The sequence below is a fragment of the Oncorhynchus tshawytscha genome, linkage group LG25 (genome assembly GCF_018296145.1).
Source record: "Oncorhynchus tshawytscha isolate Ot180627B linkage group LG25, Otsh_v2.0, whole genome shotgun sequence".
Lineage (NCBI taxonomy): Eukaryota > Metazoa > Chordata > Actinopteri > Salmoniformes > Salmonidae > Oncorhynchus > Oncorhynchus tshawytscha.
This window is the reverse complement of record NC_056453.1, coordinates 12,121,194-12,367,631: the sequence shown is the minus strand read 5'-3', so window position 1 is coordinate 12,367,631 and position 246,438 is coordinate 12,121,194. Positions and strand designations below refer to the sequence as shown.

General features: G+C 44.1%; 11 protein-coding genes and 1 non-coding gene across 34 annotated transcripts; 5 read left to right on the top strand and 7 right to left on the bottom strand.

The window, feature by feature from the left end:
• The first annotated feature begins 29,370 nt into the window (after window positions 1–29,370).
• LOC112224239 (prolyl 4-hydroxylase subunit alpha-1) lies at window positions 29,371–50,366 on the top strand. Of its 3 annotated transcripts, XM_042305943.1 has the most exons (16): window positions 29,371–29,522; window positions 32,106–32,212; window positions 34,396–34,492; window positions 35,046–35,197; window positions 35,481–35,618; window positions 41,211–41,459; window positions 41,571–41,782; window positions 43,684–43,860; window positions 45,204–45,274; window positions 46,014–46,079; window positions 47,523–47,622; window positions 48,237–48,290; window positions 48,478–48,543; window positions 48,773–48,841; window positions 48,954–49,050; window positions 49,265–50,366. In XM_042305943.1, the coding sequence occupies exons 2-16, from the start codon at window positions 32,128–32,130 to the stop codon at window positions 49,333–49,335; spliced, it is 1,704 nt and encodes a 567-aa protein (XP_042161877.1). In that variant the 5' UTR covers window positions 29,371–29,522; window positions 32,106–32,127; the 3' UTR covers window positions 49,336–50,366. The 3 variants fall into 3 exon arrangements, with proteins under 3 accessions (XP_042161877.1, XP_024243442.1, XP_024243441.1); XM_024387674.2 differs by lacking the exon at window positions 45,204–45,274 and having other exon boundaries at window positions 46,009–46,079; XM_024387673.2 differs by lacking the exon at window positions 46,014–46,079 and having other exon boundaries at window positions 49,265–50,365.
• Window positions 50,367–51,541: 1,175 nt separating this feature from the next.
• Window positions 51,542–57,218, bottom strand: arg1 (arginase 1). Its single transcript, XM_024387675.2, has 8 exons — window positions 57,000–57,218; window positions 56,769–56,841; window positions 54,621–54,795; window positions 54,293–54,452; window positions 52,601–52,695; window positions 52,393–52,497; window positions 52,134–52,270; window positions 51,542–51,808 (listed from the first exon to the last, which is right to left on the bottom strand). Exons 1-8 carry the CDS (start codon window positions 57,102–57,104, stop codon window positions 51,645–51,647), a joined length of 1,014 nt encoding a protein of 337 aa, XP_024243443.1. The 5' UTR covers window positions 57,105–57,218; the 3' UTR covers window positions 51,542–51,644.
• Window positions 57,219–57,545: 327 nt separating this feature from the next.
• heatr1 (HEAT repeat containing 1) lies at window positions 57,546–80,962 on the bottom strand. 2 transcript variants are annotated; one of them, XM_042305941.1, is made up of 43 exons: window positions 80,849–80,962; window positions 80,434–80,594; window positions 80,092–80,308; window positions 79,764–79,905; window positions 79,544–79,645; window positions 79,294–79,434; window positions 78,937–79,148; window positions 78,659–78,792; window positions 78,332–78,542; window positions 78,026–78,143; window positions 77,678–77,881; window positions 77,501–77,589; window positions 77,194–77,405; window positions 75,804–75,925; window positions 75,383–75,577; window positions 75,036–75,195; window positions 74,426–74,574; window positions 74,109–74,301; window positions 73,677–73,849; window positions 73,355–73,525; window positions 72,982–73,224; window positions 72,594–72,725; window positions 72,403–72,506; window positions 72,109–72,255; window positions 71,865–71,983; window positions 70,307–70,428; window positions 69,952–70,080; window positions 69,252–69,470; window positions 68,932–69,061; window positions 68,615–68,778; window positions 68,363–68,415; window positions 68,068–68,191; window positions 67,787–67,927; window positions 67,411–67,703; window positions 67,056–67,206; window positions 66,772–66,930; window positions 66,528–66,662; window positions 66,318–66,422; window positions 65,969–66,137; window positions 60,905–61,059; window positions 60,575–60,733; window positions 60,269–60,377; window positions 57,546–58,148 (listed from the first exon to the last, which is right to left on the bottom strand). In XM_042305941.1, the coding sequence occupies exons 2-43, from the start codon at window positions 80,573–80,575 to the stop codon at window positions 58,060–58,062; spliced, it is 6,438 nt and encodes a 2,145-aa protein (XP_042161875.1). In that variant the 5' UTR covers window positions 80,576–80,594; window positions 80,849–80,962; the 3' UTR covers window positions 57,546–58,059. The 2 variants fall into 2 exon arrangements, with proteins under 2 accessions (XP_042161875.1, XP_042161876.1); XM_042305942.1 differs by having other exon boundaries at window positions 75,036–75,192.
• Window positions 69,629–69,759, bottom strand: LOC112224814. Its single transcript, XR_002949495.1, has one exon. It is a non-coding gene; the product is annotated as a small nucleolar RNA SNORA14 (small nucleolar RNA).
• A 198-nt stretch (window positions 80,963–81,160) lies between the features above and the next one.
• LOC112224236 (SUN domain-containing protein 1) lies at window positions 81,161–105,358 on the top strand. 14 transcript variants are annotated; one of them, XM_024387658.2, is made up of 23 exons: window positions 81,161–81,507; window positions 83,076–83,178; window positions 95,774–95,977; window positions 96,085–96,314; window positions 96,462–96,716; window positions 96,928–97,050; window positions 97,340–97,477; window positions 98,095–98,175; window positions 98,511–98,624; window positions 98,733–98,831; window positions 99,537–99,630; window positions 99,722–99,783; window positions 99,896–100,092; window positions 100,222–100,491; window positions 100,657–100,758; window positions 100,866–100,936; window positions 101,033–101,177; window positions 101,905–102,213; window positions 102,964–103,048; window positions 103,286–103,401; window positions 103,583–103,750; window positions 103,959–104,051; window positions 104,210–105,358. In XM_024387658.2, the coding sequence occupies exons 2-23, from the start codon at window positions 83,111–83,113 to the stop codon at window positions 104,324–104,326; spliced, it is 3,141 nt and encodes a 1,046-aa protein (XP_024243426.1). In that variant the 5' UTR covers window positions 81,161–81,507; window positions 83,076–83,110; the 3' UTR covers window positions 104,327–105,358. The 14 variants fall into 14 exon arrangements, with proteins under 14 accessions (XP_024243426.1, XP_024243434.1, XP_024243430.1 ...); XM_024387662.2 differs by lacking the exon at window positions 81,161–81,507 and adding an exon at window positions 81,761–82,137 and having other exon boundaries at window positions 99,938–100,092; XM_024387657.2 differs by lacking the exon at window positions 81,161–81,507 and adding an exon at window positions 81,761–82,137.
• Window positions 105,359–105,518: 160 nt separating this feature from the next.
• Window positions 105,519–114,157, top strand: get4 (guided entry of tail-anchored proteins factor 4). Its single transcript, XM_024387655.2, has 9 exons — window positions 105,519–106,481; window positions 110,634–110,712; window positions 110,875–110,956; window positions 111,058–111,207; window positions 111,302–111,440; window positions 111,560–111,700; window positions 111,798–111,873; window positions 111,981–112,053; window positions 112,162–114,157. Exons 1-9 carry the CDS (start codon window positions 106,339–106,341, stop codon window positions 112,242–112,244), a joined length of 966 nt encoding a protein of 321 aa, XP_024243423.1. The 5' UTR covers window positions 105,519–106,338; the 3' UTR covers window positions 112,245–114,157.
• Window positions 114,158–114,260: 103 nt separating this feature from the next.
• vps35l (VPS35 endosomal protein sorting factor like) lies at window positions 114,261–128,119 on the bottom strand. 3 transcript variants are annotated; one of them, XM_042305938.1, is made up of 29 exons: window positions 128,046–128,119; window positions 127,595–127,694; window positions 127,130–127,315; window positions 126,771–126,890; window positions 126,639–126,663; window positions 126,428–126,507; window positions 126,222–126,350; window positions 126,045–126,129; window positions 125,830–125,886; window positions 125,632–125,755; window positions 124,680–124,727; window positions 124,484–124,577; window positions 124,051–124,251; window positions 122,640–122,686; window positions 118,071–118,182; window positions 117,825–117,941; window positions 117,677–117,730; window positions 117,422–117,565; window positions 117,240–117,325; window positions 117,016–117,096; window positions 116,852–116,915; window positions 116,627–116,725; window positions 116,318–116,395; window positions 116,111–116,225; window positions 115,869–116,008; window positions 115,603–115,768; window positions 115,215–115,333; window positions 114,959–115,105; window positions 114,261–114,852 (listed from the first exon to the last, which is right to left on the bottom strand). In XM_042305938.1, exons 1-29 carry the CDS (start codon window positions 128,060–128,062, stop codon window positions 114,754–114,756), a joined length of 2,934 nt encoding a protein of 977 aa, XP_042161872.1. In that variant the 5' UTR covers window positions 128,063–128,119; the 3' UTR covers window positions 114,261–114,753. The 3 variants fall into 3 exon arrangements, with proteins under 3 accessions (XP_042161872.1, XP_042161873.1, XP_042161874.1); XM_042305939.1 differs by having other exon boundaries at window positions 125,632–125,740; XM_042305940.1 differs by having other exon boundaries at window positions 125,632–125,728.
• Window positions 128,120–128,313: 194 nt separating this feature from the next.
• Window positions 128,314–144,321, top strand: LOC112224232 (palmitoyltransferase ZDHHC16B). Of its 3 annotated transcripts, none has more exons than XM_024387654.2 (10): window positions 128,315–128,481; window positions 135,460–135,713; window positions 135,919–136,113; window positions 136,230–136,318; window positions 136,478–136,506; window positions 136,690–136,823; window positions 139,859–139,944; window positions 142,811–142,875; window positions 142,957–143,027; window positions 143,117–144,321. In XM_024387654.2, the coding sequence occupies exons 2-10, from the start codon at window positions 135,468–135,470 to the stop codon at window positions 143,147–143,149; spliced, it is 948 nt and encodes a 315-aa protein (XP_024243422.1). In that variant the 5' UTR covers window positions 128,315–128,481; window positions 135,460–135,467; the 3' UTR covers window positions 143,150–144,321. The 3 variants fall into 3 exon arrangements, with proteins under 3 accessions (XP_024243421.1, XP_024243422.1, XP_024243420.1); XM_024387652.2 differs by having other exon boundaries at window positions 142,752–142,875; XM_024387653.2 differs by having other exon boundaries at window positions 128,314–128,481; window positions 142,957–144,321.
• A 36-nt stretch (window positions 144,322–144,357) lies between these two features.
• On the bottom strand, window positions 144,358–157,702 carry LOC112224231 (MMS19 nucleotide excision repair protein homolog). The gene is made up of 31 exons (XM_024387651.2): window positions 157,553–157,702; window positions 156,642–156,690; window positions 156,430–156,530; window positions 156,231–156,316; window positions 156,011–156,085; window positions 155,793–155,862; window positions 155,503–155,631; window positions 154,886–154,947; window positions 154,296–154,382; window positions 152,802–152,876; window positions 152,620–152,697; window positions 152,343–152,481; window positions 150,907–151,061; window positions 150,531–150,600; window positions 150,023–150,148; window positions 149,692–149,773; window positions 149,478–149,575; window positions 149,183–149,344; window positions 148,917–149,069; window positions 148,546–148,639; window positions 148,304–148,406; window positions 148,052–148,123; window positions 147,693–147,819; window positions 147,482–147,588; window positions 147,028–147,084; window positions 146,605–146,791; window positions 146,392–146,474; window positions 145,980–146,144; window positions 145,458–145,517; window positions 145,244–145,344; window positions 144,358–145,062 (listed from the first exon to the last, which is right to left on the bottom strand). Exons 1-31 carry the CDS (start codon window positions 157,641–157,643, stop codon window positions 145,032–145,034), a joined length of 3,075 nt encoding a protein of 1,024 aa, XP_024243419.1. The 5' UTR covers window positions 157,644–157,702; the 3' UTR covers window positions 144,358–145,031.
• Window positions 157,703–158,116: 414 nt separating this feature from the next.
• Window positions 158,117–175,382, top strand: LOC112224230 (ubiquitin domain-containing protein 1). The gene is made up of 3 exons (XM_024387650.2): window positions 158,117–158,832; window positions 173,194–173,421; window positions 173,722–175,382. Exons 1-3 carry the CDS (start codon window positions 158,745–158,747, stop codon window positions 174,102–174,104), a joined length of 699 nt encoding a protein of 232 aa, XP_024243418.1. The 5' UTR covers window positions 158,117–158,744; the 3' UTR covers window positions 174,105–175,382.
• A 24,915-nt stretch (window positions 175,383–200,297) lies between these two features.
• Window positions 200,298–232,852, bottom strand: LOC112224229 (anthrax toxin receptor 1). Its single transcript, XM_042305937.1, has 18 exons — window positions 232,114–232,852; window positions 224,647–224,718; window positions 219,755–219,826; window positions 219,447–219,528; window positions 219,299–219,329; window positions 219,107–219,180; window positions 218,930–218,998; window positions 217,833–217,913; window positions 217,534–217,594; window positions 216,132–216,230; window positions 215,607–215,676; window positions 214,233–214,311; window positions 213,596–213,691; window positions 213,212–213,250; window positions 207,023–207,121; window positions 206,663–206,830; window positions 206,384–206,464; window positions 200,298–202,961 (listed from the first exon to the last, which is right to left on the bottom strand). The coding sequence occupies exons 1-18, from the start codon at window positions 232,269–232,271 to the stop codon at window positions 202,692–202,694; spliced, it is 1,701 nt and encodes a 566-aa protein (XP_042161871.1). The 5' UTR covers window positions 232,272–232,852; the 3' UTR covers window positions 200,298–202,691.
• A 4,371-nt stretch (window positions 232,853–237,223) lies between these two features.
• LOC112224212 (retinol-binding protein 3-like) lies at window positions 237,224–245,367 on the bottom strand. Of its 3 annotated transcripts, none has more exons than XM_024387620.2 (5): window positions 245,296–245,367; window positions 239,119–240,413; window positions 238,733–238,923; window positions 238,392–238,534; window positions 237,224–238,251 (listed from the first exon to the last, which is right to left on the bottom strand). In XM_024387620.2, the coding sequence occupies exons 2-5, from the start codon at window positions 240,301–240,303 to the stop codon at window positions 237,923–237,925; spliced, it is 1,848 nt and encodes a 615-aa protein (XP_024243388.1). In that variant the 5' UTR covers window positions 240,304–240,413; window positions 245,296–245,367; the 3' UTR covers window positions 237,224–237,922. The 3 variants fall into 3 exon arrangements, with proteins under 3 accessions (XP_024243388.1, XP_024243387.1, XP_024243389.1); XM_024387619.2 differs by having other exon boundaries at window positions 245,263–245,350; XM_024387621.2 differs by lacking the exon at window positions 245,296–245,367 and adding an exon at window positions 242,113–245,192 and having other exon boundaries at window positions 239,119–239,433.
• Between the last annotated feature and the right edge of the window lie 1,071 nt (window positions 245,368–246,438).

The following is a 246,438-nucleotide window of genomic DNA, read 5'->3' as shown; positions in this document are numbered from 1 at the left end:
GTGGGTGAACAGGGAGTACAGGAGAGGGCTCAGAACGCACCCTTGTGGGGCCCCAGTGTTGAGGATCAGCGGGGAGGAGATGTTGTTGCCTACCCTCACCACCTGGGGGCGGCCCGTCAGGAAGTCCAGTACCCAGTTGCACAGGGCGGGGTCGAGACCCAGGGTCTCGAGCTTGATGACGAGCTTGGAGGGTACTATGGTGTTGAATGCCGAGCTGTAGTCGATGAACAGCATTCTCACATAGGTATTCCTCTTGTCCAGATGGGTTAGGGCAGTGTGCAGTGTGGTTGAGATTGCATCGTCTGTGGACCTATTTGGGCGGTAAGCAAATTGGAGTGGGTCAAGGGTGTCAGGTAGGGTGGAGGTGATATGGTCCTTGACTAGTCTCTCAAAGCACTTCATGATGACGGATGTGAGTGCTACGGGGCGGTAGTCGTTTAGCTCAGTTACCTTAGCTTTCTTGGGAACAGGAACAATGGTGGCCCTCTTGAAGCATGTGGGAACAGCAGACTGGTATAGGGATTGATTGAATATGTCCGTAAACACACCGGCCAGCTGGTCTGCGATGCTCTGAGGGCGCGGCTGGGGATGCCGTCTGGGCCTGCAGCCTTGCGAGGGTTAACACGTTTAAATGTCTTACTCACTTCGGCTGCAGTGAAGGAGAGACCGCACGTTGCAGGCCGTGTCAGTGGCACTGTATTGTCCTCAAAGCGGGCAAAAAGTTATTTAGTCTGCCTGGGAGCAAGACATCCTGGTCCGTGACTGGGCTGGGTTTCTTCCTGTAGTCCGTGATTGACTGTAGACCCTGCCACATACCTCTTGTGTCTGAGCCGTTGAATTGAGATTCTACTTTGTCTCTGTACTGGCGCTTAGCTTGTTTGATAGCCTTGCGGAGGGAATAGCTGCACTGTTTGTATTCAGCCATGTTACCAGACACCTTGCCCTGATTAAAAGCAGTGGTTCGTGCCTTCAGTTTCACACGAATGCTGCCATCAATCCACGGTTTCTGGTTAACAACACAACATACACTTAGTATTACTTTCTTAGCTAGAGTATACATATCTCCCTGGCATTGTACTTAATTTATGCGGTAGCAATAATACATTTTTGGACTCACCTTGTTGTGCTGTGCTCACTTAAACAGGAAGGCGGTTCGGCGGTCCTTCTTGTAGGCAAATTTTGTCATCAAACTTTGTTATCAAAGACTGGCATTCTCTAGATTTCTGCTTCTTTGACAACAACTGGGAACTCTGGGGGAAAAAAATGGCCGATGACCACCGATACATTTTATCTATAATTTCTCTTTATATGACAAGGATTGGAAAGCACTTGCCAGTAGATTGTCGACTTGATTCATGATGATGACTGCTTGTCTAGCTTGCTAGCTAAGATTTTGAAAGTATGATGTTGACATGATCAGTCCAATCAAAACTACGGTCGATACAAGGTGATTTGACTTAATTGTATCTGTGGCCAATCACCTTGAACTTTCTTGGATGGGCACTTCTAATGTAAATCTATGGCAGCACCCAGGCGGCTTGAATTTATTTGCTCTAGATTTTGCGGTGACGTAGTGTCCCCATGAGTGACAGAGCACTGAGCCAATACCGGACCCAACTAGAGAGTTTTCCACTGGCTGCCCCACCACCACAGAAAGCAGTGAGCTAGGCTGAAACACCTGCATTTTGTAGCTGCCTTATTCAAGAAATCAAAAAAGAGACCATGTTTGCGGCTTTACTATGTTGTTTGCAACCTGATAAGTGACACATATTAATGCCAAATAACATGCAAAACAGGCAACAAAAATAATATATACAGTAGCAGTCACAAGTTGGGCCACACCTATTCACTCAAAGCTTTTTCTTTATTTGTACTATTTTCAACATTGTAGAATAATAGAAGACATCAAAACTATGAAATAACACATATGGAATCATGCAGTAACCTAAATAGTATTAAACAACTGAAAATATATTTTAGATTCTTCTAAGGAGACACATTTGTGTTGATGACAGCTTTGCAAACTCTTGCCATTCTCTCAACCAGCTTCACCTGGAATGCTTTTCCAACAGTCTTGAAGGAGTTCCCACATATGCTGAGCACTTGTTGGCTGCTTTTCCTTCACTCTGCGGTCCAACTCATCCCAAACCGTCTCAATTGGGTTGAGTTTGGGTGATTGTGGAGGCCAGGTCATCTGATGCGACACTCCATCAATCTCCTTCCTGGTCAAATAGCCCTTACACAGCCTGGAGGTGTGTTGAGTCATTGTCCTGTTGAAAAACAAATGATAGTGCCACTAAGCGCAAACCAGATGGGATGGAGTATCACTGCAGAATGCTGTAGTAGCCATGCTGGTTAAATGTGCCCTGAATTCTAAATAAATCACAGACAGTGTCCCCAACAAAGCACACACAAGCCATCACACATCCTCTTCCATGCTTCACGGTGGGATCCACACATGCGGAGATCATCCGTTCACCTACTCTGCGTCTCACAAAGACACGGTGGTTGGAAGCAAAAATCTCAAATTTGGACTCATCAGAGTCATATATACAGTAGCAGTCACAAGTTGGGCCACACCTATTCACTCAAAGGTTTTTCTTTATTTGTACTATTTTCAACATTGTAGGATAATTTCCACCGATCTAATTTTATTTTATTTAACTAGGCAAGTCAGTTAAGAACACATTCTTATTTTCAATGACGACCTAGGAAGTGTGGATTAACTGCATGTTCAGGGGCAGAACGACAGATTTGCACCTTGTCAGCTCGGGGGTTTGAACTTGCAACCTTCAGGTTACTAGTCCAAAGCTCTAACCATTAGGCTACCCTGTCAAATTATTTTGTTTCTTGGTCCAAGCAAGTCTCTTCTTCTTATTCGTGTCCTTTAGAAGTGGTGTCTTTGCAGCAATTTGAACATGAAGGCCTGATTCACAGTCTCCTCTGAACAGTTGATGTTGAGATGTGTCTGTTACTTGAACTCTGTGTGAAGCAGTTATTTGGGTTGCAATTTCTGAGGCTGGTAACTCTGAGGAACTTATCCTCTGCAACTCTGGGTCTTCCTTTCCTTATGAGAGCCAGTTTCATGATAGTGCTTGATGTTTTTTTTCAACTGCACTTGAAGAAACTTTCAAAGTCCTTGAAATGTTCCAGATTGACAGACCTTCATGTCTTAAAGTAGTGATGGACTGTGGTTTCTCTTTGCTTATTTGAGCTTGTCATAATAATAATTTGACTAAATAGGGCTATCTTCTGTATACTATCCATACCTTGTCACAACACAACTGACTGGCTCAAACTCATTATTAAGAAGGAAAGACATTCCACTATTTAACTTTTGACAAGGCACACCTGTTAACTGAAATGCATTCCAGGGTACTACCTCATGAAGCTGGTTGAGAGAATGCCAAGAGTATGCAAAGCTGTCATCAAGGCAAAAGGTGGCTACTTTGAAGAATCTCAAATATAAAATACATTTTGATTTGTTTAACACTTATTTGGTTACTATATGATTCCATCTGTTTTATTTTCTAGTTTTGATATATTCACTATTATAAAATAAAGAAAAATCCTCGAATGAGTATGTGTGTCCAAACTTTTGACTGGTACTTTATATCGATTGTTTTTAGCTGAACACCTGACCTGAATGACGGGTCGCCACTGTTCTAATGTCGACATTGCTTATGGAAAATTATATCAAGAGGAAGGTTTTACTATGCACAGTTCTTGGGTCTAGTGTGCTGTGCTAGTGGACATTTTTTAATGGAAGTTATGGAACCTCCTGAAGTTATGGAACTCACTCGCATGCTTCTATTATGATGAAAAGTCTCCAATGAAACTGACATTAAATGTGGAGAATGATACATCTGTTGGCGATTAATTAGCCTATTCATTTATATCCCTATGTCGGCTACCGTAGCCTACCAATTGATACAACAAATATGTTGACGATAACGATATCACCGTAGTCATTGCAAATCTATTTGTGCCACTTGTGTAGCCTACCTGGAGCTGGCAAATGAATTTAATAAATAACCAATAACTTCGATTTATTGTTGTTGTAGCCTTGTGTTATTATGCAATTATTAATGGCCATGTATAGTTAATGAAATTGGTAGTGATCAATTGTGATCTACCGCAATTGCCGATCAGCTGTTGTTAGAATGCGTTAGATTGAAGGTAACAGTCAGATTAGTCTACAGGTAAAACATTTTTATTAAAATAAACACTGGCTGTTGTTGACAAGTTTAGGCCTATTCAGTTCATATCCTTCTTATTAACATATGATTCAGAGATTGATATTAGGACCCCATCCTCAGTATCCTATTCCAGCAGGCTATTTGGGCAAACAGAAGCACTTCTTACCTCGAAATAGCCTCACGATTCATGTTACATAAATTACATAAATTGTCAATTTGAACTAAGCAAGCTGCTATATTGTTCATTTTACATATTGACCGGGCTACTGTGGGATATCAGGGGCTATAGAATACCCTCATCTAGCTAACCAAAGCATGGGAAAATTAAATGAAATCCTAAATCCAGATTTTAGTTAGTAAACCTAGCCTATGTCTATTGAAATTAGAAGTCAATCTCACAAATAGGCCATTTATATCGGTTTGTAGTCTTACCATCTGGCACACAAGAAGGCACAATTGCCATAAAATAGCCCAACTTTCGTTTTTTGAAGTTCATCTAAGTGTTTCTTGCACAGAGATTTCAAGATCCTCTATCCAACTTTCATCCCTCAAACTCTACTGTTGGATTGACTTGGACTGATTTGCACATGCGCATAAGGGATTTATTGACAATTAAGATTTTTTGATTTATTAGGATCCCCATTAGCCGACGCCAATGGCGACAGCTAGTCTTACTGGGGGACGACACATAATGAAAAAATAGACTAAATACGTTACAATTTACATACATTTAAAAACAGTAACATGTAGTGTGTGTATCTATCAGTTACACATACATGTCAGTACTTTTTATTTTATTTAACTAGGCAAGTCATTTAAGAACAAATTCTTATTTTCAATTACGGCCTAGGAACAGTGGGGTAACTGCCTTGTTCAGGGGCAGAACGACAGATTTGTACCATGTCAGCTCGGGGATTCGATCTTGCAACCTTTCTGTTACTAGTCCAACGCTCTAACCACTAGACTATGCTGCCGGCCATGTATCTATCAATCTCTACTCATTCATAGGTAATAAAGCGAAATAAGAAGCTGGAGTTCAGCCGTGCTTGCTCTGACTGCTACCTAAGGCCCGAAGCCCGATACAGAGTGACCTCAGACCTCGAACAGGGCTTCAGCGTCCATCCCAAGGTTAGAAATTGCATAAAGAATGTTTTATGTGTGTTAATGACTATGATTTAAAATCAATCAAATCAAATGTTATTAGTCACATGCTCCGAATACCATGCAGTGAAATGCTTACTTACCAGCCCCTAACCAACAATGCAGTTGAATTGTTTTATATATAATATATACGAAATAAAAGTTACAAGTAATTAAAGAGCAGCAGTAAAATAACAATAGCGAGACTATGTACAGGGGGGTACCGGTACAGAGTTAATGTGAAGGGGCACCGGTTAGTCGAGGTAATTGAGGTCATATGTACATGTAGGTAGAGTTATTAAAGTGACTATGCATAGATGATAACAACAGAGAGTAGCAACAGTGTAAAAGAGGGGGAGGGGAGCAATGCAAATAGTCTGGGTAGCATTTTGATTCGATTTTCAGGAGTGTTATGGCTTGGGGGTAGAAGCTGTTAAGAAGCCTCTTGGACCTACAGTAGACTTGGCGCTCCGGTACTGCTTGCCGTGCGGAAGCAGAGAGAACAGTCTATGACTATGACTATGACTAGGGTGGCTGGAATCTTTGACAGTTTTTAAGTCCTTCCTCTGACAACGCCTGGAAAACAGGTCCTGGATGGCAGCAAGCTTTGCCCCAGTGATGTACTAGGAAGCCGAGCAGTTGGCATACCAGGCAGTGATGCAACCAGGATGCTTTCCATTATGCAGCTGTAAAACCACCATAGTCCCTGTGCCCAAGAACACTAAGGTAACCTGCCTAAAAGACTACCGACCCGTAGCACTCACATCTGTAGCCATGAAGTGCTTTGATAGGCTGGTCATGGCTCACATGAACACCTTTATCCCAGAAACCCTAGACCCAGTCCAATTTGCACACCGCCCTAACAGAGTACCAGAACCTCCAGGACGTGTTCAGCAAGGCCCGGGCCACTTTGCTTCTGCCGCACTGACCCAATGACTGCGGGATTGACCTTCTCCCTAGCACCACACCGCCCCAGGGACGCTTGTACTCTCTGTCAGGACTGGAGCCCGCAACACCCTTCCCTGCTCTGCCACCGACCTATCACCATTTGAGTGTTCCCTGGGATATCAGCCCCCGCTCTTCCCTGAGCAGGAAGAAGAGGTTGGTATACCTTCTGCCCAGATGTTTGTCCGCCGCTGTCATCGTACCTGGAGGAGAGCCCAGTCGGCCCTGAGTACGGTCACTGTAGGGACAATTTCATCGATGCACTTAATGATGAAGCCAATGACTGATGTGGTGTACTCCTCAATGCCATCTGAGGAATCCTGGAACATATTCCAGTCTGTGCCAGCAAAACAGTCCTGTAGCTTAGCATCTGCTTCATCTGACCACTTTTTTATTGATTTGAAGACGTTTCATGATTTACTGTGCTGTAATGTAATCTAAGCTAATAGGTAAGGAAAAGTTTGTATGTTTGTTTACAGTACCTCATCCATTGAGACAACACGTCATTACTGAGCCTTACCTGTCCTCTATGACCAATAACTTAGCTTTTTGTATTAAAACCCGCTAGGTTTTTCGTCTAGATATGCTTAAAAGTATATTCTCTGTCAAATGGGCATAGAATATTTAGCGGGTTTGTGATAAGTGATTCTCTTTGACCTCCCTTTCTCTGTCAGGAGAAAGATTTGCATATTCATAATGGCCCAGATCAACATGCCACATTTACAGTCCTCTTGGACAGTACAGTTACCAAATTGAAGCTGATGATTCAGGAGCTCAAGAGGATGGGGCGAAAGAAGGTGTGGAAATGCCAATGGTTTGAACCGATATTTCTAAAGCCAGGTAACTCTCACATCTCTTTATAGCCCTACAACTATCTTTCCCCTACCTGCAACTGATTTAACAAATGTTTATCTACCTGTAAATAAACCAAAAACATGCTAATTTCCACTGTGTTTGGAAAACGTTTGGAATAAGAACCAGGGATGTGTGTGTTTATTGTTTTTTTTCCCAATAGGCAGCAATCTCACAGAGTCGGACTGGTTGCAGAATCTGTGTCGCATCCTGGAGCACCTGTCAGCCAAGGAGATCAAGAGGCTTAAGTTTCTAGTCAGAACCTCAAAGGAACTCCCACAGCCCAGTATCTCCAGCCATGACCTGGGTTGCTTGGAGGAGCTTCACGATCTTGCAGAGCTAATGGTAAAGAGCTGGGGGATGAATGGCTCCATTTCAGCCACTCAATTGCTCATGAAAGAACTGCCACGCAAAGACGAAACAGTGACATCCTTGCTGATGCCCTTCCTGGAGCAATGTGTGGCGCTAAAGGGGGCGTGAGAGTCAGTGGTGTGAACAGCCTTAAAGGACCTTGGGAAGGTGCTTTCCCTCAGGGTTCTAGAAGCATCAGGAAAAGGAAAGTAGAAGAGAACTTTCACACTGTTTTGGCTGGAGGCAACAACAACCCTAAGGAGAAGGCAGACCGACATTGTTGAACAAATGTCAGATAATGAGGTTCATTGTGTTATTTGCTCAGATTTGTGCTCTTTTGCATGACAAATGTCTCCCCTGTGTACTTGGTTAAAAAATATGTATGTGTGTATATGTATATTTTTAAGCATTCAAATGTACTTTATATAATATCAATATTTTTGTATGATATTTTAAAGTTGCTCAGTTTTTACAATTGTTATTTTTGTTCTAGTTCAATAAAACATTTTGAAAAAAACGAATAAGTTATTTTTCTTCTGAGTTGACATCACAATCCCTCCCCTCCATCCAATTATTTTTAAACATGCTATTTTGTTGAAAGACTACTAAAGGAAGCTTATCGGGGTCAAGTGAAGAGAAATTAATTAACAGGGACAGGTGGTGGTACTTATAATTTGTCTTGCACAATAGTGTAGTGGAAATTCTTACACAGGGACACTCGAAGTCAATCTTAAATTAATCCTCCTTTATTTGTCAGCGCGCTGTTCTTCCAGCAGTTGTCTTATATACGGCTATACACATAAAAGTTATATTTGCATGATTTAGCATAATTACATTAATCATTAGCGTTTTGTTTAATTCATGTGACCCACCAATACTGGTTCATAACACGTGACAGACCAATTCCATCACAAGGCTTCTCTCTAAGCTGAGACCTTGAAACTGAGATATCTTTAGTTCGTTCTCAAAACAAGGTCTGGGCGCGCTGCCAAATTGCAGATACTGATAAGTGAGGATTTGTTAAATCAGTCACATGCATGAACACAGAAATTGGTTATTAGAACAGCACGTGAATAGAACATGGACATTTGTTATCAGAAAATAACAAACATTAAAATTCTCATTACAATAGTAATATTTAGCAATATTTCAAAAATAAAGTAGCAATATTTTGAGAATAAAGTCGTAGTTATATTTCAAGATTAACATAGGGGATTTGGTTAATTGCATGTCTCCTTGGCTCCCTGTTGTTGTGCCTGCTACTGTTGAAATGCCTTAGATGACCTGGTGAAACTATAGGCTTTGCTTGAGCATTGGCTTTATTAGCACACAATAACCATATTGTAAGTATGAGGACCAGGAAAAGGTTGTGCCACAGATCATTTTCAAATGGAGCAACCGTGGTTCCATACATAGGTAGAGATGGGTGGGTTGTGTGTTAATACAACGTGTGTTGGTGTGTGGTAAAAAGTAGGGTCAAAACAAACAAATGGCCATCAATCTAATGATCTAATACATTTGATGAAACAGGTGTCAGTGCCCATTCACGCTCATCAATTGATCTAATTACTTGAGCGAATAACTCGCAAGCACACGCACACAGACACCAAGTTTCCCCCTGGCAATTTCAGACTATAAGCATAAACTCTTCTAACCACCATGGTGCGTTTATGAGCACAAACAAAAAAATGTTCTTGGCACTGTCACTGAATGCGAAGTGAACTGGGTTTGAGTCCCTGTCAGTCTGCCCTCTGAATTCGCTATACAGAGTTCTGCAGCGTAGCCTAGGCGAACACGTTGCAATAAATATGTGCATAATGGCAACTATTAATGACCTTATCCATGGTGCTTTACTAACAGTAGTATTTCCCCCATAAGGCAACTATCTTTCTGACGACTATAGGCAGGGTTGCCAGGTCAAGCTACAATTTCTAGCCCAATGAACCCAAAAGGCCTGAAAACTAGCCCTTTTTTTCACAGGAAGAGATCTAACCACTTTTCCCATAACGTTATCAAGCCAATTGCGAAGGAATGTCATGGTAACTTGTACCGACGTTAGAAGTAATATGAGGGTTTCCTCAAAATAATAATTATTGCAAGCTATGACGTTGCTTAATCATAGCAGTCAAACAAGTTAAATCGACATCCACTGACAGAAAATGATCTGGGGAGTTTAAAAAGGGCAAATTATAGGCATAGGCCTATTGAAATGATTTTACAGACTAAAATCTGAATACAGACTAAAATCTGGTTTTATGATTGTAATTACATTTTGCCATAGTTTGCTTAGCTAAAGGCAGTTAGCCTGTAGCCCCTGATAGGCCTACATCTAATTTCAGATAGTCTACATTAGCCAAGACAAGATGTAGGCAAGATGTAAAAAGAACGATTTAGCATCTCGCTTAGTTCAAATCAACAGACTAATTAATCATGAATAGCGAGATGATTTTGCAATAAGAAGTCTTTCCCAATAGCCTGCTGGAATAGGCTATTGAGGATGGGGTCATAATTTCAATCACTGAATTAAATATTATTAATATGTATGTGAGCTGAATATGCTTGTCAACAACAGCCAGTGTTTATTTTTATGAATTAGTTTTACCTGTAGCCTGATCTGACTACTGTTACCATCAATCTAATGCGTTCATAATAACATACGGCTACAACAACAAACTGAAGTAATTTGCTATTTATTACATTTGTTTGCCTGTAATGCCTACTCCTGCTCCGTCCCACCGGGGCGTTCGGATCCCCCCCCCCCTACCAATTCCGGAGGTCTACTCACCGGCTTTCTTGGCTTCACGGAATGGGATTCATTTCATTATCATCAACCCCGGACTGTCTCGTCTGATTACACACACCTGGTTCCCATTGCCCCTGATTAGTATGTTATATATGTGTTATTGTTCCCATGTCCCTTGGTCGTGTGAGTTGGTGCAGCTATTATGCTGTGTGCTTTATATATTGTGTATTATGGGTAACGTCCCGTGTCGTATAGCCCAGTGTTTTGTTTTGGGCGTATTAAAAACCCCTATTGTGTATTCCTGCAGCTGTCTCCAAGTCCTTTATACCAACGTGACAGAATAACCGACCTGCAAAATGGAGACAGCAGGAAAGACCGAGCTGGCGACCATTGTAGGGACAGTACAGCACCACGAGGACTGTCTCTCCAGACTCTGCATCGCCATGGACAGTGTGCTGGCAACCATCCTGCGCTTGGAGGGGAGTGTGCAGTCCCTCCAGTCTCCAGCACTGATTCCGGTACCGGTTCCCACACCACGACCTACCTCCGTTCCATCGGAGCCTTTCCGTGGAATACCCCTGTAACTCCTGGAGCGCTTCAACGGCGCACCAGCTAGATGCAAGGGGTTCTTTCTACAATGCGACCTGTACCTCGCTCGCTATGCTGGGGCTGTTTCCGGAAGAGACAGGGTTGCCGCCTTCTTCTCGGCACTGACCGGATGGGCTCTGGACTGGGGTGCCGCGCTTTGGGAGATGGGCGGACCCGAGGGCGAGTCCTATGAACGCTTCACCCTCCTCTTCCGCTCGGTGTTTGATCATCCTGTGGAGGGCCGAGAGGAGGGTGAGCGTCTACTCCGACTACGCCAGGGATCTCGGACCGCATCGGATTTCGCTCTGGAGTTCTGGACCATCACGGCCTCCACCGGATGGAACGAGTTGGCTCTGGTCACCGTTTTCTGCAGCGCACTGCGAGAGGAAGTACAGCTGGAGTTACCCTGCAGTGATGACAACCTGTCATTCAACCAGCTCATGAGCATGGGGATTGTGGGTGCAAAAATGTTATTCAATATTTTCAACAACACGATCCGGTTGGACAACCTCCTGTGGTCCCGAAGAAGACCTGCGTGGAATTCGGAGCCCATGGCTACCCCTGCTCCGTGGCCAGAGCCGATGGAGGTGGGCTCGGCACGTTTTCCCGAGGCAGAGCATAGGAGAAGGAGGAATCTGGGCCTCTGCTTCTATTGTGGAGAAAGGGGTCATTTCTCCCCGACCTGCTCTCTATCCACTAGGAGGCGAGGAGGTGACAAGCCAGGGAATTCCCCTGCGCCAACCCAGGTAGGAGACAAGGTCTCTTCTCCTTGTCCATCATATCAACCAGTGTGTTTTTCCGTTAAATTCCCTGAGAACCCTAGCCCTTCACTCCCGTTAGCTCTGATTGAGCTGGCGGGAATCTCTTGCGTAATGCGCACTGGCCACTGCATTACGCATTCTTTTGGTTCCCCTACAGTCCCCCATTCCAGTTCGAGCCCTGGATAATCGCCCAATAAGGACAGAGCTCATACATCAAATTACTGTTTCTGTTTCTTTGCTGACCCATGATACTCATTCAGAACAGATCACTTTCTTGATTATAGACACCCACACGCACCCCATTGTTTTAGGTCTCCCCTGGTTGAGTTTGCATAACCCGGTTATTTCCTGGTCTGAAAGGAGACTGCTGGGTTAGTCACAGGAGTGTCAGGGGAGGTGTCTCGCGGTGTCTATCAACACCACTATGGTGGAAAGTCCGGACTGTGCTCCTGGAGGAGTACCAGGATCTGCACCAGGTTTTCTCAAAGACCCAGGCTACATGCCTGCCTCACCATCACCCCTGGGACTGTGCCATTGACCTGTTGTCTGACGAGACCGAGGCCATTGAGAACTAAACTCAGCAAAAAAAAGAAACATCCTCTCACTGCCAACTGCGTTTATTTTCAGCAAACCTAACGTGTAAATATTTGTATGAACATAACAAGATTCAACAACTGAGACATAAACTGAACAAGTTCCACAGACGTGACTAAATTGAGTAATGTGTCCCTGAAAATCAAAAGGTACAGTCAGTATTGGGTGTGGCCACCAGCTGCATTAAGTACTGCAGTGCATCTCCTCCTCATGGACTGCACCAGATTTTCCAGTTCTTGCTGAGAGATGTTACCCCACTCTTATACCAAGGCACCTGCAAGTTTCCGGACATTTCTGGGGGGAATGGCCCTAGCCCTCACCATCCGATCCAACAGGTCCCAAACGTGCTCAAAGGGATTGAGATCCGGGCTCTTCGCTGGAAAAAAACTGACATTCCTGTCTTGCAGGAAATCACGCACAGAACGAGCAGTATGGCTGGTTGCATTGTCATGCTGGAGGGTCATGTCAGGATGAGCCTGCAGGAAGGGTACCACATGAGGGAGGAAGATGTCTTCCCTGTAACGCACAGCGTTGACATTGCCTGCAATGACAACAAGCTCAGTCCGATGATGCTGTGACACACCGCCCCAGACCATGACAGACCCTCCCTCCAAATCGATCCCGCTCCAGAGTACAGGCCTCGTTCTAACGCTCATTCCTTCAACGATAAACGCGAAACCGACCATCACCCCTGGTGAGACAAAACCATGACTGTGAAGAGCACTTTTTGCCAGTCCTGTCTGGTCCAGCGACGGTGGATTTGTACCCATAGGCAACGTTGTTGCCGGTGATGTCTGGTGAGTACCTGCCTTACGACAGCCCTACAAGCCCTCAGTCCAGCCTCTCTCAGCCTATTGCGGACAATCTGAGCACTGATGGAGGGATTGTGCATTCCTGGTGTAACTCGGGCAGTTGTTGTTGCCATGCTGTACCTGTCCCGCAGGTGTGATGTTCAGAAGTACCGATCCTGTGCAGGTGTTGTTACACGTGGTCTGCCACTGCGAGAACAATCAGCTGTCCGTCCTGTCTCCCTGTAGCGCTGTCTTAGGCGTCTCACAGCACGGACATTGCAATTTTTTGCCCTGGCCACATCTGCAGTCCTCATGCCTCCTTGCAGCATGCCTAAGACACGTTCACGCAGATGAGCAGGGACCCTGGGCATCTTTCATTTGGTGTTTTTCAGTTAGTAGAAAAGCCTCTTTAGTGTCCTATTTTTTCAGAACTGTGACCTTAATTGTAAGCTGTTAGTGTCTTAACGACCATGTTCATTAAATTGTTCATGGTAAGCATGGGAAGCAGTGTTTAATACCATTACAATGAAGATATTTAGATTTTTATGAATGATCTTTGAAAGACATGGTCCTGATAAAGGGACGTTCCTTTTTTTTGCTGAGTTTGTGTACAGGAGAGTCTCCAGCAGAGTTTTATCCGCCCCTCTAAGTCGCCAGCCTCTTCAAGCTTCTCTCTTCAAGCTTCTTTTTTTGTCATGAAGACATTGCCCCCTGCATTGATTATCGAACACTGAACAAGGCCACCGTCAAGTTCAGCTATCCTTTACCCTCAATCCCAACCATCATTGAACAAATACATGGGGCACAGTACTTCACGAAGCTGGACTTGAGGAGCACCTGTAACGGTTTTCTTGAGTTGAAGGAGAGGCGGTCCAAAATGCAGCGTGGTTTCTATTCATGGTTCTTTAATAAAGACTCTACACATGAACAAACTAACAAAACAAGAAACGTGAAAATCCAAAACAGCCCTATCTGGTGCAAACACAGAGACAGGAAGAATCACCCACAAAACCCAACACAAAACAGGCTACCTAAATATGGTTCCCAATCAGAGACAATGACTAACACCTGCCTCTGATTGAGAACCATATCAGGCCAAACATAGAAATAGACAAACCAGACACACAACATACAATGCCCACCCAGCTCACGTCCTGACCAACACTAAAACAAGGAAAACACACACGAACGATGGTCAGAACGTGACAGCACCTACAATCTGATGCGCATTCGTGCAGGCGATGAATGGAAGACTGCTTTTTCCACGGCCACGGGTCATGTCTAATGCCTGTCTAATGCTCCTTCAGTCTTCCAGGCCTTCATCGACGAAGTGATTCTGGACATGCTGGGACGGGGCGTAATGATCTATATTGACAACATTTTGGTCTATTCTGCTGACCGCGTCCAGCATGTCTCGTTAGTCAGATCTGTGCTGAGAAGACTGTTGGAGCATGATCTATAAGTTAAACAGGAGAAATGTTTGTTTTTCCAGCAGTCCGTGTCCTTTTTGGGCTATCTCATCTCCACGGAGGAAGTGGAGATGGAGGAGCAACGAGCCAGCACAGTCAGGTCATGGCCCATCCCCAACTCTGTGAAAGCAGTCCAGCTATTCCTGGGGTTCGCCAACTATTTCCTGAGATTCATCCGGGGATTCAGCACGGTGGTCACGCCTCTTACCTCCCTGCTGAGAGGAGGTCCCCAATGGCTTCATGGACGGTGGAGGCGGAGATGGCGTTCGAGACGCTGAAGGCACGTTTCACCACTGCTCCTGTGTTGGGCACATCCCGGCCCCTCACTCCCCTTCATTGTCGAGGTGGATGCCCCCGAAGTAGGAGTTGGGGCAGTGCTGTCCCAGCGTACTGGAATCCCTCCAAAGCTGTGGCCCTGCTCTTTTTATTCTAAGCAGCTGAGCCCCGCCTAGAGGAACTATGACGTAGGGGACCAGAAACTCTTGGCGGTCAAGAAGGCTCTAAAGGTGTGGAGGCACTGGCTGGAGGGGTCCAAACACCCTTTCCTGGTGTGGACGGACCACCGCAACCTGGAGTACGTCAGGGCAGTGAAGAGACTAAACCCGAGACAGGCCAGGTGGGCTCTATTCTTCGCCAGGTTCCAATTCACGATTTTCTATAGGCCAGGCTCGAAGAACGTGGAGGCGGACGCCCAGTTATCCCTCGGTGGACTTTGTCACTGACCTTCCCTCCACCCAGGGGAACACCACCATTATCGTCGTTCTGGACAGGTTTTCCAAAGCTTGTCGCCTCCTTCCTCTGCCTGGGCTTCCGTCTGCCATGCAAACCGCAGAGGCTCTTTTTACGCACGTCTTCCGGCACTACAGGATCCTGGAGGATATTGTGTCAGATCGTGGCCCTCAGTTCACCTCACGGGTATGGAAGGCGTTCATGGAATGCCTGGGGGTCACAGTCAGTCTCAACTCCAGGTATCGGCCTCAAGCAAATGGGCAGGTGGAGAGGGTCAACTAGGAAGTGGGCAGGTTCCTGCGGTGTTCCTGTCAGGATTGGCCGGGAAAGTGGGCGGATTTTTTACTTTGGGCGGAGTGCGCACATAATTCCCTCCGCCACTCCTCCACTAACCTCACTCCTTTCCAGTGTGTGTTGGGGTATCTGCCAGCCCATGGCACCTTGGCATCCGAACCAGACTGAGGCTCCTGCAGTGGACGAGTAGTTTCGGCGTGCTGAGGAGATCTGGAACGCTGCGCACACTCGTCTCCAGCGCGGTGTGGGTTGGCACAAGGAACAGGCCGACCGCCACCGCAGTCAGGCGGCTGTCTTCTCCCCAGATGACCGGGTCTGGCTCTCCACCCAGAACCTGCCCCTCCGCCTGCCCTTCCCGGAAGCTGAGCCCGCGGTTTGTGGGGCCGTTGAAAGTCCTGAGGAGGGTTAATGAGGTAACGTACCATTTCCAACTCCCTGTTGATTACCTCATTAACCTTTCATGTGTCTCTCCTCAGACCAGTGGTGCCTGGTCCCCTTGCTGAGGCTGGACCCAGTGACACCCCGCCTCCTCCTCTGGACATCAAGGGAGGTCCGGCGTACTCGGTCCGGGAGCACACATGTTCCCCATCATTACGTACACATGGTGTGACGTGATGAGGAATCAGTCGTTAAGGACAAACATAAATACTTTACTAAGACACGGTAGCCAAAGGATCACATTACACTTGAAAAACAACAAACACTAAGTCTCAAAATCACTCAGGAAACAAACGCACACCGTAAGCAATTCAAGCTTCTGCAAACGACAACAGGGGGGGGGGCAAACCCGAACTGACACTCGAACGGCAACAGTCCAGTGGACGAGTTAGGCAGTGTGTTGTGAGCATACTCCGCCCAGACGAGAAACTTGCTCCAGCTACTGGCCTGGGTAGAGACGAAACAGTGGAGGAACTTCTCCAGCTCCTTGTTAGCCCGCTTCGTTTGCCCATTCAACTGTGGGTGGAACCCCGAGACCCACCAACGCCCCCAACAGGGAGCAAAAGGCCTTCCAATACCGTGCGATGAACTGGGGCCCACGATCTGAGACAATGTCTTGTGGAAGTATTTGTATCTGTATTTATTATGGATCCCCATTAGCTGCCGCCAAGGCAGAGTTCCATATATGGCTTTATTTAGTACTCTGTGCTTTCCATAGTCTGTTCTGGACTTGGGGACTGTGAAGAGACCTCTTGTGGCATGTCTTGTGGTGTATGCATACCTCTCATAAATACAAGCATTGATGAAGTCAATCTCTCCTCCACTTTGAGCCAGGATAGATTGACATGCATATTATTAATATTAGCTCTCTGTGTACATCCAAGGGCCAGCTGTGCTGCCCTGTTCTGAACCAATTGTAATTTTCCTACGTCCTTTTCTTGTGGCACCTGACCACACGACTGAACAGTAGTCCAGGTGCGACAAAACTAGGGCCTGTAGGACCTGCCTTGTTGATAGTGCTGTCTAGAAGGTAGAGCAGCACCTTATAACATGGACATACTTCTCCCCATTTTAGCAACTGTTGTATCAATATGTTTTGACCGTGACAGTTTACAATCCAGGTGTTACGGTTTTCTTCTATCTCCTCCTCTGAAGAGGAGGTGTAGCAAGGATCGGACCAAAATGCAGTGTGGTAATTTTGATACATGTTTAATGAATAAGAACAAAAACAATAAACGTAACACGAAAACCGAAACAGCCTATACTGGTGCAAACTAACACAGAGAGACAGGAACAATCACCCACGAAACACTCAAAGAATATGGCTGCCTAAATATGGTTCCCAATCAGAGACAACGATAAACACCTGCCTCTGATTGAGAACCACTCCAGACAGCCATAGACTATTCTAGATAACCCTACTATATCACAATCCCAATACCTACAAAAAAAAACAACACAAAACACACCACAATAATAAACCCATGTCACACCCTGGCCTGACAAAATAACAAAGAAAACACAAAATACTAAGACCAGGGCGTGACACCAGGGTTACTCCAAGCAGTTTAGTCACCTCAACGTGCTCAATTTCCACATTATTTATTATAAGATTTAGTTGAGGTTTAGGGTTTAGTGAATGATTTGTCCCAAATACAATGCCTTTAGTTTGAGAAATATTTAGGACTAATTTCTTCCTTGCCACCCACTCTGAAACTAACTGCAACTCCTTATTAAGTGTTGCAGTCATTTCAGTCGCTGTAGTAGCTGACATGTATAGTGTTGAGTCATTCGCATACATAGACACTCTGGCTTTCCTCAAAGCCAGTGGCATGTCATTAGTAAAGATTGAAAGAAAGTAATCGGCCTAGAAAGCTGCCCTGGGGAATTCCTGATTCTTCCTGGATTATGTTGGAGAGGCTTCCATTAAAGAACACCCTCTGTGTTCTGTTAGACAGGTAACTCTTTATCCACAATATGGCAGGGGGTGTACTTCCTGACGGGCCGCCCCCAGGTGGTGAGGGTAGGCAACAACATCTCCTCCCCGCTGATCCTCAACACTGGGGCCCCACAAGGTGGTGCGTTCTGAGCCCTCTCCTGTACTCCCTGTTCACCCACGACTGCGTGGCCACGCACGCCTCCAACTCAATCATCAAGTTTGCGGACGACACAACAGTGGTAGGCTTCATTACCAACAACGATGAGACGGCCTACAGGGAGGAGGTGAGGGCCCTCGGAGTGTGGTGTCAGGAAAATAACCTCACACTCAACGTCAACAAAACTAAGGAGATGATTGTGGACTTCAGGAAACAGCAGAGGGAACACCCCCCATCCACATCGATGGAACAGTAGTGGAGAGGGTAGCAAGTTTTAAGTTCCTCGGCATACACATCACAGACAAACTGAATTGGTCCACTCACACAGACAGCATCGTGAGGAAGGCGCAGCAGCGCCTCTTCAACCTCAGGAGGCTGAAGAAATTCGGCTTGTCACCAAAAGCACTCACAAACTTCTACAGATGCACAATCGAGAGCATCCTGGCGGGCTGTATCACCGCCTGGTATGGCAACTGCACCGCCCTCAACCGTAAGGCTCTCCAGAGGGTAGTGAGGTCTGCACAACGCATCACCGGGGGCAAACTACCTGCCCTCCAGGACACCTACACCACCCGATGCTACAGGAAGGCCATAAAGATCATCAAGGACATCAACCACCCGAGCCACTGCCTGTTCGCCCCGCTGTCATCCAGAAGGCGAGGTCAGTACAGGTGCATCAAAGCTGGGACCGAGAGACTGAAAAACAGCTTCTATCTCAAGGCCATCAGACTGTTAAACAGCCACCACTAACATTGAGTGGCTACTGCCAACACACTGTCAATGACACTGACTCTACTCCAGCCACTTTAATAATGGGAATTGATGGGAAATGATGTAATTATATCACTAGCCACTTTAAACAATGCTACCTTATATAATGTTACTTACCCTACATTATTCATCTCATATGCATACGTAGATACTGTACTCTATATCATCGACTGCATCCTTATGTAATACATGTATCACTAGCCACTTTAACTATGCCACTTGGTTTACATACTCATCTCATATGTATATACTGTACTCGATATCATCTACTGTATCTTGCCTATGCTGCTCTGTACCATCACTCATTCATATATCCTTATGTACATATTCTTTATCCCCTTACACTGTGTATAAGACAGTAGTTTTTTTTGGAATTGTTAGTTAGATTACTTGTTCGTTATTACTGCATTGTCGGAACTAGAAGCACAAGCATTTCACTACACTCGCATTAACATCTGCTAACCATGTGTATGTGACAAATAAAATTTGATTTGATTTGAAGCCATAACACATAAGTTTTGCCAGCAGCAGACTATGATCGATTATGTCAAAGGCCGCACTGAAGTCTAACAAAATAGCCCCCACAATCTCTCAGCCAATCTTCAGTCATTTGTGTAAGTGCTGTGCTTGTTGAATGTCCTTCTCTATAAGCATGTTGAAAGTTTATTGTCAATTTGTTTACTGTAAAATAGCATTGGATCTGGTCAAACACCATTTTTCCCAAAAGTTTACTAAGGGTTGGTAACAGGCTGATTGGTCGGCTATTTAAGCCAGTAAAGGGGGCTTTACTATTCTTAGGTAGCGGAATGACTTTTGCTTCTCTCCATGCCCGAGGGCACACACTTTCTAGTTGGCTTAAATTGAAGATGTGCCAAATAGGTGTGTCAATATCGTCCGCTACTATTCTCAGTAATTTTCCATCCAAGTTGTCAGACCCCGGTGGCTTGTTATTGTTGATAGACAACAATAATTGTTTCACCTCTTCCACACTAACTTTACGGAATTTAAAATGACAATGCTTGTCTTTCATAATTTGGTCAGATATACTTGGATGTGTAGTGTCAGCATTTGTTGCTGGCATGTTATGCCTAAGTTTTCTAATCTTGCCAATGAAAAAATAATTAAAGTAGTTGGTACTTGGTTTTGTGATGAATGTGTCAGACCCTGATCAGTTTCACCTCTTCTTGTTATTGTCTCCACCCCCTCCAGGTGTCACTTGTTATCCCTGTTGTATATATCCCTGTGTTTCCTGTCTCTCTGTGCCAGTTCGTCTTGTATGTTCCAAGTCAACCTATGTGTTTTCCCCGTGCGCCTGCCTTTTCTATTCTCTTCTACTAGTCCTCCCAGTTTTGACCTTTGCCTGTTTTCTGGACTCTGTACCCGCCTGCCTGACCACTCTGCCTGCCCTGACCTCGAGCCTGCCTGCCCTGACCTCGAGCCTGCCTGCCAAACTGTACCTCCTGGACTCTGAACTGGTTTTGACTTTTTGCCTGTCCACGACCATTCTCTTGCCTACCCCTTTTGGATATAATAACTATCAAAGACTCAAACCATCTGCCTCCCGTGTCTGTATCTGGGTCTCGCCTTGTGCCCTTATAGAATGAGCCATCTGTTTCAATTAATGATGGAGCAGAGTTTGCCTTTTTTCCCAGAATTTCATTTAAGGTGCTCCAAAGCTATTTATTAGCATTCTTTATTTAATTTATCTTGGTTTCACATGATTTCTCAATTTGCTATAAGTTTGCCAATCGGTTGTGCAGCCAGACTTATTTGCCATTCATTTTGCCCCATCCCTCTCAACCTTAAACTTTTTCAATTCCTCATCAATCCACAGGGATTTATCAGTTTTTACAGTCATTTTCTTAATGGGTTCATGCTTATTAGCAACTGGAATAAGCAATTTCATAAATGTGTCAAGTGCAATGTCTGTTTGCTCCTCATTACACACTACAGACCAACAGATATTCTTTACATCAATAACATGTGAATCACTACAGAACTTATTGTATGATCTCTTATACACTATATTAGGCCCAGCCTTTGGAACTTTGGTTTTCCTAGATATGGCTACTATATTGTGATCACTTCATCTGATGGATCTGGATACTGCTTTCAAGCTAATTTCTGCAGCATTAGTAAAGATGTGATCAATAGATGTTGATGATTTCATTCCTGTGCTGTTTGTAACTACCCTGGTAGGTTGACTGATAACCTGAACCATGTTGCAGGCACTGGTTACAGTTTGAAGCTTTTTCTTGAGTGGGCAACTTGATGAAAGCCAGTCAATATTTAAATCACGCAGAAAATATACCTCTCTGATATCACATACATTATCAAGCATTTCACACGTTATCCAGATACTTACTGTTAGCACTTGGTGGTCTATAGCAGCTTCCCACCAGAATGGGTTTTAGGTGAGGCAGATGAACCTGTAGCCATATTACTTCAACAGTATTTAACATGAGATTCTCTATAATCTTTACAGGAATGTGGTTCTGAATATAAACAGCAGCATCTCCACCTTTGGCATTTCTATCCTTCCTATAAATGTTATGACCTTGTATTACTACCACTGTATCATCAAATGTATTATCTAAGTGAGTTTCAGAGATAGTCAGAATATGAATGTCATCTGTATTTAGCAAATTGATTTCATGAACCTTGTCTCTTAAGCTACATACATATATTAACATGGGCTATTTTGAGCACTTTTCTTCTGGGATGCTTACTTGCTTTCATTGCTTTACTGGGAAGCTTAGCAGCAGTAGATGCGCTCATGTTCTTCATGTTAGTGCAGGGTGAGCTGCTCACAGTGGACTTCCTCCTAGGGCACACCGGCTTAGTGCTAACAGTATAAATCTGGTTCATAAGCACATGATTACCACATACAATAGCTGTAGGATCAGTAGAGGCATTCAGGGCAGTTAGAGGGACATAAATTAGGTTACTTATATTGTGTCTACTGTCACCCCTGGTGTAGTGTTAAATTGCTGAAGCATTATGACAACTCTGCGTCAGAATGGTAGGGATTCGCTGAGCAGGGCTTGAGTCATTGATAAGTCATTGTCTCAACGCAGCCTTATAGTGCTGTGAAAGGATCCTGGATCCCATCCTCCTAACAAAACGTGTTTTGATTCCAAAAGGTATCGAAATTGTCAACAAAAGTTACACCATTTGAGCTGCTATAATCACGTAGCCGGTTGTGAAGAGAAAGAATCCTGCTAAAGTTTTCAATGCCGCAATTCAGAGATGGCAAAGGGCCAGATATGATGGGTCTTTTGTTAGTGTTTAGCAGAGAGTCAATCAACTCTTTAAAATCCAGTTTCAACTTTTCAGAACTGCCCTTCATAATGTCATTAAAACCCACATGGGCTACGATAGAATCAATTTCCATGTCCTGGCGTAGTACATTCGGGAGCAGCTTAGTAATGTCATTTACTTGAGTTCCGGGATAAGACATTGTTTTTGCACCAGGAATGGTCACATTTCTTACCATGGAGCTGCCCAGAATCACAGCTGGCGAGAAGGAACTCCGACAGATATATGAGCCCTGTTCGATCCAGAGCAGGGAAGTGAGGTTGTCGACTTCGAATTCGTAGTTGTAGGCACTGCGGCCGCAGACACAGGAACCCCCAGCGATGAAGGTGCAGGAATATCAGGCTCCAGGAAGGCGAAACTATTCATTGGTTGTATCCTCTCCGGGCCTCTCGTTGGGATTGTAGATTGCTTTAAGGGAAGTCACTGTTTTCTGCTTCCTTGGCTCGTGACATGCGACCATCGTTGATTGTCTTGCTCCTCTTGCTATGCTCCTTCGACTCCGCTATCAGATGGGGTAGCTCCAGGCAACACCGGCCAGTCGGATAATGACAAACGACAAGGCGGAGATGCATCCAACAAGCGCGAAAACCGTCCAGCCACCGGCGTAGAAAATTTAAACATTCCACTCTGCGTTTTCCCCAGTTTCTTACGTAGGCTGACGACCTGCGTGATCAATGAAGCCACCTCCAAGTTTATAATCCTTGGCAAGTAAACAATTGCCGCTTTGGAATTCAGAGTGTTCCGGTTTGTTCCCGAAACAGTGCGTAATAGATACAGCTCCTACAGCGCTGGAACCGTGTAGTCGAAAGATATGGGTAATCATGAGATCAGCGGTCTCCTTCGCTGAGGGCAACTTGGGTAAGATGAGGAAATGGGCTGCTTTGGAGAACCAATCGACAACCACCAGGATAGTGGATGGAGGTATCATTGTGATAAAGTCTACAGACAGGTGGGACCAGGGCTGGCTGGGGATGGGCAGAGGTTGGAGAAACCCAGCTGGTCGCTGTCATGAGGACTTGCTTTGGGCACAGGTAGAACAGGCCACAACAAAGGATCTCACATCCTCAATCATGTTGGGCCACCAGAAATTCTGCCTCAGGAACTCCAGTGTCCAATTAACCCCTGGATGCCCAGTTCATTTAGAGGAGTGTCCCCATTGTAGCACTTGAGAACGGGCTGATCGTGGAACATAAAGTCTGTTAGTGGGACCCTCGCCAGGTTCAGGTTCTCGGGTATGGGCTTGTCGTACCGTGGTCTCTATACTCCATAACACGGGAGCCACAATGCGGGAGCTGGGGTTGATGGGCTGGGAACCCCTCTCCTCATGACAGACATCGTGTTGGCGGGACAGGGCATCTGCTTTCTGATTCTTGGATCCCGCGCGATAGGCTAGAGCCCACCTAGCCTGGCGAGTGTTCAACCTCTTGGCTTCTTGAATGGACACCAAGTTCTTATGATTCGTCCAGATCACGAAAGGATGAGGTGCCCCCTCCAACCAGTTGTCTACATCATACTTGTGTTCTACTGGTAAGAACCGCTTGAACAGAAAGGCACATAGGTGCAGTCCCCCTCGTTTGGCTGTGAAAGGACCACCCCTGCTCCAGTGTCCGAGACATCCACCTCTACCACGAAGGGACGAGTAGGATCAGGATGAACGAGAATGGGTCCGGGGGTGAAACGTCCCTTGAGCTTCATGAATGCCCTGTCAGCCTCGGTGGTCCAGCCAAAATGGGTCTGGGACTTGCGGGTTAGGGCCGTGAGAGGGGCTGCCACTGCACCAAAGTTGCATATAAAATAAAATAAAATTGGCAAACCCGAGGAACCGCTGGACTTGTTTGAGTGAGGCGGGACGGGGCCAGTCAGTCACCGCTCAAACCTTAACAGGGTCCATTTGGATGCCGGTGGTAGAGATAATGTGGCCCAGGAAAGAGACTTAAATCAATTCTAAATTCTTATTTAAAATATTTAGATTTGTTTAACACTTTTTTGGTTACTACATGATTCCATATGTGTTATTTCATAGTTTTGATGTATTCACTATTATTCTTCAATGTAGAAAATAGTCCAAATAAAGAAAAATCCTTGAATGAGTAGGTCTGTCCAAACTTTTGACTGCTACTGTATTTTTCCGGGGTATTTGTAAATATAAGGTAGATCAAGGTTGACAAGGTTGATTGTGTAGTGTGCTTCAGGTTTGGACACTTGGTCTTATTAATTAACTGGGTCAGATTTAATTTAACAAAAAAAAATCCTTTAAACAATCAGAGTCATGGTTTCCCCAGGCAACGATTAACACTTCAGAGGCTGAAAAAGAGGCTATTTGTCACGAACCTTGCCGAAGACGGTGCCTCTTCCTGTTCGGGCGGTGCTCGGCGGTCGTCGTCGCCGGCCTATTAGCTGCCATCGATTTCCTTTCCGTTTGTTTTTGGTTATTGGGTAATTGGGTACACCTGTTTTGTATTAGGGTTTGTTTGTAGGGTATTTAAGGGCACTAGGCCCGCTGGGTATTTGTGCGGGCTTGTTTGTGTTACTCTGTGTTTGATGGTGTGAGTTATTCGTACATTTATTCTCCGGACTATTTTGTCCTGTTGTTTGGGCCGGCAACTTATTATACGCCCTGTGTGTTGGCGTGACTGTTTTTGTTGCACTGGGGAATAAATTTGAAGGAAAGACTGAACCCTGCTCTCTGCGCCTGATTCCACCCACCACCACTCCTAGTTGATCGTAACACTATTAAGTCAGTTCTCTTATCACGCATATTTTAGCAAAGGGTGGATGATGAAATCCCTTGATCGTTATTGTAGAGTTAATTCCTAATTGGAGACTTAAGACCCACAATTCTAATTGCTTTGGGATGGCGACAGACATCAACATTGAAACAGGAAGGTGACATTTTACATAAATGGCTACACATCCTTTATCATATCTACCCTGAATGGTCTGTAACATCTATAGCAATCTCAGAATCCATTATTTTTCAGTTACCCATGTTTCTGACCAAAGAATATTGTCTGGATTTGCGTGAAAGACCCAGAACTGAATGTGATCCATTTTAGACAATAGGCTACTTTTGTTTAAGTGCATACTTTTCAAACCTTTTCAAACGGGATTTACGCAAACGTGTCTGTGGATAGGATAGGCAACACAAGGACCACTCCTGCAAACGCAAAGCAGCTAATCTGAGGCGCTGTTTGAATATAATCACGGGCGGATTCTCCCTTTCTTGAAATAATCATTGATCTAAATATAGGCAAATTAGATAAATAATGACAGACTATAAAGAAATAATCACTGATTTGACATGACATGGTAGCGTAATATCTCCTTTCACTATCCATCTATCGGCGATGTCTTCAAGGATGGGAAGAATAAAGGATGGTTATCCCCAAGAAATTGCATCGTGTCCGTTATAGACCAGTTGTCTCAGCATACCGCTAATTTAGGCTACCACTTGTTCACTTTATAGAGGCTAGTGGCAAGACCTGTTAGCTGACAGTAAAATTACTGTCTCAGACGGGTCACGGGGCTGTACCCAAACCCCAGCCCCGTGGCTATGCAATCAATGTCCATGTGAGGGAGTTCGGGGCAGCCCTTGAGCCCGACAGGGACGCGTAATCCTCCACGAAATCCCTAATTTACACTCACAAGATAATAAACACAGGCCTATGAGGCTACCTCATTGGAACTGAAGCCTACGTAAAAAACCATGCCATTACGCACAATTTTGCACGTTAACATTTCATTTTGACACATAGGTTGATGGCCTAGCTGTTACTTTCTAAAATATACTATGCAAGCCAAGGTGTTGGCATACGCAGGGGACTGAGGATAACGTTGCAGAGAATTCGAAGGGTACCATGACAGGCACTGATGCACGCAACTCTCGGTCTCCTCGCAGTCTGACAATGGGAAGGGGGACACCTAAATCAGTTTTACAACTGAATGCATTCAACTGAAACGGGTCTTCCGCATTTCAATGCAGCATGGACGTTAGAATTGTATTGCTCGGGAGATGCGGTGCTTGTGACGCCTTTTTGAACGAGTGTATTGGACCACCAACCCCCCCTCCACACAAACACACACAGAGACATGCATTTAACCAGGCGCTAGTTTTGTCGCATCCGGACTACTATTTAGTCGTGTGGTCAGGTGCCACAAAGAGGGACCTCAGAAAATAACAATTGCCTCAGAACTGGGAAGCAATGGCCGGCCCTTATATGGACACGGGGAGCTAACATGACTAATATGCATATACATCTCTCATGGCTTAAAGTGGAGAAGAGATTGACTTCAACACTATTTGTTTTTGTAAGAAGTGTTGACATGTTGAATGCACGAGGAGTCTGTTTAAACTACTATCACACAGCTCGGACACCCATGCATACCCCACAAGACATGCCACCAGAAGTCTCTTCACAATCCCCAAGTCCAGAACAGACTATGGGAGGCGCACAGTACTACATAGAGCCATGACTACATGGAACTCTATTCCACATCAGGTAACTGATGCAAAGCAGTAGAATCAAATAAAAATAGACCTTATAGACACATACACAGGCACAGACCCGCACGCCTGCACGCCTACACATATACATGATAAGACACTCACTCTGCACACAGGTACACATGGATTTTGTATTGTAGATGTGTGGTAGTAGAGTAGCAACCTGAGGGAACACACTTAATGTGTTGTGAAAAGTGCTATGAAATGTAATGTCATGTCATATTTTTAATCGTATATAACTGCCTTAATGTTGCTGGACCCCAGCAAGAGTAGCTGCTTAACCCTTGTGTGCTGTTCGGGTCTGTGGGACCCATTTTCAATGTTTACTAAAAGAAAAATGCAATGAATAATTTTTTCAACCTGAGACCATTGGCCTTGGCTCATTTTCTGTGAAGGATATGTAATGGAACATATTTTCATTGACTGCACACTTTGCACCGCCCTATACATTTATATTACATATGTGGTATTACATAAGGGAAATAAAAGTGTGGAAAAGTATGTGTGTTACAGTGAAAACAAGTAAAAATGAAACAAAAAGGTTTGCTGTGTGCCTTCACTCTGTCTTCCTCGTCCCTGGGCCTGCTGTTTTCAACATAGCACCAAGAACCTGTCCATCTCCCTGCCTGTCTGCCTGTCTCCCACTTTTTTCGCACTCTTTACCCTTTGTAGGGTGTGAAATTACACAATGTCTTGCGGGAACCTGCACAATGTCATTACAATACATTATTTTGATACATTGTAAAAAAAAAAATCTGTATTTTCCCACACTCTACCCCAGCCAGGTGCAAATTGGGGGAGGGAAACAACAAATAAATAGCTTTGCATGTGTGGCTCCTTACCACAATCAATCAGTATGGCAAAAATGAGGGAAGGTGTCTTCCACGTTGGAAGAATTTTCAGAATATGACGATCATGTCTCTGTCAATTCGGAATCTGACAGTGAGTTGGAAGAAGAGGATGAGATTGAACCTCAGCCAGCCCAGGACCAGCCCGTCAGCAACCAGCCCCAGGACCAACCCATCAGCAATCAGCCCCAGGAACAGCCCATCAGCAACCAGCCCCAGGACCAGCCCGTCAGCAACCAGCCCCAGGACCAGCCCGTCAGCAACCAGCCCCAGGACCAGCCCGTCAGCAACCAGCCCCAGGACCAACCCATCAGCAATCAGCCCCAGGAACAGCCCGTCAGCAACCAGCCCCAGGACAAGCCCGTCAGCAACCAGCCCCAGGACCAGCCCATCAGCAACCAGCCCCAGGACCAGCCCGTCAGCAACCAGCTCATCAGCAGCCTGCAGGAGGAGAAATATGGATGTCAAAAAATTGTGAAATTAAATGGTCTTCTTGCCTAAGGAATGAGACACCCTGCATGGCTGCCAATGTGATAAGGATGCAACCAGGGCCGATGCGGATGGCGGTTTCTCATGTGCAGGACATACAGTCTTCTTTTGAACTGTTCATCCCAGATACCATCCAGAAAATCATTCTGTTCTGCACTAATTTGGAGGGACGGTGTGTTTTTGGAGAGAGATGGAAGGAGATGGACCAAACTCATTTACATGCATTCTTTGGGGTTCTTATCCTCGCTGGTGTTTTCAGATCCAATGGGGAATCCACAGATTCAACTCCAATACCGGAATTAAGTGTGAGTGATGTTGTTTCATGTGTGTGTGTCTGACTCTCCTACCTTGGCCTGCTGTAACGATATATCTGAGTGAGTGAGTGAGTGAGTGAGTGAGTGAGTGAGTGAGTAAGATGTTAGTAAAATTCCTGAACTAAGTGTGTTCATCATTCTAGATGCAGCCGGTAGCAACAAGAAGAAGCACTATGATGTGTGTGGACCCAAGAAGGACAGGAAGACACAGGACACATGTATCAAGTGCAAGAAATACATTTGCAACACACACAGTGAAACTCTGTCCCTCATGTGGTGTGTAGACCGGCCTTAATTTGTATTCAATGGGGCTCATTTATCATTTCCATAAAATACTCTAATGTAAAATTTGGCCTTCCAATTTTTTCAGTTCAAAGCAATAAACATCAATAGTGATGAAAACCTTGTTCAATTTATATTTGTTCAAGATAAACATGATTTATTCCACCCATGTCTTGATTATAATTGATTTTTACCTCCAAAAAAACGAATGGTGCTTTTATTGATAAATGTGACCTAGCAGAGGTAAATGTCAAATATTAACCATGCATGCTGTCTATATTGCTTGTAGTTGATATAAATCAACATTTAAGTATTTTTACGTAAATTGTTATGGCTGTATTGTTTTAAAACCCAACGTTGTGGATCCATCAGATCCGCGAACATTAGGTGAATAACAAAAACATGAACACCACACAAAGGTTAATAAAAAAATACACATTTTAATCTTGAAATGTAACTACGACTATTGTGAATATGTCTACTTCATTTATTTTTTAAATATTTATTCTCGAAATTAAATGTAGAGATTATTCTCTAAATAATGACTCTTTATTCACCAAATTTGATTTTGACTTAATTCTCGAAATATTGCTTATTCTCGAAATTGTACCATTTAAAAAAAAAGTACTCTCCAAGCAAAAAAATGTATCCAAGAACCACCACCCATCGCTGTTTATTTTATTTGTTTATTTTTGCTTGGCCATAATTGTCCATAATCCATTTACTCCGTAAATACGAAGATTGATTTCAGTAGTTTTGAGTAAAAGTACATTTAAACACGGCTGTATTTCACTCATTGTTTAAATTCAGCCGCCAGGTGGCGACATTTACCATCCTGTAAAATGTCACGGAAGAGAAAAGGGAAGGTTTCAAAAAAAGATTACTGGCACGTTAACCTACCAGCTCACTGCAGGTCAGTACAAATACCGAGGATTTGGAGAAAACAGCGGTGGCAATTGACGTGGGGATTTAACCCCCTTCCGAACGCAGTGCTGGGCTGAAAAAGGTACCAAAATATGTCATCGATGTTCTTAATTATTGCATGATATCGCTCACTGTCGTATTTATTGGAGGAAACGTCTGGACATGTCCTCAGTCACTCTGGACCTAATGGCTAAACAGCTATTCGTTTTGGTCTGCTGCATTCCTTTATGAAATAACACATTGGGGAAAACAATTTTTGTCAGCCACATCGTTGTTGCAAATGAAACATTAGCTCGATTTTAGCTATTGATGCTGTGTTGTTATCTGGCTTTGATTTGCCCTGCTGGACAGTAGCAACAATGTGTGAACGTATCAAAAAGTTGTATGTCGCACCTGCAGTAGAATTTAGCTTAAGCTCGATGTTTTTATCTCCAATGTGTCCCCCCCCCCCAATTCCACACGTAACAGTAACATGTTGCTGGAAACAATCGGTTGGGACGTTATTGTACACATGTTGCGACAATGTTGCTATTTCAAGAGAAGAGTTGCCTACGTGCAGCTCGTTCAGAAACATAGCTGCGGGGTGAAGTTAGCTGACCCAACTCATCTCCATTGTGAAGGAAGTTCATTGAGTTTAGTCAGCTACTGCAGGGCCAGAATAATAAAATACCAGATGTGGAAAATGAAACTCAAGCAAATGTAACTTCCCTTTATTACCAATCTTTAATTTTGCAGTCAGACTCTGGTTATTGGAGGTAGGGCTTCTAAGAAATATATTTTTTGATAGGGGAGCTCCCAAAATCCCCAGCAATGGGGGAGGGGCATGAACGTGGCAGACTTGTCTCCCCTAACTTCACTCCCTGGCCTGAACCTCTCCAACAGTAGGCTTGGCTATACATTCAGTTTATCACTCATTGACTCAAACATTCCCAGTCAACTGCTGGAATACGTTTTATTCAACCAATTAAGGCAGCTTGTAAACAACATGGCTGTCAGCGTGTGTTATTGAACAATTATAAACCGTTTTAGTGAACAGTACTCGCCGATTACAGACACATCGCCTCTGCGTGTCCTCACGAGTTCTCTTAACCTAATAGCCTAGCTGTTGGTAGTCTTGTAGAGTCACATCTCCCACATTCCAGACCATTTGGTGATGAGACCTACTTTACATTTTCCTAGACAGGGTTGAGTGATGGGTCATCTGTCCTGGGCCTCTGTTTATGTGTTGCATGTCTGTTTCAAGGGTACCTATCAAATCCAGACCAACATGAAAGTAAATTAAGCCCATTGGCCTGTTTGTTTACTTTACTGTACCTTCTGCACTCCAGCCTTTTGTGTGAACTTGTGCACTCTCCCAGGTATTTAATTGCCCATCGTAAATACTTGGGCTGCCCAAAAGGCTGGTGTGATGTTGTGTGTGTGGGAAATCAAGCCTTACCCTCCCACCTTGACCCCCCCCTCTGCTCCTCGCACTCCTTGGGATGCAGGCTGCTGCTTGCACTGACTGGCATGTGTACTCCATCATCCTAAAAGCCTCAAATGCCCTCTGGTCAGACAGAGTACTGTCCTCTTTGTCTCAAGCGGTCACTGTGTGACTCAACAACTGAGTGTCAAGTCTGTGTTTTTGTTGTTGTAGATAGACACTGTATAATGAAAACAACATGTTTTTTTTTCATAGACTAAAAGTAATTGAAAATCCTCGCTTTGAGTCTACGAAGTGTTTTTTTTTTAGGAGCAACACGAGTTACACAATAGTAATTGTGTAAAGAACTAAGGCCTTCTGGGAGCAGTGAAAGGACCAGAGTGGGTCACGCCGGGGGCATGAGTTGGCATTGGTTACATAGTCACTTAGTGGGTTCTGGAGGCAAGCCTGGCAAAACCATCTCCCAGTGTAGGCAACAAATTAATAGGAGCTTCTGCTCAGCCAGTTAGCATGCTGAGACACGCAAGTGCCCTTACATCTCACAGGTATTAATATGATACGTAACAGACTAATAACTTGTCTCCCTCTCTCTTAATATGATACGTAACAGACTAACGACTTGTCTCCCTCTCTCTTAATATGATACGTAACAGACTAACGACTTGTCTCCCTCTCTCTTAATATGATACGTAACAGACTAACGACTTGTCTCCCTCTCTCTTAATATGATACGTAACAGACTAACGACTTGTCTCCCTCTCTCTTAATATGAAACGTAACAGACTAACGACTTGTCTCCCTCTCTCTTAATATGATACGTAACAGACTAACGACTTGTCTCCCTCTCTCTTAATATGATACGTAACAGACTAACGACTTGTCTCCCTCTCTCTTAATATGAAACGTAACAGACTAACGACTTGTCTCCCTCTCTCTTAATATGATACGTAACAGACTAACGACTTGTCTCCCTCTCTCTTAATATGATACGTAACAGACTAACGACTTGTCTCCCTCTCTCTTAATATGATACGTAACAGACTAACGACTTGTCTCCCTCTCTCTTAATATGATACGTAACAGACTAACGACTTGTCTCCCTCTCTCTTAATATGATACGTAACAGACTAACAACTTGTCTCCCTCTCTCTTAATATGAAACGTAACAGACTAACGACTTGTCTCCCTCTCTCTTAATATGAAACGTAACAGACTAACGACTTGTCTCCCTCTCTCTTACAGACCCCTGTGCAGCAGTGCAAAGATGGTGCCGAGGGGTGTCTGGTGTGTGTTGTTGACTTGTCTCTTCTACACATCCTCCGCTGACAAAGATTTCTTCACCTCCATCGGTAAACATCCCCCTCCTTCTATTTTCCATGAACAATCCTTTATAGACCCCTTTATTCAGTAGGTTTAGGGCAATTCCACGCTCATGTAATTGCGCGGAGACGTAGATTTTTTCCCCCCTCTCACTTAGTGAATGCCAAACAAAACCGGTTGATTTCAATGTTTAACAAACCATACAGCTCTTTGCACATAGACTACTTATAACAATCGGAGAGCATGAGACTGTAAGGTTCCATCTGAATTGTTGTCAAAATGTAGTTATTGACACAGCCTTGTTCTGTTCAATGTTGTCTACCGATATAGTACTCTAAATACCCCCAATTCATGTTAAGCTTAAAAGAATACAAGATAAAAAAATTGCTGACACTATTCAAACCAATGAGAGTTCGGGACTTTAAGGCCAATTATCTCATCTTTTTGCAGATAGAACCTTATAGTCCCAAGCTCTCGAATTTACACTAAACGTTTAAAATAAAAACACATTTACTGGAAGAACTGCAGATGCAAAGTTTGGTAAGAGAATTTCAGTCAAATCTCCCTCTGTTTTTTACGTGTCCACGCTTTCCAAAAACGATCTGCTCCGAATGAAGATTTAACGATGTCTGCAGAAAGAATGGGGTGTCAGCTAGGACATGACACACAGGCTTTTTAAAATAATCTGTTTTGGTTATCAAACTACTGTAAGTGAAGTGGTTTCACACCCGGTAACAGAATTGCGGTAACAGAATTGCGGTAACAGAATTGAGTCGTGGGTCCCTGACCTGTACTGCACAGAAATGCATTATTACGGTAATGAATGCCATTCTCTTCATGGTGATGTATCCTAAATAGGTACACAACGGTATAAATATGCAATATCCTACTTTGTATATTTGGATATTATTCTACACACAGGCTATTATTTTAATGAGCTCTGCCACCACATTTGGTTGGTCCGAACTGGACCAAATCTGAACCATGTCTACGTTTCATAAGTTTGGACATCAAACTACAGCACAGTAGAGCTCAAGTAGAGTACTGTACAGTCAAGTAGAATATAGTTCATTACAGTTCAACACAGTGCATTATAGTGTACTCTAGTGTGCTCTACTGTGTACTGTACTGAACTATCTCTACTGTGCTGTACAAACTTGTGAACCCATATGTGGTTTGTGACCTATGATTTCCCATTGTAGCTCATTCAATATCAGAAATTCAGTTACTGATTTGGGATCCGAATTTTGAGTTTTAATCACTTTATTGTTTTTATTTATTTAACTAGGCAAGTCAGTTTAAGAACAAATTCTTATTTACAATGACGGCCTACCCCGGCCAAACCCTAACTCGGACGACGCTGGGCCAATTGTGCACCGCCGTATGGGACTCCCAATCACGTCCAGTTGGGATACAGCTAGGAATCGAACCAGGGTCTGTAGTGACGCCTTTAGCACTGAGATGCAGTGCCTTAGACCGCTGCGCCACTCGGGAGCCCTTAATTAATATGAATTCAATTATAACTAAATTAATACTTCATGAATTAACAAAATTGATATCAGTATAAACACTAACTCATTGACAGGTCTACCTTTACTTGTTACTTCTGTGCACTTTCATTATCCTCCCTCCTCGTGAGGGAGAGAAATTACACAATATAAAGATGTGGGTTTTTTGGTAATGGAATTTCAAGGCACAAAGGCAATGTTTCTTAAACTTACAAAATGCAGAAACATTTCTCCAGTGCTTTAATAGAAGTGTTGATATTAGTTGCCAGGGGTCTTCGCCACAACGTTACTGTGTTTTGACGTGTCTTTTAATACCTCTGAAGATGTTTTAATGGGAGATGTTTTCTAACACAATGTTCCCCAGAAATCTAAAGCCTTTGCTCATTCCTCGTTTTTAGGATGGAAAATGGTTGAGGAATGTATACATGCCTTAGTTCACAAAAATATAGACTCTTAGCTTTTATTTGACACCCAGTTTGATATGCTCCTATAATCTTCACGTTGGGGCTCATGGGTCTTTTTTTGTTGTTTTGTTTTTTACATGGAAATGACTTTTATCACTACCATCCTGTCTTGGTCACAAACCTTAACCCTAGGGGTAGAAATGTGTTTATCACAGACATAAGCTTTGCAAACATGTATAGCTCTTCTATGTATTCAACATTTATACAACCTTTGACCCCGGTTTCACTTGTGTTCCCCAGGTCAGATGACAGATCTGCTGTACACAGAAAAGGACCTGGTCACCTCTCTGAAGGATTACATCAGAGCAGAGGAGAGCAAGCTGGAGCAAGTCAAAACGTGAGAGGAGAGCCCCCCCCCCCTTAGTCGCTTTATCTCTCTAGCCCTATCTCGCTATCTTTGTCACTCACTCTCAAATGCCAAGATAGCTACTCTCTCGTTCTTGCTCACTTTACTCTCTCCCACACGGGCATACACACAATGGTATAAATACTAAGAGAATCATTTTCCATATCCTTCTTCACAATGCCACCTGTACAACAACACCCTCAGTGGGTATCATATTGCTGAGGGTGTCATATCACTTTACAATGGGCCCGGCTAACAAGACACCTAGTTTTCCTTTCCGGCTTATTGTGTTACTATAAAGAGACACCGTTAATGAACCAACCGGGTGTGTCAGGTCCAGGACATGACGCAACTGATCTCTTTATCTATTGCCTTTCAATTGTGCTGAGGGACAGGTTTGCGTTTATGTTTGTCTGTAGAGGGAGTACATGAATACGATGTAGATGTATGTGTGTCATATGTAGAAATGCAATCAGACAAGGAATCACTGTTTGCTTCCAGGAGTCGTATACTGAATGTGTTTTCCCCTCCGCGACGTGTCCAGGTGGGCTCAGAAGCTGGACGTGTTGTCGGCCACGGCCACGCAGGACCCAGAGGGCTTCCTGGGCCACCCGGTCAACGCCTTCAAGCTGATGAAGAGACTCAACACAGAGTGGGGAGAGCTGGAAAGCCTGGTTCTCAAGGACATGTCTGATGGTCAGGGTTACTCACAGGCCTCTATTATAACGACTGTATACATGCTCTATTACCACATAAAGATTCATCCTTCCAAATTATTGCTAAGTGCTAATTGACAAGTTATTTTTTTCAAACGATATAATCAGTGGCATTCTTTTCACTAAAGTGATGGAACGGGGTCTTTTTCCACTCTGGGAGGAACAAGATTGCTCTCCAAGCATCTTTTAGCATCTGTACCACCTTGAGGGAAGATCTCGTATAATAGAATTGAGCTTTGCAATCTTTCCTTCCCATACTTCAGGGTTCATCTCCAACCTGACCATCCAGAGACAGCACTTCCCCAATGATGACGACCAGACGGGGGCAGCCAAGGCCCTGATGAGGCTGCAGGACACCTACCGGCTGGACACGCAAACCATCTCCACGGGAGAGCTGCCTGGTGAGGGGTGATGGGGCAGGGAGGTAGAGGCTAGGGGCTTGAAATCTATGCGTCACATGCTTTGTGAACAACGGGTATAGATTAACAGTGAAATACTTACTGATGGGTCCATTTCCAGCAATGCAGAGTTCATGATAAAATGGAAATAGTGACACAAGGAATAAATACACAGTGATTAAGGAGTGAAAATAATATGGTTATCTACAGGGGGTACCAGGAACATATAGGTAAGGGTAAAGTGACTAGGCAACATGATAGATAATAGACAGTAGCAGCAGCGTGTGTGAGTGTGTGTGTGTGTGTTGGGGTATCAGTGTAAGTATATGTGAGTGTGTGGGTAGAGTCTAGTGTGTGTGTGTGTATAGAGTCAGTATAAGAGAGTTAGTGCAAAAAAGGGTTAGTGCAGGTAGTCCGGGTAGCCATTTGATGAGCTATTTAGCAGTCTTGTTTAGCAGGCTTATGGCTTGGGGGTAGAAGCTGTTCATGGTCCTGTTGGTTCCAGACTTGCCGTGCGGCAGTAGAGTGAACAGTCTATGGCTTGGGTGGTTGGAGTCTTTGACAATTCGTTGGGCCTTCCTCTGACACCTCCTGGTATAGAGGTCCTGGATGGCAGGGAGCTCGGCCCCAGTAATGTATTCAGCCGTACGAACCACACTCTGTGGTGTCGTGTGCCTTGCAGTTGCCGCACCAAGCAGCCAGACAAGATGCAGCTGTAGAACTTTTTGAGGATCTGAGGGCCCATGCCTAATCTTTTCAGCCTCCCGAGGGAGAAGAGGTGCTGTCATGTCCTCTTCACAACTGTTAGGGTGTGTGTGTAAACCATGTTAATTCCTTAGTGATGTGGACACCGAGGAACTTGAAGCTCTCGTCCTGCTCCACTACAGCCCCGTCAATGTGGATGGGTGTGTGCTTGCCCCTCCATTTCATGTGGTCCACGATCAGCTCCTTTGTCTTGCTGACGTTGAGGGAGAGGTTGTGCTGGCACCACACTGCCAGGTCTCTGACCACCTCCCTATATGTAGTCATTTAGCAGACCCTCTAATCCAGAGCGATTTACAGTAGTGATTGCATACATTTCATAAAATTGTCTCTCGTATTGGTCCTCTGTGGGAATCAAACCCACAACCCTGGCGTTGCAAGCTCCATGCTCTAACAGGCTGCCTCATCATCGTTGGTGATCAGACCTACCACCGGCGTGTCGGCAAACTTGATGATGATGTTGGAGTTGTTAGACCACACATTCGTGGGTTAATACTGAGTTCAAGGAGACTAAGTACACACCCCTGAGGGGTCCCTGTGTTGATTTAAAATAAAAATTAATTTAAAAAATTTCACCATTATTTAACCAGGTAAGCTAGTTGAGAACAAGTTCTCATTTACAACTGTGACCTGGCCAAGATAAAGTAAAGCAGTGCGACACAAACAACAACCCAGAGTTACACATGGAATAAACAAACGTACAGCCAATAACACAAAAGGAAAAAAAAGAAAGTCTATATACAGTGTGTGCAAATGGCGTGAGGAGGTAGGCCATAGTAGCGAGGTAGTTACAATTGAGCAAATTAACACTGGAGTGATAGATGAGCAGATGATGATGTGCAAGTAGAAATACTGGTGTGCAAAGGACAGAAAAGTAAATAAAAATGATATGGGGATGATGTAGGTAGATTGGGTGGGCTATTTACAGATGGGCTATGTACAGCTGCAGCGATTGGTTAGCTGCTCAGATAGCAGATGTTTAAAGTTATTGAGGGAAATATAAGTCTCCAGCTTCAGCGAATTTTGCAATTCGTTCCAGTCATTGGCAGCAGAGAACTGGAAGGAAAGGCGGCCAAAGTACGTGTTGGCTTTGGGGATGGCCAGTGAAATATACCTGCTCGAGTGCGTGCTACGGGTGAGTGTTGTTATCGTGACCAGTGAGCTGAGATAAGGCGGAGCTTTACCTAGCATCGACTTATAGATGACCTGGAACCAGTAGGTCTGGCAACGAATATGTAGCGAGGGCCAGCCGACTAGAGCATACAGGTCGGAGTGGTGGGTGTTATAAGGGGCTTTGGTAACAAAACGGATGGCACTGTGATAGACTGCGTCCAGTTTGCTGAGTAGAGTATTGGAAGCTATTTTGTAATTGACATCGTCGAGGATCGGTAGGATAGTCAGTTTTACGAGGGTATGTTTGCAGGTGTGAGTGAAGGAGGCTTTGTTGCGAAATAGGAAGCCGATTCTAGATTTAATTTTGGGTTGGAGATGTTTAATATGAGTCTGGAAGGAGAATTTACAGTCTAGCCAGACACCTAGGTATTTGTAGTTGTCCACATATTCTAAGTCAGAACCGTACAGAGTTGTGATGCTAGTCGGGCGGGCGGGTGTGGGCAGCGAACGGTTGAAAAGCATGCATTTGGTTTTACTAGCGTTTAAGAGCAGTTGGAAACCACGGAGGAGTGTTGTATGGCATTGAAGCTCGTTTGGAGGTTAGTTAACACAATGTCCAAGGAAGGGCCAGATGTATACAGAATGGTGTTGTCTGCATAGAGGTGGATCAGGGAATCACCCGCAGCAAGAGCGACATTGTTGATATACAGAGAAAAGAGTCAGCCCAAGAATTGAACCCTGTGGTACCCCCATAGAGACTGCCAGAGGTCCGGACAACTGTTTTGACACACTGAACTCTGTCTGAGAAGTAGTTGGTGAACCAGGCGAGGCAGTCATTTGAGAAACCAAGGCTATTGAGTCTGCCGATAAGAATACGGTGATTGACAGTCGAAAGCCTTGGCCAGGTCGATGAAGACAGCTGCACAGTACTGTCATTTATCAATGGTGGTTAAAATATTGTTTAGTACCTTGAGCGTGGCCGAGGTGCACCCGTGACCATCTCGGAAACAGGATTGCACAGCGGAGAGGTACGGTGGGATTCTAAATGGTCAGTGATCTGTTTATTGACTTGGCTTTCAAAGACTTTAGAAAGGCAGGACAGGATGGATATCAGTCTATAACAGTTTGGATCTAGAGTGTCACCCCCTTGCCTGACTGCGGCAGCGATCCAATCTTTAGGCATCGATATGAAATATATGGTTGAACAGACTGGTAATAGGGGTTGCAACAATGGTGGCGGATAATTTTAGAAAGAGAGGGTCCAGAATTTCTAGCCCAGCTGATTTGTACGGGTCCAGGTTTTGCAGCTCTTTCAGGACATCTGCTATCTGGATTTGGGTGAAGGAGAAATTGGGGAGGCTTGGGAAAATAGTTGCGGGGGGTGCGGAGCTGTTGGCCGGGGTTGACGTAGCCAGGAGGAAAGCATGGCCAGCCGTAAAGAAATGCTTATTGAAATTCTCGATTATCGTGGATTTATCGGTGGTGACAGTGTTACCTAGCCTCAGTGCAGTGGGCAGCTGGGAGGAGGTGCTCTTATTCTCCATGGACTTTATAGTGTTCCAGAACTTTTTGGAGTTAGAGCTACAGGATGCAAATTTCTGTTTGAAAAAGCTAGTATTTGCTTTCCTGACTGACTGCGTGTATTGGTTCCTGACTTCCCTGAAAAGTTGCATATCGCATCGCGGAGACTATTCGATGCTAGTGCAGTCTGCCACAGGATGTTTTTGTGCTGGTCGAGGGCAGTTAGGTCTGGAGTGAACCAAGGGCTATATCTGTTCTTAGTTCTAAATTTTTTGAAAGGGGCATGCTTATTTAAGTTGGTGAGGAAATAACTTTTAACCTCTTTCGGGGGTGTGAAATGCTACCGTTCGACCTGGCCAACATCCAGTGAAATTGCAGAGCGCCAAATTCAAAAACAAAGATACTCATTATAAAAATTTGTGAAGCATACAAGTGTTATACATCGGTTTAAAGATGAACTTCTTGTTAATCCAACCACGGTGTCAGATTTCAAAAATACTTTACGGCAAAAGAAAACCATGTGATTATCTGAGAACAGTGCCCAGCAGACAAATCATTGCAAACAGTTAGCAGCCAAGAAGAGAAGTAACAAAAGTCAGAAATAGCAATACAATTGATCACTTACCTTTGATGATCTTCTTATGGTAGCGCTCCCAAGACTCCCTGTTACACAATAAATGTTTGTTTCGTTCGATAAATTCCCTCTTTATATACAAAAATCTCTGTTTTGTTTATGTGTTTTGTAATCCATTGGAACAAAGCGCGGTCACAGCATGCAGACGAAAAATCTAAAAAGTCCCATAAAAGTTTGTAGAAACATGTCAAATGATGTTTATAATCATTCCTCAGTTTTTGTCATAAATAATCGGATCATATTTCAACCGGACAATAGCTTCGTCAATAGAAAAGGAGAAACAAGAAAGGCGCACACCCGGTCACACGCTGGACTCATGTCTGGAAATTTCCACTGTCCTCTCATTGAAAGTGGTGTTCCTCCCTCATTTCTCAGAGTAAAAGCCTGAAACAATGGGGATCGTGAACTGCGTCATAAGTTTTTGTATGGTGGATAGGCTTTCAATGGAAAAACAGGCATTTCAAAATAAAGGCACTTCCAGGATGGATTTTCCTCAGGTTTTTGCCTGCCATATCAGTTCTGTTATACTCACAGACATTATTTTAACGGTTTTGGAAACTTGTGTTTTCTATCCAAATCGACCAATTATATGCATATCCTAGCTTCTGGATCTGAGTAGCAGGCAGTTTACTTTGGGCACACTTTTCATCCAAAATTAGGAATGCTGCCCCCTACCCTAGTGAGGTTAAAGAACGACCAAGCATCCTCGACTGACGGGATGAGGTCAATATCCTTCCAGAATTGCAGAGGGAATGTCCAGGGAGGTGTCACCTGAGCTTGGCGATGAGCTTGCAGGGGACTATGGTGTTAAATGTGAGCAGTAGTCAATGAAGCATTCTTACCTTGGATATTCCTTTTGTCCAGGTGAGTGAGGGCAGTGTGGAGTGCAATATCTATGGATCTATTGGGGGCGGTATGCGAATTGGAGTAAGGCTAAGGTGTCTGGGATGGTGGTGTTGATGTGAGCTGTTATGTTCTGTTAATTACTGATGTCCCCTTTAAGGATGGAGCACCCTTGGACATGCGCAGTGTTGTTCTATGTTATTCTGGTACTAACTCGTTTGAGTAAATGTGAAGCTCCAGTTCAATTGCTTGTAATTCCGAGTCTTTCTTATTACATAAATAAGTACTAAGTGTTAAGACACTACATGAGCCATGACCAGCCTTTCAGAGGCGATAGATATTGAGGCACCTACTGGCTGGAAACAGACACACCATCTCCATGAGGGAACTGCCTGGTGAGGGGGGTGAGGGGCAGGCAGGGAAAGGCATGTGGAGGGAGCTGCATACCAGGAGTGGATTAGCCGTGGGCGTGTTGCCGGCGGAGGTTCTGTTATAGCTTCAGTGATTGCTGCTCCTGCTACTGTTACGGAGGGAAACCTTGCACAGGGCTCACAACATGCAGTGGAAAGCCCCATTTATTCCACATGAAGTCTTGAAATCCCATGTAATGCCATGGAAATGCACTGTATGCAAATGCTGCCGAGATGGAATTTTTATGCTGATGAGATGAGTCTATGTGTGTGTCGGATGCGTGTGTGTCACTCACTCATGTCTACACACAGGAACCAATACGGATGTCACTATGAGCCCGATGACGGTGGAGGACTGCTTTGAGCTGGGGAAGATAGCCTACTCTGATGCAGACTACTACCACACGGAGCTGTGGATGGAGCAGGCTCTGAAACAGCTGGACGGGGGAGAGGAGTCCACCGTGGACATGGTGACCATCCTGGATTACCTCAGCTACTCTATCTACCAGCAAGGGGAGCTAGAGAGGGCCCTGGACTATACCAAGAGACTGCTGAAATTGGGTGAGTGGATATTTGTGTTTCATATGCGTTTCATGTCTTGATTGTAATGCACAGGACAATACTGAGTAGATTCTCATCTTCAGTCCTAAAAGTGTCTGCTGTTTTCCTCAGACTCTGCCCACCAGCGAGCCAATGGCAACCTGAAGTACTTTGAGTACCAGCTGGCCAAGCAGAAGAAGGTGGAGGCAGAGGAGGGCCTGAAGGAGAAGGAGGAAAGAGAGAGGGAGAAGCGGGAGGTGTCTGAGAAGAAGGGCAGACCTGCAGACTACCTGCCTGAGAGGAGGAAGTACGAACAGCTGTGTCGCGGCGAGGGCATCAAGATGGTGAGAGGCTGTACTGACCACTGGTGGCACTTTAAATCGGAGGACAGACTCCTAGTAGTAGCTGGAATAGAATAAATGGAAATGGCTTCCATGTGTTTGATACTATTCCATTCATTTCTTTCCAGCCATTACTATGAGCCATCCTCCCGTCACCAGCCTCCACTGGTACTAGCACACACACTCTGCATGCACAACTTCTAATGGCTATGTATTTTGATGTTTAAATGGCTTAAGTCCTACTCGTCTTGAAAGGCTTTATATTGATCATGGAATTTCACTGAACGAAAATATAAATGCAAAATGTAAAGTGTTTAGGAACTTTACATTTTGGGGAATGTTCCATGGAATGTTCCATGCGCATATTTCTCTCAAATTGTGCGTTCAAATGTGTTTCAACCCTGTTAGTGAGCATTTCTCCTTTGCCAAGATCATCCATCCACCTGACAGGTGTGGCGTATCAAGAAGCTGGTTAAACAGCGTGATCATTACGCAGCTGCACCTTATGGACAATAAAAGGCCACTTTAAAATGTGCAGTTTTGTCACACAACACAATGCCACACATGTCTCAAGTGAGGGAGTATGCGATTGGCATGCTGACTTGAGGAATGTCCGCCAGAGCTGTTGCCAGAGGATTAAATGTTAATTTCTCCCAACGTCGTTTTAAAGAATTTGGTACTACGTCCAACTGGCCTCACAACCGCAGACCGCGTGTATGGCGTTGTGTGGGTGAGCGGTTTGCTGATGTCAATGTTGTGAAGAGAGTGCCCCATGGTGGTGGTGGGGTTATGGTATGGGCAGGCATAAGCTACGGACAACGATCACAATTGCATTTTATCGATGTCATTGTCAATGCACAGAGATACCGCGGCTCGATCCTGACGGCAGCGGATGAATGTCGTGCCATTCATCCGCTGCCGTCACCTCCGGTTTCAGCATGATAATGCACAGCCCCATGTTGCAAGGATCTGTACACGATTCCTGTCCCAGTTCTTCCATGGCCTGCATACTCACCTGACATGTCACCCATTGAGCATGTTTGGGATGCTCTGGATCGAGAAGTATGGCAGCGTGTTCCATTTCCCGCCAATATCCGTCAACTTCGCACAGCCATTGAAGAGGAGTGGGACAGCATTCCACAGTCCAAAGCAGCCTGATCAACTCTGTGCTAAGGAGATGTGTCGCACTGCATGAGGCAAATGGTGGTCGTACCAGAGACAGACTTTTTCTGGGCCACGCCCCTACCTTTTTTTAAGGTATCTGTGACCAACAGATGCAAATCTCTATTCCCAGTCATGTGAAATCCATAGATTAGAGTCTTATTTATTTAAATTGACTGATTTCCTGATATGAACTGCAACTCAGTAAAATCCTTGAAATTGTTGCATGTTACATTTGATATTTTTTGTTAAGCCATATGCTCATCCGAGAGAGAGACCAGTTCGATGTTTGGGCAGGACAATAGGGATCTTTTGGCACACTTTCCTCTGCTGCGTGAATCTCCTTAATGATTCTCTATGTCCTCTCTCCTGCATACACCGCTCCCTGCTTCTCCCCCTGGCTCTGCTTCAGCCTGTCTGTCTGTCCATAGATGGATCTGTTTACTCTAGTCATTATGTTTGGCAACGAGGCGGAAGCCTGGATGAACAAGTGTGTTCGTGTGTGTGTGGGTTAGAGTGGGTGTGTGTGTGTGCACTCGCTGAACCGTGCCTTGATAGATTCTAAGCCAGTAGCTATAGCAATGGCCAGAACTGTGAGAATGTCCCATATATGTCCCGTAATGTTTGGGTCAGATACCATAGCAAATTATCTGCAAGTTTGTGACCTCGGGTGACCCTCTGTGATTTATATATGATAATGATCTCTCTGTCTCTCTGTCTCTCTCTCCCTCCCCCTATCTCAGACCCCACGGCGTCAGAGTCGTATGTTCTGCCGTTACTCTGACAACAACCGTCACCCCCTATACATGCTGGGTCCCGTCAAGCAGGAGGACGAGTGGGACCGCCCACGCATCATCCGTTACCATGACATCCTCTCCAACAGCGAGATCGAGAAGGTCAAAGAGCTGGCCAAACCCAGGGTGAGTTCAAGGTCCACCCTCAGGGGAAGGCAAGGTCTGGGGTGTGGTAAGGGTTGCAAAATTCCAGTAATTTTTCCAGTTTTCCCCAAATATTCCAAGGTTTTCCAGAATTCCCATTTGGAGGAGAGTTTTGGGAAAGTCTCCGGGATTTTTCAACCCTTAAGTGTGGTAGGCGTTAAAATCAGTGGAGGCTGGTGGGGGTGCTATAGGAGGACAGGCTCATTGTAATGGCTGAGATGGAGTCAGTGGTGTAAAGTACTCGAGTAAAAATTCTTGAAAGTACTACTAAATAGTTTTTTTGATATCTGTACTTTACTTTACTATTTATATTTTGGATGACTTTTACTTCACTACATTCCTAAAGAAAATGATGCCGTTTTTACTCCACACATTTTCCCTGACACCCAAAAGTACTTGTTACATTTTGAATGCTCAGCAGGACAGGAGAATGGTGTTGTTCACACACTTATCAAGATAACATCCCTGGTCATCCCTACTACCTCTGTGTTGGAGAGTTCCCCTGGCTACCTGTAAAAAAAAAAAACATTTAAAAAAATGTTTGCTTTACATAAGGAATATGAAATGATTTATGCTTTTACTTTTGATACTTGACTATATTTTAGTAATTACATTTACTTTTGATACTTAAGTACTCAAGTACTATTTTACTGGGTGACTTTCACTTTTACTTGAGTCATTTTCTATTAAGGTATCTTTACTTTTAGTATGAACATTGGGTATTTTTTCCAGCACTGGATGGAATAAATGGAACGGAGTCCAACATGGTTTTCATATGTTTGATGTGTTGGGATACGGTCCCATTTCTTTTATTCCAGCCTTTACAATGAGCCCGTCTTCCTATAGCTCGCCCCACCAGCCTCCACTGGTTAAAATGTGTGTAATATGCACGTTCCATTGCTGCCATAAGAACACTGGGGATGCCCACTCTGCCTGAGGACCTGACTGTGTATAATGTGTGTGTTTTTGTTTATTTGTTACACACTGGCTGGATAAGAGCAACATCCCACTTGCTTGGCTCATACAGTAGTATTTGATAGCTCGGTTTGAACTAAAAGGGAGTTTTGACTCGGCAATGAACGTCACCTCAAACGATCAAACACATATCTGACTTTCGGATAAATCGTGTATTGATGTCAATGATCGAGATCCATAACTCAAGCTGTGGTTCAGCTCTTGGAGAGGGTAAGGGAACCCAGCAGGGACACACAGCACAGACTTAATGTAGCCTAGTAGTGTATGTGGGTCCAGCAGCCAGCCAGTGTGTAACAGGGATTGTCCCTGTAACCCGTGTCCTCTCGGCCGGTTGGCTGTTGGCTCCACAGCTGCGCCGGGCCACCATCTCCAACCCCATTACTGGTGTGCTGGAGACCGCCCACTATCGCATCAGCAAGAGGTAAGACCAGCAGGCAGGGATGGGCACAACACTGTAACCCAAACCGTGTCTCTGTCTGTAACGCCAAATCCCTCTGCACCCCGCATCCCCTCCGCTTCGGGCAGGAACCTTGGCAAAAGCACAACAGCTAGTCGTGAACTCTACGACTTAAGCGTAGAATGAATATAACTGATTGTACACAATGCCTAGTGTAAATTGATAGTTTGTATGTTTGGGGAACTTGTGCTATTATTGCCTGAACAAGTTACTTTTTTTGTGAAATGTAGATATTTAGGGTATATTGGAAGGTAGGTTGATTTTGAAGAAGGTATAATTCTGGGCCCGTGCTCTTGCCAAGACATCCTGCCACTTCTTTGATCATAACAAGAGGGAGGAAGAGGAGACTAGTATCCTCTGCTTGTTATCTGACTCCTTTAACAGTAATCGGGGTTCCGTTAGGGGCAGTCTAATATCTCATCTTCCTTTTGTAGCATCTCAATTAAGTTTGACAGTGGCCATTACTAGCCATTACCTGAGTGCAAGCTCAGCAAGTTGTTTGCTGCAATGGTTTTAGACGGCATGCCCTGGCTCGGCATCAGTCTGGCTTTCATACAGTTGCTTGGCTCATTCAGTGACCATCTCTCTCTATCTCTGTCTCTCTCTCTCTTTCTATTTCTCTGTCTCTCCTCTTCCTCTCTGTGTGTCTGTCCTCCACTTTTGTGATCTGTGACTAATGTGAACCGTCCGGGAGGTAGCTAAGGCGCGCCACCGTGCATGACCCCCAAACAGGGAAACTCACCACGGCCCATTACAGAGTCTCCAAGAGGTAAGGGGTCAAAGGTGAAGGGGAGGGGAGGGGCCTGCATGAGGCCCTGTCTGCCCTTTCACGCTGCTCATCCCTCCCCCTCACCCCTTTGTGGACCTTTGCTTACGGATACACCTCCCTCCCCCTGACCTATCCAGTCAGATTCCTCCCTCCCCCTGACCTATCCAGTCAGATCCCTTCCTCTCCAACTCATCAGATGATAGACATTATCAGCATGACAAGCCAAGGTAGTTCTACCTGCTCTTTTTCTTTGAAAACCTGAAAAAAGTCCTTGTGTTATCTTGGTGCAGGCTCCGGTGTATCTTACAGAATGTTATTTCAGCGTGTGGGTGGAAGTCAAAGTTGAATTCCTCTTACAGGAAGTTGGCTGCCGGGCCCCTTGGCTCCCTTCAAGCCTGTTTGATGTGGAGCGGTTATAGAGCGCCCCCTTGTGCGGATAGATTGAGCTGAGGCGAGCAAATGGAAACATGGTGGTGACCATGTTCTTTTCCTCAAGTCCGATACCCCAGATTCTAGTTTCATAACGACCTTTGATCCCCTTCACCTAAATGAGTTAAATACATTAAGCGTTGTGCTCATTAAACATGCAACGTTTTAATGAATTATCTTAGGGCCATTAGTTATCCGGGTTCTTAGGCTGTATATATTTGTCTTTTTGTTAGATGAATGGTTCAATCAACCAGTCTGATACAGCAAACATATTTGTAACCGTAGAGCCGATATAGCTGCTGATGGCACATTTATATCTGAGGATTTGAGCCAGAATTCTGGCTGTACTCTCCTAATAACAGCACTTCAAAAATGGCCCAGAGTAATTCAACACACACACACACACACATTTCTACTTCAGTATGTATGACTAGATTGAGCCACTTCAAGGCATGTCTTATTCATCTATATAACATGCACAGGCTACGCTAATTAGCTGGATGCACATAGGACACACAGGTGCGGCTCCTATCCAATGGAAGGATGAGATCTTGGTCTGCCCAGTCTACTCTGCTGCCTGCTTGACACTTAACAGAATCTTCTGTTACTCCCATACCTTTCTAATCCAATATGTTTATATTTTACGTAGAGGGACAGAAGGACTGGGGTCTGTTGTCAAATGAATAACCCCAAATGGTTACTCTGCCTCATCTTCCTTGGCGAGAAACAGTTAGTTTTCATTAACTAAGGGGATTCTTCAAATAGAAGCATATCAAAAGGAGAAATGAAAAAAAAAAAAACATTTTGCTTTGAGACTTGTGGATAAATATGGGGTTCCCTTGAAGCATTCTGTCCCAACCAGCCTGTTTCCTTCTCCTACACCCTTCTAACATACAGTACTAACGCATGCAGCCCATGCTCATCTGTAATAACGTTAGTCAGCTGCCTGGCTGCAATTGATCATAAATCCAGGAGGTATTTTACGACTCAGAAACTCTCCGTCTCTCATTATAGTGCGTGGCTAACCGCCTATGAGGATCCAGTAGTGGACAAGATAAATCAGCGCATTGAGGATATCACCGGCCTGAATGTCAAGACAGCAGAGGAGCTGCAGGTAACACAACAGAACATCCGGTTGGCTGAGGGAGTTTGGTAGGACTGGCAGGAGTGGATACTCTCGCAGTACACCTATAGGGTTTAGCAACCAATGGTGTGAATATACACTGAGTATACGAAACATTAAGAACGCCTGCTTTTTCCATGACATCGACTGATCAAGTGAATCCAGGTGAAAGATATGAATCACTTATGTACTGTGTGTCACTTGTTAAATCTACTTGAATCGGTATAGATGGAGGGGACAGGTTAAAAAAGGATTTTTGTGTCTTGAGACATGGATTGTGTATGTGTGCCATTCAGAGGGTGAATGTGCAAGACAAAAGATTTCAAGTGCCTTTGAACAGGCTGTTTGGGGATTTAGGCTGGTTTTATGTATAGCACTTTGTGACATCTACTGATGGTTAAAAGGGCTTTATAAATACATTTGATTGATCGTTCAGGAATGAACTTTACTGCTGTTTGCTACTTAGGAAGAGCCAATGAAAGACTAGTGTTTGTACTGTGAAGGTAAAGCGGAAGGAAAGGTCATTCTACAGTATTGAACACGAGTGTCTCTAATGACAACACAGCATCTGTCACTGTTCATACCCTCTCTTCCTCTCTCCCCAGGTGGCAAATTACGGCGTGGGCGGGCAATACGAGCCCCACTTTGACTTTGGGCGGGTAAACAAGGCTTCTCTTTCTATTCTGGTCAGGGAACTATGACGTACATGACCGAGAGTCAGTGGGTGACTGTTGATGGCTGGCACACTTGTAGCTACTGTTGTTAGTGGGTTCATATCTGGGTGGTGTTTTTGCCTTGAGTGTTATTCAACCTTAGACCCTTTGTGTTTGTTCCCTGTCTTTGCAGAAAGATGAACCAGATGCATTTAAAGAGCTGGGCACCGGGAACCGCATCGCCACCTGGTTAATTTACGTTAGTATCTCTGCTTTATACATGTCCATTAAGCAATTCGCTGTTTCAAGGTCTCTTTCATAGCTATGGATACACTTTCGATCTTCCATTTACCCATGTGTAAATCGATCTCATTTCCAAGATTCCATTAAACAGCAATGGGGTTCAATTATGTTGAACTTGAAAAATCACTGCTATTAGAGTGGTACGCATGACGGATGGCTTGAAGACGCTCTCTTCTCTGTTGCAGATGAGTGACGTGCCATCAGGGGGCGCCACTGTCTTTACAGACGTGGGAGCTGCAGTGTGGCCCAAAAAGGTGAGACGCACAACTGTGGTGTTCACATCGCATTCTTTTCCTGTGATGATATTTGAACGCTAAATCAGGAACGGTGTCTTTAATGAGTGTATATGTAAACTGTTGTTTTCAGGGAAGTGCGGTGTTCTGGTATAACCTGTTTGCCAGCGGGGAGGGTGACTACAGCACGCGGCACGCAGCCTGCCCCGTCCTGGTGGGCAACAAGTGGGGTGAGCCGACCTGTTTCTCATTACATCCTTTAATCCTGTCATATTACCTACACCCTGAGAACTTCAGGTCTGCCTGAGGGCAGAAATGACCTTGTGTCCGGTCGGCGACCTGTTTGCTCCAGCAGTTAACCAGTGGGTCCTTTTTCCTATGTCATGTTTTTTGATGTGTGTGTTTATATGTCCACCTGGCTTAGTTTTCATCTTCTCTCTCCAGTGTCTAACAAGTGGATTCACGAGCGAGGCCAAGAGTTCAGAAGACGTTGTACTCTGGACGAGTCTGACTGATCAAACGGAATAAAACACCTTTTTCCTAATCCTCGTCTTCCTCTTCCAATCCCTCCTCCTGGACCCACCTGACTCTCAGCCCTGTGCACGCTGGGGGGTGAAGTGCCCTCTGACCTCCCCACCCCCTTCCTCTCCTTCCTTCTCTAAAAACTCAAGAGTTCACTCAGTGGTCCTCTGAGGCTCTGGCTGCTCATGTGATCTGTCACATTTAATTTTTTATCTGGTGTGTGTGTGTGTGTGTGTGTGTGTGTGTGTGTGTGTGTGTGTGTGTGTGTGTGTGTGTGTGTGTGTGTGTGTGTGTGTGTGTGTGTGTGTGTGTGTGTGTGTGTGTGTGTGTGCGGTTCACCAGTCCCAGTCTGTGCCTTCTGTTGATGGGTTTTGCACACTCAGACTGCACAGCTGTCTTAAAACCTGGGGAACTTGTATTTAACTCTCACCCTTTAACATGGACTTTTATGTTGATACTATCAACAAAATACTCAATTAACTAGTTCAGCGTTTCCCAACTCTGGTCCTTGAATACCCCAACAGTACACATTTGTATTGTAGCCCCCAGACAAGCACACCTGATTCAACTTGTCAACTCATCATCAAGCCCTTGATAAGTTGAATGAGATGTGTTTGTCCAGAACTCCAACGAAATGGTGTACTGTTCGGAGGACTGGGTTCGGAGGACTGGAGGACCGGAGTTGGGAAAACACTGAACTAGAGCAATCAACACAGCTGCTTCTCCCTTTGCAACTTCCTGCAACATGACATATTTTCATGTGCACTTCTCGTTTCCTTACCATCACTCCAATCCTCTCCTCGCCAACTGTGACCCAGCACACAGAGGGACATGACCAGTCATAAAGGCACTGTCAGACTCTCCCACGATGTCCCCCCTTCTCCTCCTCTCCCTCTCTATCAACAGGTCAGAATCAGATGACCCCCACATATCAAGCCTCCTGGGATTTAAGACACTTGACCCATCCTGGTCTGACCCGCAGGGCATACACAGGGCTAGACTGGGGGGGTCGTCGTCGTCGTCGTCGTCGCTGGAAAGATGGAGGTTTATTGGTTGGTTGTGCTATGACAGTCAGGGTTACTCAATAGGCCAAGGCTCTAAATAATGGCGTTTCTAGTTGTGTACGCGTATGAAACAATGTGGTGCAACCTGACAGGGGATCACCAATGTAACTGCAAAGACTTGCTATAATGTGACCGTGCTCAGAAACCATTCTTTACATTGTTGATGGAATCTTATATAGTACACTATGCACAGGGTCTGGGTTACTATCGGACTAAGGGAAGGTCTCTGAACAGTGCTTATGACAAGTGATTATCACTGATTCACTGTGATATATTGACAGAGAAGCTGTGCCAGCCCCCCCCCTCCCTCCCTCTTTTCCTTCTCTCTCTCCCTTACACCCCTCTTCTCCACCAAGGCCATGCATGCCTCGGGGCTATTTCAGCCCTGAGGTCATTCACTCCACGACAAACACTACTGCATCTGCTGCACAAATAAACACTGACTTTTAAAGCCAAAGGTACACGATGTCTTTTAGTTTTTCTGCCTCTCCCCGCTCTGTCTCTCTCAACGCGCTCTGTTACTCCTGTGTCTCCCACTCCTCTCTCTGCCTTGGTGAAATACAGTAAACTAAAGCTCGTACCTGATCAACTGATGATTCAATCATCAACTGATGATTCAATCATCAACTGATGATTCATTGGGTTTGATGATAATAGGATTTCATCCCTAAAATGACTGAATGAAATATGACGCTAAGAATCGATAAGAAATATTTCTTCCGTATCACTCCAAACCTGGTTCCTCCACTCCACAGTTTAAGCCTATGCTGACCCTGGGAATAACGATAGCTCATGAGAGGCAGTTGCTGATTTTGTTCAGAGGGTCCCTGGTTCGAGCCCGGGTTGGGGGGCAAGGAGAGGGACAGAAGCAACACGGTTACATGTATATCCTCCCAGATGCAGGCCTTCTTTTTATTTTGAATTGTAATGATGATGGGATGTGTGGGGATATGTGTTGTGTACATGTGAGATTAATGTTTTCTACAGAAATAAATATTACGTTAAGTAAAGAATTCAGTCTGGAGTGAGTCAGTGTTTTACATTATTTGTCCAGACCAGACGCATAATTGATTGGAACAACAGCAGAACTATTCCTATTAACACAGTTGTTATCAATCAAACCCTGAAAAAATTATGTGGGAAAAAAGTATTTTAATCTCCATGATTTAATACAAAAGATTGCGTTTGATGGCCAGAGACCTTTATCCTAACAGCAGATTCTGGTGGTGGTTGGCAGCTCAAGGCAGGGGCATCTTGTAGTCTGCAGGGTGGTTTCCCTCCCGAAGCTTTCCGAAGCAGCCACGTATCAGATCTACTGCAGCGTTGACCGTGGAGCTGATCTCATCATCTGTCCTGCCCCTCTTAGGGTTCACCTCCACCATGTCCACTGCAGACAGCAGCCCTGCACAAAGAGAAAACATCGCTCAACACGCACCTGACGGACCACACACACAGACTCAACAGTACATTGGAGCAGCATCAATACCGATACGCTCCCATCTCTCACTGTGTGTGCGTGTTATCATCTCTGTTGATGTGCATCTCTGTGTGCGTGTTATCATCTCTGTTGATGTGCATCTGTGTGTGCGTGTTATCATCTCTGTGGATGTTTATCATCTCTGTTGATGTGCATCTGTGTGTGCGTGTTATCATCTCTGTTTTATGTGCATCTGTGTGTGCGTGTTATCATCTCTGTTTTATGTGCATCTGTGTGTGTGATCTCTCACCTGTCTGACTGATGTGCTCTGTGATGTAGATTCCCTCCCTGTAGGTCAGCCCTCCCACTACTGGGGTTCCTGTGGCCGGGGAGATTGATGGGTCCAGGGCGTCGATGTCATAGCTCAGATGGATGGGCTTCTTCACCCTGTTGAATCAGAAATTAATTCATGTCTAACACGTGTCAATGCCCAATATTTCCATTGATGTACCCAAGTTAGACATAGCAAGAAATGAAAACGACACAGTGAAATTATTGAGGCTACATACTTTGAGAAGATGTAGTCACATGTCTCCTCCATCACTTTGGCGATTCCAAGGCGATCCACCTCAGTCATGGAGTAAACTTTGATACCCAGTAGCTTCAGGATATGGCTGGAATGGGAGATATCTTTTTTTAAATTCTCCTGTCAACAATTAGGTAGTGCAAGGTCATGATAAGATAGTGTATGATACAGGATGACAGGCAAAAACATACTGCTCCTCTGGATCCACGTCTCTCAAGCCAATGTAGACTATGTCTTTGGCTGATACGCATGGCTTTATCCAAGAGAAATTTGGCAGAACTGGAATCTAATCAAAGAAACAGAGACAAGTCTGCAGAACTGTAGCTCATGCCCATGTACAGAACCAGTCAAAAAGTTTGGACAGACCTACTCGTTCCAGGGTTTATCTTTATTTCTACTATATATATTTTTTACATTGTAGAATAATAGTGAAGACATAACACATATGGAATCATGTAGTAACCAAAACAGTGTTAAACAAATTAAACAGATTCTTCAAAGTAGCCATCCTTTGCCTTGATGACAGCTTTGCACACTCTTGGCTTTCTCTCAACCAGATTCATGAGGTAGTCACCTGGAATGCATTTCAATTAACAGGTGTGCCTTGTTAATTTGTGGAATTTCTTTCCTTCTTATTGCATTTGAGCCAATCCGTTATGTTGTGACAAGGTAGTGGTGGTATACAGAAGATAACCATATTTGGTAAAAGACCAAGTCCATATTATGGCAAGAACAGCTCAAATACGCAAAGAGAAATGACAGAATCTGCAGTCATTACTTTAAGACATGGTCAGTCAATGCAGAAAATGTCAAGAACTTTGAAAGTTTCTTCAAGTGCAGTCGAAACTGGCTCTCATTGAGGACCGCCACAGGAAAGGAAGACCCAGAGTTACCTCTGCTGCAGAGGATAAGTTCATTAGTTTCCCGCTTCAGAAATTGCAGCCCAAATAAATGCTTCACAGAGTTCAAGTAACAGACACATCTCAACATCAACTGTTCCGAGGAGACTGCGTGAATTAGGCCTTCATGGTCGAATTGCTGCAAAGAAACCACTACTAAAGGACCAATAAGAAGAAGAGACTTACTTGGGCCAAGAAACACGAGTAATGGATATTAGACCGGTGGAAATATGTCCTTTGGTCTGATGAGTCCAAATTTCAGATTTTTGGTTCCAACTGCCGTGTCTTTGTGAGACACAGAATAGGTAAACGGATGATCTCTGCATGTCTGGTTCTCACCGTGAAGCCTGGAGGAGGAGATGTTATGGTGCTTTGCTGGTGACTGTCAGTGATTTATTTAGAATTCAAGGCACACTTAACCAGCATGGCTACCACAGCATTCTGCAGTGATACGCCATACCATCTGGTTTGCACTTAGTGAAGCTATCATTTAAAACATTTTATTTAACCTTTATTTAACTAGGCAAGTCAATTAAGAACAAATTCTTACTTAAAATATTTAGATTTGTTTAACACTTTTTTGGTTACTACATGATTCCATATGCGTTATTTCATAGTTTTGATGTCTTCACTATTATTCTACAATGTACAAAATAGTAAAAATAAAGAAAAACCCTTGAATGAGTAGGTGTCCATACGTTTGACTGGTACTATATAACACTGTCACCACCTAAAACGTAAACACAATTCATATGACTATTCTCTTTCAAATGTTTTAATTTCATAATCAATTTGTAGAAATTCATGATTAAGGACGTGCACAGGAAGAGGAAGAGTCTCACGATAAATCCCCCCCCCCTCCCCCAAATAAAACAGACATTGCACAAAGATATAAAATTAACTGGTCAAACTTAATGATACAGTATTTGAAATATAAAAACTAGGGGATGCCTATGAGAAAAGAGGGAGAGATAGAGAAATCACCTTGGATTGCAGCTCGTGGATGAGGTAGGACATGGGCTGTCCGTGGATATTGCCTGTAGGGGAGGTCAGGGGTGTGTTGATGTCTGCATGGGCGTCCACCCATACCACACTGAGGTCCTTCTTAGCTGCTGCATGCCCCTGGATCGAGCCTATTGCCAAACTGGACACAGACCAAACTTGGAGTGAATTCCACATCACATTGTTAGGGAAAAACCCCTAACCCTCAATAATTGTAGGTGTATTTTGGCTGGTTGTTGACACTGGGCTCTTGCTCTACTACGGGTGAATATGAGAGACACACACAGACATGTGACATACACACACGCACCTGTGATCTCCTCCCAGCATCACACAGGTGTGTCCGTCATTTTTCACAGCGTGGACGGCAGCAGACAGACGTTGGTTGGCGCTGCCCACCGCTCTGGGTCTCTTCACATTGCCTATTGGCTCATCGTTGGCCACCTCCTCAAACGTCACGTTGCCATAGTCTCTGACCGCACAGCCTGTGTAGGATGAGATTGGGCAACACAATTGACATAAGAAAATGCATTAGTCAATGCACCTACAGTAATCTCATGTTTAAAAAAATCAAGGCGTGATCTGTCCATGGATCACTTAGACAGAAAAGAAAAGTTGCAAACTCATGGCTCCGATGCAGATGTCAATGGATTACCACAATGTTTATAATGGTCCATCCCTGTACATGTTCTAAACTAGTCCTAACCTCTGATCTTACTGCCATTTTGGTAATGTTAAAACTCATACTTTTTGCCAATATGCTAAATGTTACATTCCCTCCATTAATAAACATTTCCCAATCCGATGCAAATGACCTTTCTCCTAGTTTAAATAAATGATTTATTAAATATTTATTTTACTATGTATGTTACTATGTTAGTGATTGCAAAATAAACATTTCACAATGAGATGCAAATGTGCACTCTCCTAGTTTAAATAAATGAATTTTGTATTATTCAGTACATAAATAATAGTATCACCATATAAAATGATATATTTTGTTTCGTATGGTATGTATTCATTTTTCATATCCTTCATCCATTTCGTAAGATATGTTACGAATTTGCAAAACTTACAATATGTTAGAATTTGCAAAACATACAATATGTTATGAATTCTAATTTGTTGTGGCTAATGTTAGCTAGGCTAGGGTTAGCTAACATGCTAAGTCATTGCAAAGTAGACAAAAAGTTGTAAGTAGTTGAAAGGTTGCTAATTAGCTCAAATTGGCTATGGTGAGATACAAACACGCAACCTTTGGGATGCTAGACATTCGCGTTATATGCCCATTCATCCACCCCGACCAACCACCCTACTTTCGTTTTTGCCTCAAGTAACCTTCCGTCTTATGTAACCATACCAAACGTAACATATCATACTAATTTGAGTATCGCGGAATTACATTTACTACATTATGTCTAGTCTATGAGACCAGGTTGCTGTCTGCTATTCTCTCTGTAGGGCACACAGTCAGGCTAAGGATTGACAGGGCACTTGTCCTCAGAGTGCCCCAACTGTTGCTGCCGGTTTAATGAGTGAGAATGTTATCACTGGCATGCATGCTGAATGCAGGAGGCTGCCATTGTCGTGACCCAAACACATACACACAAACATGGAAGGGGGAGTGATGCAAGGTCAAAAGAGCTAGGCCTATCAGATGCCTTCTCCTGTGTGATATGAATAAAACAGAGAGGGTGCTTAGGATGTCTCTGATCTCACGTGATCACACACATGGGCAGAGGAGGACACACCCCCACACACAGAGTGATTGATCCTGCTCACATGTTAATCCACTTGGATCACACAGATCCCCCTGTCACTCTCACGGTCACGGATTTCCCAATAAGACTTCCCACGACTAAACAATTCAAAAGACAGTTCAGTCTTACTGGTAGTCTTTCCAAAGGAAACTCCTGTCTGTGTTATGCTCTGGTCATGAGCTCAAGTTCAAGTTCAGGTCTATTTTTTCCAATAGGATTATTTCTGTAATCTAAACCTATGTAATATCACTTATTCACATAGTTTGTTCAGAACTGCCCTGGAATTGAACTTGGTCATGGAAAATAAATCATGCCCTTAGCTTGTGTAAATGATGTTGCCATTTGACACCAGGATTCAAACGGATCCCCAATATGTTAATGAATTCACCTCAACATCTCTGCCAGGCAAGTCAACAAAAAGGTTGGCAGTCTCGTGACTTCCTCATAAGAGCTCAGATCACATAGTCATTTGATTAAATCAATAGCATACTGATGCAAATATTGCAATTTGGGAATGTACAGGATAATTTCATTATTTCTTTCGGGAAAACAAATACTTTGAATGTAAACAGATTCTCTGTACTGTGCATTCCATATTTGCACCATTTGATTCAGTTCAGATGTCCTAATTTCTGCACTGGAGCTACCTAGCTAGCCTATATCACAGACTGAGTGTAAGATCACTATCAGGACGTCACCTTGCGCTTTAAGCTTCTCCACCAATCCGGCTGCGCGAATGAGGTCTGGTCCTTTCTCCACACCATCCCGCGGCTGCAGCAGATATATATTTATGGGACTGTGTAGGCCTATTACAGCAATACATTAAAACATATATATTGCATATAACGGTAGTCTATTAAGCCCATTCGAAAACCTATCAATAGCCTATAATAAGTAGGCAAGCCTATAATAAAATATTGACTACTTACTTGTCCTTTTGAAAAAGGCGCTCCAATAATTCCAACTGAGTGATGACTTCGCTTATAAATTCTGAAGGCGAGTTGTAATCCTCCCGAGCTTTTCATAATGACCATTATCCTGTGTCGGGACACAGTGTACAGGAGCACACGGTTGGAGCGGCGCTGGAGCACTATCAAATTGTTTACTGAAATCAAAGGCACATCACCAGTGTGTGACGACACCAGCGTGAGCGTGGTACAGTAAACCCAACAGGGAGCCTATTGCAGCTCTTAATGGTCCGCACGGCTAAAAGTTTCAGCACCGACCCAGCATCATCACATATGATGCGGCTTTATTTCACTAAAATTGCATAAATCATCTTTGCCTTATATTTAGTGACATCCATAACAATAAAAGTTAAATAATCTTGTGTCATGGGCAGCAGTGGAATTCATAATAATTTTGAGTCATGTCTATTAAGGTGTTTTCAATAGGGACAATTCAAATACAATTTTACTGGTGCTATACATAATGAAAATGTTCCATAAAAAGGAATGACTCATGACAGATTCAGGTTCCTTCATATTCAGCAGTAAGTAGTGCTGGATAAGCTTTCAAAAGCCTTTATTCAAATGTATTACAAGGAAGAGTTAGTTTACAAATGTATTATTTCAAATGTACATATTACATTGTATGACAATGTAACAAAACCAAGACTTAAAAATTTCCCATAAGTTTTTCACAACACCTCCCCCCAAAAAAGGGAAAAGACAACAGCAATAGCCTAACAAAATGAATACATTTTTGAATTCCCACAGGGTACATTTTGGGCTGATCAATTCATCTCTTACTGCTAGAGATCCATCCTATATGTACCAGGTATCCAGTGACAAGAGGTACATGGAAACAAACGTTAACCTCCAGTGTCTCCCATCTTTATGTTGATTGTTGCACGGTTCTGGGAAACAGTTCATGTCTAAGCTGGGGGAGAGGGCCTGAGGCTCAGCCTTCTTATAGGGGGACGTAAGTGGGCTACGGGTCGATCTGGGACCTTATATGGTGGCGAAGAGGGTGGAAGTGGGACGCAGGTTAGAAGTAACTCTGAAGAGGCTCTCCCAAGATGGTCTCCATCTCGTGGATCACCTTCTGTACTTGATGCTCCACCTCCTCGCATTCGTCTGTAACGGACACACACACACGTAAGCAAGGAAGTCGCAAAATGGTGGCCATCAACCAAGTTTGCCAACTACCATAAACACGTTGCTATTTACAGTGCCTTCAGAAAGGATTCATACCCCTTAATTTATTCCACATTTTTGTTGTGTTACAGCCTGAATTAAAAATGGTTTAATTGTTTCTCATCCATCTACACACAATAGTCCCATCTCAAGGTGATGTTTGCAGATTAATTGAATATTAAATACAGAAATCTCATTTACATAAGTTAGGGAAAGGGGATACACCTAGTCAGTTGCACAACTGAAAGCATTCAACAAAATGTGTGTTCCGCATTTAACCCAACCTCTCAAGAGAAATGCCTTAATCGACGCCCACATCATCGGCACCCAGAAAGCAGTTGTTGTTGGGAGTTAACTGCTGTGCTCAAGGGCAGAACAACAGATTTTCACCTTGTCCGCTCGGGGATTCAAACCAGCGGCTTGTCGGTTACTGGCCCAACACTCTTAACCGCTAGGCTACCTGCCGCCCAACTATTCACACACCTGATACCTTTGGTCTCGATTACAGCTTTGAGTCATCTTGGCTATGTCTGTATCAGCTTTGCACATCTGGATTTGGGGACTTTCTCCCTTGCACATTTTCAAAAGTTCTGTTAAACTAGATGAAGATTGCTGTTCACCGCCACTCCCCAAGTCTTTCCACTGATTTTCTGGGCTTTGGCTGGACCACAAGGAGTTTCACATTGTTATTCTGAAGCCATTCCAACATTGCTTTGGCTGTATGCTTGGGGTCATTGTCCTGTCGGAACATAAATCTATGCCACCCCAGTCTATGGTTGTTTGCACGCTGAAGCAGGTTCTCAAAGATTTGCCTGTATTTGGCTCCATTCATTGTTCCCCTCCATCCTTACCAGTCTCCCAGTCCCTGCTGATGAAAAGCATCCCCATAGCATGATGCTGCCACCACCATGCTTCACGGTGGGGATGGTGTTAGACGGGTGATCAGCTGTGCCTGGTTTTCTCCAAACGTAGCGCTTTGCATTCAGGCCAAAGAGCAACATTTTTGTCTCATCAGACCACAGAATCTTCTGCCTTATGCTTATGCGGCCAGCTCTACGCAGAGTCTGGGTAGTTCCACATTTTTTCAATTTCCCAATAATGGAAACCATTGTGCTCTTGGAAACTTTCAACACTTTATAAATTGTTTTATACCCTTCCCCAGATAGAATTGTAAGGAGGCATCCATCTCAGAGATCTACAGACAGCTCCTTTGACTTCATGACATAGTTTCTGCTCTGACATGCACTGTCAACTGTGGGACCTTACATTGACAAGTGTGTGTTTCTTCCCATTTGATTTATATTTTTTTACCCCCTTTTCTCCCCAATTTTGTGGTATCCAATTGGTAGTTACAGTCTTGTCCCATCGCTGCAACTCCCGTACCGACTAGGCAGAGGCTGAGAGCAGTGCGTCCTCTGAAACACAACCCAGCCAAGCCACACTACTTCTTGACACAATGCTCGCATAACCCGGAAGCCAGCCGCACCAATGTGCTGGAGGAAATGCCGTGCATGGTGACCGTGTCAGAGTGCATGCGCCCGGCCCACCACAGGAGTCGCTAGAGCGCGATGGGACAAGGACATCCTGGCAGGCCAAACCCTCCCCTAACTCGGGCCGACGCTGGGCCAATTGAATCAATTTTGAATACAGGCTCAAACAACAAAATGTGGATTAAGGGGCATACATACTTTTTGGAGGCACTGTAGCTACCATTACACCACCCTGCTATTTTCTTCAACTACCCTAGGCACAGGGTTGAGGGATGTCTGCATACTGCCAAACCATTTATTTATAAGCATCGCTTTATTTATAAGCATCGCAGAAAATAATATGCCAAGGAACGGTTCGCTTTCAAAATGACAGAATCTAATAAATTATGCTTATTTGAAGAGGTTTCCAGATATGCTTAAATGGAATGTACTCTGCTACACAGAGGGGGGGACACGACAACGACAGACAGACAGACATGTATGAAATATGCTAACATTACAGAAACATTATAGATGCAGAAAGAGAAAAGTGTGGAAAAAAAAGGAAAAGTGATGAGACAGTGAACCTACCCTCCATGAGTTCAGCCAGGAAGGGAATGGTCTCTGGTAGCAGGACCATGTAGTTCTCCCTCAGCTTAGAAGCCAGTTCCAGCAGCATCAGCAGGGCAGAGAAACGCACCTGATGGGGGAAGAATGACAGGCCTTTATTTAAGTCACTGGATGATCACTCGAGAGCTGCAGGTGGGCAGGGTATTTGTGCTGACCCAGCACTAACACACCAGCTAACTTTGGTCTTAATGATGACTTGAATCACATGTCTGTTGGTACTAGGTTGGGAATCCAATCCAACTTCTTCGCACTTCTCAGACGTCTCACCTTGGAAGAGCTGTGTCGCGTCTTCAGCAGGATCTGGTAGTTGAGGGTCTTCCACAGAGTGTCGTCACCCACGGCAACGCAGAACTGGCCCACGCACGGCACCAGGTGCTTGGTGACTCTGGTCTGGTAAACCTCCTCTCCACCCAGGGTGTTCTCCAACTACACACAGACAGGCAGATATTTATACACCACTGCTATAGGGGACCACAAGAATAGGGCATAAGGAAGAGGCGTACGGCATCCATATGAGGAAGTCCCTCAGTTGTAAAGCTTACCATTTTTGTGGATGAATCCTTTGTTATAGTGATGTGAGAGAGGAGTGAGGCTGACCTGATCGACCAGAGGGGTCATGAGGGAGTCGGCTCTCTCCTTGCTGACGAAGCGCTGCGTGTCGTACAGGCAGATCTTATGGAGGCAGTCCAGTATGTACTCCAGCAGCAGGCAACGCTTCTCAATGTTGTCCTCTGTGTCAAAGAATGCTTCATCTGAATGAGGAATGGATTAAGAGAGGAAAAATAAGCAAAAAGACTTTCAAAAACTTCCCGGAGTGCCTTGCGTTAATCAGTCACGTGACTCAAAACCAACAGTGAAGCAGAAATGGGCAGTGAACCAGAAATCCCCATCAAATACGAGCTTTGTTGTCCAGCAAAGACAAACTAATCCAGACCCTTCATCTTAGATTCATAAACAGTATGACATTTACAGTGGGGCAAAAAAAGTATTTAGTCAGCCACCAATTGTGCAAGTTCTCCCACTTAAAAAGATGAGAGGCCTGTAATTGTCATCATAGGTACACTTAAACTATGACAGACGAAATGAGGGGAAAAAAATCCAGAAAATCACATTGTAGGATTTTTAATAAATTTATTAGCAAATTATGGTGGAAAATAAGTATTTGGTCACCTACAAACAAGCAAGATTTCTGGCTCTCACAGACCTGTAACTTCTTCTTTTAGAGGCTCCTCTGTCCTCCACTCGTTACCTGTATTAATGGCACCTGTTTGAACTTGTTATCAGTATAAAAGACACCTGTCCACAACCTCAAACAGTCACACTCCAAACTCCACTATGGCCAAGACCAAAGAGCTGTCAAAGGACACCAGAAACAAAATTGTAGACCTGCACCAGGCTGGGAAGACTGAATCTGCAATAGGTAAGTAGCTTGGTTTGTAGAAATCAACTGTGGGAGCAATTATTAGGAAATGGAAGACATAAGACCACACCAGACATGAAAAGGCATGAGCAGATAATCATCCCACATGACATCCCACCTATTCAACCACCAGAATTAAATCTGGACATTGCCCCCTCCCAAAATGGAGGGAAGTAGAGAACGTTGTCCGAAGAGCAAGAGCAGCCTCGGCTCCTGGGCCTAATGGAGTACCATACAAGCTCTACAAGAACGCCCCGGATGTTCTACACTTTCTTTGGAGGCTCATGAGGATAGTGTGGCAGAAGGAAATTATACCAAAGGCATGGCGAAGGGCTGGTGGTGTGCTAATTCCTAAAGAGAAGGATGCGACAGACATCAGTCAATTCCGACCAATCTCCCTTCTCAACGTTGAAGGGAAGATCTTTTTCAGTATAATAGCACAGAGGCTGTCCACTTATCTGGAAAGGAACAAGTACATTGATACATCTGTACAGAAAGCAGGAATTCCTGGTTTCTCTGGTTGCCTGGAACATACTAGTATGATTTGGCACCAGATCCAAACAGCTAAGAAGGACAAGAGAGACCTCTATGTCATCTTCCTCGACCTGGCCAATGCCTTTGGCTCAGTTCCCCATGAACTCCTCTGGGAATCCTTCAACATTTCCCACGTACCAGAACCCATCACTACACTGGTAAAGGCCTATTTCCAAGACCTGCAATTGTGTTTCACAACACCTGACGTCACAACAACATGGCAGCACTTGGAAGTAGGCATAATGGCAGGCTGTACAATTTCACCTCGGGCCTTCACTATGGCCATGGAAGTCATTATCAGGGCATCGAGATGGGTGGTCAGCGGTGAGAGAACTAAGGAAGGGCTCCGTCTCCCACCTATCCGAGCATACATGGATGACATGACTACACTGACCACCCCTGCAGCATGCACCAGGCGGCTACTTGCAAAACTGCAGATAACGTCAAGTGGGCCCGGATGAAAATCAAGCCAAGCAAATCTTGAAGCATCTCCATAGTCAAGGGACAGCTTAAAGATGTGAGGTTCTGCATTGGAGATGACCCGATACCAACGGTGTCTGAGCAACCCGTCAAGAGCCTGGGTAGATGGTACAACGAAAGCCTCCGGGATAAAGATCAAGTGCAGCAAGTAAGGCAGGACATCGCCGACGGTCTTGAGAACATCAACAAGACACTACTGCCTGGGAAGCTCAAGCTTTGGTGCCTACAGTTTGAACTTCTCCCCCGGGTAATGTGGCCAATTACCATCTATGAGGTCCCAATAACAACAGTGGAGAAGATGGAGCGAACCATTACCTCATACGTGAAGAAATGGCTGGGTGTCCCACGATGCCGGAGTAACATCGGCCTCTATGGCAAAGGGGTCCTTGAACTACCTCTTACAAGTCCAACGGAGGAGTACAAGTGCTCTAAAGTAAGACTTCAGATGACATTGAAGGGGACTCCAAAGACCAGACCATTAGCAAGGCTGCACCTCCCCTACAAACTGGATGGAAATGGACATCATCCAAGGCTGTGCAGCAAGCAACATCAGCCTTGAGACACCAAGACATTGTGGGGAATATCCAGCATGGATGAGGAGGCTTTGGCCTGGTAGCAAGCAAACCAACGTTCCATAAGGCAACAACATCTGAACGCAGGAAGCTGGTGGTCGAGGAGGTGCGCAGACAGGAGGCAAGAAGTGCAAAGGCTGTCTCTCTTGCTAAACAAGGGCAATGGACGCGGTGGGAAGACCTGGAGAGGAGAAAGATCAACTGGAGTGAGCTTTGGCAAATGGAGGCAAGCAACATCAGCTTCATCATAAGAGCTGTTTATGATGTGCTTCCATTACCAAAAAACCTACATCAATGGTATGGCGAGGACTCGACCTGCCCCCTCTGCCCAGCTCCAGCGACTCTCAGGCATATAATGACATGTTGCAAGACCAGCCTCTCACAAGGCCGCTACACCTGGAGGCACAATCAGGTCCTCAAGAGCCTGGCTGCAGCACTTGAGACCAAGAGGAGTGCAACCAATTCATTACCTCCAAAAACAAGCAATCCCGTCAAAACAACAACATTCATCCGGGTGGGACAGAAAAGGGCCAAGCATCCTCCTATGAAGCCAGAAACTGGACACCTAGCCATGGCCCGGGACTGGAAGATGCTTGTCGATATTGGCCAGCAACTCATTTTTCCACCTGAGATTGCTTCTACCAACCTTAGGCCAGACATGGTACTCTGGTCCCCTTCACGAAAGGCTGTGTACATCATAGAGCTCAAGGTCCCGTGGGAAAACTCTGTTGAAGAGGCCTACGAGTGTAAAAAACTGCGTTACACAGAGTTGGCAGCAGACACAACTCAGCGTGGCTGGAATGCAAAAGTCTGGCCAGTTGAAGTGAGATGCAGAGGATTCGTGGCTTCTTCATTCATCAGGTTGCTGCTGAAAGAACTTGGAATCCATGGACAGGCTCTGCGGCAGACCGCCAGAGCAATTTCTCAAGCAGCTGAAAGAGGCAGCCAGTGGATCTGGATCAAACGGAAGGACCCTTGCTGGGCTATAACTTCATGACCCCCACCTGAGAACCCAATTCAGATCAGGGAAGAGGACGCCCTGCCTTGCATAGTCCCGTGAGACATGTTAATTGGGCATGGGACACAAGCTACGGCTTGATCACCCTTTAGCTGGCCACCTTTGATGAGGGTGTTTAGTGATTAAAGGCCGAAACACCCAACTGATTCGAAGGCACACTACTGAGGATGTGTCCCAAAATTGACATCTTAACCCAGTCTAAGAAATAAACCTCCCATGCCACTCTGTCAACATCACGGCAAATCTCATGTGAGTGCATTCCATCTATTGGCACAATGGACAGTTTTTAACATCTCGTCCCGTGTTTTATGATTCTATAAATATATATACATGTACACACATACGTATATATATTACACATACACACCCACATGTATATGTGTATATAAATATATATACACACGTGTAATGTACGTACGTGTGTGTGTGTGTGTGTGTGTGTATATATATATATATATACACACATATATATATATATATATATATACACACACACACGTACGTACATTACACGTGTGTGTGTGTGTATGTATATATATATATACACACACACACACACGTGTAATGTACGTACGTGTATGTGTATATATATATATATACACATATACATATATTACACATGTGTGTATATATATATATATATACACACGTGTAATATACATATACGTGTGTGTATATATATATATACACATACATATATATATATATATATATATACACACACACACGTACGTACATTACACGTGTGTATATATATATATACACACACACACACACACGTGTAATGTACGTATATGTGTGTGTATATATATATATATATACACACGTACGTACATTACACATGTGTGTATATATATATATATATACACACGTATAATACGTACGTGTGTGTGTATATATATATATACACACACGTATATATATTACACGTGTGTGTATATATATATATATATATACATATATATATACACACACATACACACACACACACCACATGTATATATACACACACACACACTACACACGTATATACACATGTATACACACACACATATATATACATGTATACACGTATATACACACACATGTATACACATGTATACACATATATACACACACATGTATACATATATACACATATATACACACACATATATACACATATATACACACGTATACACATGTATATACATGTATATACTACACACATGTATACACGTATACACACATACACACATGTATATACATATATACACACACATGTATACACGTATATACACATATACACATGTATATACATGTATATATACACATACATGTATACACATGTATATACATGTATATACATATATATGCTTACACATGTATATACATGTATATACATATATATTACACATACATATGTATATACATATATATTACACATACATATGTATATACATGTATATACATATATATTACACATACATATGTATACACATGTATATACATATATATTACACATACATATGTATACACATGTATATTACACATACATATGTATACACATGTATATACATATATATTACACATACATATATATATGTATATTACACATACATACAAATAAATAAGAGAGAGCGAGCGAGAGGACCCACCTGTCTTTGTGACGTTGGTCTGACGGAGCAGGTCAGAAAAGGGCTTGACCAGGTGACCGGCAAACAGGACAAAGAGCCCCTTGAGCCTGTCTGCGATGCTGTCCGATAGGCGGTAGAAGGTCAGCAGGCGGTCCTTGGCTACGCTCTCAGTCTTGCACCAATCAAAGAGCTGCATGGGCACAAACACAGTTAAGCACCATGACTCTTCAAGTGATTACATTTGGACTAATACTGGGAGATAAGTGTGCTTTGGGAATTAGGGTACCGTCTAATAAAAAATTTAAAAAATCAAGAAAAACACAAAACATCTGAAGTAGGACATCGTAGATTCTCAAGTAATGATGCTTACTTTGAAGAACAGGGGCCTGAAGGAGACTTCAGATAGCTTCATAACCATGGCGAGGAGACAGTCGATCACATAGCCCTCAATCTCCTTGGCCTTCTCCAGATCACCCTGTAAAACAAACGACAGTCTTAACTATGGCAGACAAAAACAAAGAATTTAGCGAGTGTCATTCAAACCTTTATGAGTTCAACAGAGACAGAGAGACAGACGTACTTGGCAGTGTTGGGCCCGGAAGTCCAATGCAATTAGGAAGAAGTACGTAAGCTCTGATTGGTGGGAGGTCAGCTGATCCTTCTCCATGTGACCAATGTGCTCCTTCAAGATGCTCATCAGGGGACCCAGCTGGCTCTGTGAAAATGAAAGGAGAAACACTCAATACATGACCACACAATGTGAACATGATTAATTTCCTCCATCCTTACATATCACAGGCCATTCTAGGTAATTCACCACCTACCTGTTTGGAGTTCACCATCTTGCTGTAGCACTTGGTGAGGGTGGGCAGCAGGACCCTGGTGGGCACCTTGGTGGCCACAGTGGTCCTGAGGGAGGCCAGTCGCATGGCCAGCTGTGGGGCGGCGGTGGCCTTCTCTGCCACCCGCGTCAGTCGAGCCACCTGGGGGACACATTACACCGTTACATCATTTCAGTATGACAGGTCCCATTCAATGTATATGTTTACTACACGTTTATTATGATAGAAACCAGATGGACGTTTGTGTATGGAATAGTAGACGTTACCTGAAGCAGTGTGTCCTGCAGGTAGGGACTGATGAAGTGAGGCAGGGTCTCAGTGACGCGTTGCAGGGCTGTGACGGCACTCAACATGTAGATCTCATTAGACAACACCTCTTTTCTCTCGGTTAGAGACTGCAGCACCGCCGGCATCAGCCTGACAACATGAGGGGACTTGTGTCAAACTTCTGACACCACATTAGTGACAGTTTACCTAGGGTATATTATTTGTAAATATTTGTGTACTATAAAAGTGTTTATAGGAAAATATAAAAATATGAGTAATTGATTTAACAAACGCACTGGTCTGTGAACTACGCTGCCTGTATCTACTGTGAACACAGAAGCGTAGACTGTCTACCTGGGCAGCTGTGGGATGGCGAGGGCCTTCAGAGTGCTGGCCACCTCGGCGATACACAGTAGGGCACTGCCCATCACATTCTTCTCCTCCTCCGGTGACACCACGATCTCCACGGCCTGGTTCAGCACCGGTACAAACGCCTCCTTATGATCCGAGCCAAAACTGCGGCACAGCAGCTTGAGGCTGTAGAGGGCTGTCTGCCTGTTGATGGCCTGCTCCTCCTCCATGACTTTGCCATGACCACGTCCCACAATGGCCAGCAGGTCGCCTTTCAGGTCCAGAAGCACTGTCACCTGGGGTGAGAGGTCAAAGGTCAGGACTACCCCCAACTACTCAAAACATACACACACAGATTATCCCCAGTCTGTGTACTGACCTGCTCCTCCTGCCACTGGGTTTTCTGCTGCAGCTTGTTGTTGAGCAGCTCCATAGCCTTCCGCCTCACAGACGGCAGTTGGTTCCCCATTAGGCCTCGCATCACCGTGATGAATGTATCCGTGGGCAACAGGGCGTTCACCTGGCAATCAAAACACAGAAAAAAGAAACATAGGATCTCACAATGCAAACCTGGCTGTTTTTTTTCTAAATATTGTAACAACCTTGGTTTGCCTTTATTTTCTAAGAGCACACATCTTTCCATCTCTGTGGCAGACTTACTTTGTCCAGGACATCGTAGGCCTTGTTGAGCAGAGCTCTCCAGAACTTGCCAGTTGGTTTGTCAGTGTTCTCCTCCACACAGCGAGCCACAGTGTGGATGTAGCAAAGGATCTCCTCTAGAAGACTTAACAGGACATCAGAACAACATTGTGATTACAGGGATCATTTATAACATTCTAAGATCTGCTTTTTATCTTACAGTCAGACAACTTGAAATCACCATTGAATTGTTTTTTACATTTTTGAATCACCAATTCCTTGCTCCACATGTTTGGTTAGTCTAAGTAAGCCTCACCTTTGCTGTAGCTTCTGCAGAGAATCCTCCACGATGTCACCGCACGCCGCAATCTGGAAGAGACACACACACACACACACACACACACACGTTTAACAAAATACACTGATACATGACAGACGTTAAAACTTGAGTTTCATAGCATTTTCCCAGATCTGGTTTTGCTGTCTTGCCAATGGTGTCAACTGTCTTGCTAATAGTATTGGCAAGACAGCACAAACAGATCTGGGAACCAGGCTACAGTTGTATTACCATTCCCACAAAGCTGCCGGCGGCCAAGAGTTGGGCCATGAAGGAGACCGAGAGGAACTTGAAGTGGCGCAGCTCTTTGCTGCTGTGGGCCTCCATGTTGAAGATCAGCTCCTCTGCCGTCTCCTTCTCGGCTCCCTTGCCACGTGTTGGCCTCTTCACAGGTCCTGCACAAAACAAAAATGGAGTACGGTGTAAAAAAAAAAAAACTGGTCCCTAAAGAGTATCTGTCTTGATGTTAGCTTTGTTATATAAACCCACACAGGACTCCCAGCCTTCACAACAGACCAAATGCATTGCAGGTTTGTTGAGTTTCTCACCGTCCTCTTTGTCCTGCGGCAGAGCCATGAGATACTTCAGGATTTTTATGAGAGAGACGAGCTGTTCCTCCACCTCAAACTCACAGCACACTGAGATCCAGAACTCCACGTCCCTCTCCAACGCAGCATCCTGAGAAGAGACGGACAAACATGGCAGCTTAAAGCATTTCCTGAAGATTTTGCACATAAAACCTAGAGCAAATTCCAAAGACACTTGTCAGAGGCCATAGACACACCTTCTACAAACACACTTGCACACCTTATTAAGTAGTATATTCCATTGTGTTGATATTTCAGTCAAGCTTTTTTGCACGGCCTACCTTATCTGTGGCGTTGGTCTGGGTAGCGTGCTGCTTGAACATGAGCAGCAGTAGGACCCAGAGGAAGCGGGCGGGCCCCAGGGTGCTCATCAGCTGGGACAGGATGGGCAGACGGCGGTGTTCGGGCACGTGGGGCAGTGCGTCGGCGAACACGTGCAGGATGCGTGTCACCACCGCCTCCATGTGAGCGGTTGACTCGCCGTCGCCACTCTCATTGGCCTAGAAACAAGCAAAACAGACATGTGTTTTTCTGAAAAGTGGGAAGTAGAGAGAAACTCAGCAACCATGCCAAACCAGTGTGCAGCTTGCTCACACAATGTTTAAACATCCTTTAAAAAGAGACAACCAACAACAATTGACGTCATAGCCCTTGTGATGAATGTCCTAGAGCTGAAATAACCGAGGGCCACTGACACGCGGCCCTCAGCTTTGGATCTCTAGTTTGATCTAGCATCCTTCCTTGTCCCAGAAGCTAACATTAGCAACTAGGGGGTTTACGAGAATGCACAAGACATTTGTTTTTGATGAACATTTGTTTTTGATTGGCATTTTACCACCCACATCTCCAGTGTTCATGTAATGCCAACCGAAACAACACATGATGAATTATTCACATTCGTAGCATATTAGATGAGTGGAAGTGAGACAATGGCCAGGCCAAAGCTGTCCTACATCACTGACCGCTTGTTGGTTGACTCACCTTGATGAGGGCAGGGATGACCGTCCGGACGGTCTTGTTGATGACCTGAAAGCTGTAGGTGTCGTCCAGACGCATGATGTTGGCGCCCATGAAGGTGAAGATGGGCATGATGTTGTGCAGGACTTTTTCCTGGGAATGAATAGAAAGGGGGGTCAAAGGTAATTGGAAACACACTTTAGATTGGAAACGGTTTCTGATGGTTTACAGATGGCTCTGTGATGGTTGCGAGATGGTTCTTCGAGAGGTTAATTCTGTGACGGCTGAGAAATGGTTGTGTGACGGATGAGATATGGTTGTGTGACGAACGAGAGACTGCTTTTGAGATGGCTGAGAGATGACTGTGTACAGCACTCACAGGGAAGATACCAGCCACGCTTCCCAGAAGGAGCAGTGCATGATGGTGGGTCTGGGGCATGTCGGACATCCTCACACACTGCACCACAACCTCCACGTTGAACTTGTCCTCATCCAGCACATCTGAGCGTGGAGGACACAGTCAGTCACACACACATTTTAGAAAAGCAAAAAAATAAAAATAATAATATATACATACACACAGTGGGGGAAAAAAGTATTTAGTCAGCCACCAATTGCGCAAGTTCACCCACTTAAAAAGATGAGAGGCCTGTCATTTTCATAGGCACACTTCAACTGTGACAGACAAAATGAGAACCCCCCCCAGAAAATCACATTGTAGGATTTTTAATTAATTAATTTGCAAATTATGGTGGAAAATAAGTATTTGGTCAATAACAAAAGTTTCTCAATACTTTGTTATATACCCTTTGTTGGCAATGACAAGAAGTCAAACGTTTTCTGTAAGTCTTCACGAGGTTTTCACACACTGTTACTGGTATTTTGGCCCATTCCTCCATGCAGATCTCCTCTAGAGCAGTGATGTTTTGGGGCTGTTGCTGGGGAACACGGACTTTCAACTCCCTCCAAAGATTTTCTATGGGGTTGAGATCTGGAGACTAGCTTGGCTACTCCAGGACCTTGAAATGCTTCTTACGAAGCCACTCCTTCATTGCCCGGGCTGTGTGTTTGGGATCATTGTCATGCTGAAAGACCCAGCCACGTTTCATCTTCAATGCCCTTGCTGATGGAAGGAGGTTTTCACTCAAAAATCTCACGATACATGGCCCCATTCATTCTTTGCTTTACACGGATCAGTCGTCCTGGTCCCTTTGCAGAAAAACAGCCCCAAAGCATGATGTTTCCACCCCCATGCTTCACAGTAGGTATGGTGTTCTTTGGATGCAACTCAGCATTCTTTGTCCTCCAAACACAACGAGTTGAGTTTTTACCAAAAAGCTCTATTTCGGTTTCATCTGACCATATGACATTCTCCCAATCTTCTTCTGGATCATCCAAATGCTATAGCAAACTTCAGGCGGGCCTGGAGATAAACTGGCTTAAGCAGGGGGACACGTCTGGCACTGCAGGATTTGAGGTTTTGCAGGTCTACAATTTTGTTTCTGGTGTCCTTTGACAGCTCTTTGGTCTTGGCCATAGTGGAGTTTGGAGTGTGACTGTTTGAGGTTGTGGACAGGTGTCTTTTATACTGATAACAAGTTCAAACAGGTGCCATTAATACAGGTAACGAGTGGAGGACAGAGGAGCCTCTTAAAGAAGAAGTTACAGGTCTGTGAGAGCCAGAAATCTTGCTTGTTTGTAGGTGACCAAATACTTAATTTTCCACCATAATTTGCAAATAAACTCATTAAAAATCCTACAATGTGATTTTCTGGATTTTTCCCCTCATTTCATCTGTCATAGTTGAAGTGTACCTATGATGAAAATTATAGGCCTCTCGTCTTTTTAAGTGGGAGAACTTGCACAATTGGTGGCTGACTAAATACTTTTTTGCCCCACTGTATATATATATAAAAAAAAGTTTTTAGTCTTCTCACCTTTGCTGACAGGTCCTCCGTCAGGGGAGAGCTTCTGGCAGACGTTGAGCAGGCAGCCGAGGATAAGCTGCTTGGTGTACTCTAGGTTGCCTCGCTCCACGGTGGAAGTCTCCAGACACCTGAGTGGCCAGAGAGGAACAACGTGTTTTTGCGGCGCATACTAAATAGTGCGCTGGTGTAGATAAGCGGGAACATGGTTGGCCTTGGTCAGGCTGAGGCTCAGAGAGTGTGCAGCTGGTTGTACCTGGAGAGCAGGCTGAAGAGAGCGGGCACCAGCGTCTGAGGTCTCTTCAGCTTCTTCTTGTGCTGCAGCAGCTCCAGGATGAGAGTCACCCTCTGCCAGGACACAGCGCCCTCTTTCGGTACTGCCTGAGGAGTGTCCTGGGCCTTCCTAAATAAAGCACAGAAACACAGTGGCTCAAGTCAAGTCCATCATAGTGGCTCCAAGTCAAATACCATTTTAACCAATGAGGTGATTGAATCTAGTCTACAGCTTATTGTAATCAAATGTAGGCCAGTTAGAGTAGATGTTCCTCACCTCTGCAGCATCTTGCTCCTGCGGGTCTGCTGTACTGACACGGTGACTTTGGGCTTCTCTGCTGGGGCTAGCTCGTTAGCTACCAGCTCGCCGTCCACAGCAATCTAGTGAGAGGATAGCATTAGCATCTTGTGTGGTGGTAGTGAATGATGGCTTCCCTGTAGATACAGTATGCAGAGGTTCCTCCTCACCCCTTTGAAGACACTGCTGATGGTCTGGGCACAGGCAGGACTCCTGCTCTCCACCAGCAAGTCAAACATCACCCCCAGGAGCCTCTGCTGGACCTTCTCATCTCCGAGGGCTGAGTAGAATGCCTTGGTGATCTGAGAATGAACAACAGGGTCATGTTCAGTTGGAGCAAACGGGAGAAAACATTTTGAAAAGGTAGATGGAAAATGAGGGTTGTCATTGTAGACGTTTCAAAACGTTTACATTTTTTTTGTGCCCACTGAACATGACCCAGGCAATAGGCGGGTATTTTGATGGCACAGAAATGAGTAGCATACAGCCGTGGCATCATCCCAGAGTATGATCGTATGGATCTCAGTCAGGGAGAGCCGTGCTGCTACAGTAGCGTACCTGTTCCAGGGCGATGATCTGAAAGCAGGGGATATCAGGGTAGGGTTTAGACACCGTGCCTAGGGCCTTTATGAAGAGCTCCAGGCAGTCCTGGTCCTTCACCACGAGGGGGGCTGCCTGCTCGTTGTACTTCCCCAGGACCAGCTGCATGAGCAGGGCCTCGTCCTTTAGGACAGTGGAGTTCTCTGGCCCGCTCTGCTCCAGCAGGCGCTCCAGGACAGGCATTAGGACAGACAACACAGACTAAGAGGAGAAAAAAAAGAAGACAGGGATATAAAACATGGCTTTACAAAGAAATCTAATGCCCAGATAAGAGGTTTCACATTCCATCAAGGCCTTCTTATATTTCTGTTGTCATTCCCTGTCCACTCACCTCTCCATTGACCTCTCCCAGAGCCCTCAGTATGGTCTTGGCAGTGTAGGCAGGGCAGTTGGCCACCTGGACACCCAGCAGCAGCTCCTCCAACCCCACCAGCAGCTTCTTGTCCCAGGCCTTGCCTTTCCCTGTCCCTGTTACAGCCTCCTCATAGAGCTTCCCCAGGGCCTAGAGAAAAACACATTTGGATAGTGTGTGTAGAATAACATTCACTGTGAATTTAACATGAAATAAATGTGCGCAAGTGTGTTTTATTTATATTTGATACGCAACGTTTCATTGAGGATACAAATGAGGTACGTGTGTGCGCGCCTCTCACCTGGCTGAGGTGAGTTGGGCCAGTGGTGAGCTCCTCTGTGGTCTTCAGCAGCCTGTCTATGATGGGGTGGAAGGGAGAGCTATCCACCTGGGCTAGTGTCTGAAGGGTGGCTGTGGCTGCCCTCCTCACCTCCCGGACAGGGGAGCTCAGACAGGCCAGCAGGGACAGCACAACTATAGAGGGAAAATCATATTTAGAACTTTGTTACACCATCACTACTCAATCCATTTGCTCGTAACTCTAATACCTTCTCCATTGTCCTACCAGGGCGTGATTGTTGAAACGTGGGTTTTTATTACATGGTCATATAAAGAGCAGGCAATAAGCTTTAATACACCACCATACAGTAGGAACAGTTCTCGTCCCATACAACTGATGGTAATTTTCAGACTACGCCAAACTCTATACATCAAATATAATTCTCCAGGCTACCTGGTGATGAGCCTGATGCCAGCAGTGTGAGGGTCTTCCCTGGCTGGGCGCTGAGGATGGCCCTGCCCACATAGAGGGCCTGGGTTTGCAAAATGGCATTGACCTTACAGTCCAGCTGGTCTCCTAGGTTACTGCCGTAACCCCACACCAGACTCAGGAACTTGAAGAGCTCCAGGGGATCACTCAGGTGGACCTGGGACAAATGGAGGGGGTTGAGGAATAGAATAATGTGGACAGAGTGAGGCAGTTGACAGTAAAACAAGATATTTCTTTCTCTTACCTACTTTCACAAAAACACTACATTTTAATTTAAGTACCTGAAAGAGCAGCTTCATCAGGGCCTTGAAGCTGGCTGCCATGTGCCCCTGGCCTGCCCCTGTGATGAGGACGTCAAACAGGCGACACAGCAACCGGAGGTAGCAGCAAGTGTTGGTGTCCAGCTTCTCTGGGTTCCACCATGTCTCACCTGACAGGCAACACAGACAGGAAGCAAGCAGTCCGTCAGCCTCTTTCCTTTTAACTCAGTGTGTGACAAAGTGACTAAAATAATTGGTGATAGCAGAGTCATAAACACAATGAAAAACAATATGTAGCCAATTGCTTTCAAATATATATATTTTTTTTCACACTGCTGATACTCGCTGTTTATTATCTATGCATCGTCACTTTACACCTACCTACATGTACATATTACCTCAACTAACCTGTATCCCCGCACATTGACAGTACCGGGACCCCTTGTATTTAGCCTCGTTATTGTTATTTTATTGTGTTACTTTTTTTATTTGATTTACTTTTGTTTATTTAGTAAATATCTTCTTAACTACATTGTTGGTTAAGGGCTTGTAAGTAAGCATTTCACGGTAAGGTCTAAACCTGTTGTATTCGGCGCATGTGACAAATAAAAATCGGATTTGATCGACTTACCTTTGAAGGAAGTGTCATGGCACTTCAGGTTGGATATGAGCCCTCTGAGCAGTGACACCAGCAGCACCGCATACTCTGTACCCATGCTCTGCCCTGCCCTGAGCCTCTGCAGGTACTCTCCCAGCCCCACAGAGAAGGAGAGAGACACACCCTCCTGCTGCTGGCAACACAACAGAAGAAAATAAGGTAAACCATTTCATACGGACTTCAACGGTCCAGAAAAGCATAGAGCGGGATAAGGAATCGCAGGATAATTTTTAAAATTATATAAATACAAAGACGGAAAGTGAATAGCACAAGAGACATCTGTCATTTATGTAGTTGTACAAACTGCCACTCCCTCTCACCGTAGGCATATCTTTCTGGGCGAGTTCCAGTATTGCAGGCTCCAGCAGGGAGTAGACACTCTGGGCTGTGTGGAGGTGCTGGGTCTCACTCATGTCTCCCAGGCCTTGCAGTAAGGTCTGGCTCAGCACCAAGAACGCTGCCCTCTCCCTCAGGCTGCCCCGCTGGACTGCTACCAGCCCAGCCAGCTTCTCCAGCTAGCAGACATGCAAATTAGGTGAAGGGTGAGTTGTTTTACTCGGGACCCTTTCAAATTGAACCCAACAAGTTCATCTAAATTCCTGGTGCCTAACCTAGTTAGCAAAGAGCTCTAAAAATCACTAGATCAGTGTAAGGAAAGGAACACTGTTTTGTTTTCATTGCACTTGGAATTCAATTGAACTTGACTTAGAAAGGCCACCAAATGTTCACTAATCCACTCACAGCATTGCGTTTGGAGAAGGGGTCCATGTTAGACAGGTTCTTGGTCAGTGTTGAGATGAGATGCTGGTTGGCCAACCCAATGAAGTCCGGCTGAGAACACCTCTCCAACACGGGCTTGAGCGCTGTAGAGCAGAGGGGAGAGATAGGAAGTAGTTACAGTGCCGGCCCAATATATTGGCACCCTCCCACTTAAATAATTTCTTCTAAAATAAGTTTTTAGCTCTCGCCATAGGTTTTTTGATGCGATTCAGATCTGGACTCTTTGCTGGCCACTCCAGAACAGTCCAGCAGTTCTTCTTGAAACATTCCTGAGTACTGGTTGATGTGCGTTTGAGGTAATCATCCTGCTGGAAGACCCACAACCTTCAATGGAGATCAGCTGATATGTATTGCCAAAGAGCTCCAACTTTGTTTCATTGGTTCACAGAACATTTCCACCAGGACTTAAGCTTGCTATGTGTTAAAAAAAAAAAAGAAGTTCAATAAGGCTTCCTCGTGTCTCCTTCAGCAGTGGGTTCTTCCTTTGTTTACCGGCAACCAAAATAAGCATTCAAACACCCTTCCTACACTCAAACATAGGGAAGATTAAAAAATTCTGCAGGGCTGCCTCTGGTACTGGGGGCCTCAAATGTGTGCAAGACATCATGAAATCAAAAGATTAATAAGGTGTTTTGTATTGCAATGTTGAACATAATGTTCAAAAACTGTGTATCTGTTGGAAGACTATGGATCTTCCAGCAGAACAACCCTAAACACACATCAAAAGAACCTTGGAATGGTTCAAGAAGAAACTCTGGGGTGTTCTGGAATGGCCAACAAAGAGTCCAGATCTGAATCACATCCATACCCTGTGGCAAGTGCTGAAAACAGCAGTTGGTGGAGGGAAACCCTCAAACATTGAACAATAAGGGCAGTATGCTGCTGTAGAGTGGGCCAAATTGTCCAGTAGAAAAGTGCAGCAAACTCAATTGATGACTTCAAGAAGCATTTGTTAGCAGTTATCTTGGCCAATGGCTGTGCAACAAAGTACTAGCTCAGGGATGCCAATGATTTTGACCATGCATCTTTATTTTCTAAATAAAAATGGATAACTTAAGTTCCTTATTTAAGGAGAAATAGGGAATTAATTTAAGAAAAATGTGCAAGGGCGCCAATATATTTGGCCGGCACTGCATAGTACACATACCTTCTTATTCTCTGGAAGTAGACAATCCTAACAATCTGAATTTTGATTTAGATTAGTGGCATCAAGCTAGAGTATACGGGTATATATGATCTCTCTATTTACCAAAGTACCCTCCATAGCATTCTCAGTAAAGCGTTTGCAAGTGTTCTCAAAGACAAAAAAAAAGAAGACATTTATTGTGACACCATTTTCTAATGCATTTACCATGGGCCCAGCCCTGAGTGAGGTTGTGCTGGGATATGATGGTGGACTGGGCCACACAGGTGGCCAGCTGGAGGTCTGGGGAGTCGGGCAGGGCCGAGGTGACCACAAGAAAGGGCAAAAGACCCCAGACGACACAAGTCTTAAGGTCAGAGTTCCCTTCAAGCAGTCTGGGTTCATCCAGAACCCTCACTGCCTCCTTCAACACTGGACACCTATGAGGAAGCACAAGCCATTTAATATCACACTACGGATTTGGAGTTATTTGGGGAATTTAAGTGCATTTCAAAGAACTGAAAACAGCATTAACCAGTTTCCAGCATTTGAGAGGTCGACACGTTGTAGCAGTGAGAGGAGACATGCCACAGTGTCCTCTGGATCCAGGCGATCAACGTAGAGCTGTGGAGAGAAATATGATAAGTTAGGTTCAATCAATAGTAGATTCCAATATGAATGTGCTTGAAAGTCTCATGTTCCAGCCAGTTACCTCCAGGGCCTTCAAGGTTGCAGCCACCACCTCTGGGACGTCATCCTTCATACGCTCCAGCAGAGCCTCCTTCAGGAAGGCCTGGTCAAAACCCCCCTGTCCTGAGGTGACAATGCCCATCAGGTGTTCCACAGCCATGTGCCTCACAGAGGGGAGCGGGTGCTTTAGGCTCAACACAAGGGAGGTGTCAGAGTCCCCGAGGATCTGTAGCACAAAAGAAAAGACAGCGGAGCGTAAGAAAACAAAAGGACACAGAATGGCTTTGAGGAGGTCGAGCTGATCTCCTTAGATCTCGGCCTAAGTGCAGCCTTCACCCGGAACCTTCTCAGCCAGGGCGCTGCTGCCTACCTGGTACTTGCCGCTGCTCATGGACAGGGAGATGAATTGGTGGAAGAGGTTCTTGTCCTCTGCGCTAGAGATGTCACCCACATGGCCCTCCAGGACCATGTACAGAGCACCTGGGTACCTGCAACAACAGACATGTCAGTGTAATGAATATACACACAATGGAGTGGGAAGGAACGAGGACACAAGTGGGTACTGTGGTTCAGCAGCTGAGAGAATAACTTCAGTTTGGCTACTACCAATTGAAAGGGAAGCAATTGCAACAGTGATGTAAGTAGCACCCAATGAATGCCAAAAGGCCCAACTTACTTTGACTCAAACAGTCGGACTAATGGCAGCAAGCGCTGGTTGAGGGAAGTGACACCCTCAGCAGAGAGCCGACTCTGGGAGAGGTATTCCTCAAGTAGCATCTTTGCTACTGTGTTATCAAGACCACCCGACAGTGGAAGGCCTTGAAGGACAGACTCAAACAGGTTCCCATGGCGGGTGCTCTCTGAGGGCTCCTCAGTCTCCATCTCATCTATCAAACAAAAGACAACACTTTTATCTTTCATATTAAAGGGATTCAATGGCAATATACATATGCATCCAGGTTAAAAAGCAAAGAGTCGGGTGCAGGTATACACTGCTACTCACCAGTGCCGGTGGTGACAACAGCATGAACCAGGTGAGGCAGCAGGTAGCGTAATAAGGGACTGATGTCATGAACGGCAGCCATTGCATGGAGGGACGGGACCAAGGAAGTCACAGCACACAGCTGGCCAAAGGATCTAAAGGACAATTTTTAAATAAAACACAGAGAATGCCAATTAAGAAACACCAAACAATCCTAAGATGCTGTAAAATGACACACACTCAAAGTGATGAAATAGTTTCAAAAAGTAAAATTCTTCCTATTCCACTTCTTCACTCACTTTGGGCCGACAGTGCCCTCCTTCTGGTTCTGCAGGAGGATGATGAGGCAGCCCAGGCCCTCTTTGGGCAGCACAGGCTCCTTGCACAGTGACTTGCTGATCTGCAGGGCCAGGATGTCCACCAGCTGGGCCTCCATCACCACTTTCACAGCCAGCTGGCACACTATCATGTAGGTGGCAGCCTTGTAGTCTGTCAAAGAGGACTTCAAACCCTGGAGACACAAAGGAAATGGTCAGCATGAGCTGAACAGTGTCCTCATGGTTTATTCCTCAACTTCAATAAAAATAAAAAAAAGTTTCTGTATCAACGCCTCAAAATAGAATGGTTTCTTATGAAGCTTAAATGCAGTATCTAACCTTCTGAACATAAGGCAGCAGCTTGGATATGATTGTGTCAGACACTTTCTCCACAGCATCCAAAGCCGGTACAATAGTGGAGGCATAAAAAGAGAAAATCACTCGAAGCTGGGCACAGTTGCCAGAATGTCCTGAATATCCCTGCAAAGAAAGAAGTCCAACAAAAACAGGTCAAGATGAGGCACTGTGCTTGATACCTGAGCATACATATAAGCTATATTGAGGTATAAAGGCAGTGTATTGGGTTTACCTTGATTGACTTCGTGACCAGGGTGCAGATGAAATCCATGAAGCCCAAGTCCTTGTAACAGTGAGTGATTAGGGTTCCTCTGGCCAAAGGAACTCCTGGTTTCTGTGAGGAAATCAACACATTGATGACATGCTGATTATAATGAAAAGTAACAACAAAATCTATCAACTTCCAATAGTTGTTATGCTCATAAATCATAGCTAGCTTCTATAGCAATTACCTGTAGCCCCTCAAGCCAATTCCATCGGTTAGTGGGGTCCTTTAACTTAAAGAGCTGAATGACTCTGACAAACACTTTAGTCTCGTGATAGGGCAAGGCACAGGCAAGCAGTGTGTCCACATTATACAGGTGGATGTGGAACCTGCAGGGATGAAAGAGAATAACAACCAATATTAACATAATGTCAATAAAACAAATTCAATATGAATAGGCTACATACAGTGAGGCAATGAAAACAGCAGCTTAGACACATTTTCCTGCTAATGTAAACATAACACTTGATTGAAAGGATATCCTGTAGATAGAAAAATGGGGGGAGGGGGGACACCTGTGTACAAGCCACTCAATGCACTTCTGGGCAGGCTTGAGTAGAAAGTATGGGGACAGGCGTGTAAGAAACAGGGAGATGCCTGCGTCCAGTTTCTTGTTGACCTCCTTGGACTGGACACTGCGCTCCATGCCCACTGAGGCTTGGCTGAAGAGTGTCTCCTGGAACTCACTGAATGCAGGCTCGATGCCCATGAGTTCCTCGAGCCCTGTGCATCCTAAAATGCAAAAGAAAGATGGTCAGGAAGAGCAGCTGAGAAGTTTAAACAGTAGTCATTTGGAAGACAACAAGCTGCAACAGTGAAGTCAAGACTGTCACCAGGAAGACCCATGTCAAACGTACCAAGTGCAAAGAAGGTGCTTCTATCCATTCTGGAGGCATCTTTAGGGTCAAACAGTAGGGATACAACCTCCCGACGAGTGAGCAGATTGGGGTCATTTTGTGGCAAGGCCAGGCGTTTCAACTGGTGGGCTAAAGATGTCATTGTGTCAGGTTCTCAAGATCTGTTGGGAGAGGCAATCATTATAACGTTACCTTTGACATTGTACTGCATATTTCTAGTACTAGTTAGCGAACGTTGGCTACCTGTTAGCTAGCATTTTTTTTGCCGGCTGCTAGCCCATAGTTCATAAACGTCCAGCTTTAACACCCGAAGCTATGCGCTACTACATTACTAGGGCCATTCTTCTGTAGATTTAAAAACACAACATAAGATAGATATAAAATATTATTATTGTAGAGTTAGTTATTACTGTACCTCGGGTCCACACTCCTACTTTCCCACACGTGCGTTTTCTCTGACCTCTCTGATGGTATTCAAATCCGGTTCACCACATGTACTTCAAAATAAAAGTGGCCAAACCACAGCCCTTTTCTATTTTTTTTCAGTAAAAAATTATATGCTGTTTTCAATGCAGTGAAATTACACAGCAGTCATTATAGAGAGTTGAAATAACATAAAAAGCCTTTGTCAGTGATAAGAAAGCGAAAGTCCTCCAGCCCCCTCTATTCAACTCCAGTCCACAGAGTGCCGGTAAAGCACCAGTGAAGTGTGTTTACCGCAAGCATAAAACAGAAGAAGATATACGTTCACGTCACGGTTGACCGCGAAGGAGAGAACTGTCGTTCATACTCGTGTGATATTTCAGTTTCGTGCGGGTTTTATCATGGTTATTTTTGAGAGTCCTTTGTAAATGAAATGTTATTTGTAAGTATTCTGAGATGAGTTGTGTTTGGACGGTTTTGGAGTGCTTATCAAGAAACATTTACTGTCAAACTGCGACAAGAGTTAGCTAACCGGTCATCTGTCAACGTTAGCAAACTAACTGGTCACCTGTCAACGATAGCTAGCAGCTCGTCCATCGTGTGACAACATTTACCCGTATTTGTAAATCATCTAACTACATTGACATTAAGGTAAGCGGACATATCCATGAACAGTATATAATATTAACTACTTTGGCAAACCGCTGGATGTATCCCAAAACAAAGTCACGTCTGGAAGTTTGACAGTTCATTTTTCGCGGGATCCCGCCCACTGTAAATTACAATTGGAGGTGAGGCTCCCAGCCTCCTTTGAACCGTGCACCGATTGGTTCAAATTTGAAAAGGCTACTGAAGTGACATTTGACATTCTGCCTGCCTGTACAATTTACAAAGATGATTGTGTGTAGCAGAGACCGGTGTGTACATGAGTAGCCCATTCTGGATGAGAGAACAAGCAACACTAGTACTAGCAACGAGCAGTTATTTCTCCCGCTTTGTTGGGGAAGCCATTTTGGAATTCTGAATTTGTAATGACTAGGGATTTTTTTTTTTTTTTTTAGTAGTTGATAGCTGACTCATTTACTCTTGTACCTACTGCAACGTGCCCACACTTTGAGGGATACTGTTTATATTGGGAAGTTTGAGGCAGAACAGTGCACCTACGCCCACTGGCTGCTCTACACCGTAACTCACGAGTCTGTATGCGGCATGAAGTCAGCTAATTTTCGCTGCAACTCTCCTGATCTTATTCTGTGGATTTACAAGTTGTATTTACAAAAGGCAAGTTAATGGTGTATTTGACTATACAAATGGAGAGTAGCTTGATAACTAGGCTGCTCTTTACTTCATACTCGGTCTGTAATTAGTCTGTTTGTGAATCTCACTGATACTTTCTTGTCTAAATTCAGTCTGAGTCCTTTTCTTTGTTTACACTACATGAGATGTGACTATGGAAGTTAGGCTAGTTTACATAGGGTGACAGTTCAGAGTAGTTGTTTATTTCATTCATAGCCATACAGGTTAACAGTACCTACCTGGGCGGCAGGTAGCCTAGCGGTTAGAGCCAGTAACCGAAAGGTCTTTGGTTCGAATACCCAAGCCGATAGGATGCCAGAAAAAAACAATCAAGGAATTGATTTAACCCTAATTTGCACCAAGGGGCGCCGAACTACTATGGCTGACCCTGTAAAACTACACATTAAACTGCATTATCCGGTGTATGTGACGATAAAACATTTTTTTAAAAATAATGTTTTGGGGCAGAGTTCTACAAATATTCTCATTGTTATTTTGTATGGAGAGATGTTTATGTACGTGTAAAGATGAGGATTGCTTATTACGTCTTTAAAATGGGTTACCATGTATTTCTGGACAACTAATGGCCGCCGGATGTCTGTGGTTCCGAGTAGTACAGGTCCCACCCAGCCCTCTCATCACACTGTCTGGGTGTGACTTGAGTACACTCCAAGGCTACTATTGCACAGCCATATACTTAAGTGCCATTAGAAAATGGACCCTGTCATGATGCAGCAAAATATCTAGTTTCTGAGGCGAGTTATTAAGCAGAAATTGGTTTTGGGGTAAGCAGTTACTCCTAAAACATTATTTCTACTCATTTAACTGCTACCTTTGTTAGTTAGGAGCTCATAGTATTGTTTAATTGATGGGGTGAATATGTACTACTGGGTTGTAAAAGTCTCATGGTTTGGCTCTTGCAGTCTCATTACTGAGAGAAATTGGAGGCTGGACAGGCATGGACCATTCAAAAGTGAACTCACGCGCCCCACCCCCAGGGAACACTGGCTACACCTACTCTCACAGGTGAGTGTGCATGCAAAGCTGCCAGTCAAGGCCCTGAAAGAGGGATGTCCTGAATGATTTCAATAACTTTCCATTTTAAAGGAGGGGTTCCAAAACCTCTTCACTCGTGGCCCCCCTTCCAGCATTGGAACAGCTTGTGCCTGCATCATGTCTTTTTCTATAGCACTGTTCATGACAAACTGTTCACACCCCTCTTATTGGTTGAAGAATTTTGCAGGTTAAAGCTTATTTCCTATAATTCTACACATTTTGTCATGGTGTGCTAAGAACATTTTTCAGTTTTAAAGGTATTTTTCTTGCAATTCAATACATTTTGCCATGTCTAATGTGTATTCATGTGATATTTAAGTGGCAACAATATCTATGGGTTAAACTTAAATAACAAAACGTTAGCTGATATGGGCTAGTTGAGCCAAAGTTATAAATAGCTCTAAGGAATGCAATGACAAATTGATACACTACTCAATTTTGAAAAGTGCACCTTGTGCGTTCTATTACAACTTTCAAGAGTTTAAAAAAAACATTTTTTATAAGAAGAAGAAAAAAAAAATTAAAAGCTGGACTGAGTATTTTTTTGGGTGTCGAGCGGGTAGAGCCCCACAGTTTGGGAACCACTGGTTTAGTCGATGGTGAGCATAAATTGGCTTTTTTGTGTCAAATACCCTAGATGTGTTTGTTTTGATCAAGGGCTTTGTTTCAACAAATCACACTGGTAGGACTTGCATGCATATGTTTCTCAGATGTTAATTTTGATTTGAAATGTTATTTGAGTAACTGTAGCCCAAGGTGGTTTACCAGGATTACACTTTCTGGCTAAAAACTTTGCCTTCTAACAAAATGAATGTCACGATTTAGGGTAGTTGAATGATTTTATTCAGAGATTCCAGCTCTCATTCTGAGCCGTGTTTATATAGTATTATGGAACCTCTCCACGTGTATTTGGCAATGTTCCCCTTTCTGAAAAAGAGAAGTGCAAAGTGGTTATGTGTCACAGACCCACTGGTTTGTTCTTTGACTGGGTGTGTCTGTTATGTGTGACTCAGAGAGAGGGTTGTTGGAGCTGTTGCACGTGATGTGACAATATTAGCCATTTTATTTCACCATCTGCTCTTAGAACACACAAGCCTGATAGACAAGTGCTCCTATACATTTTCTCTGTCCTTTGCAGTTGCGTTTGGTCTAGCTTAGCTAATAAAACGGAAAGGTTTTAATTTCACTTGACTCTAAATGGTAGATTTACATACTACTAGGGCTGTCCCCAACTTTCGATTGGTTAATTTTAAATTTGATTTTTTAAAGGTTTATATTGGCACATCCTATGTGTCTTGTTAAGGAGAAACATTCCCCCAACCCTGGCTCTCTTTACCTGACACATGTATGCATTGTATGCACGTGACCAAAGACCCATTTGCACGGGAGTAGTATTACTAGAGAATGTTGGTTATGTGATTTATTATTCCAGAAGAGGATTTGGACTGAATTAGTTTCTCAAACTGCCCCCTGTAGTTTAAATTTTTGTATTTTTTTGTAAATTGAAAGTTATAAAGGAAGCCTGGAGGTTTTTATTCTAGTTGTGAAGATAGTATTTCAACATGTCCAGGTGATAGGGTAACACTGATGGCTGGTTTCTAAACCATACCATATTTCCTAAAGTGTTGGTATAATATTTGAATTGAGGAAGTGTGTTATTTTAGCGGTCCGTAGTACATCCTAAATACTCCGCAGCCTTCAGATGTGAGCTAAACCGTGCAATTGCACTTGCGAAGCAATTTTAAGGCTATTGATAATTCTCATCTTAACATTTAGGTCAGTTGTATGCGGCTGCTTTGCAATCTATTAACAGCAAGGGATGCATTAAATGGGGGTGGGGGGATACTGAGGCATTTGGCAATATTCCATTCATACGCCAAAATCATTAATTGGGAAAGTTGATAGGCTACATGTAGGCCGTTCATATAGTTTATATGCAGCACTTAGTTACATTTATAGAATCAGTTATTGTTTTCTTGCACAAACTGAGAGAAACACTTGTCAAATGCCAACATTTCTCTTAAAACACAGGGATGTCAATTCGCACGGGACTAGTATTATCAGAGGACATTGGAGTTGGCCAAAAAACTAAGTTATTCTGCCTAGAATTGTTACATTCCTGCCATTTAAAAATTACTGACATGGCAGATTCGGATGGGACTAAAATTACAGATGTGGTACACATTAAAACTTATCCCGTCCGAGGCCTCCCGGGTGGCGCAGTGGTTAAGGGCGCTGTACTGCAGTGCCAGCTGTGCCACCAGAGACTCTGGGTTCACGCCCAGACTCTGCCTTAACCGGCCGCGACCGGGAGGATGCGCGCTGTGTTAAGAAGCAGTGCGGTTGGGTTGTGTATCGGAGGACGCATGACTTTCAACCTTTGTTTCTCCCGAGCCCATACAGGAGTTGTAGCGATGAGACAAGATAATAGCTACTACCAATTGGATACCACGAAAAAGGGGGTAAAATTCAACAAACAAAAAACGTATCCCGTCCGAATAGGGCAAACTAGGGCTTGAACTATAGCTGTCTTTGCCGTTCTGCTGCCATAGTCAAGACCAAAAAATGCTGTCCCCGTAAAACTAGAATGGTCCCAGTAAGCAAAATGACATTGAAAACACGAATAAAATGTGTTTTCCTGACGTTGGGTTAATTTAAGTTAAATACTTATTTTCCTGATGTTGCAAATATGTGTTTTAGATATTGAAATCAGGCTCATTTTTTTTGGTTTAGAATGAAAGCTGAAAATAAGTAATTTTATAGATGTCTGTTCGGACCAACTCAAGGCTGTTCCAATTTATAGACCTCAATATTTGGTCTAGTACATAGACAATGTATGTGGCAATCAAGGCCGGTCCGCAACTGCTTCAAAAAAATAAGTCTGCATTGGTCCGTGCTTACTGAGGTGTTGCCTGAAATTGAATTTTCTGAATGCCTATATATGTGGAAGGCCTACCGTTTGTAAAATGACTTCCAGACAGGTAAAAAAAATTAAAGACTTCCAAAAGATGTCGGCTCATGCTTACTAGGGTGTAGCCTACCATGTCAGCCTGAAATGGCTTTTTATGAATTCCCATCCATGTGGTAGGCCCACTGTTTGTAAAACAGGCCATTGCATTGGCTTTATTAGTCCTGATTCCTGTGACAAATCAATTTGGCTATTTATGCGCTGAATATCTGCTACCCAACTTTCAGGAGTTATCGCGAGCTTATTTGCAATGTGTTTACACAGCGGGAAATGCAAAAGTGTTTTGTTTTTCATGAGCTTGTCAAATATGGTTAAAACCACTGATCATGACAATGGGGTGACACTCCTGGACGACAGTTGATTGTACGTTCCAAATTGTCCATTTTTGCTTTGACCTGTCCTGTTTTTATGATATGTTGCTTAACATGACGGGTCATTTTTATTTTATTTTTGCTTGAGTGCCATTTTTAGGTTAGCTGATTTGAAATTGAGAAATGTGCGTGATGTAAAAAGTGTCCGTCTCGTTACATTGTCATACATTTTATCTCCAGCCTGTAGGCTACAGAAAAGGCCACATACTCTTTCTACCATATTGTATATCTGCTACATGATTTAGTTTTTTTTTTGACTAAACATTGAAGTGCAGCAGAGACGTCTCTCTCACAGCGGCCTTCGAGGGGCACTCTGGAACTGGACAAGCAAAATATTTTTGCGCTATTGACGAAGTGGGCACTGCTTATCCAAGGGTGGCATCTGCGCTCACCTAAAAAGCCCATGTGCCACTGGTTGAGAGATTGTTTTTGGGCAGAATTATGTGAGGTTTTATGTGTCGTTTTGAGGTGCGTCTCGTTCAGTTTAGTGCCGAAATATTTACCGGTTGCTCAGGAGGTAAAGGGAGAGTCAGATGTGTGGGACATATGACTAGCTGTGGAAAATACTGGGGATCAAGAAAAAGAAGGTAAGGAGCAAGTGCTGCGTGCATATTGTGTGTCAAACACTGTGCTGTATAGACTACAATATCATTTTTCTGACTGTTTGGAACAATTTGTAAACGATACATAATTAACTATAAGCATACCAGAGTAACTTAACTTAAAGCCTTTATTACAGGAAAGAATAAACGGTCACATTCATTTGTGAAATGAATTTCCGGAATGGAACGGTTTATTTGTTTAAGCTAATTATACAAGGCTTGCTTTATTGTATTTTAAAACAAAAATGGTTGATTGCATTTCAAATCATGAATGACTCATATATGCTGTGATGACATCAATGAATTAATGATTGCTACAGTAGCCTATAGAAGTGTTGTAATATAGGCCTAAGTAAGTTACAGTATTAAGGCTAAACTGGATGTGCTCTTAGGCCTACAGCTCGACGATGGTTATACAAGGATGCTTTACTGCATTCGGGAATATTCAGACCCCTTTTCCACATTTTGTTACGTTACAGCCTTATTCTAAAATTGATAAAATTATTTCCCCCTCAATCTGCACACACTGCCCCATAATGGCGAAAACATATTTTTAGAATTTTTGGCAAATGTATTAAATAAAGTAACAGAATTACCTTATTTAGTATTCATACCCTTTGCTATGAGACTCGAAATTGAACTCCGGTGCATCCTGTTTCCATTGATCATCCTTGAGATATTTCTACAATTTCATTGGATTCCACTGGTGGCAAATTTAAATGGATTTGGACATTATTTGAATAGACACACCGATCTATATGAGTTCCCACAGTTGACGGTACATGTCAGAGCAAAAACCAAGCCATGAGGTCGTAGAGCTCTGATCTGGGGAAGGGAACCAAAATGTTTCTGCAGCTTTGAAGGTCTCCAAGAACACTGGCCTCCATCCTTAAATGGCAGCAGTTTGGAACCACCAAGACTCTTCCTAGAGCTGCCCCCCTCGGCCAAACTGAGCAATCGGGGGAGAAAGGTCTTGTTAGGGAGGTGACCAAGAACCCCATGGTCACTGATGGCGCTCCGAGTTCCTCTGTGGAGATGGTTGTCCTTTTGGAAGGTTATCCCATCTCTGCAGCAATCCACCAATCACGCCTTTATGGTAGAGTGGCCAGACTGTAGCCACTCATCAGTAAAAGGCACATGACAGCCTGTTTGGTGTTTGCCAAAAGGCACCTAAAGGTGTCTCAGACCATGAGAAACAAGATTCTCCGGTCTGATGAAATCAAGATTGAACTCTTTGGCCTGAATGCCAAGCATCATGTCTGGAGGAAACCTGGCACCATTCTTACGATAAAGCATGGTGGTGGCGGCAGCATCATGCTGTGGGGATGTTTTTCAGGGGCAGGGACTGGGTGACTACTCAGGATCAAGGCAAAGATGAACAGCGCAAAGTACAAAGATCCTTGATGAAAACCTGCTCCAGAGCTTTCTGGAACTCTTACTGGGACGAAGGTTCCCCTTCCATCAGGACAACTACCCTAAGCACACAGCCAAGACAATGCAGGTGTGGCTTCTGGAAAAGTTTCTGAATGTCCTTGAGTGGCCCAGCCAGAGCCAGGACTTAAACCCGATTTGAACATCTCCAGAGATCTGAAAATAGCTGTGCAGTGACACACCCCCATCCAACCTGACTGAGCTTGAGAGGATCTGCATAGAAGACTGGAAGAAACTCCCCAAATACAGGTGTGCCAAGCTTGTAGCGTCATACCCAGAAGACTTGAGGCTGCCAAAGGTGCTTCAACAAAGTACTGAGTGACGGACCCGGTCTTTCAAAGATAATTTGTAAAAATTAAACACTGTTTCCCATGCTTGGTCAATGAACCATAAACAATTAATGAACATGCACCTGCGGATTGGTCCTTAAGACACTAACAGCTTACAGATGGTAGGCAATTAAGGTCACAGTTATGAAAACTCAGGACACTTAAAGGCCTTTCTACTGACTGAAAAACACCAAAAGAAAGATGACTAGGGTTCCCCCCTAGAAATGTCTGGTAACTTGCAAGTGCCTTGTTGGAAGAGTGGGTAACATCTCACTGCAAGAACTGGCAAATCTGGTGCGGTACTTAACGCATCTGGTGGCCACATCAGATATTGACTGTCCCCCCTGTTAAGGGACATAATATTCCATTTCTGTTAGTCACATGTCTGTGGAACTTGTTCAGTTTCTGTTGAATCTTGTTATGTTCATACAAATATTTACACGTTTGCTGAAAATAAACAGGGATGACAGTGAGCATGTTTCTTTTTTTGCTGAGTTTGTCATTCTGTCCTTGAGCTGTTCTTGTCTATTGATGTTTTGTGTGGACCCCAGGAAGAGTAGTTGCAGCTTTTGCAACAGCTAATGTGGATCCTATTAAAATACCAATACTTACATTCTTTTTATTTTTAAAAGAAATGTACATATTAGCAAAAAATTCTGAACTACATTATTGGGAAATTATTTAATCCATTTTAGAATAAGGCTGTAACTTAAGAAAATGTGTGGTCTGAATGAGAGCCAGTTTCATAGTGCTTGATGGTATTTGCGACTGCACTTGAAGACACGTTCAAAGTTCTTGAAGTTTTCCAGATTGACTGGCCTTCATGTCTTAAAGTGATGGACTGTCATTTCTCTTTGCTTATTTGAGATATTCTTGGACTTAGATACCACCCCTACCTTGTCACAACACTGATTGGCTCTAATGCATTAAGAAAATAAATGTTATTTTTAACAAGGCACACCTGTTAATTGAAATGCAATCCAGTTGACTTCCTCATGAAGCTGCTTGAAAGAATGCCAAGTGTGCAAAGCAGTCAAGGCAAAGGGTGGCTGCTTTGAAGAATCTAAAATATATTTTGATTTAACACTTCTTTTTGGTTACTATGTTTTTTTTTTCATAGTTTTGATGATTTCACTATTCTACAATGTTGAAAAATAGGAAAAATAAGGAAAAACCCTTGAATGAGTGGTACTGTTTTTGTTTATTTTTAAAACAATTGCTACTGCCCGACCTAAAGCAATCTCGGTCGACCAGTCGCTTATTGACCAGACAATCGACCAGTCGACTAAATGGGTCAGACCTACATACCATAGACAGTAGTTATAGGGGGTAATGCTGTTGTATGCCCGACCTAAAAGTCATAGTGAGAGGGAGGGCAATTGTGGTGAATATTTCAGTGACCAGGTTAGGCGATAATCTGCTGCTCCCTAGTCTGACAAATAGTAAGGAAATGATACTGCCTGTGTAGCAACAGGTTCTAGTGTCTTCTCCTTCTAGAGAACATTTTATTTTGGGATTGGCTGGAAATGGCTGGTCAGTGTTTGGCTTGATTGATTAACCTGACTGCACAACTCTTGAGCAAATAGTTAGTCTCCAGATGTGTACTTAGGCGTGTAGCTTGTAAGTAGCCCTAGGCTTGCTTGATGCAGCATAGATCTGCGTTTCTGTAAGAAAGTGATAAGCAAAGATCTCTGGCTGTTGCTATCTTATCGTGTTTGCTGATCCCTGCTCATGAAACACGATGTTTGCACAGTCTTTAATCAGGATGGAGCTTGTCAGATCAAAATGTATTGGTCATGTGCTGAATACAACCGGTATATTATTTACAGGTTAATGCTTAGTTACGAGCCCATCCCCAACAATGCAGAGTTAAATAAAAAGGAAATAGTAACACAATAAACATGAGGCAATATACAAGGAGTAGCAGTACCGAGTCAATGTACGGGGTAATACAGTATACACATTCAGTGCTGGAAAGGTACCCAATTCTCATACTAGAGTAAAAGTCAACATACCTTAATAGAAAATGACTCCAGTGAAAGTCACCCAGTAAAATACTACTTGAGTAGAAGTCTAAAACTATTTGTTTTTTTTAAGAATGTACTAAACTATCAAAATGTAATTGCTAATAAATATATATATATATATATATATATATATTTATTTATTTACTTACTTCAGGACAAGTGTAAATCATTTAACTCCTTATTAAGCAAACCAGATGGCTTTTTAAAATTTTTATATATATATATTTATTTAATTCCATTGTGTATAGCCAGGGGCACATTTCAACATCTACAAACCAAGCATTTTGTGTTTAGTAAATCTGACAGATTAGAGGCAGTAGGGATGACCAGGGATCTTCTCTTGAGTGTTTGAATTGGATGATTTTCCTGTCCTGCTAAGCATTCAAAATGTAGCTTGTACCTTTTGGGAGTCAGGGAAAATGCAAAGTATGTTTTTCATTAAGGATGTAATAAAGTTGTCAAATATAAGGTCGTAAAGTGCAGATACTACAATTTTGGGGGTACCTTAAAGTATTTTTACTGAAGTATTTTGCTCCACGGTGTATCAGTGACTAGGCAATCAGGATATATTGTGAACAGAGTAGCAGTGTGTGTAGTATGTATGTGTAGAGGCTAGTGATTGTAAGGGAGTCGGTGCAAAACAATTACATTAATAATAGGGGTCAATGTAAATGGTCTGAGTAGCCATTTGATTAACTGTTCAGCAGTCTTAAGGCTTGGGGGTAGAAGCTGTTCAGGTGCCTTTTGTTCCCAGACTTGGTGCTCCCGTACCGCTTGCTGTGCTGTAGTCAGACTGTTCGCTCTGCTTGGGTGGCTGGAGTGTTTGACAATTTGTGAGCTGTTGTCGGTCAAGAGGGAAAGATTTGACAGTCACAGATTTCCTGGAGTTGGCCTTAATGGACTATTGATTAACACTAAGCTGGTGATAGACAATCAAGAATGGTGTTGAGTTCTGTCTACATAGAAATTCCTCTTTCTGTTGCCATTGATTATTTTTTCAAATTTGATTTATTTCACCTTTATTTAACCAGGTAGGCTAGCTGAGAACAAGTTCTCATTTGCAACTGCGACCTGACCAAGATAAAGCAAAGCAGTGTGACACAGACAACAGAGTTACACATGGAGTAAACAAGCCAATAACACAAACAAGTCAATGACACCGTATTAAAAAAATTAATGAGGAGGTAGGCAATAAATAGTCCATAGGAGTGAATAATTACAATTTAGCAGATTAACACTGGAGTGATAAATGAGCAGATGATGATGTGCAAGTAGAGATACTGGTGTACAAAAGAGCAGAAAAGTAAAATAAAAACAGTATGGGGATCAGGTAGGTAGATTGGGTGGGCTATTTACAGATGGACTATGTACAGCTGCAGCGATCGGTTAGCTGCTCAGATAGCAGATGTTTAAAGTTGTTGAGAGAAATAAGTCTGACTTCAGTGATTTTTATTTATTTTTGCAATTTGTTCCAGTTACTGGCAGCAGAGAACTGGAAGGAAAGGTGGCCAAATGAGGTGTTGGCTTTGATCAGTGAGATATACCTGCTGGAACATGTGCTACGGGTGGGTGTTATCGTGAACTGAGATAAGGCGGAGCTTTACCTAGCATAGACTTATTACTGTATGTTTTGGAATGAAGTCGCATGTCGTGACAGTTTTGTCTGAACTGAAACACCAGTCAGTGTGCAGCAGCAGATTGGTAAGAACCGTGATAGACTCCTGTCTTGTCCTTTTGTGTGTGAGTGAGAGGAAGAGCGACTGCTGCACCCATTGGCCTGGTCTCACTGAAGTTGTTCTGGGCCTGGCTCCCCTTGCCCAGACCCCAGCCTGGGTATTTGGGTGGGACTGCCCGGGATCTCTGCTGAGGACACACCGCTGTCCCACGCAAGGGCCTAGAGCACACTGGCAGGAGGAGCAGCAGGCCAGGCAGAGGAAAGCACATAATTGGCTCTGCCAAGGCCCCGTGTAATCCTGGAAAGGCTTTATTTAGCTCAGGCGTTAGCAACTGGTGGTCCAAAACTGTCCCACAAGTTTTTTTAATTTTTTATTAAATTGTTTTAAATTGACTGCAAGGTTTTTTTTGATTTAGTATGTTTTTTTGGTAAAAACATGGCAAATCACCAGGAATTCAGCTAAAAATGAGTTTCATTTAGGGAATCTGTTAGCCAATTATTCCCACAAATAAAGACCCATACAGACAGTGGTTAAGAGCGTTGGGTTAGTAAACAAAAGGTCGCTGGTTCGAATCCACGAGATAACTAGGTGAAAAATCTGTGCCCTTGAGCAAGGCACCCTAATTGCTTAACCCTAATTGCTTCTGTAAGTCGCTGTGGGTAAGAGTCTGCTAAATGACTAAAATGTAAATATGTGATCGTGTCTCAATGTAATCAAGGTATGAAATTGTTATTTTCTAAAATCATCTTTTTGGGCTTAGTTGTGGTCAATTTGCAGTGTACAACTTATAATTATGTTCCAGCCCCCGACTATCCGCTCTGCCAAATATCGGCCTGTAGCTAAATCTAGTTCCCTACCCCCGATTTTAGCGAGTGACGGAAGACTCAGTGGGAGAACAAGAGGACAGGGTGAGTTTATTTTTATGTAGGAAAGAGCCCCGTTAGTCCTTTGTTTATGGATTACCAACATTAGTTTATAGAAAAGTTCAGGACTCAGATGTCTCCCTTCTCTTCCTCCTTTTGTACAGTCAGTTGCACTTAAAAACTGACCTCCCTTGTCAGTTTAAAATGCATAATGTAAGGATTGGTGTCATTGTTTCACCGAGGGAGGGGGGGAGGGTTGTTGAGTAGGTAAGTGGCTCATCTGTCCCTGGCTACAGGAAGTGAAGTGTAGCCTAGGCTACATACAGTAAGTGAAGTAGTGTTAGGTTGCCTGAGCTCTCCTGGCTCGCAGGATAGTGTGTGGAGTGTCTGTGGGTGTTCATGATGTTTATCCGTGGGTTTATTTCTCTGGGATGAGCGACGGTGACGAGGGGTGGACTCTGGAGAGCTGGGGTTGGACAGACCTGTGTGTATCATCCTCCTTTCTGTTTCATTACCTTCTTTGTGTGTGTGCACTTGGCTATGTTTAGATAGGAGTGACCCTGCTTGCTATGTGCTCACCTTGAAGGTTGTGTGTGTGTGTGTGTGTGTGTGTGTGTGTTTTCATAGGGATTAGGTTTCAGGCTGTAATAGCCTGTCATGCATTGTTTTGGAAAGTTGTTACACTGTGCTAGCTATTCCCTACTTGGACTTCAGTTAGCCTTATGATCTTATCTGTCGCAAGTACAGATTTTGAAACAGTTCCAAAGTCCAACAATGTGAATGCCGGACAGAGTTGTTCCTTGAGAGATGGCAGCACTTTTCTTTTTTTTGTTTTTTTGTTGCAAGGTTAAGTTGGGCATTGCTTAATAAATTAGACTGATGCCAACCTGGTTACAGTCTGAGATGATGCCGTTTTGTTTGGAACATATCATCTGAACAAGTGCTACAAGCCAGAATGTTGAATAAAATGTAATTGGGAAAAAAGTTGATCTTAATACTCGATGCCAAGGCATATTATCCAAAGTCAGAGAATGGTACTTGACCCAGACACAGAATGGTACTTGATCCAGCTATTCCTGTTCAATCGTTGGGCATCTTTTTTTGTAAAATATTTTACGTGACAGCCATGTATGCATTAATAAACCAATTACACAATCAATTTGACTGTTTTACCAATGTCACTACTTCACATAATGGCATTTATTGGAATGGTACATCTCCATTTGATAAACTGGGCATATCAAGATGTAGCCTCGGTCTATTCACAATGCAGGTGACTTCATATTCAGTAGGAGTGCGTGCATGCGTTGACTTATTGAGTTTGTTTTGGCTGACGTCCTCTGTAGCCCCATGAATCTGTTTCACTTCCATGTGGAACTTATTGTATTGTACTGAACAACATTTGCATAGAAGTAGCTTATTTTATAAAAGTGTGCAGAATCTCTTAACCTGTAATGATTTCATTCACAAGCGAAGAGGGGTGCGGCCTGTTGGAGCCCTTTGGGGGAGAGGGAAAGAAGTGAGGGAGAGATTTTAAGCGAATTAATGTTTTGGTGGCAATCAGCATATTTTGCGTTTCACAAAGTTACTAGGGTAGTGAATTGATACACTTAACTTCATGATGCTAGCAAGGAAAGTTAGCCTAGCTGGAAGCTACCGGTATTGTCTTGCATTGTAAAGTGTTCTAGCCTGTATGAACGTTTTGTTGTTTTGCTCAGTTTCAAAAATGTTACGTGTAGTGTCACAAATATTCATGTGTGTTAAGTTCTGTGCAGCATGAGGGAGCTAACATGATGCAGCCCAGACTCCGATTGCATGCTTGCATTGAGTGGAGCAGGCACGGTGCGTTCCGTGGGGGACATTGGCTGCGACACACAATTTACAGAAGTACTGAAAGTAACAAATTAGAGCAACAAACTGTTTTTTCATGTTCTAGTGTACATGAATTTTGGTATATTGTTCGACACTGGACAGGGGAATACAATGGCAGCCTCAGTTTAATCATTGTGCTGACAGTACAAAGTTTTCTGCCATTGGGGACCAATTGCACCTTCCCTGTTTTTGTATATTAACTGTAAAGGAAGTTGGCTCATAGGCTCTACTTTAATATATATGTGCGATGTATAGGCTACATAATATGGTAGTACATTTGAAGAAGTGCCCTTTTCAAGACACCAAGGACAATGAAAACCGAAGGGCATTGCCAATCGATTGAATCAGTGATTAGAGACTGCGACTTGTTTGTTTTTATTCTAATCTAATGCATTCCTCCCATCTTCTCTTCCTTGTGTTGCTCAGCTCCAGCTACTCTACAACAGCCCTGGACTTTGAGAAGGAGCACAGGATCACGCCCGTCTTAGAGTCTCCCAGGATGTCTCGGCGGAGCCTGCGTTTGCACTCCACCACTGGTCTCTATGGCGATGACAGCTTGGACTCTTCTCTCAACCACATGTACCACAGCGCCTCCTTCAGTGCAGGAGGAGCCAGTCGCAGAGATTCCAAGTAAGCGATGTTGTAGGTCGCCCTGTGGTTCCTTCAATTGATTTGGGCCCAGAAAATGTTACATCCAGGGTTTTCTATGTCTAATCTGACTGTCTGTTCTCTCCCAGGGCATTGAAGAGCAGGAGGTCTCAGCAGCACGCTGTCTCCTGCTCCCAGTCTCTGCTCCTCACCACGCCCCTTAAGAGCCAGCATGGCTCCCAGCAACACAACAGCAGCCTGCACAGCGTGGCCGCCAGCGACGCCTCCCTGCTCTCCTCCATGCTGGACAAGTCGTGTATCCAGGAGCGCACGCTGGTCGACGGCTTCTGGGGCTTGGATGAAGACTCTGAACTCAAAGGTAATTTTTAAAAGGAACTTATCAATCAGTTACTTGTACTGTCCGCAACATCAGCCTGTGTCTTGAATGGATTCCTTTACAATGGGCTATTTTTTTTATTAAAAAATAAAAAATAAAAAAATTATTGATCAAATCTGTGTTTCTTAGAGCGGACCATGACAGACAGTATGTGTGAGGCCAACGGAGACATTAACTCGGCACAGACCCAGACCTCCATGGTCAACGGAAGCTTCTGTAAGGGCCGCACGATCCACCTGGACAGAAATGACGCGCTCACTGCCTATTCCAAGCACTCCTCAACTGCAGCCCGCTCTGCCACCAACAAGCAGGCCCTGACAGCCCCCGCCGCCTCGCCTTCCTCCACCATCTACGCCAGGGACAAAAGCCGCAAGCACAGGACAGGTGAGCGAGGCAGCCACAGAAGTACTATAACGTGTATGTCCTTAAAACGTGTGTTGTACTTGGGAGTGGGAGTTTTGCCTTCCCATTTTCGTTTTGAAGGAATATCATAGTGTAGATGCTTGGGTTTTGGAATTTCGGTTTGTTTTCTTAACATTTTGACATGTTTTGTGATTTTGTAAAGTGCATTTTGAACCAAGTTGATTTGATTCAGGTGTGCTGGTGTCCTTCTCGGACACCTGTGTGCGCGTGAGCAGGAGGGCAGCAGCCTCTGTGGCATCCGGCTTCTCACTGCTCTTACAGAGTGTGCTGCTGAGGTCACGTAAAGAGGGCACAGGTATCAGGCTCTGCGCCGGCTCTGCCTATTGATGTCTTTACAGCGCCAACATTTCCTCTCTATTCCTCACACATCTGCCTGGCAGCTTCCCACTTTGTTGTGTTATGAATGATGACTATATCAGATAATTCACTGTTTTAGATGGGGGGGGCTCAACACTGCACTCGAACAGTGGCTTGTGCATGCTGCCAATAAATCTGATAAAGCATGTTGCTGAAGCTTAACATAATCATGTCATCTGGGTCGTTCCTTTTTTAAATAAAATAAAAAATACGCTCTTTCTCTTTAGGTGTCCTGTGGTCAGCTTTAGACACCTGTCTGAACCATAGCAGGAGGGCAGCTGCCTTCACTGTGTGTTTAGTGACTCTGCTCATACAGGCTGCTGTGCTGAAGACGGGCAGTGTGGGCAGAAAAGTGGTTAATGGAGGTATTCCACTGCTTTTTTTTTTTTTTTTAAGAGGCTAACCCATTTTTTTTTTGTGGCATCTGGGCTTCCACAAGGCGGGTGTTGTGTGTGATTTGCATGGGTCAATACTTGACACTTGATTTCAGGAATCTTGCTGCTTGCAGTGCACCAATTCTACATTTCACTCTTGCTTTCACTCTGTTTTTGAATAGATAATGGTGAATGAGTCTTCCTCCTGCACTGACTCTGGAGGTTGCAGATGCTGTGTGAATCATGGTGGCTTTCACTGATTAACCTGAACTCACACTCCTTGTCACCTGCTTCTGACTCTTCTCCCTCTTTCTTTTCTCTCTTTTTCCAGGGGGAGAGAGGCTGACACTACCACAGTTTATCCTGCCTACACCTTTCACTCCTTTTTACATTACACTACCTTTTTATATTCTGGTGTTTTCACTTTGACCACACAGATTTCACCCTCTGTTTCTCTTCCAAACAAATGGGCTGCTTTGGCTGTTGCCCTGGTGACATGCAAATGCTCTGTCTCGCTCTCGACTCACTGTTCCTCAGCTCTGGTGAAGGGAAAGAGGGATGTTTGTCTGTTTAGTTGTTTAATTTGATTTCTTTCTTATTGGTTGTAGCTCACTCCAGCTACTGCGGAAGCATGAATGTAAATGAGTTGGGGACTGAGGGGAAACGCATGAATCTGAATGGTGCTCTTTGTAAGTGTAAATGACTTTGACATTTTTGTAGACTTTGACATGTTTGTTTTGAAGGTCTATAATGGACGAACATTTGGTGATTGGTGTGGTTAGTGAGTAGCCTACATCTTGTGCTGTAGCTGAGTGCTTCTGTCACTGGGCAACCCAGAGATGTAAAGAGCTTCCTCTTAGCCTTTCACTCACTCTTTGTGGCTACACACATCTGCCATTTACTTTTGTTAGATTTCTTTGTTAGCAGAAATGTCAGCCCTTCTGATTTTTTAAAATTTTCTTTAGTCTCTCAAAACAATGTCATGCGTTCTTTTGCTGCTCATCCACACTGCTTACGATAACAGGTGACGACTGCAAAGGGAAGCAGCGCGTGGAGACACGCATTGTCCAATCCTCATCACGGGTCTGCCGGTCACACCATGTGTTGGGGGAACTGTGGCTTGCCACTACTTACTCAGGTTACCTATTAAGTGATCAAACTCTGGCCTATCCTCATACACTTGAAATGAATGAATCCAGTTCAACCTTTTTAGTCCCTTGTTTTTTGTTACTTGGTTGGTCCCCAGGCTCCAGAGTGTTGTGGGCGGGGCAGAAGGCAGGCTCAGCTGTGCGGTCCGTAATGAGGAGGATGCTGTCTGTTCTCTGGTTGGCAGCCGTGTCCCCAGGTCACCATTTTACCATGTTTCAAATAACTCTACACTCTTACCGTGTTTAACCAGCCTCTCAACCTCCGGATAAACCTCTGCTTGTCCTGCATGTTTCCTCCTAGTTCTAGTCTCCCCATGGCTAGCTTGTGTGTCTTTCTACCTTTTAAAACCTATTAGAATGGTGGCTTGGAGTGCAATCTAACCTTGCAGTTTAACAGGTGCTGCAGGCTCTTACAAAATACTGGGACTCATTCTTACCTGTTCCATTTAATTTGCGTTTCATCATTTGAATTTGCTGTGTTAGGCTAGGAAACTACAACGGCTGTCTGCAGAAGTGCTTCCCCATCTGTCTGCTGCTTCTGTCCCTCTGGGCGGGAATTTCGATTTTAAAATCTGTTCCAAGAATGGGAGCAATTTGTCAACAGGAGTGTGATGGAGTACTGCGGTTAAACGAAAGATGGGCTCGCCCTAAAAAAAACGTACAAAAAAAATCTCTGCTGCACTCTGCATCTACGCTGACAGAGAAGAACACTGTTGCTCTATCGCCCCTGTCTGTAACTAACTCCGTAACCTGCACTTTATCTCCTTGCCTCTTACCTCATCTGGTGAATGTACTTAATTACCTTATCTTTAGTGCTGTGTGGAAGTGCCTCTACCCCCTCCCACCTCCTGAAGAACTTCCACTAATCTGCTCTCCATGGCTTTCTTTTATTGTGTGTTCAGGGAAGTCAGCGACCGGGGCTTTCTGGTGGCTGGGGACCGGATGGTATCATCTGGCCACCGTCATGTCGCTCCTCAACATATTCGTCTTGACACGGTGAGTCTCTTGGGGCTGCTGGAGTAACACCCGAGGCTTGTGGATGGGATACATGTGATCACACTAACAAGGGTGTTCCTGTTTTTCATAGGTGCCTTCCCAAGCTCCTCAAACTCCTGCTGATTCTGCTCCCATTCCTCCTTGTCCTCCTTGGTGAGTAGCACTGCTCTTGTTGTCCACCCCAAAGCCCTGCTGCTGGTTATCCATATTCCGCAGTACTGTGCAGTCACTTATTCTGACATATTTTAACCGCATTCTACTGCAGACACCTTTTCTGTCTCATTTATCCTCCTCTGGGTTCTCCCAGCTCTGTGGCACTGGGGTCCGTCCAGCCTGCTGTCTGTGTTGCCTGCCATTAACATCACTGAGTGGAGGACGGCCTACTCCTTCAGTCAGACCCCTCTGGAACCAACCAAAGACAGCCAGCCCATCATGGCTCAACCACCACCAGCTGTCTCACAGGTTGAAGTGATATTGATGCTCGTATTCATTCACCATTTATGATTGTCATCTTGCGTAAGACCATCTAATTCTATGGATGAGGCTAGTTGCACAGTTAGCTGACCTCTATCCTCCCATGTATGAGAGCAGCCAGGCAGTGTGCTGGTGTCTGTGGACTCTGAGCGCCTAGCCCGGTTGGAGCAGAGGCTGGCCCAACTGTGGGAGAAGGTGGAGCGAGGGGGCCGAAGGCAGGAAAACCAGCACAGGGAGGTGCTGAGTCTCTACCAGTCTGTACGAGAGCAGCTGGACACCCAGACAGACAAGGACAGCATGGGGCTGTGGGTGTCTGGCCTACTGGAGGAGAGACTCCTTCTGCTGAAGAGTGGGATGGAGAAGGATGCAGCACTGCGGAGTGAACTGGTGAGATTATCCTGGTTGGATTGTTAGGGGTTCATTTTATCCAGTATATTAATTTAGCTTGTAATGAAAAGTAAACAAGTATACAATTCGGTACGCTTACTTGGTTAGCTTTTTTACTTTTTATTTTTAGCCTCTATGCTCATCTACTCTTCCTGTGTTGTTCAGAGTCAGGAGATTGGAGAGCAGTATGTGGTGCAGCAGCAGGGCCAAGCGTCTCGTCTGGCTCAGCTAGAGGTGCTGCTGCAGACACTGACTGCCAAGACAGAGGTACAGACTCCGAGCCTATACTCAATTCTATGCACTTACTTTACTGTAGAAGCTCTATTAAAAAGTATTTGTCATATATCCATGTTATGTTGATTTTACATCTTTAGGAGGTGCAGAGGAGGCAAGCAGACACTTCCAGTGCTACACCTGCACTGCCACCAGTTCCTGTGCAAGTCAAGTGAGTTCAGCACTTAACCCTTTTGGATTGTAATAATTCAATAAAATCATGAGTGGTGTTGAATATTCCTCCTCGTGACAATGTGTGCTCTTTCAGTGTGGGTGTGGACAGCGAGTCCCGTGATGCCTTGCTGGCGGAGGTGCAACTTCTAGAGGCAACGCTGGGGGGCATTAGGCAGGACCTGCAGGGGGTGATGGGATGCCAGGGCATGTGTGACCGCCTGGACACACTCCATGAAACGGTGAGTAGCTTGCTCTGTACTGTGCATGCATTGTACCAGGGCTTGACATTACCTTTTTTTCATTACATGGCCAAAAGCTCAAGTCACTTGGTTTGTAACACCATAGGTCAAAAAGGTGACTGAGAATTGGGTTGTAATGATACAAGGAACCACTTGACAAAATAATCTTATTATCACTGGTATTGACAATGGAAGGCTGCTGGTCTCTTATCCAATGTGGTATATCTCCTGCTGTTGTGGCCTTGAGCAAGGCACTTAACTCGCCACAAATTAAAACACTGCACTGACAGGCTACTGTATAAAACATGTGGGCTGTCAACCTTCCATCTGGAGAGCTACTGGGTGTGCAGGCTTTTGATCCATCCCTGCTCAAGCATACCAGTCAGTTTATCAAGGTCCTGTTTAAAAATAAAACATTGCATCTGGTTTTGTACAAATCTTTTTTTTTTTTTTATTATTTTTTTTTTTTAACCATGTTCATTCGGACAATTTAAATCCTATAACCTGCTTGTCCAACAATTATTTTTCAAATGTACTTGCTGACGAGAGTAAAATGTCGAGCCCTGTGTACCTTTCCAGATGGCCTCTCCCATTCCTTTGATTAGCTGGTCCTGTACAGACACTCAATATTATTTAGTACTGAGATGATTTTGCTGGAGTTCTTTATATAAATCCTCTCTGTTGACCTCTGTCTGATGGCGTCTGTCTCACTGTGTGGTCGTGGCAGGTGTCTGAGCAAGTGTCAGCCCAGGTGAGGACGGAACTGCGGGCCCTGTTCTCTCGCAGCGAGCAGGTCGGAGATTCCCAAACCAGAGAAAAGGAGCTCCCAGAGTCCCTGCTGCAGTGGCTCTCTGAGCGCTATGTAAGCGGGGTTGACGTGCACGCCTCTCTGACCTCCCTGGAGCTCAGCATCCTGCAGAACGTGACCCTGCAGCTGGAGAAGAGCAGGGCCAGGCAGGAGACGCACAGCACTGAGACTGTCACTCAGACTGTGATGCACACTGTTGGAGCCGCAGGGGCCGGGATGTCTGAGGAGGTAGGTTTGGTTTGGGGAATTTTGTGACAAAAGAACATTTTGTGTAGTTTTTATTAGTCTAATTTTTTTATTAAGAAATCGCTAATGCATTTCCCGGTTGCTAAAATTTGAAGAGTTTGACTAAATTAATTAAGTATAGTGTAAAGAAGTGTTCGCCAACTAGCGGACCACGGGTGGCCGTTTTTATCTGCCCAAACTAAGTATTCCCATGCGTTATAGAGCGCAACGTGATCATATACATATGTAAGCAAGGTTTGAAATGCTTATGTTTTAGTCAAATATATTTTTAAAAATGTGGGCTTCTTGCAGTCAATTTGCAGTCTAGAAATGATTTGTAATTATGTTCTGGCCCCTGGACCATCCGCTTGAGAAAATAATCGACCCGTGGCTGAATTTAGTTGATGATCCCTGGTGTACAGAAGCATTGTACCATCTAAACTGCTGTGAAATATATTTTCTATAAACAAAAAATGTTATTTTCAGCTGTTTTAAAGCTGTTACAAAACCGGAAGTAAAAGACGCAAAAACTAAACTTAAGAACAGAAAGCATTTAAATGGCGCACATAGAACCGATCTACCGCTTCTTAGACTTTCATTGACTGCTCTAACTCTTGTTTCAGTGAATTTGGTTGGGTCACCCAAAAAGTTAAGATTGCATGAAATCATTTTCAAATCCAAAACATTCAATGTGATCATCTGCACTATTCCATTTCCTCACCCAACCACTCTTTTCCTCTCTTCCTCCTCCAGCATGTACAGCTGATAGTGAAGAATGCTCTGAAACTCTACTCCCAGGATCGGACCGGCCTGGTAGACTATGCTCTGGAGTCTGGCGGTAAAGTTTCACAGTTGTTGTGATGGGGCGTGGCAACTAGGCTTTAAAAAATAAATACAAATAATGAATCATCTACTGCCTATTATTTGAATGATCTGTTTGTACTTTGTGCAGTAGTTCCTGGTATGACTGGCTTTAACATTGCCCTCGTTGTAAAATGGGTGTGGTTGACATTGTGTACAGTCGTGAAAGTGACATGAGCTATCAATGGCTGTGTGTGTTTTTCTGTGTCTACAGGCGGCAGCATCCTGAGCACTCGCTGCTCTGAGACGTACGAGACAAAGACAGCACTGATGAGTCTCTTTGGCCTCCCGCTCTGGTACTTCTCCCAGTCTCCTCGTGTGGCCATACAGGTACGAATCAAGTCATAGCACCACATGAGACGAATCTGAGTTTTATGATCTCTTCATGATTTACTAGATTCATTACATTGGGTTTCCGTTCCTGATACTGCCTTGCCGACACATGGAAGACCTTTTCAAAAGTAGTCCATCCATAACATGGTTTAATCTTGAGCTCTCTCTTACACTGCAGCCTGACGTCCATCCAGGGAACTGCTGGGCGTTTCAGGGTTCTCATGGTTACCTGGTGATTCGTCTCTCCATGAGGATTGTGCCCTCTGCCTTCTCATTGGAGCACATCCCCAAATCCCTTTCACCAACAGGCACTATCAGCAGTGCCCCGCGCCAGTTTACCGTCTATGTAAGCCATGCAAACCTCAACTACCCTGCTTACCCAATTAACATTCATGTCGGCTATTACTGTCTCAGCCATTCAGAAGCAAACCTAGTAGACGCTCAAGTCAGTCACACACACATTTACTGTGTGAACTCTGGTGAGGCACTACTGATTGACACATTTTATTTCTGTGGGTCTCTGCTGTTTTCTAACTGTGTACTCTTGTTTCCAGGGTCTGGATGATGAGTACCAGGAGGAGGGTAAGTTACTGGGCAGCTACACCTACCAGGATGATGAAGATGCGCTTCAGACTTATCCCGTCACCGTAAGTACACTTCAACACTACCTCAAGGGGCTTGATTGGCCAGTGGAAGATGTGTTATGTTAGTAGTCCACATGGCATTTATCTCTAGTATGATTAGAGATGGTGACTTCTTACATGGCTTGAGTCTAAATTGAGTGTCTTCTGCTATCTATCCACAGGAGGAGAATGATAAAGCCTATCAGATCATTGAGGTTCGAGTGCTGTCCAACTGGGGTCACCCGGAGTACACCTGCCTGTACCGCATCAGAGTGCACGGTCAGCCCAGTGTCAACTGATGGCACAGATCAGACCACCCTGTCTACATTTTAATGTTCTGCAGATGACTGGAGCCAATTATGCGCACACGTAAATATGCTTGATCCACAAACTTTATCTGTGCACTAACTCATCTCACCAGGACAGAGGCTCTAACAGAGTGACCACAGGTCTGAATCTGAAGCATGGCCACTGGTGCCTGACTTTCGAAGGACTATCACCCAACCACTAATAATTTATTACATTTGTAAAACGGCTTTCATTTGACAGAATAATCTCAAAGTAACATTGGGCTCCTACATAGGGGAGGAAAATATGGATGCGATTCTGTGCTTTACTACGTCAGACAAGATTTTATTGGTTAAGGAATGTTTCAAGTACATTTACTCAGTCTATTTATACATGCCCTATATGTGTTGACAACTGAATTCATGTGTGTTGAGCCCTTGTCGCTCATGGTGAAACCAGGGCCCATATCCACAAAGCATATCAGAGTAGAAGTACTGATCTAAGATCAGTGTGTCCTTTTGGATCATAATGAATAAGATCATATGGACAGATCCTAGATCAACTCCTCAAATGCTTTGTGGATATGGGCCCAGGTTCTACCATGTTCTTACGAACAACGGAAGAATGTAAACTTGTACATTTTGTCAATAGTTTGTCATTTTTAAGTCTACTAATATCAGTGTTGCTTTGAAATATGTATATGCTGCAATTATAAAATGTTATTAATTTGTTTGCATTTTTTTAAAGGGAATTTACCACTCAAGTAAGTTAAGGATATCTTGCACTGGTCCTTTCAGCCACAGAAGTCAGGCTTTAGTCCTTTATTGAGTATCTTCAAGTGCCCAGTTGTAAATCTCATTGTTTGTCCCGAGTTACTGAAATGCCAATCTGTGTAATATATTTTTGTAAAGGCTTTTTGGACTATTTGTAAATGGTCTTGGGACTATACAGGTTTATTTTGTTTTATAATTTTATTTTTGTCTTTTGTACATAATTGTAATGTGTAAAATGTTCAAATAAAAATTTTGATTTTGTAGCAGTCATTGACTTGAGTTTAGCTTTTTTATTTTTTATTAATAACTTTGAAAGGAAATAAGGCAGAATAGTTTCAACAAATGTGGAAATGTTTTGTCATGGCACACCAGCAGAGTTTGGTTGCAGACTTATGCTCCACCCTTCTTCCTGATGTGTGCACACATTCACACACAGATTTTGACATATGTCCAATAACTTGGGGAAAAATACACAACGGAGAGTATGTATGGCACACTCGCCCTAGACTGAACTGAGAAATCTGGATCCATGAGAGCTGGGTGGTGAATGCTCAGGTGCAGCGGTCGCTATTCATCTGCGGTGGTAGAATCACTCGACAATGAGGGAGTATCAGCAGTTGTCAAGAGTTTCGTACTCTGTCTCTGAGGTTGCCGGTGATGTATTTTTTTTCCCCTCACAGGAGTTGCTCAGAGCTGGACTGGACGTACACTGAATCTCCACAGAACAGCTATACAGCATAGTGGGAATTCTAGCCTTATCACACATTCAACGTTTTGTGATAAAGTACTATACCGTTAGCTCGCTAACGTTACATACAGTAATGTGCTCCACCTTCCAGACCAGGATGAAGTTTGGTTGACATGGGTGCCCCACTGCATATGATTATTATGAGATGGCTTAAAACGAGAAGTTAATTTAACTAGCTATATAACTATTACATTGAATAATGACAGCTTGGCTATCGGTGCTTACAAAGTATCGTCAGAAAGCCAGGTCATATCTACATGACATTAACGCCTTAGACCAGAGCTAATACACAGCTAGATAAAGGTAACTAATACAACAATGTGTTTCAGTGTCTAAGAAATAGTGTAATGAAAATAGCCGTGAAATATTTAGCGTGGAATTTAGAAACTGGATTGCAAATACCGAACTACGGCAAGTGAAATAGGTCAGGTATTTTTTTTGTGCATCCGCTTTCTGCACTGCCAACGCTTGGCTTGGTTGTTGGGCCGAGCTGCTGGGAACAATGATGTCGGAGCAGGAGGCTCTGAAGTGCTCCAGCGCAAGAAACCGTGGAGGAACGCAGCGGGTCGAAGGGAAACTGCGAGCGAGTGTAGAAAAGGGAGATTACTATGAGGCTCACCAGATGTACAGAACCTTGTTTTTTAGGTAAGACATTTAAATTTTCGTTAGCTTCTTGGGCCTTCATTTTTCTGATCTTAATGCTTAGCAACCTTGCTGCCTCCATTATATTGCATGATTCGTCGATTCACGGTACTGCCCCACCCACTCGGGTCAGCCCTTATTTTTGAATGGACACTTTCATGCGTCAATCACTGGAATTATCCGCCTAGCTAGCTAGCCTAGTTAGCTCATCAATGTCGCAATAATATAAGCTAGCGCCAACCCATCTCCTTTACTAACGTTAGCTAGCTAGCTATCTACCCGCAATGCCCATGTTCGTTTAGTAAAGAGAGTTCACTAACCTGGCACACTTACAAACAGTACAGACTGTCAGCCCAAGCCCAGCAAAAACCATGTCAAGTACTAGTTAGCTAACGCTAACTAACTTGCCATCTAGCTTGGTTTGTATTTAGCTGGTTAGTAAATGTAGATAAAATAAACTACTTAACGTTAGCTAGTCAACTTTGCTAAGCATGCACAATCAATTAATAAGCTATGGTGTTTGGTATTGCCCACGATTCATGACTTCCCGTCAGCATCACTATGGTCTCATTCATTAACTTGCTGTTGGATGAGCTCCCATGTTTGACAGTCATGACAGGTAGCCTAACTGCACATGAGAACTGTGTGGCCACAGCCTTTACGTTAACTAAGGGTGTTTTCACATATAGTACTATTTAAAGAAGTGAACTCTGGGGTAAAAAAGCGAAAGAACGACTTTCCCTTTGCGTTCACATTGCTATGTTTAGAAAGGTACCAAGATATTTTTCCAACATTCACTCACTACACTCTGGGTAAAAGTATAGGACAAGCCATTCCTTCAGACAGCTAGATATACCAACATACATTTTGGAAGCTAATAGATTGCATTTTGTTTAAACGTGAGACATAGTCATTGTAAGCAGAAGATAATACTAACATGTAAATATTATTGGCAGCAGATTAAATAATGCTGTAGGCTTAATTGAAAATAGTACACCCAATGTCGGCAACTGACCTTTAAGAGCTAGAATGGATTTTGTAACTATGGTGTGATTCCCACCAAATACACTACATGATCAAAAGTATGTGGACATATGCTTGTCAAACATCTCATTCCAAAATCATTGGCATTAATATGGAGTTGGTCCTCCTTTTGCTGCGATAACAGCCTCCACTCTTCTGGGAAGGCTGTCAACTAGATATTGGAACATTGCTGCTGGGACTTGCATCCATTCAGCCACAAGCGCATTAGTGAGGTTGGGTACTGATGTTGGCGATTAGGCCTGGCTCGCAGCCGTGTTCCAATTCATCCCAAAGGTGTTCGATGGGGTTGTGGTCAGGGCTCGTCTAGAATGTCATTGTATGCTGTAGCGTTAAGATTTCCCTCCACTGGAACTAAGGGGCCTAGCCCGAACCATGAAAAACAGCTCCAGACCATTTTTCCTCCTCCACTAAACTTTACAGTTGGCACTATGCATTTCGGCAGGTAGCGTTCTCCTTGCATCCGCCAAACCCAGATTAGTCTGTCGGACTGCCAGATGGTGAATCACTCCAGAGAACGCGTTTCCACTGCTCCAGAGTCCAATAGCAGCAAGCTTTACACCACTCCAGCCAACGCTTGGCATTGGTCATGGTGATCTTAGGCTTCCTAAGGCAGTTTTGAATTAAGTAGTGAGTGTTGCAACCGAGGACAAATTTTGTGGCCTATCACCTCACGGCCGAGCCGTTGTTGCTCCTAGACGTTTCCACTTCACATTAACAGCACTTAGTTGACCAGGGCAGCTCTAACAGGGCATACATTTGACGAACTGACTTGTTAGAAAGATGGGATCCCATTACGGTGCCACGTTGAAAGTCACTGAGCCCTTCAGTAAGGCCATTCTACAGCCAATGTTTGTCTATGGAGATTCCATGGCTGTGTGCTCGATTCTATACACATGTCAGCAACGATGTGGCTGAAATAGCCGAATCCGCTAATTTGAAAGGGGTTGTCCATATACTTTTGTGTATATATAGTGTACGTTGTTGTCTTCTCACACTTCAAAATTGAATAAACAGCTTAAGAAGATCTCTTAGCCTGTAGATAAACATAATTGCAAATAAATAATCTTAACATTGTGTCAGTACAAAACTCCACACACACACACTACAGTTTAAAAGTTTGGGGTCACTTAGAAATTTGCTTATTTTTTTAAGAAAAGCATATTTTTTTCATCCATTAAAATAACATCAAATTGATCAGAAATACAGTGTAGACATTGTTAATGTTGTAAATTACTATTTTAGCTGTAAACGTATGATAAAAAAATAATAAAAAATTGAATAACTACATAGGTCGTACAGAGGCCCATTATCAGCAACCATCACTCCTGTGTTCCAATGGCACGTTGTGTTAGCTAATCCAAGTTTATAATTTTAAAAGGCTAATTGATTATTAGAAAACCCTTTTTCAATTATATTAGCACAGCTGAAAACTGTTGTTCTGATTTAAAGAAGCAATAAAACTGGCCTTCTTTAGACTAGTTGAGTATCTGGAGCATCAGCATTTTTGCGTTCGATTACAGGCTCAAAATGTCCAGAAACTAAGAACTTTTTTCTGAAACTCGTCAGTCTCTTGTTCTGAGAAATGAAGGCTATCCCTTGCGAGAAATTGCCAAGAAACTGAAGATCTCGTACAACACTGTTTCCTACTCCCTTCACAGAACAGTTCAAAGTGGCACGAACCATAATAGAAAGAGGAGTGGGAGGCCCCGGTGCACAACTGAGCAAGAGGACAAGTACATTAGTGCTTAGTTTAAGAAACAGACAACTCACAAGTCCTCAACTGGCAGCTTCATTAAATAGTTCCCGTAAAATACCAGTCTCAAAGTCAACAGTGAAGAGGTGACTGGGATGCTGGCCTTTTAAACAGAGTTCCTCTGTCCAGTGTCTGTTCTTTTGCCCATCTTAATCTTTCCTTTTTATTGGCCAGTCTGAGATATGGCTTTTTCTTTGCAACTCTGCCTAGAAGGCCAGCATCCCGAGTCGCCTCTTCGCTGTTGACGTTGAGACTGGTGTTTTAAAGGTACTATTAACTCTAGCTGCCAGTTGAGGACTTGTGAGGCATCTGTTTCTCAAATGAGTCATTCTAATGTACTTGTCCTCTTGCTCAGTTGTGCACCGGGGCCTCCCACTCATCTTTCTATTATGGTTAGAGACTATGTGAGCTGTTCAGTGAAGGGAGTAGTACCCAGTGTTGTATGAGATCTTCAGTTTTTTGCAATTTCTCAAATGGAATAGCCTTCATTTCTCAGAACAAGAATAGACTGACGAGTTTCAGAAGAAAGTATTTTGTTTCTGGCCATTTTGAGCCTGTAATCAAACCCACAATTGCTGATGCTCCAGATAGTTAACTAGTCTAAAGAAGGCCAGTTTTATTGCTTCTTTAATTAGCACAACAGTTTTCAGCTATGCTAACATAATTGCAAAAGGGTTTTCTAATGATCAATTAGCCTTTTAAACTTGGATTAGCTAATACAACATGCCATTGGAACACAGGAGTGATGGTTGCTCATAATGGGCCTCTGTATGCCTATGTAGATATTCCCTAAAAAAAATCTGCCACTTCCAGCTACAATAGTCATTTACAACATTAACAATGTCTACACTGTATTTCTGATCAATTTGATGTTATTTTATGGACAAAAAATGTATTTTTCTTTAAAAAACAAGGTAATTTCTATGTGACCCCAAACTTTTGAACGGTAGTATATTTTTGTGTTCACATTGCCCTAAGGAAGGGAACCAGATGGAATTCAAGCGAACCAAACTCAGACCACCTCTCAAGATGGTCTCAGTTCGGTTCGCATTGGGGGCTCTTTTGAGGGGTCTGAGTTCCTTTTGGATTGTTCACTTTTAACTTAACTTACCTACATTGTTTGTGGAAATCACAACATTTGGCTGAAAGGGACCAAGTGTGAAAACACCCTGAGTGGCAGTTAACTGTTATTTACTGTTGTGTATTGAGAAATGTTGGCCCAGTGACTGAGTACTACTTTTCAGCCCTCAGTATTTCCTAGTGGGACCACCACACTACCATTCCTATTGCCACTATCTTAACCTGGTTTGAATGCAGTTTGTCAGTGACATAACATTTGCCATCTCTGTTTGACACAGGTATATGTCACAGGCAAAGCATGCAGATGCCAGGGAGTTGATGTACAATGGCGCCCAGCTCTTCTTCAGTTACAACCAGGTATAAGAAAGCCTGGCACTGGGGCATTCATACATTAATGTAGTTTTTGTAGCATCTCTTTTTGAGTCTAAGCGCTATAGCTAGCAATCGTATTAATTCACAACTCAACAGTTGTATAAGAGTTCTGTGGCAAATTACTGTTTGTTTTCTTGTCATCCGCAGCTCAACAGTGCTGCAGACCTGTCAATGTTGGTGCTGGAGTCTTTGGAGAAATCAGAGGCAACGGTAGAGGACGAAGACTTAGGTGAGCAAACATACATACTTCATCGTAATTAAACATTATGAACACAGTTGGTGTCAGTGTACCATTGTCTCTGTGTTAACCTCATCTGTGTTGCATTGCAGAGCACCTGGCTAAGCTGTTCAGTTTGATGGACCCTAACTCCCCAGAGAGAGTAGCATTTGTGTCCCGCGCACTCAAGTGGTCCACAGGCGGCTCGGGGAAGCTGGGCTCCCCCATACTGCATCAGCTCCTGGCAGTCACCTTGTGGAAAGGTATTCAATGGGAAAACTCTGAACATTCTAAACGGCAAAGATATAATTTTCCCTCAACAAAGAGTTTGAATATGATTTAATTCTATCTGTTTAGAGCAAAACTACAGTGAGTCTCGCTACCACTTCTTGCACTCCTCTGATGGAGAGGGCTGTGCCCAGATGCTGGTGGAGTACTCGGCGCAGCGGGGCTTTCGCAGCGAGGTGGACATGTTTGTGGCGCAGGCCGTCCTACAGTAAGTCTCTGTCTCGCGCCACCTAGATCTGTTTTCAGTCTGTCATCAATAGCTGTTTGCTATGTTGTTTAATTGCTTTTTCAGCTCTGTCCCTCCCCTCTCTTTCCCTCACTGCTCAGGTTCCTCTGTCTAAAGAACAAAAACAGTGCATCTGTGGTGTTCAGCACATATACTCAGAAACACCCCTCAATAGAGAAGGGCCCTCCCTTTGTTCAGCCCTTGCTCAACTTCATCTGGTTTCTCTTGCTGGCAGTGGATGGGTAAGGCCTTGTTTGTTCAACCACCCTTCGAATAGAACCCACATTGTTTTGCCAGGTTCTCATAAATGTGCCTCCCCTTGTATGTTCTCCTCTGTAGAGGGAAATTAACAGTGTTCACAGTGCTATGTGAACAGTATCAGCCTTCCCTGAAGAGGGACCCTATGTATAATGAGGTGAGTTTGACCATTTAGTGAGTGTCCCGCCGTGGTCACGTAGCATTATAACTCAGCATGGTGTCTAATAATAATTTTCCTGTTCCATTGACTGCCTGCTGCGTCAGTATCTCGACAGGATAGGTCAGCTTTTCTTCGGGGTGCCACCCAAACAGTCCTCATCATATGGTGGATTGCTCGGTAAGTGCTTGTGACTCACTGCAGACTATTTCACCATTGAAAGCTGCGTTGGGGTAACGGTAGTTTTTTTTTTGTGTGTTTCATTGAAGTGTGTTCTGTGTCTGTCAGGAAACCTGTTGAACAGCCTGATGGGTTCAGATGAGGAGGGAGAGGAAGCACAGGAGGACGGCAGCCCCATTGAGCTGGACTGAGAGCTCTGGGACGAGCAAGGCCACCCCCCTCCCCTCCCAGGTGGTTGCAGAGGCGTGCTGGTCTCCCTACCTCCCAGTTCCCCAAGACATCCAACCAGAACCAGAATAGCAGGCCAAACTATCCCTCTCAGCACTGCCTGGACTGCGCAAAAATGCAAATGCTTTCCGTTTGAGTTATATTAGGTTTTATTTTCATCGTTTTTGTTTCTTAGTTTTGGACAATTTTCTGTGTAGTTTTGGTCTTTTCAAAGGAAAGCAGCTGCAATCCTTACTTCCTGGACATCTTATTTTCTCTCATCCCCAGGAACAGAAAAGATTCAACAATGACGTCATATTAATTTGTCATAATTATAGCTCCTAAAATGGGATACAACAACAATGAAAAACACTTCTCTCTAGGGAGTAACACTTTTTCTCCCCATTCACCATGCATCCACCGGAAGTGGAGGTAGTAATTTCTATTAAAGAGTTACAATAACCAACTTGTAATCCATGTAAATGTTCAATAATAGTCAGGAGTGTTTGGGGGTGTGGTGAGCTGCATGGTATAGTGTCATTGGGGAGAGACATACAGGTAACTGCCCAAAATATTGGAAACACTTTAGTAAATGAGGGATGAAAGTATATTGATAGCAGGTGGATTAACGTCACATCTTGCTCAGGGTCGTGTGTAAAAATGCTGGGCAGGCCATCATTTTGGCTAACATGGCTATTCCCTTATAGGATGACAATGCCCCAATCCACAGGGCACGAGATCTCAACCCAAATGAACAGTTATGTGAGATTCTGGAGCGGTGCCTGAGAGTGTTTTTCCATCAACAAAACACCAAATGATGGAAGAATGGTGTCACATCCCTCCCAATAGATTTCCAGACACTAGAATCTATGCCAATGTGCATGGAAGCTGTTCTTGCTCGACGTCCTAATAAGATGCTATGTTAGTGTTTCCTTTATTCTGTCAGTTACCTCTACCTGTCATCGTATACCTGGCTGCAAACTAAAGCCGGATTTGATCACTATTCATAATCTGTTACGTATGGGAGATTACGTGTGTTTAAATCGACAGGAGTGGATGGGTATGCTCAGATCATATACACGTGGCTGTGAGTGTGTTGATGAATGTATTTGGCATGTTCATGTAAATGCAAGTCAGTTCCGTTGAAGTCTTCTATTTTGGGCATCTCCCCCCAGGTACATTTTCAGTGAGTTGGTGACTGCTCCATTTTGTCGGTCCAGATGTTTGACTGCGATCAGACGGACAAAGAGAAGATTAAACAACTTGAAACAATCCCCGCCTACCGTAGTATTATATTGCCTATATCCAGAAGCTTAGTTGTCTTACCGGGTTGGGCTTAAATGCATACTCCAATATCCAAAATGAATATTCATTTACATGGAGAGAGTGGTTGTTTAAATCAGTACTTTTACATTTTCTTCTGCTACTGTACATGTTTTAGGATTTTTTTTTTGAATTCATGTTTTACAGGTTCATATCTGTTTTGGAATTATAACCGCTGTAGAAATTCTCATGGGTGAATCTTCCAAAGCTACTCTACAGCCACCTCGAGATACTTTGTTATTATAAAGTTAAAGCCTTGATAATAGTCAAGATGTCCATTAGGGTGTTACAACTATAACATCTCTTAACTTAAGAAAATAAGTTATTCAATGCACCAATATGTAGCCTGGATAGGATAAAGGTCTGAATCAAATATTCCTCCTGCTTTGTGAGTCATACGGTAAGGCACAAAACGTTTAGGAAATGATACCTTTTAGACAGACCGGGGCTCTGACGAGCTAGCCGGCATGTTGGAACATAACATTTTGTTTTTGATAGTTTCAGTTGAATGCAAATGGGGGTGGTTTGCCTTTTAAAATGTTACACTAATTGAGTAAATAAACAACTGATGATAGCTTCTCTGTCCTCACTGTCTGTTTAAAGAGTGCTAGGCTTGAAAGAGCTGTTTGCATTTAGAGAAGCCAATCATTTGTTACAAATGCACAACACCGCCATGGTTTGGTTTTGCTTTTTTCAATCACGTACGTTCAGAAATTTTACAATGATATACAAAATGTTAGCACAGAATGGAGACACTTAATTTCAGTACAATACAAATCCATAAACAAGTATACAATCACTGAAATGCAGGGACTTTTAACAGCATTGCATGAATCTGTTTTTTTTGTGTTTTTTTAAATCTTTCCAACAATGGCGTACCAAGGACCTCTGTTTCCAGGGCTATCTAGCTCCAGTCCTTGAGGACTGATCTGTCTTGAGTTTTCATATCAATCTGTCAATGAATTAATCCGTTGATTGGCTATGGAGTCTACACAACTAGTTTACGAGGTCCAAATGAAATACTGAAAGATGAAAATCAGAACATTTAAAGCCCTCCAAGATACTGGTTGACAGATCGTGGGCACTAAACAGAGAATGCAATTGCAAGGCGAGACAATCCCTCCAGTGCACATAGATATATGGAGGAAAAAGGGGATGCAGTCGATGTCCTCAGGTCCTGGACTGCAAGGTGAGGCGGTGGAGCATGTCTGAAAGGTGAGCCATGTCTGGCTGCTGGGCCTGGTGCTTAATAAACTCTAATGTCCGCACCTGTCGAGAAATATGTTGTGTGTACAGAGATTATGATGGGACTTCTACTGTATCTCTCCAATGTTTTATTGTTCCTATGGCTACAAGCGGCCTGTGTTTTACTCACGGAGGTGCGTGTGTTGCAGTAACCCTGCTTGTGGCTCAGATTCCACAGGTTGACAGCCAGCTGGTTGAGTTTGTTGTTGCGCAGGTCCCCGTGAGCTAGGAGGCAGCCAAACAGAGAGAAGGCCAGACTACCCTGTCTATGGACACTCTACAACAGAGGAAGGGATAAGAGAGGAGAGTTAAACATGTTTATGGATATATACAAAAAACAATGTATGACTATTCTATTCTCAGGGCACTGGCATAGTGCGTCCTACCTCATCTCTACCCAAGGTCTTGAGGTGGTCCAGCACTTGTCCAATCAGAGTTTCACATAACTTGTTGATCTCTGCCAAAAACTTGGGATCTCCTCCATAAAGTGTTTCATTTGAGTCCACTGGAAAAGAGAAAGGAAGGATGTGTGTTAGCTGGCTTTGACTCAAATGATCCTTTAAGTTCACACTCTTCTATATTTCTAGCCTATTCTGAGAGACCAATATCATATGGCCCTCTGATAGTGGGTTCGATTCCCGGGACCACCCGTACTTACTTCTTTTTATGAATGCATGACTGTAAGCCGCATTGGATAATAGGTGTTTGCTAAAATCCATATAGTATTATATTACATGCCACATAAACCTGAGGGTGTGTGTTTCTGGGTAGTACCTTTGGGGATGGAGTAGAGGTAGCTCTCCTGACTCATGGCAGCCAGTAGTGGCAGGGCGCTGATGTAGACATGGACCTTGGCGTCACTGTTGTCCTCCCAGGTGTAGTCCTGCACCATGTTGAGCAGCCCACGCACAAGGAACAACACCCCTGCCTCTGGGTGGTCCTGGACATACACACACACACACACAGGAAGTACTTCCTTGACATCTCCTATTTCTTTAGTTATTTCAAGCATTATGGGAAAAGCAGGGATGTTTCCTTACCGGCACAACTAGTAGTGCTGACAGGAAGTTGTTGATGAAGTCAAGCAGGAAGCCCTCAGAAGAGCGCAGTTTGCCCTCGATACTGATACTGCGTGGCACCTCTGGCAACACACTGACCGCTGCCTTCAGGAATGCATCCGCTAGGAGAGAGCGATAACAGTGAATGAGAATTCACTTCAGAACTGGTGAAAACCTCAGGACTCTGGGTCTGTCTATTCTGAACAGAGCACACTCAGACTCACCCTGGGAAAGACACTGGTTGGCCAGGGCCACCTGCCCAGACAGCAGGTAGAGGTTGAGGCGGCTGAAGATGCTGGTGAGGGAGGGAATGGTGATGAAGCTGTATGCAGCACATGCCTGAGAGAGAGACCGAGGATTCAGTGACGCATTAGTGGCCATATTGAGGACACAGATGTTGGGGTTATAGACAGTGAGGTCGCATGACCCACCCTGACAAAAGCAGCAGTCTTGCGGGAGTGGCTCCCCCTCATCACACGCCTCGTCTCCATGGCCAGCTGGTTCACAGTCTGAGAGAAGAGGACAAAAGTTATGCGCGTGTGTATGTGCAGTATATATACGACCACGACAAAATGATTAAAAAAAAGGTTAAGCTAGATTCATATCAACTGTCAAAAGAAGGTGGGCTTTGTATTGCAACGCAAAGCAGAACCGCATCGAGGTGTGGTCCCACATGCGCACACAGATAAGATGATGAAGGTAGGATATGGTGGGTCCCTTGGCGGATGTGCTGGACTCACGTGGATGAGCTGCACCAACACTGGCTCCAGGTTACAGAAGGTGGCCCGGGCCTCCACACAGAAACTCAGCTGCTGCTCAAAGTCACGGCCAAACGACACCTGGAGAGAGGGAGGGAGAGAAAGAGAGACATATGCTGAGTCACTAGCTGTCACCCTTGGAAATGCAGGAGGGGAAGGAGTGTCTGGAGACCCAGAGGATGGGCAGTCTGAGTCGAAGACACTCACCATGCGTATGAAGCCATTGATCAACAAGGCCAGAGATCTCTTCTCGTCCTCCAGCGTCAGAGCACTAAGGGACACAGAGAGAGTAGGGTCATTTAGAACATACACACACACACACAACACACACACACACACACACACACACACACACACACACGGCTACTTACTTGACAGAGTCGTGCATGGTCTTGCAGACGTGGAGTAGAGCGTTGAGGATGACAGGATCTCTAGTGGGCTCCTGCTGGTGTCTGAGAAGACAGACAGGCAGACAGACATGAGGGATAGACACGGACACTTCACACGTATAGTGCGGAAGAGACATTTCGCTTGGGTGACATTAGCCATGTTATAGCATGACAACAGCAAAAGGTGTCGGCTAAACCAGACGTACTTGATGAAGACGTCCATGATGGAGAGACACACCCCCACCCTGACGCTGTCCTTCTGGAACATGTCCATGAAGGGAAGGAAACGCTCCTGAGGAGGGGGGTTACAGAGAAACTAGATAGATCTACCCGCTGATAAAACACAAGTGATTGTTTGAGACTGGAGAATGTCAACACTGAGTCTTACCATGGAGAAGAGGACAGAGAAGTCATGAAAGTAGGTGAGGATCTTCCGTATCACGGACTGAAGCTGAGGATAGGCATCCTCAAAGGCCCGGTCTGGGGTCATGTGCTTGATGATGTCAGAGAGCACAGTGTTGACCTCACGTTTCTGGGAATAAGAACAGAGAAAATGAGGATTATATACAAGCTGGAGTCATTTCGAGACCCTTGTGCTCAGAACTCTTTCAGTGGCAGCGCTGTAGTTCTCTTGGACACTCACAGTGAAGTGACGACAGGTGAACTCCACCCAGATCTCAGCACAGTTGATGTAATCCTGGAATAAGAGAAGGAAACATTTGCAAACCTCTGTCAATGTGAACCACCAGGCACGCCTTCATTGTCTAAGAGGGTTGTTATTTGCTCTGTACCTGTGGACTTCGCACTTTGGTGATGACCTTCCAGGCCTCATTGAGGATGGGCAGCCTTTCCGCCTCAGGAGGGTCAGCACAGGCCAGGCTGCGGCCCAGAGAGCCAAACAACAGGTGCTGAAGGAGGACAGAGAGAGGAAGTTGAAGAGTAAACAACACAGATACCAGATAAAAGCTATTTTGGAGGCAGAGGGAGGGGCAACGATGCTATTTTTAGAGCACATGGTGAATGTGGATGTGTCTAACCTGAGGGAATCCTGCCTCATCACAGTCCTTGATCATGCCGATGAAGTCGGTGGCTCTCGTCGCGATAAACTCCGCCCTGAACGCCCACATCACCGAGTTCAGCAGCAGGGCACTGTGGGGAAATCAACATTAGTTGAGACTCAATGCCCGGGTTTGGCTTCCTGTGGACATGGATAATACACTGTACATCTAGTTGATTTTTATATGAAACATCAAAACCAAACGACAGCCTCGGGTAAGGTTAAGGGGGGGTGTATCTTTGTTAACAACAGCTGGTACGCAATCTCTAATGTTAAGGAAGTCTCAACTTCTTGCTCGCCTGAATTAGAATACCTCATGATGACCTGCAGACCATACTATTTAACAAAAGAGTTTATCTATACAGAACAAAAAATATAAACACAACATGTAAAGTGTTGGTCCCATGTTTCATGAGCTGAAATAAAAGATCCCAGAAATGTTCCATATGCACAAAATGTTGCATCCCTGTTAATTTGATTGCATCCCTGTTAGTGAGCATTTCTCCTTTGCCAAGATAATCCATCCACCTGACAGGTGTGGCATATCAAGAAGTTGATTAAACAGCATGATCATTACACAGCTGCACCTTGTGCTGGGGAAAATTTAAGGCCACTCTAAAATGTGCAGTTAGTCACACAACGCAATGCCACAGATGTCTCAAGCTTTTGGAATGCTGAATGCATAAATGTCCACCAAAGCTGTTGCCTGAGAATTGAACGTTCCTTTCTCTACCATAAGCTGCCTCCAATGTCATTTTAGAGAATTTGGCAGTACGTCCAGCTGGCCTCACAACCACAGACCACATGTAACCATGCCAGCCCAAGACCTCCACATCTGGCTTCTTCACCTGCGGGATCGTCTGAGACCAGCCACCCGGACAGCTGATGAAACTGAGGAGTATTTCTGTCTTGGCTGGTCCTGGCTCCCCAGTGGGTGGGCCTATGCCCTCCGATGCCCACCCATGGCCTGTGCCCCTGCCCAGTCATGTGAAATCCACAGATTTCCTTATATGAAATGTAAATCAGTAAAATCATTGAAATTGTTTCATGTTGCATTTATATATTTCTGTTCAGTATATATATATTTTTTTCTATTTACCACCACAAACCGATGCTGGCACTAAGGCCACACTAATTGAGCTATATAGGGCCATAAGCAAAGAAAATGCACATTCAGAGGTGGCGCTCCTAGAGGCCGGTGATTTTAATACAGGTAAACTGAAATCCGTTTTAAATCATTGTTAAAGCATGTAACATGTGCAACTAGAGGCGAAAAATGTCTATATCACATTTACTCCACACACAGAAACAAATACAAAGCTCTCCCTCGCACTCCCTTTGGCATATCTGACCATAATTCAATCCTAATGATTCCTCCTTACAAGCCAAAACTCAAACAGGAAGTATCAACGACGTGCTCACTAAGGATGTCGTCCGATGAAGAGGATGCTAAGCTACATGACTATTTCGCTAGCCTACAGTCGTGGCCAAAAGTTTTGAGAATGACACAAATATTAATTTTCACAAAGTCTGCTGCCTCAGTTTGTATGATGGCAATTTGCACATACTCCAGAATGTTATGAAGACTGATCAGATAAATTGCAATTAATTGCAAAGTCCCTCCTTGCCATGCAAGTTAACTGAATCCCAAAAATACATTTCCACTGCATTTCAGCCCTGCCACAAAAGAACCAGCTGACATCATGTCAGTGATTCTCTCATTAACACAGGTGTGAGTGTTGACGAGGACAAGGCTGGAGATTACTCGGTCATGCTGATTGAGTTCGAATAACAGACTGGAAGCTTCAAAAGGAAGGTGGTGCTTGGAATCATTGTTCTTCCTCTGTCAAACATGGTTACCTGCAAGGAAACACATGCCGTCATCATTGCTTTGCACGAAAAGGGCTTCACAGGCAGGATATTGCTGCCATTTATTGGATCATCAAGAACTTCAAGGAGAGCGGTTCAATTGTTGTGAAGAAGGCTTCAGGGCGCCCAAGAAAGTCCAGCAAGCGCCAGGACTGTTTCCTAAAGTTGATTCAGCTATGGGATCGGATACCACCAGTACAGAGCTTGCTCGGGGATGGCAGCAGGCAGGTGTGAGTGCATCTGCACGCACAGTGAGGCGAAGATTTTTGGAGGATGGCCTGGTGTCAAGAAAGGCAGCAAAGAAGCCACTTCTCTCCAGGAAAAACATCAGGGACAGACTGATGTTCTGCAAAAGGTACAGGGTTTGGACTGCTGAGGACTGGGGTAAAGTCATTTTCTCTGTTGAATCCCCTTTCCGATTGTTTGGGGCATCCGGAAAAAAGCTTGTCTGGAGAAGACAAGGTGAGCGCTACCATCAGTCCTGTGTCATGCCAACAGTAAAGCATCCTGAGACCATTCATGTGTGGGGTTGCTTATCAGCCAAGGGAGTGGGCTCACTCACAATTTTGCCAAAGAACACAGCCATGAATAAAGAATGGTACCAACACATCCTCCGAGAGCAACTTCTACCAACCATCCAGGAACAGATTGGTGATGAACAATGCCTTTTCCAGCATGATGGAGTACCTTGCCATAAGGCAAAAGTGATAACTAAGTGGCTCGGGGAACAAAACATTGATATTTTGGGTCCATGGCCAGGAACTCCCCAGACCTTAATCCCATTGAGAACTTGTGGTCAATCCTCAAGAGGCAGGAGGACAAACAAAAACCCACAAATTCTGACAAACTCCAAGCATTGATTATGCAAGAATGGGCTGCCATCAGTCAGGATGTGGCCCAGAAGTTAATTGACAGAATGCCAGGGCAGATTGCAGAGGTCTTGAAAAAAAAGGGTCAACACTGCAAATATTGACTCTTTGCATCAACTTCATGTAATTGTCAATAAAAGCCTTTGACACTTATGAAATGCTTGTAATTATACTTCAGTATTCCATCGTAACATCTGACAAAAATATCTAAAGACTGAAGCAAGCAAACATTGTGGAAATTAATATTTGTGTCATTCTCAAACCTTTTGGCCATGACTGTAGACTGTAAGATGTATTGGGATTCATCTGATAACATTGAGGAGTTCACCACATCAGTCACCGGCTTCATTAATAAGTGCATCGACGTTGTCCCCACAAACTACCACAGACAAAGGGAAAGCCGTCCGCGAGCTGCCCAGTGACACAAGCCTACTAGACAAGCTAAATGTGGCTATGCTCACTTTGAGGCAAGCAACACTGAACCATGCATGAGAGCTCCAGCTGTTCCACCATCATCCAAGACACCCTGGACCCACTCTAGTTCCCATACCGGCCCAACAGATCCACAGATGACACAATCTCTATTGCACTCCACACCGCCCTCTCCCACTCGGACACGAGGAACACCTATTTGAGAATGCTGTTCATTGAGTATAGCTCAGCGTTCAACATCATAGTACCTTCCAAGCTCATCTCAGGTCCCTGGGACCGAACGCCTCCCTCTGCAACTGGATCCTGGACTTCCTGATGGGCCTCCCCAGGTGGTGAAAGTAGGTAACAACACATCTGCAATGCTGACCCTCAACGCAGGGGCCCCTCAGGGGTGCATTCTTAATCCCCACCTGTACTCCCTGTTCACCCACAACTACCTGGCCACGTACGACTCCAACACAATCATTACATTTTCTGACAACACGACGGTGGTTGGCCTGATCACGGACGATGAGACAGCCTATAGGGAGGAGGTCAGAGACCTGGCAGTGTGGTGCCAGGAAAACAACCTTTCTCTCAATGTCAGCAGGAGAAATGAGATGGTCGTGGACTACAGGAAACAGTGGGCCAAGAATGCCCTCATCCACAGGAATATAGTGGAGCGGGTCGTTAGCTTCAAGTTCCGCTGTGTCCACATCACTAAGGAATTATCATGGTCCACACACACACACACCTACACAGCATCACCATTGAGAGCATCTTGACTGGCTGCATCACCGCTTGGTATGGTAACTGTTCCTCTACACCAGACGGTGTCAGATGATGGCCCTAAAAATTGTCAAAGCTGCCCAAGTCATAGACTCTACTCTATTCTACAGCACGACAAGTGGTACTGACGCACCAAGTCTGGAACCGACAGGATCCTGAACAGCTTCTACCCCGAAGCCATAAGACTGCTAGATAGTTAGTTAAATAGTTCACCAAATATCTACCTGGACTATCTGCATTGACCCTTTTTACACCAACTCATTTGACTCATCACGTACACTGCTGCTACGGCTTATTATCTATCCTGTTGCCAAGTCACTTTATCCCTACCTACATATCTACCTCAACCTCGTAACCCTGCACATCGACTCAGTGCTGGTACCTCGTGTAAATAGCCAAGTTATAGTGACTCACTGTGTATTTATTCCTAGAGTTATAATTTTTTACAATTATTTCTCTAAAGTAAGCTTTTCACTGTTTGTCTGCACCTGTCGTTTACGAAGCGTGTGACAAATAACATTTGATCTGTATTACAGGAACGTGTGCCACCACACGGCAACCCAGTGCATCTGGCTTCTAAAGAAATCCCTCTGGTGTAGAGGAGTACTCACTTATTCCCAAGCTTTTTGCATCTCTCCATCATCTCTGTTAGCAGGGCCTGCAATGGAACAATGGATGTCAAATAAACTCAGCAAAAAACAAAAAAAATGTCCCTTTCTCAGGACCCTGTCTTTCAAAGGTCATTTGTAAAAATCCAAATAACTTCACAGATCTTCATTGTAAAGGGCTTAAACACTGTTTCCCATGCTTGTTCAGTGAACCATAAACAATTAATGAACATGCACCTGTAGAACGGTCGTTAAGACACTAACAGCTTACAGACGGTAGGCAATTAAGGTCACAGTTATGAAAACTTAGGACACTAAAGAGGCCTTTCTACTGACTCTGAAAAACACCAAAAGAAAGATGCCCAGGGTCTCTGCTCATCTGCGTGAATGTGCCTTAGGCATGCTGCAAGGAGGCATGAGGACTGCAGATGTGGCCACGGCAATAAATTGCAATGTCCGTACTGTGAGACGCCTAAGACAGCGCTACAGGGAGACAGGACGGACAGCTGATCGTCCTCGCAGTGGCAGACCACGTGTAACAACACCTTCACAGGATCGGTATATCCAAACATCACACCTGCGGGAAAGGTACAGAATGGCAACAACAACTGCCTGAGTTACACCAGGAACGCACAATCCCTCCATCAGTGCTCACTGTCCACAATAGGCTGAGAGAGGCTGGACTGAGGGCTTGTAGGCCTGTTGTAAGGCAGATCCTCACCAGACATCACCGGCAACAATGTAGCCTATGGGCACAAACCCACCGTCGCTGAACCAGACAGGTCTGGCAAAAAGTGCTCTTCACTGACGAGTCGCGGTTTTGTCTTACCAGAGGTGATGGTCGGATTTGCGTTTATCGTTAAAGGAATGAGCGTTACACTGAGGCCTGTACTCTGGAGCGGGATCGATTTGGATGTGGAGGGTCATTCATGGTCTGGGGCGGTCTGTCACAGCAACATCGGACTGAGCTTGTTGTCATTGCAGGCAATCATAACGCTGTGCATTACAGGGAAGACATCCTCCTCCCTCATGTGGTACCCTTCATGCAGGCTCATCCTAACATGACCCTCCAGCATAATAATGCCACCAGCCATACTGCTCGTTCTGTGCGTGATTTCCTGCAAGACAGGAATGTCAGTGTTCTGCCATGGCCAGCGAAGAGCCCGGATCTCAATCCCATTGAGCACGTCTGGGACCTGTTGGATCAGAGGGTGAGGGCTAGGGCCATTCCCCCCAGAAATGTCTGGGAACTTGCAGGTGCCTTGGTGGAAGAGTGGGGTAACATCTCACGGAAAGAACTGAAAAATCATGCCAGCGACTGTTATGGGGATATCCCCAGTACAATAACTACATAACTGTTATCGGTGGATACTGTCGGACCACTGTGGATGTGTTACGCTGGGTGGCAATGTACCTCTGGTGCTCTGTAGGAGACACACTGCAGGATCCAGTGGATGGCGGGGGAGTAGAGGGTCAGGTAGACGGGGATCTCCACCCTCTGCAGGACCAGCTGGTTCTGGACACTGTCGCCGTGGATCTGACGGAACGTCCCCAGCAGGTCAAAGAAGTTCTTGTTCAGGCTGTCCTTCAGGTGAGGAGCCACCTCCATCCCAATCTGGCCCGGAGAGAGATGGATGCAGAGAGAGAGGGGATTGGTGGATACGAGTAGAGGAAGAAAATAGGGAGATTAGAGAGGGAGAAGAGAGAATTTATCTAATTCTCATGACTGAGCCAAAATGTAATACAGGGGGAAAAAAGCAAGAGGGGCGGTTGAAATCTCTGTAAATGAGGGCAACCAATGAGAGAGAGACAGTTGAGAGAAAATATGTTCTGGAAGCCAGTCTCACCCGACAGAGGTAGGCCCGGGCATACACGGCCACCAGGGGGTCCCCTATCCCCCGGATCATAGCTGTGAGGCGAGGCACAGTCTCCTGGATCCCACTGAGAACACAGAGAGATGGAGTGAAACCAGTGAGCTGACGGCCAGACGGATGAGAGAGTGGTGCTAGAGCGAGGTGGGGGAAACATGGGAGGGATACTAACCACTTGGTCAAGAAACGGTTACACTTCAGGAGAGCTACCTCGACATATCTGCATGTGGAGTCAAGGATTCAACTCAAACCACTGTGTAAGCATGTGATCAGAGACATCGGTAGATACAGTGAGCTCCAAAAGGTATTGGGACAGTGACACATTGTTTGTTACTTTGGCTCTGTACTCCAGCACTTTAGATTTGAAATGATGCTAACAGACGCACACATATCATACCCCCCAAAAATTGTTATTGTAATGGTGAGAGGTTAACATGTCTTGGGGGGTATGATATTTGTGCATCTGTAACATTCTCACTCATCATTATTCATGATGAATTCAGGACTATCTGTAATCATTGTGGAACTATCCGTAATCATTGTGGACTATCCGTAATCATTGTAGCATCCACATGAATATAGAAGTGTTTAGAAATATATTATATTTTTATTTACAGTAAAAAGTGACTCAAAAATGGCACAATGCATGATTTACCATTAATTTATGTAGGGTACAAAATAATCTGAAACGGAACCAAAAACAAACAGCAAACGCATCCAACAAGTTTGTAGTCACAAGCTTGATGCAATCATTGCATGTCAGGAATATGGGACCAAATTCTAAACTTTTGACTTTTGACTTTAATACACTTAAGTGAATTTGTATCAAAACTTTTTGTCCCCTAAAGTGTGTGTGTGTGTGTGTAGCAAAATAGTTGTCATTTTTAAACGGTTCACCCGCTATGGATGAAAAATACCCTCAAAATTAAAGCTAACAGTCTTTACTTTAAACTCAAAGTCATTGTGTTATTTCAAATCCAAAGTGCTGAAGTACAGAGACAAAAAAACAACACAAAATGTGCCACTGTCCCAATACTTCTGGAGCTCAATGTATATGGTAACTGTACGTATGCATGAACAACTCAGTGTGCTACTGGAAAGTTGATGTGTATAATAAAGGATACAGTCGTGGGATGAGCTCTCTGATGGAGGCAATTTTGAAGAACCAGTTGAGGCAGGTCTCCTTGGCCGTGTCATTCACTTCATCAGCTGTAAAGGAGTCTGGAGAGGGATCTGAATAAATAATAACTTTAAAAAATTTAAAAAAGAAGGACCATGGAGAGCACTTGGTGTGACACACCGACGCGACACACAGGACATACCTGGTAGGGGGCGAGGGTCAGAACACATGGACCAGATCCTCTCATACACCAGACGTCCTAAGAGAGAGAGAGACATTTTGGTCACCTAAAATAACGTGACCCCTTCCCGACAACAAATCAAAACCCACTACAGCATCCAATGTGAAAAATGTGACTATGTTACTATAGAATGACCTGCTATTAATTGAAGTGACAGGCCAGTCCTCAGTACTTACCAAAGGTGTCCAGAATGTCTGTGATGAGGACAAACTTGCTTGGGTAGAACTGAATCACAGCTGTGTCTGACAGCAGCTTGGAGCACTAAGACACACACATACAATTACATAAGACAGACATAACGTTGTAAATATATTACATTGTAATAGATTTGCTACAAGTATTGCAGTTCTGACCTGGATGACGATCTTGAGGGCCTTGACCTTCTGGTCGGAGGCCCAGGCCTCTTTTAGAGACTGGTTGAGCTCCTCGATACGGTTCACATAGTCCTGCTGGGACAGATTCAGCAGCTCCCGCTGAGACCCCTGACGGCAGACGCACAACATTAGAGACGGAAACACTAACATTCTTGGCAACAAAACTCAACAGAGAATGTACTTACCTCTTCCAGGTCATCCAGCTCCTCTAGGCGAGTTCGCACCTTCTCCGATACAGCAGAGGAGGCAAGACTGGGAGCCTTGCCTGGAGAATGACAGAAGTGCCACAACAGTGCACGTGTGCATGTTTTTTGTTGTTGTCTCGACTCAATCGAGCAAGCTTTCAGAATAGGGGATCTGGTATATCAAAGACTACAAATGTTGGAGTAGACTTACCTTTCTCTGAGCCCATGAAGAGATTCTGTCAAAAAAAAACAAGAGAGAGAAGTCAGTCTTCGTCCCATTACCGAAGATGGGAAAGGGGAAATGTTTCTCTTTGATGGATCTTAAAGCATAATCATTGCTCACAATGGAGAGCTTCTCCGTGGTAGTGAACCTGGCAAGGATTTCTCCCCGTTTGGATGACCACGGTTCAAAGTCCACTCCAACCTCATCCTCCTTCTCCCTCCTCTTTCCTCTACCCAAGTCCTGAACAGAGCACAGAAAAAAAATATTTGAGTGAAAGAGAGCGAGAGAGAGAGAGAGAGAGAGCGGAGGAAATTGTGCATGTTGCTTTACTTTTAACATCCTTTTAAGAGACAACGCCTCCATAACGAGACACAATACAAATATCAGACCCCCCCCATCACCGTTGTCCCACTATCAAACCTCCCATCTATCCCTCAGTGAGTATTTCATTCTATCCACACCCCTAGTGAATCACTCACCCCAGTGGAGCTGCTCTGTGAGAGGGTTGGAGGGGACTCGCTGGCAGAGGCTGCAGCAAACATGGACAGGGGGTCCGTTCCATCCAGCATGGAGCTCAGGGGATCTGGTGCCACAGAGCTGGAAGAGGAGGAGGAGGAGGAGGTGCTGCCTTTACGCGCTCCCCTCCGCGACTTGGAGTCTGTCACCTGTGTGGTATGTATGGATGGGTGGAGGTGTACAAGTTGTTTACTACTGGGCCACACACACACACACACACACACACACACACACACACACACACACACACACACACACAGAGAGAGAGAGAGAGAGCTATGCTCAAGTGGTTAGAAACATGTTCTATGGCCAGATGATTTACTCTTGCATTAATGATGATGATGCGAAGAAATTAAGCCTACATACAATAAGTATCAATTTCTTTGCCACATATGGTGTGCATCAACAACATACAGTGCCCTACTCACAGTGATGGACTTGAGGGGATGGTAGTCGCTAAACTCCACTGGGGCAACCTCCAGGCCACAGCTCTGCAGTTCAGACTCATACCTGCGTGCACGAGAGTGCCTGTCGCGGAAAACATATGTTACAGCTTGATTTACTCAGAAGTCTCTGGAATAAACCTGCATTAATACAAACATAGCGCAATATTAGCGAAATATGAGGATCCTAAACGTAGAAGTGTGTTCTTTTTAAGATTGTACTTTGATGCTGAATGTTATGCTCGCTGACATCGAGATAGAAAAAAAATTAAAAAGTTGACAGCTCGTGACTTATGACAGCAAGACCAGACAGACCACGCGCATTTTCATTTGTTTTTTTATGCATCTAGCTATCTTGTCTTGATGTCAATTTCATACTCTTAAAGATTTAAAGGACACCAAAAACAGATTTAGGATCAGAAAAGATGCATCTTACCACTGCACAGCAGCCATTTTTCTCCAGTCATATGACGTCTACGCTTCCTGGTTGTAGTACCAATTTGGAGACGACACAGTTTTCTCCTCTAATAAGAGATTTGTCCAGATTTTATTTAAAGTACTCATTAAACATAAAAAATTAAAAAGGATGGGTGAATTAGCGTAAATTGAATAGATCAACAGATCAGTACGGAACGGTTTTATTGACATTTTGAAGAGTACGAAAAAACACAATTTCCCAAGATGCAATGCGTGCGCGACGTCAGGATTTTTTTTTATACATGAAAGCAAGCTAGCAAGGGCTGCAGTGCATCGGTGCACGATTTATAATGTTTTCCTAAATATCTTTGATTGTAGCTAACATCTCACAGTTATGAGTTGAATTGCAATTTATTTAACCTAGCTGGTTCTGTCATTTCAGAAGATACGTTAAGGTGAGTGGAATATTTAGATGATTGACATATCAATGGTGTCAGTAATTAGCAAGCTAGCTATAGCTAGCCGTCATAATTGGCAATATTTTGTAATCGACATATATCTCCGATTGCAATCTCGTGTAGGGGTCTGCCTGTGAAAAAGTCTGCTATCAAGATTGCCAGGCAGGTGGAATAGTTATAGCTGGCTAACGTTGCTCGAACACTATTGTTTGTTCAGTGTGGTAGCCAGCGGCAACAGCAGCAGAGATTGACAGAACCCTGTAAAATACAGACCTAAATAGTAGTTAGGCCTATGTTATTTGTACACCTGCAGACATTCAAAATATTTTGACAGCGTTGATGGTGTGATCATATAAATATAATGCTTTAGGATGTGATAGCTACTTACTGTCCATTTGTGACTGGATTAACATTCTATGTTTTGGATTGTTCTCTTTACGTGTGAATGTCTGACAGCGAATTTGCATCCCTCAGATTGTAGAATTAGGCAGTTTTCTGCAGTATAATGACCCCAATAAGCAACTCCATCATTCCCTAGTTCCAGTGCTGTCAACACAAGCGCAAATCTCTAAACTGAGGACTGAAAACGTTCCATTGGGAGTAAAGAGACACACAACAGTGGCAGTGTTGCCCAGAGATAGAAAGATCACAAATGAACAGAAACAACACACATTTGGAGTCTGTGCAGTTTGTCAATTGCCAGGCCTGTGCTGCAGACACAGAGGCTAAACCAGTCTCGAGGACAGACGGCAAAGCTTATTATCTGGGCAGAGCAGAGGAGACTATTTCCAAACTGAGAAGATTTGGGGGTTGCCATAGAGACCGCTTACTAGGCCTTACTTTTTTTTTTTTTACCCCCCAGATAAAGAGCTTAATTGTTCTGTTTTAAAATACATTTTAAAGGGGTTAATCTGAGATTGAGAAAAAAAGAAATTCTGATGGTGCTGTTCAGGTTTAGAGCTTGATCTCATGTTTAAAAAATATTTATATGGGTTTGTTCCAATATGTCACTCTGTACTCTACCTTTGGCTCCCGACTAGCGCAGCTGTCTAAGACACTGCATCTCAGTGCTAGAAGCATCACTACAAACCCTGGTTGGATTCCAGGCTGTATCACAACTGGCTGTGATTGGGAGTCCCATAGGGCGGCACGCAATTGGCCCAGCGTCGTCCGGGGTTAGGGCCTGGCCAGGGTAGGCTATCACTGTAAATAAGAATTTGTTCTTAACTGACTTGCCTAGTTAAATTAAATATGTAATAAAAGCAAGTGTAGTAGGTAGCCGAGGTAGTCAACAGCCGGTTGATTTGGCTGGAAATCGTCCCTACTCTTTTCCAGTTCCACACAAGCCTTTCTATGACTTTGATGGCATGCTGCCATATGCCGATCAATGATCTCATTAATACTGGTTGACCTCGTGTTCACCTGTTGGCATTATGACATTTCTTTCATTCCATCTGCGCCGCTTGTAAAGAGAGATCACACGTACTCCCTCTGCATAATGACAACAGAGGGGCAGTGTTGAAGGCCAAGCGGCTGGCCACAGTGATGGTCCCAGCACTAATAATTGATTATCAGGCCAAACACATTTACGTGTTTAACGGATGCCCCTCTTCACTTTTCTCAACTTTTTTTTTTGTGGTTGAAAAGTTGTACTGAGAAATTGCATGATTTATAGGAAAATGAATGTCATCAAGCTTCCATTAAAGAGAGACACAACATTCCCTTTTGGATTATGGCTGAACTTTATACCACTGCTCAACACCAAAATCCTAGATCTGAATTAATTAAATACTTTTATTAAATACTTTTTTTTTAACATAGTTGAATGTGCTGACAACAAAATCACACAATTATCAATGGAATTAAAAAATTAAAGTGGAAAACTACACTACAGGCTGATCCAACTTTGATGTAATGTCCTTAAAACAAGTCAAAATGAGGCTCAGTAGTGTGTGTGTGGCCTACACGTGCCTGTATGACCTCCCTACAATGCCTGGGCATGCTCCTGATGAGGTGGTGGATGGTCTCCTGAGGGATCTCCTCCCAGACCTGGACTAAAGCATCCGCCAACTCCTGGACAGTCTGTGGTGCAATGGTGGATGGAGCGAGACATGATGTCCCAGATGTGTTCAATTGGATTCAGGTCTGGGGAACGGGCGGGCCAGTCCATAGCATCAATGCCTTCCTCTTGCAAGAACTGCTGACACACTCCAGCCACATGAGGTCTAGCATTGTCTTGCATTAGGAGGAACCCAGGGCCAACCGCACCAGCATATGGTCTCACAAGGGGTCTGAGGATCTCATCTCGGTACCTAATGGCAGTCAGGCTACCTCTGGCGAGCACATGGAGGGCTGTGCGGCCCCCCAAAGAAATGCCACCCCACACCATGACTGACCCACCGCCAAACCGGTCATGCTGGAGGATGTTGCAGGCAGCAGAATGTTCTCCACGGCATCTCCAGACTGTCACATCTGTCACATGTGCTCAGTGTGAACCTGCTTTCATCTGTGAAGAGCACAGGGTGCCAGTGGCGAATTTGCCAATCTTGGTGTTCTCTGGCAAATGCCAAACGTCCTGCACGGTGTTGGGCTGTAAGCACAACCCCCACCTGTGGACGTCGGGCCCTCATACCACCCTCATGGAGTCTGTTTCTGACCATTTGAGCAGACACATGCACATTTCTGGCCTGCTGGAGGTCATTTTGCAGGGCTCTGGCAGTGCTCGTCCTGCTCCTCCTTGCACAAAGGCAGAGGTAGCGGTCCTGCTGCTGGGTTGTTGCCCTCCTACGGCTCCTCCACGTCTCCTGATGTACTGGCCTGTGTCCTGGTAGCGCCTCAATGCTCTGAACACTACGCTGACAGACACAGCAAACCTTCTTGCCACAGCTCGCATTGATGTGCCATCCTGGATGAGCTGCACTACCTGAGCCACTTGTGTGGGTTGTAGACTCCGTCTCATGCTACCACTAGAGTGAAAGCACCGCCAGCACTCAAAAATGACCAAAACATCAGCCAGGAAGCATAGGAACTGAAAAGTGGTCTGTAGTCACCACCTGCAGAACCACTCCTTTATTGGGGGTGTCTTGCTAATTGCCTATAATTTATATCTGTTGTCTATTCCATTTGCACAACAGCATGTGAAATTTATTGTCAATCAGTGTTGCTGATCCCATAGCTGTGATCCCATAGCTGAATCAACTTTAGGAAACAGTCCTGGCGCTTGCTGGACTTTCTTGGGCGCCCTGAAGCCTTCTTCACAACAATTGAACGCTCTCCTTGAAGTTCTTGATGATCCAATAAATGGCAGCAATATCCTGCCTGTGAAGCAACACTGTGAAGCCTTGGCGTCCACATCACTAACATGGTCGAACCACACCAAGACAGTCGTGAAGACGGTACGACAAAACCTATTTCCCCCTCAGGAGACTGAAAAGATTTGGTATGGGTCCACAGATCCTCAAAAGGTTTTACAGCTGCACCCTGGAGAGCATCCTGACAGTTTGCATCACTGCCTAGTATGGCAATTGCTCGGCATACGACCACAAGGCACTACAGAGGGTAGCGCGTACGGCCCAGTACATCACTGGGGCCAAGCTTCCTGCCATCCAGGACCTCTACACTAGGCGATGTCAGAGGAAGGCCCTAAAATTGTCAACGACTCCAGCCACCCTAGTCATAGACTGTTCTCTCTGCTACCGCACGGCAAGCGGTACCGGAGCGCCAAGTCTAGGTCCAAGAGGCTTCGAAACAGCTTCTTCCCCCAAGCTATAAGACTCCTGAACATCTAATCAAATTGCCCCCCTTCTACGTTACTGCTACTCTGTTATCATCTCTGCAGTCACTTTAACAACTCTACCTACTCTGTACCGGTACCCCCTGTATATACAGTGAGGGGGAAAAAGTATTTGATCCCCTGCTGATTTTGTACGTTTGCCCACATATTAGTCTATAATTTTAATGGTAGGTTTATTTGAACAGTGAGAGACAGAATAACAACAACAAACATCCAAAAATGTTATAAATTGATAATGATGGAAATAAGTATTTGACCCCTCTGCAAAACATGACTTAGTACTTGGTGGCAAAACCCTTGTTGGCAATCACAGAGGTCAGACGTTTCTTGTAGTTGGCCACCAGGTCTGCACACATCTCAGGAGGGATTTTGTCCCACTCCTCTCTGCAGATCTTCTCCAAGTCATTAAGGTTTCGAGGCTGACGTTTGGCAACTCCACAGATTTTCTATGGGATTAAGGTCTGGAGACTGGCTAGGCCACTCCAGGACCTTAATGTGCTTCTTCTTGAGCCACTCCTTTGTTGCCTTGGCCGCGTGTTTTTGGGTCATTGTCATGCTGGAATATCCATCCACGACCCAATTTCAATGCCCTGGCTGAGGGAAGGAGGTTCTCACCCAAGATTTGACGGTACATAGCCCCGTCCATCGTCCCTTTGATGTGGTGAAGTTGTCCTGTCCCCTTGCAGAAAAACACCCCCAAAGCATAATGTTTCCACCTCCATGTTTGACGGTGGGGATGGAGTTCTTGGGGTCATAGGCAGCATTCAAACCCCCTTTAAGAAGGTGCTCCTAATCTCAGCTCGTTACCTGTATAAAAGACACCTGGGAGTCAGAAATCTTTCTGATTGAGAGGGGGTCAAATACTTATTTCCCTCATTAAAATGCAAATCAATTTATAACATTTTTGACATGAGCTTTTCTGGATTTTTTGTTGTTGTTATTCTGTCTCTCACGGTTCAAATATACCTACCATTAAAATCATAGACCGATCATTTCTTTGTCAGTGGGCAAACGTACAAAATCAGCAGGGGATCAAATACTTTTTTCCCTCACTGTAGCCCACTTGTTATTTACTGCTGCTCTTGAATTATTTGTTGTTCTTACATTTTGGGGGTGTTTTCTTAAAACTGCATTGTTGGTTAAGGGCTTGTAAGTAAGCATTTCACTCGTCAGCGAAGAGCATTTTTTTGCCAGTCCGGTCTGGTCCAGCGACGGTGGGTTTGTGCTCATAGGCAACGTTGTTGCTGGTGATGTCAAGTGAGGACCTGACTTACAACTGGCCTACAAGCCCGCAGTCCAGCCTCTCTCAACCTATTGTGGACAGTCTGAGCACTGATGGAGGGATTGTGCGTTCCTGTTGTAACTCTGGCAGTTGTTGCCATCCTGTACCTGTCCCGCAGGTGTGATGTTCAGATGTATTGATCCTGTGCAGGTGGTGTTACACGTGGTCTGCCACTGCGAGGATGATCAGCTCTCGGTCCTGTCTCCCTGTAGCTCTGTCTTAGGAGTCTCACAGTATGGACATTGCAATTTTTTGCCCTGGCCACATCTGCAGTCCTCATGCCTCCTTGCAGCATGCCTAAGGCACGTGCTCGCAGATGAGCAGGGACCCTGGACATCTTTTTTTTGTGTGTGTTTTTCAAAGTCAGTAGAAAGGCCTCTTTAGTGTCCTAAGTTTTCATAACTGTGACCTTAATTGCCTACCGTCTGTAAGCTGTTAGTGTCTTAATGACTGTTCTACAGGTGCATGTTCATTAATTGTTTATGCGTCATTGAACAAGCATGGGAGACAGTGTTTAAACCCTTTACTATGAAGATCTGTGAAGTTATTTGGATTTTTACAAATTCTCTTTGAAAGACAGGGTCCTGAGAAAGGGATGTTTTTTTGTTTGCTGAGTTTATTTATAAATAAACTGAATACATTAAGTAATAACTTTAAGAAAACTAACCTACAGCACTAGACTAAATTCACTTGTCATCCTTGTGGTATTGAGAGATAAACATGCTAATGCTTTCACTGATTGCACATAAAGGAAGATAGTTCCTACATCAGGGGTGGGCAACTCAGTCCTCGAGGGCCTGATTGGTGTCACTTTTTCTCTATCCCTAGCAAACACAGCTGATTAATCAAATTGCATTCTAATCTGAAGATGATGATTAGGTGATTGTGGAGTCAGGTGTGTTAGCTGGGGCTGAGGCAAAACTGTGACACCAATGAAATTGCCCACCCCCTGTCCTACATGAAAGTGCTTGCTTTATCCAACTAATCTTGTCCTTTCTGTTATTCTGTGAACCCCGTTCATTGCTGCTCTCAGCTATATTTTTTTGATTCGCTTGCTCCCCTCTCTTTTCAAAAAAAGAAATCACATTTTATAAAATGTGTATGGCCTTAGCATTCTGGAGAGCCTTGGTGCTCCGGTGTCCACTTATTCCTATCTAAGGAAATTCATCCTTGGGCTTTTGGTGTCTTTATAAGGTTACCGGTTTTGCATTCCCAAGGTCTTTCTATGGAAGGCTCAGCCACAGAACTGTATTTCTCATGCATTATTAACATTAGAAGTTCTGTGAGAGTGGGCACACTTATTACCTGATAGCCCTGTCCTATTTTCTGGGCATGCCTAATGCGTCCTTTGGCTCCAATGGAAACAGCACTCAGCTGGATTTAATTACTTTAATGCCTTGACTTTGCTCTGTGGAGAGGAAAACCATGCGCTGAGCAGGAGTCTCTCTTGATTAGTTTTTTTTAAGACATAGATTTGGTTCTTGTCTGTCTCAGACAATAGTCTTTTCTTGGAGGGGGTGTTTGCAGCATTTAATTGAGATGAGGGCCTTTTTGGGGGGTGGGGGGAGAGTGGAATTCCACCCTCTTTGTATTTTATTCATGTTTTATTCAGGCATTAGATTATTCAGACAGATAAGAATTTGAAGGGGGAGCTTGATGAGGAGAGGAGACGTTGTAGGATGGGTGGATGTGGCAATTGAACCCGGGTCTCCGAGGTCGTAGTATATGTCGAGCTGTGAGTGTTGCCACTCGACCGTGGGTATTATATCCCCAAAGGAAAGCGTGATCATGATGATATCATCTGCAATATGGATGACCGCACATTCCAAGTTGTTCTTTCTGGTCGTAGTAGTTTTTCACCTGCTTCTGTGTTGTGTGTCTGTCCGCGTGTGTGTGGAAGGCGGGGGCATGCGCAGCTGGAGGTGGCAGTTCTCCAGGATGATGCGTCTGTGCCTGCGCTGGTGCCGGCTGTGCCCTAAGCGAGGGGGTCGACCCAGCAAGCCCCAGAGGAAGCTACGAGAGCTGTGGAGCTACTGGAAGCTGCTGCTCAACTCCCTCTACTTCAACAGCCTTACCAACTCTGACACCTGCCTGGACTGTGTCTTTGAGCCCGTCTACTGGATAGTTGACAATGTGACTCGCTGGTTTGGGGTGGTAAGTAAATGGCTCAATTTTCTGTGTAGATGTACAGTCAAATATGTGTTTTTATTGTATTTCATTAAATGTAGGCCAGTTAATCAAATCTCCCATGTTCGGTTACATTACCCTGTTTTGCTATTCTATTTCTCACAGTATTTTCACCTTTCACGTACCCTCATGAGTTCCTCCCTCTGTTCGTGCCCCTCTCTTCTGTTCCCAGGTGTTTGTGTGCCTGGTGATTGCCCTCACCAGCTCTGTGCTAGTCATTGTCTACCTGTGCCTGCTGCCTGTCATCCTCAACACCTACCCACTGCAGTGGATCGTCTGGCACCTCACTTACGGCCACTGGGTCCTCATGATGGTCCTCTTCCACTACTATAAGGCCACCACCACCTCCCCTGGACACCCACCACAGGTGAGGTGCCCGCTCCAATGCCTACAGGAAAACTGTTTTTGGGAAATACTAGGAAGACAGGCTATAGGCTTGATTCTGAAATAACTTCATGCTTTTTTCGGATTGTTGTTTCTCAGGTTAAAAGTGATACACCGTCAGTGTCCATCTGTAAAAAATGCATCGTCCCCAAACCAGCCAGAACTCACCACTGCAGCATCTGCAATACGTAAGTTTAAAGACTCTCTGTCAGTCATCAAATGATGTCATTAAGAAATAAAAAACCTCCACTGGATAGCTCTAGTCCATGGCACAGGTCAATCACACTGGATAGCTCTAGTCCATGGCACAGGTCAATCACACTGAGCGACTTTCTCTTTCATTCCAGGTGTATTCTGAAGATGGATCACCACTGTCGTATCCTTTCGAGACCAACAAACATCTCATCTCTCAGATTCCTTTAAAACTATATGTTTTACAGCATTGTAAATCCCTGGGGGGGCACAGTCATACAGTTAAATCATATTGCCTTCCTCCATGTTTTATCTTTTGTTAGATCTGCCTCATTAACTTTGACCTTAACTTGCCTTGTGACGCTAGCCTGGCTCAACAACTGTGTGGGCCACTTCAACCACCGCTACTTTTTCTCCTTCTGCCTGTACATGACCATGGGCTGCATGTACTGCAGCGTCAGCTGCAAAGACATGTTCATAGAGGCCTACAACGCTGTTGAGGTGAGGCAGACTAAGAATGTCAACTTCTTAGAGGTTCTAGGAGGCTTGACACTGACTTTCAAATAGTATTCTGAGTACTGCCATCCATGTAATCATGTCTTGTTATTGACATGTGACCCAAACACCCTGATTGAGTGAGGCCGCTTGGTTCGTGACTGTTTGGTTAGAGTCTGGCATGTCTTTGCCACATTTTCCTTCTCTTATGTGCTAGATATATGGCATGGTCTTTTCAGAGAGGTGAGCGAAAGGCCTTACATTCTGAGCAAGCTGTGTAAAAGTTCACTGCCGCTAGTTTAGCTGAAGAGACAGGCGGCAGCCGAGCAAAGACGGCGAACAGACCACAAAGTGTAGGGATCAAGGACATCGGATCACATGACACGTTAACGGCAATGTAATACACTTGTTTATCTTCAAGTCCACTGAGAAGGCTGGTGGTGTGCAGATAACTGGATGCCGTTGTGTATATAACCAGTCAGATTGTTTCTTATGTAATCTAAAGCCTCCAGGCTCAAGACCACTTACTGTTCTCACCCCAATCATTCATGGCAAGATGGGAGTTTATATAGTAATAGATCCTATGGCTCTGAGCCAACACCTCACTGTTTGAAGATGTATATCTTTTTTTAGTGTTTCAATCGCTCTAACGTATGACTCGTGTTCTTTTTTTAGCTACATAGAAGATGGGAGGTACCGTTCTATAATAATCACCCTGGCCCTATAACACATCTAGCCTATAGTTTCCCTTAGCATTATGAGTTGTGATTGAGCTAGTCAAGGGCACCAACTTGACTGAAGCTGTGGGTGTGTCCCAAATGGCACTTTATTCCCTATGTAGTCCACTACTTTTGACTAGAGCCTTGTGGGCCCTGGTCAAACGTAGCGCACTCCATAGGGAATAAAGTGGCATTCGGGATGCAGCCAGTGTATGAATTGCCATTGTTCCACTAGCGCTTCCACCACAGTGGAAGCCACAGGGGGAGCCAGTGATGGGAGTAGGGCACGGACTGCTCCTCAGTCTCCTTGAGCTCATGACTGGCCTGGTACTACAAAAGGTTCTTGAAACCACTGAACTCAGAACTGGTGCGTTGACCGGAATTAATTTGTAGAGGGTCCGCACTCAAAAAATAGATTTTCAGAGTTCTTCTTTTTTTGGTCAGGTAGTACAGACTGACAGGCTGTGAAGGTCCACTGGGCAGTGCTGGGTCTCACTGTCAATTAACAATCAACATTTAATTGACAACAATTTGACAATCATCTCCCTGTATAGTATGGGGTTTTATATGTGGGCGACTCCACACCAGCATTGTTGGTACTTGTAGAGTATATTGTTCCAAACAATGTCTTTTAAAGGACAAGTTTTTTTATTTTTCACAACCAATTCTCTATTTTTGATTGTAAAATGGCATGTTATAGAAGGGTCCAGACATCTTTGTCATGATTTCACGTTTTTCAGAAACTTACCCCAAACAGCAAATCACTTCCTTATTCTCAATTTGTAGTATGGGGGCCTGAAAAAACATGAACAGAGGCTCCAAAAACACAAAAAGATGTCCTTTTTAGAAGCGGCAAAGCTCTCATTGTAGTGATGCGGGTCTTTAAATGTTGTACACATGAAATTGTCATTCCGAACTTTATCCGCAAAGTTCTATTCGATTTTGTTGCGACTCGAGCGATACCTCTCCGTCCACTCGGCAGGTAAATCCTGAAATAAAGGACACATTCGGGTTACAAAGTATATTGAAAGCTTGGGGTGCTTCCAGACTTGTAGAATCTATGCCAAGGCGCATTGAAGCTGTTCTGGTGGGTCGCGGTGGCCCAACGCCCTAGTAAGATGTTTTATGTTGGTGTTTCCTTTATTTTGGCAGTTACCTGTAGCAGCAGGCTACACAGAGACTGGAACAGTTGGATAGGGGAACTGCTCGAGTCACGCAACACGGAATATAGTGTTGCAGATAAAGTTTTGGATTGACACAATTTCACGTGTACATCTAAAGACCTGCATCACCATACTGAGAGCTTTGCCGTTTCTAAAATAACGTATTTGGGCGATTTTTGGAGCCTTATGGTATGGGAGCCCCCCATACTACACGAGGATGAGGAAGTAATTTGATGTTTAGGGTTAGTTTCTCAAACATTAAATCACAAAAGTTATCTGGACCCTTTTATAACATGCCGTTTAGTTGTAATAAAGAAAATGGGAAGATAATAATTTTGTGTTGAATAAATTAATGTCGAAACTTAAATATTTTTTTATTTAACCTTTTTTTTTTTATCTAGGCAAGTCAGTTAAGAACAAATTCTTATTTACAATGACGGCCTACCCCGGCCAAACCCGGATGACGCTGGGCCAATTGTGCACCGCCCTATGGGACTCCCAATCACAGCCAGTTGTGATACAGCCTGGAATTGAACCAGGGTCTGTAGTGACGCCTCTAGCACTGAGATGCAGTGCCTTAGACTGCTGCGCCATTCTAGAGCCCTAAAATCAAGACATACATGTTTTATAGCACACTATAAGGAGTATAATCACACCCAGATGTTGTCTGTATCATGTATGGTTCACCGATCATAGGGTCTTACAGGAGGCATGTATAGGTAGCTCTAAAAGGGCTTAACATTTCCATTTTCTCCTATGGTTTGTGATAAATGTAAAGAGTATGTCAGACAGACTTCCTCCCAAGTTTGTTCTGGCAATTCTCACAATCTGAGATACCAAAACTATTATCAGCCTACACTGGCATGGAGTCGGTCATGTTTTACTGCCCAGTGAGACCGCAGTCCTCTCCTCAAGTCAGGCACAGTCCCCTGTGATTAGTAGTTATTTTTTTAGGTCCCTTGGCTGTGAATGGCTATAGACTTGGCATTTTGTATTTCCCTTCTTTGCCACCCGTTGCAATTGGAGGACTGTAGATGTTTCCTGTTAGCCTTTTTGTGGTTGGTTGTTCAATCCTGTAGAATACTCAGTGGCATCACATTTACTAGTTACAACTGCTGTACATGGATGGTTTTTTCACATGGTTTTGCTTTCTGTCTAGAGCTACTATGAGACGCCCCCACCACTGTTTTCCTTCAGAGAAAAGATGGTCCACAAGAGTGTCATTTTCATTTGGGTGCTAACAAGGTGAGACACATTTGTAACTTTAAAAAAAAGTTGTTGTTGACGTCAGCTGCTATGGCTGATCTGTGTACACTATATACAGTGGGGCAGAAAAGTATTTAGTCAGCCACCAATTGTGCAAGTTTTCCCACTTAAAAAGATGAGGCCTGTAATTTTCATCATAGGTACACTTCAACTATGACAGACAAAATGAAAATTTAAAAAATCCAGAAAATCACATTGTAGGATTTTTCATGAATTTATTTGCAAATTATGGTGGAAAATAAGTATTTGGTCACCTACAAACAAGCAAGATTTCTGGCTCTCACAGACCTGTAACTTCTTCTTTAAGAGGCTCCTCTGTCCTCCACTCGTTACCTGTATTAATGGCACCTGTTCGAACTTGTTATCACTATAAAAGACACCTGTCCACAACCTCAAACAGCCAGACTCCAAACTCCACTATGGCCAAGACCAAAGAGCTGTCAAAGGACACCAGAAACAAAATTGTAGACCTGCACCAGGCTGGGAAGACTGAATCTGCAATAGGTAAGCAGCTTGGTTTGAAGAAATCAACTGTGGGAGAAATTATTAGGAAATGGAAGACATATAAAACCACTGATAATCTCCCTCAATCTGGGGCTCCACGCAAGATCTCACCCTGTGGGGTCAAAATGATCACAAGAACGGTGAGCAAAAATCCTAGAACCACACTGGGTGACCTAGTGAATGACCAGGCAGAGAGCTGGGACCAATGTAACAAAGCCTACCATCAGTAACACACTACGCCGCCAGGGACTCAAATCCTGCAGTGCCAGACGTGTCCCCCTGCTTAAGCCAGTACATGTCCAGGCCCGTCTGAAGTTTGCTAGAGAGCATTTGGATGATCCAGAAGAAGATTGGGAGAATGTCATATGGTCAGATGAAACCAAAATATAACTTTTTGGTAAAAACTCAACTCGTCGAAACAAAGAATGCTGAGTTGCATCCAAAGAACACCATACCTACTGTGAAGCATGGGGGTGGAAACATCATGCTTTGGGGCTGTTTTTCTGCAAAGGGACCAGGAGGACTGATCCGTCTAAAGGAAAGAATGAATGGGGCCATGTATCGTGAGATTTTGAGTGAAAACCTCCTTCCATCAGCAAGGGCATTGAAGATGAAACGTGGCTGGGTCTTTCAGCATGACAATGATCCCAAATACACCGCCCGGGCAACGAAGGAGAGGCTTTGTAAGAAGCATTTCAAGGTCCTGGAGTGGCCTAGCCAGTCTCCAGATCTCAACCCCATAGAAAATCTTTGGAGGGAGTTGAAAGTCCATGTTGCCCAGCAACAGCCCCGCTCTAGAGGAGATCTGCCTGGAGGAATGGGCCAAAATACCAGCAACAGTGTGTGAAAACCTGGTGAAGACTTACAGAAAACGTTTGACCTCTGTTATACCCTTTGTTGGCAATGACAAAGTATTGAGAAACTTTTGTTATTGACCAAATACTTATTTTCCACCATAATTTGCAAATAAATTCAGTAAAAATCCTACAATGTGATTTTCTGGATTTTTTTCCTTCTAATTTTGTCTGTCATATTTGAAGTATCTATGATGAAAATTACAGGCCATCTTTTTAAGTGGGAGAACATGCACAATTGGTGGCTGACTAAATACTTTTTTGCCCCTCTGTATATATATATATATAACAGTATGTGGACACCCCTTCAAATGAGTGGATTTTGGCTATTTCAGCCACACCTGTTGCTGACGTGTATAAAATTGAGCGCACAGCCATGCAATCTCCATAGACAAACATTGGCAATAGAATGGCCTTACGGAAGAGCTCAGAGACTTTCAACGTGGCACCGTCTTAGGATGCCATCTTTCTAACAAGTCATTTCGTCAAATTTTTGCCCTGCTAGAGCTTCCCCGGTCAACCGTAAGTTCTGTTATTGTGAAGTGGAAACATCTAGGAAACATTTAGGATCAACAACGGCTCAGCCGCAAAGTGGTAGGCCACACAAGCCCACAGAACGGGACTGTGAGTGCTGAAGCTCGTATAAATTGCATGTATTCGGTTGCAACACTCACTACCGAGTTCAAACTGCCTCAAGAAGCAACATCAGCACAAGAACTGTTCGTCGGGAGCTTAATGAAATGGGCTTCCATGGCCGAGCAACCGCACACAAGCGGAATCACACTTTACCATAGTCCGATGGACAGATCTGGGTTTGGCGGATTCCTGGAGATTGCTACCTGCCCGAATACATAGTGCCAACTGTTAAGTTTGGTGGAGGAGGAATAATGGTCTGGGGCTGTTTTTCATGTTTCGGACTAGGCCCCTTAGTTCCAGTGAAAGGAAATCTTAATGCTACAGCATGACAACTTTGTGGTAACAGTTTGGGGAAGGCCCTTTCCTGTTTCAGCATGACAATGCCCCCATGCACAAAGTGCGGTCCATACAGAAATGTTTTGTCTAGATCGCTGTGGAAGAACTTGACTGGCCTGCACAGAGCCCTGACCTCAACCCCATCGGGATTAATTGGAACGCCGACTGCGAGCCAGGCCTAATCGCCCAATGTCAGTGCTCACTAACGCTCCTGTGGCTAAATTGAAGCAAGTCCCCATAGCAATGTTCCAACATCTAGCGGAAAGCCTTCTCAGAAGAGTGGAGGCTGTTATAGCAGCAACGGGGGGACCAACTCCACATTAATGCCCATGATTTTGGAATGAAATGTTCGACGAGCAGGTGTCCACATACTTTTGTTCATATTCTCAAATATACCTTTTTATCTTTAATCTAGTTTAATACAATCATGATCGCCATTTTTTTCCCTCCCTGCAGTTCGGTGGCAGTAGCTCTGGGAGGTCTGACACTGTGGCATGCTATCCTCATCACCCTAGGAGAGACCAGCGTGGAGAGACACATCAACAAGAAAGAGGTCAGACGCTTAAAGGAGAAAGGAAAGGTGAGATTTATTGGATTTACTCATATCAACACGGTGTACCAGTTTGGAATTAGCAAGTAAAGCCTGTTTCTCTCTTGTAAGGTGTTCCGAAATCCATACCATTATGGGAAAATAAACAATTGGAAAGTGTTGTTTGGTGTGGAGGAGACCAGGTAAGCCTTCCAGATCACCACAAACTTCTAGACTGTTGTGAAACCTAAATGATTCTTCTTAGAGTTGGTTTGACTTCCTCTTCTCACAGTCACTGGTTGACCAGAGTCCTCCTGCCGTCTAGTCACACTCCCCATGAAGACGGACTGGTATGGGAATTCCCTCAGGCTCTCACCAGAAGAGACCCAATGACCATCTAACCTCACTACTCACTGCTGCTGGCCAGTTTCTCATCTCCACACTATGGCCCAGAATCACTCCTGGCACCTGGATGGTGGAGTGAACAGAGGACTTCTCTTAGCCTCTGAGGAGTAGACCATTTGGGCTTGAGTGACCCGTATGTCAAGGAACCTCTGGGTGTTAGGGGACCTTAATCTGCACTCCGGTCACTGTCATGTGAACTGTCTTTTTTCAACTGTCGTCCTGTCTTGTGAACCGATTTTTTTTTTTTTTGTACTGGTAGGTATGTTGTCCAAAGATGACAAAATGTGTACTTTTTAATTATACTGAAGTCACAGAAAAAGCAGTTTGGACTTTTTCAGTGCCAACAAAGAGCTTTTCACCAATGACTAGGTTAGCGCTAGATAACCACACACCATGGCCATTCTCCATCTAGGGGTGAGTAGTCTGGAGACTTTTTTGAAAGACTTCCATAAACTATTCATATTATCGTTCAGGCTCTAGTTAGAACATGGTGCTCATATTACTGAGCAGTGCCCCAGCCAATATCCAGGGGTGACGTAATACTATGGTCGACCATGTAAAAACGACACATTTCAATGAACCTATCCGGTGTATGTGACAAAACATCTACAGAGGCGTATTAGGAATTGTCAAAAGATTCGTAACGTGCCGTGTGAAGTTAAATCTTTAACAGGTGTTTATATTTGTTTATCAGGCACTAATGCAAAGTACAGTTTTACTGGAATATGACATTTCTAACATTGTCCATTAATTATCTCGCCCACATCACATATGGTAATGGATTTCCCCAGGAGCCATCTTTTAAGATCACTTAACATGGTTAAAAGTGCTTGAATGCATCAGACTTCCTCCCAACTGGTCTTGTGTTTGGCCACCATTTAGATTTATAATGGTCAGGGGATATTTCTATAATAGCCAGCCTGTAACCGTAGGAAGGGGCTACCTGGTTGCCATAGTGAAAAAATGTCCTCACTGCTGTGACATGACCAATAGGAGCTGTGCTCCATTATTGTACGCCGCATGTCTGTGTCATTTGCTTTTGATATTAGCTTGTATTGGTTAATATAAAATATTGTTTTTGGAGACTGTGAAGCTTCTTTTGATATTTCTGTTGATTTAAAGCACTCATACATTTACAAAAAAAAGTTTTATTGACAGCTTAAGTTAGACATTTTAAATATTGTCCACATCGTCAGCATAATTTTGAGGTTCAAAGTTGGCCTAGTGAAATGTGTAGCCAACCACATGCCAGCTGCATCAATCATTGAATAATACATGGGGATTCGGTCCTCTTTCACACATTAACACCCCTCTCCCCAATATAAATTGTTTTCTTCTCTCTGTGCCAAGCTTGTTTCAGTGCAGCTCAGTCCTTCCATGAAGTGGCAGTAGGCTGTCACCCGTAGACTGGCCACTGCATGGTGGCATGGACCTAACTCCTCTCACGTTTGATGGTAGAGGCAGTACAACAACAAAAAAGTGTGTGTCAATTAGCAAACGCTCTTATCCAGAGCGACATACAGGAGCAATTAGGGTTATGTGCCTTGCCCAAGGGCACATCGGCAGATTTTTTTTTCACCTAGTCGATTCGAACCAGCGACCTGTCGGTTACCGGCCCAACGCTCTTAACCACTAAGCTACCTGCCGTCCGTGTTTAATCTCATGTACAAGATTAAGTGCTGTGGGTGGTGGTGCGATGTCCCAAACTCCATGGGCAGCGCTAGAGCCCCAAGCCCTCTTCCTCAGGAGCAAGCCGTCCCATCTGTCCCCTCCCACACCTAGTCAGGGATTGGGGGCCAAATTCACCTGCCTCCTGGACTCCCCAGAAGGAACCTTCACATGAGGAGAGACGCATTGTAATTTTCTCATTAGGTTAGGCTTTCCTGTCATATTGGCATTCTGCCTTTGTTCGAAGATGAACAGGAATCATCAACAGATTGCCACAACTGACCCTATCCCTTGTAGTTATGAGAATGTTTGAAGGCCTCACCCCCAGAAGAACTCACTGACTCACCATTCATTCCGGGCCACCGCCGCCTCGCTCCTCACCACCCTCTTGTGGTCGTCCAGGGGGGCAGCCAGGGCACGCAGCACCCTCGCACGGAAGGGCATGATCTGCCGAGGGAAGGGTTTGTTAATGGCCAGAGTTCATAATGAATCAGTTGACATGGCCAATCACTTATTAAAAAAGGCCCAGCGGTTATGTGCAGTGCAGGCCAGAGTCTTACCTCGTGTTCTGGAAAGCGGGAGAGGGCATGGATACAGCGCAGTGAGGCTATCCGCACTTTCTGTGAGGACGAGGTGAGACAGACCTCAGACACAGACTTAAAAAAATAACCTTCATGAATTGTAACTGTATGGGGACTATGGCACTCAAGGTTACTTAGCTAAAATACTGAACCGTCCAGCTATCAAAAACGCTGAGTTGCACTCTGGGGCTCATGCCATTAATTGCATTTCAAGTTGAAGACTGCGCTGGTAGTCGAGCAGCATTTCATTTACAGGCACAGATGTATTGAACGCTCGAGGGGACCTGGCTGAGAGGTCTACCTCCGAGTCCGTTGTTACTATCAACGGAAGCTGAGTCATCGGTCTATGGCATATTACGAATAATAAGATACGAGGTCTGTGTGGCAAGAGGCCCAAACTCTGTCACAGAGAGAACACATCCTTTGCCCGACACTTACATTTTCAGACTCCCTTAGCTATTTCGCTTCCTTGTGTGGTGGCTGTTATAACATGATACATACCATGGTAGGGCTGGTGGTGAGCGCCAGAGTGCGGCCCACCAGCACCTCCAGCTGGGTGATGAGGGCTGAAGGGGGGTCCAGGAGGACCGGTTGCAAGCAGGACAGGGTAGACACCTGCACCCCCTGGTCCGGACACAACAGGGCCTCCAGCAGGAGGGGCAGGAGCTGACCAAGCACAAAGGAGAATAGAAAAAGGGGGACAACGCCACGCGATACCCATAAGATAAACAGTGCCAGAGTGAGAGAATGTTCCTCACAGATGTACAAAATACACATTTCACATGGGATGAAACTCTCATGCGTTTTACATTTCAAGACATAAAACACAATATTCATGGAGGAAATACATATTTCTAAGGCGTTCCTGTTTTTGTTCGCCTGTCTGGCACTGGTCCCTGTCCTGTCTACGTACCGCTGGTAGCTCTGTAAGCTGGACCTGTCTGGGCAGATTGTTCACTATGTGAGACAGTGCCTTCAGGTAGCCAGACTTCTTCTCTGCAGAGGGAGAGAAGGAAGGGGAAGTGAAGAATCTGTCAAATGAACAGGACTCTCAACTGCTTAACCATTTTCATCACAACACATGTCCTGCGTCTGTCGTGCATTGTGAAAAGTCTCCTCACAGTACCTTGGACTGCGGCGTTGAAGCCCTCGACCAGTTTGGCAGAGTTCTCCGTGAAGAAGCGCTGGCGGTACATCATGCGCACGTCGGCGTGGCTACCGCGGTTCAGGACGTCCGGCGAGTCGCTCATCAGGAGAGAGAATCCATCGGCCGCTAACCAACCCAGCTCTGGGTCACTGAGCAGGGAGAAGAGCTTAGACAGACACACAGGATTACTGCGGTGTGTGAGGTTACTGAGGTAGGGCCATTTCTCTAGCCTTGCCTCATCCCTTAACTTCCACTGCTAAACTGAGGTGAACTCAATACAAAAAGGAATTTTTAAAAAAACCATGGATTGATACAATTACAACTAGATTTCATTGTTACATGAGGCTAGGTTTTCCCCTGGGGGAGACGAGACACAGAACAGTTAACAGACTGTCCTTTTACCTTGTCGGTCAGGGCTGTGGACAGAGGGTGGTAGCGAAGGAGGAGAGCCTTGGACACCTAGAGACAAGAAAAGACATTCACAACTGTATGAACGAATGGATGGAACAACAACAATGTACCACAGAGGCAAGTCACCATTCGCCCTGAAGGAGAGAAGGCCGTAGTAGTATCAGTGATCCCTAGTCTAGAGACGCAGGGGTTGTACTGGGGACAGTTCAGTATGGGCTAAGGGGAACGTAATGGATACAAACTGCCGTAGGGCGGCGCACAACTGGCCCAGCGCCGCCTGGGTTAGGGGAAGGTAGGGCGGCGCACAACTGGCCCAGCGCCACCCGGGTTAGGGGAAGGTAGGGCGGCGCACAACTGGCCCAGCGCCGCCCGGGTTAGGGGAAGGTAGGCCGTCAGTGTTCTTAATAGAATGCCGTATTAGTAGTAATGTAAACTGGGGTCTAACCCAGAGCAGCAGAGTGAACGCCTGCGTTCTGACTGGGGAGGACGCAGAGTCCAGCTCAGTGGAGATCCTCTTTAATGTCCTGTCTATCAGAGAGTCCAGGGCTTCACCTGTAGAGAAACACACACACACACACACACGATTAATATACCATCCCACCAACATTCACTTGACCAATTCCCATTCGGTCAAAGGACACGGCCGGAGGACTCGCCTGCGGGACTCTTGTTGACCAGCCCAGCGTAGCACTTGGCTGCTGACGTGTAGGAGAGCGGATGGTCACAGGTACAGCTCAGCTCCAGCAGCTCCAACAGTAGCCTGTCCATCTGGGGCACCTCCACCTGTCCGGGGCACACGGTCAGTCAGTCTACGATCACAGCCGAAATCAAGCCATTTAAAAAATGTGCATGACCGGTCAGAGAGACCTTAACAAATAGGCAACGCTCAAAGTCATCCAGTGTCACGCAACAAGACAGGTATCCTTAGTATGAACATTTTAATAGTACAATGTTAAAAAGATGTCATTTTGAAGGCTTGTCATGAGGTGCAGAGGCATATGGGGGGGGTCCTTACGGTCCGTGGCAGCCAGCACACACAACCCATGAGCAGGCACACCATCTGGGACTGGCTCCGGGAGTCACCTGCCTGCGTCCGGAGGACAAAGTCAAAGGCCAATGTCACTCAAACGCATACCACTCGGCGATACAATGCTTTATTCATTCCCAGGATATGCATCCTGTACCTGGGGTGTCCTCTGTAGGTATAACAGTGAAGAAAACATTTTCAATAGGAGATGGCTGGTTGTCTTTAGCATTGAAACCTGACCTTGAGGAGCTGGATCTGAGCGGGGAAGGCGTTCTCTGGCAGGAAGGAAACATCACCGTCGAGGAAGAGGGACACGGCCCGCGAGGCTGTTTGGCCAGCCAGTCTGGTGACGGAGCAGTGGTTAGCGCCAAGCCAAAATATTTACATATAACATCAAATGTGCCATTATCAATGATGTGTGTGTGTGTGTGTGTGTGTGTGTCTTTTCTGGGTGGCTGGCTGTCTCAGTGATGTCAACTCACTGGGACTGTAGTCGGGCACAGGTGGTGCTGATGATGGGTACCATGGCTGATAGGACAGTCTCCTCGAGTATCGGGCTACAATGGCCTGAGGAACCTTAACATACACACAGATCAGAAGCAGAAACACCAGGTCAGTCAAAAAAAAAAAAAAAGAGTCTGTCCAATATCATGACGTGGAGGTCATTTGCATTTCGCTTGCATAGGTTTGCATTCATATATTCGCTAAAAACAACCAACACATTCTCAGTACAACCCTTCCTCTGAAAAAGAGATTTCTTATCTCAATGGACTTCCTGGTTCAATAAAAAAGGTTGTACCTCCTGGTTCACATTACAATGTGTTGCACAGGCTGTTGGTCGGGATATTCTCACCCTGCAAAGCTGCCTGCAATGCCAGCCCGAGCAGGCGAGGAATGACGTCATGGAAGACGCCACCGGTCTCTTCAGTGTCCTGGGCCTGCTCTGCTATCTTCTGCAGACTGTGGCAGACAGAGATCACCTCTTCCAATGAGAACGCGCCAGTGCCTGTTGGGAGGGAGATTACATCGTTATCAGAATCTAGATATTAGATTAGAACATAGATATTTAGAAGGGTCTACCTAAACAATGACAGAAGAGCATGTGGCAGTGACACATACCAGTGTGTGCAGAGGTGAGGACCTGTAGCAGGACAGGTGTGCTCTCCTGAACCAAACTGGGCCGGGACGACACCGCAGCCAGTGCCGCCACACAGCGCTGACGCACTGCCTGCTGGGAATGTTCCTGGGACGGCGTGGCGCTGTCACCTTGTGCCATGGGCTCTGGGAACAGGAGAGGGAAGGGCTCAGTACGGTAAACGTCCTCTGGTTAGAACGATGCAACTGAAGGCACGGTAATGACGGGGGAAGACCTTTGTTGGCATCGTTTCGTTTCGAACCTTTGACCTTAACCCACCTGAGAAGATCTCCTCCTTCAGCCGTGGAACCATCTTAGAGATGAAGGCTGCAGGGTGCAGGCGAGCCAGAGACCCTGCACACTCAACCACAGCCAGGCTGGACAGACGGGGAGAGACGAGAGAGGAGGAGGATCAAGCCATTGTGTTATCTGATTGATTAGGTATCATAGACTTCGGATTGCCCTCCCGGAGCAACTGAAACCAGGAACTAACCTGACTTTAGGATCTCCCTCCTCCAGGATGAGCCTGGTGAGGTGGTCAACGGCAAGTTCCACATCTGACTCTAACAGCAGGCCTAGGAGAGAGGTGGAAGATGTCAACCTATACGTCTCAGCGTAGTAAAGGGAGCTGTAGCATGAAGCGAAAAGGCCAATCAAATATATTCTCTATCCCACAGTAACAGGCACAAGCTGAACGGCATGTGGACAAAAAGGCCATTCTGACCGGTGTAGCAGCGGGGTGAGCTCAAAAGGTCTCGAATGTGTTGGGAGCGGGTTGAGGTCCACGTTCATTGGACGAGGGGTTGAAAGGTTAGGAGAGTCACCTGTCTGTTGGCCCAGTGCAGTGAGCACACGCATAGATGTGATCTGGAGGTCAGCATTGCTCTCAGACAGAGCAGAGAACACTATACTGCACAAAGACTGCCTGAAGTCCAACAGCACACTCTCATCTAGGGGGAAGAGGAAGAGAGGGGGGTGTTGTGAGAGTGCAAGTGTGACAAATTGGAGAAAAGGTTCATGGAACAATTCACAGTGCCACACAAAGCAGGAAGGAAAGAGGAGATATTAACTATTTCAGGAGGGACTGGGAGTTATTGCACAGTACAAACGACTGGACATGACCATCATTCCTAAAGCTCGATTTGTCATTAAAAGTGTCATAACACTTGGCCAAACTCAAACGGGGTTCCGGCTTCAAATACTCTTTCAAATGGGGCCCTGAAATGCAGCACTGTAAATTCACACGTTCAGCAGCCGAGGCATACAATGGCAGAGGACAGGAGGAACGAGACGTGGCACAAAGAGACAGACAGTAAAGGACGTTACACTTACCCTCTTCTGATGACGTCACCGGGTGCACAAAGCCCTGTAACACCTCCAGTAGGGTGCGCCGCTGAGCACACTACACAGGGGGCAGACAGACAGATATGAAAGATCTCACTGATAACATCATGCACCTATAGGAAGCAAGATAGAACCAAGATACTTATAACAGGGCGTCTACACGTCAGGTGGCAATATCGGGTAAACAAAAGACCATAACTTACAACGCAATAACACTGTTTGTGACTATGCAGGAAGCCACCAATTCATACAGTAATGAGGCTGCCATGGGCAAACTAATCAAATCGTGACCAACAGTCAAGAATGTGAGACGAACACCAACATTGACGATAATGGAACGTCCTAGCTGGATGGTGTGACTCACCTGTGTGCGGCTGTTGTATTGCTCTATGAGGGACGGCAGGACGGCGGCGGCAACTCTGTGGCTCGCCCTGTAGGAGGCGGTAGAGGTGGCCTGCAGCAGCTTCGCACTGGGCCACACCAGCTTCAGGTCCGGCTCACACAGGTGGTGCTGACAGTCTAGAAAAACATTGGGTCGGGTTGGCACATTGGCGATGGTGTGTGTGAGATCTATATAAACTCAGCAAAAAAGAAACGTAAACTGAACAAGTTCCACAGACATGTGATTTACAGAAATTGAATGATGTGTCCCTGAACAAAAGCAGGGTGGGGGGTCAAAATCAAAAGTAACAGTCAGTATCTGATGTGGCCACCAGCTGAATTAAGTACTGCAGTGCATCTCCTCCTCATGGACTGCACCAGATTTGCCAGTTCTTGCTGTGAAATGTTACCCCACTCTTCCACCAAGGCACCTGCAAGTTCCCAGACATTTCTGGGGGGAATGGCCCTAGACCTCACCCTCCGATCCAACAGGTCCCAGACATGCTCAATGAGATTGAGATCCGGGCTCTTCGCTGGCCATGGCAGAACACTGACATTCCTGTCTTGCAGGAAATCACACACAGAATGAGCAGTATGGCTGGTGACATTGTCATGCTGGGGGGGGTCATGTCAGGATGAGCCTGCAGGAAGGGTACCACATGAGGGAGGAGGATGTCTTCCCTGTAACTCACAGCGTTGAGATTGAGCTTGTCGTCATTGCAGGCAGTCCGTTGATGCTGTGACACACCGCCCCAGACCATGACGGACCCTCTACCTCCAAATCGATCCCGCTCCAGAGTACAGGCATCAGTGTAATGCTCATTCCTCCGACGATAAATGCCAATCCGACCATCACCCCTGGTGAGACAAAAGCACTTTTTGCAAGTCCTGTCTGGTCCAGCAACGGTGGGTTTATGCCCATAGGCGACGTTGTTGCCGGTGATGTCTGGTGAGGACCTGCCTTACAACAGGCCTACAAGCCCTCAGTCCTGTCTCTCTCAGCCTATTGCGGACAGTCTGAGCACTGATGGAGGGATTGTGAGTCAGAGTTCAGAGTCTGTAGAAAGGCCTCTTTAGTGTCCTAAGTTTTCATAACTGTGACCTTAATTGCCTGCCATCTGTAAGCTGTTAGTGTCTTAACGACCATTCCATAGGTGCATGTTCATTAATTGTTTATGGTTCATTGAACGAGCATGGGAAACCGTGTTTAAACCCTTTACCATGAAGATCCCCCCCCACACGCAGTCTCGCACTCTCTGATTTAACGCTTCTACTACTGTGGTAAGCCCTGAGGAGAATGTGATTGCCAAGTCAGACTCTTCTCACACATTTCCTGAATAGACTGTCCCCACACACCGCGACACAACGACAATAAACAAACACCGCTTATGCCCAGAACCAGAAAGTTTGAGGTGGTACCTTTGAGGACCAGCTCCAGGAAGACATTGAGGGAGTCTTCAGAGTCCGAGTTGAGGACGGAGCGGGAGAGACAGGCTGTCAGGGTACCGACGGCGGCCAGGCCAGCGGACTCCACCCGCTCACTAGCTGTCTGAAACACCTGCACAGGGAGGTCAACAAAACTCTCCATTCAGATGATCTGCTGTCAAGGATTCCTCACGTAGCCTTACCACAGTATAGGACTCTTTTACAAACCGTACTGATATGTCGCTGGCCCCCAAGCTGCGTTGAAACGTACCTCTCTGCGCAGCGAGGCCCACAAGCCTGGTAGGAATTGGGCTAAGTCTTTCTGTTCATACACAGAAGCACAGGCAGTCTGCAACATGGGGAGAAAACGCGGGCCATTAAGACATGAATGCCGTTTGCCGCACACGTAAAACGTGAAGATGATCTGAGGTGAGGTAACCGACAAGGTCTTACCAGGGTCTGCAGGGAGTCCAGCTTGGCACTCTGAACATCGGAGTCCAGCTTCTCAATGATCAGTGGCAGCAGGAACTGTTGAAGCGAGATAATCCACAAATCAGAACCTGCATTGACACTCAGCTCAAGGTCCCTAGGTAGGGGTTTCTCTACAAGCGCTTTGTGACATCTGCTGATGTAAAAAGGCTTCATAAATACATGTGATTTGATTGATGAACACCTCCCTCTGCAACTGGATCCTGGACTTCCTGATTGGCAGAATCTTGGTGGGTCTGCCAATCAGGCAACAACACCTCTGCCACGCTGACCCACAACACGAGGGTTCCCCCCAGGAGTGCGTGCTCAGCTCCTTCCTGTACACCCACGACTGAGTGGCCACAAACGACACCAACACAATCATTAAGTTTTCCCGATGAAACAACGGCGGTGGGCCGGATCGGCGATGAGACAGCTTCCAGGGAGAAGGTTAGAGCCCTGGCAGAGTGGTGCCGGCAAAATAATGTCTCCCTCAACGTCAGTAAAACCAAGAAGCTGATCGTGGAATACAGGAAACGGGGGGAGGGGGGGGGCACGACCCTTATTGTCATCGACGGGGATGCAGCGGAGGAGCAAAAGCTTCAAGTTCCTCTGGCGTGCACATCACAGAGGACCTGACACGGTCCAATCACAGTGCCTCTTCCAAGTTCTACAGCTGCACAATGGAGAGCATCTTAACCGGCTACATCACCGGTCAGGACGTGTCTGAGGAAGGTCACGAAAGGTCGTCAAGTACTCCAGTCACCCGAGCCACGGACTGTTCACTCCGTTACCATTTGGCATGTGGTATCGGAGTATCGGGTCTCGGACCAACAGGCTCAAAGACAGCTTCTACCGCCAGCTCGTCAGACTGCTGAACAGCTAACCCTAGCTATCTCCCTGAGCAGACCAGAACCTCTAAGGTGCAAATAGTTTCCATTTGCTCTGATTACACACCCATCCAACCCTCATACACAAACGTATACACAAACACACACACACACACGCAAACAACCATAAACACACACACACACACACACAGAGTGAACGCTGCTGTTCTTTTATATAGCTTATTCTACTGCATGGCCAAGTCACTACTCATCATAAATGGTGTAAATACTAGCTCTTCTACTACTTGTCGTTTTTATTTACCTGAACCTTTTACTGTTATTTTTGATTAATGTACTGTATTGATTGAGGGGGCTACACCTTCTATACCTGCTGTAAACTGTGCAGGCGAACAAGAAAATGTGATTACAGACGCACCCACAGACCCTAACCATTTCCCGTGTCCACGTTGCCGCTCACAAACATGCGACCACACACAAAGACCACCTCCGACGCCCTAAAAGGCTATGCATTGTGTCGTCTCGTTTGCCAGACATGGTGGATGTGGGAGGAGACGACGCATTGTGTATTATTCTCGTTTATCTCCTACTGTATGTGTAGTGTGCAGTACAGTATGTCCCCCCCCCCCACCTCTGCAAAGCGTGGTGTTCCGGTGAGCACGACCCTCAGGGCCAGGACCAGCTCCTCCTGGGTGATGCCATGGGGGTCGTTCGCGGGCTAGGTGGGGTCACACACACACACACACACACACACACACACACACACACACACACACACACGGCGTTAGATGGCGGTCAACCCATTGAAATGGAATAATTCTCATTCTATGGGTCAACCATTTCAAAACGGAGAACAATTAAAACTGTTTTCATTCAATGAACAAAAGTCCAGCTCATCAAACGGCCCTCCCTACAGCTGTAAATGCTCATCAAATGAACGTTCATCAAAAACGGTTCTAGTAAATTCTAAATGGTCTCAATTGTCCATCAACGTGAATCACATAAAATGGTACACAAGCTGTCTGTCAGTATTTTAACTCCGGGGGTTAACCATTTCCTACAATCCTCTGCCAGATGCTAGTCAGTGTCACATGGCTCAGATATCAAAGCACACAGGTCAGAGTCTCACATCAGCGTTGTCTCCTGACTGGTGTAAGTCCACAGCAGCTTCGCAAACAAACGCTTTCAAGGGCTGAAGTCTATAGGTAAACTAACACTTACAGGGCTGAAGTCTATAGGGAAATAGCAGGATGTCACTTCAAACAGCTCCTCTGTGAATTTACCTGAAATAAAACACAGATGGGATCATACTCTCAGAATTGAGGAATCATTGAATAATACATGCTAAGATAAAATATACTTAAAAGGTCATGATAAAAGTTCAATAAAAAGGTAAAGCAAATGATAATAACACATGTATTAAGTCTCAACCCAAATACTGGTCTACATAAAAGGGTGCTTAAACCTCTCTTCTAGACTAGAAGTGTGTGTGTGTGTAGGGCTACAGACTAACTTTCCCTCCTGGTGGCACTGGCGCCACTAACATTTTCAGTTGGTGGGACCAGCCCGTGATTTGGTCGCACCAAAATAAGTCGTCATGCAATAGAAACAAATGTGCAATCATCTTATGAAGTCATTCACAGCGCTGCCGAGATGGTACGTCTCCGGTTGGACGTGTTACGAGGTCACTCAAAGCCCAGTAAACCTCAGCAACAATGAAGAACAAGACGACAACATGTACAAAAAATTTTTTTTAAAAAGGACATAAAACACATTTCGAAAGTTTTGGAACAACAACAGCTGCACAACAACGTGAGAGCGCGCGCGACTGTTCTCACCAAGATCATAGCCTTCATGGACAATCTTCCTAGCGATATGGAAGGCCAGCAGAAGGTTGCGTGGGTCTCTCTCCCCATCCACTGACTGGACAAACCCGAAGACAAAGTCTGCACCCAGGCCCTTCAGCTCTGTGGGATGGGAAAAGTAGTCAATCAATGTAACAACCTTCCAATACGTACCATGCAGAATAGATCACGCAAATTATTTCAAAGCTGTAGGACTCTCGACAAGGATCTCCGTGACCCTGCGGATTTCTCCATTATAGCTACCACACTACCTGGGCTCTTACCTGACTCTCTGGATTCCATAAGCTGGATGAGGATGTTGTAAACACATGACCGCTCCGCCAGCATCAGGGACTGTAGTGACACAGACAAAGAGACCAGATAAACAGAGTCAGGGTGTTGCAGTATAAGAAACACATGGGCGTATTAACCCTTTAATAACTACTGTATGCTCATTACTTAGGAGCATTTACACTTGACGGGGCAGGTTGGGTGTATTTACCTGCACATGGATGTCCTGGAATAGTGATTTCAGAATGGACACTGCAGACCCAGGCGGCAACACTGAGCATTTGGTCTGAGAGGATATTTCAAGATGTCCGTCAGGGTTAGGCAAGATAACACCTCTCCCGCTCAGTTCACTTTTGACGGGACAATATTGACATTTCTCTAATATCCTTGTGAAATTTAACATGACAGAGGTTACTCAGCTTGAGACTTACCAGTGCTTTCAGCCCCTGTATGACATGTGGAGTGATGACATAGTGGTCCTTCAATCTGTTCTCATAAAACACTATAAGGACTTCCACTTAGGACAAAACAAAAAGGAGAAGATAATAAAATTGACAGGACATATAGCACACACTAAGCAAATGGCAAAGATGGGTTATGATGCCAAAGAGGTGCTATAGTGTTGACTACCTTCTCTCTCTGTAAGGTCTCCATAACACTCCTGTAGGACATTGGAGAGGAGCTGGACACCACGGCCTCGGGTCTGGGGTTGGGAGCTGGTCAGATGCAAACTTCACAGAGACAGGATGGTCAACTTGTTAGTGGAGGCTAGAACTGCATGACATTGAAGTTGATGACATTGTTAGTAACTGGGACAATAATGATGATTGTGTATACATTACCCCAAGGCTTCAACCAACTGCAGTATAGTAAACTGTCCAGCCTTGAGTTCTAATGCAAAGAAAATGAAGGACATTTTGCTGTACTTGTGCATGTGACATTAAAACTTGAAACATGCATTTATTTAACAAGTGGAAAAGACAAGTGGTGAGTAGGATACATCATGCAGACACTTTAGGGGACAGGAAAGTAGTTCCAGAGTCTAATGCGTTGTGAAATACCCTTTTCAGATCGCGCTAGCTACCTAGCTTGCCAGCAAACCCGACCCGCTTGTTTACAGCGGCACTTGGGTCGAACAGAATTCCTCCTGTGTAAATTAAGATACCACGGAGCCTGTGTGAGTTTTTCTCGGAAAATGTACCTCAATCCAGGGATTACAAATGCATCTTACTCCGAATTGTCACATTATCACAAAAGGTACACAGAGAAGATGTAACTACTGTTTTTTTTAACAGTCCTACAATCTGCTTGAGGGGACAATTCGGAGTACAACGCACTTCTCATTACTGAATTACTGTACATTTTCAGAGTAATATTGCGCTGACTCAGCTGTCTTAATATTCACATAAATGCTGTTCAACCCTAGTGCAGCTGTAGCAAACAGGTCAGATCTGCTGGCTAGCTAAAAACCATTCAGGTTATGGCCAAGAACAGCGGTCAATACATTCCTTTGAATTAAGAGACATTGATCGCCAGGTTGTATACGTGCAAAAAAAACTGAACAGGCCAACTTTTTTGTCGGTTATTTCTATAGCGTGCGGATGAACACAGGATGTAGCTTAGACTTGTGATAGCCTGCTGCTAGCTAGCATCTTTGCCAGACATCAGTCACACGCGATTTGTGTCATTCATTGATTTTTATCTCAAACGCCGTATTAGAGAGAAAGGTGACTTGAATACTTTTGGCAGCTACCTGTTGCGGTGTCTACCGCCTTGCGGTCCTGTTGTCCCAAAACGAATTCTTCTACCAAGCCCAATAGCAAGGCACTATCCGCAGCCATCATGAACAGCCTTGGTTCAAACTGAAGTGCGCATGCGTGGAAAGTTGTTGCGGTTACCCTGAGATCAGAGTCACAAAAAAACGTTATAACGTCGTATGCTTTTTAAGGACATGCATAAAGGTGCAATTCCATTTTTTTGCAGGGTAATACAGCTGTCGCTAGATATTTTACGAACCAAATAATACACCATTTGTTTGTTGTGGAAGTGGCCAAGTGCATATTCCAAAGACAACTTTGTTTGTTGTAAATATTATATTGTATTTAATTACTTGGCCCATGCATCTGCTAAATGTAGCAAGTACATTTTTAGCAAGGTTGTGGACTTTCAATATTATTTAGATTTTTTTCCAATACAATTTCGAATTACAATACAATAACAAAACAAAAAACATAGAGCATCATTACAATTATATTTTCTCTGAAGAAACATAAAATAACATTTAAAAACAAACTTTCAATCGTTTGACCCCCTTCCCCCCGAGAACGCGCAGGCGTAAAAAGTTAGTGTTTCTATCTGCACCAGAAAGGGAAGGGGGATTTAAAACCAGGCTGACAAAAATGAGAAGGGTTGGAAATTCTCCATATACACAATCAATTGTTTTATCTAAGTTAGTTAGCTATATGTTTACAATATTTACCCGGTCGCTAGTGCATAGAATTCTGCTTACTAATTTATTAGCTAGCAAGAAAGTTGCTTAACTGTTGGCTACAAAGAAAGCGAACCTGTCTAAATTTGTATTTATAGAGGAATGTCTAGCGTTGAACTATAACGCAATCAATGATTGTTGACACTTTTATCCAATTTAGCTGGCTAGACATTCTGCACGTGACTACTGCTTTTGAAACGTTGGATCACATCAAACAATAATAAAACGGAGATAGCTAGCGTACTATTGAGCTTGTTAGCTAGCTAGCTTCCGTGCTTGTTAGCTAGTTGTTCGACCAGCGTGCACATTACCTCGGTTACTCTGTGGATTCATCTATCAAGATAATTAACTTGACCTCGTGAATTTTGTACAGTGGATCTGTATATATTTGTTTTGGAACCAGCTAGTGGTTGGTTAATGATGGGGCCCCGACATAGTTAGCCATCTGATACAAATCATGGGAGGATGTGTTGGGAGAGAACGCGAGGACACACAGGGCCACGGTTCATCCAGGAGCGGTGGAAGGACACACCGAAAACGTGGAGGTAAGTTAACGAGGATTCGTTTGGTTATCTCGAGTGAGTCGAATACAAACCAAGTTCATTTCATTGCATGGTAAGTGTTTACCAGATCGTGCATTGTAGTGCCATACCCATGTAATTACTAATTCCCCGGTCCAGTGCAATAATACTGTTCAATAGGAGCTTCTCCTTAGGTTCTCAAGTGTAGTGCATACCCAATAGTACCTACCACATGAGTCTTAAAACCCATAAAACCTAGCGGTCAAACAATGAAATGGTTCCAATCGTTTTTCCACCATATATTTTTCCCATAGTGGATTTTTAGAAACGCATAGGTAAAATAAGGACTGTGCTTCTTGTAGGCTTACCCTGGCGTGACGTTTTGCTAACCTTGGCTAACCGTTTTGCTAAAATCTCTCTAGGACAAGGTGACTTGTTAATATATTCAACTGTATTTTACCCCCCCAAGAAAGACAGCCATATTTGCAACTGTTATCATAAAGAACTACAAATGCTATGATGATCTGAACGACACTGCCAAATTGAGGCTGGGATTAACTATCTGTTAGCTACATTTAGTAATTATTAAATTGGCAACATTTCTTTAAATTTACAATTCTGCAAGCTGTCTTTTGCAAGTTTTAAAATCGACACAATGCCTGTTAGCAAAGGTGTTTAGCTAGAGATGACGTGCAGGAGCTTGCAGGCATTTGTAGTCTTGCATGATGTCTACTTTGATGCTAATTTGAATTTTTGAATATGAGAGTAAATATAGCCGAATATATTGATAAGTCACCTTGTCTGAAAGAGTTACATGGTCATCAAAACGCCAGGGAATTTCCCTGTTCCCCTCTCCCCACAGGTGTGATTACTACTTTAGAGCTAGAGGTAGTCACCTCATACAAGTACTTGGGAGTATGGCTTGATGGTACACTGTCCTTCTCTGAGCACATATCAAAGCTGCAGGCTAAAGTTAAATCTAGACTTGGTTTCCTCTATTGTAATCGCTCCTTTTTCACCCCAGCTGCCAAACTAACCCTGATTCAGATAACCATCCTACCCATGCTAGATTATGGAGACATAATTTATAGATTGGCAGGTAAGGGTGCTCTCGAGCGGCTAGATGTTCTTTACCATTCGGCCATCAGATTTGCCACCAATGCTCCTTATAGGAATCATCACTGCACTCTACTCTGTAAACTGGTCATCTCTGTATACCTGTCGCAAGACCCACTGGTTGATGCTTATTTATAAAACCCTCTTAGGCCTCACTCCCCCCTCCCCCTATCTGAGATATCTACTGCAGCCCTCATCCTCCATATACAACACCCGTTCTGCCAGTCACATTCTGTTAAAGGTCCCCAAAGTAATCAGATCCCTGGTTCGCTCCTCATTTCAGTTCGCTGCAGCTAGCGACTGGAACGAGCAGCAACAAACACTCAAACTAGACAGTTTTATCTCTTCATTCAATGACTCAATCATGGACACTCTTACTGACAGTTGTGGCTGCTTTGTGTGATGTATTGTTGTCTCGATCTTCTTGACATTCGTGCTGTTGACTGCGCAATAATGTTTGTACCATGTTTTGTGCTGCTACCATGCTGTGTCGTCATGTGTTGCTGCCTTGCTATGTTGTTGTCTTAGGTGTCTCTTTATGTAGTGTTGTCTCTCTTGTCGGGATGTGTGTTTTGTCCTTTTTTTTTTTTTTTTTAAATCTCAGCCCCCATCCCCGTAGGATGTCTTTTGCCTTTTGGCAGGCCGTCATTGTAAATAAGAATTTGTTCTTAACTGACTTGCCTAGTTAAATAAAGGTTAAATAAATAAATAGCATTGCACCACCTTTGCCCTCAACATCCTCAGTTTGTTCTGCATGGACTGCAAGGTGTCAAATGTTCCAAAGGGATGCTGGCCCATGTTGACACCAATGCTTCCCACAGTTGTGTCAAGTTGGCTGGATGTCCTTTGGGTGGTAGACCATTCTTGATACACACAGGAAACTGTTGAGCTTGAAAATCCCAGCAGCGTTGCAGTTATTGACACACTCAAACTGGTGCGTCTGGCATCTACCATACCCCGTTCAAAGGCACAATCCATGTCTCAAGGCTTAAAAATGTATCTTAAACCGGTCTCCTCCCCTTCATCTACACAGATTTTTGAAGTGGATTTAACGAGTGACATCAATAAAGGATCATAGCGTTCACCTGGTCAGTCTGTCATGGAAGGAGTAGGTGTTCCTAGTATTTTGTACATTCAATGTGCATTGTCAGTCACAGGCTTCATTAGGAAATGTGTTGATGTAACCAAAATAACAATCCAGACATACCCTGGATCAACAGACCAATCCGTAGCACGATGAATCAAATCAAATCAAATTTTATTTGTCATATACACATGGTTAGCAGATGTTAATGCGAGTGTAGCGAAATGCTTGTGCTTCTAGTTCCGACAATGCAGTAAAAATGAGAGCCCGTACTGCAGTATTCAATGTCAGCAGAAAGAACTTTGGCTCGGTGGTGTGCAACCCGTACAAGGCAAGCAGGTACGAGCTCTGGAAATCCTTTAAGGACGCAAAAAGACAATACAAACTCAAACTTGAATCGATGTTCAAATCAAATCAAATTTATTTATATAGCCCTTCGTACATCAGCTGATATCTCAAAGTGCTGTACAGAAACCCAGCCTAAAACCCCAAACAGCAAGCAATGCAGGTGTAGAAGCACGGTGGCTAGGAAAAACTCCCTAGAAAGGCCAAAACCTAGGAAGAAACCTAGAGGAACCAGGCTATGTGGGGTGGCCAGTCCTCTTCTGGCTGTGCCGGGTGGAGATTATAACAGAACATGGCCAAGATGTTCAAATGTTCATAAATGACCAGCATGGTCGAATAATAATAATAAGGCAGAACAGTTGAAACTGGAGCAGCAGCACAGTCAGGTGGAAGTTGAAACTAGAGCAGCAGCATGGCCAGGTGGACTGGGGACAGCAAGTCAACAACTGACTTGCGATGCATGTGGCAAGGACAACAGGCTATCACAGGCTACAAAGGCAAATCCAGCTGTGTGATGCCCACTGACGCCTCCCTCCCAGACGAGCTTAACAAATTCTATGCTCGCTTTAAGGCAGACGATACTGAGCCATCCAGAAAGGCTCTCGCTGTTCCGGATGACCAGGCGCTTTCGCTCTTTGAGGCTGATGTGAGTATTCACGGAATTTCTCACAAAGCCACTGGCTCAGATGGCATCCCTTGCTGCGTCCCCAGCGTGTGTGCTGACAGGCGGGCATCTTCTCATACATCTTCAACCTATACCAGGTTGTAGTCCCCACTCTCTTCAAGGAGACCACAATCATCTCTTTTCCCAAGAAAACCGAGGTGACATGGGCAAATTACTATCGCCCCGCGCATGCACCCTTGTCGTCATGAAGTGCTTCGGGAGGCTGGTCAAATCAAATAACATGTTTGTCACATGCTCCGAATACAACGGGTGTAGACCTTACAGTGAAGTGTTTACTTAACCAACAATGCAGTTTTAAGAAAATACCTAAAGAGCGAGGCTATATACAGGGGGTACCTGTTAGTCGAGGTAATATGTACATGTAGGTAGAGTTATTAAAATGACTGCATAGATAATAACAGGGATGGTCATGGTCAGCATGCCAGGCACACTGGACCCACCCCAATTTGCCTACTGCTTCAACAGATCCACGGAAGATGCCATTTCCATCGCTGTTCACACGGCCCAAACACGTCTGTACAAGATGAACACCTATGTGAGAATGCTGTTCATTGACTACAGTTCAGCATTCAACACTATTGTTCCCTCCAAGGACTTCCTGAAAGGCAGACCACAGGCTGTGAGGATTGGCAACAACACTTCCTTCACGCTGACTCTTAACACATGGGCCCCCCAGGGGGGGTGTCCTCTGCCCTCTCCCGTTCACCCATGACTGCGTGGCTTTGCACGACACCAACTCCCAAGTTTGCTGAAGAAACCATGATTGTCAGCCTGCTAACCAACAACAACAAGTCAGTCTATAGGGAGGAGGTAAGAAAACTGGCATTGTGGGACAGAAACCTCTTCCTCCAATGTCAGCAGAACAAAAGACTTGATTGTTAACTTCAGGAAGCAGAGGAGGGAACTCGCCTCGGTCCACATCAACGGGACTGCAGTAGATTAAGTTTCTCTGCATCTACATCCCAGACCATGGACCAACGCCACCACTCTTGTCAAGAGGGTGTAACAGCGCCTCTACTTCCTAAGGCGGCTGAAGAAATCTGGCATGCCACCCCGGGTCCTCTTCCATATACTACCGCTGCACCATCGAGAGAATCCTGATGGGTTGCATCACAGCCTGGTATGGGAAAGTGCCGTCCACGACTGCAAGGCCCTTCATCGGGTGGTGAAGATTATCCAGTATGTCACTGGGGCTGTGTTTCTACTTGAAACGGTTTTGACTTTCATATAATTTATTCCTATATGGCAGTACTGTATATGTGAAAGGGATACTTCCTAGTCTTGCGGATATGCTTTTCAGCTCTGTTGGTTCAGGGCTGAAATTGACCTACTTCAATGTTGACATTGCAGAGGTGAAAGCAGGCTGTAGGTCTCCAGGCACAGAAATCCACCCTGTATTTAGTAGCATCCGGGGGGGGGGGGCTATGATTGTAACTTATTAATTTGCACCCAAGATCATGCTTTTTAACAGCCTGTAGCAGTGGGCTATTTCTTCATGTCCTGAAAAGTTATGTTCTGTAATGCAACCATGTCTGTACAATGCATTTCACCAACACCCAAGTGTGGCGTTATCTGCCCCATCATAACCTCAACCCATTGAACAACTTTTACAAGCCCCACATGAGGAGCACACCCTGCTTATTGCGTCATGTGGCTGCAATGTGTCTCCAATGCTTTGGCAACACTGATTCACGATGGGTGGCCAGAGGAGATGCTCTCATCCGCACACCTGCAAATGGGCCGTAAACATTTCTGAACTATTTGCTGGATTGTGTTGCTAAATCAGTTAACTGGTAATCAAGACTACACATTAGCCTAGTCTATAGACTTTTTCCAAAGGCCTAGTCTAGGCTACAGTGCCTTCAGAAAGTATTCATACCTCTTAAGTTGTTCCACATTTTGTTGTTACAGCCTGAATTCAGAATGGATTAAATGTGTTTTTTTACCTCGCCCATCTACACACAATACCCCATAATAACAAAGTGAAAACACGATTGAAATATCTCATTCACACCCCGGAGTCAATACATGTTAGAATCACCTTTGGCAGCGGTTACAGCCGTGCGTCGTTCTGGGTAAGTCTAAGAGCTTTGCACACCTGGATTGTGTAGTATCTTATAAGTTCTTCAAGGGCTGTCAAATTGGTTGTTTATCATTGCTAGGCAACCATTTTTCCAGTCTTGCCATATATTTTCAAGCAGATTTGAAGTCCAAACTGTAACTCGGCCACTCAGGAACATTCCCCGTCTTCTGGGTAAGCAACTCGTGTAGATTTGTCCTTGTGTTTTAGTTTATTATCCTGCAGAAATCTCCCAGTGTGTGATGGAAAGCAGACTGAACACGGTTTTCCTCTAGGATTTTTCATGTGCTTAGCTTTCTCTTTTTTTTATCCTGGGAAAAACTCCATTCCTTAACGATTACAAGCATACCCATAACTAATGTTCCCTCAGAAAAAAATTCTGCACTGAGCAAATTTCAGGTCTGCTGAGTGCAGAATTCTGTGCAACTTCAGGCGTGTGTTTACTGTGAACGCTAAGACTGTACCCACTCTAAGTTACACTTTTAACAGTGGCCAAGTAGGATACTGTGGCTATTTGATCATAATGTTGGCCTTCCAGGGTGGCTTACCATCAAAAACAATGGAGAAAAAATGCATCTCGTGACATTTTAATATGGAAATGTTCTATCACTATGCTGTTCTATCACTCAGGCAACAGTACCAGTAAATGTGTGGTATTCAATGTAGGCCTACATTCCATGAGACTACAGAGAAAAAAACGAGAGAGAAAAACATGCAGGGCCTGACAATCTGTGTATCCACGTGTCCTTCAGACAAGGTGACTGAAAATGTTGAATGCAAGAAATCATTTTACAAAGGAAAATGCATTATTCCCTTACCCCATTATTAGACAATCAGAAAAATTGTGCTACCCTCTGCCTATTGGCCACTTACCTAATTCAAGACCGTCTCAAAATACACTGCCCCTTTAAGACATAGAAAAAAGCTCTTTACCTGACTTGCTTTTCAAAGAGCTAGAAATGCACACATTTTGTGCTCTTGTAGGAAGCAACCACTGCCCCATTGTTAACTAGAAATGAGCTAGAACTGGGATAATAACTCACTAACTAGCAAAGAAAATTATCAAATGTGCACAGGTTGCTACATGCGTCTGTCAAAACATGTGCATGAACTCACAACCACTCATGCTGTAAACACAGTCCAGTTCAAATTGAATTGCACAGATCCATATATAGCGATGGCTATTTGCATATAGGCCTACTGCAGCTCTGATTGGTTATGGCATACCGGTCTGTGTAGAGTACAGGCCTGATTTATGCCTGTCAATGCAATAGAATCCTAATCCAATGCGCTCTGTCTACAATAATCTCTTACACCGTTAGTTTAGAATACTATTACAAAGTTCATTTTTGTTTTTCGGTATGTTACATTGAAAGTGGCTAATATTGCATTGTCTCTTGCACAATTCCCACAGTAGAGCGAAATGTTAATGGTGGTAACTAAAGGGGAAAACTCTAAGTTGAGTTGTTCAGCCGGGTGCTTCTCTGCGCTGGTTAATATTTCTTCTGGATGGCAGTCTGAGGGGAGAAGCACACGTACGCAACTTCAAAGCAACATTGCCCAGAACAATGTGCAGCCACCACCATGCTTGAAAATATGGCAAGTAGTACTCGGTAATGTATTGGATTTGCCCCAAACATAACACTTTGTATTCAAGGACAAAGTTTAATTGCTTTGCCACACTTTTTTGCAGTATACTTTAGTGCCTTGTTGCAAACAGGATGCATGTTTTGGAATATTTATTCAAATTCTGTACAGGCTTCCTTTTCACTCTGTCAATTAGCTTAGTATTGTGGTGTAACTACAATGCTGTTGCGCCATCTTCCCTTTCCTCCTATCACAGCCATTCAACTTGTGGCTTGTTAAGCACATTTACTCCTGAACTTGTTTATGCTTGCCATAATACTTATTGACTCCACTTTGACATGTGTAGCCCAGTGACCAAAATCTTAAATTTGATCCATGTTAAATTCAGGATGTAGCACAACAAAATGTGGGGAAAGTCAAGGGGCGTAAATACTTTCTGAAGGCTCTGTATATGATGACTGGTAAGTCTTCCGGTCTTTTTTTCCAAGACTTATTAGCCTGTATGTTGAGTTGAACATGTATCGTGTCCCTTACGTCATCATAGTGTTACACACACAGCTGTGTGTCTTGGTCCTGTGTGCTGCCTAATCCAACAGCTCTTGTAGACTTGTCCACCACCCTGCCTGAGTGCTAGTAGGAAGACCCAACGTTACACGCCCTACAAATCCTACAGCGTGTCCCCCCCTAGATTTAGTTACTCCTTGTAAGCTGCCTGCACTATAAATAATTTGTTTGGAGGAAAGGCAACCTTTTAGATACTTGGCAACTGTCTTTGTTGCCCCTCCTTGATGCCCTTAGTTTGCCTACTTGACAATGAAGACCAGCAAGACCTCTAGCTGGTCATTTTAGGACCACAATCATCGGCTCCATATTCTCCTTTCTTTGAACCTGTTTAAATGCTCGCTCGGGTGCAAGCTAACCTGGCTTAGGCCTATTTAGTACCTGCGGCAGTCTGTGCCGAAGCCACGCTTCGGTGCCGACTAAAACCCAGCTGCTCAGTTTGGCACAATGTCCTGGGAGACTGGGGACCCTCCTCTCTCTGCCATTCTGAGAGCCACTTGTCTGCCGGAGTCCAATTAAGCCGTCTCTCCTTTAGGTTATGTGTTACAGACCGAGACAGGATGCACTTTAGAAGCTCTGTATGCTGGGCTAGCCTGGTGCTGAAAAGTGTTTTCCTGGCAGGGCTGCTCCGCGAGGTGTGCAGTGCTAATCCAATGCTAAGCACGGCTAATGTTTCAGATGTACATGTGCAGTACTGTCTGCATGCCCTAATTATAAACATTGATAGGGTGGGTGTGTGTTTGGGGGGGGCAGCAATGTAGAGAGAGATTCTCCAGACGGGCAGGCCCAAACACTCCGTAAATATCTTGTTAACTGTTGTATCAGTGCCAAGCGAGACGTTTGGGGAATAGGAATGCACAACTCCCATACTTTGTGTACCCGGTGCAACGACGAGGGTGCCAAGCAATATCTGGACCGGGAATGGCACAGAAAGGGAAATATTCAGGCATTCAACTCCACTGTATGCTCGGAATGCCTCCTTTGCTCTCGCATGCAAATGTGCAGAGTTTAGATCACTCAGTTTTTTTTCACCTTTTATTTAACCAGGTAGGCTAGCTGAGAACAAGCTCTCATTTACAACTGTGACCTGGCCAAGAATAAAGCAAAGCAGTGCGACACATGCAACAACACAGAGTTACACATGGAGTAAAACAAACATACAGTAGAAAAAGTCTATACAGTGTGTGCAAATGAGGTAGGATAAGGGAGGTAAGGCAATAAATAGGCCATGGCGGCGAAGTAAATTACAATATAGCAATTTAACACTGGAATGATGTTTTATGGCTCACCTTTCTGCCCTGGTTCTGGCAAAGAGGGGAGGACTTTGTTATTATGTTGATGAGGAATGGATTATAGGTGTATTAGTCCTCATGGAATATCTACCGCTGCCACGGCAGCCTGTGGCATAGCCAGAGCAATGTCATGTCTATCAGCTTCCCGAGTATCTTTTGTAGGGCAGTTTTAAGGACTCTAGCCTTTTCATGTGTCTGGTACTATGACCTTATTTTACGGAGGCTATTGAATATCCTATTATAATGTCATGCTATACCAGGCATTGACACCACATTTTTTGCTCTCTTTCCACATGGTAAAGCCCCCTCAAACATTATTTTACTAGGTTATTATTCACCTTGCATCGAAAATCAAAAGGTTTTTGTATAAATATGAATGGCTTTATCAAATCAATGGCTGCCGGTATTGAAGTCTTGTTACCTTTCTACTGTGTAGTCCGTTCTACTTGAAAATGTGTTATAGAAAGTGCTTGTTTATAGAAAGTACATGTTTATTACGTGGATTCCTTGGACATGCCTCGGATGTAACTTTGAGAGTTGTTCAAATCAAATTGTATTTGTCACATACACATGGTTAGCAGATGTTAATGCGAGTGTAGCGAAATGCTTGTGCTTCTAGTTCCGGCCACGCAGTAATATCTAACAAGTAATAAAACCTAACAATTTCACAACTACCTTATACACACAAGTGTAAAGGAATGAATAAGAATATGTACATAAAAATATATGAATGAGTGGTGCCCAAACGACATAGGCAAGATGCAGTAGATGCATATGAGATGAGTAATGTAGGGTATGTAAGCATTATATTAAGTAATCAAATTCATCACTAGCCACATCAATTTTTCCATTATAAAAGTGGCTAGAGTTGAGTCAGTATGTTGGCAGCAGCCACTCAATGTTAGTGATGGCTGTTTAACAGTCTGATGGTCTTGAGATAGAAGCTGTTTTTCAGTCTCTCGGTCCCCGCGTTGATGCACCTGTACTGACCTCGTCATCTGGGTGATAGCGGGGTGAACAGACAGTGGCTCGGGTGGTTGTTGTCCTTGATGATCTTTTTGGCCTGCCTGTGACATCGGGTGGTGTAGGTGTCCTGGAGGGCAGGTAGTTTGCACCCGGTGATGCGTTGTGCAGACCTCACTACCCTCTGGAGAGCCTTATGGTTATGGGTGGAGCAGCTGCCGTACCAGGCGGTGATGCAGCCCGACAGGATGCTCTCGATTGTGCATCTGTAGAAGTTTGTGAGTGCTTTTGGTGACAAACTGAATTTCTTCAGCCTCCTGAGGTTGAAGAGGCGCTGCTGCGCATTCTTCACCACGCTGTCTGTGTGGGTGGACCCTTTCAGTTTGTCCGTGATGTGTACGCCAAGGAACTTAAAACTTTCCACCTTCTTCACTACTGTCCCATCGATGTGGATAGGGGGGCTGCTCCCTCTGCTGTTTTCCTGAAGTCCACAATCATCTCGTTTTGTTGACGTTGAGTGTGAGGTTATTTTCCTGACACCACACTCCGAGGGCCCTCACCTCCTCCCTGTAGGCCGTCTCGTCGTTGTTGGTAATCAAGCCCACCACTGTAGTGTCGTCTGCAAACTTGATGATTGAGTTGGAGGCGTGCATGGCCACGCAGTCGTGGGTGAACAGGGAGTACAGGACAGGGCTGAGAACGCACCCTTGTGGGGACCCAGTGTTGAGGATCAGCGGGCTGGAGATGTTGTTACCTACCCTCACCACCTGGGGGCGGCCCGTCAGGAAGTCCAGGATCCAGTTACACAGGGCGGAGTCGAGACCCAGGGTCTCGAGGTTAATGACGAGTTTGGAGGGTACTATGGTGTTAAATGCTGAGCTGTAGCCAATGAACAGCATTCTTACATAGGTATTCCTCTTGTCCAGATGGGTTAGGGCAGTGTGCAGTGTAATGGTGATTGCGTCGTCTGTGGACCTATTGCAGCGGTAAGCAAATTGGAGTGGGTCTAGGGTGTCAGGTAGTGTGGAGGTGATATGGTCCTTGACTAGTCTCTCAAAGCACTTGATGACAGAAGTGAGTGCTACAGGGCAGTAGTCATTTAGCTCAGTTACCTTAGCTTTTTTGGGAACAGGAACAATGGTGGCACTCTTGAAGCATGTGGGGACAGCAGACTGGGTTTAGGATTGATTGAATATGACTGTAAACACACCAGCAGCTGCATGCTCTGAGGACTCGGCCGGGGATGCCGTCTGGGCCTGCAGCCTTGCGAGGGTTAACACGTTTAAATGTTTTACTCACGTTGGCTACAGTGAAGGAGAGTCATTTTATGTTTACACTGAAAGTTTTTCCCACCCCAAATTTTGTTGTTGAATTTACATGCTTTCAATAGCAGAAAAATCTGGTTACACAATACAGTTAGGCAAAAACTGCTTCTCCAATAGAAATCCCAGCTCACACTTGTAGGCGACGTCATGGCAACGTTAGCTAGCTAAACTCACACATGTTGAAAACAATGATGTGCAACTTAACCACAGAGATTGTAAACTCAGAGGGGCAGCATCACCAGACTTCCGGGAACTCTTGCAAAACATACCAAGCAGACCAGACCAGGCCTGGGTTTGGGGTTTGAGAAGTCAGAGAGAAGTGATATTCTTCCTAAAGGCACAACCTGGATTTGAGCCAATGTCTTAAGTACATGTTATTACTCCGACCTTGTGAAAGTGACAAACTGGCACGTTGTTTTGGTCAAAAACAACTTTATATCAAAGGATTGCCTCTGATTTGACGGCCTGTACCGTTAGACCTGATGACGTGTTTCTGCGCATGAGTTTAGCTAGCTAACGTTGCCATGGCATCAACTTAAATGACTAAAACACATACTGTAGAAAAGATCATCTATATATTTTTATTCTAATATTTGAGAATTAACATGCTGATTAGACTGGGCACGCGAGTGCGCCATGGCACGTATTGTGATTTTGTCCAGCCACACCAGACGCCATCAGGACACGCAGGTTGAAATATCAAAGCAAACTCTGAACCAACTATATTAATTTGGGACAGGTTGAAATGCATGAAACCACTCATGGCAATTTAGCTAACTAGCTTTCTCTTGGTAGCTAATTTGTCCTGGGATATAAACATTGGGCTGTTATTTTACCTGAAATGCACAAGGTCCTCTACTCTGACAATTAATCCACAGATAAAAAGGTAAACCTTGTTAGTTTCTAGTAATCTCTCCTCCTTCACTCTTCTTTTTCTGTGGACTTTATGGCGGTTGGCAACCAACTTTTTAAGGTGCATTACCACCACAAACTGGACTGGTGTGTGGACCTCAGTTCAGCTTTCAATCACCCGCATGGATATATGCTCCTAAAAACCAATGAGGAGATGGGAGAGGTGGGACTTGCAGCGCGTCAAGCATCAAAAATAGAACCAACTTCTATTTTAGTGCCCAGGCGCTCGTTGACGCGTGTGAGCGGTTTGGATGAAATTATTGACTAACAATATATGTGTCAATTTATTTGGAACTCCCGCGAAGTAACGCGAGAGGTGTGGTGAGCATGTTACAATCACCAAAATAAAAGCTAGACAGTCAAGGTGAATAGATTGTTTAAGCAAACAACACTGCATTAGCCATGGCAAAATGCATAGAATTTGAGGATTTTTCTTTTTTCTTAGCTCGTTGGGGAAATTTGTGGAAATGCTAGAAATTGGCTTTAAAAATTCAATCGTTTTCTCTACGCTGCCAAGATGTGCTGTGTGAACATTTAGCCGTGCCCCCTGCCATGCCCACCACCTAAGCCACTTTTGATTCAGAACGAACCCTGGTAATGTATAGGCTATAATGGGTATCGGCACTAGGGTTGGGCACGGCTAAATGTTTCATATTGTTCCTGTACCATATCGGGGTATATGGTATTACCGTCAGTGCACACAAGGACCCCTCCCACCCAATGTACAGTGGGGCAAAAAAGTATTTAGTCAGCCACCAATTCTGCAAGTTCTCCCACTTAAAAAGATGAGAGGCCTGTAATTTTCGTCATAGGTACACTTCAACTATGACAGACAAAATGAGAAATAAAATCCAGAAAATCACATTGTAGGATTTTTAATGAATTTATTTGCAAATTATGGTGGAAAATAAACTTTTGTTTTTGACCAAATACTTATCTCAATACTTTGTTACATACCCTTTGTTGGCAATGACGGAGGTCAAATGTTTTCTGTAAGTCTTCACAAGGTTTTCACACACTGTTGCTGGTATTTTGGCCCATTCCTCCATGCAGATCTCCTCTAGAGCAGTGATGTTTTGGGGTTGTTGCTGGGCAACACGGACTTTCAACTCCCTCCAAAGATTTTCTATGGGGTTGAGATCTGGAGACTGGCTAGGCCACTCCAGGACCGTGAAATACTTCTTACGAAGCCACTCCTTCGCTGCCCGGGCGATGTGTTTGGGATCATTGTCATGCTGAAAGACCCAGCCACGTTTCATCTTCAATGCCCTTGCTGATGGAAGGACGTTTTCACTCAAAATCTCACGATACATGGCCCCATTCATTCTTTCCTTTACACGGATCAGTCGTCCTGGTCCCTTTTGCTTTGGGGCGGTTTTTCTGCATGATGTTTCCACCCCCATGCTTCAGAGTATGTATGGTGTTCTTTGGATGCAACTCAGCATTCTTTGTCCTCCAAACACGACGAGTTGAGTTTTCGCCAAAAAGTTCTATTTTGGTTTCATCTGACCATATGACATTCTCCCAATCTTCTTCTGGATCATCCAAATGCTCTCTAGCAAACTTCAGATGGGCCTGGACATGTACTGGCTTAAGCAGGGGGACACGTCTGGCACTGCAGGATTTGAGTCCCTGGCGGCGTAGTGTGTTACTGATGGTAGGCTTTGTTACTTTGGTCCCAGCTCTCTGCAGGTCATTCACTAGGTCCCCCCGTGTGGTTCTGGGATTTTTGCTCACCGTTCTTGTGATCATTTTGACCCCACAGGGTGAGATCTGGAGCCCCAGATCGAGGGAGATTATCAGTGGTCTTGTATGTCTTCCATTTCCTAATAATTGCTCCCACAGTTGATTTCTTCAAACCAAGCTGCTTACCTATTGCAGATCCAGTCTTCCCAGCCTGGTGCAGGTCTACAATTTTGTTTCTGGTGTCCTTTGACAGCTCTTTGGTCTTGGCCATAGTGGAGTTTGGAGTGTGACTGTTTGAGGTTGTGGACAGGTGTCTTTTATACTGATAACAAGTTCAAACAGGTGCCATTAATACAGGTAACGTGTGGAGGACAGAGGAGCCTCTTATTAAAGAAGAAGTTACAGGTCTGTGAGAGCCAGAATCTTGCTTGTTTGTAGGTGACCAAATACTTATTTTCCACCATAATTTGCAAATAAATTAATGAAAAATCCTACAATGTGATTTTCTGGATTTTTTTCTTCTCCTTTCGTCTGTCATAGTTGAGGTGTACCTATGATGAAAATTACAGGCCTCATCTTTTTAAGTGGGAGAACTTGCACAATTGGTGGCTGACTAAATACTTTTTTGCTGTATATTACCTAGGTATGTGACTAAAACCGTACTTGTTTCAATGCAAGCTGTGTAACAATATTGTGGCACATAGTCTTTAGGTTGATACTACAAAAAAACATCTGATTCTTCCCTGCAGGTCGCAATGAGCCCCTCAAGAAGGACAAGCCCAAGTGGAAGAGTGACTACCCCATGACGGAGGGCCAGCTCCGCAGTAAGAGGGATGAGTTCTGGGACACGGCGCCGGCCTTCGAGGGACGCAAGGAGATATGGGACGCCCTGAAGGCGGCCACTGTGGCCCTGGAGTGCAACGACCACGAGCTGGCCCAGGCCATAGTGGATGGAGCCAGCATCACACTGCCTCACGGTGAGGACCACAGACAGACGAGACCTGGTTCATGCCATGGTGATGGAGCCAGCATTACACTGCAGAACTGTGTTATGGGGGAAGCTATCATCCCCGGGGGCACATTATGAAACCTGAATAGGCTGTCGGTACATTTGGTTTGGAACAATGACGATATTACACCATGCTCTGATTGGACAACTATTAACCTGATAATAAAATCTGTTTCTTTGATTCATGCCTGAGTCAAGACAACTGTCTGTGCAGTTGTGAAATAACACATTTAACAACCCAAACATGTTTTTCCTTTGTGTGTTCCAGGGTCCCTAACGGAGTGTTATGACGAGCTAGGTAGCTGCTACCAGCTGCCCGTTTACTGCCTGGCCCCTCCGGTCAACCTGATCTCTGAGCGCAGCGACGAGGACCCCAGTGACAACCCCGAGCCCACCGCTGCCCCCAAGAAGGAGTTCCAGCTCAAGGTGCGCCTCTCCACGGGCAAGGACCTGCGCCTCAGCGCCAGCATGGCCGACCCCATCGGGCAGCTGAAGAAGCAGCTGCAGGCCCAGGAGGACATCGACACGGCCCACCAGCGCTGGTTCTTCTCGGGCAAGCTGCTCACGGACAAGACCCGCCTGCAGGACACCAAGATCCAGAAGGACTTTGTCATCCAGGTCATCGTCAACCCGCAAGCCCCCATTAACTAGGTCCCAGGTGAGTAGGGGTGAAGAGGAGGGGTGATGGAGAGACCGGACTGGATACGAGGAACCCCGGATAATGGCTTTACCACTGCTCTTTAAAACGGAGAGGTGATCTGGGGAATTATAAGAGATGAATAACAGAAGGGAGAGACTCCAAAGTGCTGCTTTTCAATGTCTACCATTAAAGAGTGTGATATATTTTTGAATGTGTGACTTCACTGTGGGAGGTTTGGTCGATTTGATTGATCTAGCCAGACCAGACCACTCACTCTGAGAAGGGTGTTCTGTGTCACTCACCACACTAACTCTGGAGTCACACTGTCCACTGAGACCTCTACCCTCCTCCCCCTGCAAAAATGACCCAAATCACAGCAGAATTGCCCCCCACCCCAGATGTGAGACACTGCAGGTGTGAACTGCATGGCATTTGCAAGGGGTCTGCGTCTGCACTAACGGTAACTAAGTGCCAATATAAATCGCAGAGTAATTTGGATCGGTTGTAAAGCACACCCCATCATAGATTCCTACCTTGATCCACCCTCAAGTGAAATACAAACTATTTTTCTCATTCGAATTCTTTTAATAAGCTTTTTTTGCACACTTGATTATATTTGCGTAGTAGTTTGTGTGCCTTCAAGGAAGAAAACAAAACAAAATCTTAGGGGGAAAACTCTAGTTTTACTGCTAAAGCCTTCTTTCTCTAGAATCAGGAATAATCTTTTCATAGATCTATAAAAAAAAATCCTAAGTATACTGCTGCCTCTTCCGATCGTTTGTCTTGTCAGTTGTTGAAGTTCAAATTTACTGTGGTGTTTTCATGGCTGTTTTCCACATGTTGTCCCCCTCACCTATTTTTTTGTTGTTGTATGTACTGTAACGTGACTATGATTAGAGCCCAGCCCTCATGCTGTGCCACATAACAATCCTGAGGTGAAATGTAAAGCTATAGTGAAGATGATTGGAGTATGCCTCTGTTTTTAATATACACCGAGTGTACAAAACATTAGGAACACCTTCCTAATATTTAGTTGCACCCCCCCTTTGCAGCCTAAATTCGTCGGGGCATGTCCTCTACAAGTTGTTCAAAGTGTTCCACAGGGATGCTGGCCCATGTTGACTCCAATGCTTCCCACAGTTGTGTCAAATTGTCTGAATGTCCTCTGGGTGGTAGAACATTCTTGATACACACAGGAAACTGTTGAGCGTGGAAAAACCTAGCCAGCGTCGCAGTTCTTGACACACTCAAACCGGAGCGCCTGGCACCTACTACCATACCCCGTTCAAAGGCGCTTAAAATCTTTTGTCTTGTACATTCACCTTCTGAATGGCACGCATACACAATCCATGTCTCATTTGTCTCGAGGCTTAAGAAAAAAATCCTTCTTTTAACCAGTCTCCTCCCTTTTCATCTACACTGACGTTGAAGTGGATTTAACAAGTGACGTCAATACGGGATCATAGCGTTCACCTGGTCAGTCTCACGGAAACAGCAGGTGTTCCCGACGTCTTGTACACTCATGGAATTGTACAACATGCGCTTGCCTTTCTCAGGTGGCACCTCACTGCCCCTGAGGTGCTCCTTTATCCTTCACATTGGCCTTTTTGCTTTTCCACCTCTCTCTCCCTCTAAGCACTTTGCCTCCCCCCATAACCCGAGGCTTCACCAGACGGACCTATATTCCTCACGAGCAGGGTGGTCAAGCTAATTTTGGATCCCCTTGTATCCGGCTGTCGATGCGGATTCTGAGCCCCAGCCAGCCGACCCAGCCAGCCGACCCAGCGTAAAGTTAGCTGACCAGAGCTTAGTCCATTCAGCACGCAGACCGTAATCCATCCCCTTCCTCCCACACAAACAAAAGCCAGGCCAAGCTGACTCTCTGAGCAGTAGCTGCCCCAATATGCCTCTGAGCCTGGGCTGCCATGGGGATGGCAAGAGGGTAGGAGTTGTTTCCCTTAACCACCAGACCCCCAATCCTAACCTTAACTATCTGACCCTGTATGAGGGGTTAGTAGTATCTTCTCTTTTAACTGCTCTGTAGGGATGATAGAGGGGCGAGGGTGTCTTTGCAGGAGGGTTCCCGACAAACTGCTGCTACTCACTCATTTGACTGCCGGCCAGATCGCGAAGAAGCAAACCAGACGGTAGTGAAGTTCAATTCCCCTCGAGCCTTAAATGTGGCCTAAAAAAACAACAACCTAGAACACCGTACTTGTTGGTGGACGGTTAAGCTGGAGATGGAAAGACCTGTACTTTAGGTTTTTATTTTTTTTGTCTGCGTAGGCATCATTTGAACTTCATCCATTTTTAGCTTCAACAGTTGATTCATACTGTGCTGGGAATGTATTGAACATTTTATGCAAACTTGAATAAGCATTTCTCTCAACTTACAATGTATTTATGTGCAATACAGACTAGACCTTGATTCTTCCCATATTTCATGTGTACCGTAGCATTAGCTATGACTATTGTAAAAGTTCTCAAACGCAGAACTTCACGTAGGAGCCTGCTATGTTCAGATTGCTTTGTCATTGAACAATCAACTTTCTTTGACCTTGTCCAGAGTTTCATGTTGCTTTTGTCTCTGTTTTGAAATGTTGTCCTTTCTAGAAAAGTGTTTTCAAGTAGCAACATCTTTCTTTTAATGGCATGACCTCACTATGATAATCATGTACTTTCTGTGAATTGGCTCGGCCTCTGAGGTTAGAACATCATTTGGGGCGCATAAGACCTACCTTTGCAATAGAGCCTCTTTTGTAAAAAAAAAAATAATGAATCTCGGCCCATGTTCTGTTAGCTGGGTCGTTACACTTTTCTCAGAATGTGTCTCAAATGTTGGCTTCAACTATGGTAATTTTGTAGTCGTATGAGAGCTGTAACAAGATACGCCGGTTTAACATCAGGTACAAATCCCTACGCGAGACGGCATAAAAATATAAACCTCACTGTAATCAATGTGAGGGATCTGCTCGATATTGCCAGTAAGGACAAATCTGATACCGCAGAGCATTGACATCACACAAGGGCCGCGGTTCGATCCAGGCCAGGGGAGCAGAAGGGAGCGGAATAAAGAGACTTCTTTGGGGGTTTTTTTCTGAGACCTGTGAACCTCCCATCACTGCAGTTGGACATTTTCAACAACTGTCTAGGAATATGATCCCTAATGCAGACAATTAATCAGACACTATGTTTTCAGGTTTTAGTAAGAACGTGCAAGTATATTTATGTACTGTATGCCTAATACACGTTTGATCATTTGGGGTTCAGGTCAGGAGTTTCATTTGTGTCTTTCTGTAGTGTCCATAGTCAATGGTATTAGTTATGGTACACAGGTGGACTCAGTTATACAGTGGACTTAAGCAAGCAGGTTAAAAAGCCATATGGCCACAGATATTTATTTGAGTTATTTTGTGGACTACTAAAGGACACAATGTAGAGTGATTTGTTTTCCTCTCGAACCTCAGATCCTAAGAAGCCATTGCATTTTAATGAAGTGTTTTTTCCCCCCCCCCGGGGTGAATCGAGAGGCATCCCCTTTAACAGCTCAAAGCAGAAACATGCTAATTGTGCTTTTGATGATGTCAATGAGGATATAGCCGTATAAAAGATCTGTATATTTAGTCATTTTGAAAAATAAGTGATTTATTAGGAGATTTCTGATAATTAAATATGCCTACGACTTGTTTTACAAGTGACGTGTACATTTATAAGATGATTTAATTTTCAACCTTATTTTTAACTGTCAAATAAAATTATTGGAAAAATACATTTCTCTCTGTATTAATTTGATCTTGAAGCCAAGTCTGTGGCCTTGGACCAGACTACTAATACATTGTATTAGTTTAAATGTTTGTTCTGTTGTATTTTGGTGATCAGTTTAAAGTTCAATACTTTGCCTGGGCTCACCCCACACCCAGTACAAGTTTAGGTAATTGATTTAGGTCATACTGCCACCTTTTGGGGGAATAACTTATATGTATTGATTATTGACATCCTCTTGTGGTGTACTCACATGAAAAGAAAGACAATGTTTCACTTCCTTTCTTCTATAGAAGGACGGTAAAGGAAGAGCGGATGACCAAAAACATGGAGACATCACACCAATGAGGAGCACTGAAAGATTGGCTCGTCCTGGAATGAAATGGAGAAGATTGCTGGAGAGGTGTCATTGATGACATGCTCTTCATGGAGCGCTGGTTCTAAACAAGCTACGTTTATCTTTATCAATTCTACACCCACTACCATAGCTGTGAGAAATGGGGGTGCTGAGATTGCTACAGCACCCCTTGAGAAATCAGAATAAAAAATAAATATATACAAAAATTGTCAGACTCCAGTCACCCAAGTTATAGATTGTTTACTCTGCTACCACACGGCAAGCGGTACCGGAGTGCCAAGTCTAGGACCAAAAGGCTCCTCAACAGCTTCTACCCCCAAGCCATAAGACTACTGAACAATTCATAAAATTGCCACCGGACTATTTACGTTGACCCCCCTGTTTTGTACACTGCTGCTACTGGTTGTTTATTATCTATGATTTGATTTTAAGTATGTGGACACCTTCAAATTCGTCGATTCGGCTATTTCAGCCACACCCGTTGCTGACAGGTGTGTAAACTCGAGCACACCGCCATGCAATCTCCGTAGACAAACATTGGCAATAGAATGGCTTTACTGAAGTGGCTCAGTGACTTTCAATGTCACAGGATGCCACCTTTACAACAAGTCAGTTCCTCAAATTTCGGCCCTGCTAAAACTGCCCCGGTCAACTGTAAGTGCTGGGAAGTGGAAACGTCTAAGAGCAACGATAGCTCAGCCACAAAGAGGTCTGCCCACACCAGCTCATAGAGCAGGACCGACGAGTGACGTAGCGCATAAAAATTGTCAGTGTCCTAGGTCGCAACACTCCACTACCGAGTTCCAAACTGCCTCTGGAAGCAACGTCAGCACAAGAATGTGTTTCCATGGCTGAGCAGCCGCATACAGGCCTAAGATTGCCATGCGCAATGTCAAGCGTCGGCTGGAGTGGTGTAAAGCTCGCCGCCATTTGACTCTGGAGCAGTGGAAACGCGTTCTCTGGAGTGATGAATCACGCTTCATCATCTGGCAGTCGACGGACGAATCTGGGTTTTGGCGGATGCCAGGAGATGTCGAGATCGGCGTGGAAGAACTTGACTGGCCTGCACAGAGCCCTGACCTCAATTCCATCGAACACCTTTGGGATGAATTGGAACACAGACTGTGAGCCAGGCCTAATCGCCCAACATCAGTGCCCGACCTCTCCAATGCTCTTGTGGCTGAATGGAACCAAGTCCCCGCAGCAATGTTACAACATCTAGTGGAAAGCCTCCACAGAAGAGTGCAGCAAAGGGGGGACCAACTCCATATTAATGCCCATGACTTTGGAATGAGATGTTCGATGAGCAGGTGTCCACATACTTTTGGTCATGTAGTGTACTTTCTGTGGCTTTGCCCATTACTTCAGTTATTTCCACTCTTATCGCTCAGATGCTCATCATCCTGGTATACTCCCTAGCTGTAAACAATACTGTGAAACATTGCCGTTATCCTATAGATGATGGGTAAGCTTTTGCTGAAAACAATTAAAGGCTCTCTGCCTTCCCTGACCTCTGTGTTGCTGAGTTGACAGAACCACTGGATTATCTCTAGGAACATTATTTTAATACAATATTCTCTTACATTATGTCAGTCATCAACAAAGTGAATTTTGATGGGCCAAGAAGAGCGAAGGATGTTGGTGGGCTACCCTGGATTGTCTGGATCTAATGTTTGGTGTCCACGATGAATGTAGTGAGTCTTGCCTAGTGAGAAGGTAATTCTGCTGAGCAGGCTCTGGTCTGGTCTGGTCTAGTCTGGTTGACTTGGCTCGCCTGATCCGGAAGGAACTTCCACCCACGGTTGACCTCTTCCTCGATCCTCCACTACGCCCCGACTGGGTTGTCTGAGACTGGGTGGTAGTAGTCTGATCCACATTACGTGGGTTCTTCTGAGTTCCAGGATGTGGCTTGAAATTTGAAGCACATGCTCACACTACTACACACCTACATTTTTTAAATATATTTTTTTACCTTTATTTAACTAGGCAAGTCAGTTAAGAACAAATTCTTATTTTCAATGACAGCCTAGGAACAGTGGGTTAACTGCCTGTTCAGGGGCAGAACGACAGAGTTGTACCTTGTCAGCTTGGGGATTCGAACTTGCAACCTTTCTGTTACTAGTTCTTACTAGTTCTTAACCAAACACCTAGCGACCTCAAGAGGTTCGGACCTCTTGGCGTCTCGGTTAAGTACCCCTCATATTTTATACAATGTACACTATAGCCAGCACAGGACACATCCTGATTCACATATTGTCATCGCCACTAGATGGTACTGTGCACAAGAAAGACTGGCTTCATTAGCAGGCTTCTTGTCTTCAATACCGGTATACAGTTTTTGGTTGTAGGCATATTTCTTCAAATGAGACAGTCAGCTAATATTTTAAGTGTTCCCTGGAGATAAACGCATAAGGAACATGTAATGCTCCGATTTTGTAATCTATTCAAAACAGTGTTTCGATTTTTCCACAACCACTTTCAGCATTTACGTCTTATGAGGCTGATGGACAATGTGTAGCAACATGGGGTGAATGTTATTGCTATCATCAGGCGTCTGCAGGGTTCAGAACCTCACTCCTTCCTCTGGTTTTTCTGTGCGTGAGTGAGTCAATGTTAGGGAACTGGCCTGAGGACAGGATCCGAGGTGGTCAGCCAAGGATGTCTGTGGCGTCTGCTGGCCCCAGATCTGCTGCTTGGCTCCTTCCACTCATCTTACTGTCACACATGAAGTCATAATGTCACTTCACAGCCCCACAAGCACTCCAACAGAGAATATTTGACCCTGACGTTAGAGATCATTCAGAAATCTTTGAGAGATGCTTGAGTAATCCTTGCCTATACAGTTATAACATACAGACATATTCTTCACATGTCATCAAGTCACTGGATGACTTTTTCCCAATGTATGACGCACATGTGCATACACACACACACACACACACACACATTGTATACTATACACAGTACCCTTCTCTCACTCACTCACTCACTCACTCACTCACTCACTCACTCACTCACTCACTCATCTCAAAGCAAACATATTCTACAGGGTGGCTGTGAATCCCTGGATAAAGAATTTCACAAGAAGCATTTGTGGTTGGCTGCCCTGCCAGGGCCTGAGTGGAATCAGCCCATTCTACACTGTGTACCATTACAGACCCGGAATGACCCTATCAACTCTGTACAAATGCGCTCAACACAGTTTTCAATATGTTGAGATCCTCTGACTGTAATTGACCTCATAGGAAATTATGACAAACTTCTCACTTTCTCAGAATGAGCAGTATCAACATACAGGTAACCGCCAAAATAATGGAAACATTTTAGTAAATGAGGGACACAAAGTATATTGAAAGCAGGTGCTTTCAGGTGATAAATTAGGGATACAAGTGACAATGAAAGCAGGCGTGGTTCCGGAGTTAATTAAGCAATTAACATCCCATCATGCTTAGGGTTATGTATAAAAATTCCATTGACCAATATTTTGGCTACCATGGCTAGAAGAAGAGATCTCAGTAACTTTGAAGTAAGTGCATACATAGGTGGTTTCAAGTGTGTGTGTCTCAGTCACTAGACCTCAACCCAATTAAACATTTATGGGAGATTCTGGAGCAGCGCCTGAGACAGCGTTTTCCACCAGCATCAACAAAACGCCAAATTCTGGATTATTTTTGCGGAAGAATGATGTTGCATGCTCGCATCCCTCTAAAAGAGTTCCAGACACTTGTAGAATCTATGCCAAGGCGCATTGAATCAGATTTTGCAGGTCGTGGTGGTGGCCCAACGCCCTATTATGACAAATTTGACGTACACATTTATGCAGCTTCCAAGAAAGAACTCCCTCCAATTTAATTCAGTGGGACTTAATCCAGTGGGACTTAATCCAGTGGGACTTAATCCAGTGGGACTTAATCCAGGTTTGCTGGCAGTCATGTTGAATAATTTATAGTAAGGATTTGAGTGATTCTAAGATGAATAACGGTGGACAGGTTCTTTTTCAGATTTTTCGGCCCACAACCAATTCATATTTTACTCCTTGTGTAAATCCCATCTGTGCTTGGTCAGATTTATGACAAATATCATTGGTAAGCATCGGTGATGGTGAAAAGGAATTTTGCATGGGTGGGTAGGGGTGCTCTAATGCCGAACACTCCCAACAACATCCCCTACGACGACACACTAGCCCAAGGCCAAATATAGCATCTCCTCACTCTCTATCCCGGTCACACGTGCCGACGAGATATCTGCGTTTCAGCTCCAGCTCCGACGCAAACCCCAACCAAACCCAACACCCTCTGAGTTGTTAACAGACAAATCCTGAGTGCCTTGGATTAATTTGCCTATCATTTGCGGGGCTAATCTGTTAATGTGGGTGATTATGATGGGGTGACAGTGTGTTCTTCTTTTGAATCAAGGCAAGTGCTCCGTCCCAAATGGCATCCTATTACCATTATTAATATTTTGACCAGTGCCTGTTCAAAGGTAGTGCACTATGTAGGGAATAGTGTGCCACTTGGGATGTAAACAGAGTTTTTCCTCCAGTGCTGTGGCTGGTAATGTGCTGCTGTTTCCAGGATACTGCGAAACCATTGGGTGGAATGGGCCCGTAGAGCGTTACATTCTTGAGGGGGAAAACAACTGGCCTAAATATTTCTCCTCAGACCGCATCATGGGGATAGTGGCAAATGTAGGTTTATGTCAACATCACATTGTATCAGATCACATTCATTTCAACCCCCGAATCGCCCCGTCTTTGTTTTTCATACTGTAGTGAGGGATTTAATTGCTTGCTTTCAGGGATGGGTGTATTCCATTACCATTTTATATGGTGCCCTTTTCCTTTATTTCTGTACATGTAATCTGTTACGTTCATTTCTATGGCGACTATGTAAAGACGGGAAGTAGCAGCATGTGTTTCTATTGAAGTTCTGGTTGTTGATGGTTTTCACAATGGACATATTTACTTCCAATTGGCAGTATCAGTTTCAATTTCAGTTTCAAGGTTCACGTTTTTTTGCAGGCAGCGGCCATTTGACAAACAGTCTGACGATAGTTTGAGTTAACATGCCCAGTAGTGTAGCTAGCTAGACTGAGCCGTCCAAGGCAGGGTGCTGCTTCTACTTCCAATTAGTTTCCCCAGCGAGTGTACCCTAGTATCTATCTACGGTATCTATCTACAGTATCTATCTGTTTTCTGTATCGACAAACAGTGAGCAATTATATTCATGTATAAAAAAAATAAAAAATAATGGAAGAAAAGCAGTGCAAGTTTGAATTTTGTAAAGTTAGTGTGGGAGAGGTGGAAAAATTATTGTTAACGATCAATAATGACAAACCTCCTGGCATTGACAATTTAGATGGAAATCTACAGAGGATGGTAGCTGACTCTATCCACTCCTATCTGTCATATTTTTAATCTAAGCCTAGAGAAAAGTCTTTGTCCTCAAGCCTGGAGGGAAGCCAACGTAATTCCGCTACCCAAGAGGGGTAAAGCCACCTTTACTGGTTTTAACAGCAGACCTATGAGCTTGCTGCCAGCTCTTAGCAAACTGTTGGGGGGAAAAAAATTGTGTTTGACCAAATACAATGCTATTTCTCTGTAAACAAATGAACAACAGACGTTCAGCATGCATACAGAGAAGGGCAACATGTACTGCACTGACACAAATGACTGGTGATTGGTTGAACGAAATTGATCATAGGAAGATTGTGGGAGCTGTACTGTTAGATTTCAGTGCAGCCTTTGATATTATTGACCATGACCTTGTTGTCGAGAACTTAAGTGTTATGGCTTTTCAACCTCTGCCATGTCGTGGATTCAGAGCTATCTATCTAATAGAACTCAAAGGGTTTTCTTTAATGGAAGCTAATGTCAAACATGTCAAGTGTGGTGTACCGCAGGGCAGTCAGTGCTGCAAGGAAAGAAGCTGCATCTGGCCCAGAACAGAGCGGCACGTTTAGCTCTTCATTGTAATCAGAGGGCTGATATTAATACATTGCTTGCCAGTCTCTCTTGGATAAGAGTTGAGGAGAGACTGACTGCATCACTTCTTCTTTTTATAAGAAACATTCATGTGTTAAAAAGCCCAAATTGTTTGCATAGTCAACTTTCACACAGCTCTGACACACACACTTACCCCCCACAGGACATGCCACAAGGGGTCTTTTCATAGTCCCCAAATCTAGAACAAATTCAAGAAAACGTACAGTATTATGTAGAGCCCTAATTGCATGGAACTTCCTTCCATCTCATATTTTTCAAATAAACAGCACACCTGGTTTCAAAAAACAGATAAAGCAAGACCTCGCGGCACAACGCCTCTCCCTTATTTGACCTAGATAGTTTGTGTGTATACATTGAAATGTAGGCTACGTGTGCCTTTAAAAAAGAAAGATGTATGTAGTTCTGTCCTTGAGCTGTTCTTGTCTAATGATGTTCTGTATTATGTTTCATGTTTTGTGTGGACCCCGGGAAGAGTAGCTGTTGTTTTGCAACAGCAAGTAGGGATCCTAATAAAATACCAAATACCTAGTTCTACCAGCAGGAGTCAGTGTGCTCTCTCTCTCTCTCTCTCTCTCTCTCTCTCTCTCTCTCTCTCTCTGTCTCTCTCTGTTTCTGTCTCTCTCTGTCTCTGTCTCTGTCTCTGTCTCTCTCTCTCTCTCCTCTCTCTCTGTCTCTCTCTCTCTCTGTCTCTGTCTCTGTCTCTCTCTGTCTCTGTCTCTCTCTGTTTCTGTCTCTCTCTGTCTCTCTCTCTGTCTCTCTCTCTCTCTCTCTCTCTGTCTCTGTCTGTTTCTGTCTCTCTCTCTCTCTCTCTCTCTCTCAGCCCTTTGTGATTTAAGGGGAATATACTTCTCTGCCACACAAGTCACCTCTCAGGGCCTGAGTGAGCAGAGCGGTCTGGTTTTGGCAGAGAGGAGGAAGTGAGGGGGAAGAGTTGGTGGGGGCAGAGGAGGGTGCCACGTTTACATCACGGTACTGCAATACTTTTCCCAGCCGAACTGGCATTTTTGCTGTTTAACTTCTAATCTGATAAATCCTGCTAAAGGTACTAAATGCTCAGTGTAAAATCTCACTGACTTAGAAAGACTCATTAGAGTTAAGATAAAGAGAAAAAAAACACATAATTCCAACATTCAATGACATTAGGCCTAGGCCTGCTACTCGTGGGAATGGAACATCGTCTCTACTGTTGCTCATGCTTTTCTACAGGACAAAAAAAAAAACATACTCAGAGGTGCTTGTTAGTGACAGAGGCTTCTTTACTACTTCACCCCTTGTCCCTTTAACAGCCTGTAAATACTGGACATAAAAAGTATTTGAAACTATGCATGCACCCTGCTGAATACCAAAGTGGCCATTGTCATTTCATTGTGCTGATCTTGTTCATTTTAGGTATTTGGATGTGCCTGGGGTGTGTACATCTACCTGTATAAAAGACACTTGGGAGCCAGAAATCTTTCTGATTGAAAGGGGGTCAAGTACTTATTTCCCTCATTAAAATGAAAATACATTTATACATTTTTTGACATGCGTTTTTCTGGATTTTTTTGTTGTTGTTCTGTCTCTCACTGTTCAAATAAACCTACCATTCCAATTATAGACGGATCATTTCTTTGTCAGTGGGCAAACGTACAAAATCAGCAGGGGATCAAATACTTTTTTCCCTCACTGTATATGTGTGTTTTTGCCTGTTGTTTCCACCCGCTAGAGAGAGAGAGAGGGGGGAGAGAAAGCAAGACAGAGAGAGGGAGAGAGAGAGCAAGACAGAGAGAGGGGGAGAGAGAGCAAGACAGAGAGAGGGGGAGAGAGAGCAAGACAAGACAGAGAGAGGGAGAGAGAGCAAGACAGAGAGAGGGGGGAGAGAGAGCAAGACAGAGAGAGGGAGAGAGAGCAAGACAGAGAGAGGGAGAGAGAGCAAGACAGAGAGAGGGAGAGCGAGCAAGTAAGGAGAGCGAATGAGCATGGACCACATGGTTGACTTTTCTGCGACCTTGAAATATTTGGGTTTTTCCAACTGATGATGTCCTAAACCTCATCAGCAAGTCATGCTATTTTGAATAAACAAGGAAGAAAAACACATTCTGAGAAGAGTTGCCAGACAGTAGTGAATTTAGAGAATTCTACAAGAATTCAAAACCCAAAGATTCCACTCGTTACTGTAGTCAATCAAATTCATCTTCAATCTATTTTCTTTTCATTACACTGTCTTACCTGCGCTAAACAGCCAGACACAAAAACAAACAGTTTTCATTACCAGCATATTGAACTGTTGGAAGTTTTAATAGCTTTGGCATTAAATAAGGTACATTCAATAAGCAAAGCATTTGAGGGTCTTTCCAAGACCTTATCTTAATTACAATATGTAGACTTTAATGCCTCATTGGTTTAGGTTCAATAGATGAAAGTCTGTCGATATCAATTGCTTAGATGTGTGATCCGGTAGAAGTGAAGTCATATATTCAGTAGTCAACATTATATAATTGAGTGTCACATCCTAATTCATTTAAGTTATCTGAGTGACAGGTTCACCTCTGGAGAAAATTCATTTGACAAAAGAATAACAACTTTAATGTAGCCAACTGCCCAAACATTTCCTTCATATGGAAAATTAACACTAACTCTGGCTTTTTAAACACTGCTTTGGATGCAATGCACACTGTGACAAGACAGCTTTCCGTCTTCTGTTTGCACTCTTTAGTTGCCCTGGATACAATGGCATCCAAATAGAGGGATAATGACAACATGACCAGAGGGAAGGAGGAGGCAGGAATAAGGATTGGGTCAGGGAGGTTCAGTTTTCAGTATGGTCTGTAATGTGAGACTCTGAAGAAAAAAAAGAAGCATCAGCACATTCCTCTCAGCCTGGGTTTTAGACAGAAAAAAATACGACTGACTGTTCATGTACGTGGTTTCTCAGCCTAGTCTCGATGGATAAACCAAAAGCCAGGCAATTTACTGGTCTAACTGTTCTGCAGCCGCAGGAGAGTTTGGGTAGTGTGGGGGTTGGCTGCAATCTCCAACCCTCTGGTAATTTCCCAGTGTCATCACTGTGTCAGGTCATTATGGTCATCCGGTTAAAAATGCTCTGATTTCAGGAATAACAGGGATTAAACAGGAAATGGGAATTGTTTTTCGAATGAGGTATTTTTCAGACAAAAGGCCACAACGAGAAAGCTATCTCAGAAACCTTTTGGGAATACTGGGCAGCTACTTGAGGATATTTCACAGGGTATTTTATGTTAATACACATCCTAGCTGTCCTTATAAATCAGGTTCCTCTCACAATGTAGGCTGCCTAGCTCCCTCCCTACACCTGGGCCATATTGTTTTGGCTTTGGGCTGTGAAAACAGCTTCACCATAGTTAGTGGGGCTAGGCTGTGATTTATGCTGATAAAGGCCTCCGAGTCGTTGATGTGCTTGCCGGGGCCAAAATCTCAGCCCTTATCGGCCATGTGTTCTCCCTTCCCCGGGAGAGGAGGGGCATGCTCTGGCCTGCACTCTCTGCCACATCCCCTCTAGTTCTGCAAGCACAGGGGAAAAATTGAGAATACATGTCAATTATACAGCTGGAACTGTTCATGCCGCTATTTTTGGTGTATTACAGTCATTACATCAAAAAATAAGGGATTTCACTCCGATGATGAATATTCCCATAGCCATAGACGAGCATGAACAATATGTTTTCTGGTCAGAGTTGTCTTCTGATCTCATGATGTATAACTGTGTAATTAGCTGGAAGTACAATTACATGTTATTATGACATATAGACAATGTGGCATAACACATTCCTGGTTAAAGTTGGGTGGAGATTATCATTCTTTTTGGTGACAATTTGAGCTCTGAAGGAATATGCAGTATTTGACAAACAAGGTGTTCCAAGACTATACTAACAACCTCTTTGGTAGCAGCTACGCTTCCTGGGGTCCGTCAAAATGAAGGCAGTTATATAATTTTTTAAAAGATTACAATACATTCACAACAGATTTTACAACACATTAACATATTTCTTTCAACAGCCACTTCAAACTTTCGCCACTACTAGCTAAAAATGGATGAGAATCAAATCTGCACAGCACACAAAAAAAAACAAATCAAATTCTACTACCACATATCTACAACACAAAATCCATGTGTACGTGTGTATAGTGTGTATGCTATCGTGTGTGTGTGTGTGTGTGTGTATGCATGATTCTGTAACTATGTTTCTGTTGCTTCACATTCCCCGTTGTTCCTTAAAGTGTATTTTTATACTTTTTTAAAATCAAATTTTACTGCTTGCATGAGTTACTTGATATGGAATGGAGTTCAATGTAGTCATTTCTCTATGTAGCACTGTGCGCCTCCCATAGTCTGTTCTGGACTTGGGGAATGTGAAGAGACCTCTGGTGGCATGTCTCGTGGGGTATGCATGGGTGTCCGAGCTGTGCGCCACTAGTTCAAAAAGACAGCTCATTGCATTCAATATGTCAATACCTCTCATAAATACAAGTAGTGATGAAGTCAATCTCTCCTCCACTTTTAGCCAGGAGAAATTGACATGCATATCATTAATGTTAGCTCTCTGTGTACATCTAATGGCCAGCCGTACTGCCCTGTTCTGAGCCAATTGCAATTTTTCTAAGTCCCTCTTCCTGGCACCTGTCCAGACAACTGAACAGTAGTCCAGGTGTGACAAAACTAGAGCCTGTAGGACCTGCCTTGTTTATAGTGCTGTTAAGAAGGCAGAACTGCACTTTATTATGGACAGACTTCTCCCCATCTTAGCTACTGTTGTAACAATATGTTTTGACCATGACAGTTTACAATCCAGGGTTACTCCAAGAAGTTTAGTCACCTCAACTTGCTCAATTTCCACATGATTCATTACAAGATTTAGTTGAGGTTTAGGGTTTAGTGAATGATTTGTCCCAAATACAATGCTTTTAGTTTTTAAATATTTAGGACTGACTTATTCCTTGCCACCCATTCTAAGACTAACTGCAGCTCTATGTTAAGTGTTGCAGTGTATAGTGTTGAGTCATCCGCATACATAGACACACTGGCTTTACTCGTTAGTAAAGATTGAAAGAAGTAAGGGGCCTAGACAACTGCCCTGGGGAATTACTTATTCTACCTCATTTATGTTGGAGAGACTTTGTTATAGAAATCCATATGATTTATATGCTTAAGGTAATGGTAAGATAATGACTAAATGATTTATACGTTCAAATTAATGTTAAGGCAATAACTAACAGTATTCCACGCTGTCACTGTATAATGAAGGGAAATGTGTTTGAATCATAAGACTAGAATTCTTGAATGAATGTGCATTGGAAAAGAGGAACTGTTAACTTCTTATGGTATAGGGGACGCTTCCAAAATGCAGCGCGGCAAATTCAAATAAAATTATATAAAAATATAACTTTCACACGTAAGATACTAAATTAAAGCTAAACCAGCCAACATGTCAGAATTTAAAAAGGCTTTTCGGTGAAAGCATAAGAAGCTATTGATGATAGCACAACAGTAAACAAAGAGGGTAGCATATTTCAAACCTGCAGGTGCTACACAAAACACAGAAATAAAATATAAAACATGCCTTACCTTTGCACTCCAATATGTCCCATAAACATAACAATTGGTCCTTTTGTTCGATTAATTCCGTCCATATATATCCAAAATGTCCATTTATTTGGCGTGTTTGAACCAGAAAAAAACAGCTTCCAAATTGCGCAACGTCACTACAAAATATTTCCACGGGCAACGAAGGAGTGGCTTCGTAAGAAGCATTTCAAGGTCCTGGAGTGGCCTAGCCAGTCTCCAGATCTCAACCCCATAGAAAGTCTTTGGAGGGAGTTGAAAGTCCGTGTTGCCCAGCAACAGCCCCAAAACATCACTGCTCTAGAGGAGATCTGCATGGAGGAATGGGCCAAAATACCAGCAACAGTGTGTGAAAACCTTGTGAAGACTTAAAGAAAACGTTTGTCATTGCCAACAAAGGGTATATAACAAGTATTGAGATAAACTTTTGTTATTGACCAAAAACTTATTTTCCACCATAATTTGCAAATAAATTCATTAAAAATCCTACAATGTGTTTTTCTGGATTTTTTTCTCATTTTGTCTGTCATAGTTGAAGTGTACCTATGATGAAAATTACAGGCCTCTCTCATCTTTTTAAGTAGGAGAACTTGCACAATTGGTGGCTGACTAAATACTTTTTTGCCCCACTGTATATGGGTATGTGTATATATGTACTGTATGTATATAGATATATATACTAACCCCAAAAATATATGGGGGATAGAAAATTATGCAGACAATTACACTGATGGAAGCAACAATTTATCCGCTATATTAAAGCTGATCCACCCCATAAAGAAAAATAAAATAAAGAAATGTAGGTAATATGTACATGTAGGTAGAGTTATTAAAGTGACTCTGCATAGGTAATAACAGAGAGTAGCAGTAGCATAGAAGGGGGGGGTGGCAATGCAAAAAGTCTGGGTAGCCATTTGATTAGCTGTTTTGGAGTCTTATGGCTTGGGGGTAGAAGCTGTTTAGAACCCTCTTGGACCTAGACTTGGCACTCCAGTACCGCTTACCGGGCGGTAGCAGAGAGAACAGTCTATGACTCGGTTGGCTGGAGTCTTTGATCATTTTTAGGGCCATCCTCTGACAACGCCTGGTATAGAGGTCCTGGATGGCAGGAAGCTTGGCCCCGGTGATGTACTGGGCCGTTCGCACAACCCTCTGTAGTGCCTTGCGACTGGATGCTGAGCAGTTGCCATACCAGGCAGTGAGGCAACCAGTCAGGATGCTCTCGATGGTGCAGCTGTAAAACCTTTTGAGGATCTGAGGACCCATGCCAAATCTTTTCAATTTTCTGAGGGGGAATAGTTTTTGTCATGCCCTCTTCACGACTGTCTTGGTGTACTTGGACCATGTTAGTTTGTTGGTGATGTGGATGCCAAGGAACTTGAAGCTCTCAACCTGCTCCACTACAGCCCGTTGATGAGAATGGGGGTGTGCTCAGTCCTCCTTTTCCTGTAGTCCACAATCATCTCCTTTGTTTTGATCATGTTGAGGGAGAGGTTGCTGTCCTTTCCCCACACTGTCAGGCCTCTGACCTCCTCCCTATAGGCTGTCTCATCGTTGTTGGTGATCAGGCCTACCACTGTTGTGTCAACAGCAAACTTAATGATGCAGTTATGAGTGATCAGGGAGTACAGGAGGGGACCGAGCACGCACCCCTGAGGGGCCCCCGTGTTGAGGATCAGCGTGGCGGATGTGTTGTTACCTACCCTTACCACCTGGGTGCGGCCCGTCAGGAAGTCAGGATCCTGTTGCAGAGAGAGGTGTTTAGTCCCAGGGTCCTTAGCTTAGTGATGAGCTTTGAGGGCACTATGGTGTTGAAGGCTGAGCTGTAGTCAATAAATAACATTCTCACATAGGTGTTCCTTTTTTCCAGGTGGGAAAGTGCAGTGTGGAGTGCAATAGAGATTGAATCATATGTGGATCTGGTATGCAAATTGGAGTGGGTCCAGAGTTTCTGGGATAATGGTGTTGATTTGAGCCATGGCCAGCCTTTCAAAGAATTTCATGGCTACAGAGATGAGAGCTACGGGTCGGTAGCCATTTAGGCAGATTATCTTAGTGTTTTTGGGCATAGGGACTATGGTTGTATGCTTAAAATATGTTGGTATTACAGACTCAGACAGGGAGAGGTTGAAAATGTCAGTGAAGACACTTGCCTGTTGGTCAGCGCATGCTCGGTGTACAAGTCCTGGTAATCCGTCTGGCCTTGTGGCCTTGTGAATGTTGACCTGTTTAAAGGCCTTACTCACATCAGCTATGGAGAGCGTGATCACACAGTCGTCCAGAACAGCTGATGCTCTAATGCATGTTTCAGTGTTACTTGCCTTGAAACGAGCATAGAAGTTATTTAGCTCGTCTGGTAGGCTGGTGTCACTGGGCAGCTCTCTGTTATCCTTCCCTTTGTAGCCTGTAATAGTTTGCAAGCCCTGCCACATCCGACGAGCGTCAGAGCCGGTGTAGTACGATTCGATCTTCAAATCAAATCAAATCAAATCAAATTTTATTTGTCACATACACATGGTTAGCAGATGTTAATGCGAGTGTAGCGAAATGCTTGTGCTTCTAGTTCCGACAATGCAGTAATAACGAAGTTAGTAGTAATCTAACTAACAATTCCAAAAAAACTACTGTCTTATACACAGTGTAAGGGGATAAAGAATATGTACATAAGGATATATGAATGAGTGATGGTACAGAGCAGCATAGGCAAGATACAGTAGATGATATCGAGTACAGTATATACATATGAGATAAGTATGTAAACCAAGTGGCATAGTTAAAGTGGCTAGTGATACATGTATTACATAAGGATGCAGTCGATGATATAGAGTACAGTATCAACGTATGCATATGAGATGAACAATGTAGGGTAAGTAACATTATATAAGGTAGCATTGTTTAAAGTGGCTAGTGATATATTTACATCATTTCCCATCAATTCCCAGGATTAAAGTGGCTGGAGTAGAGTCAGTGTCATTGACAGTGTGTTGGCAGTAGCCACTCAATGTTAGTGGTGGCTGTTTAACAGTCTGATGGCCTTGAGATAGAAGCTGTTTTTCAGTCTCTCGGTCCCAGCTTTGATGCACCTGTACTGACCTCGCCTTCTGGATGACAGCGGGGTGAACAGGCAGTGGCTCGGGTGGTTGATGTCCTTGATGATCTTTATGGCCTTCCTGTAGCATCGGGTGGTGTAGGTGTCCTGGAGGGCAGGTAGTTTGCCCCGGTGATGCGTTGTGCAGACCTCACCACCCTCTGGAGAGCCTTACAGTTGAGGGCGGCGCAGTTGCCATACCAGGCGGTGATACAGCCCGCCAGGATGCTCTCGATTGTGCATCTGTAGAAGTTTGTGAGTGCTTTTGGTGACAAGCCAAATTTCTTCAGCCTCCTGAGGTTGAAGAGGCGCTGCTGCACCTTCCTCACGATGCTGTCTGTGTGAGTGGACCAATTCAGTTTGTCTGTGATGTGTATGCCGAGGAACTTAAAACTTGCTACCCTCTCCACTACTGTTCCATCGATGTGGATGGGGGTGTTCCCTCTGCTGTTTCCTGAAGTCCACAATCATCTCCTTAGTTTTGTTGACGTTGAGTGTGAGGTTATTTTCCTGACACCACACTCCGAGGGCCCTCACCTCCTCCCTGTAGGCCGTCTCGTCGTTGTTGGTAATCAAGCCTACCACTGTTGTGTCGTCCGCAAACTTGATGATTGAGTTGGAGGCGTGCATGGCCATGCAGTCGTGGGTGAACAGGGAGTACAGGGAGGGCTCAGAACGCACCCTGTGGGGCCCCAGTGTTGAGGATCAGCGGGAGGAGATGTTGTTGCCTACCCTCACCACCTGGGGGCGGCCCGTCAGGAAGTCCAGTACCCAGTTGCACAGGGCGGGGTCGAGACCCAGGGTCTCGAGCTTGATGACGAGCTTGGAGGGTACTATGGTGTTGAATGCCGAGCTGTAGTTGATGAACAGCATTCTCACATAGGTATTCCTCTTGTCCAGATGGGTTAGGGCAGTGTGCAGTGTGGTTGAGATTGCATCGTCTGTGGACCTATTTGGGCGGTAAGCAAATTGGAGTGGGTCAAGGGTGTCAGGTAGGGTGGAGGTGATATGGTCCTTGACTAGTCTCTCAAAGCACTTCATGATGACGGATGTGAGTGCTACGGGGCGGTAGTCGTTTAGCTCAGTTACCTTAGCTTTCTTGGGAACAGGAACAATGGTGGCCCTCTTGAAGCATGTGGGAACAGCAGACTGGTATAGGGATTGATTGAATATGTCCGTAAACACACCGGCCAGCTGGTCTGCGCATGCTCTGAGGGCGCGGCTGGGGATGCCGTCTGGGCCTGCAGCCTTGCGAGGGTTAACACGTTTAAATGTCTTACTCACTTCGGCTGCAGTGAAGGAGAGACCGCATGTTTCCGTTGCAGGCCGTGTCAGTGGCACTTCCTCACAATCAAATGTAGACCGCATTATCTACCAAGAGAATTCTCTTCGATTATAATCACAGCCGTATATATCCCCCAAGCAGACACATCGATGGCTCTGAACGAACTTTATTTAACTCTCTGCAAACTGGAAACGATTTATCCGGAGGCTGCATTCATTGTAGCTGGGGATTTTAACAAGGCTAATCTGAAAACAAGACTCCCTAAATTTTATCAGCATATCGATTGCGCAACCAGGGGTGGAAAGACCCTGGATCATTGTTACTCTAACTTCCGCGACGCATATAAGGCCCTGCCCCGCCTTTTTTCGGAAAAGCTGACCACGACTCCATTTTGTTGATCCCTGCCTACAGACAGAAACTAAAACAAGAAGCTCCCACGCTGAGGTCTGTCCAACGCTGGTCTGACCAAGCTGACTCCACACTCCAAGACTGCTTCCATCACGTGGACTGGGAGATGTTTAGCCATTTAGGTCAGACAACAACATTGACGAATACGCTGATACGGTGTGCGAGTTCATTAGAACGTGCGTTGAAGATGTCGTTCCCATAGCAACGATTAAAACATTCCCTAACCAGAAACCTTGGATTGATGGCAGCATTCGTGTGAAACTGAAGGCACGAACCACTGCTTTTAATCAGGGCAAGGTGTCTGGTAACATGACTGAATACAAACAGTGCAGCTATTCCCTCCGCAAGGCTATCAAACAAGCTAAGCGCCAGTACAGAGACAAAGTAGAATCTCAATTCAACGGCTCAGACACAAGAGGCATGTGGCAGGGTCTACAGTCAATCACGGACTACAGGAAGAAACCCAGCCCAGTCACGGACCAGGATGTCTTGCTCCCAGGCAGGGATCTTAGTCCTGTATTGATGCTTTGCTTGTTTGATGGTTTGTCTGAGGGCATAGCGACATTTCTTATAAGCTTCTGGGTCCTGCTCCTTGAAAGCATCAGCTCTACCCTTTAGCTCAGTGCGAATGTTGCCTGTAATCCATGGCTTCTGGTTGGGGTATGTACAGTACGTACAGTCACCCTGGGGACGACGTCCTTGATGCACTTATTGACAAAGCCAGTGACGGATGTGGTGTACTCCTCAATGCCATTGGAAGAATCCCGGAACATATTCCAGTCTGTGCCAGCAAAACAGTCCTGTAGTTCAGCATCTGCTTCATCTGACCTCTTTTTTTATAGACTGAGGCATTGGTGCCTCCTGCTTTAATTTTTGCTTGTAAGCCGGAATCAGGAGGATAGAATTATAGCCAGATTTGTCAAATGGAGGGCGAGGGAGAGCTTTGTACGCATCTCTGTGTGTGGAGTAAAGGTGGTCTAGAATTTTTTTTCTCCCTCTGGTTGCACATGTTAACATGTTGATAGAAATTAGGTCAAACTGATTTAAGTTTCCCTGCATTAAAGTCCCCGGTCTCTAGGAGCACCGCCTCTGGATGAGTGTTTTCCTGTTTGCTTATGGCGGTATACAGCTCATTGAGTGCGGTTCTAGTGCCAGCATCAGTCTGTAGTGGTATGTAGACAGCTACAGATGAACTCTTTCGGTAGATAGTGTGGTCTACAGCTTATCATGAGATACTCTACCTCAGGTGAGCAAAACCTCGAGACTTCCTTAGATATTGTGCACCAGCTGTAGTTTACCTATATGCATAGGCACCCACCCCGAGGCTGCTGTTCTATCCTGCCGATAAAGTGTGTAACCCGCCAGCATGTTCTTAATGTCGTCGTTCAGCTACGACTCGATGAAACATAAGATATTACAGTTTTTAATGTCCCGTTGGTAGGATATACATGATTTTAGGTTGTCCCATTTATTTTCCAGTGATTGAACATTAGCTAGCAGGATGGAAGGCAAATGTAGATTAGCCACTTATTGCCTGATCCTCACAATGCACCCTGATCTTTTTCCACAAAATCTCAGTTTCCTTCTCCAGCAAATGCCGGGGATCTGGGCCTGGTTGGGTGTCTGTAGTATCGCAGTTCTGATGTCCAGAAGCTTTTTGTCGGTCATAAGAGATGGTAGCATCAATATTATGTACAAAACAAATTATGAACAATGCGAAAAAACAAACAAAATAGCAAGGTTGGTTAAGAGCCGATAAGACGTCAGCCATCCCCTCTGGCGCCATCTTCATTTAATTCTAGTGCTGTTTGTAACTACCCTGGTAGGTTGACTGATAACCTGAACCAGGTTGTAGGCACTAGTTACAGTTTAAGGATTTCTCTTGAGTGGGCAGCCTGATGAAAGCCAGTCAATATTTAAATCACCCAGAAAACATACCTCTTTGTTGATATCACATACTTTATCAAGCATTTCACACATGTTATCCAAATACTAACTGTTAGCACTTGGTGGTCTATCGCAGCTTCCCACCAGAATGGGCTTTAGGTGAGGCAGATGAACCTTATCCATATTACTTCAATAGTATGTAACATGAGGTTCAGAATATAAATGGCCACATCTCCACCTTTGGCATTTCTGTATTTTCTGTAGATCGTATAATCATGTATTGCTATCACTGTATCAGCAAAGGAGTTATCTAAGTGAGTTTCAGAGATGGTCAGAATATGAATGTCATCTGTTACCAGCAAATCATTGATTTCATGAACCTTGTTTCTTAAGCTACATATGTTAACGAGGGCTATTTTTTAGCACTTTTCTGGGATGCTTGTTTTTATTGCTTATTGGGAAGTTTAGCAGGGATAAACATACTCATGTTATTTATGTTAGCGCAGGGTGAGCTGCACACAGTGGACTTCCTACTAGGGCACACTGTCTCAGTGCTAACAGTATCACTCTGGTTCATAGGCACATGATTACTGCATACAATAGCTGTGGGATCAGCAGAGACATTCAGGGAAGTAAGAGGGACATACATTAGGTTACTTCTATTGTGTCTTCCAACGCCCCTAGGATAATGTACATTTGCTGAAGCATTATGACAACTCAGCGACACAATGGTAGTGATTAATTAAATGAGCTGGGCTTGGGTCATTGATAAGTCATTGTCTTATCATTGTGAAATGCTGCAACCTGGTCTCAGAGCCTTTCATATTATTCTGTATTTAATTCCATGTCACTCCAGTTAGTAGGATATATTACGTTTCGTATGGTATGTATTAATTTGTGGATGTCCATCGGCCGTTTCGTATGATATGTTAGGAATTCCAATTCACATTATATGTTACGCATTTGCAAAACATGTGAAATGTTATGAATTATAGCTAGGTGGCTAATGTTAGCTAGGCTAGGGGTTAAGGTTAAGTTTAGGTTAAGGTTAGGGTAAGGGATAGCTAAAATGGTTATGATTAGGGGAAGGGTTAGCTAACATGCTAAGTAGTTGCAAAGTAGCTAAAATGCAGAAAATAGTTAAAAAGTTGCCAATTAGCAAAAATACTAAAGTTGTCAGTGAAAAGATTTGAACTCACAACCTTTGGGTTGCTAGAAGTTTGCATTATACACCCACCCACCCTACTTTTGTGTTTGCCTTAAGTAAACATCTGTCTCATGGTACCATACCAAATCAAATCAAATTGTATTGGCCACATACACATATTTAGCAGATGTTATTGTGGGTGGAGCGAAAAGCTTATGTTTCTAGTTCCAACAGTACAGTAGTATCTAACAATTCACAACAGCTTCTCCAAACTCTGATGCTGCTGATGGTCATTAGTAGCCTACAAAACTTGCTAACTGCCTGCTGCTCAGCACTCTACTGTCCCTCTAATCACTCTGACATCAATGGAAAATCTAATTAAACACTTCATGAGAGCCCATGAGCTCATGTTGAGCAACACTTCTATAAGCTATGCAATTGCGTGAGAAAACAGAGTGATGGCCTCTATTAAAAAGAGGAGGATCCAATCAGCTTTCTTTAAGCTAGGTCTACTATATTTATTTCTCAGCTTTCCTAATATTAAGCACATTGCTTATCTTTACAACAGGAGTATAGCATACCTGGCTGGAATAAAAATGAACCACTGGAAAAGCGTCCTCCATTCGCTATTTAAGTGCATAGATTACATGTATTTTTTCCGCTGCCCCTGTTTCGAGACAGGTGCATGATAATGGTCCATTCTAAATCAAAACAAATTTCACAAAGATATTATTTGGTTTTTGTAAAGACAAGAAGATTAAATCAAGAATAGTCTGATGGGTGACAATATTAGCCTATCACTTGTGAATTATATATTATTACTTGTAAATGATGCCCAGCATTAGGCAAGAAACAACTTTTTCGAATCATAGTCGCACACCTCATGTAGCCTAGCTCATAGGCCTATATGTTTTGATAAGGTTTGTATCACAACTAAAGTAGCCAAATAACTTCTTAAAATGAAGCACATTAATATGCTTTACAAGGGGTGTAGAGCTTAACTGGCATACATAAGCAGCGAGTGAGTTTCAAATTCGGGGAAGATCATTTTCACCATAAAAATGCACCTTTAACATGCATAATCGCATTTGCGGTCACTTTTGACAATGGTGTTGTCCCGTTAATGGAACATTCGTGCATATTGCCTACTGCTATGTGCACATTGCTGCGCAGTTAATGTGAAGAAATAGCTTAATAGTTTATTAACATTTAAAGTTAAACGTTCTGATCTGTTGCTTGAGCCACATTGTATTTTTGATGCTAGTATTCATTTGCGATCTATTGCTTCCCATAACTGTCCCAGACTATGTTTGTAATATTTATTTATTTGCGCAGAATCGAATAGGTAGATTTTTGTACTATGGGGGATAGTAGATTGATATAGGCTAGTGCTTTTGCTGTTCATTAGGCCTACTCATCTTGTTGGCTGACAAAAAGTAAATGTGGACAGTTCATTAGCATATTAAATTTAGCATATAGGAGTAGCTATTTATTTGTTAATCGCTCAACACAGAATAGCTGCATGTGCGCACTCCCTCAAATTGTTTGGAGAAAATATCCTTTCTATTTTATTCAGCTATGTTCAGTTGTATTCTACATACGATGAAATAATACAAAATAATGCCACGGAATTCTAAGCAAATCTTGTCTGCTAAATTAACTAGTGTAGCCCACATCCATTTGGCATAGCCAGATCAGGACCTAACATAAGGACAATTCAGAGTATGCTATTCTGTTCTTCTGAAATAGACTACATTTTCTTCATATCATGCTTCTTTAGACCTATCTCAAAGTCTGCATCAGTGGCTTGTAGGTTATGTGTAAAAGCCAGGAGATACTAAATGTGTTTATGTTAATTAAGGTCAATTACCGTGAGACTGACAGTTATTTGCTTGACAATCACCGGCTGACGAAATTTTGTGACCGCCACAGCCCTATCCCGGATTTATATTTACTATGTTACGTCTAGTCCATGAGACCAGGCTGTGACCACAACTCCATATCGTGGCAAACTGGATCATACTGAAGCTGCTGAAAGTGTGTGTGTGTGTGCACTTGTGCATGTGTTTTTGTTGTCTCCTATCCAAATGTACTGGGTGGAGCAGCAAAGAATCTCGAACGTGTGAAAAAGGGGTCAGTGAGTGCTCCTTTTACAACAGAGCCCCTCATAATTCACATAATATGAAGCCTTGCTGAATTTAATTGTATTTACGTAGAGTTTGGCACAGTCTGAATATTACCCTAGGTGTTTCATTTGTCTGGGGTGAGATAATATCTGTGCCTACATACAGCATCGTGGTGCATTACGAGTTTTTGTGACAGTGTAACAAACATAGAGATCCTATTAAATGTAATATTCTCATGACTAATTCTATGGTAATAAAATGTATGTGCTCACTATCCCCTCAGTAGAAGACATTGTTAAAACAAGTGGCTGGAGTATTGATGGTGTATTAGTAACAGCGTTCTAAATGTGTTTTCCCTCCATGGTGGTGGTGTCCCTGAGCTCCCCTGTCCGGGAGGTGAGGAGGGCAGCCACAGCCACCCTTCAGACACTAGCCCAGGTGGATAGCTCTCCCTTCCACCCCATCATAGACAGGCTGCTGAAGACCACCCAGGAGCTCACCGGTGACCCCACTGACCTCAGATAGGTCACTCACACACAAAAACAACCCATTCGTTTCATATAAAAGCTTGAAAGTCAACCTTTATTAATACTGTAACAAACAAAAAAAGAAAACGTAAAAAAAAAAAAAAGTATCTTAAGACGTCTTTCCATACTTGTTTCAGTACTCCCATTAATACATGAAAAACAATGGTTAACATGTAAAAGAATGGTTAACATTTAGCGCAAGGGTGTCAGAAATATGGCCAGCGGGCCATTTTATACTTTAAAATCACAAAAACAAAATCGAAATAGTATCAAAAATTATAATGGACCAGCGTGCTAATAATCACTGAAATGAAAGCTATACAGACAGGGAGCATAGGAAATTCTAAAAACTATGGGTAGAGGACTATTTCTTTGCTAATTTTGACAGCGATGAAATAGAACACATTTTCAGTGCGGCCCTCCGGACCTCGTTGAAGACCGAATGCGGCCCCCGGGGCAAAATGAGTTTGACACCCCTTATTTTAGCGTCTCAGAGCTTTTTCTCAGGAGAACACAACCCCACAATGGTCCTGATGATCATTCTGAAGCATAGAGACAAAAACGCACCAGGGACTACATAATAATGTGGTCTACTTAACGTTGTTGCTCGCTCCTCTTACTATGCCATTGCTTGAGTGGGATGATGTTCCAATAAAGAGCCATAAATCCAGTCATACAAAATGGCGGATGTTCATCATTGTCAAAAAGTAGAACTATATAATTACACTTGGGTGCCATAGAGCTTTATTTGTGCCGTACCGATAAAAACAAACGAAATGCATGCACCTCTCTTAATCATCATCATCATCATCATCCTGAACAGCTTTCAGCAGTGCTACAAAATAACAAAGGAATATAGTAACACAATGGTATTATAGGTCATAATCGAATGAAGTAAAGTACATTATACAAAGAGAGTAGAAAGATCTAAGTAGAACAATTCTGAAAGGTACCGTGTGTGATAAGCATACAATAGTATTCCTCAACCTTTGTCTGTACCAAGGACCGGCATGCTATGGACTTCCTCCTTTTGAGGGCTTGATTTAAATCCGTGTTGGTTCATGGACAAATCACTGAAATGTCACGTGCCTTTTGATACAGGACAGTTGCACTGAGGAAGGGAATACTCCATGACCTAGTGCCCGGATTATAGACCAATGGGGTTGAGAAACACTGCCATATGAAGTTGCGTGAATAGTTGTTTGTTTACATGCACAGTGTCCATCTTTGTCAGTGGACACCTTTGTCGTATTCAAGTACGCTCCTCTAGGTCTTTGGGGTTAATAAATTAGAGACGCGGTGAACTGCCCTGCAGTTGCAATGTGATTGTGATTCGATCAAAAAAGATAAAGGTAGAAAATACAATGTATAAAAGTAAAGTACAGTTTTGAGACTGTAAAAAAATGGATGAGAGCCAATGACCTGACTTTAGCTGTTTTGTTTTGAGAGGTCCATGGTTCAAAAGTGATTTTTTTTAAAAACTAACAATATAAAAAATGATGCTAGATCTGAACTGCATTCAATGTGCACGGATACCCGATTATCAACTTAGATAAACCTGGGTTCATCCTTAGAGATAATCACCAACAAAGTGTTTAAAAATGCAACATTTTTACGCTAACAAATCTCTTACGCTACGCCTATGTATGATTCTCAACTAACTCGTTCAGGGGATGTAACAAACAAAAAAATATCAAGGTATTTGTGCGCCTCATTTTTGGCAGACCATGTGCTCCTATCCTGAGAGAGTATACTGTATAAGCAGAAATCTTACGTGTTCAGTCCATATAAAAAAAGTGTCCCAGTGTCAACTTATGCTTATACGCTTATGGCTTCCGGCAACACTACCAAATGGAAGTAATTCAAATGTTTTTTTTGAACGGAATATGGAATAACCCACATGGGTTAAAACGGGCTTTCTCAGTCTGTGTAATCTGATTTGGACATGAGAAACAAATGTTAAACTTAATCAAACCAGTGTCATGTTTTGTTGACCCTCTAAAAATGTTTGCCCTTTCACATCTTCCAATTGACAAAATAGAGACACATCTAAAGATACATCTAAAAATGTACAAAAGAGACAAGCAAAAAAGCTCCAAATTCTACATCATCTAGATTGGTTTGATAGCAAAATCCAATCATTGTGGTTCTAAGTAAACCGACTCAGAGATGACTAAAGTTACACAAATTCACACAGTCTCACTCTACTTTCGCCTTGCCACTAACCATCATAACATACTCAGTAGCTGATCAAATCATTTCATCCATTGCAGTAGGTTTCTTTCTATGACTACATATTTTGCTGTCCAGCAACAAACCATTGTCTCCTGCTAATTTCACCCCAACTCCAATAAATACTGTGCTTCTTTTTCGGGTTTGAGGGAGCATCTTTGGCAATGTGGACTATTTCTTTATTGGAGTGGGGTCCCTAATTTGCTCTCATGGTCTGCTGTTTGGGCAGGGTGGGGGCGTGTGGGAGGGGGCAGGGGGACCTGGGGGTGCGGGATGGGGGTGGCCCTGGGGGCAGCTGGGTGACGGGCGGCGCTCGCGGGGGCGGGATGGTCTGTGGTGGCGGCGCTGTAGTGGGGCTGATCAGGGGACGGTAGTCAGAAGCGGGGGGGGGGCTATGGGCCCGGGGAGTTGCCTTGGCTGCTGCCGCTGCCTCGTCCTTCACCCGGGTGAAGTTGATGCATCGACCCTGGGGGGAAAGAGACAGTAACATCAGATTACACTGGGATCAGTGTATACTGGAGGTATACAGGACCCCATAAAGCTACAGTAAAGACATAACTCAGATTACATTGTACCCTCCTCCCTGACATGATCCAGCCCCTCTCCCACGTACAGCACACAGGTGTCTAACTCCCATCTAGGCTAACACCTCTGAGCCCAGCTGACCCCATGGTCATGGGACGGTCACTACCCTTTCTGTCTGTTCCAACCAGGACCAGCTGGCTGGACGGTTACCCATCAGCCCTTGCTGTGAACCCCCCTACGCCCTCTTCCCAGTCCAATGTTCTGTTCCAATGTACTGTTGCTGCTGCCAATGAAACTGTGGCTGCTTTCCAAAAACTCCATGTTGTTTATAGCACCATATGGAGAATGAGAGAGAGAAAAATAGATAAAGGGGGAGAGAGACAGAGGATTGGTAGGGGGGCAGAGGATTGGTAGGGGGAGAGAGAGACAGAAGATTGGTAGGGGGGGAGAGAGACAGGATTGGTGGGGGGGGAGAGACAGAGGATTGGTAGGGGGAGAGACAGAGGATTGGTAGGGGGGAGAGAGACAGAGGATTGGTAGGGGGAGAGAGACAGAGGATTGGAAGGGGGAGAGAGACAGAGGATTGGTAGGGGGAGAGAGACAGAGGATTGGTAGGGGGAGAGAGACAGAGGATTGGTAGGGGGAGAGAGACAGAGGATTGGTAGGGGGAGAGAGACAGAGGATTGGTAGGGGGAGAGAGACAGAGGATTGGTAGGGGGAGAGGGACAGAGGATTGGTAGGGGGAGAGAGACAGAGTATTGTTAGGGGGGAGTTCTTGAGGCAAATAAGTTCATTTTGTTGATAAACTTTTTTTTGCTCTCTATTCTCGTCCACAGCAGCTACATAGTTTGAACCCCCACCATCCACCACAGTGGCCTCATACTGTGAACTCTCGTGGTTTATGGCCTAACTCAGATTCATGCCCTTACTGGAAAGACAACCCAGTAAGCCTTTTTCCATCCCCCACACAGATAGGCAGGCATGGACTTACTAGGGCATACTGTAGGACTGTAGAGGCATTTAACATTATGCAAACACACACACACACACACTGAGTGGCCGTATCGGCAAAAAAAATCAAAAACAACCGAGGACACATTCCATTCATTCTGACTTGTAAATTATGCGTCAAGGAGAAAAAAAACAGAAATCCTCTGGTAACCAAAGACTGTCTCCTCAAATCCACTCTAAGTCTCTGACATTCCTTCCAGTCAATAACAGGATGAGAACAAGAGAGGGATGTTGAACATAAAATCACATATCCTTTCATTCTCTGCAGACCCTTTGAGAGGTTCATTTCAGCTACCTTTCTGCGAGTACTTCACATCGAACCAGTGTGGTTTGCGACATTGAACCACAAACTTACAATACAAAGGCAAGACAAAGAATGTCCTTCGAACCTCCCTTTTCCAATGTCTGCCATTAAACCCAGATGTCATAAAGCAGACTAGCCAGGGCTGCTTCAGCAGGGTTCGTGTCCCTGCTGGTCGAGACGACTCTCGCGGTTGTCTCCGCTGCCTATTACCTCATGCCCTTCGCAGTGCAAACTCTCCATCAGGGGAGACATTAAATCAAAGCCTCTAGTTTCACCTCAGGAGTCGATCTGCTCGAGCAAGTGATGTTTTACGTAGGAGCTCGCGGAGAAGTTGGAGAGTAGCTGGAGGCAAATAGCTGAGGTCCAAATAGCTGAGGTCCCTAGGACTAGGGATACACGGAGCGAGAGGGAGATGACTAAACCAGACTAAGCATGCTAATCATACCCTGCACACTATACTGCACTCAACCTAAACTAAGCAAACAGGGAGAGGGTCTGTGTCCAAAACCAGCACAGAGAATCCCATAGTGGAGTGGGAGAGGAAGATGGAGCGAGAGGAGGGTTGTGGAGAGAGGGAGAAGACTGACGGAAGGGTCAAAGAGAATGAGAAATAAAAGATGAACAGATGGTGCCTTTCTGTTTTTCGGTGCCGTGGAGTTACATAGCTACATGGGTTGTATTCAGAGAGGATGCATTGACTAGGGGACATAGCAGCTCCATTGTGGACTGATGAAATCAAAGGAAACTAGGGATTGAACTGTAAAGGCTTTTAGCCTAGGCTTCTCTCAATAGTGCCATTCAGGATACAGCCGTCGTCATAGCAATCTGCATGGTAATAAAATGCAACACAGCAACAGACTGAAATATGTCTGTCAGGAATCCAGATCGGACCTTGGCCAAATGGGTCCAATGGAACACACAAGGCCTGTGCATATGCTGTGAACGCCAATATGTCCTGTGTGTGTATATGTGTCTGTGTGTGAGAGAGAGAGAGAGAGAGAAAGAGAGAGAGGGAGTGTGAGTGGGAGTGATAAGAGCTGTGTTAGCAGTTAGCATGGCCTAGGGGACAGACATGCTGAAATGTCAGTAAGACAGTTTAATGGTTCTCCTCAGGTCACACTTTACACAGGAAAGAGCTTGCCTGCCTTGTATTTGTTTCCATTCCCCCTAAAAAAAAAACAAGATTACACCAGTACCAGTAGGCCTGCCTGGGAATTTTTCTGCTCCTTCGTAACAGACCGCAAATTACTTGAGTAGGCGACACCATTACACGGAAACACTTCCTCTGGAATAAGCAATGCATCATGTTTAACCTTTTGCTCGTGGTGATCGTTTTCCTGGATCGAACCTTTTGAACAAAGTATCGACATCTATTTGGCCGGGAGAAATCATTGAAATTTGAAGGAAGCCAATCATTAGCATAGGCATCATTGTTTCCCTTTGTGGTCGAAAGCTTATTTTCTGTGTTGTTGTTGAGAGCTTATCTGGCAGTACTTCACTTCTTCTCAGTTCATACATTTGGCTGAGAGAACACTCTTTACATGTGGAATTCCCGTTAAAAAAAGGGTTGTTTTCTGCAAATAACGCATGATTTTAACGAGCACCTGGAGAGGTGCCACCTCAGCAGGCTAGCTGCAGATCTAGAAGGAAAGAAAGGAGAGGAGGGCTATGGGATAAAGAGTCTCATATAGCCCAGCCCCTCCAAGTGCATATTTAGAGCAAAAACCACCTTCAACCAACCCCAAACCAAACTCCAATCTCCGTTTTGATATAAAGGGTCAGTATTGCAGTTCAAACATGTGCCCGATCAGAAAGTAGTTAAAGTCAAGGTTTTTAAAACATAAAGTGGATCTCTCTGGGGCACGTCCACAGCTCTGATTTATTTTCTTTTTATGGCAGCGGCTGATTTGAAGCAGATTTTGGGCTCTGCCTTATCATGGATCTTGGCACTGCAGGGGCATTTTTTTGGGGGGGGAAGTGTAGGGCTGTATGATGAGGGATAGGGCTAAGGCTGGGCTCCCATGGTGTTTTAAGGCTTTAGTACTCACATTATCTCCTGGCTGAGGCCGCATGAGAGAAACCTGGTCGTAACCGCGGCGAAACAGGGCCCAAATGGCATCCAGTTTACCCTGCAATCAAAGGGAGGGAGACATGGCTATAATGAATACTGTCAAAAATGTTACCTGTGTAAAGTGTGCATGGCCAATATGTAATTTCATACTACACACAGTACCCTATTATACATGTATAGGTAGAGAGGAAGAGAGTGTATAAACTAGTCTGAGAAAGAAAGGTAGAAAGGAAGGAGAAGAAGAGAGTGTTTTTACCTGTATGGGGGTGTACCACTTCCTGTCTGTGGCTGGCTTCCTGTTGTGGGCCTTCTTGGGCTTGGGCTCGTACGGCTCAAACTCCTGCTCTGGCATTTTCACCACAGCGTTCTTGGGCTTCTCCAGCTTAGCCCCCTCCTCGGTTGAACCCTTCCCCCCCCAGCGTACCTGTAGGAGTGGAACAAAGATGGGGTATGACCTACTGTACCTGTGGAAGTGGGCCTACAGTACATACTACACACAGGCGGTGAGGAAGAGTCTAGAATAAAGTTCCAACTGTCATGTGTTTGTGAGGAATTATGGAAGATAAAGATGGACATTTATTTGGGTGTAACTGTAAAGTGATTGGATCCACCTCACCTCCATTCTTTTGATTCCTCCGACTCCTCTTCCTCCATAGTAGGATGCATCCACGGTGGGCCACTTCTTCTTGGGCATGCCGTCTTCATCATCTGATTCCTGGCGGACAGAAAAGATGGGAGCAAATAATGAACTTCCAAGCAAGTGTTCGCTATGCCTAGGACTCTATTTTCTGCTGGTGTTAAGTCGGAGCTACTGTCAAAAATCACGATCTTAACTTTGACTTGTAAAAGCCTGGGTTCTGCTATTTTTCAACCCTGGCGTGAGGGTTGGTCATTTACCTGTCTTCCATCAGCTCGCTTGTGCTGAGGTGGGATATGTGTGGAAATATTTTAGGCGTGTCTTTTAAAAACGTTTGCTTTACGTACCAATTTTAAGCAGAGCTAGTGGTGATATTTAAGATTCACCAAAAGCTGGACTTAGAAATAACACAATTGGTTATGGCATCGATTTTGCCAACGGAGGCTCACAGTAGCCTAATCAGTGGCCTTTAACCTATGTTTTATTAAAATATCACAAGCAGCAAAACAGTCAACAGACATTCCCTTCATTCTTTATATTGAACATGATTTTTCTCCAGCTTCTCTGAAAAGTTTGGCCCCATTAGGTCTATCTGCGATGCCCATTGACTGAAAGGAGCTTGTGACTGTGGGAAGAATGTTTAGGAACAAGTTATAGCAACTGCTTATTATTTTTCCTTTATAATTGAGTTAAAAAAATAGCATCTTCCACTTTCATTTTTTTGGACCAAACCGTCAATTGGTAGAGCGTGGCACTTGAAACGCCAGGGTTGTGGGTTTGATTCCTACGGGGGACCAGTATTCACCCCCTTGGCATTTTTCCTATTGTGTTGCCTAACATCCTGGAATTAAAATGTTTTTTGGGGGGGAGTTTGTATCATTTGATTTACATAACATGCCTACCACTTTGAAGATGCAAAATATGTTTTATTGTGAAACAAGCAAGAAATAAGACAAAAAAACAGAACACTTGAGCGTGCATAACTATTCACCCCCCCCAAAGTCAATACTTTGTAGAGCCACCTTTTGCAGCAGTTACAGCTAGCTGCAAGTCTCTTGGGGTATTTCTCTATAAGTTTGGCACATCTAGCCACTGGGATTTTTGCCCATTCTTCAAGGCAAACTGCTCCAGCTCCTTCAAGTTGGATAGATTCCGCTGGTGTACAGCAATCTTAAATTCATACCACAGATTCTCAATTGGATTGAGGTCTGGGCTTTCACTAGGCCCTTCCAAGACATTTAAATGTTTCCCCATAAACATCTCGATTGTTGCTTTAGCAGTATGCTTAGGATCATTGTCCTGCTGGAAGGTAAACCTCCGTCCCAGTCTCAAATCTCTGGAAGATTGAAACAGGTTCCCCTCAAGAATTTCCCTGTATTGAGCGCCATCCATCATTCCTTCAATTCTGACCAGTTTCCCAGTCCCTGCCGACAAAAAATATCCCCACAGCATGATGCTGCCACCACCATGCTTCACTGTGGGGATTATGTTTTTGGAGTGTTGAGAGGTGTTGGTTTTGCGCCAGACATAGCATTTATCTTGACGGCAAAAAACGCTCAATTCTAATCTCATCTGACCAGAGTACCTTCTTCCATATGTTTGGGCAGTCTCCCACATGCCTTTTGGAGAACAATTTAAGCAATGGCTTTTTTTCTGGACACTCTTCTGTAAAGCCCAACTCTGTTGAGTGTACGGCTTGAAGTGGTCCTATGGACAGATACTCCAATCTCCGCTGTGGAGCTTTGCAGCTCCGTCAGGGTTATCTTTGTTGCCTCTCTGATTAATGCCCTCCTTGCCTGGTCCCTGAGTTTTTGTGGGCGGCCCTCTCTTGGCAGGTTTGTTGTGGTGCCATATTCTTTCCATTTTTGAATAATGGATTTAATGGTGCTCCGTGGGATGTTCAAAGTTTCTAATATTTTTTTTATAACCCAACCCTGATCTGTACTTCTCCACAACTTTGTACCCGACCTGTTTGGAGAGCTCCTTGGTCTTCATGGTGCCACTTGCTTGGTGGTGCCGCTTGCTTAGTGGTGTTGCAGACTCTAGGGCCTTTCAGAACAGGTGTATATATACTGAGATCATGTGACAGATCATGTGACACTTAGATTGTACACAGGTGGACTTTATTTAACTAATTATGTGACTTCTGAAGGTAATTGGTGCACCAGATCTTATTTAGGGGCTTCATAGCAAAGAGGGTGAATACATACAGTGGGGCAAAAAAGTATTTAGTCAGCCACCAATTGTGCAAGTTCTCCCACTTAAAAAGATGAGAGAGGCCTGTAATTTTCATCATAGGTACACTTCAACGATGACAGACAAAATTAGAAAAAAAATCCAGAAAATCACATTGTAGGATTTTTAATGAATTTATTTGCAAATTATGGTGGAAAATAAGTATTTGGTCAATAACAAAAGTTTATCTCAATACTTTTTTATATACCCTTTGTTTGCAATGACAGAGGTCAAACGTTTTCTGTAAGTCTTCACAAGGTTTTCACACATTGTTGCTGGTATTTTGGCCCATTCCTCCATGCAGATCTCCTCTAGAGCAGTGATGTTTTGGGGCTGTTGCTGGGCAACACGGACTTTCAACTCCCTCCAAAGATTTTCTATGGGGTTGAGATCTGGAGACTGGCTAGGCCACTCCAGGACCTTGAAATGCTTCTTACGAAGCCAATCCTTCGTTGCCCGGGCGGTGTGTTTGGGATCATTGTCATGCTGAAAGACCCAGCCATGTTTCATCTTCAATGCCCTTGCTGATGGAAGGAGGTTTTCACTCAAAATCTCACGATACATGGCCCCATTCATTCTTTCCTTTACACGGATAAGTCGTCCTGGTCCCTTTGCAGAAAAACAGCCCCAAAGCATGATGTTTCCACCCCCATGCTTCACATTAGGTATTGTGTTCTTTCGATGCAACTCAGCATTCTTTGTCCTCCAAACACGACGAGTTGAGTTTTTACCAAAAAGTTATATTTTGGTTTCATCTGACCATATGACATTCTCCCAATCTTCTTCTGGATCATCCAAATGCTCTATAGCAAACTTCAGACGGGCCTGGACATGTACTGGCTTAAGCAGGGGGACACGTCTGGCACTGCAGGATTTGAGTCCCTGGCGGCGTAGTGTGTTACTGATGGTAGGCTTTGTTACTTTGGTCCCAGCTCTCTGCAGGTCATTCACCATGTGGTTCTGGGATTTTTGTGATCATTTTGACCCCACACAGTGAGATATTGCATGGAGCCCCAGATTGAGGGAGGTTATCAGTGGTCTTGTATGTCTTCCATTTCCTAATAATTGCTCCCACAGTTGATTTCTTCAAACCAAGCTGCTTACCTATTGCAGATCCAGTCTTCCCAGCCTGGTGCAGGTCTACAATTTTGTTTCTGGTGTCCTTTGACAGCTCTTTAGTCTTGGCCATAGTGGAGTTTGGAGTGTGACTGTTTGAGGTTGTGGACAGGTGTCTTTTATACTGATAACAAGTTCAAACAGGTGCCATTAATACAGGTAACGAGTGGAGGACAGAGGAGCCTCTTAAAGAAGAAGTTACAGGTCTGTGAGAGCCAGAAATCTTGCTTGTATGTAGGTGACCAAATACTTATTTTCCACCATAATTTGCAAATAAATTCATGAAAAATCCTACAATGTGATTTTCTGGATTTTATTTCCTCATTTTGTCTGTCATAGTTGAAGTGTACCTATGATGAAAATTACATGCCTCTCTAATCTTTTTAAGTTGGAGAACTTGCACAATTGGTGGCTGACTAAATACTTTTTTGCCCCACTGTATGCATGCACCACTTTTGAATTTTTTAGAATTGTTTTAAACAAGTCATTTTTTTCATATAACTTCACCTATTTGGACGATGTTGAGTATGTCCATCACATGAAATCCAAATAAAAATCCATTTAAATTACAGGTTGTAATGCAACAAAATAGGAACAACACCAAGGGGGATGAATACTTTTGCAAGGCACTGTATGAAGATGTATGTACTCACTACTTACTGTAAGTCGCTCCGCTCTGGATAAGTTTGTCTGCTAAATGACTAAAATGTAAAACATCGTGGGAATTCCTGTCACTGTCCTTGGTGTTGAATCCGCTTGTAGCCTAAGATATTTGCCTGTTAGTTTGTTTACCTTTCACTTGGCAAAGTGACTAGCAGGCCATATCAACGGTGATGTTTGGCTAATCTTACACTACATGACCAAAAGTATGTGAACACCTGCTCGTTGAACTCTCATTCCAAAATCAATTACATTAATATGGAGTTGTTCCACCACTTTTCTCCTGTAACAGCCTCCACTCTTTTGGGAAGGCTTTCCACTAGATATTGGAACATTGCTGCGGGGACGTGCTTCTATTCAGCCTCATGAGCATTAGTGAGGTCCGGCACTGGTGTTTGGCTATTTGACCTGGCTTGCAGTCAACGTTAGAATTCATCCCAAAGGTGTTCGATGGAGTTGAGGTCAGGGCTCTGTGCAGGCCAGTCAAGCTCGTCCACACCGATCTCGACAAACCATTTCTGTGTGGAACTCGCTTTGTGCACGGGGGCATTGTCATCTTGAAACAGGGAAGGGCCTTCCACGGTTCCAGAGTCCAATGGCGGCGAGCTTTACACCACTCCAGTCGACGCTTGGTATTGCACATGGTGATCTTAGGCTAGTGTGTGGCTACTCAGCCATGGAAACCCATTTCATGAAGCTCCCGACAAACAGTTATTGTGCTGACTTTGCTTCCAGAGGCAGTTTGGACCTCGGTAGTGGTTGTTGCAACCGGGGACAGGCGACTTTAACGGACTACGTGCTTCAGCGCTCGGTGGTCCCGTTCTGTGAGCTTGCGTGGCCCACCACTTTGCGGCTGAGACGCTGTTGCTCCTAGACGTTTCCACTTTGCAATAAAAGCACTTACAGTTGACCGGGGGAGCTCTAGCAGGGCATAAATCTGACAAACTGAGTTGTCAGAAAGGTGGCCTCCTATGACGTTGCCACGTTGAAACGTCACTGAGCTCTTTCTGTAAGGCCATTCTACTGCCAACGCTTGTCTATGGAGATTGCATGTTCAATTGTCCATGGCTCGAACATGCAGTGCATTTTCGAAAGGCGAATACAATGTGTGTAGAAAAATATTTCTATGTTAAAGCCAATTTTTTAAAAACTAGACTGGCTACATGTTTGCTGTAACTAGGCCTATCGTATGGTTATTGTATACTATTTAATAAACTATCTTCAGTGGATAGGACAAGCATCCATGCCTCCTGCCCCAAGAGTCCTTAGGCCACATTATGCTCACTGTATGCTCATGGCACGAGAGAGGCGATGTATGATATCATGCCTCTGACCAGATCCGAAATTGTTTTTTTTTCTTCCTTTTCTCTCGTTTAATTTGAACAACAAAAAAAAACTTATCGGAAAGATTCCGCCGTCCATGAGTTTGTGTTGAGAATGTACATTGGCTGGAATGCAATTGCAATTCCGTCTGCTATTTCTGGGGGAGTTTAAATGTGATCTGTGAGATGGTTCCATGATGGTTAGAATACATTACAATCGGAAGTATAATGGTGAGCGGACGTTCCCCATTTCTCTTCATATCGGGTCTTTGTCCAGTTCCTGAGAAAAGTTTGGACGTGCGTAAAACCCTCCATAGTCTAAGTTGCCTTGTCTGTATAATACTCCCGCAGGGAGCAATGACGGCGCCTGTAACCGTTTAGACTATTTAAAACAATTGTTTTTTATTTGTATTTCGTTTTTTTTTTTTTGCAAGACTCAAGCTGTTTCCCCTATCCAGCTGTTCCATTCTCCGTGTGGCCTGCTACTAGAATGGACGGTAAAATCGCTAAAGTCGCAACAAAATTGAATATGACCTTGTGGATCGAGTTCGGAATGACAACATTTCAGGTGTTCAACATCTAAAGTCCATCACTATATTGAGAGCTTTTCTGTTTCTAAAATTGACGTATTTGGGTGTTTCTGGAGCATTGAGTCCCTGTATTGCACGACGAGATGAGGAAGTGACTTGCTGGTTGGCCCAAGTCTGTCCAAAAAAACAAGTGGAATCGCAAAAAAAGTGTCTGGACCCTTCTATAACATGCCTGCAATTTAACAAAAAAGAAAATAGAGGTTTGGTTGTGAAAAAACTAAATGCGCCTTCAAGGGCTGACTTACTGGCTCTGAGGGGGGTGCTGGAGGAGGCTCTTTGATCACCTAGACAGGAAGTGCAGGGTGGAAAGTCACATTCATATTAATTGATGACCGTGACTAAGTGGTCGCATCAGGTGTTCATTATCATTCCCTGGCATTTGTCATTTATCATCTGCAAAACTGACAAAGAAATTGTTACACACTTTTAAACTCATATCTACTATATTCTGTCAACACTCTTACACAAACAATAACAACATCATTTGCATTACATTGAACCAGGTTACTTTTAAAGGGTCATTAAATCATTCAAATGGCAGCTACTCTGCTAAAGGGTCCACTCTATACAGTATAATATAACATGTGGCCCATAATTGCCATCATATTGAACCAATTTTTGACGGTTACCACTGTGCAGCAGAGGGGCCAGAACCACCACATGAACAGCATTGCCATCAACAGGAACAGAGCCAGAAGGGTGATGAGAAGGATGGTACCATCAAACTGCCAGGGGGAGATAAGAGTCATCGTTAAGACAGGGTTAGGACCCTGACGAGAGAATGGAGAAGACTGACGAGAGATGAGAGAGGTTGAGGAGGGGTCTCAAGATCTAAATAGGGGACAATATGGTTCCTATTAGAGCCTATAGACTGTGGATGGGATGTGGTGGTGTTTTTTTCTTTATTTTGTGGGTGAGAGGAGGTGCTGGTTTAAGTCCCTCTGACGTGGGGGGTCTTTTGGGTGGATCATTGCTGAAGCCCCTTGTGGTTTGGCTCCAGACAGAGCACCAGATAGAGCAGAGGAAGAAAAGAAGAGGAGGAGGAAACTTCCTCAAGCAAAACAGGAGCCCTCTGAAAAAAAATGCTGAGAAAAGAAATGCCCATGAACAAAATGAGGCAGAAATAAAAAACTGAAAATGATTGAGATAGAACAGAAAAAAAGAAGTAAAGAAATTCTGGAAATAGGATAAATGTTTCCCAACATAAGACCATTTCTAGTGAGTTTTTGAGTAGTAGTTGTAATGTGATTGGAAGAGCATACTTACACACTCTGTGGTGGTGATGTGCACAGAGCTAGTGATGAACGACAGGCCTTCATTCATGCTCACTTGCAGATAAACAACCCTGAAACACAAAGACGCACAGGGATTCAATACAGGACATGCCAAATGGAAGCAAATTATGCTAGCTAGGACTTGCTTGGACAAGACAGCTGAATGTCAAAATGGCACCGTTGTCCAGTGCCAAGGCGCCACACAAAAAGAGCTTTGCGCCCAACAAACAAACAGGCTATTATTGCTCAGACATGTTATTACATGTCTGAGACTAAGTAGGGCATCGGCACTAGCATCAAAGTTGGTTAAACCCTTTGTCAGCCAAGACAAGTTTTACCTTGCCCGGTCAAAAACAATTGATGCCCATATCACAGTACCTTTCGCTTCTGGGCGCAAAACAATTCTAGCCAGGAAAACATACCAAACCTCAAGGATAAAAAAAAAAACACATTTTGAATTCCACACATTTTTTCCTAGAGGTGCAAAGCACGTAGACTGATCCAAGTGGGTATGCGAAGTAGTGTCCATTTTTGACGGATAAAGCCTCTTCAGGTTTGACAATCTGGAGTCGGGTATGTGGTTTAAGTTCATGTGCACACATACCTCAGTGCCACCAAAACAGCTTCTTATCCCTTAAAGAAGCAACGATCAGAGGACAAATATGGACAGTTGGACTTGGGCCATGTTCACATTTTGTAGAGATGTGAGCATGTTTGTGCGTGTGTGTGAGGAAAGGGTGATACATTTGACCATGGGGTGCTAACTGGCAGATTACTCTACAGATGAAGAAAATATGACAAAAGAGGAGAGAAAAAATGAGGGAAAAAAATATGGCAGAGAGGGAAGGGAGTTAGAGAGAGAGAGAGAGAGAGAGAGAGGAGTCACTGTAGAAGGGTGAGGGGAGAGGAGAAGGTAGAAGGCTGGAGGGAGAAGGTAGAGGAGAGGACAGGATAGAAGTAAGCAGGGAGGGGAGAAATTAGGGGAATGTGGTGATGAAAAAAAGAGGCTCTAAAGTGGTTTGTTGATTGAGAAACGAAGCCAGCCGATGGATGATGGGTGTGTCTGTGGTTAGGATTAAGGGGCAACCTTAACACCGTCCTCATTATGAATACACAGGGCTCTAACCAATGAGGATCCAAACGAGTGCTCATCGTCATATAGAGAGAATAGAGGAGGAGTGGACTGTGGCCCTGACAGGGATCGTGAAGACACCCTAATGCACGGCAGGCTTCTTCTGGGTCTCTCCCTCTGTTTGCGAGGGCTGGAGAGTGATCGGCTAGACGTGCGGTTAAGAGGCAACACACTCTCATCCTACAGGGATAGCTCGGACCATTTGAAAACGGATGTTAAAAAAGATCTACTCACTGCCCAACTTCGTCTATAACCGGAGCTGTACACAGCAGGAACGTGTCTTCGATATCCACAGGCTTCTCATCTGGGGAGAGAGCCCAACACTTTTGTCAGCGGTTTCCTTAAATAACTTAAGTTTCTTCAATCACCTATAGTACTCCATGCATGTTACAGCTGAAAATACACATTATACACATTAGTATAAAAACACCTGGTAAGCCTACAGCGTTTTAAAGGTAATTATAAACTGGGTGGTTCGAGCCCTGAATGCTGATTGGCTGACAGCCATGGTATATCAGACCATATACCATGGGCATGACAAAACATTTATTTTTACTGCTCTAATTACGTTGCTAACCAGTTTATAATAGCAATAAGGCACCTTGGGGGTTTGTGGTATATGGCCAATATACCATGGCTAAGGGCTGTATCCAGGCACTCCGCGTTGCGTCGTGGCTAAGAACAGCCCTTAGCCATGGTATATTGGCCATATACCACACTCCCTCAGGCATTATTGCATAAATGTAACCAGGTACTCACTAATTGTGAGGGTGTCGTTGACTTTAAAGCTGCATAACACCTGCTCTATATTTCTGGCGTGAAGGAAACCATTCCCTCTCACCACCACCTGGAAACTCTCTGGAAATAAAAGACAACAGCTTTAGTTGAGTAAAAAAAATAGATACAGATACATACATACATACATACATACATACATACATACATACATACATACATACATACATACATACATACATACATACATACATACATACATACATACATACATACATACATACATACATACATACATACATACAACATAGGCTATCAGACATTACACAATTATGTTGGATAGCATACAAGATTAGGTAGATTGGCTTGGCAACACTGGTTAAATAATACAGAAAACATACTTAGGAAACAGACTGCAGGTCATATGGGACTTGTCTCTCTCGATTGGGAAAAAAGCCATTTATCAAACTGACTTCCATTTGGCAGGCCAGGATAAATTCCATTTAGAGACGCTCTCATAACAAGATCCCCAATACGATACACTCCATTAGAACCAATGGGGATTACTGTCTGTTGGTGTCATTAGAGTGATCAGACTCCTATGCAAGTCAGCTGGTTGGCTTGGCTAGCTAGCTAGTTAGCTATCTGGCTAGCTGTTTTGTTTTGACCGCTGGGGCAAGCAAGCCCAACGTAAGTTGAAAGCAGAGGTCTGTGTGGAGATGATAGAGGCTTGTTGGGAGGACTACAGGGCTACTCTGATCTATTGCCGACGTATAGTGGGTTTTCTGGCGCCCTAAACTCTAGAGGCTGCCGGGGGCATTACTCAGGTGGGTGCTGCATGTTGGTGGTGGTCAAGGAGTAGCTGGCTAGCTACCAACAGAGGCCTTGCTGCAGGGTGCCCTGTTCAATGGCTCTAAACCAGTACTTCATTATTCTGAAAGGACCTGTCTTGACTGACCAAGGCTCCTGAGGCTTCTCCCTGGCTGTGAAAATGATACTCCCTCATGATGACAATAAACGGTTTCTAATAAACGATTTCTTCATTTGTTTATTTAGTTATATTTACATATGGACTGAACGCTATAATTCAGCTCTTGACTGCCAATGTTGTACACTATGATTGACAATAAACTAAACCTCAAATATAATAATTCATTTGGCAACAAATTGATAAAAAACGGAGTGAAACACGGGAGGAACTCCCTGAATATGTCCAATAAGAAATGCTTGTTTAAGTTTTCCATTGCATAATGTTTGCTACATTTTACTACTCTGTACTAATGAATACGTGCCAGCTGAGCCCCAGTCTGAGGGAAGGGCACTGGCACCAGCTTGGCCCCTTAATGAAATGAACACAGCACTTAAGCAATGACAGGGAACTAGCATTGACTGGCATTGATCTGCTTTGTTCCTATAGGGACCCCACCTCCTGCACAAACACTGGAGGGCTCTGCAGCTAAAATCTCAATACAGGACTTCTTGATGATCTGGAGAAGGAGAATAAGGAGATGAATTGAGTTGAGTAGGTTAATATTAGCTCAAATGAACTCATAGCTTGTCAAGACTCTTTGTCAAAACAGACAGGTAAATCAAACGTGAGACATTCGGTAGCTGTAGATTACAACATCTTTGTCTATTTTGTCTTTTCATCTTTATTTGATCTTTCTTTGAAGGTATGTCTTGTGAAACAGGACTGTCTCTCCTTTCTGTCCGGGGTTTATTTACCGAGTCGATCACTCCTCGCAGGGCTACGAAACCGCCCATCACAGGAAACACATGCTCGATGGTGTCGGCTATGGTGGCCAGCTACAGGGGGAAGGAGAGAGCAGGTTTATTTACAAAGGCCCAGTGCTTCCTCCTAGCTCACATCTCAGGAACCAGAGACAGACACATATTATTTACATCATGACCCATTCTCTTCAGTGAAGAGTCCAGGGAACACTTGATTTGAGAATGATATTGTTTCTCTATAGTCTTAGAAGAAAGGTGCTATCTAGAATCTAAACGGATTCTTCGGCTGTCCCCATAAGAGAATCCTTTGAAGAACCCTTTTTGGTTCCAGGTAGAACCCTTTTGGGTTCCATATCCAACTGTTTCCACAGGGAGTTCTACATGGAACCCAAAAGGGCTCTACCTAGAACCAAAAAGGGTTCTACCTGGAACCAAAAAGGTTATCCTATGGGGAAAGCTGAAGAAACCTTTTGGAACCCTTTTTTAAAGTGTTTCGGCTCCATCTTCTCTACATGCATGACCATGTTAGGGGGAGAATAACAGTACAATGATCGGTGCACTAAGCACAATCGGGTACAATCCTAATGTACAAACGACATTGGACAGATGCCTAAACTACTGTGCCTTGACAGGTATAGCATACACAGGTATAGTACAGTATATTATGTCCAGGCATTTTGTGAATGTCAATCTGGGTGGTAGAATGATTCATAGGGCCAATCAGGTTTCGAATTCAAGTTTAACCCTGCATGACTCTGAAACATTATTCTTAGCTAATATGTTAATCGTTTGCATCCTAGTCAAATCGCCTAATTTCTCTATCATTAATGCCCAGCCTGGGATATAAGTAGCCCTACCAACCTCACAAGCAAGCTCAGGTTCAAGGTGTGTAGGTAGATACAATTACAGGGGACATAGTCTGCAAACGGGTTATTAAAAATAAATAGCACATATTGTAATCGTTGTAGTGAAAGAATATTGAGTGAGTAGTATACTGCATGTAATTATGTACTTTTTTGTTTTAATAACAAAAATGTGTTTTCACAGGGGAAGAGGACATGCGTCTGTTTCACTGCACACTACATCGTTACCTGTGTCTCGTTGAAGTCTTTCACTCCAACACAGTACACCATAGCTCCTAGAGATCGGCTTCTCTCCGCCTGTTTGTTAAACAAAACAAACAAGAATCAACCCCAGAGAGCAGGTTTTTACATTTGTCTTTCCTTTACATCAACAGGAAGGTGAACCCTATAATCCTATTTGAATACCTCCTGTTGTGCAGTGACGAGCTGGTGTTCGTTCAGCTCCCCATCCGTCAAGGCAATGATAACACTTGCTGTTCCTGTAACGGAGAGGTCAATCAATGGTATGACCTCAACATGGCCAAGTACAGAAAAAAATGGGAGCGATTTTTTAAAATGTAGGTCTAGATCTAGTGACGGGCGTCATTGGACGCTTACCAAAGTTTTCATGGTGTATCTGCTCATTTGCCTGAAAAGAGAAGACAATATTATTCTTATTCTTCTGTTTTTTTTTCTTCAAAACGATATGTTTAACAGGTAAATAACGTGTGGTAAAGTAAGAACCCAGTCAGAAGGAGATAAGTACCCTTTCCAAGCCCAGGTGCATGAAGGTGTCTCCACCCGGTATCTCTCTCTTCAACACATTCAATCCCTTTCTTATCTCCACCCTGAACAAACAACACAGACCACAAATCACGTGTCACTGAAAATGTCCTTGGCTGGTCTTTAAAATGGCATTGCTGAGTAAAACAGATCAAAGTTTAGAGGGCTTCATAACTTTCTTCCATTTTAAAAGTCCTCATACACGACAAAGGGTGCGTCCCAAATGGCACTGTGTTCCCTATAAAGGGAATAATGTACCATTTGGGACGCAACCCCAAAATGTTAGTGTACCTGTTTTCTGTCAGTCTCATGAGAGTGGTTCCTCTGGATGAGAACACAATAAAGGACATTCTCAACATGGGGCTGTAAAAACAACACACAAACACAAGGGTTAGATATACTGTACGCTTTTGGCACCATTTTCCTTTTGTTGAGCCACAAAGAGGCCATACTATGTTTGACCTCAACCAATAAACAAACAACAAACTAAAGGGACCACACACTCCAAACCATTTATTTCACTGATTTATTGTGATATGCAAGCATGTGTTTTGACGTCAAAAAGTCCATCAGAGGAGGCTGGTGGGAAGAGCTATACGAGGACGGGCACATTATAGTGGCTGTAATAAAGGACATGGAATGGTATGAAACCAAGTTTGACTCCCTTCAAATGATTCTATTCCCAGCCATTACTATGAGCCCGTCCACCTATAGCTCCTCCCACCAGCCTCCTCTGATGTCCATGCATCTAAGCATAAGTCAGAATTCTCTTGTGTGGTGAGTTCTGTCCTATTGTTTGTGTACGTGCCACGCTAACAAGGATTCAGGACACCATTTTTCAGACAAATACATACATTGAAGTGAGCATGTTGCTTGCAATACTACAGCACGTTGAAACTCAATTCCACGGTTTCAGCTGTTGTTTTTGAGACTCTGGTAATGATGCAAAACCATGCCAACCAAACTGAGGTAGCAAACTATCTACATTAGATGTCCATATTACTCTCCCAGCTTGAACCTCTCGACCTGCCATTATGTTCATGACACATGCCATTACAGCAGTGGGATGGTAAAGCAGCATATGCAACAAAATATTTTGCTGTGCGATCTGGAGTTTCATTTTGGGAGCACCAGTGCAACTAGAATAAAATCCAAGAAAATAATTGATGCATAACAATATTTATCCGCAACCCTCTTTCACACTGTTCATGACACAAACTGTTCACACCCTTCTTGTTGGCGGAGAGAAATTGCTGCAGGTTTAAAGCTTATTTCCTGCAATTCTATTCATTATGCATAGGGATGGATACTTTTGTTGTTGCCATTTTCAAGCTAACTTCCTGCAATTCTACACTTTTTGCCATGTCTTATGTGTGTTCATGTGATACTTGAGTGACAAACATTACAACAAAGTCAATGGGCAAAACAAATGTTAGCTGACATGTGCTAGTTGATCTGGACATTTCTGACAAGTTATAAATAGCTCTCTAAGGTCTTCAATGACTGACGACAAGAGGAAAACTGCTGACGCATTACCCAATTTAGAAATTGCACCTTGTGCATTCTACGATTACAAATTTCAGGAGTAAGTTGAAAGCCGGACTGCGTTCCTTTTTTATGGGGGGGACCACTGGTGTAGATCAGCATGTTTGTGCAATGACTACTTAAATGTGATTAGGATCCTCTGGGAAACACAGACCAACACGTTGGTTCCTACCCTGTCATAACTCCTAGCTGGCTTTTTCATTTGTTGTCATGCCAAACAACACAATCATTCTATTTCTATGATTCCAACAGTTCACCCAAGTGTTTTGATCTATATTGCAAGTCAAATCACAATTTTTGGTTGAAAAATTGCAATTTGTCTTTTTTTTGCCCATATCGTGCAGCCCTACTAATAATCTTGGTAACTTTACAAGTATATGCAAACATCTGGTGGCACAAAAATAAAGTCAGTCTGGTTTTAGACCCCATCATAGCACTGAGACTGCACTTGTGAAGGTGGTAAATGACCTTTTAATGGCATCAGACTGAGGCTTTGCATCTGTCCTCGTGCTCCTAGACCTTAGTGCTGCTTTTGATACCATCGATCACCACATTCTTTTGGAGAGATTGGAAACTCAAATTGGTCTACATGGACAAGTTCTGGCCTGGTTTAGATCTTATCTGTCGGAAAGATATCAGTTTGTCTCTGTGAATGTTTTGTCCTCTAACAAATCAACTGTACATTTCGGTGTTCCTCAAGGTACCGTTTTAGGACCACTATTGTTTTCACTATATATTTTACCTCTTGGGGATGTCATTTGAAAACATAATGTTAACCTTCACTGCTATGCGGATGACACACAGCTGTGCATTTCAATGAAACATGGTGAAGCCCCAAAGTTGCCCTAGCTAGAAGCCTGTATTTCAGACATTAGGAAGTGGATGGCTGCAAACTTTCTACTTTTAAACTCGGACAAAACAGAGATGCTTGTTCTAGGTCCAGAGAAACAAAGAGATCTTCTGTTGAATCTGACAATTAATCTTAATGGTTGTACAGTCGTCTCAAATAAAACTGTGAAGGACCTCGGCATTACTCTGGACCCTGATCTCTCTTTTGACAAACATAGCAAGACTGTTTCAAGGACAGCTTTTTTCCATCTACGTAACATTTCAAAAATCAGAAACTTTCTGTCCAAAAATGATGCAGAAAAATGTATCCATGCTTTTGTTACTTCTAGGTTAGACTACTGCAATGCTCTACTTTCCAGCTACCCGGATAAAGCACTAAATAAACTTCAGTTAGTGCTAAATACGGCTACTAGAATCCTGACTATAACCCAAAAAATGTATCATATTACTCCAGTGCTAGCCTCCCTACACTGGCTTCCTGTCAAGGCAAGGGCTGATTTCAAGGTTTTACTGCTAACCTACAAAGCATTACATGGGCTTGCTCCTACCTATCTCTCTGATTTGGTCCTGCCGTACATACCTACACGTACGCTACGGTCACAAGACGCAGGCCTCCTAATTGTCCCTAGAATTTCTAAGCAAACAGCTGGAGGCAGGGCTTTCTCCTATAGAGCACCATTTTTATGGAATGGTCTGCCTACCCATGTGAGAGACGCAAACTCGGTCTCAACCTTTAAGTCTTTACTGAAGACTCATCTCTTCAGTGGGTCATATGATTGAGTGTAGTCTGGCCCAGGAGTGTGAAGATGAACGGAAAGGCTCTAGAGCAACGAACCGCCCTTGCTGTCTCTGCCTGGCTGGTTCCCCTGGGATTCTCTGCCTCTAACCCTATTACAGGGGCTGAGTCACTGGCTTACTGGTGCTCTTTCATGCCGTCCCTAGGAGGGGTGCGTCACTTGAGTGGGTTGAGTCACTGATGTGATCTTCCTGTCTCGGTTGGCGCCCCCCCTTGGGTTGTGCCGCAGGCGGAGGTCTTGGTGGGCTATACTTGGCCTTGTCTCAGGATGGTAAGTTGGTGGTTGAAGATATCCCTCTAGTGGTGTGGGGGCTGTGCTTTGGCAAAGTGGGTGGGGTTATATCCTTCCTGTTTGACCCTGTCCGGGGGTGTCATCGGAAGGGGCCACAGTGTCTCCTGACCCATCCTGTCTCAGCCTCCAGTATTTAGGCTGAGCATCCCGCCAGGATGCTCTCGATTGTGCAACTTCTACAGATGCACAATCGAGAGCATCCTGGCGGGCTGTATCACCGCCTGGTATGGCAACTGCACCGCCCTCAACCGTAAGGCTCTCCAGAGGGTAGTGAGGTCTGCACAACGCATCACCGGGGGCAAACTACCTGCCCTCCAGGACACCTACACCACCCGATGCTACAGGAAGGCCATAAAGATCATCAAGGACATCAACCACCCGAGCCACTGCCTGTTCACCCCGCTGCCATCCAGAAGGCGAGGTCAGTACAGGTGCATCAAAGCTGGGACCGAGAGACTGAAAAACAGCTTCTATCTCAAGGCCATCAGACTGTTAAACAGCCACCACTAACATTGAGTGGCTACTGCCAACACACTGTCAATGACACTGACTCTACTCCAGCCACTTTAATCATGGGAATTGATGGGAAATGATGTAAATATATCACTAGCCACTTTAAACAATGCTACCTTATATAATGTTACTTACCCTACATTGTTCATCTCATATGCATACGTTGATACTGTACTCTATATCATCGACTGCATCCTTATGTAATACATGTATCACTAGCCACTTTAACTATGCCACTTGGTTTACTACTTATCTCATATGTATATACTGTACTCGATATCATCTACTGTATCTTGCCTATGCTGCTCTGTACCATCACTCATTCATATATCCTTATGTACATATTCTTTATCCCCTTACACTGTGTATGACAGTAGTTTTTTTTGGAATTGTTAGTTAGATTACTTGCTCATTATTACTGCATTGTCGGAACTAGAAGCACAAGCATTTCGCTACACTCGCATTAACATCTGCTAACCATGTGTATGTGACAAATAAAATTTGATTTGATTTGATGCTGCGGTAGTTTATGTGTAAGGGGGCTATGGTCAGTTTGTTATATCTGGAGTACTTCTCCTGTCCTATCCGGTGTCCTGTGTGAATTTAAGTATGCTATCTCTAATTCTCTCTTTCTTTCTCTCTCTCGGAGGACCTGAGCCCTAGGACCATGCCTCAGGACTACCTGGCATGATGACTCCTTGCTGTCCCCAGTCCACCTGGCTGTGCTACCAATCCAGTTTCAACTGTTCTGCCTGTGATTATTATTATTTGACCATGCTGGTCATTTATGAACATTTGAACATCTTGGCCAAGTTCTGTTATAATCTCCACCTGGCACAGCCAGAAGAGGACTGGCCACACCTCATAGCCTGGTTCCTCTCTAGGTTTCTTCCTAGGTTTTGGCCTTTCTAGGGAGTTTTTCCTAGCCACCGTGCTTCCACACCTGCATTGCTTGCTGTTTGGGGTTTTAGGCTGGGTTTCTGTACAGCACTTTGAGATATCAGCTGATGTACGAAGGGCTATATAAATAAATTTGATTTGATTTGATATCTTCTTCATGAGATGTTCCTATACTTCAAAAGTAAGTAGGATTCACGTTGGCTCAATATGGGCTATATCTCAATCCATTACAAAAAAATATTTATTTCAACACATGATGTTGAAAATATTTTTCTGACGTTCTCTTACCTGATAAACTTTTCAGCTAGATGCTCCACAAAGGAGTAGATTTCTATCCAGTGGTTTTTGACACTGCCAGATCTTAGAAAGGAAGATAAACAGATGAATACTTAAGTCATATGAAAAACTGTTGTTTTAAAACCACACTTTACACATTTCCTATATGTTTATCCAACACCTCCTAGCAAAGAAATTGTATGCAAAATATAAAGTGAACACACACAATCCTAGCATAGATATCATTATTAAGCGGACTGGCCTAACAATGTGTCACAGAAAATCTCCATTGATACAAACTAACTCCATGCGTTTGGGAAAAGGAGGAAAGTAGGTTAGGACACATCTGAGGACCAGTCATGACTAATTTAGCAAACTGCCCAGCTCAACTCCCATGGGGCTGAGGAAACAGCTCTGAGCCTCCCTGAGGGACCACAGTGAAGAGCTTCATTTCCTCTCAGACCCACGTGTGAATGGAAGGAAGAGACCTGGCTGGGGGTTGTGGCGGTGACTCGTTACTGAAGGATATAAAACATGGGAAATAAGCTAATTGGTTGAACTGAACCAAACCACACCCGTTAGCTGATGGCTGAAGCAATAGCTTGAAATAGGACAAAGCTACTGACAAAGCCGCACATGGATGTCACATAGTTCTAATCTGGGGCCAGACATAACATTCATTTGTTTCCCAGTTTAGTCTCTGTACTGGTTTCCTGGTGTACATTTTTTGTTGTTGTTGTGTAGGATAAGCATACATGATATACTTAGCAGACAGAGAGTTGTGTATATTATTTTATAAGCTATCTCCCTCCCTTGTTCTTGTTTTTCCCTCCAACAAACTTCCTGTTTGTCCAGCACATCAAGGCATTGCATCCGTCTGAATCAATGCACCCTGTGAGGGCAAGACTTTTCAAACTAAACAAGCCTTACCCAAATAAAACTTGTGGGGGAGTCCAGCTAACGTCTTATTGGATGTTCAAAAAATGTGTTGGATAAACAGTGTTCATCTGACGTGGCAACACACAGTTGGATTGGCCTGACTTGATGGAAGAGACAGTCTGTCAGGGATGCAAGTTTGTTTCATTACAAGGGGAAAATGCTGCAACTCAAAATGGCTTCTTTCATGTACTGTACAGTCATATAGGGATAGTGTTTCAGTGTTTTTCTAAGACGGGTTAAGCTAAGAACTCCCGCCTCGGATATTTTGTGCATTACGATGGATATTATTTGTGTTGGACAAGACTGTTCTCTGAGGTACCAGGCAGTCGTGGGATTGTGGCCGAGCTTGCAGTTTCCTCACCTGTATAAACAGCATTAGGAAAGGAAGTGGGCTATTTTCTTGTAAGATCCTCGTTGAAAATGTTTGTGGTACCTCTTCTTTGATGTAATTTTAATAGACTGAGTCAAACCATTACAGCTCAAAGGTTTGGGTTTTGTTCATGTAAAATGTTTCGGAAGTTGTTAACCCAAGCTTCAACAGCTTTGTTGACTAAAATGATTAAGGACTTGACAACAGGAGTGGGCGATTATATCATAAAAGGACTGAGTATATGTTTCCTTTTCCTAGTGTATTATACAATTGATAGATCCTCTGACTATACTTATATATAGAGAGAGAGAGAGAGAGAGAGAAAGAGAGAGAGAGAGAGAGAGAGAGAGAGAGAGAGAAAGAGAGAGAGAGAGAGAGAGAGAGAGAGAGAGAGAAAGAGAGAGAGAGAGAGATCGGGGTAACATTAGGACAAGGGATAATTAAAGCAACGTGTTGGCTTTTTATTCATGTCATCTGCTAGGGGAGGCTGAAAATATCCTTCGAATATGTACAGTCCAGTGCCTTGTCTGTCAGCCCAAACAAGTGACAAAAGGCCAAAATAGATCAGCATCCTCAAATTTGAGGGACCGGTGAGGTCAGTGCTCTGACCAAGTCCTTTAAAACTGCCCTGGGGAACAACAGGATGACTGATGCTACGCGAGACCTTCACATTAGACGACCATCTTTCCTGTCATTTTTTTTTGTCTTGGCGGTGGTGTGCACACTAAACGATGTGGCACGATGTGGGGTGGGGGGGGGGGGTCACACACTACGAGATTCTTCCTTTGGTCGTGACGATTCTTGATACCACGCTGTCTCGCTAAAACAAGGATGTGATGTGATAGCTGGAACTAGCTGTGGCTCAAAGCAGCTTCGTAAACATTTTCAGTCAAACATTCACACTTGCCATTCAGAGTTGAAATATCTAGCCAATACATTTGGAATTGAATGACATTGTGTGTAAAGACTTTGTCAGAGATGTAACGATTTGACACTTTGGGCAAGTACAAATGCATACTAATGATGGTCATGGCTCCTGCTCGAGAGTACACATTCTGGGTGATGCAATACAATGCGTCATCTCACTGGCTCCTTCTCTGGAGAGCTCTGATTGGCTATTTAAAAAAAGATATATATATTTTACCTTTATTTAACTAGGCAAATCAGTTAAGAGCAAATTCTTATTTTCAATGACGGCCTAGGAACAGTGGGTTAACTGCCTTGTTAAGGGACAGAACGACAGCTCAGGGATTCGATCTTGCAACTTTTCGGTTACTAGTCCAACATTCTAACCACTAGGCTATCTGCTGATCACCATTCTAAAAATCTTGTCGTTGCATATCTCACACTACAAGAGCATTGCAGATTTTGTGCCCATCCAACATGTCGAAAATATTTGGACTTCTGGAACTGCTCAAAAATGGGATCGGTAGCCCTGAGATTGCATCTCTGAGGGCTACTCGGGACGCCCGCGCGCCCCAAGTAGGCAACGACATGGGGATTTTGTCTCCAATCTCAAAAACTTGTCTGGGACAGCTAAATTGGGGCCAAAACCGTGTAGTGTACACCCAGTTTGACAGGCTATGGTCTCAAGGCCACAAGCAACAACTATGTCTCTACTTTTCTAGAGCATTTGATTTGATTGCTTTAGCTGTACTGTATCCAAACACCTCATGGCACTCGGGGAGGCAACATGGATCATTAAACAGACCATGTCAGGACTGTGCTAGATGTCAGAGAAAGTATTCATTATTTTAAACAGCCCGGACGACCCGGAGTAAATACATTTTATTTTTAATCAAGCCTTTCTTTATGCTGACTGTGTGAAAACGCACTGCTAGAACCAGCCAGATGAAGTGAGTCAGGGAGAGAGAGAGAGAGAGAGAGAGAGAGAGAGAGAGTGAGTGAGACAAACAGACAGAGAGAGAGGGTTCAGTAGGTCTGGGCCAGGGGTCTAGGGGAAAAAGCTCCATCAGGCCAGGCGCTCAGTAAAGGCGATGGGCTCTGCTCTCACGCGTGTTGAGAGGAAAATTCAACACCATGAAGCTAGTGTCACATTCCAGATGGGCCTGCATGGTAAGAACCACCCCAGTCTGCGACCAATTAACTGACTATGCATAGGGATTTGTACAGAGAACCCACTAACCTACTTTTAGCTTGAGGCCTACTTGCTGTGTACTAGGCCCCCATCTGCAATCTTTATTTTCTCTCTCCTACTCTCTCTTTTTCTTGAATATTTTGTCTCTCTCTCTCTCTCTCTCTCTCCTCTCTCTCCTCTCTTTCTTCTTTTCAAAATGTTCTCCGGGTGCAATATTTTCTCGTCTAAATAAATTACTGCCATTCAATGACTGCAATACCTTTAAAATGTCTGTCTCACTCGGGTCCCTCAACACACTCGGAATTCTAGACGGTATGATAACATTTAACAGGGCACTTACTCCTGCAAAACACACGTGCCAAAAGCTACTTCTAGCGCTTTATGGAGGCCAAAGAGGCACCATGGTCCTGAATAGATCAAAAAGCGCATTCCACAATGAGAAGGTTTTGACATACTGTATTTCAATTATTTATAGACTTCAGCTGTAGTCCGGTTGGCTTGGACTTTTTAAATTATCATGACTTAACATCCAACTTCAATGTTGTTCTGGGAGAAGAACAAGAATGACGAAGACTTGAAAAGGAGGATAAAATGGCTGCTATATGCAGCGACCATTGGGAAAACACAAGTGCCAAACATAACTGTTTCCATTTGTCCCTATCGCTTGATCAGAAAACAATGATGGGTCGTTCCATATGAATTCAATCACTTTCTGACCGCACCCCTTTTGAACGGAACCTTCCATGCATGTTTGTCCATAGTAGAAGCGGCCAGAAAGTGACTTTTTGGAACTGAATGCCAAAACATTCTGGAGATAGAGGTGCTCAAAGTTGACCCATTTTGAATACCCAACCCCTACCATTAGACCTCCATGTCTTCATCACTGGAAAAGATAAACAGTTGAGTTTGATATCATTTTTAAAGCTTACAAACAATTTTATAATATCTTAAGATTGTTTTTTATATAAATGAACAATTATGCAATATTTTAATCTTCAACAGCAATTATGTAAAAATGTGTAAACTCAGATTTGTCTTATTTTCGCATATGTTCTAGTTTAGACCCTAATTTACATAATCTGAGGTGTTTGTGTTGTGCCTTCCATTGGTTGAGACACAGCATAACTCTTGAATACAGGGTGGGTGTCATTTCAATCATAGAAAGATAATTAATAGAATGGACCTATCCCTTCAGGTCACTGCAATTTAGCTGGTACACCATTTCAATTTCAAATGTAACTTCCAATGACAACGAAAAAGATGGCCGCCGGTCTACACACTGTCGAATGTCAACTTGAATGGGAATGTCTAATCTAGTATCTATATTTCTATGATTTCAATTGGTTCCCTATGGAAGATTGACAGTATAATTTAAAACAGCAGATATTCCCACTCAAATGCACATTAAGACTAGCTGTCGCCATTGGCGTCGGCTAATGGAAACCTAATTTTAAAAAACGCAAAATAAAAACATTCTCTGATGTGTGAACATTCAACCATCTTTGTCAATTCTACACACATTTTAGTACATTTATCAAACAAAACATGACTGACACCCACTCCTGTATTCAAGAGCACGCCGAGTCTCAACCGATGGTGGGCACAACACAAACAACTCTGATGATGCAAAATAGGGTCTAACCTACAACATAATGTATATGAACATTAAAAAAAATAAGAGTTTACGTGTTTTTAGATAATTGGCTTTATAGGTAAAAAAAGAAAAAGAAGTAACATTTGTATTTTAAATACATTTTTGTTCAATAAATTATAAAATACTTTGACATCTTTCTTTGGAAAGCTTTCAAATGATATCATATGGATATCTAATGGTAGGGTGGGGTATGCAAAACAGGTCAAACTTTGAGAACCTTTATCTCCTGAATGTTTTGATATTCAGGTCAAAAGGGGTTACTTTCTGACCACTTCTACCGTGGGTAAACATGCATGGAAGGTTTTGTTCAAATCAAAAGGGCTGAAAGTGATCAAAATCTTATGGAACCACCCTGATATCTGTGGAAATCTGCTAGAGCATCAGAAGAGCTTCACGCATCATGATCCTGTTTCCTATAAACGGTGAATGTCCCGTAGGCCAGTGTTTTCGCGTCCTACAAGTGGTAAATGCGGGTGTGCCAGTGACAAGTAGCCTAAGTGAGGACAAGGAAGTTATTTTAGCAGACCAAAGATAAAACTAGGGTGTTTCCCCATACCATCTGACGAGAATTAGCTACAGTGGTGGGTAGGGAGTGTGTTTTGAGGATCTTTATTGTGCAGAACATTTGGCATCAGTACCGGTCTGTGGTGCTAGAAACATGCCTAAAACAATCCCTTTGTGTTGTGTTCCTTACAAAACTGCAGGATAGGGCCTACCAGTCTGATTCAGCACAAACTCATACCTCTGTCGGCCTATGATACGCCACAACATAGGACGGCTTAAAATTGGTTCTCTTTGATCCACCATCCATTTGGACCCCGACAGTAATGATACATGATATCCACATGGTCCATTTTCCTTTATTCAGTGACCAGTTGGCTGGGGGAGATTTTTTCCATAAACTAGTCATTTATGGACTGATATTCAAAGAAACTCGAGACCAAGTTGCTGTAGACTAATTGTAGCCCGATGAAGCATGACAAGAGGCAGGAGTTTTTACCCCTGACCTGGCCTGGAGAAAGAAACTCTTGGTCCCGCAGAATATACAGTAAATAAGACACAGAATTCTTCCAGCTCAGGAAAAACTCCAGACCCTAAGCATGACTCAGTAGCCAAGCCACTGTACAAAGGTCTATATCCTGTTAACCTCCATACATCCGGTTAACCTTAATCGTAGGTCTGTGCATCTAATAAACAGCTCAGGCCTGAGGGATGAGGGGATGTCCCTAATGAGCGGTTCGGTTGTTTGAAGTCAGGAACCTCAAACAGTGGCACCAACATCCTCAACCAGGGCCACAATATATCAAGGTTTAATCATACATCTACTATGAGCTGTGTTGATAAATGACATTCTATCTAAAAAATATGCTTCTGACCTACTACATAAAGGCGCTAGGCTTAGGCTATAGCAGGACAGAAAGGTCTGTATAGTCTACTTTTCTCTCCTGAGACAGTGAGAGAGGCCTGCTGCTGGTCGAGCGTAAGATGTTGGAACCACAAAGATTTTTCCTATGTGGGTGGATAGGAGGAAATGCATGAATTGGCCACTCTATGAAAACTATACTCCTGAATGTGAGTTGTAGGTAGTCATGTAAGGACAGTGCAGACTGTGTCTTACTCCCCATTCTTTAATGTGAAAAAGTAAGTAGTGGACCTTGTAAAGGTACCCGCGGGCATGCACAGATCATGCTTCCCCCATTAGGACAGAAGGAATAAAAAAAAAAGATACAGAGAAGTATATGATCACTTGTACTGCTTATTCAGCAAATGCTTCGAACCAACCGAAAGCATTTTTGAGCAAAATAGTACGTAACATCATCTGGATATGTATGCAACAAAAGTTCAACATTCACCCTGTGCTACCATTTCTGTCAAGCCGTCTACGCACACCGAACGCACTGCCAATGCCTCTGCAAACGCAATGCTGCAAAGGCAAACGCAGCGTTTCATTGGAAATGAATGTAATTCTGGTGTACCAAAATGCAATGACGATGTCGGTGTGTTCGATGCATAGAGTCCGCCTCCGACTGCATCACCACGCACACTACTGCCTGTTGAGTAATGACTTTAAGGAGGTGAAAAATGAATTTATCAAGTTAATTTGTGAGCAGCCTATAAAGGTTCTTTATCCCTGCCTTGTGCAAAAAAAGAGAAAGGTCAGACTTCACAGAAACAGCTGTAAGCGCTGGAATAGCTGATTTACATTACTCATTATTTGTAAGTGCATTAACAGTCTGCAACGTTGTAAAAACACTCAAACTTTTGTATTTTAACTTTTGATTTGACTTGAACAGTGTAGGCTATGCTATGGACATGTGTGTGTAAACAGAGAAGCTTGGCATCTCAATATAACGGTATCTTTGGTTTATTTAGCCAATGCAGTATAATAATAAATGTGGCATTTTGATAGTAACTTACTTGTCAAGCACAAAATACAAGTCGAAAGCCCCTTGACATGTACTTTCCTCCTCTTCTTTATCTACTTGTTCTGGTTCAGCATTGACGGATGCTAAAGTGAACATAAAAAATCCAAGGAAAAGTAGGGCGAGAGACATTTTCATCAAAAACCTCGCCATTGTTCCCCACGAAAAGGTAAATTCCTCCAAAAGCTCAATCGGAAAAAGTCAATGCCGTCTCACATCCCCAAAAGTGTTTTAATTACTTCTCTAGGCAGAGATGCCCATAACAAAACAACACACGGTCAAAGCTGTCGAGATTGTTGTTGCACTCAGTTTCCAGAAATTACTGCCTCCCTCCTGGCAAATATTGGATGGTCGATGAGGGCGAGAAATACCATAAAACTTACGGCACTTTGTTCTCCTCGGGAAAAAAATATGAAATAATTTGTTCAGAGTGATTTTACTATCCGATATAAACATAGAATCCTTTCATATTCGTATTTTTTTAAATGATAGTGTACTAGGCTTATTTCATAAACAAATACAGATGTCTCACTGCGTTAGAATAGATAATTCACAAATTACGTTTCCTGTCAAATTGTCAAAACGAGTTTTAGTTTAAAAAAGCAAAATGGAAACGGGCAATGCAAAGCAATGTTAAGAACTGGGAGCTTGGGACAAACTTGGCTGAAATGAACCAGGTTTCATATTTCTGCCAGGAGAGAAAAAAAATTCCACCTTGCGCCTCCCTCTCAAGAAGCTAAACTTTGGAAAACAGGCATGAAAACAGGCACGGACAACGAAGTGATGAGCTGAGCATTCACTGATGTAGTTATAGAAAAATCCCATCTGTCCTGAAAGTTATTGTAGCCCAGTAACTCAACTCGGCAATACAAATGTAATCATAATTTACGAAATCATTACGTATGCCTACTTGGTATTTATTTGATAAACAAATCTCAGTGCTATTTCCTAATTAGACATGTCATCCTAGCGTGAGCCAACCGACATAAGCGAAAGATCAGGCAATACACACCTGACCTAAACTGGACTAGCAAAACGACAACTGTTGCTACATATTTATGGCAAATTATTTTTTATCCTTGTCATATGAAGATAAATAATGAAGAGAAATTAGAGATAACAATGTATCGGTGCTCATCGGCCATTGGACATAAACATTACACCACAAGTTGGAAATCACAAAATCAACAATGAGTGGTTTGGAAGGAATCAGTCACAGTGGCTGTGTGGTCCCACATCTGGGATTAAGGGGCTCTTTTCCAAATTTAAATTATTAACATTCAACATTGGCCATGCTCGGAACTGCGAAACTTGACTTCAGTGAGTTCAAGACAATATATCACTAGCCACTTTAAACAATGCTACCTAATATAATGTTTTACATACCCTACATTATTCATCTCATATGTATACGTATATTCTGTACTCTATATCATCTACTGCATCCTTATGTAATACATGTATCACTAGCCACTTTAACTATGCCACTTTGTTTACATACTCATCTCATATGTATATACTGTACTCGATACCATCTGCTGTATCTTGCCTAAGCTGCTCTGTACCATCACTCATTCATATATCTTTATGTACATATTCTTTATCCCCTTACACTGTGTATAAGACAGTAGTTTTTTTTTGGAATTGTTAGTTAGATTACTTGTTGGATTATTACTGCATTGTCGGAACTAGAAGCACAAGCATTTCGCTACACTCGCATTAACATCTGCTAACCATGTGTATGTGACAAATAAAATTTGATTTGATTAGATTAGATTTTGATTTCATTTTATTTGACAACTGGGATGTAATATGCCAGGGAGATACTGTAGCCAGGGTATGCCAGGGTATACTGTAGCTAAGAAAGTCATACTAAGTGTATGTTGTGTAGTAAGATGTTAGTAGCCAAATGTGCCTCACCCTAACTTTTTGGTCTATTTACCCCTCTTAATTTCGCTTACTGTTCTGACTTGGTGGTGCACATTTAGCCAATAACCTGTTTTAGAGAAATGTAATCATCGAATATTGTAAGAGCTTTCCTTGTCTGTTTATATGCCCCTTTTATTTATCCTACGGTTCTGTCTTGGTGTACAGAATCAAATCAAATCAAATCAAATTTATTTATATAGCCCTTCGTACATCAGCTGATATCTCAAAGTGCTGTACAGAAACCCAGCCTAAAACCCCAAACAGCAAGCAATGCAGGTGTAGAAGCACGGTGGCTAGGAAAAACTCCCTAGAAAGGCCAAAACCTAGGAAGAAACCTAGAGAGGAACCAGGCTATGTGGGGTGGCCAGTCCTCTTCTGGCTGTGCCGGGTGGAGATTATAACAGAACATGGCCAAGATGTTCAAATGTTCATAAATGACCAGCATGGTCGAATAATAATAAGGCAGAACAGTTGAAACTGGAGCAGCAGCACAGTCAGGTGGAAGTTGAAACTGGAGCAGCAGCATGGCCAGGTGGACTGGGGACAGCAAGGAGTCATCAGGGAGAACACTGTAAGAACTGCCCATGTTCTCAATTCTGTTGCTGTACATTTCAAAAGAGCTAAACAAATAGTTTTATTGTCTACGTCTGTCCTAGCTATTACGGATTGCCTCCTATCCCCTTGTCGTCCCCTTTATGCCATTGTTTGTACATCTCAATTGTCAGTAGAAACCACATTTGTTTAAGCAAGTCAGCCATATCAGCTATGTTTTTTTTAAAGGCAGTAAATGAGACTGAATGGACTGTTGGGACAGATTTATGTAGGCCATTTGTGGGCACCGTTTGTCACCATTGTAGTGCAAATAATGTGTTTAGGGCTGTGTTGTATAGTGGCTTTGCTGGCAGGCATCCCACATCCCACTTGCCACTGAATCTACCTCACCTGTAGTCTCGCATGATCATCCTTTCAAGGCTATTCTACCCATAGCCTAATGCATGGAAGGGCTGTGGCAAAGGTCAGTATTTTAATTGAGGGCTCTCTCCCAGCGGCATCCCACCCATTAGGGCGTTAGGGGAAACACCCCATAAAAATATATATACATTAAATAATGGATTATGTGTCAAATTCTCATCAAAGTGTACATTTTCCTGTTTCCAAAATATATAGTTTAAACCAAGCTGTTCAGTTACCTACTACTCTGCCCCTCAGTGACTGCCAGCAGTAGCCCCGCCTCCGTGGGCACATAGGCCATGCGAACATTGCTTGGATTGTTTCTTCGGCTCTTCGCGCCAGACCAGTAGCGGATTTAGGTATAGGCGACATGGGCAAGATGACGCCGTGGGTGGCCGCCGCGCAATCCGTTTTCTATCGCTCATTTGCACATCACGTCAATGATATCACGCGGGGGACTGTGGGTCAATTAACCTTGTCAGAGTGGGCGCCCTGGTTCTAGGGGGGGGCATACAAGCTAGACTATTTGTGCCAGACGGCTTACTTCCGCCCGTGAGACTAGCTCTGCTTTATCAGGTACAGATGGCTCTAAAGCAAAAAGCAGATTGTAATTAACTTCTAAATAAATAATAATAACACTCATGGGAGCCTGGGACCTGATAAACCACACAACTACATCCAAAGGCAGTCAAAGGACAGGGGTCTAAAGTAGCTAGAGTTTGAAAACGTATTTCTGCCATGCTGCTCTGTTGACAACTCCAACCACCTCACTCCCCCGGTATTTTGCCAATCAGCGGCCGCCACTGCTCTCTAATTTGACCACTTTGCTGCTTTGCATGCTTTTATTACAGCATATATGCCCACAATGTTATATGCACAATGGATGTATGCTTCCCTAGACAAACAAAGTTAATTTATTTGTTCAGGATAAAATCTTACTCACTGTAAGTTAGGCTAATTATACTGTTTTCAAACACAAGCAGCCATCCATTATTTTTAAGCATGAGTCTTCACTAAGTCGTAACCCTTGTTTACTTGCCCTACCAGTTAATTAGCACTTTGGAATGAAGTGCCTATAGAATTGGCATGTAATTACACAGTTAGAATGACATGCAATTGCTGGGACTGTAATGAACACATAACATGTTGATTTGCACATTCGTATCTTCTCTCCGTTGCCTACTGGAGGTTTTCAGTGTAAATATTGAAGAGCCAAGCAGGTAGGAGCTGTGTGTCCACAGTATTTAAGCCATAGCCAGCAAGCTGATACAGGTACCACATGAGTCAGCTGTAAATCAAAGCTACGCCTCCAGAGACAAGCAAAACAAGCGTTATCAAATGAAAGTGATGACTGCAGGAAAACTGGACCTAATATCTCCCAATTCTCCCGCACACAACACACATGCACGCATGCACGCACATACACAGACACGCACACACGCACACACACATACACATACACATGCACGCAAGCACGCACACGCACACACACACACACACACACACACGCACGCACATGCAGCTACACTAAAGCTACTGTTTGTGGCCTGTGATCAGCCTCATCAGGAGTAAATCCTAATACCCCCTGCCCCTCGCTTTCCACGTGTTTATGTATAGTTATTCCCTTACTTACTGGATCCTGTTTAACTCCTTGTGTTTTGAAAATACAGGTCTTTGTGTCTGCCAAAAGCTGGCCCACTCACTGGATATCCACTCCCAGTGACCAGTATCTGTGTGCCTCTGAGGTGTTACAGCGACGTTCCTGTTAGAAATGAGCTGCGCTGCTATCTTCTGGAACGAGACAAAGGGAGTACATTGAATTGTATTGTATTGTATTGACCGTACCTCCTCTAACATAATACTAATACACTATGTTTGTGATAACAGGCCAAGTTGAAACTGGAGGAAGAAACCAGAATGGTTAAGTGTTACTTGAACTGAGAAACTTGCTCTGGGAAGGTATACAATTCTAATCTGAATGAAATGTGCTGAAATGTTAGTTTTTTTGCTGCAGGGCTGATATATAGTTTATCTCACTGGTCTGTGTAACAATGGGTGGGATTGATTCCATTTGAGGTGTTAGTGTGTTGAATTGAGAAAATCTGGTTGGATTTGTAGTTATTCCATTGTTGGGCAAAAACGTGTTTGGTGTTATATAATATAATAAGCTGCTTGACTTTATTGATCCACTCCTAACCTCTGATCCACAACATATATACTTATTCTTGTGTTCTCAATGACTTTATTGTGTCCCACCATTGGAATTCATGCAACCCAAATTGCCTCACATGGAAAGTCACTATGTATGAACACAACACTTCTTCCCATACACAGCAAAAAGACCCTGCATCAAATTAGAGAATGCACCCCCAACAGACAGAACAATTTGTTTGTAAAGGTCCTAAAAAATGGTACTCGAAAATATATAAGAATATCAGAGGAAAAGCAATTATGTTTCAACATTTGATTCAATGCACCTTTTTAAACTAGTTTCAGCTTTCATGTTCTTGCGCAATTTACAACTCGCGTTATTTTGGACAGTCAAACATAGAAGCTGCTTTGACAAATCTTAGCCCCAAGGCCAAGAGCTAGTGGATCAGTAACACAAACACATTCGTAGTTTATGAACCACTTCTTTAAGAGTCACATTTCAGTCTAGCATTTCTTAAATCCGTCTACAATCACAGTAGTTTTTGTAAGTAAAAACTACAAGTAAAAAAACACCACAATCTTGTTCATAATCTCTCACATATTCTTGCAAAATGAGAACACTACAACAGGCTACGGTAAGAAGGCTTAGGTGCAGAGGCTGGCTCCCTAAACTTGGTCAATGAAGTGCATTGAACTGTACCCTAAATACTTCGTTCCTCTGAGAACATAAGATCTTAAACCCCTTTGGCTGCCAACTTCCCCGGTCAGGGAGTTCACTTCTTAGCGCCGGCGAAGTGCTTGTTGAGGATGCCCTTGGCAGTGTCCAAGGCTGCGTCGGCTGGCACAGGGATGTGAGGGGCAACCCCAGCCCCCTCCCATGCGGGGCCCTGCGTTGTATCTGAATGGGTGGTGGGGATGCTCAGGAACACTTCACTCTCGCCCACACGGAAGGTCTCAGGGGGGTGGGAGGCGCCGTTGGTGGTCTCGCCCACAATCATGGCCCGGCCATGCTTCTTCATGATGTAGACGAACTCCTCGGCGGCGCCGGCCGTGGCCCCGCTGGTCAGGATGATCAGGCTCTTCTTGGTGCCGTACCTTGCGCCTGAGAAAGAAGACGAGTCATTTTTTTTATCCCTGACGTGCTCTATTCTGCTGACAGCCCACAATTATATTCTGCTTTATCCAAATTGATAAACTCGCTATACAGTAGCCTACACATCATGCAACTGGGAAGTTCATTACCAGTGAGCTCAGACAGAGACCACAGCTCCGTAGTGGTGCCAGAGGGTCTGTCGTACAGTTTGTCCAGCAAGACCTGCTTGTCTGCATCAAAGAAGTAGGAGCAGAAGCCTGCAATGGCAGTGGTGGGTCCGCCCACATTGTTCCTGCAAAAACACATTCAATATGAAAAATTATAATTTAGGAAATAAAACCTTTCCATATGGTTCAACTGTTCCAATTTACCCCAACTAAATGGTAAGCCACTCTCTAACTCTGTTCATTTTAGTGAACATAAATATGTTTCCGGTAGTTGCTATGCTCATAATTTGAGCTTTGATTTTCACTATGAAGAGATGTCCTACCTGAGATCAACAATCAGAGCATCAGTGTTAACAACTTTGTTCCACACATGCTCCACGATGATCTGGGCAATGGCCTGAACCTCTTCGAAGTCACCAAACATGTCAAAGCGCAGGTAACCAATGTTGTTCTCAAACAGATCCGTGTGGAATGAGACCTTGATCAGCTCAATAAACATCTCTGGAGATGGATTCTGAAATCAACATAAATGTCTCAAAAATATTCCCCATAATTGATATGCAATGTTATTTTATTGAAGGTCTACTGAATTCAACAGACAATTGTTTCAGGCAAATATTCATTTAAAAAAAGTTATCTTGATTGACATAAAAGTATTCTCAATAGCTAAATGTTTTACATAGGCTAGAATTCAACATTATTTTCTTACCATTGGTGGCAGGGCTGGGATGTTGTGGGTGGTCTTCAGGCATTTGTCTCCGGACAGTGTCATGAGGTCAGCGGAGAGTTTTGTCTCCAGCTCCACCTTTGAAGATATCAAGTTGTAGTCACCGCTCGTTGCCGCCAGCTTCTCCGCAACGTCCGCTCCGACATTCTCAAAGGCGTAGTTGTCGGCCACCAGAGCACCAGTAGCCTCAAGAATGGCAGGGACCTCGGCACGGAGGTTAATGATATTAATGGCAGCGGCCAGGGCATCTTCAGCATTGATCTCAACATCGGGCATCACGCCGGCGACCTCCCAGGACTTCCCTGTGATGGGGTTGACGGACATAGCCGAGGGCACTGTGACATAGAAGTCGGTGTCCCCAACCTTGATCTTTTCGATTTTCACGGACCCGCCAGCGGTTTTCTCTCCGACAATGGTGGCCCTCTTGAGGTTCTTCAGACAATAGGCGACGTCCTCTGCAATTCCCTTGGTGTTTGCACTGGTCAGGATGACGAGAGGCTTCTTTGTTCCGTACCTCTCGCCCAGCAGTGTGGGCATAGACCACATCTCGGTGGTGGTGTTGGTGGGACGGTCGTACACACTGTCAATGTGAATCAGAGGTTCGGCATCAGTGAAATAAGACACAATGTATGGGATGCCCGACAGATCCCCGCTGCCTGTGTAGCGAAGGTCAAAGATCAGAGCGGACGTGGGCAGGATCTTGTTCCAGACCAGCTCCAGGAGGAGGGTGCCAATCTTGTCGGCCAACTCCTCCCCGATGATGTGGTCGATCCTCAGGTAGCCGATGTTGCCCTCCAGGACCTCCAGCTTAATGGAGCTCTGGAGCACACCGATGAGCTGGTCTGGGGGCAGGGGTGGCAAGGCAGGGGCCACCGCTGGGACGTAGTTGGGCTCATGGGAGATGACCAGCCGGGTGTCACTGATGGTGCTCTGGACCCCACCGGTCAGGACGGAGGCGAGAGTGTCAGGGTCGGGAATGCTGAGGATCTCTGTGTTGCTGCTTGCAGCGTCAATGGCCTCCTGCATGCCAGTCAGTTTCTCCGGGGAGCAGTAGTTGTCCAGGAGAATTTTAGCCATGCTGACAATCAGGTCGGGTGCGAAAGCGCTGTGGACAGCCACATTGCTGAGGACCAGCACCGATGCCAACAAGAGGAGAGACGTTGCCATCTTGGTGGGTTTCTAGATAGCAGTAAACCACAGTAGTAGCCACTCTGCGGTGGAACGTCCGTCTGCAAAGTGGTCCTTGGTCAAATGAGACCTTTTTTCCTGAAAGGTTTCTGTTAACACACACATAAGAGGATTTTCCTCACAATAAACCTTTAATCTTCTTATCTTGAGTGCTTTGGTAAGACAATAACAGGCCAACAATGTAGGTGCAACATATTGCCCAAGATATAGATGTTCAATGTATACTTGTTGCTATGCGTGTGAGGTAAGGTTTAACTAGACACAAATGTCAGTTGAGATTATGCTTGGTGGAAATATTCACATCACTGAATGTGTTATACATTTGTGCATGTTTTTCATTTGATGAATAAGGCTCACTGATTGTAGATCAGCGTTAATTAAATAGATCATTGTTTTCTGAATTAATTATTACTTTGTTTCTACCTTAAAATCAGGCCTTCTGTTGGTCAGCTAGTTGATGTGAAGTGTAATGTTGCCTTGAACTGTATATTTTGACAAAAGGTCCTTATACCATACTTAGGCCTATAATCTCTCACTCGTGCTGCACATGATCAATCAGCATTATACTTAGAACATAGAACTTATTATTAAGAACATAGAATTTGAAATAGTCAAGCCTTCCACCCCCTCCTCTCTCTTAATGTGCCGTTGGCTGACCCTAAGCATGATGGTCTGTAAATATCACATTGAACTCGAAATAGTTCAGTCTCGGGTAATAATAACTCACAGGTTTATTCAACAGTTTATTCAACAAGTGTTGATTAGAAATGGAATAAAACTTACCCGCAAGCAATAACATTTGCCATATAGTTAGATTCAACCTACTACACCAGTATATAATAGATAATGGGTGTTCCTCTTCTGAAGCTATATGGCCTCTATTTGGTCATGACACTATTCACAATCAGTTGATATTTGATATCATTGATGCTACACAGTAGGAAAACTGAGCACAACAGTTCACTACAGGTTTGTATGGGTAATGCTCCCTCTACTGACTGTCTGAAGACTCTTCTACATTATGGCAATATGATGTTTCACTCGCAACATGACAAATTACATGACTTGACAATTGACAAAAAGGACAAATAAGAAATGCATTAACAGATTCATATAGAAAGTATTTGCATTAATCGGATTAAATACATGATGATAGTATAATGAAATGAAATGAAATATTAACCCTTTCTCCTCACACATATTTAGGCCAACAGCAAATGTAGCTCAGGGAGATAAAAAAAAAGAAGACATTTAGATATTCATGAAATATGAACAAGAGGATTTATTTGTACATTTCTCATACAAAATGACGCACAGGGATTTTGGTCAAATTCATCGAAGGCAACTACTTTCATCCCAGACCTGCAACAGTCAAGGATCTCTTTATTAAATTAGTTTATAATCATGTCCAAAAAGAAAGCTTTCATAAGGTGCCTTAAGGATTACTAATGTGCAATCTACTATTTAAAGACTTTCAACCTTATTTTGAAAATATTTTTTTTTTTTTACAAACTTCGGGGTGGTTATGTTATACCACAGATATGTCCGATTTCTGAAAAATAATTATAATAAATAACATTTCTGTCAGAAATCACACACGACAAAAAACATAATTCACAAATACAGGACAAACAAAGTAAACATTTACAGGAAAGTGAAACAATAACATGACCATTATTTCCCTTGATCTCGCTTTAAAAGCCTAGCTGCAATGATTCTCTGTGCAACACTCAGAGCATCATTTGCCTGAGCAACAACGTGTGGCTCGACCCCGGAAACACTCCACACTTTCCCAGTAACAGCACTCAAGACCACCTGGTTAGGTATGGAGGCATACAGGATACTGTTCCCGATCTGGTAGGTGGCACTGGACAGGGACCCTCCGATGGTCGGCTCCCCGATCACCGTCGCCCTGTTAAGGTCCTTCATGGTCCGCGTGAATGCCTCGGCAGCCGACCCAGTCATGTGACTAGTGAGGATGTAGATATCCTTGGTGGAGCCGTACCTCTGACCCTGGATCTGAGGCAGGGTCATGACCTCGGTCATGGTGGTTGTGGAGCGATCAAATACGGTGTAGAGGTGCCTCAGGGGCTCAGCATCGAAGAAGTAGGTGCAGAGGAGTGGGATAGCTGTGGAGTAACCACCTGTGTTGTATCTCATGTCGATGATCATTGTGTCCGTGTTCACCAGCTTGCTCCACACCAGTTTAATCAGCTCAGGGCCGATGGCTCTCATCACTTCTATGTCTGCCATCATGTCGAACCTGAAGTAGCCCACGTTCCCGGGCATCACCTCAATCTTGAACAGCGCGTCAATGATGTAACCCACCTCCTCAGCTGTTGGGATTTTTGGCATGTCATGCAGAGACTCGGGTTCGATGTCGCAGTAGAATATGTGCAGCCGGTGGTCACCTGATGTCTCCTGGAGGTCAGCTGTCAGTTGGGATGCCAGAGACTCATAGTCCACCACCGATCGATACGAGCCCTCGGCCCATTTGATGAGCAGCACTCTGCTGACCTTGTTGGCAACCTCAGGGATGGCGTAGTGTACTTCCAGGAGCTCCCCCGTCCCCTCCACCAGTGAGCGAACCTCCCTGTGAAACTCTATGATCTCATGGGTGTGGTCAACGGCCTCCTCAGCAAGCACTATGGCGTCAGGGACCACGCCTCCACCTAGCCAGCACTCCCCGTTGTTGTCTATGATGTTTATGAAGGGGACGGTGATGACAATGTCGGTGTCTTCCACCTGGAAGGACTTGGAGTGCATCAGGGTCCCAGATGTGATTTCCCCGATGACGGTGCCACGGTGCAGAGACTGCATCAGATAAGCAAATTCCTCCCCAGCACCAGCAGTATAGTAACTAGTCAGGATGTACACTCCCCGTTTAGACCCATAGGGTGGGCCTGGGAGGCCGGAAAGCGTGTTAAACTCAGTGGTGGTGTTCTGGATCCTGTCGTATAGGGTGAAGAAGTGGAACTGTTGTGACGGGTCTTGGAGGAAGGAGAGCAGGATGCCCATGGAAGCTGAGGACCCACCTGTGTTGTATCGCAGATCGATGATGAGGTTCTCTGTGTCTTTGAGGGGCTCCCAGATTTTTTGGGCAATCTGCTCTCCTAATTTGGCCATCACTGACACATCTCCAAACTTGTCAAAGCGGAGATAACCAGTGTTTCCAGTTAAGATGCGTACTTTGAAGACTGTATCCACCAGGTTTGTGAGAAATGCTGGATCGTTTGGTATGTTCTCAGGTTCAAAGTCTTCCTCAATGATAACCGGGTGATCTTGGGTCAGTTTGATCAACAGACGAGGGTCCTCTGACACAGACTGCAGTTCGTAGTTGATTTTATTCGCCAGGTCCTCCTCTGAAATGACAGAAAAAAAATCGGTGGATTCCAGATGTTGAAGGAGAGCCGGTACTCTGTCTGTGAATGAGTAGTACTGCCTGATGATGTCAGAGACGCTCTGGACAGCGTTTGGAATGGCACTCCTGACAGCCAGTAGATTTTTGGCATTGGCAACAGCCTCCTTGGCATTGATATTTACAGAGGGAGATATTCCACTCACTTCCCAGCTTTGGCCTGTTATTGGGTTCACTGACCTGGCCACAGGAACTGTGATGTAGAAACCAGAATCTCCTATTCTTATCTTCTGCACTTTCACTGACCCCCCGGCTGACCTCTCTCCAACAATTATAGCCCTGTTCAAATGCTTCAGAGTGTAGGCGATTGCCTCAGCTGCACCCATAGTACGCTTACTGGTTAATACGATGAGGTCTTTTCTCTTTCCATACCTCTCTCCCATGATAGATGACATAGTCCATAGCTCCTTAGTGGTGTTGGAGGGCCGATCAAACACTGTGTCAATGTGAATGAGAGGTTCTGGGTCGGAGAAGTAGGAGATGATGAAAGGGACTCCGTCCAGCTCCCCAGCTGTGCTGTAGCGCAGATCAAAGATTAACGAGGAGGCGTGGGTGACCTTGGTCCAGATGTTCTCCTGGAGCAGCGGGCCAAGCTTGGCTGCGGTCTCCTCCCCTATAATCCGGTCGATCCTCAGGTAGCCGACATTGTTCTCAAGGAACTCCAGCTTCACAGAGTTTCTGACCAGCCGGATGAGCTGCTCCGTGGGTAGAGATGGGAGAGCAGGCGGCATCACTGGGACAAAGTTTGGCTCGAAGGACACAGTCAGCCGAGGGTCATTGAGTGCACCCTGCACGCCAGCCGTCAGCACAGATGCTAAGGTCTTGCGGTCAGATATTTTGAGGATTTCTCCGCTGTTGATGGCTTGCTGAATGGCCTCCTGCATCCCGACTAGATTCTCAGGGAAGCAGTAGTTGTCGAGGAGAATTTTCGCCATATCCAGCACCAGAGCTGGCTGGAAAGAAGCGCTGGAGTAGAGAACATGGCAAAAAAGCACCAGCAACGCTTGTGAGAACCGACTTACTGCCATTATGGTGGAGAATGTTATATTTGATCTGCGTTATCCTGCTTTTTGGTCCATTCATTCAGAGGGACGGTCCTTTGTCAGGAGAGAATGGTTTTCACCGGCAGGTTTCGGACAACAACAACGACATAAGAGGCTTCTGTTCTCAATAAACCTTTAATCGTATTATCTGCGGTGTGTCCGTCAGACAAACACAGACAAATGTTTTTCTCAAATTGGAGATGTTACATCGAAGGTATTATGAAGTAGGTATTTGGGTATGCCAGTACCTTTTCTAGTTTTACTGTATTTAATTTGTTGTATTACTGTAAAGAACGAGGCTTCTGTCGGGATGTATTTAGTTTTAGGCATCAAATCAAATAAAAAAACCTTCGCATCCCATATTCTTTATTAGAATTTCTATGAAATGCTCTACCATGTCATGCACATTTTCTTTAAAAAAAAAGAGGATGAGATAGAGAAAATAGATTAGAGAAGATTGTAGAGGTCAAATACTACCTGATTAGTATGAAAGCCCCACGTGAAACTCACAGTCAGTTACAAGGCAGTGTGGTTCGGCCAGGTGGAGATAAGGTTCAGGCTTTATGAGGTCATGTCTGGGGCGAGTGGATGAGATGATTACACAGTTTGTGTTCACGTGTGTACATGTGATACACTGCCTTGAACACGGGATTTAGGATGAAAACCAAAGATTTAGCAGAAGTGATTATAAATATGAACATGGACTATCATTAGTTTGAAAATACTCACAGTGTATATTCACAATTTACATTTTTTTACTCACTGATTTTAATGACATTTCCACTGTGTTCATTTAGGCTGGAATATCATTTAAGGTTGAGTGAGTTCAAAACGGAAATTTAAAGGCAGGCTAATACAAGCCTTTACAACACTGGGAATTTTTACAACACATAATTACGCAACCACATATAATCGTATGCTGCAGCACAGTATGTACGTTAATCTCACTTTAACTTCTAATACCCAGTCTTACATAAGCCCGTCTGGTGATTCTTTGTGACCAATCAGGACCTGGAATCTCATTTTAAGACTCCACTCCCGGTGCATTGCTCACTGCGTCATTTAAGAGGGCATGTTTGGCACTAATATGGATAGAGGGGAGGTCATCAGGGGGAGGAACTCATTTAGGCAATTGTGGTCTCGGTTAATTAGGCTAAAATCAGACGTCACGTAGTGTTTTAATGGAAAGGTGGTATATTAAGACTGGGCTTTATTTGTTTTTATTGTCAAGTGGTGATGTAAGTGTCTACATCCAGACTTTTTCATCCCCTCCTGACAAACATTAGCTTCATTAGGAGGGGACCCATCACCTCTGATTAGAATACATTGATGTGCATTGACCATAGATAGACATCAAATTCATTGTGTCTTTCCCATAATGGCGTTTGTAAGATAATTTTTCTACGAAGGGTGCACAATTCCACCTGGAGTGTGTTGTTTGAACAACTATAAAGCCAAGGTTGGCGCTTTACTGCCACCTGCAGTTATGGAATGTTTGCTCACGAGTATAATTCATTGGCTGATCCTTCCTGGTGACCTGGATGGAATTTTGTGATCCTTCCCAAGCCCATAGGAAATCCCACTCAGTTGACTACTTCAAAATGGTGGAAGTCCTCAATGGCGCTGCTCGTGCTAAAATGGACTTTTGGGCAC

What these genes read in the sequence shown, in the direction of transcription:
- LOC112224239 (XM_042305943.1), top strand. Translation starts at nt 32,128, where the DNA reads ATGGTGCCGAGGGGTGTCTGGTGTGTGTTGTTGACTTGTCTCTTCTAC. An exon ending in CAAGAGACTGCTGAAATTGG is followed by an intron (nt 41,460 to 41,570) that starts GTGAGTGGATAT and finishes TGTTTTCCTCAG; the next exon opens with ACTCTGCCCACCAGCGAGCC. An exon ending in TCGCCACCTGGTTAATTTAC is followed by an intron (nt 48,544 to 48,772) that starts GTTAGTATCTCT and finishes TCTCTGTTGCAG; the next exon opens with ATGAGTGACGTGCCATCAGG.
- arg1 (XM_024387675.2), bottom strand. Translation starts at nt 57,104, where the DNA reads ATGGTCATTATGAAAAGCTCGGGAGGATTACAACTCGCCTTCAGAATT. An exon ending in GGAGAAGCTTAAAGCGCAAG is followed by an intron (nt 54,796 to 56,768) that starts GTGACGTCCTGA and finishes CATCCTACACAG; the next exon opens with GCTGTGCGGTCAGAGACTAT. An exon ending in ATGCTGGGAGGAGATCACAG is followed by an intron (nt 54,453 to 54,620) that starts GTGCGTGTGTGT and finishes GTCTGTGTCCAG; the next exon opens with TTTGGCAATAGGCTCGATCC.
- heatr1 (XM_042305941.1), bottom strand. Translation starts at nt 80,575, where the DNA reads ATGACATCTTTAGCCCACCAGTTGAAACGCCTGGCCTTGCCACAAAAT. An exon ending in TGCTGCCTTATGTTCAGAAG is followed by an intron (nt 79,149 to 79,293) that starts GTTAGATACTGC and finishes TTGTGTCTCCAG; the next exon opens with GGTTTGAAGTCCTCTTTGAC. An exon ending in AGATCATCGCCCTGGAACAG is followed by an intron (nt 72,726 to 72,981) that starts GTACGCTACTGT and finishes GTTCATTCTCAG; the next exon opens with ATCACCAAGGCATTCTACTC.
- LOC112224236 (XM_024387658.2), top strand. Translation starts at nt 83,111, where the DNA reads ATGGACCATTCAAAAGTGAACTCACGCGCCCCACCCCCAGGGAACACT. An exon ending in GTTGGCAGCCGTGTCCCCAG is followed by an intron (nt 98,832 to 99,536) that starts GTCACCATTTTA and finishes TTGTGTGTTCAG; the next exon opens with GGAAGTCAGCGACCGGGGCT. An exon ending in GGGCCGGGATGTCTGAGGAG is followed by an intron (nt 102,214 to 102,963) that starts GTAGGTTTGGTT and finishes TTCCTCCTCCAG; the next exon opens with CATGTACAGCTGATAGTGAA.
- get4 (XM_024387655.2), top strand. Translation starts at nt 106,339, where the DNA reads ATGATGTCGGAGCAGGAGGCTCTGAAGTGCTCCAGCGCAAGAAACCGT. An exon ending in TCTTCTTCAGTTACAACCAG is followed by an intron (nt 110,713 to 110,874) that starts GTATAAGAAAGC and finishes TGTCATCCGCAG; the next exon opens with CTCAACAGTGCTGCAGACCT. An exon ending in ATCATATGGTGGATTGCTCG is followed by an intron (nt 112,054 to 112,161) that starts GTAAGTGCTTGT and finishes TGTGTCTGTCAG; the next exon opens with GAAACCTGTTGAACAGCCTG.
- vps35l (XM_042305938.1), bottom strand. An exon ending in ATCCCCTCAAGTCCATCACT is followed by an intron (nt 127,316 to 127,594) that starts GTGAGTAGGGCA and finishes CATACCACACAG; the next exon opens with GTGACAGACTCCAAGTCGCG. An exon ending in CCACGGAGAAGCTCTCCATT is followed by an intron (nt 126,664 to 126,770) that starts GTGAGCAATGAT and finishes TTTTTTTGACAG; the next exon opens with AATCTCTTCATGGGCTCAGA.
- LOC112224232 (XM_024387652.2), top strand. Translation starts at nt 135,468, where the DNA reads ATGCGCAGCTGGAGGTGGCAGTTCTCCAGGATGATGCGTCTGTGCCTG. An exon ending in TGACTCGCTGGTTTGGGGTG is followed by an intron (nt 135,714 to 135,918) that starts GTAAGTAAATGG and finishes TTCTGTTCCCAG; the next exon opens with GTGTTTGTGTGCCTGGTGAT. An exon ending in TTTGGTGTGGAGGAGACCAG is followed by an intron (nt 143,028 to 143,116) that starts GTAAGCCTTCCA and finishes CTCTTCTCACAG; the next exon opens with TCACTGGTTGACCAGAGTCC.
- LOC112224231 (XM_024387651.2), bottom strand. Translation starts at nt 157,643, where the DNA reads ATGATGGCTGCGGATAGTGCCTTGCTATTGGGCTTGGTAGAAGAATTC. An exon ending in GAAGGAGGAGATCTTCTCAG is followed by an intron (nt 149,345 to 149,477) that starts GTGGGTTAAGGT and finishes TCCTGTTCCCAG; the next exon opens with AGCCCATGGCACAAGGTGAC. An exon ending in GGTCAACAAGAGTCCCGCAG is followed by an intron (nt 147,589 to 147,692) that starts GCGAGTCCTCCG and finishes GTTTCTCTACAG; the next exon opens with GTGAAGCCCTGGACTCTCTG.
- LOC112224230 (XM_024387650.2), top strand. Translation starts at nt 158,745, where the DNA reads ATGGGAGGATGTGTTGGGAGAGAACGCGAGGACACACAGGGCCACGGT. An exon ending in GACACACCGAAAACGTGGAG is followed by an intron (nt 158,833 to 173,193) that starts GTAAGTTAACGA and finishes TCTTCCCTGCAG; the next exon opens with GTCGCAATGAGCCCCTCAAG. An exon ending in CAGCATCACACTGCCTCACG is followed by an intron (nt 173,422 to 173,721) that starts GTGAGGACCACA and finishes TGTGTGTTCCAG; the next exon opens with GGTCCCTAACGGAGTGTTAT.
- LOC112224229 (XM_042305937.1), bottom strand. Translation starts at nt 232,271, where the DNA reads ATGGCGAGGTTTTTGATGAAAATGTCTCTCGCCCTACTTTTCCTTGGA. An exon ending in CTAGCTGAAAAGTTTATCAG is followed by an intron (nt 219,827 to 224,646) that starts GTAAGAGAACGT and finishes TTGTTTTTACAG; the next exon opens with CCCCATGTTGAGAATGTCCT. An exon ending in ACATCACCACCACAGAGTGT is followed by an intron (nt 213,692 to 214,232) that starts GTAAGTATGCTC and finishes TCCCCCTGGCAG; the next exon opens with TTTGATGGTACCATCCTTCT.
- LOC112224212 (XM_024387621.2), bottom strand. Translation starts at nt 244,770, where the DNA reads ATGGCAGTAAGTCGGTTCTCACAAGCGTTGCTGGTGCTTTTTTGCCAT. An exon ending in TCCCAGCCCTGCCACCAATG is followed by an intron (nt 238,924 to 239,118) that starts GTAAGAAAATAA and finishes TGTTGATTTCAG; the next exon opens with AATCCATCTCCAGAGATGTT. An exon ending in GCTCTGATTGTTGATCTCAG is followed by an intron (nt 238,535 to 238,732) that starts GTAGGACATCTC and finishes GTGTTTTTGCAG; the next exon opens with GAACAATGTGGGCGGACCCA.